At 42.2% G+C, this 288,358-nt stretch overlaps 4 protein-coding genes and 1 long non-coding RNA gene across 8 annotated transcripts; 3 read left to right on the top strand and 2 right to left on the bottom strand.

The window, feature by feature from the left end:
• Window positions 1-12,136: 12,136 nt before the first annotated feature.
• On the top strand, window positions 12,137-92,832 carry LOC140127692 (immunoglobulin superfamily DCC subclass member 4-like). 2 transcript variants are annotated; one of them, XM_072148667.1, is made up of 20 exons: window positions 12,137-12,443; window positions 54,698-54,988; window positions 55,107-55,248; window positions 58,453-58,586; window positions 59,263-59,397; window positions 60,793-60,948; window positions 67,260-67,670; window positions 67,752-67,916; window positions 70,458-70,595; window positions 76,312-76,482; window positions 76,578-76,808; window positions 76,890-76,997; window positions 79,261-79,441; window positions 79,512-79,639; window positions 79,898-80,068; window positions 84,825-84,962; window positions 87,033-87,138; window positions 88,424-88,646; window positions 90,787-90,951; window positions 91,043-92,832. In XM_072148667.1, the coding sequence occupies exons 1-20, from the start codon at window positions 12,392-12,394 to the stop codon at window positions 91,538-91,540; spliced, it is 3,744 nt and encodes a 1,247-aa protein (XP_072004768.1). In that variant the 5' UTR covers window positions 12,137-12,391; the 3' UTR covers window positions 91,541-92,832. The 2 variants fall into 2 exon arrangements, with proteins under 2 accessions (XP_072004768.1, XP_072004767.1); XM_072148666.1 differs by having other exon boundaries at window positions 12,139-12,443; window positions 88,424-88,652.
• A 13,673-nt stretch (window positions 92,833-106,505) lies between these two features.
• Window positions 106,506-217,805, top strand: IGDCC3 (immunoglobulin superfamily DCC subclass member 3). 2 transcript variants are annotated; one of them, XM_072148664.1, is made up of 14 exons: window positions 106,506-107,760; window positions 130,100-130,405; window positions 162,406-162,550; window positions 163,983-164,113; window positions 164,204-164,341; window positions 166,580-166,738; window positions 177,810-177,975; window positions 189,554-189,801; window positions 201,964-202,128; window positions 204,781-204,969; window positions 205,824-205,928; window positions 206,401-206,512; window positions 207,563-207,761; window positions 208,832-217,805. In XM_072148664.1, exons 1-14 carry the CDS (start codon window positions 107,526-107,528, stop codon window positions 208,955-208,957), a joined length of 2,424 nt encoding a protein of 807 aa, XP_072004765.1. In that variant the 5' UTR covers window positions 106,506-107,525; the 3' UTR covers window positions 208,958-217,805. The 2 variants fall into 2 exon arrangements, with proteins under 2 accessions (XP_072004765.1, XP_072004764.1); XM_072148663.1 differs by having other exon boundaries at window positions 206,374-206,512.
• LOC140127691 (uncharacterized) lies at window positions 178,502-200,175 on the bottom strand. The gene is made up of 3 exons (XR_011855052.1): window positions 199,705-200,175; window positions 180,240-180,307; window positions 178,502-179,766 (listed from the first exon to the last, which is right to left on the bottom strand). It is a non-coding gene; the product is annotated as an uncharacterized lncRNA (long non-coding RNA).
• Window positions 217,806-232,324: 14,519 nt separating the features above from the next.
• PARP16 (poly(ADP-ribose) polymerase family member 16) lies at window positions 232,325-245,824 on the top strand. Its single transcript, XM_072148662.1, has 7 exons — window positions 232,325-232,483; window positions 236,224-236,411; window positions 237,145-237,282; window positions 237,877-238,083; window positions 240,970-241,141; window positions 242,411-242,555; window positions 243,031-245,824. Exons 2-7 carry the CDS (start codon window positions 236,259-236,261, stop codon window positions 243,161-243,163), a joined length of 948 nt encoding a protein of 315 aa, XP_072004763.1. The 5' UTR covers window positions 232,325-232,483; window positions 236,224-236,258; the 3' UTR covers window positions 243,164-245,824.
• Window positions 245,825-262,575: 16,751 nt separating this feature from the next.
• On the bottom strand, window positions 262,576-284,008 carry LOC140127687 (gonadotropin-releasing hormone II receptor-like). Of its 2 annotated transcripts, XM_072148659.1 has the most exons (5): window positions 283,717-284,008; window positions 278,860-278,924; window positions 276,447-276,959; window positions 272,532-272,733; window positions 262,576-266,927 (listed from the first exon to the last, which is right to left on the bottom strand). In XM_072148659.1, the coding sequence occupies exons 2-5, from the start codon at window positions 278,890-278,892 to the stop codon at window positions 266,524-266,526; spliced, it is 1,152 nt and encodes a 383-aa protein (XP_072004760.1). In that variant the 5' UTR covers window positions 278,893-278,924; window positions 283,717-284,008; the 3' UTR covers window positions 262,576-266,523. The 2 variants fall into 2 exon arrangements, with proteins under 2 accessions (XP_072004760.1, XP_072004762.1); XM_072148661.1 differs by lacking the exons at window positions 278,860-278,924; window positions 283,717-284,008 and adding an exon at window positions 278,670-278,839.
• Window positions 284,009-288,358: the final 4,350 nt, after the last annotated feature.

Genomic DNA, 288,358 nt, shown 5'->3' with positions numbered 1-288,358 from the left:
AAGACTAGACAGTCTTATACTTCACCAGATTTATCACCCAGCACCTGTCTAGTCTAACTCTGTACTGTCTAACCTTGGGACACTTTTTTTTTTTTTTAAATAAATCTGCCCCATTATTTTCAGTGCAAAGTATGATAGAAAACTGATGCAGGCAGAATAATAGATCTGGCCCAATGACAATATACATGCACCAGTGTAACTAGATGCACTTTGAAAGCTGTGCAGGGAAGGGGTTAATTATGGGTTATTTCATCCCTAGGCTACTATTATGATGTGGTTGTATTTAGAAGGCGTGGACCTTGAGGGGATAGTTATTACTTGTAATTATTACAACAAGTCAAGTTTCTCTGAGGAATCCAAAAAAAGGAAGCTGCAATACCGTCCCACGGTCAAGTGTGGCGCTGTTAAAGGACATTACCAATAGGACGAAGGATTGTAAAACAAGCACGCAGACATAATGGTGTGTGCCCCCTCTGGCAGGATCTGCTATTCTTTTAGCTTCTTGTTTTTACTAAAATAAGGCTTTAAAAATGATGCAAATGAGCCTGAGGGGCTCTGGGCACCATAGGTGTTAATGGAGTCTGGAGCCCCTCAAACTCATTTGCATCATTTTTAAAGCCTTTTTTCCTTACAAACCAGGGCATAAGATGCTTAAAGAAGAGCAGATCCTGCCAGAGGGGGAATACACTAGTATGTCATTGTGCTTGTTTTACAACCCTTCATCCTGGTGGTAGATGTGCTTTAAGAATGGATGGGGCAAATGCTGCTAATTTCATATATATTTTCAACCACAACTCTGGAGTTATTTTAAGACTAGTTGTAAGGAGCACAGATGACGTCTTTGTGTCACGCCCAACAACCCTTAATACACACAACAAAAAACAGTTCCCTTGTAATAATTCTACCCCCACAAGTTACAAAATGTACTATTACTCTATGTAGTTTTATAAAGGACAAAACTGAGGTCAGTTTTTTAGCTGCAGGAGCCAGCGTCCCACCCGTCTTCTGTCATGTCCCATGTTTCCATGTAACATTTATAGCAATGCATACTTCCTTGGAATCAAGATCTAGTTCAGAATCGTTGGGCCGTGGTAGTGAACCTGTGCCATAGGTGGCACTTGGAACGCTCTCTGTGTGCACCCAATCCGTTACCCCACCACTGAGTTTGCCAGACAGGACTCAAGGCCTCCTCATGCAGCACAAGGTGCCTGGCACAGTTTTAAAGTGTTGCATCCTTGGAGCCAGAAGGTATGGATGGAGCTGGATTAACATTCTTCTTCTCAGGGCCCACAATTCTTACTGTTTAGGGGACCCTAGAAGGAGGCTATAATACTCTGAATTTCTCTCTACCGTATTGGTCTCCTCAGAGAAGGCAGCAATAATTGTGAACTGCAATAAATAAGTAGGTATTAGGTTACATTTACACAAACTTATGCCCTCTCCATAGCACAGCACGGGGCCGTAACACAGGAAAGATAGGAAATGTCCTATCTTTTCCCCCTGTACGGAGTGCGTCACAATATCGCTCCATGCGTCCATTTCCGGTGTATATACGGCCACAAGTTTGCGGTCATAAATACGTCCTCCTACATTCTTGTGTTTTCTACAGGAATGAGAAAAAAGAGAGAGCTAAATGGGTGCGCTTGTAACCAAAAATGAAATCCTCATAGGTAACCAAATTCACAGTATTTATTGATGACAGTTAAAATCCAATGGTGACGCGTTTCGGGGAAACCCCTTCATCAGACCAAAAATGGAAGCGCTGAGCTGCTCGGGCGGTCAGCAATTCTTGTGTTTGGCCACTTTGTCTTGGGGGATATGTTACACAACGGCAAACCTTTTAGAGACAATCTTGGTGGAGGTAGGGGATAAACAGTAGGACCACCATTCTTAACTGGGAGTCAGATGTTTATGACAAACTAGACCATCGCTGTTCCCTTTCCTACAGCCCAGCCAGAGGAGAGTTTTTCTCTCAGCCACTCTCCATTTGTGTCTATGGGAGTGTCGAAAATAGACAAGAGCCTCAATATAGACCATGTAGGGGAAGATTTTTCATACGTCTCTTAGAGCAGAGTTGTTCTAGTTGCCCTTGGCAGCCAATAAGAGCTCAGCTTTATTTTTCCACAGCTGTTTAGAAAATTCAAGCTGAGCTCTGATTGATTTCCATGGGAAACTAGAACAGTTTTAGGGTGATGTCACACATGGCGTTTTTAGGCCGTATTTGGGCCATTTTTAGTTTTTTTCAGATCGTAAAAAATATGCGTTAAAAAAGGCATCCGTTTTTAAAACCGCAGGCTTTTTTGTCCGTTTTTAATTGGGCAAATTCGGAAAACGAACTTGATCTGAATGATCCGAAAACGAACTAAAAACGCCCCAAAAACGGCCTAAAACCGCCATGTGTGACATCACCCTTACTTCAGGCACTTCTCATAAATCTCCCCCATAGTAAGGTATAGGCCGACATATCCTGTGGACAGTGATGAGTCTAGTTAACATAGTTCTAGTACCTGTTATGCTAATTAATTGTCATATTGTCAAACGGGCATAAACAGCCTGGCTCCACCCATGTGACTGTACAGATCCTAAAATAATGACATTGATTGGTTGAGAGCAGTGGTGGCTAAAGAGAACATTCCTTATATGCCGGAATGATTGGAGATACACCTATTAAAGCTTTTGAAGAGTAGATACAACTTTAAAGGACATCTATCACCAGCATGAAATATTGTATGCAAATGAGCCTGAGGGGCTCCAGGTGCCATTAACATCTATGGAGCCTGGAGCCCCTAAGTCCTTCATCCTGGTGGTAGATGCCCTTTAAAGAGAAACTGGCACCAGTGGGGGCCAATAAAGCACCAACAACTTGCCTTTCCCCTCCATACCGTTTTATGAGCAATATATGCTAGGTGCTATTACAACAGGGTTTCTGTCTATGCAGCAGTCTCTCCATTTAATACATAACCGGCACAAATCTCTCCTGAATGAGTTTGACACCATATATCAGCTCCCATCCACACTGTTGAGAGGGGTCCTCCAGCCATGAATATGTATCACCTCTACACAAAGATAATTGCAGCCAATTGATTTCAGCGTCGAGCGTCCGTCCTGTTATCATTAGAACATATAACAGATGGAGAAATAGGAATTTTGTGTGCTGTATACTAATGTATCATAATTACATCCTCTAATGCACTAGAACCATTACTGAGATGGGATGTCTGGTCTGATCAGGTATCCAGGATGGAAGATACATTGTATAGATGCCGCTTGAAGTTCTCTTTCACAGATGCTAAAGCTGTCCCAGTCTGATGTCTCACAGCCTTCCTAGAGGCTTGATGACTATATGAGATTATGTACAGAGAAATATAGCTGTATTTTACTGTCCCCAATCGGAGTTGTTAAAGGAAACCTACAATCAAAATCCAACATGATAAACCAGGGACACTTACTCATAGATTTAGGCACCGAGGCTGCAGTGATCTTCTTATATTTGTTATCCTCATTGCTTCTCAAATAAATGTTAAAAATTATGTTAATGAGCCAAAAAGGCTCTGGGAGTGTTACTAAAGCGCCTCTGTGCTGCAGATTCACATGCTGTTACACTGTGCAGGAGCGTTTCCCATAATGCACATATTACAGGAAGTGCAGGTGGAGGGTGAGACACTGACATGCTCCTGCAGTATAACAACAGCTTGTCAAGCCAGAGCACAGAGGGATTCTGTAACACACCCATTGTCCTTCAAACTCATTAGCATAATTTTAAAAGTTGATTTTAGAAGGAAAGAGGTAATGGATAACAATTCTAAGAAGATTACCACAGTCACATGTCTGGATCTATTAATCCTGGTTTTATTGTGATTGATTTTGATGGAGATTTCCTTTAAAGGGGTTGGCCCGTGATTTAAGGTATTGGGGACTACACCTGACCAGTTGAGCCCCACTGACTAGAATGTTATTCCCTATTCTGTGGAGCATTATATATATCCTAGGCCAGTGGTGGTGAACTTATGGCACGGGTGCCAGAGGTGGCACTCAGAGCCCTCTATATGGGCACCCAAGGACCCTAGAAGAAAGCTACAATGATAATCCAAACTTCTTCTCCTTCTTTCTACTGTATTGGTGTCCTCAGGTCCCTTTACAATTTAAACCTGTGAAAGCGCAGGGAGTAATAAGTTACTGCTTTAATTGTTGCATTGGCACTTTGCGAAAAATATGTGGGTTTTGGTTGTAGTTTGGGCACTCGGTGTTCAAAAGGTTTGCCATCACTGTCTAAAATAAAGGGGTTCAGATGCTTGTTAAAGGAAATCAGCCAACTGGATACAGTGGTTTTAACCCAAGCATAATTACACACTTGAATTTGAATTTTCACTATTTGTGTCTGGGATGCTCTCTTGCATCCCAGAGGAGTGGAGACTGGATTACAGACTACATGTCCAGGTATGTGAGCGCTTATACCTGTTTCCCTTTCAATACTTACACACTTATTCCCCTGAATCAAGATCCATTCTGGGTTATTTTTCAAGAAAAAGGACTTCTAAAAATATGCAAATGAGCCTCCGGGTCTCCTGTGTATGTCACAGAATCACTTTCTGGATCCATCTGCTGTCACCGGCTCTCTGGTAGGGGGAGGGAAGAGGCAGGCATAACCCTCGAAGCAAGACGTGAATAATAATTGATTATTTATTTGTAATTGCTAATTACCATATGCATTAGAATACATCGTGGGTGTGGCCTCATTTTTGCTTACATTTTTACATACAGGTGCAGGACTGAATACAATTAGGTTTTATCCCTTGATCATTGCTTACATCATCTGCATACATTTGATAGATCTGGCACATGGAGTCTACCAGTGCTAGACACAATGGATTGGTCAGTCTGTTGCTCTCAAGGGTTAAAATCTGCCCTTGACAAAACAAGAACAACGGTTGATATTTGACAGCAAGCGTTATCTTGAAAACCATTAGAAATGTATAATCTATATTGCAAAAAGTATAGGAACCAACCTCCCCATTACTGAGCTCAGGACTTTTGTGGCAAATTTTTTTTTGCAAATCTGCAGATTTAATACAATTCAATTAAAAAAAAGTTGCTATCAAGCCTTAGACATTTTTGTTGGCTACATTAGGACACGTTCACACATTGCATTTCATTTTGAAACTCAACAGGTAGAGGCCTGGCCAGCTTGTATATAAATTCAAACAGAACCGCAATGAACAGAAGTTTTTTGCATTATTTACCTGCCAAACACGTGGTGCTCATTCCAGAATACATGGGTTTCTGGTGGCCAAGCCCCTCCATGTTGCTTTTAACAACACAACTGAAAAGCAACATGTGAACACTCCTTTAAAGGACATCTACCACCAGGATGAAGGATTATAAACCAAGCACACTGATATACTGGTGTGTGCCCCCTCTGACAGGTTATGTTCTTCTTTAAGCTTTTTATTCCCTGGTTTTAAGTATGCAAATGAGCCCGAGGGGCTCCAGACTCCATTGACATCTATAATACCCGAAGCCTAAGGGTCATTTGCATCATTTGTAAAAAAAATTTTTTCGTAAAAACAAGGTCCTGAAAAGCTAAAAGAAGAGCAGAACCTGACGGAGGGGGCACACCCCAGCATGTAAGTGTGCATGGTTTACAATCCTTCATCCTGGTGGAACATTTCCTTTAATGTGCACAAAAAACCACATCCACTTTTGAAGATAAAAAAAATGTAAAAGGACAAAGCCAGTGAGACTGCTTCTAAATTACACGCACACCATAGAAACCATTCCGAATTGTGCAAATGCCAATAGGATTTTTGTGAAAATTACTGATAAATGAACCCCCAATAACTATAGTTACAAACCTCTGCTAGTATCAACAGTAAATGATTTAGCCTCTATACACTCTATACACTCCTAATGTGTGGAACATGTCGGGGGGCTTTACTCTGAACTGCAGATGCCCACTATGGGCCATATATGCATGCTCTATGTGCTTTACTTACCAAGCCACTAATTGCTCCAATCCAAAAAAGAGTGGTGTCTTCAATTGTCACCCTTTCAAAATTCAAACATGATCTTTCTGCTCTATAACATGCTGGACTTTATATACAATCTGCTCATCTCCTCCTGCTCTATAACATGCTGTCTGGATCAGGGCCGCTACTTGGAACCCACTGTCCATTCCCACATTGATACATAACATTGTTTACACAATGGGGGGGCCAAAACATTTTTTAGTCATAATAAGCTAGACTCTTTTGATAGCCCCTGCTCGTGCCCACACCGGATATATAGCACCTACCCGCTCAGTATATAAATAGCCCCTGCAGCACGCGCCCGCTCAGTGTATAGATGTATAGATAGCCCCTGTACCCACTGGCTCAGTATATAGATAGCCCTGCATGTGCTCACTCCATATATAGATAGCCCCCTACCCATGCAGCAAATGCCCCCTTTTAATGAAATGTCCTCCCCAGATGCCCTGTTTTAATGAAATGTCCAAAGCAGAATCTCCCCTTTAATGAAATGTCCACCCCAGATGCCTCCCTTTACATAAATACCCCCCCCCCCCCCCCGCCATATTAATGAAATGTCCACAGCAGGGCCCTCTTGAGAAAAAAAAAACCTATACTCACCTTTGGCTTCTCCCCAGCCCCGCGGCTCCGTCTTCTTCTCTTCCGGCCTGGCCGCATCACTATGACGCAGCAATGTTGCGGCCATGTGATGTTTTAGTGTACGGGCCCACGCCGCGCATACAGTAATGATGTCACGCGGCCGTTAGACTGATGGCGACAGGTCTGACAGAGCTGGGGGGGGGGGGCTAGTTGTGTGTACTGTGAGCCCTTATGGGCCCTCCCTTTGAATGCAAAACGGGGGGGTTGCTTGAACACAGTCCCACTAGACCCCCCATTATGGTGGCTCTGGTCTGCATATAGGACACCATATACAATCTGTTCAGCTCCTCCTGCTCTACAACATGCTGCCTGCAGATGGATGAGATAATGAAAGTTATATTTTAGTGATAGAATTGATTGGAAAAAGGTTGTTTGCCTATGGTAATTTTTTTTTTTAAAAAAAGGAAGTATTGATAGCTGGACAGAAATACAGAGTTGGGTACGGTGTATTGTGCTTACCTGAAGCTATTTGGCAAGGGTTTCTATGGCTGAACAGCTACATGCAAGCCTTACATAACCCAGCACTAGGCTCTGGAGTAGGAGGATGTGTACTGGAGAGTGATGGGCAGTCGGTAAAGTCTGTGTTTGGTGAATGCCAGGAGAATGTTTCCTGTCTGCCTACATCAGCACCAGCTGTAAAATTTGGGGAAAGAAGAGGGATAATACAATGGTTTCTCCTGGGTCCTTTAGCTCCAGTTCAGGGAAAGACACAAGTATATTCATCCCAAAACTATAGTAACAGCGCCTTCAGTTCGGGTATAAGATATCGTTTCTAGGATTCCCGTTTTTATGTTAAATCACTCTTATTCACCTAATAAAAATTCACCTTCAAAGTCCTATGCACATTTGCTTACAAGAGCCGCATAACACGTTGGGATCTTGTGCCGTTTTAAAATTAAAATCTCAGCTTGGTTGAGAATGTGATCTGCAGATCCATTTCCCACCTATTTCTGTAACTGCCTGTATCTCTGGTTCTTTAGATCACAGAACCACAATCCTGATATGTTTTGAAAGCTTCAAAATGATCTTTAAAATGATACCAGACTTATCTTGGGGAAAATATGACTTTAAATATATGCCTTTTTTTTTACCATAAAAGGGCATATTTTATACCCTAACAGAGGGTATTGTTTACAAAGTTCCCTTAGCCCATTTACAAATTTACGACATCACTTTAAGGGAGTATGTAGAGGGTTCATGGGCTGAGACCTCTCCATACAAGCCAACAGTAACACCCATGATAAGTGCTGGCACCCGTTCCACTGGTGGTGCATGTGCACAGTTATAGTGGCTTTGATCAACAACCCACTGGGAGCAAAGATCAGATTCTCAATCAAATTCTCCTTATGCTGCAATGCAGTAGTATTGCAATATATGGAAGAAGCAATCAAACTCCCTGAGGTTAAAGTACCCTAGGGGTACATTCAGATAGACGTTTGGGGGTATGTATATGCGGCCGCAAATTTTCTCATCTGCTCATCCATAACATTCTGCTTGCAGATAGGATGTTATGTACAATCTCGTCATCTCCTTCCGCTCTATAACATGCTGGCTGTAGATAGGACACTATGTACAATCTTCTCAGCTCCTTTCCTTTCTATAACATGCTGTCTGCAGAAAGGACATTATGTACAATAGAGAAAACAAACTATGTATAATCTATTCAGCTCCTCCTGCTCTATAACATACTGCCTCCAGATAGGACACTATGTACAATCTGCTCGTCTCCTTCCACTCTATAAGATGCTGCCTGCAGATAGGACACTATGTACAATCTGCTCAGCTCCTCCTGTTCTTTAACATGCTGCTTGGAGATAAGACTCTAAATACAATCTGCTCAGCTCTTCCTGCTCTATAACATGCAACCTGCAGATTGGACCCTATGGGGCACATTTACTGAGGGTCTGTCGGACGCATTTCCGTCGAGGTTTGCAATCTTTTCCGATTTGCCCTGAATTGCCCTGGGTTTTTGGCGTACGTGATTGGATTATGGCGCATTGGCACTGGCTTGCATGTGACTCAAATTGGTGGGTGTGGACGTCAGAGAATTTCTCCCGCTCTATAACTTGATCAGCTTTTCATCAGCTCCTCCTGCTCTATAGCATGCTGCCTAAAGTGCAACAGATGTACAATCTTCACAGTTCTTCCTGCTATATAACAGGCTGTCTGTGGATCAGATTGTATTTGACAGGTTCCCTTTAACTGTGGCACTAACATAGGACACTGCCTTGGTCAGAAGAGTTCTTGAAACTTTTGATCCGCTAGCTATTCCCCGGTAATCTGTAAGTGCTATTAGTGTGACGGAGAGGCACCTAGGAGTAACAACAGCTCAGCCACAAAGCAGTAGACTGTCACAGAGCGGAGCTGGAGCGTGTGATGTATGAAAATCACAGATTCTCTGTTGCATCATTCGGTACAAAGTTCCAAACATTCCGTGGGGATTTTGGGTAGAGAACATCCAAAATTTGTCTAATACTTTGATTTATTCAACATTTTGTATTAAATTCCCCAATCATCCTTTTGGTGACATCTTCTGAAGAATCTCCCGCAGCCTCGTGCTTCTCCTATATGGATGTGATCAGTGCCTCATGTAATGTGCAGCCATTACAGATACTATAGTAGACAGAGGGGATAGCATGACCAGGTGCCAGCTGCTTTCCATTCGCACTCGCTGGGGTCCTCCCAAGCCTTTTTTTTTGTCATCTTGTCACCATGGTCACGGGCGTTGGCATGCAGGAGTCTGGCGAGACCATACTGTTAATCAGGACAGCTGCAAGGCTAGCCACTCCAAGAACGAAACAGATGGGAACCTCCAGCACTACACGCACAGAAGGTTGTCATTAAAATACTCCAGAAATAATGATTCTGTTTACTGATATCCTCAGTGCAATGTACAAGGAGTCATGGGATCACAATCCACCAACATAGCAGAGAACTATTGGAATGCTGAGACTTGTAGTTCCACCGCCCATGGCACATCCGCTGTAGAAGAGCGTGGCGACAATACAAAACGTAGGCTGTTACGGTGACCTGCTAATATTAATGATCAGCCACTCTTATCATGTGGGACATTCCCATCATCTTCTGCCTGATCTTCTTTACAAATAGCTGGCCGTGTCCATAGAGACTAAGGGGCCATTTACACGGATCGGTTGCCAATAAGCCACCACCGAGTCAGCGATAACGCTTTTGCTCATCGTGCTTTGTAACAATTCTACAGAACTGTTATTGAGTATAATGCAAGCGTTTGGTTCTGACAATGTGACCACTAGATGACTAGTTCAGAACTTCTACAAAAAGTCCGGTCTGCTGCAGAGTTCCATATATGAAGGGGTTAGTGCCTACCAAAAGTAGTGTGATAGGTGAAACTGGGTCATGGGAGCTAAAGTTGGAGTGAAGTTTGACTGGTCCAATCCCAGAGAAGAATAACTGAAAAAGTTTCTGATAGTTCTGATACATGTCAGAACACACAGGGCAACATGTGTGTACATTCCATTCGTAGCTGTGTAGTCCTCTGACCACAGTCCACTGCCTACAACACCGACAGGGATAACGGGTGCACCAGAACTGGGTCATGGAGCGCTACGTTTGCTTTTACACAATGTAGATGACCAGAGACATTTACGCCACTTACTTAGATAAGAGATGGCACCAGGAGGCACCATAGGTATTGTCATACTACTGGGTAACCTTTGATCCTCGTATTCATGAAGATGTTGCTGTGAGCCTTTGCCTCACTGCAAAGGCTCAATGACACAATGCACATTCTGCACTTTTGTATATTGCCAAATTATTTCGTATAGATATGGTACCATTATCAGTAAGGATATATATGTTGTCCGAAATGCGTCTCCTTGTATGGACATGCGTTCTCTGAAATGCCACTGTCTCTACATGCGTAATCTGAAACGCGTTTATGGCTCTCCATATATGCACATATGTTGTCCGAAACGTATCAGTGGATCTCCTTGCATGTATCCACATGCGTTGTCCAAAACACATCTATTGCTCTCCTTGTATCCACATGTTAAGTCTGAAATGTGTCTTTGGCTCTCCGTGTATCCACATGTGTTGTCTGAAACGTGTTTATGGCATTACAAAAATGCACGTTTTCCAAAACGCATTAATGGATCTCTTTGTATGTATCCACATGCTTTATCCAAAACGCGTCAAAGGCTCTCCTTGTATCCTTGTGTTGTCTAAAATACATCTTTGGTTCTCCTTGTATCCTTGTGTTGTCCAAAATACTTCAATGGTTCTTTGTAATTAAACATGTGATGTCCAAAAGGAGTCAAAGACTCTCCATGTGTACACATTGTCCAAAACGCGTCAATGGTGTCCCCTTCACAATTTTTCCACAATTTAATGAAGAAATTACATTTTTGGTTATGGTCCTAGTTAATGTACCTTAACCATGTACAAAAGAATTTTCCCCCAGGGGATCAATATAGACTATCGTATCGTATTGTAATTTTTTTCTCCGTGCTGAGATTTGGCCTCGCCTGGACATCATTTCTATGCAGAGGCTACCTATCACTGGTTTTACTTTATCATGTAGATAGGTCATTTATGTATACATGTTTCCCTTATGCAAATTTTCTTTCTCATATGAAACTATGAATATAGAAATCTTTTTCGCCATACTATAACACTAAGGCAATCCATCCTTTACTTACATGCAGGACTGATGGCTGATACACTGAGGTATATTATTACACGTATAATGTATGTGTATTACATGCAGGACTGATGGAGGATACACTGAGGTATATTATTACACGTATAATGTATGTATACTACATGCAGGACTGATGGATGATGTATACATTGATGTATATGGCATGTATATGACATACAGGACTGATGGATGATGTATACATTGATGTATATGACATGTATATGTATGACATGCAGGACTGATGGATGATGTATACATTGATGTATATGACATGTATATGTATGACATGCAGGACTGATGGATGATGTATACATTGATGTATATGGCATGCAGGACTGATGGATGATTTATACATTGATGTATATGACATGTATATGTATATGGCATGCAGGACTGATGGATGATGTATACATTGATGTATATGGCATGCAGGACTGATGAATGATGTATACATTGATGTATATGACATGTATATGTATATGACATGCAGGACTGATGGATGATGTATACATTGATGTATATGGCATGCAGGACTGATGGATGATGTATACATTGATGTATATGACATGTATATGTATATGGCATGCAGGACTGATGGATGATGTATACATTGATGTATATGGCATGTATATGTATATGGCATGCAGGACTGATGGATGATGTATACATTGATGTATATGACATGTCTTGAGGCTGATAACCTGGCTTAACCCCTTGCTGCCCGGCAGCCCCGTCTCTCCAGCCCTGACATAAATGATATCCCCCTCACCCCCTCCAGCTCTGTGTGATTAGTGACGGGGTGGGGAGCAGCTTCTCCCAAACATGTGACCCCTTTGTTAGAATGAGACAGTGGAGATGTCCTCAGACTGGATCCCTAACCAATAGATGGCAGCAGAAGGACACTCAGATACCAGCTGCCTAAATAAACAGAAAGGGGGTTAAAAAAAGAGAAGAGGAGAAAAAACTTGTGCAAGATGGCGTCTGACTGGAGGGAGAGGGAGCCCCTCTCTGCATCCCCGGGCTGGTGAGAGAGGGGACCGAGCAATACATGGCGCTGCACTGGGCGGCATGCATCCTGCTGCTGCTGCTGTCTGCTGGAGGTGAGTGCACTATCTGCCCCCAGTACCCCGCCGCAGGGGTATATACGGAGCAATGTACCCGGGGAGGGGGGGAGGATGCAGCACCCGGCATGCCAGGATACATGGCTGCTGCATCCCTGAAATGTGCCATAGGCACCACATCACATGGGGCACAGGCATGGGGGAGGATTGCCCCATTACCAGCCTCACCAGGCTTTGTCACTCACTATCTGGCAGGATCATATAGTGCAGTCATGTATACAGTATGGTAACATAATGTACATATATATTACTGACCAGGATATGTAATGCAGTCATGTATATAGTATGGTAACGTAATGTACATATATATTACTGACCAGGATATGTAATGCAGTCATGTATACAGTATGGTCACATAATGTACATATATATTACTGACCAGGATATGTAATGCAGTCATGTAGACAGTATGGTAACATAATGTACATATATATTACTGACCAGGATATGTAATGCAGTCATGTATACAGTATGGTAACATAATGTACATATATATTACTGACCAGGATATGTAATGCAGTCATGTATACAGTATGGTAACATGATGTACATATATATTACTGACCAGGATATGTAATGCAGTCATGTATATAGTATGGTAACGTAATGTACATATATATTACTGACCAGGATATGTAATGCAGTCATGTATACAGTATGGTAACATAATGTACATATATATTACTGACCAGGATATGTAATGCAGTCATGTATACAGTATGGTAACATAATGTACATATATATTACTGACCAGGATATGTAATGCAGTCATGTATACAGTATGGTAACATAATGTACATATATATTACTGACCAGGATATGTAATGCAGTCATGGATGATAGAATGGTGGAGGGATAAATACTGTAACACTGGATCTAGAACATACTCCTATACTACAGGTCAGTCTATATACTGATATAGTCATGGATAAGCTATAGCGATACAATGACAGGTATATATACTGTAACACTGGCTCTATGATGTACTTATATACTACAGGTCAGTCTATGTACCGATATACTCATAGAGAAGCTATAGAGGTATATACTGTAATACTGGCTCTATGACATACTCCTATACTACAGGTTAGTCTATGTACTGATATAGTTATGGATAAGCTATAGTGAGAATAATAGAGGGATATATACTGTAACACTGGTTTTATGATGTACTTGTATATTATTTGGTCTGTCTATGTACTGATATAGTCAAGGATAAGCTATAGCGATACAATGACAGGTATATATACTGTAACACTGGCTCTATGACATACTCCTATACTACAGGTCAGTCTATGTACTGATGTAGTTATGGATAACCTATAGTGATAGAATAATATAGGGATGTATATTGTAACACTGGTTTTATGATCTACTTGTATATTACAGGCCAGTCTATGTACTGATATAGTCATAGAGAAGCTATAGAGGTATATACTGTAATACTGGCTCTATGACATACTCCTATACTACAGGTTAGTCTATGTACTGATATAGTTATGGATAAGCTATAGTGAGAATAATAGAGGGATATATACTGTAACACTGGTTTTATGATGTACTTATATACTACAGGTTAGTCTATGTACTGATATAGTTATGGATAAGCTATAGTGAGAATAATATAGGGATGTATACTGTAACACTGGTTTTATGATCTACTTGTATATTACAGGCCAGCCTATGTACTGATATAGTCATAGATAAGCTACAGTGAGAATAATATAGGGATATATACTATAGTATATATAGTGTAGTGTATTACAGGTCAGTCTATGTATTGTTATAGTCATAGATTAGCTATAGCGCATGGTTGAGGTTTATACTGTAGCACTGGCTCTATGATGTACTTGTATATTACAGGTCAGCACATGTACTGATATAGTCATGGATAAACTACTCTGGTAGGATACGGCACTGGCTATATGACAATATATATGCACATATATTCTGATATTATCATGAATAAACAACCCTGATACAATTGGGCAGAGGGTAGGAATATGTCACCTGCTATGTGATATATTTTGTAAATCAGTCTTAAAAATGACACAGACTTTGTGACAACAGATCGGTTCCTGTACTGATAGAGTGACCTATGAGCTACCCTGTTATACTAGCCGGGCATAGTAACACATCACCATGACATGTCTATATATTACAGGGCTGTGTGTGTCCATAGAGTCATGGGTCAGACACCCTAATACAGTGATGGCGAACCTTTTAGAAACAGAGTGCCCAAACTACAACCAATACTCATTTACATGTCGCAAAGTGCCAACATGACAATTTAAGTAGTAATTTATTGATCCCTGCTGTATCACGGGTTTCAATCGTATTGGTGTCCTGAGTTCACCAATACAATAGAAAGATGATGGAGAAATTTGGATTGTGGCTTCCCTCCAGGGGACCAAGAGCAGTAGCTCCAACGATAACCCATATCTATCCACACCTTCTTTCTCCTCCTGTAGTGCTGGCAGCCAAGGATATTGCTTTAAAATGGCGCTGAGCATGGCACCTCCTGGGCTGTATTGGACTGCAGGAGGAAGACTTGAGTCCTTTCTGGCAAACTCTGTGTTGGGTTGAAGACCTGGGTGCCCACAGAAAGGGCTCTGAGTGCCACCTCTGGCACCAGTGCCATAGGTTCGCCACCACTGCCCTAATAGAATAACTGAGGATTTGTTACCTGGCCCTATGACATGGTAATATATCACAGGTTGGCTAATATGCTGATATGGGTAGTGTGGTAGTGGGTCACACCATGGCAGTAACTCTGTGACATGCTAACACGGTGCAGGTCAGTCCAGTGCTGGTACTTTATTGTGTAATCTACCCTGGCATGATGGGAGAAGCTTATGACAAGACATTGGCACACTGATCTGCTATATATACACAGAGGTCTGCTGATATATGGATACATTAATGTCCATGTTACCCTTATAGCATGGTATAGGGAGATGCCATGACATGTCATTAATTACATATCCACTGATACCTTCTTATGTAAACTAGGCTGATATAGGTGCAAGTCTATTCACTAATACCCTAGCAGTGGGTAATAATTATTACATTATATATTATAATATATTACAGCTCTATATTATTATACAGTTATACATTTTTGTGCAAAATACCCTAATATATTGGCATGGCAAGACACTGGCACACTGACATCTATACACCAGTCCGTGTCTGATTGAATAAGAGTTATGGCCCTGGCACAATGGCATATGTGCTGATGTTAGTTAATAATCATAATGTACTGTATGTAGTGGCAGAGGTTAAAGTCATGATGCCCAGACCATGGAGCTGTATGTAAGTGCACTGATGCATTCAGCCGGAGGTGATTTGATGTGAGTACACTGGCACAGTGGTATATATTCATGCCCTGATACAATCTTGTCTCGGCTGCCCTGTGGCCTTGGCACCATGTAAAGTCTGTATATTATTACAGGTCTGATTCCAGGTCTCTGCATGCAATGATACATTGATGTATAAACCGACCTGATATAATGGCCGAACGCTATTGACTTGTTGATTTATTAATATATAGACAGAGCATACGTTGCCTCTTATTTATGGCGGGATCGAAGAACTGACACAGTGACGGATTGGTACAGGCAGCGCTTGGCTCTCGCTTCTATCACTGAAATTGGATTCGGAGGCACAAAGGCCCCGTCCGCACAGACTCCACAAGTTTTACTACTTCTATTTATTTACAACGGGCAAAATAGGTATTTGATACGCTGCCGATTTTGCAAGTTTTCCCACCTATCCCTAGAGTTCTGTCATTTTTATTGAGGTTACAGTTAAGAGACAGAGTGGGCATAGCTGGGCAAGTGCCAAGGTCCAGAGCTGCTGGGGGGGCCCACATAAGGCTGTATATAAGGAATCCATGGGGATGAGGGGGGAGGTAACTAATAAATCCACAGGGGCCAAAGGGGGCTTTATATAAAATAACCATGAGGAGGCTGTTTGGTATGGTAAACTAGTACGGCGGCATACATTGTTGCGGGGAGAGGAGGAGGGGATGAGCGCTAACACAAGAGAAAAAAGTGCAGCGGTAAAGCGTTTTGGACTCTTAATTCCTAGTCCTTAGTCAGGAATTTAGACTAGGAATTTAGAGTCCGAAACGCGTTAACCCTGCACTTTTTTGTTCTTTTTTGTCTTTTTGTGTCCATGTTAGCACTTATTATGTGATTTTTAACATAATATAATCAAACATTTGGCTATGTTTTAAAAGTTTTTTTGTAAATCTTTTTGGCTGCTGGTTTTCCAGTCTTTTTTTTACAATTCTTTCTACCCAAAGTATGATGCTTCTACCCCCATGGGTTGTACTCCTCTTCCTTCAAACATGGCAAGTGAAGTAGATACTAAAAAGTTCTATTTTTGGTCTTATCTGACCATATGACCATCTCTCACGCCTCCTATGGATCATTCACATAGTCAAATGGCGAATGGACCTGGGCTTGTACTGGCATGAGCAGGAGGACCTTGCAAACCCTGCATGATTTTAAGATTTTTTTTAAGATTGGGCGCCCGATATCCTGCATGTGTTGCTTCTCCACTCAGGTCTGACGGAGTTCACCTTCTTCTTCATGGTGCAAGTCAGTGCATTAGCTTGGGATACAATTTCAATCTTCAATCCTGCGCTCAGTCTGAATCAGCCGGATTGACCGACGGCACAACCCTCCGGCGCAAACCCCTGTTAAATACTTGTCAGAACTGCGGAAATCCCGAAAACCGTGAACAGTCATTGACCAAGTCCTCTCATGCAGTTCTGGGCTGCTGTCTGACCCTGTTCAGAATCACCCTTAACCCACGAGGTGAGATCTTGCCCTCAGCCCCAGACTGAGGAAGATTGATATTCATCTTGTGTTCCTTGCGTTGTTGTCTTCTCACCAAGCTGCTTGTCTATTGTCCTGAACCCCATCCAAGCCTTGTGCAGGTCTTTGATCTTGCCTATGGTGGAAAGGTTGGGGTGTCTGTTTGATTGCACCACTTTTAGGGTGAGGTCAAACGTCGCGTTTAACGCATGCGTTTAAAAACGCATTGTAACAGCTGAAGAGAGATTTGCCTAATTAAACAGCTGTTAACACTTGCATTTACAAAACGCAACCCTTAAGCATGCGTTAACATCATGTTAATACATGTGTTTGTTAACACATGTGTTAACTCAAGCGTTAACAGTTGCTTTTTTGTAAACGCTGTTTGATTAGGCAAATCTCTCTTCAGCTGTTGCAATGCGTTTTTAAACGCATGCGTTAAACGCTAAAAATACCAAATAGTTTAACCCTTTCTGTAAGTGAGTATCCATATTCTTCACCCATTAGTTGTCGTGTGGATAATGGGGCACATTTATCGCACGGGCTGTGCCAGTTTGTACATAACTACATGTGTAAACTGCTTGCACATGTTTTTCTGATGTGTTTGCAGCAGTTTTGTGTCGGGTTTGCCTAAAGAGGCGTTGCGGATTCACACCGGCCGCCGCATTTATATCGGAAGTCCCCACATCATCGTGGCCAATGCCCGTTAAACTGAGTGCGCCAAAAACCTGCTGAACTCAGTGTCAGCGTGTTTGGTGCGCACAGGACGCACTTTGCCTCACTAATGATAAATAATGATGATAATATCTCCGCACAGGAGCCTTTTTTGTTATATCTATCTGCTCTGATAGATGAATATGAACAGGAGTCTTTCTTGTGGAACAACCCCTTTAAGAACCTGCTTATGCTTTGAAGCTGTGGAAATACTACTACAATGATCCTCTTGTATGGAGCCAGTGTATTCATGCTGTTTCCCATAGATGCTGTTTAAGGGACATATCTTCTATCTGCTTCTCTAAGTGATCTACATTGTTATTCAGTACGGTAAGACAACACGTTTTTACAGATTTTATAGGATTTGTGTGGAATGGGAATAAGGTCACTACTATTGAGAACAGAGTAAATGCATAGGTTCTCCTTTATTCTTCTCCTTTCTCCTGACGGTTCACATCAGCATACATGATACCCTATTATTTTCATCAGTACAGGTCCCGGTAATTGAGCTCGCTAAATAATATATATTTCTGTATACCATATTTTAAATTACTGCATATGTAGATTATATTATAAGGCAATGATCTCATTTTCTACTTTAATGTTCTTTCCATTCTTTGCTGCAGTTTGCTACAATGTATCGCTGTAGGTAATCTATATCACTCCCACTAGACTGTCCAGACCTTATACAATTGTAACAGAGAAGTATCTCAGCCATATATAACCCCACTGAGAGGGGTCTAAACTCTGGGCACATTCATGGTGGGCAGTTAGTTGTGTTCTAGCCTGGCATACCAGTGCCCAGTAAACTTCCATAGGAGATATGAATACAAGTAGAGTAAATGCTTACATCTGGAATACCCCAAAAAACTGGCAGTCTTTAACGGACTGCTTAAAAACGGCCTAAAAAAGGGTTCAAAATGCCACGTGTGCCACCACCCTTAGGGTTGGGTGGATTGGGATTGTGCGGATGAGATTTCTGTCAGAAGTCAGAAGTTACTGGGTCGTGTCTAGGGGCAACTGGAATTTTGTGTACAGCAGGACTGATAGAGACAGGTTGGACTTATATCTGTTAAATTCTGCATTTTTGTTAATAACAGTGAATAAGAGAATGTTTTATTTTATTATTTCAAGTACATATAAAAAAAATTGACTTTGTGGGAATACCCCTTTAATTTCTGTGTTTTCCCACTTGTTCTATTTTTGGGTGCAAAATTGTGCCGCTGCTTGTGAATCCAACAGTTTTCTGGTGAATCTATTTTTCCGTTTTTTTGGTGCAATTTGTGTCACAAAAAAGAGAGCAGCTAAAAGCAAGTCTAGGGAGTTCATAACCTTTTAGTCCGTGCGCCAATTCATTAATCCCTTGCGCCACAAACTTACATCCCACCAAAAAATATAGCACCGTTTCCATCGCCACCCTGCGCCAAAATTAATAAATGTCTCTCTGTATGTTTCCAGTCTTGCAACTCGTGAGGAGCTAAAACACAGAGCAGTGTAAGAGTTACATAAGTCTTGTTTATACAATGAATAGACTTATAAAACCAGGAGGACCCGTTAGCAGTGTTGACTATAGGATACTCCGCTGGTATGTATATGTGTACCCTGCCGTCACACAATGTATACTTACACACATACCAGAACACATCTGCAGCACTAAAACTGCATGTTTCCCATAGTTTTGCAGCAGACTTATAAATGAAACAGCTAAAGGAAAATGTTGCACTATTTTCAATTAAATAATTTATTGCATTTTTAACAAAACAAACTAATGTGATTCATAGACAATGGCATTAAAGTGTTTGCGCCAGTTTTCTGTCTGACTTTGCACCAAAAAGAATGTAAAAACTGCTTATACAGGCGGTCTCCTACTTAAGGACACCCGACTTAGAGACGACCCATAGTTACATTAAGGCAAACTGCAGCTATCGTTCATGATGACCGGCTCTCCATGCAGGAACTGAGTACACCAGATTTTTTGTTTATGTGTGTATATATATATACAGGCGGTCCCCTACTTAAGGACACCCGACTTACAGACAACCCATAGTTACAGACGGACCCCTATGCCCACTGTGACCTCTGGTGAAGCTCTCTGGATGCTTTAATATAGTCCTGGACTGCAATGATCAGCTGTAAGGTGTCTGTAATGAAGGTTATTGATAATCCTTGGTCCAATTACAGCAAAAATTTTGAAACTCCAATTGTCACTGGGGCAAAAGAAAAAAATTTGTCTAGAACTTCAATGATAAAATATACAGTTTCGACTTACATACAAATTCAACTTAAGAACAAACCTAAAATGTATATATATTTTCATATGATCTATCACCTACATTCTCATGTATTTGTCTATATTTGGTATTTAATAATACCAAATAGTTTAACCCTTTCTGTAAATGAGTATCCATATTCTTCACCCATAGGTGAACACCATGGAGGGGATTTGTAAACGCACTTGCACCACAATTCTTAAACACTGTCTAAAATGCCTCACACCACAGTTATCAAGGCTTTCAGACCCTTTTTTTGGCACTTTCCCGACTTGTCCGGTTAAGGAGGCGTGGCCTCTGGGAGATGGGTGTGGCTCTCGATAAAGGGTCAGGTATCCATTTTTAATTGATTCTCATGAACTATATTCTGAGACTGATCCATGAAAAAGGCACCTGACTAGGACATGCTCAAACTCAGTTGCACGGTCCATGGAGTGCGGCCGTGTGACGACCATCCAAACAATGGATGGGTGCAACTGCCCTAAGGGTGCACTATACATATCCTGTCCACCGGACGCTCACTGGTCTTTCTGTGGATATCAATCTTGCTTTTTTTATTGGATTTGGCTAACCTTCACATTATGCAGTAAGTTTACCTCCACAAGGCATTATGGATCTTCCTAAAAGTAATCCTGAAGTCATGTTATCAATGGCTGGTACTTATACTAATAGTAATTCTTTATTTATATAGCGCCTACAGATTACGCAGCACTGCACAGAGCTTTGCCAAATCAGTCCCTGTCCCAATGGGGCTCACAATCTAATCAATCTACCAGTTTGTTTTGGAGTGTGGGAGGAAACCGGAGGATGCGGAGGAGACCCACGCAAACACGGAGAGAACATACAAACTCTTTACTTATAGGTAGCAGTCATCAAATCATTGTACCAAGGCAAGGATCTTAGGCAGGCGTTGTAAGGATTGTAGCAGGTATAAGTCTGGTCATAAGCAAAAAATTTTACAGGAACCCTGATGTATCTTTTTAGGAAGGGAGTACACTACCCCTAAGCACTAAATAGGGGCAATACTTCCCCATTGAGAAATCTGGAGCTGACTTATGATTGCCAGACTGGCACAATACAGGAGCAGAGTGGGGACCAAGAAAAATTTGACTAAAAAATGTAAAATCAGTATGGCATAACAGCCATTGTCTCATGTCGGGGCCATGTTGAGGTGTTTTTAGAATTCCTATGAATTAGTGGGATATTGTTGAGGAATTTAGTACTGGGTGTCTTATTCCCACCATTCCAGCATGTGGCAGGGGTGCCTGTGTTCCCCAGTTCCTATTAGAGAAGCGGCTTTGTTATTGTACTGTATGCAAGGTAATAGTATACCTTGCCTACATTTTCTTAAAGGCTCCCAATAGATTCATTTTCCTAATCAGATTTGTAAAAAAATGATTTCAATCTCCTAAATGCCCATCCATGTTAAACCCCTTTAAGTAGGGTCTGTTCCACTGCAGTACATTTGTATATACATACTTGATATTCAGAGCGTGTGAATGTAAATACTGGAGACGCGTTCTGCTATGGTTCATCAATTGGAATATAAATATGTGTATAAATATGGATGTATACATGTGATATTACTGTACTGTGCTGTAGACGATGACAGCTTTCATTATAGCCCGGGGCTTACTTGTGAGAGGTGTGCATGGCGGAAAATGGCGTCATTACGGGTTTTACAAATGCAGCAAATAAGTCCCCTGTGACTTTTATTAAATATTACCTTATTAGATCTTGGAAGCTTCTTAAATTTGACAGTGACAAAACCAATTTATTATATATGACCAATTGCCTTGTGACTTGCAGGAATATTCTGCATCATCTAATGTCCAATATCTGTGACTAGAGGCCTCATACACCTTCAGCGTGATGTATTGTTGTATTTCTCAAAATGACCTTGTGATGAAGGCCATATCTATCATTCTCAAGGTGTGAATGGAGTTTTCTCAAATTTGACTCTTGTAAGTGTCAAGGTTGTGTAATAGAAGGAGCTGGAACTCCACCGATTGTTGTAAGATATTGTAGTTGCCAAATACCTGAGGAATCCCTGTGACTGATGGCTACTAGGGGCATCACTGCGACTGCTGACTACTGGGGACATCCCTGTGATTGCTGGCTACTGGAGGCAACCCTATAACTGCTGGCTACTGTGGGAATCCCTGTGTCTGCTGGCTACTAGGGGCATCACTGCGACTGCTGGCTACTTGGGAAATGCCTGTTACTAATGGCTGCTGGGGGAATCTCTGTGACTCATGGCTACTGGGGTCATCACTGTCACTGCTTCCTACTGGGGACATCCCTGTGATTGCTGGCTACTGGAGGCATCCCTATGACTGCTGGCTACTGGGGGCATCCCTGTGACTGCTGGCTACTAGAGGCATCACTGTAAATGCTGGCTACTTGGGGAATCCCTGTTACCTCTGGCTACTGGGAGAATCCCTGTGACTCATGGCTACTGGGAGAATCCCTGTGACTCATGGCTTCTGGGGGCATCACTGTGACTGCTGGTTAATGTTGACATTACTGTTACTGCTGGCTACTAGGGGCATCACTACGACTGCTGGCTTATGAGGACATCCCTGTGAGTGCTGGCTATTGGTGGCTTTTCTGTGACAGCTGGCTACTAGGGGCTTTTTTGTGACTGCTGGCGACTGGGGGACATCCCTGTGAGTGCTGGCTAATGGGGGCTTTTCTGTGACTGCTGGCTACTGGAGGCTTGCCTATGACTGCTGGCTACTAGGGGTATCACCGCGACTGCTGGCTACTTTGGGCATCCTTGTGACAGCTGGCTACTCGGGGAATCCCTGCAGCTGCTGGCTACTGGGGGAAATCCCTATGACTGCTGGCTACTAGGGGCATCACTGCGACTGCTGGCCACTTGGGGAATCCCTGTGACTGCTGGCTACTGAAGGAATCCCTGCGGCTGCTGGCTACTGGGGAAATCCCTATGACTGCTGGTTACTAGGGGCATCACTGTGACTGCTGGCTACTGGAGGCTTTTCTGTGACAGCTGGCTACTGGGGGCTTTTTTGTGATAGCTGGCTACTGGGGGCTTTCCCTGTGAGTGCTGGCTATTGGAGGTTTTTGTGTGACTGCTGGCTACTGGAGGCATGCCTATGACTGCTGGCTACTAGGGGCATCAAGGCGACTGCTGGCTACTTCAGGATTCCCTTTGACAGCTGGCTACTGGGGGAATCCCTGCGGCTGCTGGCTACTGGGGAAATCCCTATGACTGCTGGCTACTTGAGGCATCCCTGTGACTGCTGACTACTAGGGGCATCCCTGTGACTGTTGGCTACTGGGTCCTTTACTGTGGCTTCTGGCTACTGGGGACGTCGCTGTGACTGATAGTTACTGGGGAAATACCCGTGACTGCTGGCTACTGGGTGCATCACTGTGACTGCTGGCTACTGGGTGCTTTACTGTGGCTGCTGGCTACTGGGGACATCGCTGTGACTGATGGCTACTGGGGACATCCCTGTGACTTATGGTTACAAGGGGAATATCGTGGCTGCTGGCTACTGGGTGCATCACTATGACTGATGGCTACTGGGGACATCCCTGTGACTTATGGTTACAGGGGGCATCCCTGTGTCTGCTGGCTACTGGGGTTATCACTGTGACTGCTGACTAATATTGGCATTACTGTGACTGCTGGTTACTAGGAGCATCACTGTGACTGCTGGCTACTTGGGACATCCCTGTGACTGCTGGCTAATAGGGGTATTCCTGTGACTACTGGCTATTGGGGACATCACTATGATCACTGGCTACAAAAGGTCATTTGTGATGGCTGTTTTCTGGGGGTAGGCCATGTGACTACTGACGGCATCACTGCGACTACTTTCTACTGTGAACGTCACTGTTACTGTAGCAAAATCACAGTTATAAATGGTGCAACGAAAATAATTTTATGTCTGAGGATCACCACAACATGAGGAACTATGTAAAAGGAATTATATATCACATAATACTATAATGCGCAGTGTCCCCTCCTCAGCACTTTGTTGGTCCGTTATATACACCCAGCGCACAGTCTCTAAGAAATATATTTAACAACTGGGCGTTACCATGAAACAAGGGGTGTCCCCCATCATAGTTAAAACAGATCAGATTGATAGAGACGCCTCATCCTTTCTAAATTGGTAACGCCCAACTGACAATTTCTAGAAGGAATAACAGAGGAAAGCAAAAATATCCATCTCATTCCTCCTAAAACAGGTCCCAACTCGGTAACGGAGCGACCAAAGATCAGCTGCGGCCGCTATTCCAAGGTCTGATTGGATAATATTTAACCGGAGATCTTGTAAATGAACATCCATGGAGCCGCTCAGCATTCAGCTGACACATCCACTGCAGAGGTTACTCAGGCCATTGTGTAGAAGAGATGTGGGAACCCCCGAGCTTTCTTCTTCTCTGTGTACATACTTGTAAGTGTTCTCCCTCCTCTCCTGACAATGGCTCTCTGGAGGTGACCCGGCACACGGCGCTTCCCTATTCATCGCTCAATCATTTCTATAAATATGACTTTTATGAGGATTATGTTTTACAGGCTCCTGTGTCAACACTATACTGTTCTCTTTTATTTTTAACGCCTTTCAGCCTTTGAGAGTTTACAAAGCATACTTCATCTCCTACAGGTCCTAGGTTACATGAATGTGTAGCGATATATTTTAGAGATGCAGTTCCTCTTCTAGAAGCTTCAGAGCTGAAATCTTCCTGCATTAACTTGCTCTTGGGAGGGTGTTGAAGTTGTAGTCTGTGCACTGTGTAAGGCTACATTCACACGAACGTATGGGGGAGGTATATACGGCTAAGTGTATATACGTCCCCCATACACGGCAATGGGGGCATGCCACCCTACGGGAGCGGTACGGTGCCATTCCATAGCCGGGAGAAAGATAGGACATGTCCTATCTTTCACCGGAATATGGCGCCGTGACCATATATTTCTATGTAGAGGGGGTGGGGTGAGCGGTGGTCCTCCCCTTCTCCTCTCCCCGGCGCCGATGTGTGCCCGCCGTAGTAAGGAACGGAGGAGCGACACATTGATGTGAATGTAGCCTAATTCCCTCAAAAATCTACAAAAATTGGTAGTGAATTCTGTGAACACTTCTGCAACCCCACTGTTCATGAGAATGGTCCTCTTTCGTCCTTGTGCTCACGTGACAATTGCTGCTTTCAAGCAGGAAGAGAAAGCCCCATTCTTGTGCTATTTGGGTCCAAGTGGTCAAACCCTCAGTCACTACATCATTAATAGGTAAGAGGTATGTTGACCCCCTTAATAACTATCTAATCATGAAAGACCATTGTGGCCAGTGCAGTATCCAAAAATACATTTATTTACCCTGTTCCAGTTCCCAGTTTCAGCAGCATAGTAAAAATAACATTTATATTCCAGTATTGTAGCTGGAATTGGAGCACTCTGGTGCACTGGTGTGGTACATCTCTTCACTGAACATAGCACAACTCTCCTCCCCCAACACATAAAGTAATGGAGACACTGATGCCCAGCGTCAGTACCTGTCTGCAGCTTTGTATGGTTAAAAGTGCTGATATATTGCCTTTAACGTGCAAATGCTTTCTCCATGGTCCCTTAGAGATCGATCGGGGTAGTAGCGCTCACTTGACCATTGCTGCATTCAAACAGGAAGCAAGACCCCTATTCTTTTAGAAGAGGAGACCCAGTGGTCAGACCCTCAACCATCAAATGTGAATAATAGATAATAGATGTTATTAGCGGGGCCTACCTGCCCATCCCTGAATCATGGAAAACCCCCTGCAGCCAGGCAGGTGTAAACCAAGAAAAGGTTGACTTATTTCGCTCCAGTTCCCAGTTCCAGATGTAAAAATGCTTCCAATTCCAGGATTGTCGCTGGACTTGGATCATTCTGGTACACTGGTGTGTAAGATTTTTTCAGTGTACTGTGGAAGAGTGCTCCAGAGTGCTTTAAGTCCAGCTACAATCTTGTGTGCAGCTTTGTATGAATCCCTTAATCAATCAGAATTGGAGCTGTATAGACAAAGTATACACTTCCTGTTGTCTTCTACAATATTATTGAGTATATCCGTTTCTAGAAAAGCTGGGTAGCAGTAGCTTCTGCTCATGAAGGCAGAATTGATTTTCAGTACTCAGGAAAGCTGCACAAGGATCCCGATGGGAGCTGTAAGAGAGCAGCACAAGAACTTATATTTATTGGGGATTTTATGATTTTGGGAACATTTAAAATAGTAACTAGATGTTATTTCCCAGCAGTTACACTACCCGGCTACATTTCTTTCCACGGCTGAGTAACATTCATATGCTGCGTTAGAAGTTTTCCATATTGTAGTGAGGAATGAGTCTAATTACAGAGAAGCCGGAATCTGTATTATACGGAGGAGAGCCCTGTACTTTATATACCACAAGTAGGACTAATTATATGAAAGATCTATACTGTAATTCACTGCCTAGGCTGGAGTGCACAGCAGTGCGTATTGTTTACCTATATGTCAAGCCGCGACCAAAACGCGCTGCTTTGTTACGTGAATGGCTGGTACCTAATTATGTCTGTATATTGTGGAAACCCCTCGCTGCTAGGATAGACGGCTGGAATAGGAAATGTGTAAAGCAGTGTAATACAGAGGTAAAGCCAGGGTGCCTATAACTGGTACATGCAGATGGGAAAGACTAAATCCGGGTTACATTGGGGTAATTGAGTGAATGTTGTGACTAGTTAGCAATCACAACTCAATATTGGACCCTGCACAGCCAAAAAATCATGAACAACATGTGCCGACACACAGGGGCAGATTTACTTACCCGGCCCATTCGCGATCCAGCGGCGCGTTCTCTGAACAGGATTCGGGTCCGGGCGGGATTTATGAAGGTAGTTCCTCCGCCGTCCACCAGGTGGCGCTGCTGCGCTGAAAATCATCTGAACGCGCCGGAATACACCGAGCTGGACCAGGTGAAGGTAAGCGCTTCCCAAGCGACACATTTTCGGTTTTTAAATGCGGCGGTTTTTCCGAATACGTTGGGTTTTCGTTCGGCCACGCCCCCCGATTTCCGTCGCGTGCATGCCAGCGCCGATGCGCCACAATCCGATCGCGTGCACCAAAATCCCAGGGCAATTCAGGTACAAACGGCGCAAGTCGGAAATATTCGGGTAACAAAGAGATAGTGAGCATATTAAAAACAATTAAAAATGTACGGAAGTACAAGTCACAAACGAGTAGTTGGATTAACCGGGTGAGGTTACCAATAATACTCCTCCTCTAACAATAGGTGATTCATAGACCACCCCTAGCAGTACATCAATAAGTATATAGATAACAACCAAGGTACCAAGCAATATCAGATAAGTATGAAAAACCGCAGCAATATGTAAAAGAAGTCATAAAGTAGTGGGGTGGTTAGTGCAGATAGAGGAGGTGGAAGGTTCCCCGTGTTCCGTCTCCTTCTGCAGACTTCCTCAGGGGTGACCTGACCCTGAGGGTGATGGCACACGTGCCGTTTTACCGCGTTTTTGGCCCGTTTTTAAGCAGTCCGTCAAAAAAAGCTCACCTTTTTGACCAGTTTGAATTAAGATAATTGGTGAAACCTGTCAAAAACGCATGCGTTTGTAAACGGACTGCTTGAAAACGGCCCGTTTTGACCGTTTACCATGCATTTGGCTGCTTAGAACCTGTTTATCTTAATAGATAATCAGGTTCTAAGCAGCCAAACGCATATGTTAGTATTTGGCAAATGCTTTTGTTGATAGTCTGTCAATATTTGTGAAAAACTCGCAGTGCTCCTCCTCCTCTCCTGGGCGCCGATGTGTTCCCGCTGGGCTGCGGTACCGCTGGCACTTGTTCGTGTGAATTTGCCCTTACTCGGGTGTAGTCATTCCAGTATCACAAGTTTATGTTAATGTCACCCCATTATGTCTCAAAATTTACGTCCGAAACTTGAGGTGTCCCAAACAGCCTTGCGACTGCTACCTGTGCAGCCCCTATAGCAGTGATGGCGAACCTTTTAGAGGCCGAGTGCCCAAACTACAACAAAGACCCGCTTATTTATCGCAAAGTGCCAACACAGAAATTTAATTTGTGATTTATACTCCCTTCTCTGTCACAGTTTTCATTGATACCAGCTCCTGAGGACACCAATAAAGCAGAAAATAGTCCCAGGTAGAGCTGTCACTTTAAAATAGCTCTGTGCACAGCAAGTCCTGGGCTGTCTGGGACTGCAGGAAGATACCTGGAGTCATCTCTGGTGATGGCCTGAGTGTCCACAGAAATGGCTCTGAGTGCCACCTCTGGCACCAGTGCCATAGGTTAGCCATCGCTGCCCTATAGTTACACCCTAGTGGCACCACAAAGTAATGGGTGGGCTATTCCCCACTACTGTAGGCCAAATAGTTGTGTATTTACACTATCAATGCAGAGATTCCCATATCATTGAACCCACCGCTCTGAGTACCCAGCCATACCCCAGTGTCTATACATCTTCTATAGCCGTCTGCTTAATGAATGTCATATCCACAAGGCTTAGAATCATTTTCCATACCAGCCATACATAGGTACACAAAGTGTGACAAATATATACATGCACACATGATTTGGCTGAGGATGCAGGTGTTTTCAGTGGAGGGAGGGGAATAATCTGCAGTCAAACACCACTGATACTTGTAGTCCTCAGTTGATCATATGTTTTATTGGCTAACTAATACACACGATGACAATGTAAAGCTTATGAGACTACTTACGTGTTCAGACAACATCGGAATAGAAGACAGATTTATTCACAAATGGCCACAGTTACAGTAATGCTATGGTTGATGAGACAAGTGATAAAAACAGAACAATCGATGAAAGAAGAGAATAGAAAACACTATTAGCACTAAATATTGTAGCACTTGGGGAGTGATATGTTTATTGTCCTTTGATTGAGATCTGGTTTATGGCAGTGATGACCCCACCAGGTCTGGGAAGAAGATTCCTTCAAGGGGTTTTCCCATGAAAGAAAGCTTTAACCTCCTAGTGATGTTTGCACAATATAGAGGATTTTAACCCCCTTACTTTACAATTTAACTCAGTGTTATTTCTGTTTTAGCTCCTATAACTCAGTGATGATCTGTGTAAAATTCCAGAGTACTTCTGAGCAGACACTTCATGATTCCTCTGTGCTATGAGATGCTGTGTGCTGACAATGTGCTTAGATAATCAGGGTACAGGTTTATCTACACTTTCATTTAGCTTCACTAGTATCTGACACATAGAAAAGGAGAGATGAGACAGATCAGAGATGAGAGATGATGAAATCCATGAGATGGATATAAAACCCAATCACACAACAGATCTGCTACATCTCAGCAAAAACACACACAGTCATCTCTGTTTTACCTCCTTCCCCTGCTATTAAAATCTTATCTTTTATGAAGCTTGTAGAGCTACTGCTGGTCTTGTAATGCACGGGGGAGGGGCAGGAGGCAGTGAACACTGCAGTGTGCAGACAAGGGAAGCTACTCATGAGAAAAATCTGACTATAGTTAAAAGATTTATGGCTGTATCCAGGGGCAACCAAAATTGTGTACACCAGGACTGATATAGACAGGTTGGAATTATATATGTGAAATGCTGTATTTTTGTTAATTACAGTGAATTAGAGAATGTGTTATTTTGTTATCCTGAGTCTATTTAATAAAACCCCTGTTTAAACTCCTGTGACACATTCATCCCTGTTCTGAGTGTCAAATATTGTCATAAACATTTACTTCCAAACACTCCTTTCTCTCTGAGATTTGAAAATGTTCCACCCACATTCCCTGTTCCACCCACATACAGGCCCCCGGTAGGACATCTAGTGCACACAATTAGATAGACCACATTGTGTGAGGTGCAGGGGAAGTTACCTGGGATGGTGTGATCCTTACTGGAGTCAGGAATCTTTATTCTGTCACTGGTCAAGATGTCAGGACAGGTTTTACATCTTGGCTGGTTGGAGGGAGATGTTCCTGTTATTGCTGGAGAGGATAGTGAACTCCTGACAGATATATTTTTTAGTTTGGGGACTTGTCTATAGCACAGAAGAGTGTGTGGGGGGGGGGGGGGTGCTGGAATTCATGTCATCCTTTTGTAAAATAGGGTGTAATTTGCATGCAATTCCACTAAGCACTTAAAGATGTGGGTTGTAGGTGACAACAAGGTGGATGCTGTAGGTTTTTTATGAGTTTGGGATGACCAGGGTGGCAGAATCCCAGGACCTTTAGCCTCCTAACATTAGCAAACTGTACCCCATGCACTTATGTGAGCACATGAAATCACGGCATGCCTGCATGGAGGATGGGGGGGGGGATTGGAAGTCTGCGCAGATATGTAATGATTTAATGTGGTCAGATACATGTATGGTGTACAGTTTGCTAATGTTAGGAGGCTAAATGACCTAGTCACATGACATTACTACTGAAAAGGGATGGGTATGAGTTTCTGGATTCAGCCCAAGGAGGCATTGGACATCAGGCAACTTTATAACTTGGATTTTATGGGGATCTGAGGGAAACTATTTTTAACTAAAAGAAGGGTGTTAACAGTTTATAGAGCTCTTCGGGAACCTGTCACTAGCCGTATTTGTGAGAAATGTGGTGACAGGTTCCCTTTCAGTCGGGGACCACCTGTATACCCTTTCATTTATTGTGTCACCTATATTCCTGGTAGGGTATCAAGAAGATCTGGACCAAATTGTGTATCGTGAACCATATTTATTTAATGCCTTCGTCTGTTATTATGGCCCTGATTTCTTTCAAAAAGGCATTAAGGCCCCATTGATATATAGAAAGGGCTTAAACGGGTGACAGATTGAAGCCCATCCACCAGTTCTATGGTAGAAAATAAACCATTACAGTAACAACTCCCAGTAATGGTGTCAAGTGTTGCACTTTGGGTCTCTAATGGATTGTAACGCCTCATTGTTCTTTATTTCTGAATGTATCACTATAATAGAGCAATGAGTGTCTGCTAGTCTATCTATTAATAGAGAAAAGTGTATCTATTAATATAGAAAAGCGTTCCTATTAATATCTTACCTATGAGTAATGTGCTGGAATGGGTGGGTGGTTATTGTGTTACATTCTAGAAAACATCCCATACAAAAGAAAATGATGCACCAGGCGGGAAGGCTACTTATCCCATTGGTGACGCCGGTCGATGCTACATCAATGTCTTCAGCCTAAGGCTACAATCAGATGGCGGTAACGTGGGAACACCTTAGTATTTATATTACAGCTGCAATATCCGAATTTCACTAAATGTAACTCCACTTTCAGCTAAGAACATTCTACGGGTAAATAGTTTTATTATATTCGCCTCCGCCCCTGTTAATACAAAACTATAAAAATCTATATACTGTATAATCTCATATAATATTTTGACCATATTTTTTATTGGTCCCTCAACAACATCATAAATAACTGCAGGTGGGTGAAGAAGCCTGAACTAGTTTTGGTCTTCTCCCCTCTGCTCTTAGGGATGACTGTAGCATCCAACCAAGAGACCTTCCGTAGAGGGGTGGGGGGGGGGGGGCTTGGCTCAGAAAAAGGAAGGGCTCTTTACATGAAGGACCCTTCTCCCATCGCTTGCAGGGTTCTCGCTTTCTTCAAAATTTGCTAATAATAAAAACGTTGCTTTCCTCCACACATAGAGGGAGATTTAGCAAGCTGTGGTAGAATTCTGGAGTAAAAAAACTGCCCCAAATGCCTTAGACCACATTTATGAAAGAAGAAAAGGGTGTGACTTTGCAAAAAAGGGGGTGTGGCCTCATGGTTCTGTTAAAAATTGGACATCTATGTGAGGCATACATATAGGATCTCAGGCGTCTGTTTACTCATTCTACAGCTACTACATTCTTGTTGTAACTAATGCTTATCAATATGCCAAAATTCACCAAACATACTATAACATCTATGCCAGCATCAATTTCTGTCTGCAGATTGCAGCTTTTGTGTGTGAACTGTGGCTAAAGCTCCCGCTGCATTGGGACTTATTGAGCCACACCCAGTTCCTCTGTAGCTCAGCTCTGTCCAGCAAGCTTGTCCAGGAAAGCCTGTCCAGTCAGCTGCTGGGGGCGGCATTCCAGGAAGTTCTTTATATATTTGGCCATTTCCTTTACACCTTACTGGTATTAGTAGTCTCCTGTTATCTTTCCGCTTGCTATTACTTTGCTATACTGTGTATCCGACCTCTGCTTCATTATTTGACCATTCATTTGTTACTCGATTCTGTTTTTCACCGCCATCTTAGATTTGAACTGGTTCTGTCTGACTTCACTTGTCTGTCTGTTATCTGTTGTCTGTACCTCTGTGTTGGTCATCTGTCCTGTGTACTCAGTCAGTGTAGGGATTGTTGTACAGAAGTCGCTTACCAATAGGGCTTGCGCGTCTTGTTAAGTAGGTGACAGGGGTTATGGCTGAGTCTAGGGTCTGCACCCCTTTCTCCACCCTCGACATATACACAAATTTCATTTTACTTGCCAGATCATCTGTCTTCAACAATCCATTGTCCATGATTACAAAATTACCGTAAAATATTCCTATTCCGATTACCCTTCAATTATTCACACATTGCTATAGGTAGCTCTTGTAATAGTGGCAGCATTGGCATCAATGTGATACACTTGTAATTCCAGTTCACTAAAAGTTGTGCTTCTTATGACTAGGGCTTCGTGATTTGGTTATACAGCCAAATACTGGGTTTAGTTCGGTCATATACGACTCATATGTTATAAGCTGCAGATTTACAGGAGCAGATGCCAGCAAAGGAAATTGAACCCTCTTGAATGACTTAGCTTTCTGCATTGATTACTAATAAATATGTGCTCTGATTGTAATCTAAGTAACAGTTATAAATAACATTTCATTTTTTCATTTAGTTAATATCAATAGTTGTACTGTTCAAGGATTTTATCGAGCACTTGGAGTGAGTGAACCTATGAGTTATTGGGACCAGTGTATTAAGATTGATGCGTTTTGTGCCCGTCAACACAAGTCAGGATTGCTACGACGCCATGACAAATTAGTAAATGTGCTACAATGAAATCTACGCTTCAACCGGCCTGGTGTTCAACTATAAACTGGACTCCTTTATTTGGCGCAGGGTATAGTAAATTTGGCTGGTGGAGCTCAAAGGAGCTGTGATGTTAGAAAACTCAATGGCGTGCACTAGGAATTTTTCATGCCTTGTATACCATAAAACGGTGCAAAATGTCATATACACGACTTCAATGATTAGTCTGCCTTTAGGGTACATTCACACATGGTATTTTCATTTACGTTTTCGTTTACAAATGCAATGCAAGTGCCTTGGGCCAGGGCTCAGTCCAATTGATTTCACTGGAAACGCAGGTGTCATCTGGTGTGAACAAGTGTGAACACACTATTGGATTCAAAGGTGCTTTGTCAATCAAGTAAAGCTACAGAAATCCAGAAAGTGCAGGAAGGGTGGTGGGCCATACATAATTGAGCAAAGCCTAAACCTGTAGTAGGAAGGAGGCAGGCAGAAAAGGCGGTGGGGGTGCATTATTGAGAGAAGCCATAGCTCGGAGGAAGAAGGAGGCAGCCAGGAAAGGTGGTGGGGATGTGCATCATTGAGAGAAGCTGGAGCCCGGAGGAAGAAGGAGGCGGCCAGGAAAGGCGGTGGGGGTGTGCATCATTGAGAGAAGCTGGAGCCCGGAGGAAAAAGGAGGCGGCCAGGAAAGGCGGTGGGGGTGTGCATCATTGAGAGAAGCCGGAGCCCAGAGGAAGAAGGAGGCGGCCATAAAGGCGGTGGGGGTGTGCATCATTGAGAGAAGCTGGTGCCCGGAGGAAGAAGGAGGCGGCCAGAAAAGGCGGTGGGGGTGTGCATTATTGAGAGAAGCCGTAGCTCGGAGGAAGAAGGAGGCAGCCAGGAAAGGCGGTGGGGTGTGCATCATTGAGAGAAGCTGGAGCCCGGAGGAAGAAGGAGGCGGCCAGGAAAGGCGGTGGGGGTGTGCATCATTGAGAGAAGCTGGAGCCCGGAGGAAGAAGGAGGCAGCCAGGAAAGGCGGTGGGGGGTGCATCATTGAGAGAAGCTGGAGCCCGGAGGAAGAAGGAGGCAGCCAGGAAAGGCGGTGGGGGGTGCATCATTGAGAGAAGCTGGAGCCCGGAGGAAGAAGGAGGCAGCCAGGAAAGGCGGTGGGGGGTGCATCATTGAGAGAAGCTGGAGCCCGGAGGAAGAAGGAGGCAGCCAGGAAAGGCGGTGGGGAGTGCATTATTGAGAGAAGCCGTAGCTCGGAGGAAGAAGGAGGCAGCCAGGAAAGGCGGTGGGGTGTGCATCATTGAGAGAAGCTGGAGCCCGGAGGAAGAAGGAGGCGGCCAGGAAAGGCGGTGGGGGTGTGCATCATTGAGAGAAGCCGTAGCCTGGAGGAAGAAGGAGGCGGCCAGGAAAGGCGGTGGGGTGTGCATCATTGAAAGAAGCCGGAGCCTGGAGATGAAAGAACGTGGGCAGGAATGGTGGTGGGGGTTTGCATAATTAAGAGAAGGTGTAGTCTAGAAGAGGAATGAAGCAAGCATGAAGGGGGGGTGCACATAATTTAGAAAGCCTGAGCTCAGATGGGTGATCCCCTCCAGGCTAATTAGTATATTTTTAAAAGTTTTTTTCAGCAAAATGAGCCCATGAAAAAGGATTAGAAGGGCAGATCCACAACAGCGACTTGCATACGATACTGCTTTATATTACTGAACTCAGTTGCTAGATTGCCTTTAAGATCACAACAGACAATCCTGAAAGAGGCGAGAAAGAAACAAAACACCCAGTAAAGACCTTATGAACCAGTGAAGACCGGCACTAAATTGATGGATAACTCTCCAGCACAGATCACAATTTTGGGAATAACTAATGTTTATGTGTCCTAATTCTTCTCTGCCAATTCCTTTGCAGCCTCTTTTAGAGCACAGCTGGACGTTTCCCTGGGGCCAGGTTTCATAATTGCCAAGAAATTGCTTAAAATGACCTAACATTTCACAGAATTTTAAATTGAATGGTATCTCCACCCAAATACATAATTGCTTCATTACTATGTTCACCCAGCTATAAAAAAAACTGAGACGGCCATCAATGTGAAACTGCGTTTTGGAACCACCTTTGATACTACATTGTGGTATCATATTATTTACAGCTCCAAAATGTTATATTATTAGCCGAAATGCTCTTTTGTAAGATCATAGCAATGGTGATAGTGAAGAGCGGCGGCACTGCTTGTACTGCAAGAAAATTGCAGAGCAAAATACATAAACGGTGCATCCATAACTAAGTTGTTGACTGTCACCCGATTTTACCCCATTGAATTACTACCCAGTTCAGGGACGATATGACAAGTCCTTTTTAGAAATCTTTTATGTAAAATATTGTCATGTGAAAATGAGCTATAAGTAACCAAAATAGTCATATTTGTCTGAAATGATGGTTTGAGGGCTATGGAGAATCTCCTAGCCATGTAAATAAGCTGTGACATCATCTATTTCAGTAGTGATGTAATGATGGGTCAGTGTTATCTATATAGAGGTCATTGTACAGGGAGGAGGAGGAGATAAGCTGTGACATCATCTATTGTCAGTAGTGATGTAATGATGGGCCAGTGTTATCTATATAGAGGTCATTGTACAGGGAGGGGAGGAGATAAGCTGTGACATCATCTATTGTCAGTAGTGATGTAATGATGGGTCAGTGTTATCTATATAGAGGTCATTGTACAGGGCGGGGGAGGAGATAAGCTGTGACATCATCTATTGTCAGTAGTGATGTAATGATGGGTCAGTGTTATCTATATAGAGGTCATTGTACAGGGAGGAGGAGGAGATAAGCTGTGACATCATCTATTTCAGTAGTGATGTAATGATGGGTCAGTGTTATCCATATAGAGGACATTGTACAGGGAGGAGGAGGAGATAAGCTGTGACATCATTTATTGCCAGTAGTGATGTAATGATGGGTCAGTGTTATCTATATAGAGGTCATTGTACAGGGAGGTGGAGGAGATAAGCTATGACATCATCTATTGTCAGTAGTGATGTAATGATGGGACAGTGTTATCTATATAGAAGTCATTGTACAGGGAGGGGGAGGAGATAAGCTGTGACATTATGTATTGTCAGTAGTGACGTAATGATGGGTCAGTGTTATCTATATAGAGGTCATTGTACAGGGAGGGGGAGGAGATAAGCTGTGACATCATTTATTGTCAGTAGTGATGTAATGATGGGTCAGTGTTATCTATATAGAGGTCATTGTACAGGGAGGGGGAGGAGATAAACTGACATCATTTATTGTCAGTAGTGATGTAATGATGGGTCAGTGTTATCTATATAGAGGTCATTGTACAGGGAGGGGGAGGAGATAAACTGTGACATCATTTATTGTCAGTAGTGATGTAATGATGGGTCAGTGTTATCTATACAGAGGTCATTGTACAGGGAGGGGGAGGAGATAAGCTGTAACATCATCTATTGTCATTAGTGATGTAATGATGGGTCAGTGTTATCTATACAGAGGTCATTGTACAGGGAGGCGAGGGAGGAGATAAGCTGTGACATCATCTATTGTCAGTAGTGATGTAATGTTGGGGTTTTCTACATTGATATTAACTTTATATCATAATTCTGTCTATAATGAACTGGAATAGTGAACTAGAACATTGTCAGTCTATTATTAAGCCTAGTGGCTAATTTGCAGGCTTATTAAATTAAATTATTAAATATAGAACATTAATTTTTTTTAAATAATCAAATATTAATATAAAATATTATTAGCATAAAACATGGTAAAAATGGTAATTTTCTATTGACACATTCCTTGTAAAGATATTTTTCAGGATTGGAAACAGCCCCACCATCTGTCCTTGTGTTGTGTCTGATACTACTGCTCAGCTCCATGGAAGTGGATACTACATACAACCTGTGCACAAGAGCGCCCTTGTTGTTTATAGAAAAGCATCTATGGTTTATCTCCTTACTTAGAAATTTACATTCACAGATTTTCCAATCTTTTTTAGCTTTTCAAAGTGTTAAAGCAGAACCTTGGCTGCTGGTATTAAATGCACGGTTGGTATTGTAGATGTTATGTCACTGCGTCTCATGTTTCACTAAGATTGTGTTACAAGGGGAAAACACCTTTTATCCATCAGTGATCCTAATCTCTAGATCAGTTTTCATTATAATGTGCAAAGCAAACACATTTGGGAAAAACTACTGTATTTACTGTGCACATGATCCCAATTTTCAATGCATAGATGTGTATGAGGCATAAATATATACCATATTTTTCAGACTATAATAATAATAATAATAATTCTCTATTTATATAGCGCACACATATTCTGCACAGAACTTGCCAAATCAGGGGCTCACAATCTAATCAACCTACCAGTATGTTTTGGAGTGTGGGAGGAAATTGGAGGACCCGGAGGAATAAGACAAACTTTTTAGCAAGGGAAAATCTTGCTAAAAAGTGCATTGGTCTGATCGATTTGGCAAGCTCTGTGCAACACTACAGAATCTGTAGGCGCTGTATAAATAAAGAAAGTCAGGAGGATCTAATACTGCCAGACCCTTCTGATCACTGTCCTGGAGATCAGGGGAAGCGCTGACAAAGTGCTTCACACAATCTGAGAGAGCAGATACTCTGCACTTTAAGGTCCTTAAAGACTTTACTGCCCCCAGGGAATGAGGCCAGGGAAGAAGTTGCGCCTGGGACTGGGTATGTAGCAGTGCTGTAGAGTGTGTTCATGTGAGTGAATGGTTATAGCAGAGCTGTGTGTGAGTGAATGTTTGTAACAGATGACCTAATCTGGCGTGCATCTTTTAGTCTGAAAAATACAGTACACACATAACAGTTCCCAATTCCTAATATTCCACAGGATAGGGCCTATCTTGCTGATCAGTGGGGGTCTCATTAATGATCAAGAATACAAGGTGTACGATGGGGTCTCAGTTACCTCAGTCAGACCCCTCGTCGCTCCCGGAGAGTAATGGAGCAGGCGTCTTGCATGGCCGTTCTGCTCCATACATCTCTAAGGAGCTGACGGAAATTGCAGAGTGCTGCACTCAGCGATCTCCGTCTGCTCCATTTAGATGTATGGAGCAGAACGGTCATGAGCAACATCTGCTCCATTACTCTCCGGGAGGGACGAGGGGTCTGACTGAGGTAACTGGGACCCCATTGGACCCCTCGTTTTCGTGATCTGTGGATAGGGCCTAACTTTGATTTGTGGGATAACCCCTTTAAGCATTTCTGAATTGTAACAAAAATTATTTATGTATATGCTAAAAAGTGTGATGTGCCCCTGAGTCATCACCTGGGGATCACCTTCAGCTGCTCACCTGTCCTGACGCTGGTTGAATGCATCAGCATTAGGGCTTACAGCAGAGCGGCCCAAGTAGACGACCATGGAGTGGAAAGTACTTGTCAGCTGTAGAGTACTGCTCCGCTCTTGCTCCTGACGCTGGCGCATACAACCAGCTGGGAACACAAAGCTGAGCAGCACATGGAGGAGAGAAGAAGCTGCAGTGTGGTATAGGGAGTAGACGAGCATCCAGGAATGGAGGGGAATTATTTATTTGTTTGTCTGCTCTGGGGGTCTCCAGTATTAATATTGTCTACTCTGGGGGTCTCCAGTATTAATATTGTCTACTCTGGGGGTCTTTCCATTATTCTCATTGTCTGCTCTAGGGTCTCCAGTATTATTATAATCTGCTCTGGGGTGGTATTTATTGCCGTACCTCAGTATTTATAATTTGTGGGGTGGCATTTTGTGTTGTACTCTGGTTGTTGGTGCGCCTGCAATCTACTGCAACCAAAAAGTGGAAGCTGTAAAACAGTGGGGTCCATATCCAGTTGGTGACCTTGTTTTGTAAGAGGGCAGCCGATCCATTTTAACCCTTTTATTCAGCGTTATGATCTCTATGGTTTATGATTTATCCTCTAGTCTCTCCCATATCTGCTTTTTACTGGATAATTGTTGGCTCCATTCCCTGTAAACTCCAGGCGGTTCTGCATGAAAATAACATGTGATCAGCAGATTCTACGATTCTCAATCCCCCTGCCTGTCACAATTCCATGGTCACTCAGGTTACATTTCTTCCTTATTCTTGAGTTTGGTCTCAACAACAGCTGAACCTTCCATCTTGATTCCCTAATGCATTGTGTCCCTGCCACATGGTTGGCTGATCAACTGTTTACACAGTGGTGTATCCAAAGGGGGCAGTTGTGACCTGGCTTCTAGTTCTTGGGGACCTACTTCTATTCCCCCTAAAGATTATTTACTGTTCTGCTATTGCTGCATCGATGGGTTACTTAAAGGGGTTGTCCACTTTACCTCATGTTTTTGTAATGTGTGTGTAAGTGTGCAGGGCAGAATATTAGGTAATTTACCAATATACATCTATAAATAGTTCTTCACCAGTTTCTTGATATATAAAGTGAAGCCTCCTGTCTTTTACCTCAGCAACCAGACATTCCTGTCCATAAAATGGCTGCAGATGCGGGGTCATGTGATCTCTAAATGTCCATGAACACACGCCAGTTAGAGATCACATGACCCTTCATCTACGGCCATTTTATGGTCATGAATGTCTGGCCAATGAGGTAAAAGACAGGAGGCTTCACTTTACATATCAAGAAACTGATGAAGAACTATTAATAGATGTATATTGGTAAATTACCTAATATCCTGCCCCATACACTTACACACACATTACAAAAAACATGAGGTAAGAGTAATGTAGCTATATGTTACTTGTGGTTGTAAAGGAGCCTAACTATTTTTTTACACCAGGACCTATGGGACTTAAGCCCCATCCCTAATTAAAGGAGATGTCTGATTAAAACAACCACTGTCCTCATGCCCTATTAAGACATAAGTAATTCATAGATGAGGGTCAACTGTTCAGGTCCACACTCCCAAGATGTGACCATGGAATTAGATATAGTAGAACTGTTTCTGTCATCTTCCATCTCTCCATATGTAAGAAAACATATGTGAAAATTAATATGGTGAGTCCAGTCTTCAAGAGGGCCGGTATCTACCATATGTTATTTATAATATAGGGAAGTGGAATATTTCCTCTCTAGAAACCCGCGCTGGTCACTTTCAGTCACACGGGTTTGTACTTGAATTAAAAATAAATCTTCTTTATTGTTGATAAAAATCTTTGTATTAGACACGTTTCACCCGGAGCGTTTGATTATACTTTATGATTATGATTAATTACCGAGGAAGTGCTCAGCTCAGGCTTGAAACACGTCTAATATAGAGCATTTTATCAATAATAAAGAAGATTTTTTTTTTAAATTCAACCCCAAACCTGTGTGACTGAAAGTGAGCAGCGCTTCTACCTTATGTGAAAACCTAGACAGTGGATTAAACTGAAACCTGTTGAAACCAAATTGGCTGATTTCTGCAGGTTCAATGAAAGGGGGACATTTATCATAAGTTTCTGAGGTAAAACTGTTCTAGTTGTCTATGGAAACCAATAAATGCTCAGCTTCAGTTTCAAAAACAGCTGTGGGAAAATGAAAGCTGAGCTCTGATTGGTATCCATGGGCAACTAAATCAGTTTGTCTCTCAGAGACTTCTGATAAATCTCCTAACTGTCTTCTGATGAGAGATACAGGGTGTAATGAACAAGGGGGATTCACATATCAGATTTTGTCCTGTTCATCAAGCCATCTGTGAATCCCCCCCATCAATATCCCTTGCTTCCCCCTATCTTTATCTTGTAGAATTAATAAGTTCTTGGAGACTTTCTACTTCAAAGACCAGCTACATAGGGCGTAGCTATTAACTAACACCTTTTGAAGCCACAGCGACTCCGAAAGGCTTGAACAGATTTCCCCCCTATTTTTTAACAAGAGACAATGGGGCACATTTACTTACCTAGTCCTGCAATTCGGCGCAAACGGGTAGTTTTCGGGAAACTCAACGAAAAAGAGCAATTCGGGCCCTTAGTATGACCCCCAATGAGTCAAATAAATATGAGACCAATACGTTGGTTAGGGACAGTTCTGGAGTTATAGTCCATCTCAGCCTAAGGGAAAAAAACATTTTTGGATTCAGTATTGTCAGGGGATTGCACAGATATAAATCTTTAGGCTCTAGGATCCTTGGGTCCAGAGATATAAGTATCTTGGGACGGTCACGTTTGGTACCGATGCGATCCAGAGATTCACCTGGATCCATTGATACCAGAACCCTGACCCTATGACTTCCCCTGGAGAAGCCAGGACGTCTTCAAGGTTCTGAACTCAATACCAGGAAGGAGGGTCATATGAGCCCTCCTGGCAGTATGCAGGGGTGTGTCTGTACCTAATATAATCAGAGCACACTGGATTCCCTTGTCACTTCTTGGGAAACCATTAACCATCAGAAGGCAGGAAGGATCTCAAGGTGTGGACTAATCTGTTTCCAATAGGCCCACACACAAGGTAATTAACCTTTGTAGTCCTACCTTTGTATTTTGTATTCTGCCTATATATAGGTAGTCCTAGCTATATACACTCACCGGCCACTTTATTAGGTACACCATGCTAGTAACGGGTTGGACCCCCTTTTGCCTTCAGAACTGCCTCAATTCTTCGTGGCATAGATTCAACAAGGTGCTGGAAGCATTCCTGAGATTTTGGTCCATATTGACATGATGGCATCACACAGTTGCCGCAGATTTGTCGGCTGCACATCCATGATGCGAATCTCCCGTTCCACCACATCCCAAAGATGCTCTATTGGATTGAGATCTGGTGACTGTGGAGGCCATTTGAGTACAGTGAACTCATTGTCATGTTCAAGAAACCAGTCTGAGATGATTCCAGCTTTATGACATGGCGCATTATCCTGCTGAAAGTAGCCATCAGATGTTGGGTACATTGTGGTCATAAAGGGATGGACATGGTCAGCAACAATACTCAGGTAGGCTGTGGCGTTGCAACGATGCTCAATTGGTACCAAGGGACCCAAAGAGTGCCAAGAAAATATTCCCCACACCATGACACCACCACCACCAGCCTGAACTGTTGATACAAGGCAGGATGGATCCATGCTTTCATGTTGTTGATGCCAAATTCTGACCCTACCATCCGAATGTCGCAGCAGAAATCGAGATTCATCAGACCAGGCAACGTTTTTCCAAACTTCTACTGTCCAATTTCGATGAGCTTGTGAAAATTGTAGCCTCAGTTTCCTGTTCTTAGCTGAAAGGTGTGGCATCCGGTGTGGTTTCCTGCTGCTGTAGCCCATCTGCCTCAAAGTTCGACGTACGGTGCGTTCAGAGATGCTCTTCTGCCTACCTTGGTTGTAACGGGTGGCGATTTGAGTCACTGTTGCCTTTCTATCAGCTCGAACCAGTCTGCCCATTCTCCTCTGACCTCTGGCATCAACAAGGCATTTCCGCCCACAGAACTGCCGCTCACTGGATGTTTTTTCTTTTTCGGACCATTCTCTGTAAACCCTAGAGATGGTTGTGCGTTAAAATTCCAGTAGATCAGCAGTTTCTGAAATACTCAGACCAGCCCTTCTGGCACCAACAACCATGCCACGTTCAAAGGCACTCAAATCACCTTTCTTCCCCATACTGATGCTCGGTTTGAACTGCAGGAGATTGTCTTGACCATGTCTACATGCCTAAATGCACTGAGTTGCCACCATGTGATTGGCTGATTAGAAATTAAGTGTTAACGAGCAGTTGGACAGGTGTACCTAATAAAGTGGCCGGTGAGTGTATACGGTGTGTACTGTTTATCTAGTGTCTAGTTAAGGCAATTAAATATAAAATCTAACCTGTGTTTCTCTTTTATCTCAATCCATGAATCCCAATGTCCGTGTCTAACGTGTATATAATGTTACCGGGTTGGTTCCTCACCCTATATAATCCCGTTATGGACCAAGCTTATATTAAAGCAGAACTGGTGGCAGCTTGATTGGATTGATAAGGTTCTTTTTCACTGAGGCTAGTGAAAGCGGTCTTATAGCCATTCAGGGTTGTGATTTATTGTATCGCCATATCAGGAAGTTGTGTAGACAACTTTAAAACACTTCCTGTGCCTCTCAGAACCCATGCGTTCTGGGAGTGTCTATAAAAGGATAATTAATTGACCTTGCATATCATATTATATAAGGCTGGACGCAAGTCCACCAAGTCCAGCCTTTCAGAATTAAATAAATGTTTTATCCCCATAACCTGTGAGATTTTTGCTCTCGAGAAAGACATCCAGATCTCTCTTTGGAGAGATCCTTGTACTGCCCGTTCAGGTATTTGTACATTGTAATTAGGTCTCCTCTCAGCTGTCTTTTTCTAAACCGAATAATCCCAAATTTTGTAATCTTTTTTTGGATTCTAGTCCCCCCCATTCCCCTAATAATCTTGGTTGCTCCCCTCTGCACCCGTTCTAGTTCTACTATGTCCTTTTTATACTCTGATGCCCAAAACTGTCCACAATATTCCATGTGTGGTCTGACCAGTGATTTGTATAAGGGCAAAACTATGTCTGTCAGGCTTCGAGGTTGTGGATCCTCTGGACCACTGCGGATGATAACACAAGCCACAACCTGGGACCAGAGTCTAAGTGGTACCCGGTTTTCACCGGAGCCCGACGCAAAGCAGGATGGTCTTGCTGCGGCGTGGTACCAACAGGTCGTTCCACAGGCGTGACTTGTCCGCAATGGCAGCCAAGGTCGAGGTACAGAAACGGCAGGCAATCTCGTAGACGGGGACAGGCAGGAGGTCAGGACGGGCAGCACAGGATCGGAGTCGGAGACGTAGCAACAGGTCAAGGCAGGCGGCAAAGGAGCGAAGTCAAAAGCAGAACCAGGGTCACAACGGGAATACACAGAAACAGCACACGGCATAAACAAAGCTTTCTCCAGGGCTCTAGGCACAAAGATCCGGCAGGGATCACAGGAAGAGGCAGGGTTAAATAGATTTACCTGAAATGGCCAGCGCCAATTAGTGGTGCGCTGGCCCTTTTAATCTGCGCGCACGGCCGAAGATGGTGGAGCAACAGCGACCGGGACTGAAGAAGCCAGGGCAAGGGCCGGGACCCGTAAGTCACGCTTGCGGCACGCTGGCGAGGGGCGAGAGGCACGGGTGAACCCACGATATGGGTCGCGGGACCATCCGTGACAATGTGCTTATCATGAGAATCTATTCCTCTCTTGATACATCCCATAACTTTATTTGCTTTAGCAGCAGCCGCCTGGCTCTGGTCACTAAAATTAAGTTTACCATTTACCAATACCCCGAAGTCATTTTCAGCTTCCGTTTTACCAAGTAATTGACTGTTTAGAACATAATTATACTTTTTGTTTCCATGGCCCAAGTGCATAACTTAACATTTATCTACATTAAACCCCATCAACCATTTCTCTGCCCACTCCTCAAGCTTCCACAAATCCCTCTGTAATGCTAAACTATTGACCTCAGTATTAATTACTTACACAGCTTAGTATCATCTGCAAATATTAAAACATGACTGTGTTAACTCATTACAAGGACATTAATAAAAATATTAAAAAGAAGTGGCCCCAATATTGAGCCCTGTGACACTTCACTGGTAAGCCCAACCCACTCTGAGAATGTGCCATTAACGACGACGCTCTGTTTTCTATCACTAAGCCGATTATTTACCCAAAGGGGTCCGAAATGTCACGGTTTCCTTCACACGAGGAATGAGCTAGATAGAATTCATCTGTCTGATTTCTTAAATTTAGAGGTAATGGGAGTTGAGAGATCTGTAGCAAGAGTGATTGGCCAACAGCTAAGAAATATCTATGGAAACCATAAAGTCTCCCAGCTATCTGTCCAGCAGTGAATTAGATGAAAGCTATCTTTTCCACATGGATGAAGGGAATGGAGAGCACAACCACCAGACATCTCATCTCTCCAAGTGGAGTCCTGACTTCACCCAGTCGATGATAGAGAGTTGAGAGGCCCCATACACAGTACATGGTCGGCCGATTTGCCTAGTTTTTACGTTACATGTATTGGGAGAGGTCTTAACTAGAGATGAGTGGACCTGAACTTTAGGTTCGGTGTCCTCTGTTTCGCCGCTCTGTGTAATGGTGACAGGTTGCGCACAATTTTACTGTGATTGTCTAGGTATGTCCACCCAGTGTCCACCTAGCCAAACACAGCCATTACTAGTTACTATGGGCGTAAAGCTGCCTGATTGGCTGCTTTGTAACCCATCAATCAACATGTCCGGGTTTACGCGGAGCTGTCCAACAGAGGACACCGAAGCTTGAGTTCAGGTCCGCTCATCTCTAGTTTTAACCCTTGTGTAACATAAGAAGACATTTTCTTATAAAACTACTTTATAAATGGAAATACCCAACACTTCCACAGTCTTTATTTTATACAGACGTCCACTTTTTCACTTAATACATCTCAACGTCAATAAATCTTGATGCTACATTATGAGTCAGGATAGAAACCAGATAGGCGCTGAATCTCTACTGAGCGGATGGGAAAAAAGAGACGAGCGGAGAAGCCGGACATCATTGTCTCCTAGCAACTGCATGAGAGGGTTTAAAAATAGTCAAACTGTATATGAATAAGGTAAAGTGTCTGGAACAAGCATTAATATTTCATTGTGGTCTTATTATAATTACTATTATTATTATTATGTGCTGCTGGAAACATGTCTAGAGTTTTACAGAAAAACCCGAAGAATCTTACTATTCATCTTCTGGAAAATCAGACACATATTATTTATCGACCTCCTTCCTGACAAAGACACAGCTGCAGGTGTTCAGCGGAATAACATCATTCTGCGCTGCGGCTAATGGAATATTGACTGCATAAAGAAGCCTGGAAATGGACGGACACCCAGAGATTTTTTAATTGATAGAGGGAAGATATAGCAGTGACATATTCAGCAGCGCTGTAGCACTTGTCACTGGTTGTCAATTGTCTTCACACAAACTCTCCCTGTTACACTCATAGATATACACTCATAGATATACACTTATGCACTCATAGATATACACCTATAGATATACACTCATACACTCATAGATATACACTTATAGATATACACTTATACACTCATAGATATACACCTATAGATATACATGTATACACTCATAGATATACACCTATAGATATACACTCATACACTCATAGATATACACTTATAGATATACACTTATACACTCATAGATATACACCTATAGATATACACGTATGCACTCATAGATATACGCCTATAGATATACACCTATAGATATACACTTATACACTCATAGATATACACCTATAGATATACACTTATACACTCATAGATATACACCTACAGATATACACGTATACACTCATAGATATACACCTATAGATATACACTTATACACTCATAGATATACACCTACAGATATACACGTATACACTCATAGATATACACCTATAGATATACACTTATGCACTCATAGATATACACCTATAGATATACACTTATACATTTATAGATATACACCTATAGATATACACTTATACACTCATAGATATACACCTATAGATATACACTTATACACTCATAGATATACACCTACAGATATACACGTATACACTCATAGATATACACCTATAGATATACACTTATGCACGCATAGATATACACCTATAGATATACACTTATACATTCATAGATATAAACTCATAGATATACACCTATGGATATACAATTATACACTCATAGATATAGATTTATAGATATACACTTATACACTCCTAGACATAAACCTATAGATATACACTTATGCACTCATAGATATACACCTATAGATATACACTTATGCACTCATAGATATACACCTATAGATATACACTTATACATTTATAGATATACACCTATAGATATACACTTATACACTCATAGATGTACACCTATAGATATACACTTATACACTCATAGATATACACCTATAGATATACACTTATACACTCATAGATATACACCTACAGATATACACGTATACACTCATAGATATACACCTATAGATATACACTTATGCACTCATAGATATACACCTATAGATATACACTTATACATTCATAGATATAAACTCATAGATATACACCTATGGATATACAATTATACACTCATAGATATAGATTTATAGATATACACTTATACACTCCTAGACATAAACCTATAGATATACACTTATGCACTCATAGATATACACCTATAGAAATACACTTATACACTCATAGATATACACCTATAGATATACATGTATGCACTCATAGATATACGCCTATAGATATACACGTATACACTCATAGATATACACCTATAGATATACACTTATACACTCATAGATATACACCTACAGATATACACGTATACACTCATAGATATACACCTATAGATATACACTTATGCACTCATAGATATACACCTATAGATATACACTTATACATTCCTAGATATAAACTCATAGATATACACCTATGGATATACAATTATACACTCATAGATATAGATTTATAGATATACACTTATACACTCCTAGACATAAACCTATAGATATACACTTATACACTCATAGATATACACTTATAGATATACACTTATACACTCATAGATATACACTTATAGATATACACTTATACACTCATAGATATACACCTATAGATATACACTTATACACTCATTGCGGTACCTGGAAAAGTATCATGATACTCAATACTGATACAATACTTTTCACAAAAAGAAAAAGCAACAATGTCGCATGTTCCTGGTGCTTGTTACTTGTTGTATGGGCGCACAGCGGATGGAGAAGGGAAGGCGGGCCATGCAGTAGCCACTTTTGTCCTATAAAATATATGTAGGGTTTGATAATTTTCACTTTTTTGTTGAGTATAAGCCGACCCTCAGATTGTGAGGGAAGGGACCCAAAGAAAGAACTTTACTCTGTATTTCTTTTGCGGTGGAGCTCCTGGGAAGGTTAACCCCTCCCTGCTCAGCTCCTCTGGCGAAAGCTTCTCCAGCACTGAGCAATCACTAGTTCTAGTGGCTGGAGGCTGCGCTGCAGTCTGGTGGGTGAGGCGTCTGGGTCAGGAACTTTGCCGACACTTCCTTACTAACCACCTGTGTGGTACTGTATGGCACAGTGTGTGCTACAGTGTGATCACAGCATTTTGGATGTTCCATTGAACACTTGTGATCGGAGTTCACTGTAACCACTGGTGTTTTACTAGGGAACTGCTGACTGATGCCGGTTCAGATCTGGTGAAGAGCATCAGCTCTTGAGCTCTATCCTGGTAAATGGTTTTGCCTTTTTGAACATCGAAAAGGTATCAATATCAATGCATTGTACGACCCTAATCAGGAGACATTGGCTTGATAGTGGGAGTGGACTTCTCCGGGAAAATAAATCCAAATGTGGGAAAACATACGAGCTGCTGTATGTACATTAAAAAACTTGTTGAGTAGCTCTTGGTTAGAGTTTAAAGGAAATCTACCATCAAAATCTATCATAATAAACCAGGGACACTTGCTCCAGGCACTGTGACTGTGGTAATCTTCTTATATTTGTTATCTATGACCTCCATTCTAGTTATAAAAATGTTTGGTATCCTCACGTTCCAAAATTCCTGATCTATCCATATATAACAATAATTATCCCATATGGTGAAAGCCCTAACAGAATTTTTTTTTAAAAAAATGTTTGATTCACCGCTTTTCTGCCTTATCGACACACATAAAAATTTATAAAAAGGTCATACAGTTCCCAAAATATTCCAACAATCTTAGTAAATGGGGCACATTTACTAGGTATGTGGGGAAACTGCACATGAAGTGCTCTGCCTGTGTATAATGCTCGGTGCGCCAGATTCATTAAGAATGTGCACCAGAAATCGTAAATCTGGCACTGGCCTGACAGAGTTCCCCAACTTTTTTGTGGTGCACCTTTAACATAAGGCGTGTGACAGACTTTGCATGTTAAATATGCCGCATGGTTCTAGCAGTTTACACTAGAAAGAACGTGCAAAGTCCGTCAGAAAACTGGCGCAAAGCCCTTAGTAAATGTGCCCCATTGAAGGACATATGTATCTCAAGATAAAATAGGGGAAAGACACAGAATACAAATAAAAAATGGCAGAGGGTAAAACGAGAGAGACATCAGACATATTAAAGAGAAAAGAAGATGAGGGGGGAAGGAATGAAGAAGGGGCAGGAAGGTTGTGACCCTAATAGTATATCTCAACAAATCCATCTTAGGCTTGGGTGTCATTTAATCTGCACAGATAAAGCTGTGAAATAGAAGCAATAAAAATAAGTGCCAAAAATTAAAATGAGCATTTTCCAAACTCTCGAGAGTGGTCACGTACAGAGGTCGCATCACTGTGGGAATGACAGGTGAATGCAGGGAAGATGGAGCTGGCAGCTATGGGGATGATGAGGTGGCATGATCGCTACTTGTAGGACACTGAAGGACTACTTTCAACTATTTTTAGTTTGTTCAGCATCCTGTCAGTACAGATGAGACAAACCTCATTTTGATCAATAGACATCTGTTTTGAGATTTGGAAAGTATTGCAGTGCTGTGATCTATTGGTGAATAAATAGCCTATTTTTGAGTAGAAGCCATCAAGGTTCATTGGACCATTGAACATTGAACTGAATTTGGCCGATGGATAATTTGGCACAATAGACTTTAGGCCAATGTACTGTTCTGGTAACATGTAGTGACTAGGTGCTACCACATGGTGAGGGATGGGTTAAGTCAGATTTCTTTTTCATACAAATGAGCCAGATTCATGGATTCTCTAAAGGGTTTATTAGATTTTAATACATTTTAAAAAATGAGAAACCTTCTGTACGAAAAGAATTAATTTTGTCAGATTCTGGTGTCAATAACTTTTTCATACTTAGGTGTATGGAGCTGTGTCAATTTTTGCGGTAAAAGCTTATGTTTTCATTTCTACCACTTTGAGGACTGTACAACCTTTTGATCACTTTTCATTCAAATGTTTATGTGTTGTAAATTTTTTTTCCATTATGGGGTTTACTTCTGGGAGTAATCATTTCTATATACCGTATTGATAGATTGAAACTTTTGAGACCTAACATTTTACCTAACATGTTTATGATTGTTTATTTATTTTTATTTGCGACCAAGTGAAGGGGGGAGGGTGATTTGAACTTTTTTTTTATGTTATTTACCTTTAAACTTTTTTTTACTTTTTAGGCCTTTTAGGGTACTTGAACTCTAAGGGGTCTGATCATTTATACAATATACTGCATACCGTATTTTTCGGACAATAAGGCGCACAAAAAATCCTTTAATTTTCTCAGAAATCAAAGGTGCGCCTTATAGCCCAATGCGCCTTATTTAGGAATCATACTTACAGACAACAGCTGACTGGAACTGTGCACAGGTCTGCCACCTGCTGGCCATTCATCCTTATAATCAGGTGCGCCTTATAATCCGCTGCGCCTTATATATGAACCTAGACGTTTTAGCAGGCATTTATTGATGGTGCGCCTTATAATCCGGTGCGCCTTATAGTTCGAAAAATACGGTACTCATCTAAGTGTGCATTAGATGAGTATTATACTGTGTGGGATCAGTAGAGTTTGGGGGCAAAGGGTGTGATATAAGGCATAAAAATGTCCATCTTCTGTCCCTCTTCCACCCTCACAGAATTTGGGAGGTATTAAGTAAACTCTAATTTCTCATTTGTGAAACAGCCCATAACAATGAAACTTAGGGTTGTCTTCTACTGGATCACACTGGCTCAATATTACATAAACCTGGACACGCTTGGTGATCTTCTAGTATTCAGGTGACAGTGTGGCCTTTTGTTACCTGCTCCCTGCGATTAGGGATTTTTCATTATTATTATTTTACATTGTACGTGATCCTTTTTTTGAAGTTACATGTCTGTTCTCAGTGAACTCTTTTATTATCTGCAGAGACTGAAACACAAATAGTCCTGCAAATAGCATTTTTCATGTAATTCACCAATGTTAGTTTCACAGCTTTCTAAAAGTAAAAAAAGGATCAGAAAGCAAAAAGTATGAAAAAAATCCAAAATTTCAAGGAATATTCCAGATTTCAAATAAATGAAACCATAGGGTAGGTGATCAATTTCCAGTCAGGGAGGGTTGGACACCCATGTTTATCAGTTCCCTGTAGTGGTCGGGTTCTCTCTGATGAATGCTGTTTCTGCTTCTCAGCCCAGTAACATCATGTCCATTGGTCATGTGGACAGTGTGCAGCTCAGTCCCATTACAATGAACTCCAAACGATGGTGCGCTTGGTAGGAAGGGAAGAACCACTAGCGCTCCTATGAGTGTTGTGATCTCTTCCCTCAACTGCTCCATTCCGTAAAGTTACATAAAGAAGAGGACGTACCCACAGCGTTGGGGGAGGCCGGCATGACACGGCCCAGGGGGAAGGAGCCGTTGCTATGGGGAGGGGTTATTTGTGGCGCGAGTAGTCAGGGGGAGTTAACAAAGGGATAAAGAAGGCTGAGGGGATCAGCCATTTTAGGTTAAGAAGAGAAGGAGTCCCGCCCGCCCGCCCTAGAGGAAGCATGAGCAGGGGGGGAAGGGGGTTATGGGGCTCGCAATCGTCATGGCAGCTTAGGGCAGGGGGAAGGAAAAAGTCCTTGGAGTTGGTGGAGCTACAAGGGGGAGCGGGGGAGAACAGGGCGGATAGTTCTCCCCTGAATGGTGGGCCATGCCTAGGGGTATGGCAGTATGGACTCCTGCTGGGTGGTGTCCCGGGGAGTGGAAAATTGGGAAAGCCATCTGCGAGATATGGTGCCCTTGAACCAGAGGTGGCGGTTGGGGGTAATAACGAAAAGAGCAGAATGGCGTTTGTAATTTGGAGCTCCAAGGACCTTTCTCCTTATTAGGATCAGGATTATGAGGGGGGGGGGAGAAATGTTTATTGATGTTGCAATATTTGTTGTATGTTATAATAAATTGGCTGCTGTGGCCAGATTATTCCAAAGAGGCGGTGTCCGAGTGTTTCTTTAGGTACAAGTCGGAATTTGGTTGCAGTAGAAGAAGAAAGGACGGCGACCAGGACTCCCCAGTGCCGTGTCAAGTACATGCAACGTGCAGTATACAAATAATAACCTGTGCCATGGAATGGAAATTTTGAGTTTTGTTGGGTACATAGGCAAATACAGCGTCATAGTAAACGATAAAACAAAGGCGAAAAGAAAGACAAGAAAACAAGGGGAGTGGAGGGTTCCACAGGAGGGGGGAGAAGTGTATAAAAATGTGGTGTAATATTGGTATTGCTCTAGTAATTATAGAGATCAGTTGTAATTAAAGGGGGGAAGGTCCCCATCACCACAAAAGGACTGTTATGTGGATAATTTTAGAGCTCTCTCTTAACTTTCACTATTTAAAGGGAACGTATCAACAGATTTTATCTCAGTAAACTTCTTGTCCACTCAGGAAGGGAATGTATAAAATGAAAAAATGTAATTTCTAGAATTCCCTCTTTTATGTGAAATTTCATCCATTTACCTATAAAAAAAAGTCGGGCAAATATGACTTTTTTCCTCCCATTTTCACATGAGATGGTTTAAGTTTATTGGTTGTAGGGGTTGTGTCACATCAGAAGTCTCTATCTTATGTTCTAGTGCAGTGATTGCAAACCTTTTAGAGGCCGAGTGCCCAAACTACAACAAAGACCCGCTTATTTCAAGGACCCAGGGGACTAGTCTCCATATTGTACTCCCACCTTATTACTGACAAAGTGTCGGCAAACCCCTCTCCTGCTCTAGAAAAATGGAAAGTGCTTATACCCAATTTGACGGAGGAGACATATGCGGAAGCCTTAGAGTCAGCTAGGTTAGTGTCCCCGGCAGCTAATAACAAATTAATACAGGTCTTTTTTCTTCACCAATGCTATCTGACCCCCGCTAGACTGTATTGAATGGGTAGGAAGCAGAACCCTGGTTGTTTGCGATGTTCGGCGGGCTATGCAGACTTCTGGCATGTGGTGTGGATGTGTCCGACCATTCACGCATATTGGCAAGAGGTGGCTTCATTGCTAACTAATGTACTTAACGTTCCGGTACAACCTACACCAGAGCTTTGTTTACTGGGAGTGATTGATGAAGAAGTATGGCAACATCATAAGCGCATATTCCTTAGAGAGGTACTATTTTTGGCTAGGAAGGTCATAGCTGTAAAATGGATGGCGACGCAACCACCGACTCTATCAGCGTGGAGGAAATTGGTGAACTCGGTCCTTCCTTTTCATGACTTAATATATAGAGGAAGGGGTTGCCCGGACAAGTTCAACAAGGTATGGGGGCAATGGTGTGATTCTTTGGCTACACTTTACTCTGTAAATGCATACACGTCACAATTAAGAGCACTTCAGGCTGATTAACACTGAAGATAATATAACAAGATGGATGGCGTAGTTAAATACTGGGAGTAGGATTTTCCTTGGAAACCTTAAACTGATACCCCCTACTCAAAGGAAAATATGGACGTGGTCTAGCAGCAGCACTGTAAAGTTTGTTTTGAATGTTTGTGTTTTTAATGCTATTCTTTTTGATTTGTTATTTTGTGTACACATGACATATGACGATATAACAGTGTGTATTGTGGTACATCTCTTTATTGTGATTGTTGTACAGTTTCAATAAAACGAGTTTAAAAAAAAAAAAAAAGACGCACTTATTTATCGCAAAGTGCCAACACAGAAATGTAATTTGTGATTTATACTCCTTTCTCTGTCACAGTTTTCATTGATACCAGCCCCTGAGGACACCAATAAAGCATAAAAGAATGCACAGCAAGTCCTGGGCTGTCTGGGACTGCAGGAAGATGCCTGGAGTCATCTCTGGTGATGGCCTGGGTGCCCACAGAAAGGTCTCTGAGTGCCACCTCTGGCACCAGTGCCATAGGTTAGCCACCTCTGTTCTATAGCATCAACAAACATGCTGGTGTCACATTAAAGATAATAATCTCATCTTTCAGATCACATGAGGCATATGGTTCTGTGAGCTACAGAAATGTACATACAGGCAGTTAAAAAATAGGTGTGATCTGGCTCTTTATCTGCAGCTCGCATTTCCAACTATGTATATAGTTGCCTGTAAGATCCTTATTTTTTATATGACGCAAAAAGCATGTTATAGGTAATAATGAATAGAAGCTAGGGGCTTCTGAACTGACTAAACCTACAATCACTAAACTTGACTCATCTCATTTGAAAATATGATGAGAAGAGTCATATTTGCCTGACTTTGGGGAAGATTTTTTTCTGTAGGTTAACACATAAAAGAGGGGATTCTAGAAAGGACATTTCATACTCTACATGAGGGCGGGTAGTGGTTTAGAGGGGTGAAACCCAGTGACCCTTTAAGTGTATCTGACCAATCATCTCAATCTCTGTCTTGGTGTTTTGTTGTAGGAGAAAGCACCTGGCTAGACCTTGGCTGCCGTCCTGGCCCCACAGATACAACTCTCCTACCAAGTCAAGAAGCCATCTTGCATTGTGACCTGGAAGACACAGAGGTGTCCGGTAATGTCACCTGGTGGAAAGATGGAGAGCCACTAACCACAGAAAACTTCAGTGTGCTGCTTGACGGGTCTCTTATAATATCGCAAAGAGAAGGAGTAAGCATCGAGGGAAGCTACTTCTGCACCATCAGGAATTCCTTTGGAGTCTTGCAGGGGAGAACGGGCACAGTCAGGTTGGCAGGTGGGTAGCATATTTTTGGAAATGCTGGGTAATGCACACTATGTAGTGTACTGTTGACTACCTCCCATGCCATGACACATCCATGTAATTGCAATGTCCTGTATGTATCTACGTTTAGGGCTGCCTCCTTTTCACCTGCACCCTGAACCTCAGGTTGTATCAGAGAATGCTCTGGCAAGATTTGAGTGCGGCATCAATGGATCTCCAATACCACAGATCACATGGCAAAAAGACCAGGTTCCTGTACCTTCTAGTAACAGGTAAGTCCTTATAAAAGTTGTTTGCATAGAATTAGAAAAGCAAAGTTCCTTTCTTCAATATCTAGTGCTCCGTCCCCAACAGGTTGCGTGTCGTATTGCAGACTCCCACTTACTTTTATTGAGCCGAGCTGCAATACCCCACATACCCCATGGATAGGTGTGATGCTCTTTTTTGGAAAACAACATCCATGTCTCTCTAATCCTGTACCCATCTGTTAGAAATTTAAGAAGACAAAATGTACTAATAATATTGCCAAAAGTATACTTATACTCATTAAAGAAAGATTGATTGGTAGCCAGGGCCCCAAGTGATCTTAAAGGCGTTGTCCCATAAAATCTTGGGAATGCCCCTTTAACCTGATCCAGTGTTTCTCCTTTTTAAGTCCTAAAACAAAAATATATGTAGCTATGTAATAGCGCATAAACTCATACGTATTTCATTTCATGGTTGGGGAGGGGGTGGATTGATGGATAACTGGAGGACACAATCCCAGAAGACCTTAGGTTACAGTTAAGCTGCACATTTCCTTTTCCTCCAGGAGGGAATCAATTTACGGATAGAAGATTGTGTTTTACATTCTTCTTGGCACAATGTGTTGTTTCAGGGGACGGCCAAATGCATTTAGAATGGATGCCATCTTTTATTACAGTAACTGTGGTACATATTGTAACTGGAGGGATGGCACAACACCTCACCCAATGTCTGGGGTGTAACTTGAAGGTTTGCAGAGGTTGGAATAGCATCAAGGTCCACAAGCCTTAAGGGGCGCATAGCGTGTCCCTTCCCTATACAAAAAGACCAGCACTACAAACAATACATTATAGGTGGTGGTCTAGTGGGGGTCATCATCTCTGTGGATTGCATTATAGTGCAGTATAGTGGACATGTTTTAGCTAATGGCACAATGAGTAGGGGCTCTATCGGGTATTACTAGGTGGATGACTTACCACAGTGCTGGTAGACTCTATTTTTGGGAACTCACTATAAAAAAATAAACCAAAGCAAAAACAGAGTTGCTGATGTATGAGTTATATGTACCTGATTAAGATATCTATTACTGTATCACTGCTATGTGGTATAATACTGCATGAACTGTAGTTTATAATATATACATTTATAACATTTACTAAGGGCCCGAATCGTGTTTTCCCGTCGGTTTTCCTGAATATTACCGTTTTGCGCCGAATTGCCCCGGGTTTTTGGCGCACGTGATCGGATTGTGGCGCCTCGCCGCCGGCATGCATGCGGCGGAAATCGTTGGGGGTGGATTCGGAAGAACCGCCGTATTTTTTTTTTTTTTTTAAAAGTGTCGCTTGACACGCACTTACCTGCACCCAGGCTAGCTTGGTGAACTTCAGTGAACTCCGACGGACTTCAGCGCAGCAGCGACGCCTGGTGGACATCATGTGCACTACCTTAGTGAATCGCCAGAAGACACGAATCAGCGTCGGAGAACCTGCCGCTGGATTGCGAATGGACCGGGTAAGTAAATCTGCCCCAATGCGCTCAAAGAAATAGATGGACCATTGTATTATCCGGGAAGAACAGAGTATAATACAATGTACAATACTGGAGAGTAAACTTAGTATTATGCCAGAAAGATAATAAAGCCCATTTTCTGTATCATGGTATAGCTGTCTATTATTTGGAACTAAAAATGCAGAAAAGTGGTGCAATGTATAAAACTGAAAATTTATGCCAAAGACAGTGAATTGTACAGGTGTTTGCCGTGCTTAAAGTTCATAGTTTAATTTAAGGGGTCTTGATCGGAAGCATGCATAGATAGCAGTTGCTTTATTCACATAGTAATCACATTCCATGATATGTGGGGGTCCTTGTGAACAGACACTTATCACCTGTGTTTAGATAAGTGACAAGTTATTGATCTTCGAGGAACCCCTTCAAAGTGAACCTGTCATCAGGTAGCCTCTTAGAAATTGTCAGACTGGATATTGGTAATTTATTGTACTTTAGCCCTAGGCTACAATGATCAGCTATAACAGTTATCACAGGTGTCTGTAATGAAGCTTTAGTGTTATTCCTGATTCTTATGACAACCCAACATTTTTAAAATCCAATTGTCAGAGAGACCAAAAGAGTTCTGTCTGGGATTACAATGATAAAATATACAGCTCCGACTTACATACAAATTCAACTTAAGAACAAACCTACAGACCCTATCTTGTATGTAACCCGGGGACTGCCTGTATTGACTTCTGTGGGAACCTGTCATTAGGTTTAATGGTGAATAAAAACGGGTGACGTGTTTCGGAATGTCCAAAATCCTAGTCCTTACTCATACCTGATGAGTAAGGACTACGATTTTGTATAGTCCGAAATGTGTAACCCGCTTTTTTCCTTTTTGTGTTGTGTATATTTGTCTGTTTCTTGTTTGCCATGATCACCTCTGTGATCTTTTTAACTTTTTTTGCGTTAAAATTAAATTTTTAACTTTTACCACTATTTTTTCACACTGTAGTGCTGGATCCTACCATCTACATATTGTTTTGGCATTTAACTCACATTTCAATGTAATCCAGAACAGAGTGTTTGTCAAGTCTCCCCAATTCTGGAAGTGATGATGTTGCTGGCATTGTTAAGGTGATGGTAGATTCAATCATTGGCCTCATCGGTCACTAACCAATCATTCAGATGTAACTGCAGCTCCAGTCTTACAGCTCTGGGGGTGCCAGAGAGCTGAGTTAGGTAGGAGTATTTTTTCCTACTTTAAAATATTTTTTTCCAAAATTTGGAAAACCTCCTCCAGGCTTTGATACATGAAGATGGTTTTAGCTGAAGGTGTTCTTTAATGGAGAGATCCATAACGGGAAGAATTGTGTGATGCATCTCTACTTGGATGGCATAGATTGCTATTGGAGGACTGGCACAGTATATTACTGGTGGCTGTCAAGATCCATTCCTGGAAGGACGGCAAAATCTTCATTCAGACTGATGACACATTGTATTAGTGGCTCAATGACTTGTGGGTTGGCAAGGTTTATTAACAGTTGGATAGCCAAACAAGTTACTGGAAGCATGGCTTCTTCCCAATGTTCTGATTTTGCATCCTTTATCATTAGATGAATAAATGGAAATTAGGCCAGAAACTACAAAAGTTATAGAACGATATTGAGAAAGCTGTAAGAAAGTTGTGTTAATGTAGATAATAGCTGTTTCTGAAGTCCCCTGATGTTATATTTCAGGATCATCATCCTTCCTTCCGGTGTCCTGCAGATTATCGGGGTGCAGCAGGAAGATGAGGGATCATATCGCTGTGTGGCTGCCAACTCTCTCAGTATTAGATATAGCAATGAAGCTCAGCTGTCTGTAAAAAACGGTAAATTCATGGCTATTATACTTTTTCCATGGTATCTTTCCCTATAGATGTTTTTTCTTACACTCTGCATGATGTATCTCTGATCTGTCTTCTCCTAAGTGTTTAGAAACAGATATTTAAGCTGATTCTTGACCTGATACAAATTTGGCTTAAATGAGTGTCTCTAACCCCATAGAAGACAGATAAGGGATATCCCCTGAGATGTTTGCTTCGCTGACAAATCAGCCTACAGTGAATATAAGAAGATGAGAAACCAAGCAGAAATTTTTCAATGAAAACCTATTAGGAAAATTATTTGTAGCCCATAATAAATGCAATGTAATAATAAAAAGAATACCCTCAGAGGTATACATAGTCTTTAAGGGGATTTTATTTCTAAATGAAAGCGCTTATAAAATGTACACTGATGTACTTGGGAAGCAGGGAAGGGATCGCAACACTTGTCCAAATGCTGCAATCTATTTATACCACTGACCAGTGGGGGCGACAGATCCCACCAATCAGATACTACTTAATTAATATTTTTAATCCTGGAAATCCAGTCCAAATCCTTCATACCAGTTGTATTATCAGGTTTACATGTCATGTTTTCTGTAGGTTTCTGGATGTTTCTTCAGTCCCATATTTCCAGCAGTCCGAATAGGCTCTTAATCATGTCTTGTGTTGCCTTTTCCAGATTGGAAACCATTACCTGATGAGCTTACAATTGTTAGAGCGCCACAAAACCTGACTGTGGCAGTGGGTGAGAGCGCAGTAATGGAGTGTATAGCCGAAGGGAATGTGACACCGGTCATCTCGTGGTATCGTCAAGGTAAGCGATGATCTTTAGATAGAAACACTATAGTGTTCAACACACAAAAAAACTAATAGGCAAAAGGGATAGAGCTTCAGCTCTCAAACCAAGCTGGTGAATATTTCAATTTCTTGGGCACAGACCACGCAAGATTCGCCAATTAAGAAAATTTTGCTGTATCTCATCTGCAGCACAACCACTGGCATACCAACCTGTGATTATAAAAGGGGTTTTATGACTCTTGAGTTTATGTCCAAGCACACTTTATTATTTACCTGTCCTCATGTTCCCTTCACATATTGTGAGATATTGAGGCTGCTATTCCCATGAAGGCTTGCAAAGCAGGCTGTGTGTAGTGAACTCCTCCTCCTGCCTTCCCCTTCCTCTCACCTCTGGCAAGTATACTAAAGCATTTTTTTTTTTTACACATCACACCCATCTCTGTTGTGGTTTCCCTCCCTTTCGGTCAGCACAGTATCATTACAGCACTCCACTGTACCTGCAGAAGCTGAACATCCTCCCACCCCAACCCCTCACCACCATCTGCAGATCAAGCATCGAGTGCCCCTGTTACCTTTTCCTTTCTCCCTGCTTTGTGATGAAGTTCATCATGTGAGTGGACACAGGGCAGAGCTGACAAGTGTCTTTCATTGCATGAACACGTCCCAATTTAGATTTTTACCCGACCACCCCTTTATTGGTTTGACCCTATATTATTATTATATTATTTATATTATTATATATTATATATATAAAACATCATACAATATAACCTCTCTAAATGGCCACCTCTCTATGAGGTCCAACCCTTATGACAAAATATTTTGCATACTTGCCATCTTCATTGAGACGCGAATGCCCTAAGAAGACCATTATTTGGTGGTCATCATGAAATGATTTTACTGTACAGGCAGTCCCTGGGTTGCGTACAAGATAGGTTCCAGGGTTTGTTCTTAAGTTGAATTTGTATGTAAGTTGAAACTGTATATTTTATAATTGTAGATCCAGACCAAAAAAATTTTTTCCCCAGTGACAATTGGAGTTTAACATTTTTTTTGCTGTAATGGGACCGAGGATTATCAATAAAGCTTCATTACAGACACCTTACAGCTGATTATTGTAGTCTGAGAATAAAGTAAAGAATCCAGAGAGCTTCACTGGAGGTCACAGGGGGTAGAGGGGTCTGTCTGTAACTATGGGTTGTCTGTAAGTCGGGTGTCCTTAAGTAGGGGACCGTCTGTATTATAAACCTATTCCTAAATATGTACTAATATATAGTACTAATACCACTTAAAGGCAAAAAAAATTATCTTAACATTGTCCTATATTTAAATTCCCGCTCTGTGATGTCATTTCCAAGCACATGATGTCATGTTCTTATAAATACTAACCTATTTGCTGTATATTGTATAGATGGAAAACCAATCTCCTTTGATATCATCCTTCTCGGAGAGACGAGTCTTCTGATTCAGCAAGTCCAGGCCCATCATGCAGGAGTTTACGTGTGCAGAGCTAAGAAACCGCAAAGTCAGCACTTTATCACCATTTCAGCCCATCTCCACGTCCTTGGTAATGAGAAACTGCAAATACTTATAAAACATAAACCGGTTGCCAAATGGATTGTAAGACGGACACTGAAAGCATAACCAAGTACATTCTTATATACTGGTCCCAAACATCCACCGTCATTATAAAGGGTATTTATCTGCCCATTATCTACCCACATAGGCCCCATCACTGTGAACCTCAACATTCACATTGTTGAGAGTTTAGGTGCGACAGGTGTGGATTTAACCAGTTAATATAGCACCATTGTCCCTGCACACAAATCTCTAGTGTGTTGGAGGCTACACTACAATTTATGTATGTCCGTCTTGTACACTTGGCCTTTTTAATAAATTGAATTGTAGGCGGCCCCACAAACGCTTTTTAACGTTGTCCGAATAAAGTTTACGTTTTAATGTCCTGTTTGAGATAGTTGTTAATATTAAACCACCATTATCGATATATTATTTGAAATTTCTAGGTGTAATAATTTCCCTCTGAGGTATGGCAGGTTTTCTTTCGAACAAAGTCAACACAGACTGTTGGTTAGATGATGTCAAAGAAGTATTTTCTGAGGGGGACCTACCGGCACAGAATTTAACTATTAGTATTACATCGGCCTTTAGGAATCTTACGAAGATCTATAAGAACCAAATACGATCATTTTGGGAGGCCCAAACTTTGGAAATATACCTACAGCACAAAATAGTGCCTCGAGGGTTGAGAATTGGTCTATTTCCTGCAGCGAGGATTAGATCCCCTGCCTTTATGGTAAAGTGGGAGAAAGAATCTATTGAGTCGTCTCTGAGGTTGATGGGGTTATTGTTAGAGGAGGAAAAGGTTCTCCTATTGGAAAATACCAAACTCTTGAATGAAGGCATAGAAAACATCAAGAGATTCTCGAGCCATCCTGACTTTAATAAAATGGAATCGATACTACAACAAACAGTGGAAAGATTCATTGCGCATATCAAAGAGAGAAAGCACTTTCAGTTCCGCAGGGATACCCTTGATTTTAAAGAAGGCAGGATCCTAGAATTTTTGGGCTCTGCCCAAGGAGGGACAGAAACGGGTCAATCGTCCTCTGAATACGACTTATCTGATTCTGAGGGTTCACAATCTCGGGACCCAAAGGAAAAGAGGAAACAACAGTCGAAAAGTCCCAAAACATCTAGGGGTAGAGGAACGAGAGGTGGAAGGGGTACTAGGGGGAACAAAAATCCTCCTGGAGCAATCTCAGAGAGGGAAGGTTTTTTGTCCCAGGGTCCGCAAATTACGGAATACCTCTTACGAGGAAAAAAGGACCAGCAGAAAACCTAGAAGTAAGGACACTAGCCGGGACCCCGAACCCCCCAACTACGGATATGCATATTATAAATCTGTCAAAAAGGGAACTATCACAATTTGAGGAAAGGGTTCTGATGAAGGGACTGTCATTTGTCCCAGTCCCGAGATATGATGCATTCGAATGGGTTAAAGACATCAACCTATTCTGTCGTCGTTTGAAATGGAAAAAGTTTTTCAAACTTCATGACAGAAAGAGATGCGAGGAACTGGGATTGGATGAGGCTGATATGCCAGATTTTGATAATCTGACAGCCCTGTTGCAAGAATCCGAAAGAACCCCGGGTGAGGGCCCTTTTACTGAACACAAACCTAAATCAATAAAGTCAGCACCTCTAGGGGACTGCTCACCCATTGACGTGTTTTTGGAAGTGGTTACCCACCAACTTAAAAATATGGCCAACTCATCACCCCCTAAATATAATCTTACAAGGGACGAGAAAGGGGCGCTCATTCACCTTAAAAATGACTCTGCAATCGTGATTAAGCCATCAGATAAAGGGGGGAATGTGGTCGTGCTGGATAGAGATCAATATGTGGACATGTGCATGAAGATCCTGAGTGACCAACAATGTTATAAAAAACTGTCAGCCAATCCGACAGATGTGTTTAGACATGAGCTCATGTCCATGTTGGATCAGGCACTGAATGAAAGACTCATATCAAAGAATGAGTATGACTTCATGTGTTCACAGAAATCCAGCACGGCCACGTTCTATTCCCTCCCTAAGATACATAAGGGGATCTCCCCCTTAAAAGGGAGACCTATTGTCTCAGGCATTAACAGCCTTACGCAGAATGCTAGCATGTACCTAGATACAGTTCTGCGTCCTTTTGTGGTGTCCCTTCCCTCCTATGTAAGGGACACCATGGATGTCCTAAGGAAAATTGAGGACCTCACACTCCCTTCTGGATCATACTTGGCCAGTTTAGATGTCGAGGCCCTCTACAGCTCGATTCCCCATCAGAAGGGTTGTAATGCGGTGCATGATTTTCTTAGGACCAGAGGGCTACATTGCAGGGCTCATAACGAGTTTGTCATGAAACTTCTTGATTTTGTATTGACGAGGAACTTTTTCCTCTTTGAGGGGAAGTTCTTCCACCAGCTCAGGGGGGTTGCAATGGGGAGCCCATGTGCTCCCACCTTTGCAAACCTCTACCTGGGCTGGTGGGAGAGAGAAGTCGTTTTCCAGGAGGAAATGGACAAATGGACCTCGGCCATAATCCTATGGCTGAGGTTCATTGATGATGTCCTGATCCTATGGAATGGACCGGTGGATCTCTTTGTGGAGTTTGTGGCCCATTTGAACATTAATGATTTAGGCCTGTTCTTTACATGCGAAATAAATCCCAAAGAGATAACATTCCTGGACATAAAAATCCTCCTTAAAGAATCTGGGAATCTGGAAACTCAATTGTTTAGAAAGCCCACTGCCTCGAATAGCCTCTTGAGGTGGCAAAGCTGGCATCCGGCACCCCTCAAGAGGGGAATCCCAAAAGGCCAATATTTGAGGGTTCGAAGAAACTGTTCTGCTATGAATCAGTATCTCGAAGCCTCAAGGGATCTCCAGAAACGATTCCTAGACAAGGGGTATCCGTCCGATGTCCTGAGAGAGGCTCACCAACACGCTCTAAATCAGAGGAGACATGACCTATTGGTCCCCAAAAGGAGAACCGATACGGGACAGTCTAAAACTAGGATCATAGGGACATATGATGGATGCCAGGATGAAGTAAAGAAAATTCTACGTAACAACTGGAACATCCTGAGGATGGATAAAGACATTGTTGACACGATTGATGTGTTTCCCTCTATTACGTATAGGAGGGGCCAGAATATAGGGGATACTGTGGTCCAAAGCCACTTAAAACCCCTTACAGGACATAACACCTGGCTTCCAGAGAAACCCAAAGGGACATTCCGTTGCAGTGGATGCAAGTCATGCCAATATATCTGCACTGGCAACACATTCCAAAGTACTATAACAGGGAGAACCTATTATATGAAACATTTTTCCAACTGCACAACGAAAGGAGTGATTTATTTACTCACATGTATATGCCAGATTCAATATGTTGGGCAAACAACTCGTGAAGCGAGAAGACGTTTTAGGGAACACATCAACGATGTCAAGAACAAAAGGGATACATCTGTCTCGAGACATATATGGGAACACCATCAGGGGAATCATAAAGTTCTACGTTTCCAGATCATTGAGATAGTTGAACCCTCACCCAGAGGAGGGGACTTTGAAAGAAAGTTATCCCAACGGGAATCGCGATGGATCTTTGATCTGGGAACAATTCAACCTGATGGTTTAAATGAGCACATTGTTTATGCCTGCTTCATTTAACCATAGATTATCCCCATACTCTAATGTTTTGGGAGCCATTGATAAATGGTGTCCTATGCATCGGGATGCGACACCACTTTTTCTGTTACAAGGCTTCCTGATATGTTCACCTGTCATTATAATAATCCAGTTGTGTTATCATAACATCATTATAATCCAACTACTGTAAATATGGGACTAATGTTGGATTCCGGTGGTACACCCAGTACCTCCTATTGTGTATATAATTCTGTGACCCTGTTACCTCTGTACATTACTCTTCAGTTTATACCTATGTCCCCATCTGAGCCTACAGATACACTATGGGGCAAATTTACTTACCCGGCCCATTCGCGATCCAGCGGCGCGTTCTCTGCTCTGGATTCGGGTCCGGCCGGGATTCATGAAGGTAGTTCCTCCGCCGTCCACCAGGTGGCGCTGCTGCGCTGAAAATCATCTCCACGCGCCGGAATGCACCACCTCGGACCAGGTGAAGGTAAGCGGTCACCAAGCGACACTTTTTCGGGTTTTAAATGCGGCGGTTTTTCCGAATACGTCGGGTTTTCGTTCGGCCACGCCCCCCGATTTCCGTCGCGCGCATGCCGGCGCCGATGCGCCACAATCCGATCGCGTGCGACACAATCCCGGGGCAATTCAGGTACAATCGGCGCAAATCGGAAATATTCGGGTAACACGTCGGGAAAACGCGATTCGGGCCCTTAGTAAATGACCCCCTATGTGTTTAGGTTCCCTGAGAACCGCGATCAAGTACCTCAAGTAACTCTATCGCGATGTAGCGATTCATGAGGAGGCAGGATACACTATTTTCAGGAGGGCATCGGCTGTCACGCTCCCTGGTATCGGATTGGTGCCTTCGCTGTCATACTCTTTGACTCCTGATTGGGTCCTCGAGTGGTGACGTGTGGAGGACTCCGCCGAGTGTTTAGGGGAGTGTCCGGTGACGTCGAGCACTCTGGAGGTCCGTCCCCCTCCTCCTCCTTCCTGTGGGCGGTGCTTAGTCTTTAAATAGCCCGGGACGCCGGCAGCACGCGCGGCCAAACAAATGCCGGCGTATGTCACCATACTAGCGTGACCGACCCCTCTGTAGTCTAGCTTAGCTAGCAAGCTGACATCAATGCTTCAGACTAGCATAGACAGTTGAGATTCAGGGGGTCATTATCGCAACACTCCTCTGATGAACCGCTACTTCAGTTTATGTAGCGGGGAAACGCGTCAGGCACTTATTTGACGTATGGTCACACTAGGTACAGACCCTCATGTGTGAACAGATACTGGTACCTAACCATGAGGGTCTAGTACCATTTTTTTGTTGTGGATGAATGGCCTCCAACACTGCTCACCATATTGGTTGAGAGTTTAGGTGCGACAGGTGTGGATTTAACCAGTTAATATAGCACCATTGTCCCTGCACACAAATCTCTAGTGTGTTGGAGGCTACACTACAATTTATGTATGTCCGTCTTGTACACTTGGCCTTTTTAATAAATTGAATTGTAGGCGGCCCCACAAACGCTTTTTAACGTTGTCCGAATAAAGTTTACGTTTTAATGTCCTGTTTGAGATAGTTGTTAACATTCACATTGTTGCATCAGTACTTGCTTAGCATATTCTCCTCTACTATGTACAGTGTATGGGAGACATCATAGCAGCTAGTCTCCATCCACCAGCTCCGAGACAACTGAGAATTAGAGAAGAAAATTGCTAAAAATGCCAAATACCATGCAGTGGTCAGAATAGTGTTATTCCTCATGTACACGGGACGTATTGGGCATAAAATCGTTTTTTTATTTCATCAATGTTTGATATTAATAAACGATCCAGGTATTTTTTATCATTAAAAAATTCTCCCCTTGGCTTCCATTTCAAAGATGCTTTTACTTCCTCTACAAAACGTTGAAATGATTGAGTGCTGTTCGTTTTGGCACTCAATATGCTAGTCGGGACGTCTACTGTCAGGAGGGAGGTCCCTGGCTTTATCTTCTAGCCCAGGTCTATAGATTTGACAGCAGGCACTGTAATGTGCATATTGGGCGCAGAAATGAATGACATTGGGATGGTGAGGACAAACAAATACCCCCAGAATTAGTGACTGACAACTAGAGTTGGAGGTGGTGGGTGAGAAAAGAGTAGGATTTGTTATATGGGTTGGGAGATGTCCTCTTAAACCTGATTAAATGCATACCTGGAAAACTATGGTAAATCACTTTGAGAACCTCTCCTTAAAGGAAATCCACAATCAAAATCCATCATGATAAACCAGGGACACTTACTGATAGATCCAGGCACAGTGACTGTGGTAATCTTCTTATATTTGTCATCCATGGCCTCCATCCTTCTAAAATCAACTTTTATAATGATGTTAATAAACCTGAAGGGCTCCTAGGGTGTTACCAGAGCCACTCCGTACACTGTGCAGGAGAACGTCTCCCCCTCAGCACTTCCCCCATCCCTCTGCATGCTGTAATATCACACATCCTGCCAGAGGGGACACACACCTGTATGTCAGTGTGCTTGTTTTACAGTCCTTTATCCTGGTAATAGATGTCCTTTAACTGTGGTTCTAAAGGTTTTTTTAAATAATATATTTTACCATAAATACATATAGTTTTTATTTCTACCCGTATGTTGTGTTTTCAGTGCCTCCAGTCATAACTCAACCACCAGAGACCATCACAAGGGCGAGAGCAGGGACTGCACGCTTTGTCTGCAGGGCTGAAGGTGACCCAGAACCCACCATCACTTGGTTAAAAAATGGAGAGGTGCTTCCTTCCAATGGCAAAGTAAGGATACAACCCAGAGGGAGCCTGGTCATTACACAGGTGGCACTGGAGGATGCTGGTTACTACCAGTGTGTGGCGGAAAATATTTTGGGAAGCATCTGTGCTACTGCAAAGCTCCACGTGACAGTCCAAGAAGGTCTACCAGGTCCACCACAGGCTCTGAAATCCCAGGCCGTAACCAGCAAGACAGTAACTATAGCATGGGAGAGGCCAGAGAGCAACTGGGAAAGAGTTGTAGGCTACTCTCTTCACTATGCCAAGACGGGCGGTGAGTCTGTCTTGGATTGTAACCTTAGACAATGTAGGTGGTGTCTTGGCTGGAATTCTGAAATTTTCTTGTATCTTTCAGGTTCTAATAATGAAGAATATCAGTTTGCAGTCAATAATAACACTACAGAGTTCACGGTGAGATATCTAGAACCCGGGACCAGTTACACCTTCTACATTGTAGCATATTCCCAGCAAGGAGCAAGTCGGGCATCAGAGTCGTTTGTAGTGCAAACATTGGATGATGGTAAGAAGACATTTATTAGTAAGAACAGACAAGTGTGTGATTGGCCCCTTATTGCTTCAGATTTTTTGACTGAATGATGTAGATGGTCTGCATTACATAAGGCATGTGTTAGGAGCCAAGAACTAGGCAGCGCCATACACTGTTTACGTGTCAGCGGACACAGGTCCCGAGTCTGCAACAATGGGGCTTATTTACTAAGGGTCCGTCGGACGCATTTTCGTCGGGTTTCCCGGCGATTTCCGTTTTGCGCCGAATTGCCCCAGGATTTTGGCGCACGCGATCGGATTTTGGCGCTTCGGGGGTGGGCCATTAGACAATCCGACGGATTCGGACAACGTGTGGGATTTAACATTTAGAAATGTGTCGCAAGACACGCACTTACAAGCACCGGGAAGAAGCAGGTGAACTCCGGCGAACCTCGCGGCAGAAGCGACGGATGCAGGAACTTGGGCGCACGAGCTTAGTGAATCACGGCAGACCCAAATCCTCGTCAGACATCGGCGGGATCGCGACAGGACTGGGTAAGTAAATCTGCCCCAATGTGTCATAAATACGGCTCCTTATAATGTAAATATTTTATTAGTATTCAAAACATTAATAAATGGTTATTGTATTCCCCCTATTGTGTTTGGTATAGTGTAGATGTTTACAGTTTTTAAGTGTTTTTAACCATTTCTGGTCTATGTCTGTATATGTATTAATGTTTTGCATACTAATAAAATATTTACATTATAAGGAGGCGTATTTATGAGTATATTATATAGTATTTTTCAAAATGTGTCTGCCCAGTCTATAAACTTAGCTGGTTTAGTTTGTAAGACATATAAAGTTAAAGCACACACAAACACATCACATATAAAAAAAACATTTACACTATAAAAAGCATCGCTATAGTCGCCTTGTTTGCCCCAGACCATAAATATTATATATCAAAACAACTGTCACAGACTAGGGAATTCATGTATAATGGTCATTTTGAGTTAATTTGAAAACTGAACAAATATATACTATACATTACAAAAAAATATATATTTTTCGCCAGTTTTTCTGTAACTTTAACCCCCCCCCAAAAAAAAAATAAAAAGGAAAAAAGAGGTCCCTTAACTTTTTTATTTTTAACTATCCCTACGTGTCACTAGAAAAATGCAGCACAAATCTTTACAGTATTGCAGAAAAAAAGGAAGTTATGGCCCTTGAACCAATAAGTATGAAAATTTGTTAGAAATGCTCCAATCAGTGAAGCATTTTAAGGCCTGGTAAGAAAGTAAAATTTGATGTGAGTTAAAGGACGCTGAGTGAGTCCAATGAGACCCTGCATATTCAGCGGTTGCTTACATTGCTCCGCCTCCTTGTTCCAGATTCACAGTACTAAGAGATGCTGCTATATGATGGGTACCATTCCATTCAGTTCTATGGGTGTGCTAGACATATCCGTGCACAGTGCTTCTGTATCTCCAGCACTCAAATAGTCCGTGAATGGAACAGCATGGCGCTCATCCTGCCATTCTACTCATTAGTTAGAATGGGGGCACCCAGGAGTGGGAGCTCCACTGATCTCCACATTATCCCCAATCCTATGAACTTAAAAATTTTGGACAAACCCTTTAACTGAGAAGTGGATGCATTAGTATCCTGTCTAGACAATCCTCAGCTAGAGTCACTTGAATCCGCCTCCTGAATGTATAGATCATTACAATGGGCCAGATATATCATTGTGACTGCGTCTTTGCACTAAAAAGAGCGTCATTGGAGCTTGCACATGTATTTACGAAGTGTTTGCACCACTTCTGTGTCAGGCTACACTTTATAAAACTGTGCACACTAGGGTGGGGGGGGGGGGGCGCAAAGTCGTAGTTTGCAACACATTTATTACTGACGTGCACCACACGTCTTTTACTAAGGGCCCGATTCTTGTTACCCGAATATTTCCGATATGCGCCGATTTCCCCTGAATTGCCCCGGGATTTTGGCGCACGCGATCGGATTGTGGTGCATCGGCGCTGGCATGCACGCAACGGAAATCAGGGGCGTGTCCGAACGAAAACCTGACAGATTCGGAAAAACCGCTGCATTTGAAAAAAAAAAAGTGTCGAGGCATTTCGGCGGGCCTCGGGGAACTTCAGCGTAGCAGCGCCACCTGGTGGATGTCGGAGGAGAACGCGCAGCTGGATCGCGAATGGACCAGGTAAGTAAATCTGCCCCATTATCTACTGCAAACTGCACAAAGGCACATAGCACCACTTTTACTATATCTGGGGCAATGTATCTTTTTAAGTACATCTGAGGTCCACCCTGCTTAGCCCTGAGAGCATCCAGTTGTATCCATTGCCAAATTGACATTACGACTCGCCATTTGCGAGAGTAAGGCCTTAGATATTCACAATGATGATATAATTTGCCAACTTCAAAGATGAAATTATATTATATATAAAAAAAGAAACAGTGTTTCCTGCAGCAAATGCATTCTACATTACCAATTTTCTATCAACAGAGGTAATAAATGTTCTCCTCAATCTGATAAATCTCTGTTTCTTACTGCAGTACCGGGAGCTGCCCCCATGCTGGCCCTGAGCAGTGACTCTCCAGAGGATCTTCATGTCAAATGGCTCCCCCTACTGCCTGAGATGCGCAATGGCCAAATCACAAAGTATCGCATTGAATACTGCGCTCAGAGAGATGGTAAGTGATATTAAAAATTGCAAAGAGCGACAACATTGCTACATGTAAAATATTGATACTGATTCTTATAACCACTTTTATGGAAACCCATCCACAGTACTTTACAAGTCAATAAGAAGGAATCGGAACTATGGAGATGATAGAATAAGTGGAGTGCAGTGTCATAGCCACCAGCAGCCCCATAGACCGCACTGACGAGGGTAAATGGGGAGCGGTGGACCCTGTACTAGTAGGTGATCAGACATTTATCACATAGCATTTGTTTGTGAGACCTTCCCTTGTACAGGCGGTCCCCTACTTAAGAATACTCGACTTACATACGACCCCTAGTTACAAACGGACCTCTGGATATTGGTAATTTATTGTACTTTAGTCCTAGGCTACAATGATCAGCTGTAACAGTTAGAGGTGTCTGTAATGAAGCTTTATTGTTAATCCTGATTCTTATGACAACCCAACATTTTTAAAATCCAATTGTCACAGAAACCAAAAACGTTCTGGCTGGGATTACAATGATAAAATATACAGTTCCGACTTAGATACAAATTCAACTTAAGAACAAACCTACAGACCCTATCTTGTATGTAACCCGGGGACTGCCTGTATATACATTTCTTAAATAAAATATACAAATAATTTTCTTTTGTATGTATTAAAACATATCACTTCTCTATATATTTAGTAGTCTTTGCAGCATTTGTCTAGAGCCGCCTCATTGAGGTCTATGGAGAGTCTTGTAGGCTTTTTTATGTGCTAGTAGGAGGGGGACATAAGCTGTGACATCATCTATTGTCAGTAGTGATGTCTTGATGGGTCAGTGTTATCTATATAGAGGTCATTGTACAGGGAGGGGGAGGAGATAAGCTGTGATATCATCTATTGTCAGTAGTGATGTAATGATGGGTCAGTGTTATCTATATAGAGGTCATTGTACAGGGAGGAGGAGGAGATAAGCTGTGACATCATCTATTGTCAGTAGTGATGTAATGATGGGTCAGTGTTATCTATATAGAGGTCATTGTACAGGGAGGAGGAGGAGATAAGCTGTGACATCATCTATTGTCAGTAGTGATGTAATGATGGGTCAGTGTTATCTATATAGAGGACATTGTACAGGGAGGGGGAGGAGATAAGCTGTGACATCATCTATTGTAAGAAGTGATGTAATGATGGGTCAGTGTTATCTATATAGAGGTCATTGTACAGGGAGGGGGAGGAGATAAGCTGTGACATCATCTATTGTCAGTAGTGATGTAATGATGGGTCAATATTACTATATAGAGGTCATTGTAAGGAGGGGGAGGAGATAAGCTGTGACATCATCTATTGTCAGCAGTGATGTAATGATGGGTCAGTATTACTATATAGAGGTCATTGTACAGGAGGGGGAGGAGATAAGCAGTGACATCATGTATTGTCAGTAGTGATGTAATGATGGGTCAGTGTTATCTATATAGAGGTCATTGTACAGGGAGGAGGAGGAGATAAGCTGTGATATCATCTATTGTCAGTAGTGATGTAATGATGGGTCAGTGTTATCTATATAGAGGTCATTGTACAGGGAGGGGGAGGAGATAAGCTGTGACATCATCTATTGTCAGTAGTGATGTAATGATGGGTCAGTGTTATCTATATAGAGGTCATTGTACAGGGAGGAGGAGGAGATAAGCTGTGACATCATCTATTGTCAGTAGTGATGTAATGATGGGTCAGTGTTATCTATATAGAGGACATTGTACAGGGAGGGGAAGGAGATAAGCTGTGACATCATCTATTGTAAGAAGTGATGTAATGATGGGTCAGTGTTATCTATATAGAGGTCATTGTACAGGGAGGGGAAGGAGATAAGCTGTGACATCATCTATTGTCAGTAGTGATGTAATGATGGGTCAGTGTTATCTAAATATAGGTCATTGTACAGGGAGGAGGAGGAGATAAGCTGTGACATCATCTATTGTCAGTAGTGATGTAATGATGGGTCAGTGTTATCTATATAGAGGACATTGTACAGGGAGGGGGAGGAGATAAGCTGTGACATCATCTATTGTCAGTAGTGATGTAATGATGGGTCAGTGTTATCTATATAGAGGTCATTGTACAGGGAGGGGGAGGAGATAAGCTGTGACATCATCTATTGTCAGTAGTGATGTAATGATGGGTCAGTATTACTATATAGAGGTCATTGTACAGGAGGGGGAGGAGATAAGCTGTGACATCATCTATTGTCAGCAGTGATGTAATGATGGGTCAGTATTACTATATAGAGGTCATTGTACAGGAGGGGGAGGAGATAAGCAGTGACATCATGTATTGTCAGTAGTGATGTAATGATGGGTCAGTGTTATCTATATAGAGGTCATTGTACTGGAGGGGGAGGAGATAAGCAGTGACATCATGTATTGTCAGTAGTGATGTAATGATGGGTCAGTGTTATCTATATAGAGGACATTGTACAGGGAGGAGGAGGAGATAAGCTGTGACATCATCTATTGTCAGTAGTGATGTAATGATGGGTCAGTGTTATCTATATAGAGGACATTGTACAGGGAGGAGGAGGAGATAAGCTGTGACACCAAATATTGTCAGTAGTGATGTAATGATGGGTCAGTGTTATCTATATAGAGGACATTGTACAGGGAGGGGGAGGAGATAAGCTGTGACACCATCTATTGTCAGTAGTGATGTAATGATGGGTCAGTGTTATCTATATAGAGGTCATTGTACAGGGAGGGGGAGGAGATAAGCTGTGACATCATCTATTGTCAGTAGTGATGTAATGATGGGTCAGTGTTCTCTATATAGAGGTCATTGTACAGGGAGGAGGAGATAAGCTGTGACACCAAATATTGTCAGTAGTGATGTAATGATGGGTCAGTGTTATCTATATAGAGGACATTGTACAGGGAGGGGGAGGAGATAAGCTGTGACATCATCTATTGTCAGTAGTGAAGCAATGATGTTTTTTTATTTATAGACGCGCTGCTGGTTCTGGCAGGTTGGCTGCTGGTTAGTCGCAGCAGAATCGTCTACAGATAACCCGCAGTGATTTACACTAGGAGTTTAGTGGATGGGATTAATACACATCATATCTAGATGCTGAGATAGAACCCCGCAGTGAATCTGCTGCAGGACTTAAAATCAGCAGTATGTTATGGGCTCTTCTAAGAATATACTGTGTAAATGTATATGGCCCATTATTTTGGCATATATATATATATATATATATATATATATATATATATATATATATATATATATATTAGTGTATGGGTGCAGTAATTATATGGTTATTATCCAAATTGTTTCTATTACAAGCACAAGCAATTTCAGTAATAGTGAACAGCCTTCTATCTGTTCCTTTTATCTTTAGTAGAGAGGATCACATTGATTCAGGATACCGTACACGCGGAATAAGAACATAAATCGCAGTGTAAACAAACAGTGGCTAACATCCGCTTTACACAGCTGTGGTCCTCCAGATCAACGCTCCACAGAGACCTAATCTTAGCAGAAATGTATCTGATGAGTAGAGAACTGCTAGTGCAATGTTATATTAACTCTTCTAAGTAGTAAAGGAGCCCATTGACTACTGCTCTAGTATACAAAAATGTTTGGAATCGAATTTAGAATAAAATTATTCTGCTCCCCTATTCCTTTAAACTTGACAAATCTCTGCTGAATTCTGTCTTGGTCTCCCAAGATGGACTGCAGCTCACAGAGGAATCAAATTACTGCTCTCCATAAAGGTCTGTAGAGAAGGTAGGTGGGAGGAGTGAAGAGGGTCGAGTGAGAAAGAAATAAAGCACATGCAAACAGAAGCTGCTAGAGCTAATAGTAAGTTTTCTATATTACACAGTGCTTTATTCACATCAGTACTGTTCAGTACTGCTGTATAATATTCATTATGATGCTGTTACTTATATGTTTAGGCTACAGAAAAACTAGCAGGATCTTCATTCTGTGTACAGTGTATGGGAGACATCATACTCCACCCCCATCAAAGAGAAACTACTAAATTACAGATCCTGCTAAAAATACAAATTACTAGTTATATAACAGCTGGAGCTAGTGTTATTCCCCATAAACACACACACATAACAGCTTATACTGAAAAGCTGGAAGGTTAGGTACAATTTAAAGGAAGTCAATAACAGGTAAGTATCTTTTAACAACTCCTTCATAACCTTTGTAATAATGGCCCAGATTTCTCAAAACGAGTGCAGTCTTCAGGTAGTGGTCATATGACATTATAGCAGCTGATGTCTGATTTACTTTAAGTAGAGTTGGGATCTGGTCCAAGTCTATAATAAGTTAAGTTTTATTTTATTTTCAAATTAAGTTGACGGAAAACTTAAGGAACCGGACTCTTGGAGTATTAACCGACCTAAGTTGAGTCCAAGGTTCTGGTTGAGTGAAGAAGTACCAATATACATGTTTTAACCTTACTAACCAGCATAATTGATAACTAGCACAATTACTTATGTATCAGTGATAGACATGTAAACTGCTTATTATATATTGCTGTATGTATGACTTCTTTCATTACTTCCAATAAAATAATTTTAAAACTCAAAAAAAAAAAAATAGTGCAGTCTGTACTATGTGCAGTTTGCTGTGGAGTGTGCAGGGGGCGCCATTTTCATCATAACTGCACTGCTCGGGAAGCGGGCACTATTTTTTTTTGTGCACTTTGTTCATGCTGCAGAATTGTGGTGCAGACAGATTTGTGCCGCACATCGGTAATAAATGTGGCGCAAACTCCGACTAAGCAGTAACACACCCATTTAGGTGCACATTTTTTTTGTCTTGTCGGACACAGAGCAGCCATGAACACAAAACTGGCGCACAGTTTGCAAGCAGTTTGCACATTCTTTTCAATGCAAAGTCAGACAGAAAACTGGTGCAAACTCTTTAATAAATATGCCCCCATATGTTATAAAGTTGCAAGTTTACAACTTCATTGGGGTAGAGGAGATTTCACAGCTTATGGGCTTATTCACATGGCCGTCTGCGAGGACGTACATGCGGCGGCAAATTTGCGGCCGCATGTACGTCCCCATAGACGGCAATAGCGGCACGGCGGGGATACGGGGGGGGGGATCCGGGCCGCACACCACAAAAAGACAGAGCAACCTCTATCTTTCGGCGTGTGTGCGGCCGTGTCCCGCTATTCTCTATGGAGGGAGGAGGGGCTGCCTCCTCTCCAGCACATGGCGGTATGCCCGCACGGCAGGCATACCGCGTGTGCATGTACCCTATAACGGATTGTTATGTGATGTGTATATCAGAAAACTCCAGATTGTGGGTTAAAGATGTGGTTACTGTGCTTTATGCCTATGGTGGAATCAGCTTAGGCTTGGCTCATTCTTCAGCATTTTTTAGAGCCCTAATAACCCTTTGGTGCTGCTCAGAGATTTTAGTAACTGATCTACAGTCTTTGACCCAAAATCCCACCAAAAAGGGTTGTGATTTGATCGACTTACCTTAAATTGTTGTGTCAGATTTCATCCGATGGGAACTTCTGAATGGGTTTAAGTGTCCTAGTTTTTAGGATGGTGGAGAAGGAGGTCCAAGCTCCTGGATTGTACATCAGGTTTTCCTTGAGATTGGTCTATGATGTTTCACCGTTGGTCGGGGTTTCCTCCATAGTTGCGCTTTAGGTCATGCAGACTAATAAAACTTTCTGCTCCAAGTCTCATAGATTGTCTCATTTCAGGTGTGGTCAGCGTACTGGAAGTTGGTGGAAACGAAACCCAGGTCACACTATCCTCATTGCAGCCCAATACCTTCTATAAAGTCCGGATCGGTGCCGCCACCACAGCTGGATATGGAATCCCTTCAAACTGGGTTGTTTACCGCACTTTAGACAGAATAAATTTAACACAAGGTGCATAACTTTATGGCATAGGGGACTGATGATTCTTTCTTTATGATATTATTGCCTCCACTGTATTTACATCAGTTAATTCTGGTTCCTTACAGTGGACCAAACTCCGATACAGATGCAAGTCATAGCCCACACGGACTCACTTCTCGTAAGCTGGCAGCTGCCTCACCCTGATTTCCAAGTCACCGGTTATAAACTCTATTATCGCATGGGGTGTCCTATATTCAGCCATAATATTTCCTGCCCAAGGAAAGAACAGAGCGACTGGGACGTGGGGCCGATCAAACTGAAGAAGAAAAGGAAACAATATGACTTAGTCCATCTAAGTAAGTTCCCTGGAATATGACACTCAATAGTGTATGGGTTCTATATTTTATGACTTTTTAATCTCTTCTTCTACTATTCAGCCCCTGGACAGTTGTATCAAGTCAAATTGGTGGCATATAATAAGAAGCAGGAGGTTCAGACAGTCATGTGGGAGGGAAGAACCAGACAGATCCCCGTTTCACCACCAGGTAAGGGTCACATGGGTGGGATCACACAAACAGAATGGCTTTTGTTAGAAAAAACAAGTTATGGGGTGTAGTGTAATATGTAGGCAGCATGTTATAGAGCAGGAGGAACCAAACAGATGCATTTTATTAGAAAAGATTCATTATGCCTATATTTTGTGCATGGAAACAGTAGTTTAGTCACAGAGTGACTGACGGTTATCTCTGTATGAACAGTCGTACCTGAAGAGAAGGCTCCCTGACTCAACTATTGTTCCTGCAGATAGGACACTATGTACAATAATACTGCACTCGCATATATTTCATACAATATTGCAGGATAGAAACATGATGCAGACAGTCCATAAATCACAAGTAACTGATCAGTAAAACTTTTTTTTTTTAACCCTAAATGAGATTTAAAGAAAATCTACCATCCAAATCCATCATGAGAAACCATGGACACTTACTCACAGACAGATCCAGGCACTGTGACTGTGATAGTCTTCTGATATTTGTTATCCATGGCCTCCTTCCTTCTAAAACCCATTGTGCAGTGCTCTAGGGGGCATTACCAGAGCCACCCCGTGCTGTATCTTTACAGGCTGTTTCGCTGTGCCGGATCACTTCCTCATTACAGCAGGCGGGGGGGAAAGTGCTAAGAAGGAGGTGGAGATGTTCTATATAAAATTGCTATCCCCGTAATGACTCCGACCTAAAAATTAACAGGAGGTGTCATTTGGAGCGCACATTCAAATCCGACAAGAAAAATCATGCAAAAGTGTGAAGTTTTTGTCAAGTTGTTGTAAAGTTTGCTGCATCTGGAATTTCCTGCTTCCCAATACACGGCATGGAAAATTAAATACCACCACTAGCAAATACAATTGGTTATCACAAAAAACAATCCTTTATAAATGAAAACGTTACGTGGCAGAAAACAGAAATGCAAAAACTAAAAAGGACATTGGCGGCAAAGGGTTAAAGGTGTTTTAGAAAATTAATTTTATTTTTTTTCTGTAAAAGAAAGTGGATCAGATCCTCTCTGAATAATGGGTTGATACAGTTTCACTGCAAGTAATGGGCTATGTCCCTTGTGTCTATCACGTGACAGATTTGTATTCCCTGGAATGAATGAATGTAGAGAGAATGCAGAGATCTTGAAAACCACAAGAAACTGATGTAAAGTATATTGGGAAACTGTAACAAATTTCTACCCCATTTAAAGGACATCTACCACCAGGATGAAATAATGTATGCAAATGAGCCTGAGGGGCTCCATGTTCCATTAACAGAGCCCCTCAGGCTCATTTGCATACAGTCCTTCCTCCTGGTGGTAGATGCCCTTTAAAAATAGTGGCTTGAATGAAACAACAGCTTTTAAGAGGACCTTTCACCACATCTGTTCCATTATTTCCAGCACATGTAGGCTTTCTACTAAGGGTGCATACAGACGAGGCATTAACCCATGCCCTTTCAAACGTATTATAACAGCTGAGAAGAAAAGACTTGCCTAATTACATTTCTGTTAACATTGTATTTACAAAATGTAACGCATTGTTAATACATGTGTTTGTTAATTCGATGTTAACACAAGCATTGATAATGTGTTAACATATGCATTATGTGATTGCAGAACACATGTGCTAACAGTTGTCTTTTGTGGACATAAATGTTAACATCAATTGAATTAGGCAAACCTCTCTACAGTCAAAGCGCACAGGGACGTGCCACAGCCTGATCGCATATGTGTCTGTGGAGACGCATGCAGTCGGTAACCTATTTAAACAACACAAGACACTGGGTGCTGGTTACAGATCGCATGTGTTCCTATAGAAATGCCTATGCGATCGGGCCGTGGCACAACCCTGTGTGCTTTGATTCCGCTTCTAAACGGAATCAAGGTGTGACTGGCACCTGACCGTGGTCTGTTCTGTGAAAAACGGTCCCGTGCTGGACAGATTTCATGGACCGTCCGCACTGCAGAGGATGGAACTCCATAGTGATATATGATGCACAATCCCGTCCTCAGCATTGTCAGTGAAATCCGGCCACCAATTGCTCCAATTTTCATGGCACTGACCATGGTCGTTGCCTCCAGCCTTATACATTCATGGCATATCCATTTTACCATTCATTCTGTGCCCGGATTAGGCAGAAGTGGGGATCAGAGATCATAGACTTCTCTGCAGGAATCAGGATTTTTCTGCTCTTTCCTGCATGTGTCCCTGTGCTATAGGTCAGTATACACAATGCATTTGGAAATCATGTTTTCTCATTTCTTCTGAAGATCTCATAGACCAGAAGATCCCCCCCTTGCCACCCAGCCATATTCAAGTGACCCCAAACAGCTCTTCATCAATGTTGGTGAGATGGCGGAAACCCATCATAAGTAGCAAAATTGTGAAATATACCGTACGATGTGGACCATCGGCCGCTAAGAACGCATCCATGTTCACCTATCATAACAGGTATGTGCTCTGTGCTATACGGATGTCACACCTTGAATATGCGTCTATAACCTGTGTATTATCTGTACAGTGTGTACGAGGAGATCCTTATCACTGGATTGAAGCCATACACCAGGTATGAGTTTGCAGTTCAGTCCAGTGGAGCCGGAGTAGATGGGCCTTACAGTAACATCGTGGAAAAGATGACCCTTCCAGACAGTAAGTATTTGGTCACGAGTTACCAGTATTTGTGTACATCCTTGTTATGGACCATTGTAGCAGCACCCATCATTGTAGCAGCACCCATCATCCATTCTCAACAAAATGGAGTCCTCAGGAGTTAAATGGGGCCATATCAGAGGATCAGACGTGTTGAAATAAGCCATTTCCACCCTTCTTACCCCCAACCTAAAGATTACATACACACAATGCTGTACATTGATAATTCTGTATTTCTGTCTCTTCCTTTTATATAAGGACCATCATCCGCTCCCGCAGACCTGGTGCTGCAGCCGCTGTCTCAGTTTTCGGTGCAGGTGCACTGGCGCCCCCCAGTGGAATCTCATGGAATTATTGTGCAGTACCTACTAATGTACACAGCCAACAAGAGCCATCCTGATGAAATGTGGACTGTTTTAACCAAGGAAGGTGAGCGCACAATATTATTAAGTAACATGGCTGCCGTTAGGTTTTAGAATAAGTCACCTTCTTTTATGTTTATGCTGTTTTCTTTGTATTACAATTGCAAATCAGAAATTCTGGTAAATATGCAAATACATTTTCTAGGATGGCGTAAGGAAAACATTGCCTCTTAGCTACCATGTAAATCATCCCCCTTAAAGGTAAACGGCAATGTGTACAGTTGGGAATCTGTGGTCAGATACATGCATGGGGTACAGTTTGCTATTGTTTAGAGGCTAAAGGACCTGAGATGATGTCATTCTGGTCATGACATGAATTGTGACCAGTAAGTAGGCATACGGCATAGGGATAAGTAGATGGGAGGGGCCGGATGAGCAGGACACGCCCCCTCGGATACCAGGTAATATAAGATAAAAGGTGATTTATGTGGATGTAAGTGAAACATTTTTTAGCTAAAAGAAGGTCAGTTAATAGAGCTCTAAAGGAACTTGTCACTGGCTGTATATGTGTAAATGCCCTTTAAATGGCAAAGTCTCCTTAAGGAGAACTCTTTCTTGACCAAGTCATAAATTGTAACCTGTATGGAACTGTAACATTTACTCTACTTTAGCATCACTACTACTATGGGATATGAAAGAGAAACCATCTATAGCTAAATGATAATCTTCCAAAAGTAATCAGGGCACATTTATCACAGATAGCACTAATGGTGCTCAATAGCACTAAAGCACTGAATTGTCGATTAAAAATCACGGCTTGTGCGCCTGAGTATAGGCAGGAGTTTTCAGGTAGGTTGTTTCAGATGAAGTAGTAATTTAGGTAGTTACCCCTGATGAAGTGCAACCCCTTGCAGAAAATGGAAGTAATAATACTGCGCTGTGGGGTGTGACTTCCCGCAAATTGCTGGACTTTTACAACCAGGTTCTGGCACCGGCTCACCAGCATAGTGGGGGTTACAGCTGACACACTCCTGTAACCCCCACAAATGGAAATAAAAAGTTTACAAAAATTAGAAAAAAAAGAGAAAAACATTTTATAATAAATGAAAAATAAAGTTAAAGTTCCTTACGCACCTCCCCTCCATTCCAGATAAAATATTTTAAAAAAACATAAAAAACCCTGTTTAAATCACACCTGTATGTTGTTATAACTCCTATATCATAGTATCATAGTTTATACGGTTGAAAAAAGACACATGTCAATCAAGTTCAACCAAGGAAGGGAAGGGATTGGATGAGGAAGGGATTTAGGGGAAACAATTCTATGTAACATAATCATCAGTTATTTTGGTGTAAAAAGGCATCTAGACCCTTCTTGAAGCTTTCAGCTGTCCCTGCTGTGACCAGCGCCTGAGGCAGGCTATTCCACAAATTGACAGTTCTCATAGTAAAAAAGCCCTGTGGCCTTCGAAATATTGTTAAACACCTAAAGCAGGGGTCCCCAAACTACGGCCCGCGGGCCACGTTTCTATGCGGCCCCCGGCAGTCGGCAGCCCTCCGGCAGTCGGGCAGGGGCTTCCGTCCGTCCGGACAGGAAGCTCCTGCCCATCACAGAAACGGTCGTTCGAGCACTATTATTGCAGGTGGAGCAATGTGGCCGGAAAACCACCCCGGCGCACATCGCTCTTTGAACCTGCATGCGCGGCCACGTGATGACGTCATCACGCGGCCGCGCACCTTTTCCTGTCCGGCAGCCGCAAGAAGAAAGAAGACACGGGAGCCAGAGGTGAGTATAAGCAGCAGTAAAAACATTGTGCCAGCGGGGGGCCCTAATATGAAATAATTCATTATGGGAGCATCATATAAAATAACTAATGGTGGGGGGACATATAAAATAACTAATGGTGGGGGGACATATAAAATAACTAATGGTGGGGGGACATATAAAATAACTAATGGTGGGGGGACAAAAAAAAAAATAATAACTAATGGTGGGGGCATATAAAAAAAAATAACTAATGGTGGGGGCAAATAAAAAAATAATAACTAATGGTAGGGGCAAATAAAAAAATAATAACTAATGGTGGGGGGCATATAAAATAACTAATGGTGGGGGGGGGACATATAAAATAACTAATGGTGGGGGGGTATATAAAATAACTAATGGTGCGGTGGGGGGGACATATAAAATAACTAATGGTGGGGGGCATATAAAATAACTAATGGTGGGGAACATATAAAATAACTAATGGTGGAGGGGCAGCATAGGAAATAATTAATGGTGGGGGTAGGGCATAGGTAATAATTAATTATGAGGGACAGTCTAGTATTAATAGGCAGCATATTCAATAATTAATGGAGAGGGGTCCCAGTATATTAATAATTAATTGACCCAATTAATTAATTCATTGGGCCAGTATATAAAATAGTTCACAAGGGGGTGCAGTATATTAAATAATTAATTGAGGGGGGGGGTGGCAGAGTATTACGGATGCGGTCACATGTACTGCTATTTATCCGGCCCTCCAACGGTCTGAGAGGGACAATGAACGGCCCCCTATGTAAAAAGTTTGGGGACCCCTGACCTAAAGGTTTAACACATTTCTTAAAAGGGGTTTTACATACATTGGGGGTGCAGTTTCTAAAATGGAGTAATTTATGGGGTCTTACTATTATTTAGGCCTCTCATAGTCACATGAAAGCCCAGCAGGTCACTAAATTGTAAGTTTGGGTGATTTTCATAAACATGTAAAAAATCGCACCCCAAGTTCTAAACCCCAGAACACTTTAGAGGAAAAAGTGAGTAAAATGTGTGTGTATAAATAACCATGCCAACATAAATCAGACATTTGTCAAATGTTAGTTATCAAGTCAGGTAGTATGAATATCTGCCTGGAAAGCAGAGAAAAATGAAGAATTTTCAAAATTTTTTGCCAAATATAGTTTTTCATAACTAAACTCAAGACATCATTCAAACTAATTCAACTAACCAGTACAATGTGCCTCCAGAAAACAGTCTCAAAATTACCTGGATTTGTTAAATGTATCCCAAAGTTATAACCAATTATAGTGACACATCTCAGATTCTAAAAATAGGGCTTAGTCACAAAGGTTAAAACAGACTGGAGTCGAGGGGTTAAAGGACACCTACCACTTAAAAGTGGTAGTTTTTACAAACATATACATGGCCCCAGCTCAGGGTGAGCTGGTGCCAGAGCATATTTTTGTTAGTAGAACAATGCCCCTATCGCCGATTTATAAGTTATATTAACTTATATCTCGCCGGATGACGAAGTGCTGGAGAGCCAGTGACGTCACGAGCTCTCCAGCACTTCAGAATCCGGCGCATGCTCGGGCACGCGTATGGTGCGCCGTGCCCAAGTGCAGTGCGCCGAGATATAAGTTAATATAAATTATAAATCGGCGATAGGGGCTTTGTTCTCCTAACAAAAATATGCTCCATGTATATGTGTGTAAAACCTACCACTTAAGTGGTAGGTTTCCTTTAAAGGACATCTACCACCAGGATGAATGATTGTAAACCAAGCACTTCTTCTAGCTCTTGTTTTTTACAATAAAAAAAGCTTTAAAAACTATGCAAATGAGCCTGAGGGGCTCTGGGTTCCTTTTTTTTTATTTATTTATTTTTTATAAACCAGAATAAGCTAAAAGAAGAGCAGATTCTGCTAGAGAGAGCACACACCAGCATGGAAGTGTGCTTGGTTTACAATCCTTCATCCTTGTGTTAGATTTCCTTTAACCCCTTACCAACATGTTATGTATTAGTATGTCACACGTCAACTGCGGGTGTATGAAGAGGGCTCAAGGGCTGAGCCCTCTCCATACAACATGGGTGCTGCATATTGCAGCAAACACCCACCGGTAACACTAACCCTTCGATTGCTGCCGGAAATTGTAAAAAGCCATGCGCCACCATGTTGGCTTAGATCGTCTCTTCCTGTGGCGTCATCGGGGAGCGATGATCTGTTTCCATGATAGCCTCGGGTGTTTGTATATATCACCATATACTGCCATACAGTAATATGGCAGTATATGGTAGAATCAATAAGACAACCTAGGGTTAAAATACCCTAGGGGTCTGAAAAACTGAAAAAAAAAAAAGTTTTGAAAAACTATATAGATATTAAAAAAACATAAAAATTCAAATAAGGTAAATAAATAAACAGTAAAAAAATCCTAAACATGTTACATTTTGCCGTGTTCCAAAACATCTATCAAATCTATCAAAATATAATAACGGTTATTCCAGGCGTTTAACCCCGTAACAGGCAATAGCGCCCAAAGTTTAAAACGCTACTATTTTGTCATTTTGCAACATATAAATAATGTCATAATGTATGTAATACATGTAAGAAAACATTATAAAACCTATACACATTTGCAGCGACACACAGAATAAAGGTGACATGTCATTCCGGGTGAACCGTGAAAAACCAAGCCCACAAGAAAATGGCGCAAATGCATTTTTTCACTAATTTCGCTGCATTTTTTTCCTGCTTCTCAGTAGCATGGAATAGTAAAAACCATCACTGTAAAATGCAATTTTTACACAGAAATAAACCCTCAAACAGTTTTTTACATGGAAAAATAAAAAAGTTATAATTTTTTGAAGGTGGGGAGTGAAAAACGGAAACGCAAAGACAAAAAAGGGCCTGGTCATAAGGGGTTAGAGAATTGTCTCAGAAATGGATTGCCACAATCAGATTTATAACCTTTTATGGTTGTGGTTGTGTCCGGAGATTGTATTGAGGGGTCCCAATGCTATTTTGTACTAACAGGACAGTGTGTTTGCTCTTATACAGGAAGTACTTTCAGTGCAGAAGTGGATGGTCTGCAAAGCGGGACCAAATATTACTTCAAGATGGGAGCCAAGACCGTATCAGGGTGGGGGCCATACTCCAGTGTGGTAGAAGTAGAGACCCTGCCTCCAAGACCTCCAGGTATAACACGTCTTGTGCTTTATGTCTTATATAGCAATCATATGATTACAGAACTATCACAACTTCCAGCCAGATTCTCTCTATTCCTCACCGGGAAGGGAAATCACCAATTATTATTGATGAGCCTTATTTTAACACTTTCACAGTAACATATTATTCTGATGTTAGGCTGTGTCATTCTGAGCACATTGGGGCACAATAACTAACAACAGCGCAGCCTGTAGTATGTGCAGTTTGCCCGTGTATAATGCAGGGGGCGCCACCAGATTTAGGATTTCTGGCACCAGTTCTTCATGAATCTGCACTTTTTTTGGTGCACCTTTAACATGGGGACTGCGACACACTTCTGTTTGACTCTGCATGATAAATCTGGTGGATGGTCCGACTGAGAAACGGGACACTCACTAATTTGTGTCGCATGGTGCCTAGCGCAGCCGCGCCACAAAAGGGTCACGTGCGACACAAATGTGGTGCAGACACTTCTTAAATACCTGGGCAAGCAGTTTCCACTAGAAAGAACATGCAAAGTCTGACAGAAAACTGGTGCAAGGCCCTTAGTAAATGTGCCCCAATGTGTGAACACAGACCAGACCAAGCAGTGATGTCATGAACTGATCCTACCTTTGTAACTTGTTCACATTTCCATTGTCATGTCTGTATTCTCCATGATGTGACAATTGCGGAGCATCGTAAAACTCTGCTAAACATCTGCTATAACTGATGGTTTTTGGGATGAGGAGGTTTAGGGGTTTAAGCAAAAGAATCTGGTACACACAAGTTGAAAATTGTCTGTACCTGTTTATTTGTCAGAGGGGTGGTCCGGTAGTGTTAAAAAACATGGCTTCTGTCTTCTAAAACAGCGTCACACCTGACCAAGTGTAGTGTGTACTAAGCTCCATTCTTTTTAGCTGAGTTGCAGTATCGGCACATAGCATAATGGGGCAGATATACTTACCCGGTCCATTCGCGATCCAGCGGCGCGTTCTGTTTGGAGGATTCGGGTCTTCCGGCGATTCACTAAGGTAGTGCGCCCGATGTCCACCAGGTGTCGCTGCTGCGCTGAAGTTCGTCGGAATGCATTGAAGTTCACCAAGCCTGGCCGGGTGCAGGTAAGCTCATTTTTAAATGCGGCGGTTTTTCCGAAACCGTCGGGTTTTTGTACGGTCACACCCCCCGATTTCCGTCACGTGCATCCCAGCGCCGATGCGCCACAATCCGATCGAGTGCGCCAAAACCCCGGGGCAATTCAGGGAAAATCGGCGCAAAACGGAACAATTCGGGTAACCCGCCGGAAAAACGCGATTCGGGCCCTTAGTAAATGACCCCCAATATGTATGGAGCCACCTGACTCTCATCAAAAAGTGGATGCCAGGGAAAATAATGATCTGACATGTTGGAATTCAACCACCTGATCCTTTTGCTTTGTGTAGATAAGCCACTCCAGGGGGTGCATTCATATGAGGGAGGTGGGATTAGGGGTTACATAAAAGGGGCGGCACGGTGGCTGAGTGAGTAGCACCTCTGCCTTGCAGCGTCCTTGTTTGTCCTTGGGGTCCTGTGTTTGAATCACACCCGGGTCATCTGCATCTGCAAAGAGTTTGTATGTTCTCTCTGTGTTTGCATGGGTTTCTTCCGGTTTCCTCCCACACTTTAAAACTTACTGGTAGGTTGTTTTGATTGTGAGCCCCAACAGGGACCAATTTGGCATGCTTTGTGCAGCGCTACGTAATCTGTGTGCGCTATATAAATAAAGAATTATTATTATTATTAGGTGGGCTCTGAAGGGGCTCTGCAGGGGTAGTCTATACATGGAGGCCTGAGTCATCAGCTGGAACTGGCACCTCAAATTGTGGCTGAAGCTGAAAGGAAGGTGCTGATGTATCAGCTAGTAAATTCCATATCCTATTTGTATGAGATGATGACATGGTTTGGATTATTGGACTGTCACCGACAAGTTATAGTAGTAGAACATTTAGAGAAACTCATCCGAGAGTGAAATACTTCTAAACTGGTGCATGTTGTGTGGATAGCGCCCCTGATGTAGAACTTACCCATTTTTATTTTATTCAGATGTCCTGGATATGAATTCAGTGACTGGCATCATTGTTGGTGTCTGTCTTTGCCTCCTGTGCCTCCTATTATGTATGTGTGCCAGCTTCCAACAGGGCAAGCAGAGGTAAGTCAATCGACCACAATGTATTGAAGGAGCACCTACTGGTGCCAAACACAAGACCTGCAGGCTAAATATTGCCCACAGCCCTATGTTTTTCAGCCTGCCTCCCTGCACCTATGCTCACATTTCCTGGCTGATCCCAAAGCAGCAGCAGTCCTCTTCTTTGCTCTTGTGTGCGCTGGCTGTAGGCGCCGGCTCTGAAGCTGGCACATGTGATGTGATGAGATCACCAAGTCTGCCAGCTCCAGAGCCGGCGCCTACAGCCAGCGCACACAGAAGCAAAGAAGAGGACTGCTGCTGCTTCTGGGGAGCGAGGAAAGGTTAGTAAAGGTGAGCACTGCAGCTGCTCAAGGGGGCCAATGTGGCTGCTGAGAGGGCACTGTAACTGTCGGGATGACGGCACTGTGGCTTCTTAGGGCACTGTGTTTGCTGGGGGTTTGTTGTTGGGGTGGGGGCACTGTGGTTGATGAGGGTGCACTTTAACTGTTGGGGAGGGGGTCCTTGTAGCTGCTGAGGGGGGACTGTAACTGTTGGGGCAGGGGCACTGTGGCTGCTGAGGGGGCACTGTAACTGTTGGGGCAGGGGCACTGTGGCTGCTGAGGGGGCACTGTAACTGTTGGGGCAGGGGCACTGTGGCTGCTGAGGGGGCACTGTAACTGTTGGAGCACTGTGGTTGCTAGGGGATTATGGTGGCTACTGAGGGGGCACTGTAACTGTTGGGGTGAGGACACTGGTGCTGTTGGGGTGGCAGGGGCTTTTGAAGGGGCTCTGTTGCTTTTGGAGTGGGGGCACTGTGGCTGCAGATGGGGGTCATTGCGGGTGGGGGTCACTGTGGCAGCAGGTGAGTACTGTGGCTGCTGGGCAGGGACTGCTAAGGAGATACTGTAGCTGATGTGGTGGGGGCACCCTGGCTTCTTGGGGGGGGGGGCACTTTGGCTTCTGGAGGGGACACATACTGAGCAGCATAGTGTCTCAGATTATTGTTATGTAAGTGCTGTGGTTGCCCTCAAAGTGTAGTCATTATGCTGTATAAATGTAACCACCTAACAGCTCGAGTAGATACATTTATACAGTATAAAAATGCATTTGTCCCCTTTCAGGCGACCACACAGCTGATGTGGCCCACGCCTGAAATGAGTTCATAAGAGCACAGTAAAAAGGGCAGTAAATTTAGGAAAAATTATTCTGTACCTTGTGATGTATTAACCAAAGATCTGCAAGCGATATGAGTGATAAATAACCAGATTTTATGTTGTTAAACTGATAATAGTTTTTGCTTTTTACCCAGGGATGCAGGATCAGATTTGGTGTCCAGGTCTACTAGAGGGCCCTCCTCCTATCAAAGGGCAAGACAGGGGTCATGTTCCCAAACTCACTGCCAAGACTCCCATGAGTTAGAGACTTTGATGCCTCCTGCACAGGAAGATACTCCTTCTCTTCCAGCTCCAGATCTACTAGGAAGCCATAGTCTTGTTATAAACCCCCCAACAGAAGACAAGAATCAAGTGAAGGTAAAGGTAGGTACATGTAGGCATGGGGGAATAAGAGGGTTGCTCAAAATAAAACGAAATATTATTATATGATAATAAAACCTACAGCCATAACATATTAAAGGTTATATTGTGTTATTGCTGGTAAACAAGCAGAAAGAGATGACCACCACATCCATGATCCATGATGTGATAATACAGTGCCTACAAGTAGTATTCAACCCCTGCAGATTCAGCAGGTTTTATAAAAAGCAAATAAGTTAGAGCCTTCAAACTTCAAACAAGAGCAGGATTTATTAACAGATGCATAAATCTTACAAACCAAAAAGTTATGTTGCTTAGTTATATTTTAATAAATTTTAAACATAAAAGTGTGGGTCAATTATTATTCAACCCCCTAGGTTTAATATTTTGTGGAAAAACCCTTGTTTGTAATTACAGCTAATAATCGTCTTTTATAAGACCTGATCAGGCCGGCACAGGTCTCTGGAGTTATCTTGGCCCACTCCTCCATGCAGATCTTCTCCAAGTTATCCAGGTTCTTTGGGTGTCTCATGTGGACTTTAATCTTGAGCTCCTTCCACAAGTTTTCAACTGGGTTAAGGTCAGGAGACTGACTAGGCCACTGCAACACCTTGATTTTTTCCCTCTTGAACCAGGCCTTGGTTTTCTTGGCGGTGTGCTTTGGGTCGTTGTCTTGTTGGAAGATCAAATGACGACACATCTTAAGATCCTTGATGGAGGAGCGGAGGTTCTTGGCCAAAATCTCCAAGTAGGCCGTGCTATCCATCTTCCCATGGATGCGGACCAGATGGCCAGGCCCCTTGGCTGAGAAGCATCCCCACAGCATGATGCTGCCACCACCATGCTTGACTGTAGGGATGGTATTCTTGGGGTCGTATGCAGTGCCATCCAGTCTCCAAACGTCACGTGTGTGGTTGGCACCAAAGATCTCGATCTTGGTCTCATCAGACCAGAGAACCTTGAACCAGTCTGTCTCAGAGTCCTCCAAGTGATCATGAGCAAACTGTAAACGAGCCTTGACATGATGCTTTGAAAGTAAAGGTACCTTACGTGCTCGTCTGGAACGGAGACCATTGTGGTGGAGTACGTCACTTATGGTATTGACTGAAACCAATGTCCCCACTGCCATGAGATCTTCCCGGAGCTCCTTCCTTGTTGTCCTTGGGTTAGTCTTGACTCTTCGGACAAGCCTGGCCTCGGCACGGGAGGAAACTATCAAAGGCTGTCCAGGCCGTGGAAGGCTAACAGTAGTTCCATAAGCCTTCTACTTCCGGATGATGCTCCCAACACTGGAGACAGGTAGGCCCAACTCCTTGGAAAGGGTTTTGTACCCCTTGCCAGCCTGGTAACCCTCCACGATCTTGTCTCTAAAGGCCTTGGAATGCTCCTTTGTCTTTCCCATGTTGGCCATGTATGAGTGCTGTTCACAAGTTTGGGGAGGGTCTTAAATAGTCAGAAAAGGCTGGAAAAACAGATAATTAATCCAAACATGTGAAGCTCACTGTTCTTTGTGCCTGAACTACTTCTTAATACTTTAGGGGAACCAAACAGAATTCTGGTGGTTTGAGGGGTTGAATAATAATTGACCCACACTTTTATGTTTAAAATTTATTAAAATTTAACTGAGCAACATAACTTTTTGGTTTGTAAGATTTATGCATCTGTTAATAAATCCTGCTCTTGTTTGAAGTTTGAAGGCTCTAACTTATTTGCTTCTTATCAAACCTGCTAAATCTGCAGGGGGATGAATACTACTTGTAGGCACTGTACATCTGGCTCTTCTGTACTGCAGGAAATCAAGACATAACATGGACAATAAAAACATTTCTGATTTCTGTTATTGATGATAAAATGAACCTTTCCAATAAAAAAGGTTCTGTAACTTTCTTAGTTTACAGTTGGCATAGGTGCATGGGGGATTGTTTTTTGCAGGACAAATGGGCAATTTTGAATGGCATCATATTTGGCAGACATAGAACTTACTGAATAACTTTTTTTGTACATTGACATGTAGCACAGCAGTAATCCAAATATTCCAAATTTAAAGCAAATGTGATGCACCGGGAAAAAAAAGTTCTTGTGTAGAAACTTTTAAGACAGTTTTGGATATTGAGTATTTAGCATCTCTTCCTTTCAGCCTTCATGGAATGGATCGGTCACTCAGAACTGGGCCAATCACATTACCAGCTATGCCGATACCATCACAGGGGACCTCACATGTGCTGCCAATGGCTCCGCTAATCACATGACCTCTGGAGGTCTGAGGATGGTCTTACATGACATTTCCTATGAACCACATAAGGTAAAGTCTTTGACCATTGTGTAGACATATAGATCCTGTTGTACTGTAGGTTGATATTTGTCCTACTGAATAATGATTGACTTCTCGACAGGTGGAGGTTGGAAGGAATCACAGGAATCCGTCCCAAAATCAAGTGGAGGCTGATGTCATCGTACACTCAGATTTTTCGGCTTCTGAGCGCAGTGGTCATTATGCAGGGTTGGACTCAGAAGAAGAGGAAGACCTTAGTTTGGATCCAGACAAAGACCAAGCTGAGACTTGTTTGACTTCACTCTCTAACCCTCCAACTCAGTCCATTGTAACTGAAAATGGAAGCCAAGACTGGAGCATCCAACCATTAATGGCCATTAATACAGAACTTATAAATTCAGTGGCGACAAAGAGCCAGCACCTTGCCAATGGCATCCAGTGTGCCAGGAGTGTGGACTTTCAGGAGAACCAGGCCATTATGGGCTTGCCCTTCACTGTAGACAATGGGGACCCATGCCCTGAAGATGTGTCTTTGACCTCTAAGGCACAACAAGAACTGCCTCTAAGCAATACACCAGACTCACTACAACCACTCAATGCAGAGGAGATTGTACACTGAAATACAGGCTTACATGAACCTATAGACAAAGGATTTACCGATTTGGGTACATTGGTCTATTTCACGATCTCACAGATTTCAGAAAGACCTAATGTTGGGGGCATACCTTGCCAAAATTCTGCCATGTTGTGCAAGAAAAATCTGTTCTGACCTAGTTGGTTTTCCCATGCACTTCATAACGGGGGGATGACTAGAGGTAGCAGTGCAATAGATACCAGGGGCACTACCCACTACAGAGCCGTCTATAGCAATGGACACATACAATGGTTGCTACAAAACCAAATTCCCCTGGAGCAATCGGAGCGTTGTTCTCTTTATGATGGCTTATGGGGTCAGGCTGAAAACACCAAATAAGTTGCCTTCTTGTACGTGTAGTGCACATAAAATTCATTGTCATCTGTGCCCCTTAACAAAAAATGAAACATGCCAACCATAGATGGACCCCCAGAAGTGTAGCTATAGAGGGTGCAACGGTAGCAGCCACAGGAAGGTCCTCTTGTCTTACAGGGCCCATATCATCTCTACCCCCACCATGGCACATGGTAGGTGAGGGTACTGTTACAGATTTTGCATTGATGCCCAGGAGCAACAAGATCTGTGTCTGCCCAAAACTAGAGACCGGTGCCTCCCTGGTCACCTGTTTTACATGTCTTGTATTTCCGTTCTGATGTATTTGATTACATTCAGAGTTTGTATTATATAATTTCCAGACAGCCTTATGTCCGTTCACTGCCCGAGGCTTGTTCACATTCCTGATGCCATCCTGTGGATTATTATTGTACATCATAATTTCCTTTCTGATGCTACACGATACTGCTAATCTGGGTGTAGGATGGTGTACCAGGGTGTATACCTCTAGCCCTCACATTGGTCACAGGCTTGCGCTGCAGCTCGGTACCCCGACACATTATTGCATGAGATTTTGAGGACTTATGGACGGTGCTACACAATACCCTGCTGTGACAATGGTCCCTAATGTATGCACTCTGTGAGTGCCCCACCAACACCTCCAGGACTCTTTTCTAACTTGTAGGACAGTAGCACCTGTATTTTTTTAACTGACATGTATATGCCATAGCAGCCCCTTATCAATACAAGTGTTACTATTCTCTTTTTTGTTACGCCTTCTGGACTGCAGTTGTATTCATCTATTGCTAGATCCTGAATCTGAATGTCACTAGCCATGCACTCACATGGCCGAACTTGTCTACAACAGGAGAATGGCCACTAACATGTCGTACACTGTGGCCTAGATCCACCAAAGGTCGAACAATAAATACATGTTACAGTCAGCAGTCGTCTTTAACAATCATTTTTATCCTTTCTCCTGTATATTGGTTATCATCTTTAGGATACAATGCAGGGAAATAAGTAAAATTCATTGACCACAGGAGGCTGTCATTTTATATTTCTAGTGCACTTACCTGACCTGGGGAATGAGAAAGTAAAGGTTAAAGGTTTCCAAGGTATTCAGAATTTATATAGAACAAGAAAACAGTGTAGCATTAATTAGGTATAATGCAAAAAATGTATTTTATAAAGTATTTGTAAATTGTGTATATTCAAATTTTGTAAAATTCTGCATGACTTCAGCCAACACTAGGGGACGCTAACTGCAGTTGGAGAGGTACAGCTCCACATCAGACTACAGTTTATGGGGGGAGTTTATCATACGCAGAGTATGATAAAAGCCACTCCCGTCGAATATATCAAGAGGTACAGGGTCGGAGCGCCGTTGGGAAGAACTGCGCCAGGTCCAACCTGTCTTAGTTTTGTTCTGAGGCTTTTAGAAACTCTGCAGGCAGTAAGCGGTGTGTAATAAATTGTGATTATTTCTGGCGTAGAAGCACTGATAAATACCCCCTCAGTGTCTGGTATTGCAGCTCCGCTCCTTGCACTTCAATAGATCTGAGCTGCAATATATCATTTAATCTGTAGACAGGTGTGGTGCTAATTTTAAAGGAACACCCCATTTTTTCATCCAGGACAACCCCATTTATTTGTAGGAAGAACAATTTTCATAATAATTACAATTCAGTATCTATTAATAAGAATAACTATGAATTAGGTCTGTAAGAGTTGGAATATTCCCTGTAGTTATATCTGCCATGATCATGGGTGAACACAGACTGAAATCCAACCCCAGGCATTCCAGAAAATACATCAGATTTGTAAACAACTTCCTATTGTTATTCCCCCATGAAATCTCCATTGGCACAGCTATTTACTGCACATAACAACCCTGGCTATTAGACCCTCCTGCCTGTTTTTTTGTTTTTGCAGGAAGCTTTATATTTTCTGTAGAGCAAAGTTGCATAAACAAAGCAAAACAAACAAATTACTCTAAGATAGGGAAGTTTCTAAACTTTAGAAATAGACATTTCTAAACATTGCTAAACAATAAGAAGAAAGAAATGTATGTTGATGTATATAACAACACTAATACTTTGGTTGACCCCTAGAATGAAGCAGCTCATAGGGGAAAATATTTCGGCCTTGGAGAGTACTGCATACAAACCCAGGTCTGCTCTCCTAACTTGTCAGTTTATCTACAGAATTCATAGGCAAAAATCATATCGACAAAATATTCACCAATTACTATGCTTTAGGGGAATTATTGGTTCAAGTTACTACCCAGGGGCATATCTGGTTATCTGTTTTATTTATGGGTTTATCTGACTTTTGTGCTGTCAAGTAAGGGGTTAATTCATTCCAATGCGGTTCTCCAACTCTGCCTATAGCATTATTGAAATGTGTTTTGTCATAAATCAAAGTGCATCCATTGAAATTAATTTACAAGCAGAAACAATTGACATTCCTAATGTATCCCTAAAAATTAGTAGAAAAAAAATAGACATTTCAAGCTACAACAAACAAACCGACCACTAGAGGGAGACATCAGCAGATGGAAATATCCATTTGAGGATGGAAGAGTCACAAGATTGAGGCAGGATATGCAGTGAAGTTACAGCGCGGATGTTTGGACAGCCCTCTGTATATAAGTCATATAAAGTTTCTACACTGCAGAAAGACTGATCTGTAAATGTTATAATCTGCTGGATTATCTATTTTCTTGATGGGTGGATCCGAACCCGAACACCCACTGGTAAGTTGGTGTTAACCCTTTAAATGCCACTGTGGTAAATGCCAGTTTTCACTAGGCTCAATGATCCCCGCTACATCATTGGAGCATCACTTCTTGTGCCAGCACAGGTCACAGGTGTTACTGGCCGGGGTGAGCCTGAATGTCGAACCCAAACTTCTGTCTGAACATTGCAGTTTGGATCTGTTCATCCATAGTACTGACCATTTAAGTGGTTTTCTCATTCAAGACATCACTTGCCTGGGGACAGATGTTGGACACCCAGGGATAAAAGTGTGATTATTGGGGGTCCTACAGCTGCTATTGCTTTTCTGTGTATCCAACCTTTGATATGTTTATTTGACCAAATCTCTAGTTGGTTCTGTACCCCACCACTGTTTTGGATTTGTCACGGTGCTTTCTGACGTTGCTTGTCTGTCTATTATGAAGTTGTTTGGCCCTCCTTGTCCCTCCATCCCCCTCAACTTAGACCTGTATTCAGTTATTGCCTCGCTGCATTTCCGAATCCTTGTGTGAACACTGGTTTATCTCTGACTTCCCGTTATCTGTCTGCTCCACCATCCACCACTTGCCAGACAAAGTAAGTTTTCCCTTACCTTGCAGAGACTCTCAGGGTCTGTTAGTAGGTTCCTGATAGTGGGTTTGCCCTTATCAGGGCAGTTAATCTGCTGTTGGCAGGGCACTAACCGGCAGGTACTTTGCAGGGTAAGTTTGCAGCACTTACCTAGTCTGATATCTTGGAATAATGGATGGAAAAGACAGAGACCAATAATATCTATTGAACATCCATTCATCATTGACAGACAATAAGGTTAAAAAAACAGGGTACCTAAACATATCGGGGCACATTTAGTAATGGTATTGCGCTAGTTTTTTGTTGGGAAAACCCAGAATTTTTCCTTTTGCGTCTGTTCTGACAAAGCTCCGATGCCACAAAATTCTTAGTTTTTTGACAACTTTTTTTATTTTTTTGATTCTCAATTTGGGCGCCACTTTTGAATCCCAACACTTTTTGGCGCATACTCAAACCAACAAAAAGCAAGTTTACCATATTCTAAACCCCTTTATGAATGTGGTCTGTCATTTCTGAAGCTCATTTGTTCTTCTTAGGGTGCGCCAAATACATTAAGGCCTTGTGCCGCATTATAAAATCACAGTGCAAATCACTGCTAAAATTGAGCACCAAAAACAACAACTAGCACCAAAATAACAAATACCCCCCCCCCCCCTTCATATGTGACCTGTCGCTTATTTATGCGGATGGTGCTAAATTTGCAGAAATATGATTGCTGTCCACCACCATGGGCTGGATTGTCATCTCTTTTTCCCCGTGAGGACATCAGGGGTCGCTTATCTATTGTCAATGTCTGCTGGGGGCAAACCGATAGCAAAATCCCCATATATTGCATCACACTAGTATTGTAGTATATGGTACGAGTGATCAGATCCCCTAGGGTTCAAGTATCCCAGGGTGCCTAAAAAAACTGTAAAAAATAAAATGTAAAAAGTTTTAAAAACTAAAAAGCTTTAATCAGCCCCTTTTCCCTATAACACAAATAAAAATTAACAAACATAAACATATTGGTTATCGCTGCATAACACAATGCCGGTAAACATGTAAAACCGGTAGTAAACCTCATAAAATAGGGACAAAATTTCCAAACCAGCGACTTTATTGCTATTTTGCATTACACATACAAATTTAAATAAAAAGAGATCAAAAGGTTGTACAGTCCCCAAAATGAAAACTTCAGCTCATCACACAAAAATGACACCTTACGCAACTCTGTATGAAATAGTTAATAGCCTCAGACTATAGCAAAACAAAGACTTCTACTAAATTCTATTTAAACATAATAAAATCTAGATAAATTTGGTATCCCCGCGTCTGTACTGATCCAAATGATGAAGGTGTTGTGTCATTTAGAGCGCACACAGTGAAAGTTGTAAATAGAGAGCCGCCATAAGGTGACACAAATACGTTTTTTTCATCAATTTCACCACAATTGGAATTTTTCCCAGTCTTCCCAGTACACTGCATGGAATATTAAATAGTGACACAAGGGAAGTTCAATTTTTTTATGCAGAAAACAAGCTCTCTTTAAACATAAAAAATAAAAACATTAGTCATTTTTGAAGGTGGGGAGAGAAAGGGGTAAAGGCCATTAAGTCTTTACAGCCAAAAATAGGAGTGGACTGAAAAAAAATCTATACTTTTTTATTATTTGGACTACAAGGTGTACCCCACATTTACACTGGAATAAATACTAAAAAAATCTGAAATATTCCTCAATCTGTGTACATAAGTGGGACATAAAATATAACTTCTGTGCTACACAAGTTGAATAGATTTGGGAAAACAGCCGCTGTGTAGATGTGAATTACCTTAACCAAGAAATGTCTAATAGTTAATGTAACCTAAGACTCGCAGAGCAGGGGCAGCTTTTTGTAAGTACAGCAAAAAAAAAATGATCTGTAGGTCACTTTGTGATGCAGAAGTGCAGCATAGACAAAATCCTAGTGTGATCGAGCCCTTACAATGACCTTACCACGCCGCACAGCACTTTTCAGCCTTAAGGGGGCACATTATTTATGAGGGGATTTTTGAAGCAATTTTTTTGTTTTCAATTTTCTTTAATATAATTTTTTTTTTACATTTTCTACCTGCATTGCTAGTTTTTCAATCAATTTCAATATAACCGATTTACAAGAAAGATGGTTATAATACAAATATGTTTTTTGGGACATGGATGCCTTAGTTATCTAACAATGCTGAAAATAGGGACATTAATACTTTGTTTCCCTGATATCTACTTGTTCAGTGTTCAAGGTCACTATCATAATCTCACACGAAGGTCTGCTCCTTCCTGTTTATATCGGGCACACTTTGTGGTTTCTGTATAATTACAGTTTTCTGTCTTGAAAATCTACTGATTTGCCCCAAATTTCATGTAAAGTGAAGCCTCCTGTCTTTTACCTCATCAGCCAGAGATTCCTGTCCATAAAATGGCTGCAGATGGAGGGTCATGTGATCTATGAACAGGACCTTGTGATAGTATTCAATAATATAAGATCAAGTCCGGGCTGCACGATTGGTCATGGATAGTTAGAGATCACATGACCCTCCATCTGCGGCCATTTTATGGTCAGGAATGTCTGGCTGATGAGGTAAAAGACAGAAAGTTACACGTTACATTTAATACTAGTAATAGATGTGTATTGGTAAATTACCTAATATCCTGCCCCCACACTTACTCACACATCACAAAAATACATGAGGTAAAATGGCCAATCCCTTTAAGGATATTAGTGTCTAAGCAGGGGTGTAGCTGGAAAATGTGCAAATATGTTTTTCAGGATGGGACAAGGAAAACATTGCCTGATAGTTACAGGGGTGTAGCTATAAGGTGTAGCTCCGCAGGGGTGTAGATGTAGGAATGGTGCATGCACTGGTTCTCACAGGCGCAGTATCCTCATTATTATACCCAAGTATAATAAACGACACATGGGACGTGGGAGCTCTGTTAAAGACCGGCATCAGGAGTGGGGACTTCCTGTGACACCCTGTGGGACATTTATCAATATTGGCGCTTCCAATTGTTTTGTGCGCCTGTTTTTTGGCTCATGATAATAAGCCATTCTAATCTAAGGTGAAGAACAAGTCCTGCATCCAGAACTGCACTAATGAACCAGATGTGCGTCCAAAGTAAAACAAGTATAATAAAGGGGAGGGCCAGGACGACCGAAACAGCATGGAGAGGGAGGAGGAGCAAATTTCAAGCACCTTTGCGCTAAAACCAAGGACACAATAAAGAACGGCACATATATGAAAGGCTTTCAGAATGTAGCCATTACTTGTGGATAAGCAAAGAAGCCATGATATTGAACATGCATTTCCCACAAATGAACGTGCCGTTTTGGTTTTGATGAATATGGTGTCCTAGTCCGTTTGGTACTCTACACCTTATACTTTTTTCTTAGACCAGGTTTTAGCTGTCCCTATTGTGGGCCAAATGTGTAAACTAAACATAAATAAGGTGTAGAGAGCGGAAACAATAATCCATGCAATTTCTTGTAAGGCCACACCCACATTCCAAAGGTCACGCCCCCTTAGTTGGACAAGTTGGAAAAGTACCAAAAAATGGTTTAAAATCCTTAATTATGTGGTGAAAGACAGTTTTTGGGCGCAAAACCACCAGGATTGTGGCACAAGTGCAATAATAAATGCCCCTCCCCCTGTGTCCGGTGTATCAAGGAGGTTGTGCAATCGTTACTGTATGCACGTTCCCTATATACCGTATTTTCCGGACTATAAGGCGCACTTAAAAGCCTTGGATTTCCTTGGAAATCCAAAGTGCGCCTTATAGTCCGGTGCGCCCTATATGAGGCAGCGGACCCTACTTACATAGGTCCCCGCTACCGGAGACAGCAGATCTCCAGCGGGAACTGCAGACCACGCGGCACGAACAACTTCTGCCGCGTGGTCTGCAGTTCCCGCTGGAGATCTGCTGTCTCCGGTAGCGGGGACCTATGTAAGTATTCTATTCTTTACCTCCCCCTCACCTTCCCCGCTCACCTTCCCCGCGTTCCGCGTCTCGGAGTCGCGTCTCGTCCCGTCGGGTCTCCGCTCCGCCCCCGGACCTCCGCCACGCCCCCGACCCTGCGCCTTATAGCCCGATGCGCCTTATATATGGAATTATTACATATATAAGGCGCATCGGACTAATGCGCCTTATATTACGGTGCGCCTAATGGCCCGGAAAATACGGTAATGGTCCATCCCATATCGGTGGTTGGAGGACCATACATATGTCCTTGACTTGTCTCTCCAACCACTGATATGGAATTGGATACCAGGGAGGGAGAATGCACACAGTAATGACTACACAGCCCCCTCCATCCACCAGAAGCCAGCAGGACACACAACATCACAGGAAGCCTTGAGTCCTGCTGCCTTGCGGCTCCCACCAACTACACAGAAAGTTTAACTTTTTCGGGCAAACTTTTGTATTAGTGGCCAATCCCTTTAAAGGGAAGCAGAGGAGGCCATTGTATACAGGTGTATAAGGTGGTGCCAGAGGGTACCATTGTATCCAGGTGTATAAGGTGGTGCCAGAGGGTACCATTGTATCCAGGTGTATAAGGTGGTGCCAGAGGGTACCATTGTATCCAGGTGTATAAGGTGGTGCCAGAGGGTGTCATTGAATCCAGGTGTATAAGGTGGTGCCAGAGGGTACCATTGTATCCAGGTGTATAAGGTGGTGCCAGAGGGTGCCATTGAATCCAGGTGTATAAGGTGGTGCCAGAGGGTACCATTGTATCCAGGTGTATAAGGTGGTGCCAGAGGGTTCCATTGTATCCAGGTGTATAAGGTGGTGCCAGAGGGTACCATTGTATCCAGGTGTATAAGGTGGTGCCAGAGGGTGCCATTGTATCCTGGTGCATAAGGTGGTGCCAGAGGGTGCCATTACATCCAGCCCAGAGGAAGTATTAGGTTTCTCTTATCCTTATGAAGAAAACTGTAACTTTTTCTTCTTATCTACCCAGAATTTTATTATAGAATTTATGGCATTAATTACCTGAGTAGTAAAATCATATGTTATATCATATATTATTCATATATTTTAATTTGCTATTAGTGGTTTATATAACAAACGCAAAGTCGGTAAATAATTTGTAGGACAATCTCCAAGTCGTGCTATGGGGAGTAATGTGTGAAAACTGTCCTACATACAAGCAGTGGGGCCTTTTCTTCACATTTGTAGGACATGTTTGACTTTCCAGGAGGGGTGGATTAAAAATCTCAGTAAATTCTCATGTAGAAACAGGACAATGGGATATAACACATGGAACATAAATAAACTAAACCAAATGGAGTGGTGGTGGTAAGAGGAAGGCTGTCTGCGTCCAGAGACGACATCATTCTCCGCACAATTGAACATCAAGCTGACAGTCAATGCTAGCGGCAGCAATGGCCACAATCCATATCTCACTAATGAATATTTCATAGCATCCCAGGCCCGGTCCTCCAGGGGTCCCCTGCTCCTTACATTAAGGGTGTGGCCCCATTACAGAAAGATGACTTATGGCCCATGTTAACATATGGAAGAGTGAAGCTTTGTTATCTTGGCTTATGCACCAACAAGGTTAATGATATTTGCATCATCCATCAGTTATTTGATATCTCTGTAACTGGGAGGGAGCCCTGCCGCTTCTTTTCAGTTAATCCTTGCCGTCCTATCAAGCCTCCTGTCACGGAAGGAGTTAATGGCCTTTGTATTATTTACCACTGATTAATTTCTATGGGAACTGATCTCCTTTGGTTTTCCCTGGAAATCTTTCGAAACAACAAGCATTAACCCAACTGGCGGTGGCCGGCATGTAAATGGGACAGCAAGGAGTTAAATGGCTTATCAGTGAGTGAATGAATTGGAGGTTTATCTAGTAGTGGGAAGTCAGACACCAGGGAGAGGGAAGACTGTCCTGCAGTGGGAGAAGCTTTACTTTGTGTGTATGGAGAGAAGAGTGCTTGACTGGAGAGAGAGAAGTGCACCAAGCTCTTTACATTTTTACCTAGACAAGTGTTCCAGTCTATCAAATGTACTAAAATTGTCTCAGTTTACTTATGTACTCTGGCAATGTTTAGATTCTTTCCTTACCATTTCCTCTAAATCAAGAATGTACAAAGAGAATAATAATAATGTCCCGGGTCGCAGGCGCCCTATGCACCTCCGGATCCTCCATCTCGGCCACCACAAGCTGATTTACCCGTCCACACTCCAGCGACGGCTACTGTGGTTAGGCTTGCGCGTCCCCCTCCTCCTAGGGCACATGCACGCCGGCTTTGTGAGATTTAAAGGGCCGCTGACCTGATAAATAGCCGCCTCTAAAAAGCGTTATATTGTGACTCCCGTGATTATCAGTTGTGACCTCTGTTTCCGTTCCTGACTGGCTGAATCTCTCTGAACCTACAACGAACTTGTGAATAGGGACCCTCTGAACCCCAGTCTTGGGGCCACTGAGAAAGGAGAGGTTGGCAGGTATATATATATATATATACGCTGTATGCCTCTCTCCATTCACTTCAATGGATGTCCCAGAGTGCAAATCTTCCAAAGAAATGATTAATGAGAGTCGTGCAGTCGCAGTCACCTCTCCATTTGGGATTCTCCTAATTTCATTTGATTAAGGAGTGGGGAAAATTTCTCCAAACTTTGTGCCAGTTGGCATCAGCCTTGCAGGGTTTTTGCCTTCTTCTGGATCAACAAGGTATAATTTAATAGGTTGGACTTGATGGAGTATTGTCTTTTTCTAACCTTATTTACTATGATACTACAGTATGATTCATAGGAAGACACAATGGCTGGAATTTATCATTGTGACAACACCAGTCTTGTGATTTTCCAGGTTTATCACCAGTGCAGTGTAAGACCATTGTGTAGGGATGAGCAGACCTGAACCACGAATCCGGGTCTGTGTCAAGCATTGCGGGTTCAGGTCCTTCAGCCAGAAGTTTAGGTGGGGCGCTTGGTCCTACACCCCGTTAGCACCAATCGTGGGTGATAACCTTTTAACTGCTGCTGTCATTCGTATACCGACTGAACCCATTTAGGTCCACTCAACCCTACTGTCTTGCTGTACTTTGGAACACTGACCACGTGTGTTAGTGATCGGTTCCACACTTGCGTTTTTCATGCGCGTTTAAATCCCAGCATGCTTTACTTTTGCAAGTCACGCGCGTGAAAAACACACCATACAAGTCTATGGAGACGCATCAAAACCACATTGCACTCTGAGACACTTGCAAGTACAATGCAAGTGCAATGCGTTTTTCACTCATCAATTGCCATAGAAAAGATAGAGCTCAGTCCTGAGTCCATTTTCTGTGCGTGAAAAACACATTGAAATTGCATTGAAAACGCGCGTGAAAAACTGAGACACTGAGGGCGCGTTCACACTTTTGGTCGCGTTTTCATTGCGTTTGAAACACATATACAACAGCTGATGAGAGGTGATTTGCCTAATTACATTACCGTTTACGTTTGTAAACTCAATGTTAACACATGCGTTGACAAAACACATGCATTAACGCGTTATTAACGCATGCGTTAACATCACGTTTACGATGCGTTTTGTAAACGGAAATGTTAACAGTGATGTAATTAGGCAAATCACCTCTCCTCAGCTGTTGTATATGCATTTCAAACGCAATGAAAACCCAGGTCAAAACGCAATGTGTGAATGCGCCCTGAACAAACTCTGATTGCACTCTGATACAAAATGTCAGTTTTTCACTGACCAAACACTGATCGCAGCCTGATCAAACTCTGACGTGATCTGCAACGCAAGTGTGGAAGGGGCCTGAGGGCGCGTTCACACGTTGCGTTTTTGTCGCGTTTTCATTGCGTTTGAAACGCATATACAACAGCTGATGAGAGGTGATTTGCCTAATTACATTACCGTTTACGTTTGTAAACGCAATGTTAACGCATGCGTTAACAAAACGCATGCATTAACGCATTGTTAACGCATGCGTTAACATCGCGTTTACGATGCGTTTTGTAAACGGAAATGTTAACAGTGATGTAATTAGGCAAATCGCCCCCTCCTCAGCTGTTGTATATGCGTTTCAAACGCAATGAAAACGCAGGTCAAAACGCAACGTGTGAACGCGCCCTTAGGGTATGGCAGAGGTTGTGTTCAGGATGGTTTTCATCTAAGGCCGGCGGCACACGTGGCGTTTTGAACCCATTTTTTGGGACATTTTTAAGCATCCATTTTTGACCAGTTTTACCAATTATCTTAATTAAAATGGGTCAAAAACGGATGCATTTTCAAAAAACGCATGCATTTTTTCAAAAACGGATGCGTTTTATAACGAGCTTCTTAAAAATGGCCCAAAAACGGGTTCAAAACGCCACGTGTGCCGCCGGCCTAAATGACTAAAATGTCTATTTTTGAACTACTACTTCCTATCAGTCATTTGCCAAAGATTTTTAGTCCTTCTTTTCTTTCATTCAATATGGCAGAGAACCCATCATCCTTCCTGCCCTTAGTAAATATTATAATTTATAATAATAATTCTTTATATATATAGCGCACACAGATTACGCAGCGCTGCACAGAGCTTGCCAAATCAGTCCCTGTCCCCAATGGGACCTACCAGCATGTTTTGGACTTATAAATAGCTGCATTTACCATAAAATAACAATTCTGGAGCATTTTTTATTGTAACTCTATATTGTGTCCTTCCTCTGCATTCTGAAACCATCTTTTCAATGCTGGTAGTGTCAGACTATAGGGACACACCCATTTGACAAGAGGAGTAGTTACACCCAGTTGTTAATTTATTCATACTTTTTTAGAAGAAATTACAGAGTAACAACACATTGTAGAGTAAATTTAATTCAGGGTTATACCAAAGTCGGAAATGTCAGGAAAAGGAAACCTGTCATGATGGGAATGCAATTCAATCTGCAGCATGTTATAGAGCAGTAGGAGATATACGGTGCATTCACATGTTCAGTTGACTGATTTGACAAGCTCTGTGCAGCGCTGTGTAATCTGTGTGTGATATATAAATAAAGGAAATATTATTATTTTTCAGATTAAGTTTTTGATGTCCAAACCTGGAGTGGAGTAAACAAAAGAGGAGTAATAGCGTCTTTCAGTGATAAGCAAAACCTGCTCATGATCCACACCTGCTTATGGCTTCAGAAACTACATCAGAAAAACTGAAGGTCGGAACACACCCGTATAGTTTAGTGGGAAAAGCAGTCAACAGAACCAGTAATTTACCTACTGAACCATCTGTTTGTTCAAGGTTTAGGAGTCCAGGAATTTACATTCTACCCTGCTTGAGTGGTGCACAAGGAGTTTGTTCTATATCATTATGCAAGACCAACCGCTGGACTCCTCAGTTCTTCTGTATCTTATCTAACAAAATATGTATGAATTTATAAGATATTATGTAGAATCATCTCCGCTCCTCCTGCTCTTTACTACACTGCCTGTATATATGGACACAATGTAGAATCTGTGCAGCTCCCCAATAGCAGGGTACCTGCAAATAGGACAAGTTTCCTGAAGTTCGACTGCTTATTCATTGCAATGTATCTTAAGTTTCTCCCCTTTGTGATACATGTGATGAGCGGCCTGTTTAGTCTCACTTCTGGGACTTTTTGTGGTGTGCGACTTTTTAGTCCAAAATAGTAGTTTACCAAAAGTAAGTCTGGGTCTAGAATGATCTGTTATCAGGTGCTTGAATGGAACAATATCAGAGTGAAAAATTTACGAGTTGAACAAACATCTGGGCTACAAAGATAAATACGGCCACTTCGTTAAATCCTGGAGGCAGCTAACTTTGGTACACTGCTTGATTCTGCACCTAAAAAGTCTCAAACTGCGAAAAGTCGCACAAAAAGGTGCACAAAAAAAGAAAAAGAAAACAATAGGAGTGTATAATCTGCTAAGTATCTCCTATGTATAATTTACTAAGGATCTCCTGCTCTATACTATGCTACCTACAGATAGGACACTATGTACAATCGGCTTATCTACTCCTGCTCTATAACATGATGCCTGCAGGTAGGACACTATGTACAATCTGCTCAGGTCCTCCTGCTCTATAACATGCTACCTGCAGATAGATCACTATGTACAATCTCCTAATTTCCTTCTGCTCTACAACATGCTGCCTGCAGATAGGACACTATGTACATCCTGATTAGCTCCTCTTGCTCTATAATATGCTGCCTGCAGATAGGACACTGGCGCAGGCTATAGCTAGTGTGCAGGCATGTGGCAGGAATGGCAGGCACGGCCCCCTTCACACCCCCGTTGACATAAAGTGGTTAATGGTCACTATTACTGTCTGTCTACCAGGAATTGTATTTTAGGACTTGCAAGCCAGAAAACTGGCGTATAAACTCTGATAAATCTGCATTTATGTACCATCTGCTGACCTACTCTCTCACATGATGCCTGCAGATAGGACACTATGTACCTTCTACTCAGACCCTCCTGCTCTATAATATGCTGCATGCAGATATGATACTATGTGCACTCCACCTCCTCTATAACACATATAGAACCATATGTACAATCTGCTCAGCTCCGATTTCTCTATAGCACACTGCCTGCACATAAGACAATGGGGCTTATTTACTAAGGGTCGCAGATCGCACTTTTGTCTGACTGTTCAACGTTTTCAGGATAAGTGCAGCTAAGACAGGTATTTAACAGGGGTTTGTGCTGGGATTGTCTTGCACGCAATCGGATTGTGTCACAGCTGCGCTTTCATGCGACAGAAATAGGGAAGGGGGGGGCGTGGCCGTCGGACGGTCCAACTGATTCGGGCTGAGCGCGGGATTTAACTTTCAAATTGTGACGCAAGGCAATGCACTTACATGCACCAGGAAGAAGAAGGTGAACTCTGTTGGACGGGAGTGGAGTAGCGGCACATGCAGGATATCGGGCGCACGATCTAAGTGAATTTATGCACAGTGCATTATCATCGGACAATGCACTTTCGGGGAACATGCTGGATCGGGTGAGTAAATGTGCCCCAATATGTACAATCTTCTCAGCTCCACCTGCTCTATAGCATGACCTGCAGACAGGACACTATGAACAATGGATGCAACTTCTCTATAATATGCTTTTTTGTTTGGTTTTCAACAGGGGGGGGGTCATTCGTTATTGACTTTCTTTCGGAAAATTGTTGTTTTTTTTCCCCCTTACTGGGTCTTATTTATAAAGTGTCGGAGGCACAATATCGGTGCTTTTCCAACACTCACAGTTTTTTTTTTATTGGGAGTGCAATTTGGGTGCCGCTTGGGTATCCAACACTTTTATTGCACTTTTTGGCACACGCTTAGAGCAACAAAAAGATAGTCAATGGCATATTACTTCACCTTGATGAATGTGGAGACAGTCCTTAATGTTTTAGGTCGTGCGACAATTCACTAACCCCTTACGCCCGATCTTAGATCCCAGCATGATTTGTGCGCCAAAAACACAGACTCTGCGCCACAATTGATAAATGTCCCACTTTATCTCCACTTCCTGTAACGTGCACATTTGTGTATATAATAACCTTCCATTTCTTTGAGAAATGGTTACTGTCAGCGCTCCTCACTATATAGGTTTTTGATTTTTATCTTTTTATCTTGTTTCTCTTTGTTGCTTTGGGCGCATTTTATGTTTCAGTTTAGGCGAACTTCACACTCTGAGAATCTAATGGGTCCTGCTGGATTCTGTGTTTTGTCATCCCTACATGTGACTTTTTCCACTCTCCTTTTTTCACTCTTCTCTTCCAGTGTATTGAAGAATCTCTGTATGTAGAAGCCATCCCATCCTGTGCCGTGTCCCTGTCACATCACATCCATCTATCACCCTCTCCGTTTCTATTTCTTTGTCTTATATGCAGAGGTTTTGGGAGAATTCACGGCTGCTCTTGATTCTTTCAATGAATGTATCTGTAAAATCTTATCTAAAAAGCGTATATTGTTACCCAGCGCACGCCAATGCTGCCTGGCATCTGCGAATTTCTTGGCACACACGCGTAGAGAGGAGAGAAATTACAGAGGTGATATGACAAGGTTTGGGAGGAAAAAAAAAAAGGGGGGATCTTTAATACCTCCCCTAAAATCCACACGCCCCTAGTTTAAAAGCATGGGGATCACTTGCTTAAAAAGTCCACTGGCAGAAAACACTAGCTGGCTCTTTTGTTCCCCAGAAAGGGCCTCAAGAGAACTGTGGTGAGAGGGAGGAGGTAAGGGGGGGGACCTGGGAGCTGCTGGTTCAGTGCACACACACACTCACTCACACACTCATGCGGATGGTCTGTAGGAGCAAAGGGGATGCTGACAATTTTTTTGAATGCATGTGCAAAATGGTGCAAACGTTCCCCGATTGTCCCAGCGACGAGTGACTGAGACTTGCTGTCTGGCTGGATCCGCTTTGTGGCTGCTGCGCTCTCTCCAGACTGCATTCACTTGCAGGATTTTGGCAGAATTTTTTTTTGTTTTGGGACCACTACAAAGTGAGACTATGGTTTGTGGAGGTCGCTGGTGCCGCTGTGGATTGTCACTATCCCTGATTCTTTCCATCCTGGGTGAGTAGACGGATTGCTGTATACACTTGTTCTTTAACTCTTCTTCCGCTGTAGATGTCTCAAAAGTCACATGGTGGCCACTGCTGTAAGCCAAATAATATTCAGCCACCTGACCCCAAGAGCTTGCAATAAACCCCGCATGATGAAAACTCCTCATTAGCCTTCATTGGATGTGTTCCTCATTGTGTATGGATGTGATATCCTCGCTCATTTGTATATTGATAAAGTTTCCAGGGGGTACACACCCCAGACATACCCAGACTATCCCTGTCTGTGATTGTGTTGGCATTGTCTTGTTCATTCATTTGAGTTCCATCTCACACACCCAAATCTATAGTATGTATCGCATTGTTTGAGCCCCCCCAATGATTAGCCATGGACCCCTCAATGCCACATTGCTCTGCAGCATCTTGCAGTGTAAGACCCCCCTCCCTTACAAAAAAGACCTGAGGATCCGGAGTGTCCTGTTGCCATGACAGCCTCATCATAACATGTCTTTGTAGTGCTAGTGGACGAGCGGAGCATTGTCTACCATCCGGGTGTGTAACGCTGTCTAGTACTAGAGCACATGGCTGTGTCAACAAGTCTCCCAGCAGCAGGGAATTGTGCCAAATGGCAATAAATAATGGGAAAAGGGATGCACAGCGGGCTGGCATGGCGTGCGAAATGTTAACCAAAAAAAAAAAAAATCAAAACAGTAATGGGTTAACCCATCCGATGCCACAACGGTAACGATTGTATGTCACGTAAACACCAACAATGATATCATATTGTCTGTATCAATGGATAATGAGCCTCCCGGGGGTCACTTCCCATTGATCTATGGGCTTGTAAAGGTGGATGGTTCCTCTTTGTACAGATAAGATCTGGGTGCAGTGTGTGTGTATGTGATGATGATGACATGTGGACACAAATATACATTGTACATACAGGCTGCTCTCTCTCTCTCTGGACCATGTGAGGCGTGTATAATCCATTCTGCTAAGAAATGCACAGCGTCTTTTGTGTAAGAGCAAAGAGTATTATCATCCCGTATAATTAGGATTATCACGGCTTTATTAATTCAAGACGCTGTACGAAAACGGGTATAATGATAATGATTATTAATAGAGACATTTATTCCTTTATAACGCATCGGAAGACTGCGTGTCAATGGAGAAACATTGTATCAGGGACACATATAATAAAAAATGCATAGACAATGAATGGGAATACATAAACATGGAACAAATACCTAAAACTTGGAATGAAATGACATCATCATTTTAAAGTCAAAGTTTTGGAGTCAAAGTTGTTATGAATTATGTGCCGGATTTTCTTCTGTAGAAAAGGGTTAAAAACAAAACAGAGGTGTATTGGATTTAGGAACAAATGTCAGATCCACCCTGTCTGCTGTCCCTAGTGGACAGGCTGGGTATTGCAGCAGCACAAAAGCTAGTGTAGGCACACCTGCAGAGGGGAAAACTGCGCTAAATGTGTAATGTAGCATGGGATCTTTGATAGAAATGATTATATGGCATCACGGTGGGGTCATGGACATATTATCTTGTGGATTTGCCTTTTGAGCAGTTTCCTTCTCTAATATTGCAGTTGCTCCTTTGACAGGTGGGAACAGTATATGACAGCCCTGGGGATATATTCCTGGCGGCTATCCTGCAGGTGCGGGATGTAGCAATGGCTATCTATACATGGTGATAGTCTGTAAGCCTACTCCATTCACAGAATATAGGCTGCACTGAATATGCCAGTATTCTGCAATGCAAGCTATTATCCATAGTTCTAGATATGATTAGAGTCATTGAAAATGGGATATTACCGGTAAGTCAGTTTGCCCTTTACATAATTATATAATAATAAAGAATATAACAACAGCATAAAAGTTGAATGTGACCCATCCTGATGAAACATTCTAGCAGCAAACTTTCATTAAAGCCAAAATCTCGCTGTCCAACCGCAGCAACGCCACAGCAAACCACGAGGCTTAGACCTAAAGTGTGGACAGCATTCACAATGTGATACCAATATAAATAACTGCAGCATGTGTATAGACAAAGACTGCTCGGTGTGGCTTCTGCTGCGGGGAATTCTGCTCTACACTAGTGCACAGAGCCAGATAGATCTTCTCCATCAGTCTATTGATCCATTATTTCACCGATATATCCATGGAATCTAACGCTAGGACTAATCCTATTGAACTTTCTGGATTTGAATTGACTTTTTTTTCTCTCAAATGAATTCAGAAATGTAGATAAATCAAAAATAAATGACAGCTAATGACAATGTATTCTGTACTACAGATCTATAAAACTTGAAACAACTAGATCATAGCCTTAACATCAAAGCTGTGACTATTCCTTAATATACAATCTTTATCCAATTAGACATAAAGTCACGTTTATGCTTTTCTGTGAGGGTGTAAAGTATAGATTTTTCTTAGAGAACATTTATTCATAATGCAGCCCATAATGCAAATGAGGCCAATTCTCTTTAAATCTATTCCATGGATGGATACCAATGGATGCCCATACAGTTTAAATCTATGGCAGAACTTTCTGCCATTCGGAGCAGAGCTGGACTTTATCCGGTTCTTATACATAACTTTGCAATATCAGACCTGCCCCTTTCTGTAGTGTGTTTTGGGAAATGAATTCACTTCCAGATTGAAATAGATTTGGAATAGAATTCATTTCCCAAAACACACTACAGAAAGGGGCAGGTCTGATATTGCAAAGTTATGTATAAGAACCGGATAAAGTCCAGCTCTGCTCCGAATGGCAGAAAGTTCTGCCATAGATTTAGGTATGGTAGGTAGGTATCTTTTCCGTCTGAGCTTTCCAAAATCATATTCTCTCCCAAAACCCTTGTGTCCCAATGAATATATATTGGTTGGCTGATATCCCTTGTCGGATTTAAAGACTATTTAATGGGTTGGACTTTTACAGTAGCAACAGAGATATGATTTTTTTCCATCTTGTGTTGAGTACAGGCGGTCCCCTAATTAAGAACACCTGAGTTACCGACGACCCCTAGTTACAAACGGACCCCTGGCCTTTGGCCTTAGGCTACAATAAATAGCTATAACAGTTATCGGAGGCGTCTGCAATGAAGCTTTATTGTGAATCCTTATGACAATCCAACACTTTTAAAATCCAATTGTCACTGGGCCCAAAAAAAAATTGCCTGGGGTTACAATTATAAAATATGCTGTTCTGACTTACATACAAATTCTGTTTAAGAACAAACCTACAGAACCTATCTTTTGCATAAAATACTATCTTTTATACTGCCTGTATATAATTCAAGATTCATAAAAACTGTTCCAGAATAAGACGATACTTAACTGTGTTCTGTGTTCTGAGAGATGGGTGGTGATGACTGATTATGGGATGACCCCCTCCTAGTTTTGGGTCATAGAGGTCACAGTCAATTTCTCAGTGATGAAGTCACCCATACAGTCCCAGCCTTGGGGTATTTGGGTAGTGTGTGGGAATGTGTTGGAAGGGAAAATGCGAATTCTCAGGATACAGTGGGACATGCGGTGACTTTGGGGACATTACAAAGAATGACAGCTCTGGCAGGAGCAGGAAAGCTAAGAATGGATTTATGCTCAGAAATATCTGTAATCCTGATATTAGTTTCCAGACCTGGAGATGTGAGCACATTCCACATGAGCGAGGAGAGTCATTTTCTATTCAGCTTATCTTTATCCCACATTCCCACCCCTCATTAAATTAGCATTAACTTTGTATGAAAGTTAAACTGGTCATTTAACAATGCGTTTATTGCCTGGCTATGGCTATTACTGTACTTTGATCACAGATGGAGACCACAGGCAGTTATCACTTAGATATATTGCTTGCTGTCAACTGCTGACTTTATCTATATACAATCCATGCCGCCAGGTACATAGTTCAACTAAAGTCTCTTGTAACTTTACTCACTGGTGTAAAATTTAGGCATAGTGTATAGATGCAAAGTATATTTTGCAGCGGCATGAGGTTTGCTACTACCAGGAGGTGATGGGGAGGTGAATATGGGTGGCACGGTGGCTGAGTGGGAAGCACTTCTGCCTTGCAGCGCTGGGGTCCTGGGTTCGAAACCCACTCAGGTCAACGTCTGCAAAGAGTTTGTGTGTTCTCTCCGTGTTTGCGTCGGTTTCCTCCCACACTCCAAAAACATACTGGTAGTTTGTTTAGATTGTGATCCCCATGGGGACAGGGACCAATTTGACATGCTTTGTGCAGCGCTGCGTAATCTGTGTGCGCTATATAAATAAAGAATTATTATTATTGCTGTAAAACTCTATTTGCATGGTGCTGGTCTTTGGCTGGGGAGCGTAATGGTGTCCTCCATGTGTCAGATGATGTGTATAAATAAAAGCCTGTCACAGCAGATGTCCCCAAGAGAAGATTTTGGTAACACGTTTGGGTTGGTAAAACTAGAATATGGTGGTGCTAGGGCACATTAAACAAATGTAGGTAAGAATTTGCGCTCTAAATTTGTGTTATCATTGCATCTTGTTTTCTTTGTTTGCTTGAGCGCCTTACAGATTAATGGACGTTAATGACCTGGGTGGACATCATTGCCCATGACCAATCTACTGTCCTCAGTCACATGACAGCTTAGGTCCAGAAGGTTACAGCGTATGATTAATACTCAGAACACGTTACATGCATCGTGTTAGCCATGATCATCCACTGCCTGCTGAAAAAATTAGGAATTGGTGTGTCCTGCCTATTATCGAAAAGCACAAGAAGCTTTTTATTGATGAGCATTGAGAGCGTAGGACTTGTAAGATGTTTACATAGGGTAATGTATACAGCCGATCCCCTATTTAAGAACACCTGACTTATAGACGACCCCTAGTTACAAATGGATCTCTGGTAATTGGTAATTTACTGTACTTTAGCCTTAGGCTACAATAAACAGCAATAACAGTTATTAAAGGTGTCTGTAATGAAGCTTTATTGTTGATCCTATGAGAATCTAACATTTTTAAAATCCCATCACAGAGACCAAAAAAAATTTGTCTGGAGCTACAATTATAAAATATACAGTTCCGACTTACATGCAAATTCAACTTAAGAACATACCTACAGAACCTATCTTGTATGTAACCCGGGGACTGCCTGTATTCCGAAAGGATGTGATGAAAAATAATTCTTGGAGCTATTGTGCTCAAAATCATCACTAGTGAATAGTCATACTGTATAATAGGTTCACAGTTCAAAGCTACACTTCTTTTCTTTGTCAGACAAAATTGATGAGCCCTGAATTTCAGCACAATGAAATTCCCAAATATCAGCCAATGCCTGTATATGGTTAGCCAAAATACCTACATTTTAACCATCCAGAAGCCAACCTTTGAGTTTCCCCCAAAAAGCCTCCCCTTTTGCTTATTTAAGTTCCATCCAAAGCCCCCAGAGTCAGACGGAACACCCCACATGCCCGATATATGTAGTCAATGTTCACTGAAATGTTTTTGGCATAGCACAAGAACTTGTCCAAGTTCATACAGTTTCCTTCGTTGAGCTTTTCAGTGAAAAAAAAATTGAATGTCAAATGTTCTCCCAATGCTGGATCATTCATGGACATATCTATAAACAGTGGCAACAGGTGTGATCCATGACCAATTAATTCAGTAAGTTATAAAAACATCACTAGGGACCTGTTCGTCTAGTAACAGATCAATATTCTGATACGTGAAACATGTTGTGGTCTTCTGGTGAAAATGATCACCTTCAGGGGCTGCAGGTTAGAACTTCAAAAGTTGAAGTTTAGAATGGTCTATTCTCTCCGGAATTATGCTAAATGATTGGATCATCATCATTACAGAAGATACAGAAAATGTTAGAAGAAAAACCTGTATCTAGATAAAAGGAAAACCTGAACTGAAGTCTAAGGAAGGAGTTCAAGGAAGGATGTTTCTTTATTGATTTCCATATTTTAACAGTGTTTCTATAAGGATGTATGATAAGGAAGTTATTTATTATACGCCGGTGCAGATAACCTCGTGGCCCATCCATTGGTGTGGAGCTGGTGTGAAGGAGAAAATCATCATAAATAAAGAATTATTAAAAAATAAATAATCATAATAAATAATAGTTTCAAGGCTTCTACACCAGTGTTCTGGTGCAGAAACCCTGATAAATAATCCCCATTATGTATATTATATTCTAGAAATTCTGGGAAGAATCATCTTAATTGTCATACTGGTTTCTACATCCTGTACATTTTGGTTTGATTCAGGGGCATAACTTCAGGGGTAGAAGCCACAGCACCTGACCTGCCACATGTTATGTTATGCTGCACTTTGTACTGTATAATATGTACATAACAGTGCACATCTTCCATAGCACTCAGAGTTCACAGCTCAGATAAGAGATGCATGAAAGACATCTTCACTTACTGACGTCTACTTACCCCATGTAGTCAGCAGCTACTCTGGCAGATCTGTGGCCTCTGACGATAAGAAGACTGCCTGAGAGTGAGCATTTACATATGTGTGTATAAATGTATGAATGTGTATATGTATATATGCTGTATATTTGTGTATCGGTGATGTGTGTTTATATATATGATGTGTATATACTGTACTGTATGTGTATATGGTGTATGGTGTGCATACACTGTATGTGTGCATATATATGCTGTATGTCTGTATATATGGTACTGTATGAGTGTGTGTATACACTCTAATGTATATGTGTGTGTATATGTGATGTGTATATGCTGTATTTGTGTATATATGTATTGTGTACTGTATGTCTGTATAAGGTATTGTACGCATCTGTGCATTTGCTGTATGTGTATGCATATGTGAAGTGTATATGCTGCATGGTTGTATATGGTACTGTATGTGTGTATATGCTGTATGTATGTTTATATAGTCTGTATATACTGTAGGTATGTTATGCTGTATGTGTATATGGTGTGTTTATACTGAATTGATGATTTAGGGTTGTTTTACCACCACAGTTAGGAACGTTATAGAATTGACTCTAGAACTCCTTTTCTCTTTGTGAAAAGTGAGTCCTCAGAGTAGGAGATAAAGTGGTCAACTTAATGAATGTAAAGTAATGTTTTACATGTGGACTGCTGGAGATAGCTATCCACTTGACTATATTAAGTAGTGCCATAGGGGATGAATGGAGCCACCGGCGCAATCTGCCACTTCCTTCATTTGGTGGAATAAAACCCCGATTTTTGTGATAGTGGTGGTCCAATTTATCAGACCCCCCACTGCCCAGCATGTTATCCTTTATCCTGTGGGCACCTACTTTAACCCATAGCAATCACACTGGTAGCTTATGTATAAAGTATGTGGAACGGAGTATGACTATGTTTTAACCCTCTTTCAAACGTCAACCAAATTACATATTCTCTGCTGATATCATTTACAACAGGGACTGGGACTCAATAGATTTTTCTGTTATGCGCAATATTCTCTATAACCTCTAGTGATCTACTTGTCGCAAACAATCATTGTATGTTCAATGTCACATCGGACATATTGCATTATAGTCTATTCATTGCTATTGGAAAAGTGTTGTTCTATGTACTAAAGGATAAACAGAACATCGATTATGACTAAAAGTATAGGGAGCCTATATATATATATAAATATTATATAGTGCTCAATGGGGTTTTGTTTGCTGTGAAATAATATATTCACTACTCTGTAAAGGAATAATTGCTTTATGGTTTTGCAGTGGTTTGCAGAGTGAACCCCTTTATGCGAACATTTGGATCTTTGGTTGATATGAAGCTATTCGGCCACAGTAGTTCAATCCATGGAGCATCAAACACATAGGCTGAAATTGGAGTTGTAGACTGTGGACATGGACAGGTGACATATGGGGCGCACATTTAATAAATTGACGTTATATAACCACGTTAAAAGTCTATGTGCTACCAAGACGAAATATTCTATTGCGACTATTAGATTGATTTTCTGCACTAGTTAGCAATGACTATGACTAAATGGGTATATACATACATAACACACACTGAATGTATATCCTAAATATAGTAAGAGATCTGAAATAACATTATATTACCAAGTTACATAATAGCACTGATAAGGGCAAAGTGATTATGGATGTAGCAGCACACAAAGGTTATACTGGTACAAAATCCCTAGCACCACCCTAAACATACCCTGAAAAATACAGTCTGCTACTTTTCAGGCTGGAAAATGCCAGATTTGCCAGGATTGCAGGACATTACAGGTGAATTTTTAAGCTTTCTAGAAGTACCATAACCAACAAGGTGTGAGGCATCTTGGCTAGTTTAGGGTCCATGTGGAGGGTAAAGCTGATCAGCACCAGAAAAGAATTTTGCCCTGATCACTGGAGGTCCATAAGGTGGTTAGTGACAGCCATGTTCTTCCCTCTGGCAGATATGTAGCCAGAATCACTCAACACAGGGAGGTTTGCTAGGTTTTTGGAACCCTGTTTGGGTTCTGGGTAGGGGCTGAACAAACTAAAAATGCTGATGGTAGTGGGACGGTGTTTAATCTGCCTCCTGGTTTAAGATCATGGAGCCAGGAAGCCTCAGGACCCCAGGCCTGGAGGGCCCCAGTCAACAGTTCATGTCTTAGTCCCAACAGGCGATATGTAAGAGCATTAGTATCTGAAGCTATCAGTGTTTCCCTCCACTGCAGATATTGTCAAACTGGTCCTAAGGCTCGGTCATCTTGCTCTATCTTCTTTGCACAAATAGTAGTCAAAGGAGAACAAAGTGGATTTTGCCCTCTTCCCATGGTTATGGGACTCGAGTACTTTGACTTTTATGGTTATGCCACAGTAAAACCTACTAAAACTATGATAACAAAATTATTTTCAACTATAATGTCTGTGCTCTTCCTAAAATACTTTTAGCAACCAGCAAGCCCAGTGCCTCATGGCCACGGGTATCTGCTCATTCCAGTTATCTGCTGTATCATCCTCGTGTGAAGCCTCCATAGGGCAGTAATCATCGGAAGGACTGACTCTCTTTGAGAAAGTTCTCAGCTGATGAAGCTTTCCAGCTGGACTCAACAGTCCATTGGGTCATTCAGGTGTTGAATGAAGATACACTGAGCCATGAGGGAAATTTGGTTTTGCTTTGTTAATGGAAACATTAGATACAGAAGCCTAAAATCTTACCTAAGAACATAGCTCGGTAGACCCTGATAGGAGCTCCCATTATTTTTATGAGATATTTATTACAATAAATGAACAGTGCCTAAGGGTTAAGGTATCATGTAAATCCCTTGTATGCTGAAAACCAGCCATGGTCTGGCATCACAGACTTTAACCCTGTAATCTCCCTTCTTCTACCTATAAAATATATTTAAAAAATTCTTACTGGATTTTTCCATCAGTCCAACCTTCACACTGTATTTCTAAATGAAGAAATGTAATATACTGTATAATACCACGGTGCATTTAGATTGTATCTAAGAATTGCCAAGCCATGACTTTAATGACTTTATTAGTTGCTTTATCCTGCAGAATAGATCTGAGAGGTTTCTTTCTTTCTAAGAGGGAATATTCATGCATATTATGGAGATAAGTTGTAGCTGAATTAACTTGTAAGAACTCATTAAGATATAGCAGAATGGACTGTGATAAGTGCTCAGAGCTGCTTTATTCTAGAATTATCCCTTATTACCTATCTACAGAATAGTGTATGTGTGTGTGAATGCTGGGGGGTCGCACTATAGAGACTTTGAAGACAGGGAAGGACCTATGATCAAGCATGATTGTTTCTGCTTTTTTTTAAAGACTATGGGGCTTGCAGAGGTAGTGTATGGCTATATTCATCAGTCCTGCAGGCTCCAAATATAGCGACACCATGAAAGTCTATTACTTCCACCCCTCATTTTCTTGATCAATGGGGGGAACCAACTGCTGGTTATACACTTTTTTCTACAAACTTTGATCTGGAGTTTATCTTAGGATGCTTTCAGATGCCCGTGTGCTTGTCCGGGATCCGCCTAACTTGGTCACGGTGCGGTGACACAACATGTGCTCACCCAGCGGTGATCGGGAGCCATAGAAGCCTATGGGGGACCATGATCTGGTCACATATTATGCGACCAGATCACTGCCCCCTGAACAACCATGTGAATTAGCCCTTAGGCTGAGATGTATCATTACATGTGCCAGGAGTTTGTGTTGGGGTCCTTCTGACTTACCCAAGACAAATGGCTGGCATATTGTTAACAAGTTGACTAGTGAGGGTCCAACTGATGAAACCCCCTGAAATCCAGAGAATTCACATTAATGGATTGAGTAGACTAGTACGTTGAGCAATAGTGTGTGAGTATCAGACATCGCAGAGCACAGCACTCGGCTATCTCTGGCACTCTCGTAAACTGTCAATGGGAGTGTTAGAGAAAGTTGAGCATTGTGCTCATCAATTTCCAATACTCTCATACTATTGAATGAGATGGATGGCAAGACAAGTGTTCGACCTCGCCATTCCACCCATTAGTGAGAACAAGACTTGCTGTTTCTGAATTTCTGGGTGTCCTACTTTCGGTGGATCTCGGTGGAGATCCCAGCAGTCGGGCCCTCACAGGTAAATTGCATACTTGGCACAACCCCTTTAATATTTTGCATTACACAAATAATGTCATAGCCATGAACCAGTTTAGTCTGTATACATAGAGAATGAAATCTGCACCTGTAAAACGGCAAACAACTATTAATATAGGGCAGTGGTTCTCCAGCGTATTAACTTGTATAATACTTGTGCGAGATGAAAGGCAAGTGATCAGGATGGAGAGCATTTTCCCCAGTGGGCCCCCTAGTATAATGACCCCTTCTCTGATAACAGATAATACGCCTGGGACTTACTTCCTTTCTCTAATTTCCCGCTACTTCTTGCTAGTAGCAAGTTTTCAGCAGTTCTGTCCTTATGAAGACATATTTTAGGTGTAAAACACAAGATTTGTGTGTTGGATCCTATACCACATTTCTCTAGGGTGCATCAATAAACGCCTACAGAGTGTTAAGGAAATAAGATCCTACACCTTCAACCTGTGCAGGGCCTCTCTCTACAGAGATAATAATAATGACCCAAGTAATGACTTCATTTACATATCAAATAGATAATAACAGTATAATATTATACTGCTGGAACTAAGATATGTGATGTGGGACATGTAGAATGTCATTCAATAGCAACTCTTAGCCATTGGAAACGTGACTTGTTTTTGCCCTTTAATCCATGTTATGGGGTGAAAACTCCAGAGAACAAAATCAGAGGAGCACCTTCTGCTGTTACCCCTGGGGTCTTTCACACCTGGTGTCTTTCACACCTGATGGTTTTTACAAGTTTTCTGGCGTGTTTCATAATGAAATATTAACTTTGTAAAACAGCCGGATGTGCCCAGGCACCTCTCAGCTTCCCCGGCTTTTAATTCATGCACGCCGCCACTGCAAGCCGCCTCCTGCTGCCGGCCCGGGGATCTAGGAGAGAGCACACTCCTTGCTCTCTCCACACCCTGGCTCCGACGTCATCAGTTGGAGCCTAATTTCTTGGGCGGGAGCAGGAAGAGGCTTGCAAAAAACAGTCCCCCCCATCCCCTACCACAGGTGTCAAGCACAAGGCCTATGGGCAATATCTAGCCCAGTCCCTTGTGTCCCTGCCTCTTTTCTGTGCTCTTTAGGGGCGCAGAATAGAGGAAGAGTCTGATACTCACCTTCCCTCGCTTCCACGCAGCTCGCCAACAGCCATCTTCTTCCTTCAGCTTTTGTCCGCTGTATGCACCGGCTCTTAAGCCAGAATACGTGATGATGTCATCACATCACATGTGCCGGCTTCAGCGCATACAGTGGACGAAAGCTGAAGCAAGAAGATAGCTGTAAAGGTCAGTAAATGTTGTTTTTTTCCCCACAGGGGAGGGGCAGTGGCTGTTGGGGGCACAGTGACTGCTCAGTGGAAGTGTGGCTAGTGAGGGCACTGTTACTGCTGGGGAGGGCACTGTGGCTACTGGAGGGGCACTGTGGCTACTGGAGGGGCATTGTGGCTACTGGGGGGCACTGTGGCTATTCATGTATTTACCGTGCAATGCAACTTTGGAATTCACACTTCCAATTTCCTCTCCTTGAGGCACAGACTATTATTTCCATGCACTGTGTATGTTTGCTATGCGCTAAATAAAAGGCTAGTACAGAGCATCGGTGGGTCATTCGTTTGGTGAGATGGTGTTTGTCTATAACTCTGACATTTCAGAGAGTTTACTAATTAATTTGTTCTTTTCTATAGGAGAATCACTTCCCCTGTAGATGACTTTGTCACTGCAATTTATTGTGGTTTCTAGAGACATCACTATAATGATACAATAGGTTAAATGATGACAAAATATTAGATAATTAGAGTGTCCTTGTTGTAAATTCCTCTAATTGTGTTTGCCTTGGTTGACATCCCTCATTAGATTAGTTTGGATGGCGTGGTATATGTGTGTTTACTATGGAAGTTGATCCCGTAATTCCACTTACGATGTGCGGCGGACGGTTGTGTGGATTTCTTCTTCCTCCGGCTCGGAACTCAATCACAGCACTTTTGGTTCCGCCTTGATCCGCAACCATACGTGTGGAGAAAGGTACGAGAAAAAAAAAATAAAAAATAGTGCAGCAGAGCTTCTATTTGATATTTTTAATGTTATTCTCACAAAAGTAGGTTAAAATAGGCCTTAAGAATAAAACTATGGTGCACGTTCGGCGTCAAATGCCCGACTCGAGTTTCGCCAATAGCGGCTTCTTCCGGGGGTGGCCGCCGTGCACAAAATATCGTTTTTTTATATTCACCTATACGACGCGCTTAGTTTAAAGAAAAAACACATATATTGCTATACGATCTATGGGGCATATTTATCAGGACCTCTGCGCACCGCCAGTGGCTCAGAGGCCCTGAAATAATCGCAAATGCTAGCTTATTGCTAGCTTTTGCGATTATTTTCCCCAATCTGCCACCTTCACGCCAGTGGGGCGTGAAGGGGCGTGAAGGGGGGGGGGGGCGCGGCCAGCCGAGCGGGGGAGCGGCCGGACGGGAGTGGGCCGGCGCGGGGCGTTACTGCCTGGCGTAGGATAAACGCTGCGCTACTGGCAGCCCGATACATGAAGAGGCAGAAGCCTCTTCATGTATCGGGGTGCGAATTTGCAGCGCCGGGGCTATCATACGCTGGCGCACGAGCGCCAGCGTATGATAAATATCCCCCTATATATAACATCTGCAAGATGTGTTGGTAAAGTGTCAGTGCAGAATACATAAATACAATAATACGGAAGGAATACAAAAGATTATGAAAAATGTATTATGGAAAATATCATATCAAATTAGCATTCTATAAAACGTACATTGCTTAAGAAACCATGGTTTTGTTGATTAAAGGAAACACTTTATTTCGAAATCGGCATTTAAGCCATATGGTAGTAGTGTTTTTAACTGGAAAATCCAGAAGGATTCTCGTTGGTTAATCTTTTTTTCAATGTCCTCTCCTCTCCAATGTGCAGCTTTTATTGAGCATCAACATAAATTAATATCTTCTTTAAGATAAAATTCATCTTTTTTTCTCAATGTCAGTTATGCAGGGTGTTTATAATAAACAGCATGACTGTGGTAATCTTCTCAAATTTGTTATCCATGGTCTCCATCCTTCTAAAATCAACTTTTATAAGTGTCTGTATCTTCACAGGCTGTTACAATGAGCAGAGCAGGTCTCCCCTCCCCATTACACAGATAGAGGGAGGAAGGAGAGAGCAGGGGATGGGTGAGACATGTTCTGCTCATTGTAATATCCTCTGTATGGGCTCTGGTAACAGTGCTAGGAGCCCTTCAGGCTCATTAGCATTATTTTAAAAGTTGATTTTAGAAGGAAGGAGGCCATGGATAACTAATATAAGAAGATTACTATAGTCATGGTGCCTGGATCTATGAGTAAGTGTCCCTGGTTTATAATGATGGATTTTGATGGATTTTGATTTTCTTTAAAGTGAACCTGTTCCCTGTATATTGTCAAGCAGTTGAATAGCTTCTAGATCATGTTGGCTTCTAGATCTTAGTGTGGTGTCATCAGCTAGAAAATGAACTTTGAAGTGAGATGTAAGTTGGATGTATAAAGTCAGGGAGGCGGAGAGTTTAACACTGAAGTCAAGCTTTCCCGGCCTCTGAACACCTCCTCATGCCCCGCACTTCAGGAGATCAGGTCAATGATGTCACTAGACACAGGACATCAATTACAGTGAAGTGAACGTTCTAAGGCAGGGAAATCTTGACTTAAACTCACCGCCTCCTTGACTTCATAAAACCAATTTACATCTCACTTTAAAGTTGATTTTCTGGATAATGCCACCACTTCAGGCCATGAAAGAAACATCATCTAGAAGCTGCACAACAGACTGGTAGTGGTTTATTTGGCCAATTTCTGATGACAGGTTCCCTTTAAAGGACACCTGTCATCAGGTCTGTGTCACTATTTCTGTCACCTCTACCTGTTGGAGCAGCTCACAAGGATCCATCACAGCCTTTATCTAGTCAATTCATACATTAATCATTATAAAATCATCTATTCTTTATTATGTAAATGAGGCTGGTCACATGGTCAGAGGCAGTGATGTCACCCCTGTTCCCCCTCCCTTCTGCTCCCCCTGCTCATGTCTGTGTGTAATGTATAGTAAAGCATAGTTAGTGCATCTGCTGACATGCTGCATCCTCCTAATACATATGTGTGATACACAGACATCAGCTACACAAGTACCTGACATGTTCTGCTATAACATGGCTGCATCCTGGAGCTGTTGTATCTTTCACAGACACACACAGCAGATGCACACACAGGCTGCAGGGGGCATGGCCACCAGCAAGCACATGGAGCAGCCATTACATGCAGCAGCTGTCAGTCAAGCACTGTGGGTGTGTATATACCTCCCACTCATGAATAAGCTGGACAGCTTGAATATGCTAATGACTCATTGGACATTTCACAGGTCATTTGCATACAGCTTTAGGACCTCATTGCTTAAATTTACAGGCATGTAGAGGGACAATGTAGGGATAGAGGCAATGCTTTCTAATGGCAGTTTATGAAAATATATTTAGTTTAGGGGAGTTATTTTGCATGACGGGTTCTCTTTAAGGAGAACAAATGAATAAATAGGTCTTTCTGGTTTTCCATGACAAAAAATAATCAGGGGGGTAGCTAGGGAGATACTGGAGGACCATTTTCCCCCAACATCTTCCACCAACATTGCTCCATCATCTAGCTCTGCCAGTTCCACCACCTAAACCCCTGAGAAGAAGATAGTGGTTTGCCACAGGACAAGTTGATATCTGGTTATCTTCAATCTAAGTGGTTAACTACAGTCAAAAACGTGAATTTTCATCTTTCTGTTGGAGCTGTGGTTTAGGCATTGATTTCCATTCAGCATGGTCTTCAAGGTCCTGTGTGCCAAACTCATTCATCTTACTTCATAATTGATTTTATGTTATGCTCAGTATAAATGATACCTTTTTCTCACCACCCATTAAACAATGAGCGATACGGATGCAGATACCTCAGAATTATGCTCCGCACCGTTGCTACAGCAGGCAATGAAGGCAAGGAAGCAGCAGGCCAGCAGCAGTCCCTGTAGTGATGTACATGAGAAGAAGCTATACAAAGACAGGTGCTTGCCTGTTAATTTTGGGGTTTTTATACAAATTTTTGGCTATTTACTTTTTTGCCTTTTTTAAAAAATAAAAAATCTTATTCATAGAATCGGACAACTGATCCTTGAGAAATTATATTATCCTGCATGTTATCCTATTAATGGAATCTGGGGGGGAGTCCTCACAGTAGTTATGATTTCCACCCCAGAAATAGACACTTAACTTTCCCTCGTTAGTGAAATTAACAGGATGATGTTCGGCCAATTAAACAAATCCTTGTCTGGAGGCAGCTGGCTGCCGAATTCCACACTCCCGGAGGGATCTTAACCCATTCAATGCTGAATACAGCTTACCCAACATATGTAATAACAAAGGGAAATGAAGGAATTGAGAACTATATGAAGATCCAAATGGTTCATCGCTCAAAACTCATGGTACCAGTCTTAGTTGAAGGCCATCAATGATTATGTCTTGGAAACCCTTTTAGGTAAAGCAGAGGACAGTAGTGTTACCATCTCTCCTGCTGCTGGTCCACAACTTCCAGATACACTTACGCAGTACATCTCTATATTTTGTGTATATCTCTCCATTGGGACGTTTACCATGCAATGGACTACGGTGCTTCAATTCTTAAAAGCCGTAAGAATGTGAAGGTTGGGGAAGTCCTTTATTTGATGTTATCATGTGTCCCATTTTAGAAAATAAAATACATTTATAATGCAGCATATTTAATATTGAATTAAAATATAAATGTTCTTTGTGAATTTCAGGTCAAATGTTAATGATGTGATAACAAGACATGGTGGCAACTGATTGGCGTCGGACAGAACCGACCAGAATACTAGGGTATCCTCCAGTGGCGCCAGTTCTGACCCAGAGGTTCAGAAATGAGACCCCATTTTGGAGGCTGCTAGGGTCTATTTTCTGTTGGTTGATAGATGGTGGGCCCCCAGGATAATTTTTTCTTGTGGGTCCAAGAATCTCCCGTCCGACACTACACTTTATGCAATGGGTCTCTATTGGCCATATTTCTGCGTGTCACTAAAGGGTTAAAAAAATGTCAAAACAAAGAAACCGCAGAAAGGATGAAAGTCACTAATTTATTAAAACAGGTGGAGTGTCCGTGAGCCGCAGCTGGGAAAAATCAGAATGCTGGTGAGAAAAATCCTGGAATTTCTTCCATGAATTATCTGTGTAACTCAATAACTTGCAACTGTGTGAGCTACTGGGAGTCCTCCTGCTGACGCGTACAGCGCTGTTATGATGACAGGAAGCACTTTGGGTCTCCGGCATTATACATTTTCACACTTGTAATGTAATTGGTGTTATGATACTGGCTAAGTAGACCAATTGCCTGGAAAATGTTGAGTCATGTCAGATGACTTTAGCTTATTGGTTTATATGTCCTCTACAATTCAATTTTTTTAACAATAGTTTTTATGTGATTTTCAAAATATATTATATCAATAGGTAGTAAAGATGACACGAACACCTGCGCAGAGGAGGAGAAAAATATCTAACATTTTTATATTATTTAAATGGATTGGCCAAATCTGTTCCATTAGACATATTTCTGCATGTATATGTTCCTGTGTCTTTGCCTCCTAATGGCGTCTCCCACTCTCACAGTCTGTCTCACTGACAGTCACAGAGAAAGGGGAAGGGGAGGGAGCAGGATTAGTCATTACTCTCCTGCTGCAGCCACTACTATTCATCAGTGCTCTGGTATGTAAACAAAGATCCACAGGGAGTTTGCAGACAGCACTAAAGTAAGTAGCAGGACTGCTGAATCATGTGATGAACATTCAGGGATTATTATGAAGGCAGTAAAGGGACATGGGCAACTTATGTTAAAGAGTAGCCAACCCCTTTTGTGTTAATTGAGCAGTGATATATTGATTAATAGTTTGAAGAGGGTAAAGGTAAAGGCCCTAAAGTTATTAACTGAGTAGTTGGTAGCTTTGTTTCTCTTAGGTTACATTCACATCGCCAGGGCGACATAAAGCAGGGGCGCTCCTTAAGGATACACAGTGCACTGCCTCTCGAATGGGGAAAGATAGAACATGTTCTATCTTTTCCCCACGTACGGTGCGGTACAGTGCCACGGGTGTGTGGCACCTCACTGTCGCAGGGAGCCTATTGCCGCCTATGGGGACATATATATGGGCATAACCTTAAAGACGTATATATATGTCCCTACAACGCCAGTGTGAATGGGGCCTAACCTAAAATTATTTGCTGTCATAATGAACAGGGTCACAGTAAAATATTACACTGTAGTCCACAGAATACAGAGAATCAGTATATAATTCTATTTCTAACCACCCCTTCTTTTCATACATAACATGTAGGAAATATCACTAACATCTGACATATTCAACAAAATGTTTCCAACCCTTTATGTGGTTTTCTGTTTAAGGGCTAGTTCACATGACACTCTTTGAGGCTTTCCGATGTGGATTTTGACAGAGTTGGCCAAAATATTGAGTGACAGACTCCTGGATTGCATCTGGAATATAAGCCATGACACTACTTCTTTCCTCAAGCAGCACTAAAACATGGCATTTTCTCATTGATTTCAATAGGAGAACAATTTGTCACAGAGTTTTCCTTCGCAGTATGAAAAAGACTTCAGATTGCAGCTGTGGTCCCCTAAAAAGTGTCCTCATGCTGTGTCCTACAACCTTGTTTATATTGAATCTATGGCCAAAAATGAAAAACTAGTGTTCAATTTCCCTGTAGCTCCATCGAAAAAGAAATTATGGATGAAACTGTGCTTATTAAAAACTAAAGACACTTTTTGTGGATGTTCTCCATTCCCCTAAGGCAGTGTTGGCGAACCTATGGCACGGGTGCCGAGGCGGCACTCGGAGTCCTCTCTGTGGGCACCCGGGCCATCACCCCAGGATGAAGTTCACCAGACAGGACTCAAAGAATCTGCCTACAGAACCTTCCTACAATGATAGACAAATTTGCCCTCCTCCTTTCAACTGTGTTGGTGTCCATAGGAGGCTGAACGATTGAAAGTTGTCAAAGAACAAGGAGAAATAAATTACTGCTTTAATTGCTTCGCTGGCACTTTGCAATAAATAAGTGGCTTTTGGTTGAAGTTTGGGCACTCAAGCTCTAAAAGGTTAGCCATCACTGCCCTAAGGAGTTCTATCTCCCGGGTGGCCTACCTCTATAATTTCAGAATTCCATAATATCGTAGATAAAATAAGGATATTGTCAGGATTGGGATCAGTGGATCCTCTGGACCACCGCGGGAGCTGGTACTAGCCGACACCATTACATAAATGTAATAGTTTCTTGCAGAAAGAAAGTTTTATTTCAGGTTATCAGTAGGGCTCCTAACTGCTCCTGAGGGCATGGTGAAATAAATGACTCCATATGGCACCATTGTCTTCTCCAGAAGAGAGACTATCTACATGAAACTCACTCAATTGAAGCAGAATCTGTTTGGATAAAAACTTCTTATTCAGTCAATTAAAATCTAATTTTATTACTTACAAATCAGAAACACAAATACCTTAATACAAATCATTAAAATAATAATGACGGCTTAGTTTTTTACTGCACCACTACCCATATCCAAATACCTCCTGATAGGGATATGGGGCTTAGTTTCAGCCAGTTACACACACCTTATTTCACAGAGCCGAAATGCACTCCCTTAAAGGAAATCTACCACCAGGATCGGTGATTGAAAACCAAGCACACTGACACACTGGTGTCTTCTCTTCTTTTAGCTTTGTTTACCTTTGTTTTAACAAAAAAAGGCTTTAAAATTATGCAAATGAGCCCGAGGGGCTCTGGGCTCATTAAGCAAGGCCACGCTCAGTACAAAAAAGTACAATTCTGAATGCAGAGCCATCCTTAATAAATATAATACTTTGGTTACACCACATCTGGAGAGTTTCACTCACCTCCACAAACTTTTGGCAAAATGGGTACGTTTTACACAATTTGCATTTCATTTTGGGATCAGTTAACACCAAAAAAGAATTAACACTGATAAATAACCTCCATTGCTAAGATTTCGGGAATTTTTTTAATCAAGTTAAATGCAATCTGCCTTCAAAATCCATCACGATAAACCAGGGATACTTACACATACAACCAGGCACCATGACTGTGGTAATCTTATATTTGTTATGCATGTTCTTCTTCCTTTTCAAATCAATTTGTACAATTATGCTAATTGTTACCAGAGCAGAAAATAAAAGTTTGTATGTCTAGTGCTAAAATTGGGTTTAAAGATCTCGCCTCCACTCTTGATAGGAGGGTGAACTGGATCCCTCATTGGCTCTGCGTCCCAAGTGGAAAAGCTACTGTGCCTACTGCTAAACAATACTACCATAGTAACTGTAAGAGAAATACTACAGAACTATCAACAGTAGAGTCTTGTGCTTTACCCTCATAAGGTTATAATAGAAGTGTTTTAGCTCACTATGTGAGTATATCTATATAGTATTCTCTAGCCTGACTATGATGAATTCACAACAGGACCGTCTGCACGTAGAGTCTGAAGAGCATTGTAGTAGTGTGGGTGGCAATTCATACATCTGTTGTTTTTAAGATAAGATAGGCTTCAAATGTGAAATTCATTACAGAAAATCCACACTTAGATGGAGGAAGGGGTTGCTAAAAATGAACCAATATTGGTCATTGTAAAGCAAATCTTTATGCAAAATACATAGAAATTTCAAACTGAGATTAACTGTGGCTGTGGAGTCGGTAAACTTCAACTTATAAAAAAGTTATAAAAAAAAACAGTTTTCAACAAAAATGTACTGAATAATATCTGTTTAGTGAGTCTATGAATTTGGTCTTAGAATCAGTATCGCTTCCATCAGATCCTCAGATCTTAATAATTTAAATTCTACAGAACAGTCTCTCTACACTGACTTGGGTTGTGGCAATACAGTAACCACACAGGCAACATCTCTAACAATTTTGGGATATAGAGGAATTCCTTCAAGAACATTCAGTTTTTAGGAATTCTATGTATAGTGTACAGAATTCATCAGAGCAGTTAACCTCTAGAAACATGAACTCAGTGGAAAAGTAAACTAAAACATAAGGTAGTATAGAGAGAGAACATACACTGGGCAATTTTGCCATAATCGAGTTTTCTTGATCACTGTAGCAGTTCTAAGATAAATGCAGCCATTCCTTCCATACTGATTCGTGGGGATTAGCTTCAATACTAAGCACAAGCAAAAATTGCATCCACATTCATCTCAACCAAAAGCCTACATCCGTGGATAAGGAATAGAACAGACAGTCATAAGACATCCCATGATTTATCCAAATTCTGATTAAAAAAATATTCAGCGCATACAGCAGCAAACTAATTGTAACAATTTATTATATATTTTTGGAGTCGGAGTCATTCCATTTTATTCCGACTTTGAAGCCACAGCTCTTTTTTAATACAATAGAACTCAATGGAGCACAACCCTGACATTGGAATGGTTCTTAAAGAGAACAAACAATTATAAAATCCACTTTGCAACAGAGCACTTCCACATTCAGGCAGAACAGAACAGATGAAAAGTGGATGTATGGTCAGCAAAAAGTGTACATGGCGACAATTTTGAAAAATCTAATTTAATTGGCCATAGCATTGGATCTTAAAGGGAAGCTTTCACCAGCATGTTTAACACTAAACTGACTGCACACTTAGGTAGGGTATGACATATCCGTTCTAGCACTCCATCTTTTATGTTTAAAATTGCTCATTTACTTATAAGAAAATTATTCTAAAGACATATGAAAATAAGCTGAAAAGAGTCACTTTTTCACTGAGAAAAGGAGTATTGCTTCAGACATCTTGGGCTCCGTGGCACCCAAAACCATGCTTCTGGTGTCATTTTAAATCTGTAAAGTAGGACCAAAGATATGGGCAGCTAAAGATATGATTCAGATCCAATTCCTCACTATATACAACTGCCTCTAATTCTGGTCAAATAGCACATAGAACCACAACCCTGTTGTGTTTTGAAAATGTCATCTGTAAAATTATACTGTTATTGGTGCTATATAGGCCAACATTGCAGCTTCTGAAATGACGGTCCATCTCTAGCCTCTCATTTGAGGCTAAAAGTGACTCATTTGCATATGGGTTAGGAGGCAATTTATGCTCAACTAGTGGGTGCTATTAATTTGGTGAAAATGCTGGTAACAGGTTCCCTTTAAGGCTGCCAACACTAAAGTGTTTGGGTTACCCCAAATTGTAATCTTTATGCTGCTGTTCTAATCATTATTGGTAAGATCTTTAATTATGATAAATAAAATAATTTTTGCAATGATTTATAATCCTATGTGACATGCAGATTCCATCTCAATCCCTAAAACGAAATTTTCCAATGTAAATTAGAGCCAGAACATGCGTTACATATATTCTAGGTGTCTAGGAGTAAATACAATCTGGAAATCTTGGAGCTCATTATCCATATGTAGCACTTATGATGGAAGCCTGCTGTGAGTATTTTAGCGGGCACCAAATGTTAATTCTTTACCATCGCAACAAATTTGTTGAAAAGTCGGCCAAGACTGGCGTTCACAAATCATGTTATCCACCTCCTCATATGTTATCTGCAAAAAATATGATATTAGATAAACAATGTAATATAAATGGTCCCATCTTTTACAGAATTCTGAGTAATATTGGTTCTGTTCTTTTCACCCACAGGACTTGGTCATTCAGTGGAGTTGGCATTTACAGCTGAGCCCAGTGATGAAGTGGCAGTGCCAGGACAGCCGGTTACCCTGCTGTGCTCGGCAGATGGTGTCCAGCCAATTACCATTACATGGAGGAAGAATGGCGCTCCCCTGTGGAACGAGGCCAGCGTGTTTCCACTTCCCAATGGCTCCCTGTATATTCCATTCTTTCAGGTCAACAAGGAGGATGGGTCGTCTGACCAGGGTGACTATGACTGTGTTGCACAAAACCGTTTTGGGACCGTAGTGAGTCGCAAGGCAAGAGTTCAAGCAGCAGGTAAGTGGTTATTTTAGTTCACACCAATACTGCCTATACCTAAATTTAATAATGAAAAAGATAATAATAGCTTGGAGTCTTTTATGTTTGTATAATAAATATTAGTACAGTATATGTGTTGTAATGATTTGACAATGTTATTATACCTGAGTCAATGAGCTTATCTGTAGCTGACAGCGGAGCCGCATGTGGGCATGTCCACCCCATGTGAAGGCACCAGCGTAGATCCAGTTCTTAAATTTGCTGTCTTATTCGCCTTTGTAATTTTATTGTATTACTGAATTGCATCAAATGCATTCACTTGTTTGATGTTACACGAGCGAATATTACAAAACAACTAAAATTTATTTTAAAAAAAGAGAAGAAGAAGAAGGTAATAATAGTGATACTATTACCACACACAAGTCCTGGACTGACTGTAAAAGCTTTAATGTGTCATACTGACATACAAAAACATTATAAACCAACCTAATATCTACAATTCACTCCTTAATGCTGAATGCTGAGCCATCCTTAATAAATGTATCTAAAATACTTTGGTTACACCCCTTCTGGAGAGTTTCACCCACTTCCCCAACTTTTGGCAAAATGGGTACATTTTGCACAATTTGCAATCCGTTTCAGGATCAGTTAACACCAAAAATCTCATACTGTAGGAGGGGGAAGTACTCCTGCACAGTGTAACAGGCTCAGAGCACTGTACCAGAGCACTTAGGGTTCATTAGCATAATATTTTTAGTTGGTTTTTAGACAGAAGGAGATCATGGATAGCAGATGTAAGAAGATTACTACAGTCACAGTGCCTGGATCTATGAGTGAGTGTCCCTGGTTTATTGTGCTGGATTTTGATGATGGATTTCCTTTAAGAATGATGGGATGTGGTAACTTCAGAAACCCTACGATATTTTGGCTGCATGGAGATAGAATTAGGGTGTGAATAGAGGGTGTGCAGCTGGACACATCAATTATGGAATTGGGACCATAATTCATAACAGTACATGCAGCTACCATTAAATAATAATTTCATCATGAGTTATCGTCAGAGTTCCTTAATATATGTGGCGGGCACATCACAAATGCATCACAGCCACATCGTCCATTTGCATCGTTAGATTGACACCTACAGTATTTTTCGGACTATAAGGCGCACCATCAATAAATGCCTGCTAAAATGTCTAGGTTCATATATAAGGCGCACAGGATTATAAGGCGCACCTGATTATAAGGATGAATGACCAGCAGGTGGCAGACCTGTGCACATTCAAGCCATCTGTTGTCTGTAAGTACCGTTCATATATAAGGCGCATTGGACTATAAGGCACACCTTTGATTTCTTAGAAAATCAAAGGATTTTTTGTGCTCCATATAGTCCGAAAAATACTGTAATATACCAAGTTGGGGTCCATAGAAAACCTCCTGAGACGGAGTCTGTGGAGCAACATCTAACAAAGGATACAAAGAGCTGGAGTTAATGGAGATAGTAAAATATGTATTATACATTTATATAATTTTATGCACAGAAATGAGAACATATACAGAGAGCATCTGACCTTGTATCCCGCTCTATTCACTGGGTTGCAGACCACAATATGGGGCATGTTGATTGCATTGGTTATTACATGTGGTGCACTACTCCAGGAGTTACTTTCTATTATGCTGACATAGAGGAAGGCTGATCCTCTAACTAGGGGAGGTCAAGATGACACAATTAATGTACCACCCTGGGGGGATAAAGAAATGTCAAGGGCAGAAATCTGTTATTTATGTTTGTTACACAGAAAATCCTCCGCCCACCCGCCGCTCCCATGAGATATGCACAATGTGTCTCTGAAAAGACCTTTGTTTTGTCAACTGCTTGAAATTTAAAGGCTACAGAGGATTTATATAATTGTTTTATTATTATTTTATTAGGGTATGTTCACACAGCAGCATTTACCAGGTCAAAATCTGCTGTTTTGCAGTTTTCATCTCAGATTTTGACCAACATGTCCTATACTACGAGTGGTATCCGCCCAGATTCTGCTTGGAATTGAGGGCATGTTGCTTCTTTTTAAGCCAGTGGACAATGCCACCCTTTAATGCCACTTAAAGGAAATCTACCATTTGCTTTTATGCATTGTGAACCAAACATACCTTGAGAATGCTGTAGCTATACTGATGCAGAAACATATAGGGGCAGATTTACTTATCCGGTCCTGTCGCGATCCCGCGGTGCGTTGTCCGACGAGGATTCGGGTCTGCCACGTTTCACTAAGATTGTGCGCCCGAGTTCCTGCAGGTTTCGCTGCTGCGCCGAGGTCCGCCAAAGTCACCTTCATCTTCCTGGTGCATGTGAGTGCTTGATCTTGTGACACAATAAATTTTTTCAATTTTTTCAGAATCCGTTGGGTTGTCCAACAGCCATGCCCCCTATTTCTGTCACGTGCAAGCCGACGCCGATGCGCCACAATCTGATTGTGTGTGCCAAAAACCTGGAGCAATTTGGCGCAAAACGGAAATATTTGGGAAACCCGACGAAAGTGCGGCTTTCGGACCCTTAGTAAATGAGCCCCACCCGGTTTAATCCCTGGTTTCGCTGAAAAACAATTCTAAAATTATAATAATGTGCCTTGCTCCGACGCTTCTCCTCTTACATTTAGTATGCACTGCTACAGAGAATGATGTAATCACTGTGTTGTGCCTGACAGGAAGAAGTAATCAATCGCTGCCTTATCCACCAGCTGCTGTGTATGAGTAATCCAGCTCAGATTGATTAGGGCTGTCTGGACAGTTCAGGGATCTCTGTGTCTATGAATGGCAGGCTAAATGCAGCCCAGCTTTCCAAGGGTCCTGAATCTTATAATTGTTTTTCAGCAAAACCACTCAAACAAGGTATATTTCTGCATCAGTGTAGCTACAGCATTCTCAAGGTATGTTTAGTTTATAATGCATGAAATTAAATGGTAGGTTTCCTTTAAGTGTTGGGGTATTTTCACATAGCAGCATTTACTAGGTCAAAATCTCAGGCTTTCCATCTCAAATTTTGAGTGAATCTCCTATATTACGAGTTGTGTCCGCCAAGATTCTGCTTGGTATTTAGTGTAAGGTTTTTATTTTTCCGCAACTGGACAACACGGGATTTAACAGTAAGCAGTAGAGAAGAGCGGACCTGCCGTTTTAGTTCGGGTTCGACATCCTGGTTTGGCTGTTCGGCCACCAATCAGGCAATATGTCCAGGTTGGGCAGCCAAACTCAAACACAAACATAGACATCAAGTTTGTTCATCTCTACTAGGCGGCTCATCATTAATTTCAATGGCAGAGAGATAAAGGAATTGATTTTCCAGATGTCCCATAGACCCCCTCTTATCCCACCATAATAATATCCCCCAAAGAAGATAGAAGTATGTAGTATGTATATACAGGCAGTCCCCGGGTTACGTACAAGATAGGGTCCGGAGGTTTGTTCTTAAGTTGAATTTGTATATATGTCGAAACTGTATATTTTATAATTGTAGATCCAGACCAAAAAATTTTTGGCCCCAATGACAATTGGAGTTTAAACATTTTTTGCTGTGATGGGACCAAGGATTATCAATAAAGCCTCACTACAGACACCTTACAGCTGATTATTGCAGTCTGGGACTAAAGTAAAGCATCCAGAAAGCTTCACCAGAGGTCAGAGGGTCTGTCTATAACTATCGGTTGTCTGTAAGTCGGGTATCCTTAAGTAGGGGACCGCCAGTAGTTCATTCCCAGAGGATGATGCATGTCCACTGATTTCTACAGGGATTTCTACAGACAATTCTCAGCTAAACTTGCAATTATCCAGAAGCTTCTTATATGTATATTGCAAAATTATTTTCCATCTTTATTTGAGAATCCCACCACATGTCTACTGGAAGTGTTGTCCATTGCCTTTTGTAACTGCATACATGTTATGTCAATCAGGGGAGATTTTTGGGCCCAATTTAATATAAAGGCATACAGAAAGATTCTACAGATCCATGTTTAGTCATGTACAATATACAATCTCTGTCTCACAGAAGCTTTAATATGACATTTATAGATTTACATAAAGAGCCAGTGGTTCTACAAACACATGCTGAGTAAATTGGCCGGAGATGAAGCGGGTACATGGTTCCTCATTCCTCCTGCTTATTTGCATCCACGGGTTGGGGCACATCGAGCAGATTTAACCTGTCAGGGGCTTGAGCATGAGCCGTTGACATCAAATAATGGCACCGTTTATAGGCAGGATGAAATCTAAAAGGATTAGTGCGAGACAAAGAGGATGCATGATTTTATGGGTCACCATACAAGGCATTATTAGGATTCAACAACAAAGGAATGTAATTACAGGCAAAGGGACCCAAGCATCATGCTGGCACCCAGCTAAAAGCATCCCGCCATTATCTGAGGCTGCTCATTAGGAAGGATTTTAGGTGGCCTCTCAGTTATTTCTACTTCTAAAGGAAAGTTCACAGAGGTGGAAATTCAGTCGGATCCATTGTGTGGGTGCCACTGTCTGTTGCGCCAATGGTATGTGGCAGAAGAAGATCCTCTGTTTGTGGCAGAAGATCAACACCAAAGCTTCCGACCAGATTCATTGTGCCAGCTTGGCACTGAGTCGAAGTGCTGACTTCACAAATTCCAGAATATTGGTTCTAGACGTTCATGCTCAGTGCATAACAATGGGACATACATAATCGATCATTGTGTGCCCTCAGCTTATCCGGTGACAGGAGCACAGTTACTGAAGCAAAATGTCCCAGAATTCCTTAGGAAATATTAAAAATAAATCATGAAGATTGTGAGAAGTGCTTCGATTTTACATGTTTTCGCAGCACATTTTTATATGAAAGTGTAACGTTAAAAGTGTTTATGTAAAAATGTGCCATAAAATATGTCAAATTCATAAAAGATAATCTTTGAAATAAGATTACATCAACCATGATGTATGTTTTTGAAGTTTTTCTTCAACTTGCTTAATGTTCAAGTCAAATATTTTTTGCACATTGCTGAGAAAGTAGATGTTTTTTTTAAAAAATGTGAATTATTGCTTTATATTCTTAGTGCAGAAAGTGTTTATTAAAATTCATGGCATTATATGACATACAAAAAACAGGCATTAATAAAACATTGATACATGTATTGTCCACTCATAAAGAGTGACTAACCCTCCCTTCAACAAAAGCCGAGACCAATGCTATTACAACATCCTGTAAAAATGTACAAAATTCTGAACAAAACGATAATAAATAAAAAGGGGGGGGGGCAGCTTCTCAGGTAACTCTGACAGGATGACTGAAGCATCCTGTCAGAGCAAGTACTTATTACATTAAAGGGGTCTTCTCGTCTGGGCACTCACTTTCAGTTTCATTAATCTGCCATATATAAACATTTCTTCAATTAGATGTTATTAAAAAAAATGTTCCTGTGTGAAGATAATTTCTCATAAATGTAGTCATGTTGTCCCTTAGCAACGGGATGGCTTCCTCGGATACGGCCACCTCTGCTGGAGAGATTGCACAAAGAATCAAATTGTTTTTGTATATAAAAATGTCCGGAAGTTACTACATGACCCACATCAGTCCTGTGATAATGATTGCTAAATCCTGGTGGTCAGGCAGGACTCTATAGCGCAGTGATGGCTAACCTATGGCACTAGTGCCAGAGGTGGCACTCACAGCCCTTTCTGTGGGCACTCAGGCCAACACCAGAGAGGACTCCAGGTATCTTCCTGCAGTCCCAGACAGCCCAGGACTTGCTGTGCACAGAGGTATTTTAAAGTGACAGCTCTACCTGGGACTATTTTCTGCTTTATTGGTGTCCTCAGGTGCTGGTATCAATGAAAACTGTGACAGAGAAGGGAGTATAAATCACAAATAAAATTTCTGTGTTGGCACTTTGCGATAAATAAGCGGGTCTTTGTTGTAGTTTGGGCACTCGGTCTCTAAAAGGTTTGCCATCACTGCTATAGCGCATGTCTGGCCACTGCTGCCAGAGTGTGATGTGGTCGTATCCGGGGAAGCTATCTCGTTTCTAAGGGACAGAATGACTACATTTATGAGAAATTATCTTCACACAGGAACATTTTTTATATTAACATCCAATTGAAGAAATGTTTATATATGGCAAATGAATTTAATTAAATGTAAATGCCCAGATGGGAATACCTCTTTAACCCCTCTTCCTCACCCAAAGGAGGAACCAATCCAGGGGTGTCACCAGGGGAAAGATGGCAAAGCCACCCTGGTGACAGCTCCTCCTACATATGACCAATTACCGAGTCACAGATTATAAAATCACCTCAGCTCTGAGAGCGGGAAAATTCACCTCATGAAATGTGGTGAATTGGTCCCCCTACATATGACCAATCACCAAGCTGCAGATTATAAAATCACCTCAGCTCCGAGAGCGGGAAAATTCACCTCATGCAATGTGAAAAGGTCAAAAATGCTATGGTCCCCCTCCTTAAGGTCTGGGTGACTCCAAGAGGTGAAGACCTGCCTCTCTCAGGGAAAGTTTTTCCGCTTGTTTTGGCCAGGATCGGTGTGGAATGTCCTATGTCTTCTGTATCCATGTCCTTTCACAACACACAGGTCTGATCCTTAGACATTTAACCAGACTCCTTCTGACACTTTCTACAAAGTCTATTTATTTGGGAACCCAGAGGACCATGTATTTGGATTACAGCGTGAAACTGAACCCAAAGTTAGTAACAAAAAATACTAAAGCCAACATTACATACTTCCTGACAAGTCTGAAAAGACTAAAATAGCTTGTTTGGTGCCTTTCCATTCATCATCTAAAGTCCCGTGGTGATTGTTGAAATGTGAGTTTAGATCTTACAACGATATGAGTAAAGTTGCATCATGAGGCAGACAGATTTTGTAACATATTATCTGCTACTGGTAATTGATTCACAAACACGTTGTAAAAAAGAACATTCCCCCTACTACTTTACTGGTCTGGACCTTCTAAAACATCAACTGTGAGCTAGAAAAACAACTGTTTGGGACATTACCCACTCATTGTTATGACTCATTGGTATTGAGTCCCAAATATCCATAAACCATACTTCTCCTAACGCAGGTTTTACCAAAAATGCATAAATAAATGAAAGGAATGAAGGGGCACTAGACCTAGAATTAAGGTTCTACTCCAGATTCTGTAAAGAACTGCACATGCCTTTGACTCTTTCGACGACCTCACTCCTATTGTTTCATATGACTTATTATTCTGTAATGTTTTATTTTATTTTTATTAATATTATTATTTGAGGTACTTTTTTTAAAATACAGTCAGACACAGGCCTTATATAGAGATGTATGGGATACTACACCTCAACAGTAGGTCCTCGTGGTTAAATTGATTACTACACAATCAAAAAATTTTTTCCAAGAAACCCACCATTCCTAAGAAGGGCACGCTGACTTGACCACTACCACGTGCCAGATACAGCATTATATTCAATGCTGTTGTTGGAGACTGGGAGTTGTCAGATCAAAGTGCCCGCCTCTGTAAACAGACAACCCCTTTAACTGTCAGGTGGGCAGTCAAGGCCTGTCTGCCCCAGTCCAGTACAGCCCACCAGATAGTAGAGAGGCCAAAATATTGATACTAGTAGCTTGGGAAAAAATTTCAATGGCACTTGAATCCAGGGAGCATCATGCAATGTGTTAGTTCCTCTTTAAGAGCCCCAAATTCACAGAACAGATTTCATTGGGCCATCAAACTGGGGCTTATTTACTAAGGGTTGTGGATTGCACCTTCGTTGGACTGTTTGCCGGTTTCGGGATTTGCACAGCTTTGACAGGTGTTTGACAGGTGTTTAACAGGGTTTTGCGCTGTGTCGCCCGCGATTAGATTTTGGCGCAGCTGGCTTTCATGCATAAAAAGGGGGGGGGGGGGTGGCAGGCCATCGGACGATCTGACTGATTCGGACTGAGGGCAGGATTTAACTTTCAAATCGTGTCGCAAGACAATTCCGGCAGACCTGAGCGGGGAAGCGACACATGCAGGATATCGGGCGCACAATCTTAGTGAATGGCCGCAAAGTGCATTATCGTAGGACAATCCACTTTGGGTGAACTCCGTCGGACAGGTTAGTAAATGTGCCCCACTGTGTATAACAGATCAAATATATCTATTTGGACAGTTACACTTTTTAAAGTAGATTTCAAGTGAAATGTGGTATGTTATTTTTCCATTTTGAAAGAACTTTATGGTGCAGTAAATGATGGACACATCACTGTCAATGGGTTCTATCCTATACAACAGGTAAGTTGTTAGAGGTGCCTGTGACAGCTCAGAACATTGGCAAACACTAAAGTAGATGTAATCAGAGGCTATGAGCGAGCCTGATGGACCACATTGACTAAGGAGGTTGTCATCATGATGTCTCTGATTTTACTAGGAAGCGTAACTTGCTTTTATGGTGATACCCGTATCGGTGACACTTACCCAAGCAGAAGAGCATGTTACATAGTACTGTCTACAGGCTTTTCCTGTTATTTTCTCCAGTTATCAGCTAGTCACAGCTCAATACAGCATAGGGTCCCATGTAATAAAGCAAGAAAAACTCACCTTCAGCACAAAAGTACTGAATAAACTTCTTTCCCAACAGGCTATAAATACAGCGGAAATGCTGGTTGGGACTTAGCTGCCTAAAGCACCCCCCTTCCCCCTGCTTCATCTTTATGCCTATAAGATTAATGGGCCCCCTTCTTTCCTGTGCAGAGCCCCTAGTCCCTTTGAAGCAGGATATGCTCATGACTATGTCAGGGCTCTTACTCATTCTGGGTTTGTGACAAGTCTTCACGCCTCGGGTATGTGTGATCTTTTAATACTCATAGGGGATCAAATCTATTCAATAGGGTAAAACTAAAAACAAAAGGATCTGGTTTTTGTTACATATTAAAACTTTTACCGTATAGATTGCTATAGAATGAAAATGTCCTCCTACAGAATATTCATTAATTTTTAAAAAATGTTAGAAACCATGAATAACATTTTCAGGATATCAAGATGAACACTTTTCCCCAGAATTTAACATTCTTTAAGTATCAAAAAAAGGCAAAGATCGTTTCACTAAATACATTTTGCATGACAAGAAGATCTTCAATGGTTTCCTCCTCATTATGAGAGGGTCACAAACACCCCATCATTATCAAAGAATGCTCATTAGGAGACTGTGACCTGTTATTTCTGTTTCTGGCGGCAGGATCACAGAGGCGGACATTTCGCCCAGTTCTTTATACAGATGCCACAGTCTGATGTGCCAGTGGAATTTGAAGGAAGCTCTATTCACAGCGGATCAGCACCAACGTTTCTAGACGAGCCTCCGTGTGCCAGCTTGGCATAACCAGAATGAACAGAGACCCACACATTCCAGAACCCTGTAAAACATCCAATAATTAGTCTTACTTTTTTATAGGTATGTGGGACTTTTACAGGTTAATTTTCACCTATTAAAAGAAAATTAATCTACTATTGAAAGTAATATAGGCTTCTTCTTTCAGTCAATGCGAAATCCATCTTTGTGCTGAGCAAATCAAATTTGACAAAGTGGAATTCAATCCAAATTTCATGAAAAAATTAAGTTCTAAATTTCTTCAGATTTATTGGTAATTTGTGATACTGAAGTTCTGAAAGCCATGACCCTGAAGCTCTTTCTGGCATGGCCTGGTGCTTCGTCTCCTTGTAGTCAGTATTTCAGCCAGCCTCCTGGAGCCCTGACTTGGACTGAAGGACCAGATTCCTCTGGTGGGAAACCAGAAGTGCAGTTTCCAGGGAGCATCCGCCAGGAGAAGTCAGGGCTTCCGAAGTGCAACTACTTTGCAAAAAAAAATTCTGCCACGGAGAGAACATACAAACTCTTTGCACATGTTGACCTTGGGACTTGAGCCCAGGTCCCCAGTGCTGCAAGGCTGTAATGCTAACCACTAAGCCACCGTGCTACCCACATAGCCTCCGTGCTGCCCACATATGAAAACAATTGGGCTCACGAATGTTGTTTTGTGTGTGTCTTACCGTTTAATTCAACGGATAACACCCATCTATGTCACATCTATGTCTATGGGTTGATACACACAACCATAGTTTCTACAGTTTGAAAGCTGTAAGTCCAAGTTGCAAAACTCACAATAAAGCCTCATGCACACAAGGCCGGCTCATGGCCCATATAGACTTCTATTGTGTACGGTCACGTTGAAGTGAAACATGGTGCATGCAACGTGTCTCACCACACCGTGACTGTTCTGAGTGACTGCGTCACAAAATATATAGCAGGTCCAATTTTTGCCTGTATTGTAGAATTGTTTTCAGCCCCAGAACAGCATATATATATATATATATATATATATATATATATATATATATATATATATATATGTGTGTGGGGGCGTGGCCTGATGCCGGACTGAGCGGACGTGCGCCGCGGAGCTCCCGGGACCCGACACCCTATCTCCCTTCCCAGGCAGCCATCCCTCACCTGTGCCACCTCTCTCCTGCTCCGCTGTGCCCCGCGCACCTGCCGCTGTCCACCGGCACCGATCTTGAGGCGGCTGTGGACTCCGCACCGCTCCCCGGCATTCCCCTGCAGCCGGCCACGTGACCAGCGCGGCGGCCCGATCCTAGCCGCCCGGTACCGCGGCAGGTACACAGCGCTGCTGATCACCGGGGATATCATCCTCCTCCCCTGCAGCCCGGAACACCGCTTCCACCACCGGAGGCACCGTGACAGCTCCAGCCAGCACGGCATCCTGCCGGAGGCGCCATCTTGTGGGACTCCCCTGCGCTGCCTGAGGCCTAGGCGCGCAGGGTTAACCCTGACACTGCCAGACTGAGCCGGGACCAGGTAGGGAAGTAATTCCCCTGTTGCTGCCCACCTCTGCCCTGGGGACCCCTAGTTGTGCAGCCCAGCACTGAGTCCTCCATACTCCCAGTGATCCCCTGCTCCTGGGTTCTGCATTATATTAACCCTCGCAGTGCCGCTGCAATACTCCACGTGGGTTTGTACTGTATCTCTGCTAATTACAGGACGCTGGGCTCCTCGATTGTTTATCACTGGCCCTCCCCTGCCCAGACGCCATGGGTAACCGGAGGAGAACGGCTAAAATGCTCAAAGCAGCGTCTGCGCCTCCATCGGATGATGAATCCGTCCATGAAGATCCTCCATTCCAGTCCCTGGAACCCCTGGACGCGCAGGATTGCTCCACATCCCAAGCAGTTCTTGCGCAGATACAGTCGAATGCTGCTAAAAAGTTGGGGAGATTCTCCCGCACACAGCCCTGCTCTCCTCAGGGGTCCCCAAACTCCTCTCCCTCCCTCTTTGAAGGCTCCCAGAGCCCGCCGCAGCTTGTAAGCTATGAAGAGGGCGATGATCCGCCTGACGCGGCCACGGAGTTGGATCGAAAATTTGCAGAGGTGCTGGCGGCCATTAACGGATGCCAATCCAAACTGGTTACCAAGGTGGATGAGCTGCGACAGGATTTTGTTCTTTTAAGACATGATGTCCACAAAGCTAAAGAGCGAATTACTGAAACTGAACGCAGAATATCTGAGGTGGAGGATGTCCAGAGGCCTATGCCGACACAGATCAGAGAGCTTCAGCGCCAAATGTCTGCATCCATCGACAGAGCTGACGACCTCGAAAACCGCCTGCGACGGAACAACGTCAGAGTGGTTGGCCTCCCCGAAAAAGTGGAGGGGTCTGACCCGGTATCCTTTTTTGAAAATTGGCTCAAAAATATGCTGCCTGCAGATACCTTCTCCCCGTTCTTCACAGTGGAGAGGGCCCATCGTGTGCCATCCCGCCCTGGCCCCCCAGGGGGCAATCCAAGACCCTTCCTGGCCCGGCTGCTGCACTTTAGGGACAGGGACTCTATCCTCAGGGCTGTCCGTACCAAGGGAGAAATTCTCTATGCCAACAGCAGAGTGTCCTTCTACCCTGATTTCTCTGCATCCGTCAGGAAACAGCGAGCACAATTTACTGAGGTCCGAGCCCGTCTCCGTGACAAGGGGTATAAATACTCCATGATGTATCCTTCCAAGCTCCGAATTGTGGACGGACAGAAGACTCGTTTCTTCACCTGCCCAACCGAAGCACTTCACTGGGCTGATGCAGCTCCACGGGCTCCAGCTGGAAGGCCCGCACCTCCTGAGTGACTGGACTCACATATCCTTTTATCTGATATGCAATGACAATGCTGGACTTAGTCCTGATTAGATATTTAGGGGTCCCAGATCACTATTATAGGTTTTTACTATCTGTTTACATACTACGTGCCTCACAAAATGTACCCTGTGACTGATTGCGTTCTATTTTTTGGTCATATCGACCAGTGCGCCACACATGGCACTTTTCCCTCTCCCTCCTCCTCTCCCTCCGCCCTCCTCCCTCTCCCTCCTCCCCCCTTTCCTGTTACCACTACCTCCCTACGTCTCCCTCCTTTCTCCCCCCCCCTCCCCTATCTCCTCTTTGGTTCTCGCAAAATATGGCTGCCTAATAACCTCCTGATCACATATACATTAAGGGTTGAAGGTCCCGGGACAAATGGTGTAGGTTTGTCTTAAGTTAGGGACCACTGTTCTACTATTTGACTGTTAGTGGGTCTAGGTCTACACTACTGCTGTTAGGGTGTTAGACAGGGGGTTTATATTCTTGGGATTGTTAGTTCAGTTCTGTTATATTTGTTATGCTCACTGTTGTCTGTCTGTCTATGTCTCTGTGGTATGAAAGGATGAATGCTTGGTTGCTCACGTCTCCTTCCCCACACCCCTTTCCCTTCCGCTAAGATGTCTTCACTTAAGGTAATGAGCTGGAATGTGAGGGGACTAAACTCCAAATTCAAGAGGGCCCTGATGTTAGATGTCATTAAGCGTCAGGCCCCCCATATTGTATGTATCCAAGAGACACACCTTACGGGTCAGAAGGTCCTCTCTCTGAAGCGGGCATGGGTGGCTAGAGGTTATCATTCCTCCTACTCTGTCTACGCCAGGGGAGTATCCATACTCATATCCAAAGCGCTTCCCATAGAAGTCATACAGGTAGCACCGGATCACTTTGGCCGTTTTGTGATCGTACATTGTGCCTTGTGGGGCTTTACCTTTACTATAGCGTCTATTTATGTCCCACCTCCCTTTGATCCAGCAGTATTGCACCTAATATCCAGTAAACTTGCTGCTATGCCTCCAAGTCCGATACTCTGCATTGGTGACTTCAATGCTGTCCCTAATCCCTCCTTAGATCGTACAAGTGGTCTGGACACAGGCTCGGTCCGTCTGAATGAGTGGCTCACTTCTCTAGACCTCGCCGATGTTTGGCGTAGTAAACACCCTCAAGAGAGAGAATATTCATTTTATTCCTCTGTTCATAAGAGCTTCTCTCGGATTGATCTGGCCTTTGTTTCCCCAGATATGTTGCCGCACGTTGATCAGGTATCCTATTGCCCGCGCAGTGCATCAGACCACTCCGCCTTGTTCATCAGTCTCCTTATAGGCCCCCCCAGCGACTCCCGCTTATGGCGCCTGCACCCGGCTTGGCTCCTATCCCCAGCGGTCCAGAGTACTGTTAGGGCAGCGCACAGCGAGTTCTGGGACGTACACTCAACTCATCCTGATCCTCTTCTAGTCTGGGACTCGTACAAGTCCTCGGTGCGGGGAGCATTCATGTCGGGGGTAGCTGGCCATAGGAAGTCCTTAAATGCGCAGGAGGAGAGGCTGACCGCTGCACTGGTGACCGCAGAAAAGGAATATCTAGATAAACCTACTCCAGGGAATAAAAAGACTTGGGCTCAGGCGCAGAGGAACCATTTAGCTGTAGTGAAGGAGCGCACCAGCAAGCGCCTGCAAGCCAGGGAAGCGTCCATCTTTGAATTCGGAGATAAAAACGGGAAGCTGCTTGCGTATCTCTCGCGGGCTGAACGTCCTTGTGCTTCCGTTCCCTCTATTATTGATGGTAACGGAGCCTTGATTACAGAACCCCGGGCCATTAACATGGTATTTTATGAATTCTATTCCTCTCTTTACAGCTCCAGATTGTCCGCCTCTTCCGTCGAGATTTCCAGATTCCTTGACAGTCTTCCACTATGGAGGCTCACACCGGCACAGTCTTCGGAGCTTGATGCCCCGCTCTCGGCGGAGGAGGTGGAACTGGCCATCCAATCGTTGCCCCCCGGTAAGACTCCTGGACTTGATGGGCTGGGAGGTGAGTGGTATAGGGATAACTGTGAGACTTTGGTCCCCCTTCTCCTTAGCCTGTACTCCGATGCGTTTGACAGCGGTTCCCTCCCCGACTCCATGCGAGAGGCCCTTATTGTAGTTCTTCCCAAGCCTGGCAAGGACCCTCTGCTTCCCGACTCATACCGCCCAATTTCCCTCCTAAACTCAGATGTTAAGATACTAGCAAAAATTCTGGCGACAAGGCTTAACAAAGTAATATTATCATTGGTTCACCCGGACCAGACAGGCTTTATGCCTGGGAGGGGAACTGACATAAATATACAAAGATTACACCTGAACATTGCAGAGGCAGAGCGGTCTCCAGACCCTGGGTTTATATTATCCTTGGACAATTGTAAGGCGTTTGACTCAGTAGAGTGGACATATTTATGGACCCTCTTGCCTAGAATGGGTTTTGGCCCTCGATTTACAGCATTAGTTAAACTACTGTATAATGATCCCAAGGCTAGGGTACGGACTAATCTTAACATCTCACCTACTCTCCCTATGGCCAGGGGCACTAGACAGGGTTGCCCACTATCTCCCCTCCTCTTCGCACTCGCCATTGAACCCCTTGCTGTGGCGATCCGCTACTCTGAGGGCATTAAGGGCATAACTAGAGGTACTATTATTGAGAAGGTATCTCTCTATGCTGATGATACACTTGTATATCTTGGAGATGTGGGCCCCTCTCTGGAATCCCTTCTGTCCTTGATAGAACGCTATGGGGGGTTCTCAGGCCTTCGGGTTAACTGGGACAAATCAGCCCTCTTTCCCTTATCTGATGTAGGGGTACACTCCCTCCCCGTCCCAGTCCAGGTGGTGTCCACCTTTAAATATCTGGGAGTCCAGGTGTCACGCAAGGTCCAGGCATTTACAGAGTTAAACATTACACCTCTGATAACTGCAACTGAATCGCGTCTAAAAGCCTGGTCCACTCTCCCCTTGTCTCTGTACGGGCGTATTAACATATTTAAAATGATTTTTCTTCCAAAATTCTTATACCTTTTTCACGCTTGTCCTATACTGCTTCCAAAGAGCCTGTTTAAACGCATAGACGGCATTCTCAGGTCCTTTTACTGGCAGAGTAGTGCCCCACGATTCAGTTTAGCGCTGCTTCAGGCTCCCAAGGCTAGGGGTGGACTGGCTGCCCCGGATCTGTATCTTTATTACCTGGCTTCCCAGCTAGTATATGCCCAGTGGTGGATAGATATAGACATGGGTAATGCAGCTACTGCACTGGCTGGTGCCCTGGTGGGTTCCTACGAGGCCCTTACAAACCTGCTGTACAGGTATAAGTCCCCATCTGATACCCCACTCCCCCTACGTACGGTAGCGGTGTGCTGGCGTAGGGCACAATCCCTGGTAGAACCGAGCAGCTCTCCCCCTCTCTCGCCTAGGACTCCATTGTGGCTCAATCCGTGGCTTTCTCACTTCCTCTCCCTCCCGGGCTGGACAATGTGGGGGGCGGCGGGGGTGAAATTTGTAGGCCAGCTATTATCTCCGGAAGCAGAATTACTCAGCTTTAACGAAATAAGGGAGAGACATACTGTACCCACTACGGCCAGCTTCCATTACACGCAACTGCGACATGCATTCAAAGCCCAATTCGGCTCCTTCAGCCTGGCAGTGAAATTCTCCAAACTAGAGACTCTGATGAGTACTCCGGACCTCCCTAAGCCACTCACTCAGTGCTATGCTCTCCTGCAAGAGCAAAAGTCCAGACCGTTTGATAGAGCCCGTGAACGCTGGAGACAGGACATCCCTGACCTGTCAGATGATGACTGGAGGGAGGTCGAACTGTCCTACTTCACATCTGTAGTGAGCGCGAGGGACTTCCTGATCCAATCTAAACTCCTCCATCGAGTATACTTCACCCCTGCTAGACTATTCCGCATGGGAGCAATGCCCAATGACCTTTGCTTTCGCTGTCAGGCTGAAGTCGGATCCTTCTTGCACTGTGTCTGGTCCTGCCCTAGGGTTCTTGTCTTCTGGTCCGAAGTGCTGGAGTTCCTAAATCTACACTTTGACTTCCCACGCTTACTATCTCCCTCTGTGTGTCTCCTCGGCATCGTAAATGAAGTTATCAATGGCCACTATGACAAAATTTTCTTTAGGTTTGTATTATACTATGCCCGAAAAGTGGTGGTGATGACCTGGAAGGACCAGGAGCCCCCTCCATTAAAAAGATGGATACTACTTATTAACAGCGTCATTCCCCACTACCGGTCCCTGTATGCCAACAGGAAGTGTCCCCAGAAGTTTGATCGCATCTGGTCCAGATGGTGCGCGACTCCCCATACTGCCTTATAATCACGTGTGATATATACTCCTCTCCATGATGAAGGAGACTGAGCGTGCTGGTGTGTGTGTGTGTGTGTGTGTGACTGATTGTCTATGTGTCAATAGTTATTTGTGTTGTATCAGGATGTCTGGCTGTAGTATCCTGCTGTCATTTACTGTAATATCCCTCGGTTAGTTTTGAAACGCAGTAAGAACCTGATTGTTACCATGGTTGTTGCTTAATAATCCTGTAATGGGGGGAAAGAAATATGTGACAGACAATCTTGTTCTTCGATTTTGTTTATTTTAATTGTATAAAATTTCAAAATTGCAAAAATAAATTCTTTTAAAAAAAAATATATATATGTGTGTGTGTGTGTGTGTTGGTAGGCTTAATGTGAAATATGGGGAAACTTCAATATATATTCAGTATAATTCTGGACAGAACAAGTCCTCCTATATGTTCTCAGTAACCAAGAGATAAGAAACCTAATTAGAACATTCTCTTTATTACCGCAACATTCCCTAAAATAGGGATTGAATAATGATTTTCTATATTAGACTAATAATCTGTTTTTACTCTTTCTATCTGTCATTTTTTTTCTCCAACTTCACTAAAAGAAAAATGGTAGGTGATTACATCCAAAATAGATAAGGGCAACGCTTTCACAAAACTCAAGTCCGTGAGATATAAGATCTATGTGGTTAAAACTGACAATTATAGTAAAACATTAATAATCCATGAAGTATTAGAGAAATAGAAGTCAGATGATATTTAATATGATTTATAATTTGGATTTATTTGCAATATGGATATGTATTAATATAGTGGTCTTGACAGAGTCATGGAGAAACCTAACAGTAACCAGCAGGCTATTCATGTGTTCTGTTACTTGAGTTCCACCTTTGGGGTCTCTGCTCATAGGTCACATCCGTTGAGGTCCTGGTTCCTGAGCCCTCACTTTTAACTTGGTCCCTGTTGCCCAGGGTGATGTGTGAGTTATGGCCTGCTCCACTGCCTGAGTTTGATTCTTTAATGCAGGTTTTCTTTTAGTACCTGACAAATGTCTTTTATCTCGGGCTGATCCAGTCACATGGAGCAGCTCAGTCGACCTCTTAATCAGAAACAGAAATTATAGGCTTTCCATTCCCACTAAATAAATCATATCCCTCTGTTTTATTTGTTCTTGAGACAAACTGGAACCACGATAAAAGTCTCAAAGCAGAGCACTGGGGTAATAAATAAGACAGGAAGACAAATTTGTACCATGGCCATATTGCAAGAAGAGAGACTTTTTTTTGGTGGGTTTTGGTTTTTAAAGTTGTTTTTTGAGGTGTTTTTAGAAAATACTTATTCCTCATGTAAAGATGATTCTGGATGATTTTTTTTACCTGGATGTTGTGCTGCTTCTCTTATATTCTGGAATTTAAACATTAATTGACAACTGTGTGGTGCTGGCAAACAACACTGCAGGGGCTAGAGTCTCTACAGATATATTGGGGCACATTTACTTACTTGTGCGGAGGAGTTCATAGAAAGTGCATTGTTCAACGATAATGCACTGTGCCGCGATTCACTAAGATCGTGCGCCCGATGTGCTGCATGTGTCGCTTCCCCGCTCAGGTCCGTCGGAGTTCACCTTTTTCCCCCTTGTGCATGTAAATGCTTGATCTTGCGATAAAATTTGAAAGTTAAATCACTGATCATCCGACGGCCCGCCCCCCGATTTCTGTTGCATGAAAGCCGGCGCAGCTACACCATCCGATCGCGTGCAACACAATCCCCTGTTAAATACCTGTCACAGCCGTGCAAAACCTGAAAATGTCGGAAAATTCTACGAAAGTGCAGCCACGGACCCTTAGTAAATAAGCCCCATGGTCTACATACAAACAGACTGGTAAAGCTTAGTTGTAAATGTAATAATACCTTTTCAGAAGGATGGCACTATACTGGATTCTAAGAAAAGCTGCTCAAAAATTTAACAGAGAATACAAGTATTTACTAGGCAAAAAGGTATTAAATATTACAGGGTCACTTAATAATAATTCCTTTATTTATATAGCGCACACAGATTGCATGCCAAATCATTCCTTGTCCCCAATGGGGCTCACAATGTAATCAACCAGTATGTTTTGGAGTGTGGGAGGAAACTGGAGGACCCAGTGGGTCCCAGAGGACCCACGCAAACGCGGAGAGAACATACAAACTCTTTGCTGATTTTGACCTGGATGTAGAGGAGGTATTTCAGTTTTTTACTCTTGAATTCAAGCAAGTATTACATTATTTAGTTGTGCTGTGAACTTATTTAGTTGTGTAGTACTGTAAGCTGTGCTGAGGCATCATGAGATTTATAACATACAGAACATAGGAATAGAAATCTGCATGTGAGCATGGCTTTTAATCAGAGCAGAGAGGAGGAAATGAGTGTCTGTTACTCTCCCCCAAAAATCTCATATTTTAGCCATATAGACAGTCCCCAACTTAAGTACATCCAACTAACGGTTGACCCCTAGTTAAAAACCAACAGCTCTGCTCACTGTGACCTGATCTTTAGCTCCAGGCTGCATTGGTCAACATAAGAGTTATCAAAGGTGTCTGCAATGAAGCTTCATTGTTAATCCTTGATAACCCAAAATTATAAAAAAAAGTACTTTTTCTGGAGTTACAGTTACAAAATATACCAATTCCGACTTACATACAAATTCAATTTAAGAACAAACATACAGAACCAATCTTGTATGTAGCCCAGGTACCACCTGTAGTGTAAAAGACAAGACTAAAGATACATGGTAGCATTGCAACAATTTCTGTAATAGCACGGGTTGTATAGATAAACTGCAAAATCAAAGTATTAGTGGACATAGATATTAAGTGACAATGATGTGACAATCTTGGTATATGCCATGTCTTATGGTGATGCGACATGGAACTCCTATGTTTTTAAAGTACACAATAAGATCAGATGCAAGTCTAATGCGAGAGCACAGTTCAACATAATAGGTGCAGCATGAGAGAAGTCTGTTGACAAGAGTGAAAGGATGTAATAAGAGTTGAGTGGAGAGTACAATCTATGTAAAGAGAGGTTTTATAACCTGCATCCCCTTCCCTCAATGGCCTCTTCCTGTCATTTAGGCCTCTGCAGAGTACTGTACTCCCATCGTAAGCTAAATTACCTCTATACCACAAACTTGCTGCTTCCATTCTACAATGAGAATTTATTGACTTTAACACATGCTGTTTGGAGCTCCCATGTGTGTATTTTATCCAATCGGCTGTAATTGTTCTGCCACGTAAATTATTTTATTGCTTGCAAAATAAAAGTACAACTACAGTTACTATAAAGTTCTGGTATTATTGTATTTATGGGAATAATATTCTTAATTACCAAAGTGATTTCATCGTAAACCCAAGTAAACCTTCTCTGAACCCACCCTCTTTGTAAAGCTCAAAGCCCCCTCCTACCTCCACTTCCCCCATCTCCAAACATCACAGTTAAGTTCAAGGGTCATAGAGGTGAGAGGAATCGGTGACCTTGTATTAAGCTGGCAGGATGGCTGGCCCCTCTCCTTGCCCCTGGGGAAAAGCTCACTAATGAAATGCAGAGGAGAAAAAACAACTTTACATCAAGACTAAGAATTGAAAGCATTCCCGTTTAACCCTTTAGTGACAAACCCCCCCTGCAATGTATGGAACAACCTCTCTATTAAGACTTAATGGGCAAGGTGCTAATGGATCAGGGAGCAGAGGTGCAATCCGCAAGTACTACTATATCAGTAAGATATTCCAATTCCAATTAAATGACAAGTGGACCGCCCCAAGGTAAGCACAAGTGTCATAGACTGGTGCCTTCTAGTCAAACTAAGCACCTTAAATATTCAGGGCATAACTATCTAGTTATATGAGCCCCACGAGTACATGGGGCCATTATAATAACAGAGGGCCTTCTACAGCCAAATAATGTATCTCAATACTAAAGCAGAGGCTTTGGGTATTGCTCCTGTGCTTCAAAGAAAACCCCAACGTTCCTGAATACAAAAGTTTGCTGCCTGGCTTCCCCTATAGCCCGTCTTACTTACCATGGATGTACTGTGCCAGCCAATTTGGTTTATGTCCTACAATCTCTTGCTGGACATATGGTGCCTCACACAGTTATCTCCTGACCGGACCTGGCCAGTAATCAATCATACAACGGCCACTCCAAGAGGTAGTTACCTGCTGGCCCACGTCCCAGTACAGTTAAGGGGTGAATACTAAAAGGACCACTTAGGTTATACCATGTAGTTCAGAGTCAACAAGTCTGGTGGCCCAGACGGTGCAAAACCTGTAATGAAACTGTAATACCTGTAGGAATATGATTCTTTTAGGTAGATGGTAACTCTAAATAAAAAATATTTTAAAAACTTCATATAATACACACAAATGTATGATCACTAGACATGAGCGGATAAGTTAGGTTCAGCCACAAAACCTGGACGTATTGCCGGATTTCCGGTCAACAGCAACCAGCCATTGGCTATCCCTTGGCTAATCATAGCCATGTCTAGCTGCCAGGGGCATCAATTTGCTGGATTGGCTGTTCGGCCGCCAATCTGGCATTGCGTCCGGGTCGCTCATTCTGAAATTAGGTTCTGTGTCCAGGTATGCTACTATTCTATGGTTGAGGATAGGAAAAACCAAGCTCAGTACTTGACTATCTTCATCAGTCTCGTAGACTCTGAATGGAGGCACATTTCTCATGTGTGATGGAAGCTCTATTACAGTAGTGTTGAATCAAGCAGCAATACGTTAGTTGTGAGCGTCCCTCTATTTAATGAAAGATTAGTTGTCTTTGTAGGGAAACATATTGACAATCACAGTTTTTCTCTCTACTAAACTGCTCATATGGTTTGAGAGTAATAAGAAATCCCTCCAATGTGCTTTGTTTCTACCAGAAGCATGTTATACTGTTCTTGACTATTTGCAAGGGGTTGTTGGCTTAAAGCAATGATGTTTTGCCAGTAGGACCCCCTGGAAATAAGCTGATCATGGGATGTTCTGCTGATGGGATTCTCAGTAATTAATAGTAATCTGTGGGGGAACTTGACAGCGAGTGTTTAATTCAGTGCTGCAGTGGGGGGGGGGGGGGGGGGGAGCATAACCCAGTGGGCCATTAGATTCAATGCATTGTATATATAACATCATCCAGAGAGACAAAACTGCTTTCCACTTACAGATGGAGGAACCCAAATGACAAACTCCTCTCTATGAACTCAGAATGCCCTTATGGGCTATTTGAATATGGATTTTCTTAGCCAGACAGCCCCTTTAATAACACGTTCCTTTCTGACATCTCGCTGTAATTTCTGAAGGAGCAGGTGCTTGCATGTGAATGTGTATTGAGAATCAATGAGCAGTAAAATATGCAGCACATTCCCATCTAAATGCCTGGATTTGGGTTCGGAGTGTCACAACATCATCCATCACCTATAATATCGAAAATGGCCGTCTGCTTTTGTAAGGATAGCGCTTCCATTGAATCCATGGATTTTTCTAAGCAAATTATCCACTTTCTGCTTAAATGAATGTACAAATGATGAATATTTATTGAATCAGCTTCTCCTTGATTCCACTCGTTGCCTTTAGATTTTCTCTATTGACTACTTATGATAAAAAAAGTTACGACACATCAAGTCAATTTTGCATTGCATTTCTTTTATTGGACAAATTTCCAAGTTATGAGGGTCTTAGCGCTGGAAGTAGAAATCAGCTCCCTCCATCTCTCTGTTCTTACTGGCTGTAAAAACTAACTGTTTTACAAGGTTTTTAAATATTTTACTGGCTCATTTTCAGCCTCCATATCATAGCTGGATTCTTTTATAGAAGGTTATGAGCTGCTTTACTGGCTCCTGTGAGCATACTGAGGCCAGTAAAGGAACAATATAAATGTTATATAAGATTTATATCCTTGCCACAGTGCTGAAGCTGCCAGATTGTGAGGGGGGATGGGTGCTAGGGGGGCTAGCGTCTGCAGGACCTCCTCTTCAGCTCCTAATACAATGCAGCTATACAAATACGTCTGCTCACGACTAAACTTCATTATGAATGCATTTACTATGCTTTTTATGACTTTTTTATATACCCGCTTATACATATATTAACACTTGTGCCGATGATCACCTGTGGTAAAATGTGTAGAAACCTGCTTTCAAGTTGTAAGTGAGATGGCACATTTACATGCTCAATTTTTGTGGATTTCTAGTTTACAATGAAAATATTAAACTACAGAGGAGGTGAATAGTTTAAGGGTTATAATGAAACTGTACTCGGGGATGAGATAACGCTATCAAATACGTCCCTGGTATTATCATCATACATGTCTGGAGGTCATGTACTAGGAACACATTTTTGTATCATTTTTTTTTTTGTTATGACTAGAATGGATGTGTGAAGGTTTTATTCACAGGGTTCCTTGTCCTTACTTAAAAGGATCTCATCAGCAGTTGTGACTATACAAAGCCGTGAACAATGTTAGGTAACAGCCCTAGCGAACTGTGTAACCAGGTTTCAGTGGGCCCCTTAGCAGTGAACTTACATGGCGACATAAAAAATTCAGAAACTAAAACTGGCTCCTGTTCCCTAAAATATTCCCTAGTTTGTCATACCACTTTCCCAGGTGTGCCCTGTGCTGGCGTTGGCCTTGTGTGTAACCATACCTTAAAGGGGTTTTTCCAGGAAAAAAGTTAGGCCCTATTCACAGGATAGAGCCTAACTTGCTGATCGGTGGGGTTTTATAGAGCTGACGGTGATTGGTGAGCGCCGTGCTCGGTGATATCCATCAGCTCCATAGAGATGAATGGGGCAGAAAAGACATGCCCAGTCGTCTGCTCCGCTAATCTCGGGGACAGATGAGAGGTACTCCCACCAATCAGGAATTTAGGCCCTATCCTGTGGACTGTACCAAACGCATTTATATTTTAGAATTGATGCTAGACTCATTGCAGTGGATAAGTCTGTTCCACATTGCATTCCTCATGCTACAGATTTTACTCAGACAAAGGGCTAGGTAGATTAATGCAGAGATCACACAGCACACACGAAGTCCAGCTACAACTCTGATATATATATATATATATATATATATATATAAATATATATATTATGCACAGTCTTGCTGTACTAGCAACAATGGTTGCTTCATCTTACATTTCAATTTTGAGAACCTCCATAAACATTTACCGTATGTACATCTGTATTCATATATATGAGCCTCCAGGCAGCTCTACTTTAAAAGTTTCTTTAAAGGAGTTTTAAGAACAAAATATTGATATTATAATACATAATCTCATATTATAATTGTCAGGTGTGTCTATTTATTTTGAAATTGCTTGCAGTGGGTTTAAGTGCACAGAAATTTTGATCAATTAAATATCCTGAGTATAATTAAAAATGTATGGAACCAATATACTGGATCCAATGTATGGATCGAGCGCACTAATGAGGCTGCTGCATGATGAATTAGCAAGGAATACCACCACAACACCCCAACATGTCACCTTTGTAACACTCCATTCTTAAAGGGATTGGCTACTTTCCTTCATCTTTTTTGAAGTGTGTGTAAGCGTTAAATTTCTGCATTGATTTCTTGAAATGTATATCCCTGATTCAGAAGTGTCTTTTACCTCAGCAGCTGCTATTCCTGTACATAAAGGGGCACATTTACTAAGGGTCCGCGGACCGCATTTTCATCTGATTTTGGCGCCGAATTTCATACGACACAAATCGGGGGGTGGGCTGTCGGACAACCCGACTGATTCAGACTGAGCGCGGGATTTAACATTCAAAGTTGTGTCGCAAGCCAAGCACTTACCAGCACCAGGAAGAAGATGGTGGACAATCCTAGCAAATCGCGGCAACTCCCAATCTTCGTCAGACAACGCACCTCGGGGATCCATGAACAATCTACATTTCAGGACCTTATCATTTTATTCAAGATTACAAGCTTCAAGTGGTTGGCCACTTTACCTCATGTTTTTTGTAATGTGTGTAAGTGTGGGGGGCAGGATATTTACCAAATATACATCTGCTCTACTTTCGTTGTTATGTAAAGTAAAGCCTCCTGCCTTTTACCTCATCAGCCAGACACCCCTGTCCATAAAATGGCCACACTTTACATTTTACTTCACATTGACCAATTGTATATCGGTAAATTACCGGATATCCTGCCCACCACACTTACACACGTATTCCAAGAAACTTCATGTCTAGTGGCCAACCCCTTTAACCTTCACCTCATCATAGCCTATCACTGCACTGAATAATCTGTAGCTGTGTTGCTTATTAGCACCCAAGTTGGGGTTGGGCACATACTCAGCCTAACCTTCGCCCTGTCCCTCTGTCACTGTGTAACCTCTAACCAGGCCCTATAGGAGCTTCCATTAATGAAGGACACTCAACTTTGTCATGGCTTTCATACACTGAAGCATTTTCAGAAGTGCATAATACTTCCCTACAGTGAACTTAGTATAGATCATTCAGAAACCCAAAATGTTGCCAGCTGCAGTGATGACCTCTTAGCTATTCCGTATCCAGCAAATTGCCCATTCTTAGAAGAATGGAAATTGGTGCTCAATAGGGAGGAAAATAAGACAATTTCGTTCTTTTGTCATATTCTTCACACCTCTCCCACCTTTAAGATATTCAGATGGGTAATTACTCAGTAATTGCCACTGTAAATGCCATTGATTCTTCCACCAAACCTAATTAAAAAGCGGCAAGTAATGTTTCCAATTTACAGCTAAATGGTGCCCTATTCAGATCGGTGACAGGTCCCAACTACAGTGCAAATCATGCAAACCCCAAGCATTTTTTTGAAAGGAGTGTGAAGTCTAATTTTTCACAAAATCTGCAGTCTACATAAAAGATTTGTCCGCTGGGCTTTTTATTAAACCCCCCTCCCCCCACCACCCATTTTACCCCTGAGGGACAAGAACTGGAGTACCTGGAGAATATTAAATCAGTCGATGTTAGCGAGTCATTTGATGTTGTCTTATAAATGCTGATGTTCTAGAGAAGCATCTGGGGACTGAGATGGTCTTAGTCTTCCCTTGTGCCCAATGATAAAATCTGCACAGGTCAGCATTGTGCATTTTAGCAGTGTTACATAACGAGCCAAGTGACCCTAAACATTTTGGAACGATATTTGCCCAAATTAGTCTCTAATTAAAGGCTTGTTCAGTTAGATATAACACTGTTTGCATACTTGGAGAATTACTGATTTGGGTGGCATAATGGAACACCCCCTGGCTAGTCTCTCCTGTCACGGTTCCCACAGGAGCTATTTTCAGCTCTTTCTCCCTAAACGAGCATGAGTTGCTGGAAAGCGGCGGCGGTCATGTGGGAATCTGGCCTACTTTTTCAAAGAAGGGAGGCAGCTTCAGCTGGGATTGTGCCAGTCCGTATTGGCATTAACCCTGTCACAGCTCCCGCTACAGCTGGGCTCGCAGACTTTTGAAGTCATGAAGTTGAGTTCTTTTAATCTGTATTTCTCAGAGCCTTCATGTAAACTATGATTAGCTCATTCCAATATTGCCTGAAATGATTTCTGCAGCATGTGTTCTTATGCAGGCAAAATGCCAATATCTCTAATCTTTCAGAAAAATCATAACAATTATAGAAGGATTTGCACATAGAGTCATAGCTTTATTTAGGGGTCAAGGGTTTATGAAAAATATTCACTTTTCTAGTTTGTTTACCTAAAAGTAGATTCATCTTTTATGTTCCAAAAGCCTGTTAAGTTTGTAATATTTGTTCCTGGTCAGATGTCGTACCTCAAAATCTGTTACGACAGTAAACCGTGTCAGCCATAGGTCCTCAGGAAAGTAAGTCCTAGTATATTGACCAAAGTGCCCCCCATTTACATACTGATCAATGTCCTACAATAAGAAGGGGGCACTTTTTTAAGAATGTGGCATGACTTGGGATAATAGCATATCTTCCTAAAGGAAAATACAACTGCATATGTCTCCCAAAAACCCAATTAATTTCATTAGAATGTAAACTAATAGTACAGATCGTAACATCAGTGGTGGATGACTGCCACTCTCCCACTCCACTCTGAACAATGGCTACTTACTGTAGCCAGTTACTTACTGTACTCGCTGTGCTGCTTGTCCTTTTATATGTCCACACTCCCCAATCTTGTTCGGCCCTTACCTAGTATTTAAGGTCCACCATACCATCTGGAATGCTACCATGGGTCAATAACAGTAGACTCCTTGTTAAACATTGGATGTTTTGCATATGATGTTACGCTGAGTTCTGTTATATAAAGCAATTGTCCTCTATCCACAACCCCCATTACCTGGCTATCAATAACATTTGGACTTCTGGGATCTCCTTTGATGTTTTCTGTCCTGGAAGTCCCACTCAAGTGAATTTTCCTGACCTATATGTCCCTCTCAGACAAGGCAGGTAACAAAGGATTACTAATTTGATGGAACATTGTGATCATATCAGAATTGAATGCCCTGATCTAATGCTGTATTTATACAGGAATGCATCTATATAATATTATATGGGAAATCCTCTTCATGATTGGTATTAGATTATAATCCGTTTTTAACTAGAAGTATTTTTTTCCAATCTAAAGTTATAAGTAGTGGCAAATCCGCCAGGCTATAGTACACCAATAGAAAATTACACCAATGAGAAAATTGAAGCACTATACATGGTTAATAATTGTATGGAATGAAAAAACCTTTATGAAGGAAAGTATAAATTTAGCCTTGTGTCTTTTGATAAGTGTAGTCATAATCTGTTGTGGCACTAAAGAGGCTAACCCCCCTCCCATGTTAATATCCACTGGGCAGAGGTTGCGAGTGCCACTGGTTCCTCGGGATTTTCCGCACAAGCTGCATTAATCCTGCTCCACTGAAATGTAGGTCAAATCCCGAGGCTGCTTTCCAGTCATGCCGTGGACTCATCTGTTTTGGCAGAGTTGTCACATAAGGCCCTGTAACTGGGCAGAGATCTTAGTCTGTCCGGTTATCACCAGGGCAAAGATTGGTCTCTAAGCACTGGGTGAAATCTGCCCTAAGAACATACGTTACCAGGATTGGCAGTGGATGGTTTTTAAGCTGAATCAAGATTTACAGTATTATGGAATATAACATTTCTAATATGATATACGTGCAATGCAATGTCCACAAGAGGCAGAAGGAGTGTAAAAATCTCTGTGGGTCACATGAGGTTACTCCTGCCGCACATACATGGGTTTTTCCAAGCCCAATCAGATAAACGGAATAGTCGCTGTAATTTCTGCAACAACTAGGGGCATAACTACAGTGGTAGCACACATAGGGGCACCAAGAATTGTGTCGCAAGATCAGCATTTACATGCACCGGGAAGAAGAAGGTGAACTCCGACGGACCTCGGCGCAGCGCGACACCTGGAGGATATCGAGCGCACGACCTTAGTGAATCCTGGCAGACCTGAATCCCCGTCGGACAACACGCAGCGGGATCGCGACTGGACCGGGTAAGTAAATGTGCCCCATAGTATCCCCTACGGGACGCGCATTGGCAAGAGGGCCCCTTTCATCCGACCTGAAACTAAAAAATGGAGGATGTTCGCCATTATATACATAGTATGCTTCTCATTGTACAGTATAATATTTATATAATATGTGTGATGTATATATGCTGTATATGTGTTTGTATCTGTGATGTATGTATGCTGTTTGTGTCTATGGTGTATGATCTGTATATATTGTATGTGTGTATATATATTGTACGTCTGTATATGGCACTGTGTGTATATGTAATGTGTATAGGCGCTATATGTGTGCGCATGTGTGTATAAATGTGTGTATGAGTGAATAACTGTTTGTTTATTTATATAGGTACATAAATGAGTGTAATACAGGCGGTCCCCTACTTAAGAACACCTGACTTACAGACGACCCCTAGTTACAAACGGACCTCTGGATGTTGGTAATTTACTGTACTTTAGCCTTAGGCTACAATAAACAGCTATAAAAGTTATCACGTGTGTCTACAATTAAGCTTTATTGTTAATCCTGGTTCTTATTACAATACAACATTTTTAAAATCCAATTGTCACAGAGAACACAGAAGTCTGCAATGGGGCACTGCTTCTCCTAGTTACACCCCTGGCAAAAACTTTGCTGTTTATGTACATACACTATACTAGCATATAGTCCAACAAAAAAGGTATTTAATAAATTGTGTTGTATTAACATGTTTGTCCTGTAATATGCATAAATTAAAACCCAGATGCTTAAAGTAACTTGAAGCTGCTGTACCACAACTGTAAGGTAACTTTAAGAACACTACCCTCAGTCCCAGTGTCATTTTGGGTGGTCGTATGCATTTTCATTCACATTCAGATAATTATTTACATGCTAAGTATAATGTGTAGAAACCAGAACTGAACATAGAGAGGGGTAAATAACACTTCACTTCATTACTTGCCTCAGCTCTGGCTACCTTAGAGTTTTTTAGGTTAAATAGAAGATCCCTTGCACAACCTATTTTGACAAAGATTTTCTGGCAGAAAATTTCAAATGGCAAAACCACTTTTCTAGCAGTATCCATAGGTAAGGCTCTTAATATGTGATAGGAGATGATGTGATCTCTGGCATCTCAACGGATCACCAGCTTGTAGGGCAAATCATAATGGGCAGAGTCGGAAGCAGCTCCATCCATTGTTTTGGCGCTATTCAGACTGAGCTTACATTCACCTGGTAAGCTGTCAGCTAATTGGCAGAGATGCCAGGTGTCGCACCCCACCAATCTCACATTAAAAATGTTGCCTGGGAATATCAGTAATGGCCTATCCACAGGCTGTATGACCTGTGGGCAGCCAACACCTAGTCACTTGTTCCACCATAAACACAGGCTTAAAATTACTTGGCTTGACGCTCTTTAGTTTTGCTTATCTAAAATAAACTTAAGTCATTCTGAGACTTGTGGGTAGATTTAATAAAAGTGAAAAATTAAGATGTCAAGATGCCCAAATTACATCTTGACTGGCCTTGCCCTCCAATGCAACTACAGGCGGTCCCCTACTTAACAACACTTGACTTACATACGACCCCTAGTTAAAAACGGACCACTGGATATTGGTAATTTACTGTACTTTAGCCCTAGGCTACAATGATCAGCTGTAACAGTTATCAGTGGTGTCTGTAATGAAGCTTTAGAGTTAATCCTGATTCTTATGACAACACAACATTTTTAAAATCCAATTGTCACAGAGACCAAAAAGGTTCTGGCTGGGATTACAATGATAAAATATACAGTTCCGACTTACATACAAATTCAACTTAAGAACAAACCTACAGACCCTATCTTGTATGTAACCCGGGGACTGCCTGTAATGCAAATAACTACAATAGCATAAATAATCTAAATATATGGGAAAGTAAGATAAAAGTGTGCACTGTATATATTCACACTGTATACATGTGACGAGCCTTTATGCTGATAATTGGCTTCCTATGAATATTTATTCGCCTGCTGTAGCACGTCTGGGTCTCCTGCACCCTTCAGAAATCCTAGTAGAGGTGTTAGGAGTAACATACAGGAAATCCAGTTTTGCCACTTTTGTTGAGTACCTGCCTCAGGGATATAATCTAGTGGCTAGCACATTGCCCCCCATCTGGTGCAGTGTGATAGTCAAGGGAGGTGATGCTGAGGCTAGTACGATGGGTGTGAATCACATACAAAGATGTTTGGATGTGCGGGTCTCGAGGTAACAAGGAGCCTACACTGAATGATGAAATATATTCGATTATTACAACCTGAAGGTAAATGTAACAAATTTGTGAAAATATATGGTTCTTTGCTATTACAGGCGGTCCCCTCCTTAAGAACACCCGACTTACAGATGACCCCTAGTTAAAGACGGACCCCTCTGCCCACTGTGACCTCTGTTGAAGCTCTCTGGATGCTTTACTATAGTCCCAGACTGCAATGATCAGCTGTAAGGTGTCTGTAATGAAGATTTATTGATAATCCTTGGTCCCATTACAGCAAAAAATTTTGAAACTACAATCATCACAATTTTTGTCTGGAACTACAATTATAAAATATTGAGTTTCAACTTACATACAAATTCAACTTAAGATCAAACCTATGGAACCTATCTTGTACGTAACCCGGGGACTGCCTGTATATGGTCATTATTTAAGAGTATAGGCACATGGAGGAAGAATATTTTTTCCTCAGAGATGGCAAACCAGTTCCCTATACTGTACTGATGAGATGTAAAAACATCAAAACAACACTGTCTACAGTTGGATGTCTTTGTCTTTTGGAAGAGAAAGTGTTAAAGCGCATACACAAGCAGCCTCTTCACTTATTTGGGGGCATGAGAGACCCCTTTTCTTCCTAGCCCGCAGGCTGTTTAAGCCTGGGGGCGGCAGGACTTGCAGTGTTCCGCCTTCCCTCGCCCCCTTTTTGTTTATTGTAATTAAACCCCTCCCGGGTCTCGTCCCCTGCCCGGGGTTTTTTCCTGGGCAGCCAATCAGGTGGCCAGGAAGTGCTTCCTGGCCACTTGATGGCGCTAGCCCTGGGCTATTTAGCCCTGAGCGTGGAGCTAGTCCAGCCTCTTTTGGACTTGCTCCGCGCTCAAGAGTTTTCCACCCGCCCGCCCTTGAAAACAGTTTTTCGGGTTTTTGGCTAGGTATTTGCTTGGTGAAGTTTTTGTTACGTATATTTCTTTACCATTTGTTTGTAGTTTGTTTTTGTGTTTTAATGTTTTCAACAAAGTTTGTTGGTAGTCACAGCTTGGCCTGTGAGGAAGCTGGACCCTCTCGGCTTACGTCGTAATCACCTGTCGGACCAACAAGGACATGCCCCCGTGTAGGCGGGGCCAGGCATGCGAGGTGAATAATTCCGGAAGGGTCTGGGTCTTCCCACAGGTCAGTTTATTTGTAAATATTGTTAATTAATAAAGCTGTGGCCGACCTCCACTTTTCTCCCATCAGACAGCTTCATGTTTAGTTTTTGGCGCAGGGGACGGGTGGGTTTATATCATTGGGTTGGTTTTATTGATACTGCCAGTCTTATAGTCAATAGTTATTCAAGCAGTTAGACACGGATATCCATGATATTCCCTGTGGATACCTTGACATCATTAAAGGCAAACCTTATAGGGAAGCTCTAGGAGTACAGAACTGGGGAAGAAAATAGCATTTTGACTTCTGAATTCTAGTGTAAAAATAAAAGGGATCTCCATAGCAACTAGTTAGGTTGTAACTTTTATTTTGTAGGCAAAATCTATTTAAAGTCACTTCAGACACAATGGGCAATTGAACTTTTTATCTGCACCAGAGGATATTGAGAACATCCATTGTATATGAACTTAAACCGCTACTTCATAAAAAGCTTAGTAGTAGGAAATTAGATCACCGCTAGCAATTGTGCTAAGTTAATAAAACACATTTGATCATCAAATTTATCCTTTACATCATTAAATGAATAACAATGATGCTTTTCTTTCACAGCCATATCCGACTTTCACATCTTTCCGTGGGATGCAACACTAGAAGAAGGTGGTGTGGCCAGGTTCCAGTGTCAAATCCATGGTCTGCCAGAGCCAGATATCGTATGGGAACGAAGTGGTGAAATTATTGATACAGAGAACCCCAGGTACATACCAAAAACCTCAAAATTTAACTAAAGGTTTATGCCCACTATCATGTTATAGATCTATTTATACCGTTAAGTTATAAGAAGCTATGATAATGCACTAGAAATCATTGGCGCAGTTGTGTTCCTATGTGACCTCCAATGTCATACAGTACTGTGCCGCAGGAATCACCGGACTCCGAGATCCATCACATGTATTATAACTGTATTACTGACTGGTTAGCTCTTGGAAGCATTGCTTCGAAACTATATCTGAATATGTCACTATATAGAGTACCAAATGGTTCCATAGTATGAAGCTACAGGTGCTTCATATACTGTATGTCTCTATAGTATCTGTGCATACAAACCAATATGCAATATTTTTCATGCTGGGCCGGCGCCAGCACCAGGCATATCTGGGCAAGTGCCAGGGCCCAGAGCTGCTGGGGGGCCCACATGGCCAAATCTCAGTCCCCAGCAGTGAAAGGGGCTGTATATAATGAATCCATGTAACGTACATAAATTATAGGTTTGTATATAACTAAACTATGAGGGGGCTGTATATAAAATAACCATAACAGGGCTGTTAAAAATGATAAACTAGGGAATGTTTTAGTTAGTTTCTGAATTTTTAATGCTGCCACATGAGTTCACTACAAAGGGGCCCACTAAGGCTTTATTGCCCACGTTCCTACTGAATCCTGGAGCCGGCCCTGTTTTCATGGATCCAGTGCTTTCAGATCACCATCTCAACTATAATCTGGTCTTGATAAATTGTATTATAGTACCCCCTTTAGCCCGGGGATGCCTGTATAATTTTATCAAAACTCTCAAGACCCCTAGGCACCAAATGACACTCTCTGGCATCCAGTTCTGACTTTCTTTCTTCCTTGGAGGACAAACCTCTTCAGCTTTTAGCCGACCAATAGTCTCATGGTGGACAAGCCAGGCCTTGTAGTACACAAGTCAAAGTTTCTTCAGGTGTCAAAACTGGTCCCACCATTTGCAGTTTTTTCTAATATCCCACATCAAGTCACTAGGCTTATTAAAAGTCAGACATTGATGATTATAAGGGAACTTCCCTATTTAACGTATTGCATACTTTTCCTTTTCTATTGCCTATTCCTTACACTCCTAGTCGTCCTAGTGATGTAGATGTTCACCAAATGTATCAATAGAGGAGAGAGTGGATTCCAGTGTGTGTCCTTTGTAGTTAAAATTTTCATCCATGTTCTATTGAAAAATGATTAAAAATTGTACAGTGGGTACAACAGACATGAAGGTATACAAACAAGGAAAGTAGCGTTTAGAGACGCGTTTCAAACTCTGTCCAGTAGTTTTTTGTTAAGCAAAGCATAGGTAAGCGTTCACAATATTTCCCTTTTTTTTAATATCTTCAAAGTAATAGACATACGGTATATTCCTTTGTCTCCTCTACTTTCCTGCACAGATATACCTTGCTGCCCACTGGGGTACTACAGATAACTGCACTGCAGGCGGAGGATGCCGGCACGTTTCGCTGTGTGGCTTCCAATGCCGCTGGTGTTAAATATAGTCCTGAAGCTGTGCTAACCGTCACAGGTAAAATCTGTATACATGTCTTCTCCCGTTGGTATATTAATTTGAAATGTGATTGTATGCTGAAAGTAATGGTACTGTTCATTGCTATAGGGCCTCACTACACTGGATACAAGGATCCAATGATCTTAGTTGGTCCAGAGAACCTCACAAAAACCGTTCACCAGACAGCGATCCTTGAGTGCATGGCAACAGGAAATCCCCGGCCCATTGTCTCCTGGAGCCGACTTGGTATGATCTATTACGGAGAATCCTTGTGATAACCGGACCTCTCTCCGGATGCTGTACTCTCACATATGGATACCATAGTGGTCTGGAAACAGAAGGAAGTGTTCCCATTCTGGCTCAATAAGCCTCTGCAATTCTTTCCTCCTAATAACAGTGATCAATAGCAGAATTAGGATATTTTGAAGGGGTTGGACACTTTACTTCATGTTTTTTTGTAATATATGGGGGTCACGATATATGGTAAGTTATACTTCTAGTAATAACCCATCAGCTGCCATTCCAGTCTATAAAATGGAAGCAGATGGAAGCTCATGTGATCCTATATCTAAGAGCAATCTACCTTCCAGGACCTTAAAGGGGTTGTCCACTTTTAGCAAATAATGAAAATTGTTTGTGTAATGAAAAGTTGTACAATTTTCTCATATACTTTGTGTATCAATTATTCACAGTTTTTTTTAGATCTCTGCTTGCTGTTATTATATGAGGCTTTATTTTTTACATGGATAGAAATCTGTCCATGGTCTTGTGATGGACACCCAGATACACAAGCTGTTATTATCACAGAGAGTAATTGGAGCCCCATGATATAATAGCCCTTGCACCTGCCTGTCCATCACATAACCAGGGACAGATTTCTGTCCACTGGAAGCCAACATAGAAGCTTTCTATAGCAGGACAGCAAGCAGAGATCTTGAAAACTGTGAGGAATTGATACAGAAAGTATATTGGAAAACTGTATAACTTTTCCTTACACAAACTATATCAATTATTTGCTGAAAGTGGACAACCCCTTTAAGCTTGTAGTTATGGATACTATCATAAGGTCCAGGAAGGGAGATGAACAGCAATGGCAGCTGATGAGGTAATAGACATATCTTACCCAGGGGCTTTACTTAAAGGACATCTACGGGACCTCAGGACTTCTTTTATTATAACTCTATATGTCGCAATTGCGGAAATATAGAGTTATAAAAGTTATGCAAATTACAATATGGCGCTCAGGCTACGTCACCCTCGCTCCTCAGGGAGCCTCCTAGTTTAATTTATGCACTCTCCCTGTAGTGCTAACGGTCCGGTCCATCCCCAATCTATGTGCTGTGGGGGCGGGACGGGGGAAGTGCATAAATTAAACTACAAGTGACGTAGCCTCAGGTGACGTAGCCTGAGTGCCACAAGGTAATTTGCATAACTTATATAACTCTACATTTCCGTTATCGCGGCATATAGAATTATAATAAAAGAAGTCAGAAGTTCTCATTAGGGCACATCTACCATCACTAAACAGATGGGAAATGTCCTTTAACAATTCAAAAAAACTGTGCAGAACATTTAATATACAGTATATTGTTATTGTATATTGTCCTGCAGAGGAAGTGCGAAGCTACACCTTAGTTTTCTCCTGTGGGGGTTTTTTTGGGAACATATTTAGGCCCCGTTTCTGGTGTCCACCGCTAAATTCCAATATTTATGAAGGCAAAAATAACACTTCGGCACAATTTTTGCTGTTATAAATAACAGAAGGTGAACATGTTTGCATACAAGTCAATGGAAATAGACACCACTACTGGTTGTGTGAGCTTAGAGTATTAGAAAAATATATTTCCAAATTCACTGATTCTTAAATTAACCTGTCTAAGAACATTCATTGATGAATTGTGCGCCAAACTTGATATCTCATGGGGTACAGATTGAATCCTCCCTCTGAGACTACAAGAGCGTAATGATTACATCAGCATGTTCCCTGGGCTCGCACCATATCCCTCTTACTATATGATTAGATGTAGAGATATAGGGGCCACCAGGGAGCTGTTTTCTTATATTGTAAACATTAATACTAGAATATGTTGTTATGTCTTTAAACTGTTTGTGTTATTATGTGATTTATTTTACTTATTTTTTTGACTTTCAGCCCAATAGGGACTTGCAGTTATAGATGTCAATCATATCAAGGCACCTGTCTGTATATAGCTAAATTAACCCTTCATTCCCCTATCCCTTTTTCGATAAATTGAATAGCCAAGCCTTATGCTGCATCCTTACTATCCTAAAGGGCATGTAAAATATGGAAGATTTCCTTATATAGTTCCCCATATTTTATTTTTCAGGAATAAGAGCTTCATATTGTGGAGGGTCTCCAACCTATCAGCAGGGTTTAGGGTGACAACACTGCCCCCTGTTGCCATAGCTCAGAAATAGAACTGTGAAAAGTCTATTGATATTCTTGGATATTTTTTTTTACAGATGGTCGTCCCATTGGTGTAGAAGGAATTCAAGTTTTAGGGACTGGCAATTTGATGATATCAGACCTCACTGTACATCACTCTGGAGTCTATGTATGTGCAGCCAACAAACCAGGTACCAGGGTGCGCCGGACAGCACAGGGAAGGCTTGTAGTGCAAGGTAAGTGAGCAGCCACCTCTTCCAATCTAAAAACCTACATATAATTGGTAACTTGAAATGTCTTTTCCCATTGAAAGCTGGAGCACAAACCAAGGTTGATACATATTAACCCACATTTGTAAGGAGAGCATATAGGGGCTTATTTACTAAGGGTCCCACGGAATGCACTTTAGTCGGTTATTCCGTCTTTTTCGGATTTGCGCCGCTGGGACAGGCATTTAGAAGGGATTTTGGCGCACACGATCAGATGCTTTCATGCGACATAAATCGGGGGAGGTGGGCTGTCGGACGATCCAACTGATTCGGACAAACCACGGGATTTAACTTTTGAATTGTGTCGCAAGACATGCACTTACATACACCTGTTGGAAGATGGTGAACTCCGGCGGACCTGAGCGGGGAAGCGACACATGCAGGATATCGGTCACACAATCTTATTGAATCGCGACAAAGTGCATTGTCGTAAATGTGCCCCATAAAGTTGAAGCTTAAATGAAACTTCTGGACACAAGACCTGTACCACATTTCATGTCCTATATACAAAATTTTTAATTTTATAAAGAATCTTAGACCTCCAGGGCTCAGGTGTGACTGCTACATCTTCTGAGTCATTATATGATGTTGTAGAAGTGAAGGGAACCTGTCATCGGGTATTATCCCACTAAACCACTAGTCCCCTCAGACATGAAATGTCCTTTATAGAATTCCCTTTTTTATGTAAAATCTCATCTGTCTACCTGTATGTATTTAGCTGCCTGTATCTTTGGTTCATAAGCCTGATATGCTCTGAGAGATCTGTATCTTTAATATGACACAAAAAGCAGGTTTCTATGTACTATAGAACATAAGATGGGGACATCTGAATTGCAACCACGAAACTTGACACAGAAGAGAATTTTGGGGGGAGATTTTTTTATTGGTAAATGGGTGAGATGTCATATAAAAGATTAAATTCTAGAAAGGAAATTTCATACCCTACCCGAGGTTAGTAGTTTAGTTGGGTAAAACCTGGTGACAGGTCCTCTTTAAGGCTATATTCACACTAACGTATGGGGGACGTATATACGGCCGGCGTATACACGGCCGATATACGTCCCCCATAGGCAGCAATGGGCGCACGGCACCCTACGGGAGCGGTACGGTGCCGCACATGTGTACCGTTCCGTACCCGGGAAAAAGATAGGACCTGTCCTATCTTTTCCCGTAATACGGCGCCGTGCGCCATAGGTTGCTATGGAGAGGGGCGGGGGTGAGCTGCGCTCACCTCCTTCTCCTCTCCCCGTACACTGCCGTTGCCCGCTACGGTACGGTACGGGTGGGCTACGGCAGTGTGAATATAGCCTAAGAGGCTGGAGCGTTGGAATCACATCATGCTTTTGGTGTCATAATAATAACCTCATCTTTTAGACTGCACTAGGCTTGTGAAGATCCCCCCTTTAGCCTATAAATATGACTCATCTCAGGAGAAATATGACTCTTCCCTGCTCATTTTCACTTGACTTTGAAGATGTCAACAATTTATAAACAGTAAAAAGTAAACTGGCAAAGTTTTACTTTATATTAGAGGTTGAAGGTAGAAGGTTTTCCTAAGTTCAGAAGTTTACTTTTCTCATTGGTATATTCAGTGGACAAGCCTAAATATTGAAGCTGAAGATATTTTAGAAATGTAGATTGACAAGTTCCTCATAGTAATCATTTTAGTATAGTATATGTGTCATCTTATTTGTAATATTTAGGGGCTCTTAGATTTTTTTTTTACATCACATTTTTGGGCTTTGGTAAGTGTATACATAGTAGTTTGGACCAAAATGATCCATCCTCCTCCAAGTCCAAAACCAAATACAAAGTGAAAATTCAGATTTGGATAAAGTTTTCAGAATTGCATTACTTAATTGTAGATTTCCACTTATCCTTTTTAGATCACAGCAGATGTCTAATCTTGCTTTGATAATGGAGCAGCAATATAGTAAGAAATATAATAAGCCCCAGCTGGATAACACAATGACAATATATTTGTAGAGAGCTAACATGAGCCACCCAAGGGGTCTTGATAAACCTCAGATATGGTATCTATTACATGTACATGTGACCACCAATACAGGAAAACATCAAAACAGGAGATTACTGACTGTAATTAGACAGCATGTTATATAGCAGGAGTGACAGAGACTCACTCTCTCTATATATAGATACATATATTTATTATAGAAAATGATTATAGGATTAAAGTAAAATTACCATCATGAATCTACCTTAAGCTATCTTTAACTAATTCTATAACACTTCCTAAACTTTATATAACTAATATGCAAATTTTTGGCAGAGGCAGAGTTGTGGAGTAGCCTGTGTGGAAGCAAAGTCTACTCCAGCTTATGCTGTTGTACCTCCTTCCTCGTCTTTGGTGCGCTTGTACTTGCGCATGCACAGTAGCCACTTCTCAGTCCCACATCTCAAAGAAGCCGGCAGCAAGAATACAGCTTGTGCATGAGGAGTGCGCCGAGGGCGCCGAAGGAGGAGGGACTACTGGTTGTCAAGTAGCTTTTGCCACCACAGCCCAGAGAGACTACTTCTCCTCCCAGTAGCCTCTGGCAGAATTCTGCATATTAGTTAGACAAGGTTTAGATCAGGTTAGGAACTATAAAAGGATACGATTAGGGCTGAGGACATTAGGAGGAACCTACCATTTTATCTATCTTAAAAGCTAGATTTCCTTTAAAGAAGGACTGCCCACTGGACTCCAAAACCCTGAATGATGAGAAATTTTTATGAATAAACTACTCCATCCTATGAAACTAAAATATGTATAAATCTCCTCATCTAATCTTGCTGTAAATGACAAAATAGACATCTTTTTCAAAGTCATATGTTCCCTATTCTTTTCTAATTTTAAGATCAGGGATCTCAGAACTTGTAATTGTTTCTCTGTATTGGCTACATAATGTCCAAAATTTTTGTTCTTAATCTTGGCGACATGAACCCCAATAGCGAGCTTACGTAGTAACAGAGGCAGTCCCAAATTAGAATGGATCAATGATTCACACTTGCGTAGCTTGCAATCCATTAAAGGGCTTCTCCGGTCTTCGCAAGATAGGCCCTATCCATGACCACCGTCTCTCTAGTTGGATCCTAGACTACCTCACAAACCGACCAAAGTATGTGAGAGCCCGGGACTGTGTGTCGGATACTGTGATGAGTAGTACAGGTGCACCTCAGGGTACGGTTCTGGCTCCCTTCCTCTTCACATTGTACACAGCAGACTTCAGGTACAATTCATGTAGTTGCTACCTCCAGAAGTTCTCTGATGACTCTGCAATAGTCGGCCTCATTACACTGTGAGAACGACAGGGAGTACAAAGAACTGATCCGGAAATTTGTGGATTGGTGCCAGCGAAACCACCTTAGGATTAATGCTGGGAAGACCAAGGAGATGGTGGTGGACTTTCGTAAGCACAGTCCTCCTTCTCAACCGGTGGTTATCCATGGGACAAACATTGAGGCAGTAATGTCCTATAAGTACTTGGAGGACTGGAGTGGGCAGAGAACATAAACGCACTTCACAGGAGGGGTCAGAGCCGGCTATACCTGCTGAGGAGGCTGAGGGCATTCGGAGTGCGGGGGGCTCTTCTTAAGACCTTCTTCAACTCTGTAGTGGCACCAGCCATCTTCTTTGGTATAGTCTGTTGGGAAGCAGCATCTCAGCTAGGGAGAGGAGCAGACTGGACAAACTGATTAGGAAAGTGAGTTCTGTCCTGGGGGGTCCTCTTGACAGAGTGCAGGTGGTAGCAGTTGAAGTCTATTCTGGAGAATAGCTTCCATCCCTTGCATGAGACTGTGGTGGCATTGGGGAGCACATTCAGTGACCGACTGCTTCACCCCAAATGTGAAAGGGAGCGTTATCGTAAGTCATTCCTCCCCGCTGCCATCAGGCTGTACAACAAACAAGGCCCAAACAGAAGTAACCTGCGACCCCCACCAAACCAGTCCCTGCAAGTCCCATCCACAGACTAAACATCAAACCTCTCTCTGTACCAGAGGTCGCATTAACGCCTCACCACGCGTCATAGACGCATGATGAGGCGTCATTACCCCCCAAAATAATTGCCATGCGTAAAGATACGCTTGGCAATTATTCCGTGTAGCGCGCAGGCTGAGCGGCCCGGCGCGCACTGCAAAGGAGGGGAATGTCAGTAGCGCGATCGCAGCACGCGCCGGGTCGCTCAGCGGGATGCAGAGATGTGTGGGATTTGTGAGCACTGACCCCCGGGGGAGACATGTGGGCCGCGATGTTGCTGCTGCAGCTCTCAATGCCCGCAGCAGCGGTTATGTGATCCCGGTGGGACCTGAGAGAAGTGCCGGGAGATTGTGAGCCGCGGCCGGGGGTACACTGCACTCTGTGTATGTGCGCTGTGTGAGTGTGTGGTGAGTGTGTACTGCGTGTGTGTGCCATGTGCGGTGAGTGTGTGCTCTGCGCTGTGTGAGTTTGTGGTGAGTGTGCTGTGCACTGTGAGTGTGTGCTGTGAGTGTGTGCTGTGTGCTGTGAGTGTGTGCTGTGTGCGCTGTGAGTGTGTGCGCTGTGAGTGTGTGCGCTGTGAGTGTGTGCGCTGTGAGTGTGTGCGCTGTGAGTGTGTGCGCTGTGAGTGTGTGCGCTGTGAGTGTGTGCGCTGTGAGTGTGTGCGAGGGAGTGAGTGGGTGTGCGCTGTGCGAGGGAGTGAGTGGGTGTGCGCTGTGCGAGGGAGTGAGTGGGTGTGCGCTGTGCGAGGGAGGGAGTGGGTGGGTGTGCGCTGTGCAAGGGAGTGAGTGAGTGGGTGTGCGCTGTGCAAGGGAGGGAGTGGCTGTGCGAGGGAGGGAGGGAGTGGGTGTGCGCTGTGCAAGCATAGCTCCCAACCGTCCCGATTTTGCCGGGAAAGTCCCGTTTTTGTTACGTCTAGGGCAGCTATGAGATTGTCACGGATTTTCCCCCCAGGTTCCGCTGCTGTGTCCGCATAGTAAATACTTTGAAAGCCAGAACTCACAGTACAGAATGGCTTCTACAGACATCGGGCAGGGAATCCTTTTCAGAGAAGTGTCGGGCTTAGCGGAGAGAGCAGGGACCACGTCATCAGCTTCAGATATCTATCCATATATGGTCACTGCATCTCCTAGGGTTCCCCAGAGCAGACATCGGGCAGGGAATCCTTTTCAGAGAAGTGTCGGCTTAGGCAGAGCAGGGACCATGTCATCAGGTTCAGATCTCTAACTGTCCATATATGGTCTCCAGGGCTTCCCCAGACACAAGCTCTTTATTTAATTAAATTAAATAAAGTTTTGCCCAGGCTGAGATTCGAACCTGGGACCCTCTGCACTGTAGACAGGAGCTATAAGCCCAGTGATACAGAGCTGAGGATTTCTGGTAACTAAGAAGTGTTATCTGCCACTGTTACACTGTGACACAGACTAATGCACTGATATATAGAGAGGGATCTTCTCAGAGATTATTTATGTTAATTATTGAAACTATTATTATTATTATAAATTTTATTATTTTTATTATTATGGAGACGATTATTAATAATAGTAAAAATAATAATAATCATCTCAATAATAATAATAATAATCTCCATAATAATAATAATAATAATAATAATAATAATAATAATAGCCTCAATAATTACAATAATCTCTGAGAAGATCCCTCTCTATATACCAAGGCATTAAATCTGTGTCACAGCGTAACAGTAGTCATAGTTCTTAGTTACCAAAATTCTGTACCTAGATAATCACTGAGATTATAGCTCAGTTGGTTGAGGCACTGTGTCATTATAGTACATGGACACTGCAGGTTCTGGGTTCAAATCCCAATGAGGATAATTATTTTTTTTTTTTTATTGAGATGATTTTTATTATTATAATATGGCTAAAATTTGGGGCGTGGCCAGGGAGTGATTGGGGGTGTGGCTACGCGTGTCACCATTTTGTCCCTCTTTCCCTTTCACAAATGTTGGGAGGTATGTGTGCAAGGGAGTGAGTGAGTGTGTGTGTGCTGTGCAAGGGAGGGAGTGAGTGGGTGTGCGCTGTGCGAGGGAGGGAGGGAGTGACTGGGTGTGCGCTGTGCGAGGGAGGGAGTGTGCGCTGTGCGAGTGCTGTGCGCGGTGAGCAGACAGATTTTTTTTTAATAGCGTCTACTAACATTACATACGGCTATTATATATTATTTAGTTATATGTATTACCGAAATTTTCATACTCCTCCTCGGCTAAAAACATTCCTCAAAAATAGTAAGAGGAGTATTTTTACCCTTTGGGAAAAATTTTAGTGCGACCTCTGCTCTGTACCCTCTCTGCTGCTGTAACGCTGTGAATTTCCCCACTGTGGGACTAATAAAGGATTATCTTATCTTAGGGTGATGGTGAGGGGTCTTAGTCATGGGATCTCCAAGGACCATGAGATCTCTATCAGTGCCATAGAGATGAACGTAGTAGCCGGTGCATGCGCTACTCGCTGTTCTGTTCATCTTGAGCGCAACAGGGGTACTCAGACCCTTGTTCTCATGATACGTGGCGGTCCCATCACTAAGACCCCCACCAATCAGTAAGTTAGAGCCTGCCTTGCAATGACCTTCAACAATATGCGCATTGACGCTTCATTTTTTTTTTTCTCGGTCCAGCATTTGAACCCCACTGATTTCTTACTTACATCTATAACATGTTACAATGGATTTCCCCTTTTTATTCCAGTTACTAACAAAAATACTAACAAAATAATATTACAAAGTTTTTCATGGTTTACAGATGATTAAAATACAAATATCTCCGATATTTTTGAATGACCAAAGTAAGAAGAAGATCTAATCCTGCCTTGTCTTTGTCTGGGCACGAGGGGAGGTCGATCATGGTAGAGTGATTACATTTGTATGTTTCACTGCTCTTTTCTCTCCCATTAAATTAGTAATGCTACTAAGTAATGTAAGCAACAGATTGAAGGCCAGACGGGATTGCATCAGCAGCGATTGTGTTAATATATTGACCCTATTAAGTTCTTCTGTGGACGTCTCTGAATTTTCCCAGCAGCGCTATTCCTTGTAGAAAGAAAGGAGCAGGGCATGGACAAAGGCAGTAATCTGTGCATTCAGTCCCCTGTATCCTCCCACTTCCCAACTCAGCATCTTTCTGCGGTGCCTGCGTTTAGCAAAATAAAAATTCCCAATTGAAATTTCCCATGTCAATATGCTGAGTGTGCAGGTATTGTCCATGTGATACGGGTAACTGTATCCACAAACTTCTTTCTGTGTATTCCTGCTTTTATTGTTTGCTCTTGCAGTGACAAAGCCCCGCATTGCTGTGCAGCGCACCCTCAGTGCTATCAATCTTCTTCCCTGCGCTGGTCTATGCTCCCACGCTATTGTTATGGGGGGCTATCACTGTTAAAATAAAAGGCTATAGATCCGTCACACACATGTATGTAAATGGATTCTGCACGTTCCCAGAGCTGGAGGTATAAGAGGGAAAGTAGTAATCCTAGGGGCAGAAATTTTTTTGGACTTCTTATTTAATAATCCAAATGAAGAACACTACAGTCGGCCTCTCTATGCAGAAACAGATGCTCACAGGGAACAATAGACTGTATTCAGCTGCACAGCAAAAGGAGATAAGAGAAATGTTAGCTTTAATGAGGCACCAGGAACAGATACAGAGCAATTCCAACGCAATTGCACTGCAAAACTAGATTTACATATTGCAATTTTCTTACACCACTAACAGGGAGTAACTAGGAGAGGCAGGGCCCCTAAGCAGACTTCTGAATGGGGCCCCCCTACTCCCTCATATTCAATATACATATTTGTATACTGAAACATTTATACATATACAAACACAAATACTGATACTGTATATTTATACACTAACACAGATCTGTCCTAGTATCTGCTGACCACATGGGGGAAGTACATGCAGGAATTATATGTGAGAGATCCCTAGTCCTGTCGTTCTGCTGTCCCCTCCCTCTCCACCAAAATTTCTTATCTGAGCGGCCGGCTCTGCTGTGTACTGTGGAAGAGGTGCACTGTAATATACATATTATGGGGATAGGGATTGGTTTGGCAAGCTCTGTGCAGCGCTGCATAATCTGTGTGCGCTATATAAATAAAGAATTATTATTATTATATTATGCAGTACAATGTGCAGCAAAATATGTATCTAATGATGCACATCCTCCATTCTTTATTGTGTCAGGTTAGATGCCAGGGACCCCCTGACACTCTGGGCCCCATAGCAGCTGTTATGGGTAGTTACATCCCTGACCACTAAGATAATTGGATCCACAAATTGTTCTGACCATAAGACAGATGTTTACTCAGATGCTGGGTCTTTAGTCATCCAGGACAAAGATCCAAAACAAGTATAAACGGTGCGTGTAAAACATAACTTTTGGTCGTTTTAGCGTAAAACTTTTAAGCAATAAAAATTATGCAATGTATGAAGAGTGGGCACATGACTACAGACAAAAAGAATTCCTAACCATCCAAGTCTGTATAACACAGCAATGTACTCACAAGGTAATGGCTGAATAATGAATGAAAAATACTTCTCACCATCTCAGATGCTTCATGTATAGTATGGATAGATGTTCATGCTGTGCACTATGTAGTCATAGACAAACAGTAATATCAAAGTATAGGTCACGAGAGAAGGAGGTAGTACATAAAAACAAACAAAGGGGATAGGTAATGGCAAGTAATTGTGACCATTAGTGACCAAGAGAACTGGATTAACTGTCCCTGGTGCACCCCATCCCGTTAAGGGAAAAAGCTAATAAGCCCTAAAGCCTCAACTCGGGGCCCTAGATATCTGCCACCCCAACAGGAAGCTTTCCGCAGATAGGAGTCCCTGATATGAACCTATTTATCAAAGGTCCCTAATAGTGAAACAGGTTAAGTCATCAGCCGTTTATGGCCGTTACATGAAAATGCAATTGTGGCATGCCATGTTTCGCCATAAGGGCTCATCAGGGGATAATGAAAAAAGACCTAGAAAAACAGAAACGTATACCTATAAATACAAAGCATAAATCTCTGTTAACCTACATAAAGGGGCCTTTAAAGGCCATAATCTTATCGAGTACTTATATGAGTCAGGTTTTCAAATGACCGGCCAGTGCCCCGTGCTGCACATTTCTCTCCACGACTGGAAAGCGTATCTCCGATGTCATCATGATTTTCATTCCAAAGTTATGGTATTTTCTGTTTTGAAGCTGTATGTCAAATATGTTAGCAGAAGGATCATGACACTGTGGTAGGCATACATTAATTTGGGTACATATAGTGCTATATTTTGCTCAAGGATGTAAGTTAATGGTTCAAGGAATTATTGATTTGGCACACGCCCGAAAATGATCTGCACTAACTCCATATCTATGAAGGTGAAATAGAACTTCATAGACCAGCTTTTTCCATCTGTAATTGTGGGCCAAAAATTTTGTCAGAAAACTAGACGTGCAGGAAAAGTGTCAGATTCCAAAGCAGTACCCAAAAAGAAGAAAAATTTGTAAGTGTCGGAAAAGCACCAATCTTCTGGCGCCACCACTTAATAAATATGGTGCAACAGGTGCAGCAAGGGAAAAAAAATATGCCAGCTATCCGTCTAAAGGACTCCTTAGACCCCTTTGCAGTGAACTCACGTACCAGCATTCAAAATTCAGAAACTAAAATCTGTTCCCTAAAAATATTCCCTAGTTTATCATACCAAGCAGCCCCGTCGTGGTTATTTTATACACATCCCCCTCATGGTTATTTTATATAAGCCCCCCTCACCTTCAAGGATTCATTGGATACAGCCCCCCTCATCCCCATGGATTCCTTATGTACAGCCTTATGTGGGCCCCCCCAGCAGCTCTGGGCCCCGGCACTTGCCCCGCTATGCCTAGAGCTAGCGCCGGCCCTGCCTGTGTGTCTTAAGAATGGGAAGTGGGAACCCATTTCCCCCTTTGTTACCTCTTAGATGCTATGGTATCTGCCCAAGCAAGACCCTGCCCTTGTGTAAGAGTCATCCCAGGTATACTGGCAGTACCCGTGCAATCTGTCTTGCATATTTGTTCTGGAGAGTAAACTATCCCCTCGCTCAGGTCAAAACAATATATGTTTCAGATTCAATCTGCAAAACAGGTAAATACAGCCTCTACAATATTATAGTCACCTGGTCATTGTCTTTTCCAACCCTCCGCAGTTCTGTGGTCTTTGTCTACAATACCAAAGTGATGTAGTCACTACAACAAAGAGTAAGATCCATCTTGCAGCACTGTATACAAAGGCTGGCGGGGAGCAGGAGCTGTAGTTGTGGAAACAAGGGATGTGATGGCGAGCAAATCGTTTATTATTTCAACCTATATCCTGTTTTCTTAACAATAAATAAACTGAAATGGTTCCAAGATAATACACACAGAATACAACTGTTCCTTAGGATCGGTGGTTGCCAGGGTCTTTTCAAAGGGACTCTGTCAGGGGCTATTGTGGCACTAAACCACCCGCAGGTTCCTATGGACCAATGGCTGGGTGTCCCAAATAACCCTATATGACCTCCATCTGAGGCAGCCTTTTGTACAGTACTTTCCTAGAGATGGGTTCAATGAGTCTTCCTCTGACCCCATCTGACTTCCTATAAAACTGCAGAGTGCTGATTGGTTGACGCGGCTTCCTGGGGTCTTATGAAGATTCCCAGCCATTGTAATATTCCCAGTAAGTCTTGCCTGAGGTAGGGCTTAAAGGTAAGATGTCATTTCACTATTACAGTATTAAAATATATGGTATTTGTGCTCCAATGATAATATGCTCTACTAATTAAAAAAAAAAAATTTTAATTAAAAAAAAAAATTATTTGTATCAGTCCATCTGGCAGAAATTGTAACTATTTACCCTCTTGCAGCCTTTGGGCATCTAGTGGACCATGCCGCCCTCTGGACGCCCTAGCTATATAGCCATAGAAACAAGAATATTATAAAAGGGAGCTGTGATTGATTGCCATGGGCAACTAGAAATATTCTGACTTTCCGACGATTGATAAATCTGCCCCAATGACTCATTATGCTGTATTTTCTTTTGTAGCCCCTGCGGAATTTGTCCAACATCCACAGTCCATTGCCCGTCCTGTTGGCACAACAGCGATATTTACATGTTTGGCCCAGGGAGAGCCCCCACCACAAATCACGTGGCTGAAGAATGGGCAGGAGTTAAAACCCAGGGGACACATCAAGCTGAAAAACAATAATAGGTAAGAAATAAAAATAATGTTAAAACATTTTTTTGTGCATTATATGCATATTGTAGCTGTTATACGTGGGCTGTACAAGGGCAACCTATGTGCCACCATATAGTGTGTCAGGTGGTGTTGTATCACAGACACCCCTCACCTCACGTGAAGTGAGACTTCTAAGAAAGGATAGCTCCATAACATGACATCACGAACGTCCAATGCCACCAATGCTTGGTTTCTTTCCTGTAGATGTTTCTTTTCACACTCAAGGCTGAAGGCTGGTTTGCTCTCTTTGTAGAGAAATCAGTCAGAGAAGCAGCCTGACGTCTTACTGTGTACTTCTTATCTGTGTTCTCCTAAATAGTTATCAACACCCATTTAAGCTGAATTCTAGACTGACCATACATAAGCTTAAAAAGGTGTTTCTAACCTCTTATGTGAATTAAGATATATACATCTCTGTACAAGGGAAACACAGTCATGTTGAGTGCAAGAGAAAGCTTCTACAACAGGGAAAATATTTTTATTAATAAAAACCTATAAAGAAAACATAAAACAAGAAAAGCCTACATATATGTCAAAATGGGAGAGAGATCTACATAAATCATTTACACCGGTACAAGAGAAAAAGAATTTATCCCTTAACGGATGCAGTAAAAAATAAAATTACCAATGAAGGCGTACATAGACTTTGAATAGACACAATTCCACTGTTCTTGTGATTCTGGGGATCCCAGTGGTAGTAAACTCAGGATCATATTCACCGTCAATTCTAGGGATAGATGGTAATTTCTTTTTCTGGAGACAAGTTTGCATAACACATCAACCTGAATTTTAAACCGGTCTTCTGCAGATATTTGGTCAATCTAAGATTGTTGGGGTCCGACAACCTCAACGATCGGTTTCAATATATATATTTTGTGCCTAAAGATCAGTCATAAATTGGGGCTTATGGGTTTCATATTCTAACTCTATATTATGATTGACCATGGCCAGGGGTGTAAATTGAGGGGGTGCAGAGGTTGCTGTTGCACCCGGGTCCAAGGGGTTTAGGGGGCCTTTATGGTGTCACTTTCCCATATGAGAAGGCTATTACTATAAGTCTGGCACAGACTTTGCACTGCGGCCCATCAGCTTCTAGTTATTCCACTGACCATGGGTACAATTTCTAAGTTCTAAACCAATCTTTACCGTGTCAAAGAGAGCTGTATCATGATACTGAGGCAGTCTTTATATAGTAATCCTGCATTGCTATTATAGGATATTTATAATCTTATGATCTCCAGGGAATTACTATTCCTGAACAGTGTGACCCCACTTAGGTTTGTCATCTCGCTTCTTGATGCTCTAAGCTGCTCCAGTTTCAAGGGTCATACCCAGCCTGGGAGGTGGTTGTAATCCTGGACGATGGAAAAGACGGAATGGGGGGGGGGGGGGGGGAACACACACACAAGTATCCAAGAGATATCACTATGGCAACAAGTAACCAGGGCACTGAGCCATATTGATCCCCCCCCCCACCACCACCCTCACCATGGTAATTAAAGTCTTTCATTTCAATAGAAAGGGGCCTCTAGCCAGAAGGGTCCCTGACTTCAACTTTTTGATACTTAACCCCTTGACTGAATCATTTCAAAAGTCTATTGCTGATGATGAACAAACTGCTGGCACCGAGTCGGTTAAAACAAATGCTGTCCCAAGTAAAGTTTACGGACGACAAGCGCGGTAAAGAAAAAACAGAAAAGAGATGTCATGTTTCCATTGTGTGTCTGTTCAATGACCCAAGAAGTTAGAGGTCCGTCGCTTTTCCTATAACACACGGAAAAGGTTAACCAAGATTAATGAAATGCTACCATACTTTTACAATTAAATCAGGCAAAACCATTACCTAATACATTGGATAAATCCAGACAGATCATTGTAATGCCGATACAAGAGGGAGAACAAGCAGATGCAGTGTCTGGCTACACAAAGGGAAGTTAATGTCCTGGATAAAATTACATTATTAATTGACAACATTCAGAGATGTCAATTGTAATACGCACTACCTTATGTCTCAGTACCTGTCATACACAGTGCTAAGAATCTGGAAAGTATCTACAACTACCTAAACTTTTACTGACCCGGGACTGTCATGTCAAAGTTCTTAGCTGTAATATATATAGTTCTATAAATATTATATATAAATATACTTTGTCATTACAGACTCATTTCTCATAGTTCATTTGTGAACTTTAAAGGAAATCTACCATTTGCTTTTATACATTATGAAGCAAACATACCTTGAGAATGCTGTAGCTACACTGATGCAGGATCAGATCTTGGTTAATCCCTGAGCTGAGTGGTTTTGCTGAAAAAACAATAATAAAATGATGATAATGAGGCTCTGTCACACCTGTGGCCAAGTGCTTCTCCTCTTACCCTAATTATGCATTGCACCAGAGAATGATGTACCATAATCACTGTGTTGTCTGTGACAGGCAGAAGTAATCAATAGGTGCACCATTCTCCAGCTGCTGTGTATCATAACCTGAGTCATCCAGCTCAGGTTGATTAGTCCTGTCTGGACAGTTCAGGCGGCTCCTGTGGATGTGGAAGTAATGTGTTTATGTTTGGCAGCCAGCTGAATTTTACAAATTTTATTAAAAAATTTTAAGCAAAACTACTTGGTTCAGGGATTAAACAAGATATGTTTCTGCATCAGTGTAACTGCAGCATTCTCAAGGTATGGTTCACAATGCATAAAACCATATGGTAGACTTCCTTCAAGGACATAGCTACAAGTCACTGACTGGCAGAGCCACATTTACTCGGAATAGTTATAGTGCAATACAACTTCAATGGCCCACATTTCTTAAAACCCCTGCACCAGTTTTGTGTCTGACTTTGCACATTCTTTTTGGTACAAGAAGGTTGCTCATGTATTTATAAAGCTTCCGCAACACACCTATGTTTGACGCAGCAAAATTTTGCATTGAAATGGGCATTCCGGTGTACAGTTGGACCGTGTCGCATGCCCTATGTTAAAGGTGCACCAAAAAATAGTTGGTGTACTCTGTTGGTGTACAGTGCAGGGGTGCAAGATTCATGAATAAGGGGCGCCACAAATCATGAATCTGGCGCCCTCTGAATACTACACAGGCAAACTGCACATAGTACAGACTGCACTGTTTTTGATAAATGTGAGCCAATACCTGTTGGTAAAATTCCTCATGCACATGGATGCTCTATTTTATATTTTGTTTTTTGATGGGGCGAGAGGAGTAAAGATGATGGCAGAAACCTTTGGCATTTACTTATGTCCTCTGACAACAAAATAATCAGATGATAACATTTTATGTGGCCAATATTTTTTCATCATCTGTTTTGGACACTGAGATGGGAAGTTCACATACATGTATGATAGTTGGCATGACTACTGATATGTGTGGGCTTAGACACGTTTCTCTGATATGTATAATTCTCCCACGTGTAGTTTTTTTGCAAAATAGGTTATTAGTGGGTTAGGAGCGTGGCCATGTTTGCACCTCTTTTCTTCTTTTTAATATGGGGATGTCAGTCATTTTGTTAAAAGACATCTACACCCAGGATGAAGCGTTGTAACCCAAACTCACTGACATACTGGAGTGTTCCCCCTCTGGCAGGATTTGCTCTTCTTTAAGCTGCGTATACCCCCATTTTTGAAAAAAATATGTAAATGAGCCTGAGCAGATCCTGCCATAGGGGGCACACACCAGTATGTCAGTGTGTTTGGGTTACAACTAGAGATGAACGAACATACTCGTCCGAGCTTGATGCTCGTTCGAGCATTAGCATACTCGAAACTGCTCGTTGCTCGGACGAATACTTCGCCCGCTCGAGAAAATGGCAGCTCCCGCCGTTTTGCTTTTTGGCGGCCAGAAACAGAGCCAATCACAAGCCAGGAGACTCTGCACTCCACCCAGCATGACGTGGTACCCTTACACGTCGATAGCAGTGGTTGGCTGGCCAGATCAGGTGACCCTGGGATAGACTAGCCGCTGCCCGCGCTGCTCGGATCATTCTGTGTCTGGATGCCGCTAGGGAGAGAGCTGCTGCTGGTCAGGGAAAGCGTTAGGGTGTTCTATTAGCTTACTGTTAGGCAGGAGTGATTCTCCAAGAACCCAACAGCCCTTCTTAGGGCTACAATAACGTTATACTTTTTTTTTTTTTGTTTGCTTGTGGCTGGGCTTGCTGGCACTAGTAGTGCAGCTAGTACCATATTGTGAGGAATTTGCATGGGGACTTGCTACCGTTGTGTTTAGCTCTTAGTGACACACATATCCACCTCAAACACCAAAGTGGGAAAATTTATTAGGGGTTTGATTTCAATTAGGCACAGTCTGCCAGTTTCTTTTTATTTTACGTTTATTTTTTCATAACTCAGCGTCATCTCATCAGTGTGCTTTCATACTTGGCTAGAAAATAGCCAAAGGAGAATCCAAACGGCTTACTTACGCCTACAATAGCGTTATATATATTTGATTTCTGGTTGATCTGCTGGTGGCTGTCCTTGCTGCAGTGCATATACTAGCCAATTGTGAGGAATTTGTAGTGAGACTTGGGACCGTTGTGTTTAGCGCTTAGTGACGCACATATCCATCGCAAAGACCGAAGTGGAACAATTTATTAGGGGTTTGATTTCAATTAGGCACAGTCTGCCATTTACTTTTTATTTTACGTTTATCTTTTGATAACTCAGCGTCATCTCATCTGGCATAGCAGTGTGCTTTCATAGTTGGCTAGAAAATAGCCATAGGAGAATCCAAACGGCTTACTTAGGCCTACAATAGCGTTATATATTTTATTTCTGGTTGATCTGCTGGTGGCTGGCCTTGCTGTAGTGCATCTACTACCATATTGTGAGGAATTTGCAGTGAGACTTGCGACCGTTGTGTTTAGCGCTTAGTGACGCACATATCCATCGCAAAGACCGAAGTGGGACAATTTATTAGGGGTTTGATTTCAATTAGGCACAGTCTGCCATTTACTTTTTATTTTACGTTTATTTTTTCATAACTCAGCGTCATCTCATCTGGCATAGCAGTGTGCTTTCATAGTTGGCTAGAAAATAGCCATAGGAGAATCCAAACGGCTTACTTAGGCCTACAATAGTGTTATATATTTTATTTCTGGTTGATCTGCTGGTGGCTGGCCTTGCTGTAGTGCATCTACTACCATATTGTGAGGAATTTGCAGTGAGACTTGCGACCGTTGTGTTTAGCGCTTAGTGACGCACATATCCATCGCAAAGACCGAAGTGGGACAATTTATTAGGGGTTTGATTGAAATTAGGCACAGTCTGCCATTTACTTTTTATTTTACGTTTATTTTTTCATAACTCAGCGTCATCTCATCTGGCATAGCAGTGTGCTTTCATACTTGGCTAGAAAATAGCCATAGCAATAAGATAGCATCGTTTGGTTTTAAAAACTAAAGAACACAAAAAAAAACAAAAAAAAACACAAAAAAAAGTAAAAAAAAAAATTAAGTTATAACTTTCATTTTCAAAATGTTTAACCCGAGGGCTAGGGGTAGAGGACGAGGGCGGGGACGTGGGCGTCCAACTACTGCAGGGGTCAGAGGCCATGGTCCTGGGCGGAGTGAGACACCACCTGCTGATGAGGGAGCAGGGGAACTCCGCAGAGCTACACTCCCTAGGTTCATGTCTGAAGTTACTGGGACTCGTGGTAGAGCACTGTTGAGGCCAGAACAGTGCGAACAGGTGATGTCGTGGATTGCCGACAATGCTTCGAGCAATTTGTCCACCAGTCAGTCTTCCACGCAGTCCACCCATGTCACCGAAATCGGCACTCCTCCAGCTCCTGCACCTCAGCCTCCTCCCCCCCAGTCTGCCCCCTCCCAGGAAAATTTGGCATTTGAACCGGCATACTCTGAGGAACTGTTTTCTGGACCCTTTCCACAGTCACAAACCACTTGTCCGGTTGCTGCTGAGCAATTTTCCGATGCCCAGGTTTTCCACCAGTCGCAGTCTGTGGGTGATGATGACCTTCTTGACGTAGTGGAAGAAGTGTGTAAAGAGGTGTCCGACGATGAGGAGACACGGTTGTCAGACAGTGGTGAAGTTGTTGTCAGGGCAGGAAGTCCGAGGGGGGAGCAGACTGAGGGATCGGAGGATGATGAGGTGACAGACCCAAGCTGGGTTGAGAGGCCGGGTGAACACAGTGCTTCTGAGACGGAGGAGAGTCCTCGAGCAGAACAGGTTGGAAGAGGCAGTGGTGGGGCCAGACGGAGAGGCAGAGCCAGAGCTGGTGCATCAGCGCCAAATGTGTCACGTAGTGAAGCTCCCGTGGCGAGGTCTCCCGCGGCGAGGGCTAGATTTTCAGAAGTCTGGAGGTTCTTTAAGGAAACACCGGATGACCGACGGACTGTGGTGTGCAACCTTTGCCAAACCAGGATCAGCAGGGGTTCCACCACTACTAGCTTAACTACCACCAGTATGCGCAGGCATATGAATGCTAAACACCCCACTCAGTGGCACCAAGCCCGTTCACCTCCGGCCGTGCACACCACTGCTCCTTCCCCTGTGTCAGCTGATAGTCAGCCCCCTGCCCAGGACCCTGGCACAAAAACCCCATCGTCGCCTCCACGATCCTCCACAGCATCCACCAGCGTTCAGCTCTCCATACCCCAGACGCTGGAGCGGAAAAGAAAATATAGTGCAACCCACCCGCACGCCCAAGCCCTTAATGTCCACATCTCCAGATTGCTTAGCCTGGAGATGCTGCCCTATAGGCTAGTAGAGACCGAGGCCTTTCGCAACCTCATGGCGGCGGCCGCCCCTCGGTATTCGGTCCCCAGCCGCCACTACTTTTCCCGATGTGCCGTCCCAGCCCTGCACCAGCACGTGTCAGACAACATCATCCGTGCCCTGACCAACGCCGTTTCTGACAAGGTCCACCTGACCACGGACACGTGGACGAGTGCTGCCGGGCAGGGCCACTATATATCGCTGACGGCACATTGGGTTAACTTGGTGGAGGCTGGGACCGAGTCTGACCCTGGGGCTGGTCATATACTGCCGACGCCGAGGATTGCGGTGCCTACCTCGGTCCAGGTCTCAAAGGCCTACTATGCCTCCTCCTCCTCCCACCCCTCCTCCACCTCCTCCTCCGAACTACCATCCGTGGGCATGGCGCCATCAGTCGCTAGCTCTAGGCACAGCAGCAGTGCCGTCGCTAAGCGACAGCAGGCGGTGCTCAAACTGCTGAGCCTAGGCGATAAAAGGCACACCACCCAAGAACTATTACAGGGCATCACGGCGCAGACTGATCTGTGGCTGGCACCGCTGAACCTGAAGCCAGGCATGGTTGTGTGTGACAACGGCCGTAACCTGGTGGCGGCTCTGCAACTCGGCAGACTGACACATGTGCCATGCCTGGCCCATGTGTTAAATCTGATAGTTCAGCGTTTCCTCAAGACATACCCCAATCTGTCAGATTTGCTCACGAAGGTGCGCAGCATCTGTGCGCATCTCAGGAAGTCCAGCACAGATGCTGCCACTCTCAGGGCAGCGCAGCGCCGCCTCCAACTGCCCGCTCACCGACTGTTGTGCGACGTGCCCATGAGGTGGAATTCAACATTAACCATGTTATCCAGAGTTTACCAGCAGCGCAGAGCGAGGAGTCAACACAGATGGTCAGTGGCGATGCCGCCATCATCAGCCTCACCATCCCGCTGCTTGGCCTGTTGAAAAACTCTCTGATCAGCATGAAGTCGGAAGCTTTGCGCTCGTCACAAGAGACGGGGGAAAAAGATTCCCTTGTTGATAGCCAAAGCACCCTCAGGTCTGTTTCTCAGCGCATATCGGAGGAGGTGGAGGAGGATGAGGAGGAAGAGGAGGAGAATGTTGGCGAGACACAAGAGGGGAGCATTGCTCAGACCTTCACTGTTCAGCGTGTATGGCCAGAAGAAGAGGAGTTGGAGGAGTTGGAGGAGGAGGAAATGGACAGTCAGGCCAGTGAGGGGAGTGAATTCTTGCGCGTTGGGACTCTGGCGCATATGGCAGATTTCATGCTAGGCTGCCTATCCTGTGACCCTCGCGTTCAAAGAATTTATTCCAGCACCGATTACTGGGTATTCACTCTCCTGGACCCACGGTACAAGCAAAATCTTTCCACTCTCATCCCTGGAGAGGAAAGGAGTGTGAGAATGCATGAATACCAGCAGGCCCTGGTGCACAAGCTGAAACAGTATTTCCCTTCTGACAGCGCTAGCGGCAGAGTGCGTAGTTCTGCGGGACAAGTAGCGAGGGAGAGTAGGCGAGCAGGCAGCTTGTCCAGCACTGGCAAGGGTACGCTTTACAAGGCTTTTGCCAGCTTTATGTCACCCCAGCAAGACACTGTCACCTGTCCCCAGTCTCGGCAGAGTAGGGCTGATCTTTACAGAAAGATGGTGAGGGAGTACGTAGCTGACCATACCATCGTCCTAAATGATCACACAGCTCCCTACAACTACTGGGTTTCAAAGCTGGACATGTGGCACGAACTGGCGCTGTACGCCTTGGAGGTTCTTGCCTGCCCTGCCGCTAGCGTCTTGTCCGAGCGGGTTTTCAGTGCAGCTGGTGGCATCATCACCGATAAGCGTACACGCCTGTCGACTGACAGCGCTGACAGGCTGACGCTTATTAAGATGAATAAAGCCTGGATTTCTCATAATTTCCAATCTCCACCAGGTGAAGGAAGCTCAACCTGAATAATTTATGCACTCCTCCTCCTCATTTTCCTCCTTCTCCTCCTCTTTGTACACTAAAGCAGAGGAAACTGGCTATTTTTTGACAGGGCCCACTGGCTCTAGCTATAGTACTTTATGCATTTAATTTTTCTGGAGGGCCACCTACCCGGTCCTCTGTTTTAAACAATTTTTGGGAGTGCCACATACAGGCACTCAATCTATTCAATTTTTCTGGAGGGCCACCTACCTGCTCCTCTGGTTTGAAAACTTTTTTGGACTGCCACATACAGGCACTATCCAAATTAAATTGTCTCCATAGCAGCCTCCACACGTTGTCTCCATTGCTACCTCCAAAAGTCGTCCATATAGCTGCCTCCATACATCGTCCCCTTATCAAACGAGGTGTGTCAGGCAGAAATTTGGGTTGTTTTCATGGATTCCACATCAAAGTTGTTAACTTTGTCGCCACCCTGCTGTGTTATCCACAAAATATACTGGCAAACTTTTACCATTTAGGGATATTATTTCAGCGCTTCTTGCGCATCTGTTTACATTCCCCTCATCCGCCATATCCCAAACTTATAAGAACGCTACTACACTTAACTTGGTGCAGGCTGGGACCGAGTCTGACCCTGGGGCTGGTCATATACTGCCGACGCCGAGGATTGCGGGGCCTACCTCGGTCCAGGTCTCAAAGGCCTACTATACCTCCTCCTCCTCCCACCCCTCCTCCACCTCCTCCTCCTCCGAATTACCATCCGTGGCCATGGCGCCATCAGTCGGTAGCTCTAGGCACAGCAGCAGTGCCGTCGCTAAGCGACAGCAGGCGGTGCTCAAACTGCTGAGCCTAGGCGATAAAAGGCACACCGCCCAAGAGCTATTACAGGGCATTCCACATCAAACTTGTTAACTTTGTCGCCACCCTGCTGTGTAATCCCCAAAATATACTGGCAAACTTTTATCATTTACCGATATTATTTCAGCGCTTCTTGCGCATCTGTTTACATTCCCCTCACCCGCCATATCCCAAACTTATAAGAACGCTACTACACTTGATCTTATACAAAAGGTTCTTAGAAGTGCTGTTTGGGGAGTAGCCTAGAGACAGGGGCTTGGATTGGCGAAAGCTCGCCTGGCAGCGGAGCGCCAGCTCCATGCCAAGATCCAACTAACATAGTTTTAACTGCAGCACCTTTAATCTACTACTAGTTCACTGCCTCCATACATGGTCCCCTTATAAAACGAGCTGTGTCAGGCAGAATTTTGGGTTGTTTTCATGGCTTCCACATCAAACTTGTTAACTTTGTCGCCACCCTGCTGTGTAATCCACAAAATATACTGGCAAACTTTTATCATGTACCGATATTATTTGAGCGCTTCTTGCTCACCTCCTTTGGTTCCTCTCTGCCACCCATTGGTTTGAAGCCTGAGTCCATTTAGGGTATGTCGCCATGACACTCTCTAGCCTGCTGCCGCTGCCTCTGCATGCCGTCCCCTATAGTGTCAGGGTCAATTATTGGATGTTTTAGATGCTATCTAGCTTCATTCTGTCACTCTGTCATGGCCATGCTGTTGCCCATAATTTTGGCATAATGGTGCGATTAAGCAGCCTCAGAGGCATCCATGCATGCTGCCCCTGCTGTTTCCTGTCCATTTCCGTGGTGTTTCCATCCTTTTCTGAGGTTCCCAGGTGTTTGGCCAAGCTTCCCTGTGCAGAGCCTTGGTCCCCTTGAAAAATGCTCGAGTCTCCCATTGACTTCAATGGGGCTCGTTATTCGAGACGAGCACTCGAGCATCGGGAAAAGTTTGTCTCAAATAACGAGTACCCGAGCATTTTAGTGCTCGCTCATCTCTAGTTACAACTCTTCATCCTGGTGGTAGATGTCAACAAAATGACTGACATCCCAAATGCACGATAAACCTACTTTTAAAAAAAAAAAAATACATGTGGGAGCATTATACATATCAGAGAAACTTGTCCAGTATGTCTGTGTGCTTGGTTTACAATCCTTCATTCTGGTGGTAGATGTCGTTTAAGGAGCAGTAGTGTAGTCTGTACTGAAGGGTGCAATACAGGTGCACCAGCAGGCATGGCCGCAGACCTGGTGCACTGAACTCATTTACATAATAATAAAATATGCAAAAGTTGTCTAAAAACCTTTCAAATGCAATGCTTTTCACCCATGGGTTGAGATCAGGGCTGATAAACTCACTTTAAGCTACTTCCAGACACCTTAAGGATCAGCCACCAAAAATTCTACATGATATCTCCCCCCATCATCAACTCTTGGAATAGAGTCTAGAAGCCCTCAGTACACATTAGATTGGTATGACCGGCTTTTGTCTTGTGCGTGATGGGGGTTGTTTAGGAGTAATGCACATGGTAGAGTGAGTAGTGTCAAGCTGGGTTGTCTGTTCTTGGGTTGGTCAACTGCACTTGCACATGATGGGGCTCATTTACTTACCCGTACCATCGCGATCCCCGAGGTGCGTTGTCCGAAGAGGATTCGGAGCTGCCGCGATTCACTAAGATCGTGCATCCAATTTCCTGCATATGTAGCTTCCACACTGAGGTCTGTCGGAGTTCACGTCTCCTTACTGGTGTACGTGAGTGTGTTGTGACACACTTTGAAATGTTAAATCCTGCGCGTTGCCCGAATCCGTCAAATTGTCCAACAACTAGCAACAAAAATGCGTCCCTTAATTGGATTTTAAATTTGGTGGGCATACAGGACTGTAATATGATTGAGTCCATGACCATCATTGCCTTCACTCCTTGTCTACCAAGTTGCCTAAAATGTATAAGATCTTATCTTACTATTCCATCTACTGATGAATAAAAATGTGCTACTTTGGCTTTATCAGGTTTCCCTTCTTTTCTCAGCTCTCTGACCATTTCTGGGATCAGTCAGGAGGATGAGGCAATTTACCAGTGCATAGCACAGAACAGTGCGGGATCCCGCCAGGCCAGCGCCCGACTTTCTGTAATGTGGGCAGAGGGGCTGCCAGGTGCACCACAAGATATCACTGCCACGACTGTATCATCAACCTCCATCCAGATATCATGGAAAGAGCCGCTGGAAAACACCGAAGAGATTATTGGATACGTGGTCCACATCCGCAAAATTGAAGGTAGCTACCAAAATCAGGTCATGTGACTAGGAGTATATTTTGCATATTCAACTTCATGGATATTATGTTTCCTCTATTTAAGATTTTATTTCACTTTGATTTTACTCTTTGGCTCAATAAATGTATTGTATAAGTAAAACGTATCTGCATTGCAGGAAGCCACAGTCATATGGAGCAATAGATTACAAGGACTTTGTAAGGCATCTAATCACAGATTTGATGTACTAAGTACAGTAAGTAGTCAGTAGCCGAGGGCTTAACCTGCCAATCTGGTCCGATCAGACATGCAGATCCTAATACATATTTATGCCTGTGATTTACATGTAATTGAAGTCATCACCACAACGATTAGGGCTATTTGCATTAAGCGCATTCCAGAAAATTGAGGAAGAATTTAACACATCATTTACTGTTCACTACTTTTCCAGATGGCCCCAAATTCTATAACTGTACTGCAGGTGTAATTTGGGATAATACTTAGCTGTATTGTTCTGTATTCTGCCGGATGGTGAGCACCATTAGGACTTTAGCAGCTATTACTAGAATATTATAATGAATCCTATTTCCCTTTGTTTCTTTTTACTGAGTTTTCTTTAAACTTGTGTCTGACTCAATTATTAGTAAAGCCGGAGTTGCATCTCTTGGGGACACTATTATATACATCAGGGGCGTAACTACAGTAGTAGCAGCCATAGCAGCCGCTATGGGGCCCACAGTGTCAGGGGGCCCCGTCATCTGACATGACACTAAAGAATGGATGATGTGCACCAAAATATACATATTATGCTGCACGTTGTACACCATAATATGTATTTAACAGCATATATGATGTATATATACTGTATATTGTGTGTATCTACGTTGTGTATGTACTAGATTAGTGTTTATTTGCTGTATATTTAGGGCACGGTACGTGTGTGTATGTGTGCGATTATATAAATGTGTGTAAAAGTGTATAAATGTGTGTGTATGAGTAGAGAGCTGTATGTTTATGTAAGTAGGTATATAAATGTGTGTGTATATGAGTGTAGTTTGTATATTTTTAAGTTGGAAGGAGGCCCCATTCAGAAGATTGCTTTGGGGCCCAGCCTCTCATAGTTACGCCCCTGATATACATCCCGTGCATCTCGATATTCATCAGTATTTTTTATTCATTCACCATATTTATACGTCTACATTTATAAGTCTACATTTCTGTGAATAGTAAAGTTTTACATAACTGGTTGTGCCTTTGGGTTTATGATTAAACTCTGAATCTGAATGTTGCCTAGTATTTTTTCTTGGTTACTTGCTGTTACTATTGTTATGTTCCTTGATAGCTGCTCCATCTCTGATTTTAAAGATATTCCTCATTTATAGGTAGTGAGTTATTGCTCATGATTTTTATAAGAAGATAATGGGGCTCATTTACAAAGAGTCCGAGGACCGCACAAATATCAGATATTCCGACGATTACTGTTTTGCGGCGCATTTAAAAGCAGATTGTGGCGCACGCGATCAGATTTTGGTGCAAACGCGCCGACTTTCATGCGACAGAAATCAGGGGGCGGGCCGACGGACGATCTGAGGGATTCGGACTACGCGTGGGATTTAACATTCAAAATTGTGTCGCAAGCCAAGCACTTACATGCACCGGGAAGAAGAAGGTGAACTCCGGCGGACCTGAGCGGGGAAGCGACACATGCAGGATATCGGGTGCACGATCTTAGTGAATCGCGGCAGCTCAAAATCCTTGTCGGACAACGCACCTCGGGGATCGCGACGGGACAAGTAAGTAAATGCCCCATTTTGTGCTAAACCTTAGGAAATTATTTGCATTAGGTGTGTGACTCTAGAGTGCATAGGTTGTGGAGAAACTTAGATCAAAGGGAAACAATGGTCCAAAAAATGATGATAAATCTTTATATTTATACTGTATGACATAACTGTGTGTATTATCCCTGCAATGTGACAATACTGTGTGTATAATTTTGATGGGACTTTCCCGTTTTTCGTACCTCTGCCCCGCGTCACGGGCAGCTATGAGATTGTCACGGATTTTCCCCCCAGGTCCCGGTGCTGTGTCCGCATAGTAAATACTTAGAAAGCCTGAACGCACAGTACAGAATGGCTTCTACAGACATCGGGAGGGAATCCTTTTCAGAGAAGTGTCGGGCTTAGCGGAGAGAGCAGGGACCACGTCATCAGCTTCAGATATCTATCCATATATGGTCACTGCATCTCCTAGGGTTCCCCAGAGCAGACATCGGGCAGGGAATCCTTTTCAGAGAAGTGTCGGCTTAGCAGAGAGAGCAGGGACCACGTCATCAGGTCAGATCAGTATCTGTCCATATATGGTCACTGCATCTCCTAGGGTTCCCCAGAGCAGACATCGGGAGGGAATCCTTTTCAGAGAAGTGTCGGCTTAGCAGAGAGAGCAGGGACCACGTCATCAGGTCTGATCAGTATCTGTCCATATATGGTCTCCAGGGCTTCCCCAAACACAAGCTCTTTATTTAATTAAATTACATAAAGTTTTGGCCAGGCTGAGATTCAAACCTGGGACCCTCTGCACCATAGACAGGAGCTTAACTAACTGAGCTATAAGCCCAGTGATACAGAGCTCAGGATTTCTGGTAAGTAAGACATGTTATCTGCCATTTACACTGTGACACAGACTAATGCACTGATAAATAGAGAGGGATCTTCTCAGAGATTATTATTGTAATTATTGAGACTATTATTATTATTATTATTATAAATTTTATTATTTTTATTATTATGGAGATGATTATTAATAATGGTAAAAATAATAATAATCATCTCAATAATAATAATAATAATCTCCATAATAATAATAATAGTCTCAATAATTACAATAATCTGAGAAGATCCCTCCCTATATACCAAGGCAGTATATAGTCATAGTTCTTAGTTACCAAAATTCTCCACCTTGTTAATCACTGAGGTTATAGCTCAGTGGGTTGAGGCGCTGTGTCATTATTGTACATGGACACTGCAGGTTCTGGGTTCAAATCCCATTGAGGATAATTTTTTTTTTATATTGAGATGATTTTTATTATTTTAATATGGCTAAAATTTGGGGCGTGGCCAGGGAGTGATTGGGGGTGTGGCTTAGGGGGATCGCCGCTACGCGTGCCGCTACGCGTGCCGCCATTTTGTCCCTCTTTCCTTTTCACAAATGTTGGGAGGTATGGTGCATTGGTTCTGGAAACACTTAGACTCAATGGAAACAACGGGCCAAATCATGATGGTTAATCTTTAAATTTGTGTTTGACATAACTGAGTGTATAATCCCTGTATGGTGACATCATTGTGGGAAATTTATCAAGCTGCCTAAGAATGTGCTTAATTGCCCATGGCAACCAATTACAGCTCCCCCATTAAAATATTCATGAGCACTGGTAAAATGTAAATAAAAATGGTTGTTATGGGCAACTAAGCACATTCTTACTCTTAGGCAGCTTGATAAATCTCCCCCCCCCCCCTTGTGTATTATCTATGTGATGTAATATCACTTTAAGTATTACCCCTGCACTGTGACATCAGTGTTTATTATACATGTGCTGTGACATCACTGTGTCCATTATTTCTGTACTGTTACATCACTGTATGTTTTACCTCTGTAATGTGGCATCACTGTGTGCATTATCTATGTGCTTTAACATCACTGTGCATATTCCCCCCTTTATGGTGACATGACTGTGTGTACTATCTATGTGCTGTAGCAAACATCACTGTATGTATTATCTCTGTACTGTGACATCACTGTGTGTATTATCCCTGTACTGTGACATCACTGTGTGTATTACCCCTGTACTGGGACATCACTGTGTGTATTATCCCTGTACTGGGACATCACTGTGTGTGTTATCCCTGTACTGTGACATCACTGTGTATATTAACCATGTACTGTGACATTGCTGTGTGTGTTATCCCTGTACTGTGACATCACTATGTATATTATCCCTGTCATGTGACATCACTGTGTGTATTATCTCTGTACTGTGACATCCCTGTGTGTATTACCCCTGTACTGGGACATCACTGTGTGTATTACCCCTGTACTGGGACATCACTGTGTGTGTTATCCCTGTACTGTGACATCACTGTGTGTATTATCTCAGTACTGTGACATCACTGTATGCATACCTCCCAACTTTTGGGCAAGGAAAAGAGGGACACAAAGCCCCACCCCCTTTTTCTAAACCACGCCCATTCTTCCACAGGCATAGTATAATATCGAACTTGATGGTCCCCATATGGTACAACGCCACTTAATTTGGCCCCCTTCCTGTGGACCAATATAATATCCCCTAATGCAACTCTGCAACATGTAAAACATATGAAACGCCTTCTTTAATTTTATCCTGCCTTTACATTTGGTTTTCCGCTTTTATTTATCTCCCCAAACTTACACATAATATTATCTGTATTGCTACCCCCACCCCTCCTCACATGGTGTGGTCCCTGTTCTCTATCCTCCTCATTCTTCTGTCCTCCATCCTCCTCCTGTAGCCTCCTGTCCTCCATCCTCCTCCTGTAGTCTCCTGTCCTCCAGCCTCCTCCTGTCCTCCATCCTCCTCCTGTAGCCTCCTGTCCTCCAGCCTCCTCCTGTAGTCTCCTGTCCTCCAGCCTCCTCCTGTAGTCTCCTGTCCTCCATCCTCCTCCTGTAGTCTCCTGTCCTCCAGCCTCCTCCTGTAGTCTCCTGTCCTCCAGCCTCCTCTCGTAGCCTCCTGTCCTCCAGCCTCCTCCTATAGCCTCCTGTCCTCCATCCTCCTCCTATAGCCTCCTGTCCTCCAGCCTCCTCCTGTAGTCTCCTGTCCTCCATCCTCCTCCTGTAGTCTCCTGTCCTCCAGCCTCCTCCTGTCCTCCATCCTCCTCCTGTAGCCTCCTGTCCTCCAGCCTCCTCCTGTAGTCTCCTGTCCTCCAGCCTCCTCCTGTAGTCTCCTGTCCTCCAGCCTCCTCCTGTCCTCCATCCTCCTCCTGTAGCCTCCTGTCCTCCAGCCTCCTCCTGTAGTCTCCTGTCCTCCAGCCTCCTCCTGTAGTCTCCTGTCCTCCAGCCTCCTCTCGTAGCCTCCTGTCCTCCAGCCTCCTCCTATAGCCTCCTGTCCTCCATCCTCCTCCTATAGCCTCCTGTCCTCCAGCCTCCTCCTGTAGTCTCCTGTCCTCCATCCTCCTCCTGTAGTCTCCTGTCCTCCATCCTCCTCCTGCAGCCTCCTGTCCTCCAGCCTCCTCCTGTAGCTCCTGTCCTCCAGCCTCCTCCAGTAGCCTCCTGTCCTCCATCCTCCTCCTGTAGCCTCCTGTCCTCCATCCTCCTCCTGTAGCCTCCTGTCCTCCATCCTCCTCCTGTAGTCTCCTGTCCTCCAGCCTCCTCCTGTCCTCCATCCTCCTCCTGTAGCCTCCTGTCCTCCAGCCTCCTCCTGTAGTCTCCTGTCCTCCAGCCTCCTCCTGTAGTCTCCTGTCCTCCAGCCTCCTCTCGTAGCCTCCTGTCCTCCAGCCTCCTCCTATAGCCTCCTGTCCTCCATCCTCCTCCTATAGCCTCCTGTCCTCCAGCCTCCTCCTGTAGTCTCCTGTCCTCCAGCCTCCTCCTGTAGTCTCCTGTCCTCCAGCCTCCTCCTGTCCTCCATCCTCCTCCTATAGCCTCCTGTCCTCCAGCCTCCTCCTGTAGTCTCCTGTCCTCCAGCCTCCTCCTGTAGTCTCCTGTCCTCCAGCCTCCTCCTGTCCTCCATCCTCCTCCTGTAGCCTCCTGTCCTCCAGCCTCCTCCTGTAGTCTCCTGGCCTCCAGCCTCCTCCTGTAGTCTCCTGTCCTCCAGCCTCCTCTCGTAGCCTCCTGTCCTCCAGCCTCCTCCTATAGCCTCCTGTCCTCCATCCTCCTCCTATAGCCTCCTGTCCTCCAGCCTCCTCCTGTAGTCTCCTGTCCTCCATCCTCCTCCTGTAGTCTCCTGTCCTCCATCCTCCTCCTGCAGCCTCCTGTCCTCCAGCCTCCTCCTGTAGCTCCTGTCCTCCAGCCTCCTCCAGTAGCCTCCTGTCCTCCATCCTCCTCCTGTAGCCTCCTGTCCTCCAGCCTCCTCCTGTAGCCTCCTGTCCTCCATCCTCCTCCTGTAGTCTCCTGTCCTCCATCCTCCTCCTGCAGCCTCCTGTCCTCCATCCTCCTCCTGTAGCCTCCAGCCTCCTCCAGTAGCCTCCTGTCCTCCAACCTCCTCCTGCAGCCTCCTGTCCTCCATCCTCTTCCTGTAGCCTCCTGTCCTCCAGCCTCCTCATGTAGTCTCCTGTCCTCCATCCTCCTCCTGTAGTCTCCTGTCCTCCAGCCTCCTCCTGTAGCCTCCTGTCCTCCAGCCTCCTCCTCCTGTCCTCCAGCCTCCTCCTGTAGTCTCCTGTCCTCCAGCCTCCTCCTGTAGCCTCCTGTCCTCCAGCCTCCTCCTGTAGCCTCCAGCCTCCTCCTCCTGTCCTCCAGCCTCCTCCTGTAGCCCCCTGTCCTCCAGCCTCCTCCTGTAGCCCCCTGTCCACCAGCCGACTCCTGTAGCCTCCTGTCCTCCAGCCGACTCCTGTAGCCTCCTGTCCTCCAGCCGACTCCTGTAGCCTCCTGTCCTCCAGCCGACTCCTGTAGCCTCCTGTCCTCCAGCCCCATTCTGTGGCCACCTGTCATCCAGCCCCATTCTGTGGCCACCTGTCATCCAGCCTCCTCCTGTAGCCTCCTGTCCTCCAGCCGACTCCTGTAGCCTCCTGTCCTCCAGCCGACTCCTGTAGTCTCCTGTCCTCCAGCCTCATTCTGTGGCCACCTGTCCTCCAGCCTCCTCCTGTAGCCTCCAGCCTCCTCCTCCTGTCCTCCAGCCTCCTCCTGTAGCCCCCTGTCCTCCAGCCTCCTCCTGTAGCCCCCTGTCCACCAGCCGACTCCTGTAGCCTCCTGTCCTCCAGCCGACTCCTGTAGCCTCCTGTCCTCCAGCCGACTCCTGTAGCCTCCTGTCCTCCAGCCGACTCCTGTAGCCTCCTGTCCTCCAGCCGACTCCTGTAGCCTCCTGTCCTCCAGCCCCATTCTGTGGCCACCTGTCATCCAGCCCCATTCTGTGGCCACCTGTCATCCAGCCTCCTCCTGTAGCCTCCTGTCCTCCAGCCGACTCCTCCTGTCCTCCAGCCTCCTCCTGTAGTCTCCTGTCCTCCAGCCTCCTCCTGTAGTCTATTGTCCTCCAGCCTCCTCCTCCTGTCCTCCAGCCTCCTCCTGTAGTCTCCTGTCCTCCAGCCTCCTCCTGTAGTCTCCTGTCCCCCAGCCTCCTCCTCCTCCTTGTTCCCCTGCCTCCTCCTGTCCCCCAGCCTCCTCCAGCATCCTCCTCCTCCTTGTTCCCCTGCCTCGTCCTGTCCCCCAGCCTCCTCCTCCTGTCCCCAAGGATACAAAAATTATAGGTTTTAGAATGATTTTATACTTTTACAAAAATTAAAACCTCCTCTTCATTTTGCCGTCTTCTGATGCCAATAACTTTTTCATACTTCAGTGTACGGAGCTGTGTTTGGTGTCATTTCTTGCGAGATCAGATGACATTTTCAATGTTACCATTTTTAGGACAGTACGGCCTTTAGAACACTTTTTATTACATCTTTTATATTTTGCAAAATGGCAAAAAAAGTGTCATTTTTCACTTTGGGCGCTATTTTCCGCTATTTTTTGGGTTTAAACTCTGGGAATAACCGTTATTATATTTTGATAGATTTCAGACACGGTGGAGAGGGGTATGCAACCATCGGAGCGGCACCCCGTTCCCCCTGGATCGCGGCGTGTAAGCCCGCGGTCACTTGTTCTGCTAGCGTTGTGTTATGCCTCGGCCTGATCTCATATGCATTTCCAGAGACACGGATGGGATTGGGTTATCGATTGCATCAGTTTCCTGGGAAACGCATATGCGATCGGGCGGAGGTTGACCCTAGCAGAACGTGACCGCAGCCTCAGGGGTTTACACCCGCTATCGTAGGAATCTCGGATCGCGGGTGTTAGTGATCTGGCACCTGCTCTGTTCAGCAGCTGCTGACAAAAGCGGGATGTAGTACTACGTCACCCTGGAGCAAGCCCTTGCCGCCCGTGACGTTGTACTACATCCAATGTTGGAAAGGGTTTAACCCCTTCAGGACTCAGCCTATTTTGGCCTTTAGGATACGGCCAACTTTTAAGAAGTTTGTTAACCCTTTAGGTGTTTTATAGGGGTTAAAACAAAATGGAGGTGTGGTCTACAAATTAAAATATTTTTTCACAATACACTCATTTTGGGTGGAAAATCAAACATTTGCAATGGGTTAAATGAAAAAAAGCTCCACAAAGTTTGATACCCAATTCCTTCCGAGTACACCGATACCCCATATGTGGCGGTAACCTGCTGTATGGGCGCACGGCCGGGCACAGAAGGGAAGGAGGCGCCATCCAGATCAGATTTGCTATGTCACATATATATAATTGGTGAGATTTTATTAACTCTTTGTTGGTGGAAGAAATGAAAATCATCAATTTTTAGGAACATTTTTTTGGGGTTTTTTTTTTGGCCATACTGTAAAAACAGTATATTATTTTTATTCTATGGGTCGCCACGATTCCGAATATACCTCATTTATATAGATTTTTTATTTTTTTCCCATTGTTACTGAAAAAAAATAATTTGGCAAAAATGTTGTTAATTTAAGCATCACCGACTTTTATATGCATAACTTTTTTATTTTTCGCCTCACAAATCTGTTTAAGGGCTTATTTTTAGCGAGAATGATTGTTCTTTTTAGTGGTCTTATTTTAGAGTGCATAACTTTTTTTAATCACTTTTTAAAGCATTTTTTATAGGGTATTAATTAAAAATTTTTTTTTTGGAGCGTTTTGGATTGTTTTTTTTTACGGGGTTCACTTTGCGGATCTAATAACGATTCTGTTTTATTATGCAGATTGATACGGATGCAGCGATGCCAAATATGTGGGGGTTTTATGTATTTTATTAAATTTTACTGAATAAAAACTAATTTGGAGAAAATCTTGCACATTTTAGCATCACCATCTTTTCATATGCAGAACTTTTTTATTTTTCGGCTGACAAATCTGGTTAGGGGCTTATTTTTTGCGAAAAGAGTTGTTCTTTTTTTTTGTTTTTTTTTTATCAATTTTTAGAGCATTTTTTAAAAGGTATTAATTAAAAATTATCTTTTTTCGGAAAGTTTTTTGCGTTTTTTTCTCCGACATTTACCGTGCAGGTCCAGTAACGATTCTTTTTTACAGATTGTTACGGACGCGGCAATACCAAATATGTGTGTGTGTGTGTGGGGGGGGGGGGGGGGGGTTGTGTGTTTTATACTTTATTAAGTGTTTTTACGGGAAAGTGACATTTTAGGGGCAGATGCATGCGCAGACAGTTTACGGTCAGACCCAGAAGGGGTCTGACTTCCAGGGAGATTGGGCAGCTCCGGGGCACATGGCAGTCCTCGGGGCTGCCCAGAAGAGGAACAACCTTACACGCCGCAGTCATGCTTGACCGCGGCGTGTAAGGGGTTAACACCCACAATCGGAGTCGTCTCCGTTCGCAGGTGTTAGTGCGCGGTATCAGCTGTGATTGACAGCTGACAGCCGGTTCTTCTGGTGCCGGCTCTGTTTGTGAGCCGGTGCCAGAAGCGGGACGCTATACTACGTCCCAGTGCGCTAAGTATATAGCCGCAGGGACATACTATAACGTCCTGGTTCCCCTAGGGGTTAATAGCTCACTGACGGATATATCCCTCTTGGTGTGGAGAAGGGCACAATAATCGCAATGTCTGGCGCTTCGCAAGACATTGCGATTATTTCAGGGCTTGTACGTCACAAAGCTGCCATACAAGTCCTGATAGAGGTCTCCTGTCACACACTAACCTGTAGCTGTCTATACTGTGGGGGTTTGACTGTCCTACCTCATCCCTTGCTGTGCAGATTCTCCTACTGGACGTCTGTAGCTGCTGGAGGGGGGGTCCACATCACACAAGTCTCTCCTCTCTGTGCTGCCAGCCTCCCCTGCACAGCTATCAGGAGAAGGAGCTGAGGGTCTCCAGGGTCCATGGCCGGGTCACACAGCAGCCGATCTCCAGGTGACCCCCCCCCCCCTGATGATTTCTCCTCACACATCGCCGGCAGCTCACACAGGGGGAGGGGCGGCCCGGGGGAGGAGGAGGAGGGGCTGTGCTGGGAGCTCGCGTTATCTCCTGTCTCTGCAGTCAGTGTCCCGGGACCAGGAGACGGGACAAAGTCTCTTGGTCCGGGAAAAAGCGTGACAAATCGTGACAACCTCTTAACCTCCCGGGGCGGCGGGACAGGGCTAAAAAATCGTGAAAGTCCCGCCGAAACCGGGACGGTATTATGGACTATTACCCCTGTACTGGGACATCACTGTGTGTATTACCCCTGTACTGGGACATCACTGTGTGTGTTATCCCTGTACTGTGACATCACTGTGTGTATTATCTCAGTACTGTGACATCACTGTGTGTATTACCCCTGTACTGTGACATCACTGTGTGTATTATCCCTGTACTGGGACATCACTGTGTGTATTATCCCTGTACTGTGACATTACTGTGTGTATTATCTCTGTACTGTAACATTGCTGTGTGTGTTATCATTATTCTTCTTTACTGTAATATATGTGTGTGCATCATATTTGCAATGATGTTTTTCACAATCTCTTTACATCACAGTGGTCCTTAGTCAATAGTCATTGGGGTACTGTGTGGGCTGTGCGCCAGTTTTCTGGACGACCTTACACGTTCTTTTAGGTGCAAACTGCTTGCACAAGAAGTGTCCGAGCCACATTTGTGTTGCACACAATTGTTTTGTGTTGCGGCTGCACTATTCTTCATGCAACACAAATTTCTGCACTGAAGGTGGCGTTCCGGTGCTCAGTCGGACCCTTTGCCACATTCACCATGCAAAGTCCGACAGAATTGTTTTGCACGCCCCATGTTGCACCAAAGGTGCACCAAAAAAAGTGGTCAGTGCACGGAGCGCCAGATTCATGAAGAACGGGCACCAGAAATCTGGCTCCCCCTGGACACTACACAGGCAAACTGCACATAGTACAGACTGCACAGTTCTTAGTAAATGTGCCTCATTGGGGGTCATTTACTAAGGGCCCAAATTGCATTTTTACGGCGGGTTACCCGAATTTTTCCGCTTTGCGACGATTTTCCCTGAATTGCCCTGGGTTTTTGGAGCACGCATTCGGATTGTGGCGCATCGGCGCCGGCATGCAAGTGACGGAAATCGGGGGTGTGGCCGAACGAAAACCCGACGGATTTGGAGAAACCGCCTCATTTTTTAAAAAAAGGGTCGCTTGACACGCGCTTACCTGCACCCGGCCCGGCTTGGTGAACTTCAGTGCATTCCGATGGACTTCAGCACAGCAGCGAAACCTGGTGGACGTCGGAGGAACTGCCTTAGTGAATCGCCGGAAGACCCGAATCCACCGCAGAGAACGCGCCACTGGATCGCGACAGGACCAGTTAAGTAAATCTGCCCCATTATGTTTATAACTTTTTGACTCTAGTGATACAGTATTGTTCACACAGTGTCACATGTGAGCAATAGCCCATACCTAGGATTTCACAGTACTTTATGCTACTGTATCATCGTGTACATTACCATATTTTGCAGCTCCTGTTTTGTGACAGCTTTATACATTTGTCTAATGTTTTAACAACCCAAATGCAGCTCCATGATTTTGACAAAGATAAACTAATAAATGTGTTTATGAATAGTTGGAAATTCCAAGCCAATGCAATTTGGTGCAATTGTTGGTGTATTTGTGCATTTGTGTGACTGTTCTGTGAAATGATATACAAGATGACAGAAGGTGGAGACATATAGGGCCTGAGCTTTATTGATTTTCACTTAAGAAATATTAACTATCCTCTTAGATTTTCTAATTACTTTAAATCCTTGAATCCCCCAATCCTGATCCTCTTCATCCACAAATAAGGCACGATATTTTCTACTAGAGCAAATGTATTTTTCTGTGCCTATAAACCAGAATAGCATCCATATAGGTTTTCTCCTTTTTGTTTGGAATTTTCTGACTTTTCTAGTAATTTTTTCTACGTAATTGTATGGATTATTATCTATGTAAATTTTTTTGCTTACTCTAAGTGATGGCTCCGATGATTCTTGTTTATTTGTAGACCCTGTCCAATTGGAGTACCAAGAAGCAGTGAGTAAAGATACTTTTCAGCAAACAGTGACAGATCTGGAACCATCCACAGGCTATGTCTTCTACATAAAAGCGTATACCTCAAGAGGAGCGAGCAAGGCATCGGCCAGTGTGGTGCAAAGCACTCTGGGAGAAGGTGAGATTTGCTGCATATCTAGGTACCAAATTCAACTCATGCAATGCAATGGTAGAGCTTTGCTCCTTCATGGATTAGACACATGGGGGCTCATTTACTAAGGGCCCCGCAGACATCCTGACAATTTCCGTTTTGCACTGCTGGGATAGGGATTTAAAAGGGGTTTTTGGCGCATGTGATTCGGCTTTCAAGCGACACAAATCGGGTGGGGGGGAGGAGGAGGGAACGTCAGACAATTCAGATTCAGATTCAGACAAACCGCAGGATTTAACTTAAAAATTGTGTCTGACGGAGAACTCTGACGGACCTGATCGGGGAAGCAACACATGCAGGATATTAGGCGCACGATCTTCAAGAATCGCGAGAATGGGCCCATTCTCCTAGACCCAACTTAAGAATTTCATTGCAAAGTTCACTGAAAAAAACCCTGTTGCTACATATGATCATTCTCAGATGAGAATAAGGTTGTCTGAATAACCGATAGGTTTGTTCACTAGGAAATTTTTCATGTTAATTCAAATGCAGAGAAGTATAAAGATGAATATGAAAAAACTCATTAAAGGGAACCTGTCATCAGCAATTAGCCTAAAAAACCACTACGAGTATATTGTCAAGTAGTGTAACACCTTCTAGTTTTTGTTTCTTTCATGACTGCAGAAAATGTAGAAAATCTACTATGACGTGAGAAGTAACTTGGAGGAGGAGAGTTTAACACTGAAGTCGAGGTTGGAAGCTCTGAACTCCTCCTCCTCTGTGATTTACATCACGCATCAGACTTCAGAACATCCGGTTAGTGATGACTCTGGATGCAGGACCATCAATTACAGTGCAGGGGCTTTCTGTGGAAGAGAGAGCTTGACTTCAGTGTAAAAATCTCCGCCTCCTTGACTTTATACAACTAATTTACGTCTCACTTTAAAGTAGAATTTCTGGATGATGCCACCTGGCACACACTGGGTCATAACTGAAACATGATCTGGAAGGTGTTCAGCTGCTTAGCAACATACCAGTTGTGGTTTATAAGGTAAATTTCTGCTGACAGGCTCCTTTTAAATCTACTTGTCATTATTTCTGAAGGAAGGCACTAAAAGAAGCATTCAGTTTTTTCATGCTGCGCTTTCAGTATGAGAAACAGTGTTGAATTCTGGGAAGGTGACCACACAATCATTAGCCCCAATAATTGGGAATAATTAAAATGGATTTGCCAAAACTGCTGCAGGTTCCAAAGCCAAAATACTTATCAGACGTTTCCGACAATTCTTTTGACCTTAAAGGAGGTGTCCATTTTCAAGAAATAAGTAACATTGTGTAATGAAAAGTTACGCTCCGCTCCTGTGCCACCAGTCCTGACCTCCTGTCTGGCCACGACTCTGCCTCTGCCTCACGATTTGTACCTCGCCTTGGCCGCCATCCTGAGCGAAGTCACACCTGTGGAGCGATCCGGTGGTATCCCACTGCAGCAAGTCCAACCTGCTTTGTGGCGGGCTCCGGTGAAAACCGGTTGCCACTTAGACTCTGCTCCCAGGTGTCGGCTTATATCATCACTTGGGGTGGTACAAACTACCCCTGAATCCTGACAGGCGTCATTTATTACGAACTGTGGGGGTTATGTATCATATGCCGGCCTCTTGATGTATCCGGAGTGGGCCTGCACAGTGTTTATTTCTACGCCAGGACCTACCTGACATAGAAATGAATGCATATGGCGAATTTTCACCCTGCACTGGCCCACTCTCCGCCGTTTGTGCCCACTCCCCAGCTGTCTGCGCCCCCTCCCCTTTACGCCCCCCCCCTGGAGTGGAGGTAGCGGAAAGGAGGAAATAATTGCAAGTGCTAGCAATGGGCCTGCATTTGCGATTATTTCATGGCTTCTACACCAAGATATAATAAATTAAGCAGCAAAAAATTTTTTAAAAAAGTGGCCGCCATGAAACTTGTGGAAATCCTTTAATAAATGATCCCCAATATGTTTTAGAGGACATTTATTATATTTCCAGGACATTTGGAACAGCGCTGCTTTGTATGAAGAGAATTCAGATTTGATTTTGGTGCCTGAAAAATTTGTACCAAAACTATCATAGTATCATAGTTTATATGGCTGAAAAAAGACACATGTCCATCAAGTTCAACCAAGGAAGTGAAGGGATTGGATGAGGAAGGGATTTACGGGAAACAATTCTATATAACATAACCATCAATGTTATTTAGATGTAAAAAGGCATTTAGCCCCTTCTTGAAGCTCTCTGCTGTCCCTGCTGTGACCAGCGCCTGAGGCAGGCTATTCCACAGATTGACCGTTCTCATAGTAAAAAAGCCCTGTCACCTCTGGTGATTAAACCTTGTTTTCTCCAGAAGGAGACAGTGCCCCCTTGTCTTTTGATTTAATCTGGAACAACTTTCCACCATACTTTTTGTATAGACCATTCATATATTTATATAAATTAATCATGTCCCCTCGTAGTCGTCTCTTTTCTAGACTAAATAAATCTAGTTGTTTTCATCTTTCCTCATAACTAAGACCCTCCATATCCCTAAATCCACAAATTGGTTAGTTCATCTGTAATCCTTTGGTTATGTCATTTATACCTGAATGTGGAAAATCGAACTAGATGATATTACTTTTATATAACTCAATTGGTCTGATTCTTCCAGTACCAGCTGTCCCTTCGCTCTATATCAAGGTCCTGAACAGTACAGCCATCCAGGCAGCCTGGGAGCCCTCTATCAAACTGGGACAAAATGAAGGTTTTAAACTGTATTACCGCAAGGTGCCTCTGCCCTACTACACCGGGCCCATGCTGCTGCCTAGCAATGTCACTGCCTACAACATCTGCCGGCTGGGTAAGTAAAATATGGCATGGCTAAGGCTCACATGTACTTCTTATACTAGAGCAATATTTCTATTGGCCATGGTGGTAGGTGATATATTATTTTATGACATATAGCAAACACAGGGACCTCGAGCGCCACCTTTGTGTCCTGTAATTATAGTGATGGGCAATAGAATTATACAGCGACACATAATAATGATAATCAAACATGGGGCCGACACCTCCCCTCCATTAACACTGTCAAAATTAGACGACATTTACAGCAGTAACAGAAGCTTGTAAATGCCACTGTGGCAAAATAACAGCGAAATTTAATATAGCAATTTTACAGAAAGTCATTTAACAGCTGCAATTCATCACCATGCGCTATCCCCTTGGGACACTCTGAATATGTGGAGACGATAAAACAATCCACAAAAACATTCCCCAAATTCTGTAATATTAAAATATTCAAGATACTTTTGGCACATTTTTAAGTTTGGAACCATGTGATTACGTGGCACTTTCTTGTTACCCCTAGTTACAGACAGACCTCTTGTCCACTGTGAGCCCTGGTGACCTCTCTGGATGCTTTGTCCCCAGCTGCAATGATCAGTTGTAAGGTGTTTGTAATGAAGCCTTATTGATAATCCTTGTTACCATTACAGCAAAAAATTTTGAAAATCCAATTGTCACTGGGGCAAATTTTTTTTTTTGGTGCTACAATTATAAAATATACCAGTTACAACTTACATACAAATTCAAGTTAAGTACAAACCTAAAGAACCTATACCGGGGATTGCCTGTTATTGGTATTTTCTCTTTGGAAAGACAAAAAAAGGAAAAAAATCTTTTTTTTCTAATGTAATAATATTTTGTATCTAGACCCCCTAGTAGTGTACGAGGTGAAGTTGCTGGCCTTCAATCAGCACGGAGATGGAAATTCTACTGTTCGTTTTGTGTCGCTGAAAGAAGCGTCTGCACGTGCTGGTAAGTAGCTCCACATGTAGCACACGGTATTGTATATCAATGACCATGCATCGTACCGTGACCAATACAAGGCTTCATTCTCCTCTCCTGGGGACATTAGGATCTAGTGTATTGTAAATGTAGAGGGAGTATCTGAGGTCCCGGTCTATGGATTGGTGAGACCACTTCTTTATCCACACCGGTGCAGACGTGGGACATGTACCTCCTTACTTCTACATTTAAGATATATCCGCTGTACTTATATTCCTCATAAAATATGGTAACATTACATAAAACGGCCACAAAAACATAAGCCCCCCTCAGATCCCACTCGAGTATAAGCCCAAACTCGGCTTATACTTGAGTAAAAAAAAATATAGGTGTTACCAGGTTTTTGTGGTAAAATTAGGGGCCTCGGCTTATACTCGAGTATATACAGTATATAATCTTGTATTTCTGTACACAGTGCTAAATCCATCCTGCAATTGTGTAGGTGATGAACAAAGGGCAAAGTCATCGACCACTGGCATAATCATTGGAATACATATTGGCGTGACCTGTATCATCTTCTGTGTGCTGTTCCTTATGTTTGGATATCGTGGCAGGTAAGTACAGTATGTTTTTTAATGTAGAACTTACAATGTGTGTTTCAAGGAAGTTTGTTTTATTGTGAAAAAAAGACATTGGATTGCAATGCAACATTACCCATAGGATTTTGTGAGTTGGTGACGTTCACAGTGTTCAGTATTTGGTGGTGTTGTTAAATTTGTCATTTGTCTTGTCAAGGAAGAGAAGATAAGTACAAAAGGTGACAAGTTGCATTTAAAGGGGTTTGCCCATGAAAGAAAGTTCTCAAATTTTAATTATTTTTAACCCCTTACCTTACAATTTTACTCAGTTTTATTGCTGTATTTGCTCCTATCGCTCAGTGATGGTCAGTGTAAGATTCAGCAGTGTGGGCAGGCACTAGTTGAGCAGATACTTTATGATTCCTCTGTGCTATGAGATGCTGTGTGCTGACAATGTGTTTAGCTTATCATGGTACAGGGTTTATCTAGCATCTAAAACATAAAAAAGAGAGATGGGAGAGATTAGAGTCATGAGATGGATATATGATACAATGAAACACTCAGCTCTGCTATGTCACCTATAAAACATACAGTCAGGACTGCTATGCCTCCCCTCCCATGAATCTTGTCTATAGTTTGTAGAGCAGGTCTCTGCACACTAAGGTGCACTCTGTCTCCTGAACCCTTCAACTGCAGTACAAGAGAAACTATTCCTGAGAGAGGACTCTGCCAACCAAAAGCCAGGAGTATATGGTCGGATCCAGGGACACCCAAAATGTAAACACTAGGACTGATAGAGACAGGTTGAAATTATATCCTTAAAAAACTGTATTTTTGTGAATCTGTTATTTTGTTATCCAGAATATATTTAAGAATTTTGTCTTCATGGGAATACTCCTTTAATGTCCACACTTGATTTTCACTGAAAAGAGGTAATTTGTATAGAATTAATAACTTAAAAACATACCTAAACTTTCAGCAAAATTGCATAAATGAAAAGTCCAGATGATAATAAACTTAGTATTTTTTAATATTAAAGATGTGTCAACAATACAAATTCTTTGTCTCTGCCTCAACTTCTCTTAGACTGATGAAGTGCAAGGCATCACAGGACCAGATATCAGCTCCACAAGTTGCTGGTGGTGTTAATGGCAGAATTTCACATCGAAGTGTTCAAAATGGTGCTACACTGATGGATACTGGTGTGTTAGAACTGAAAGGGAAAGTCAGCGATCTCAATGAGATGGAGCATCTATTCCCTCACACGCCACGTCATCGAACAGAGGTGAGACACATTTATGTAGTCATATAAGAACAGGCCAAGTCTGAAGCCCTGCACATCTTAAAACCTGTTAAAGTTCTCCAGGAGCTAGTGGTCACATGACCACTTCAACAGCAGGACCAAGGACTTCCAGTGATGTTGCATGTCCTGCTGGATTTCAGTGGATGGAGGGAGTCATGGAGTCATTACTGTATGTAATAAACACGCCCCTCCAATTAGGAGGAGCGTGCAGATGTCCTTGGCAACCCCCAAGTGTCTAAAAACATTGTTAGACAAACTGATAAATTTACCCCAATGTATAATGAAAAAACTTACCTATTATAGCAAGGTCAGCAAAAATCTTATTGTGTTGGTTCCCTACTGTTCCCATTGGGCATGTTATATTTGGGAAATAAGTCACTACCAGAGACCAGAAACTTCTCTACATGTTTGTAATAAATTAATATGGACTAATAAGGATCATATATAAATACATGTATGTACAGTGGGTACGGAAAGTATTCAAACCATCCCTGACTGGCCCGGCCAGAGCCCTGACCTAAACCCAATTGAGCATCTCTGGAGAGACATGAAAATGGCTTCCACCAACGTTCACCATCCAACCTGAGGGAACTGGAGAGAATCTGCAAGGAAGAGGCAGAGGATCCCCAAATCCAGGTGTGAAGGACTTGTTGCATCTTCCCAACAAGACTCCCGGTTGTACTAGCTCCAAAGCAGCTTCTACTCAACACTGAGCAAAGGGGTTGAATACTTATGGCCATGTGATATTTCAGTTTTTCTTGTGTAATAAATTAGCAAAAATTTCAGTTTTTTTTTTAATTCTGTCAAGATGGGGAGCAAAGTGTACATAAATGAGTGAAAAAGATCAATTTTGATCTTACTAATTGACTGCAATGAAACAAAGAGTGCAAAATTGAAAGGGGTCTGAATACTTTCCGTACCCACCGTATGTCTCCGTAGAGCTACCTATCCTTGCTCAGGTATGATATAGGATACATATTATTCTCCTACAGCCCCATCAGTAATATTAGAACCGTTCTAACCAGTATTTTCATTTTCTCCCTTATTTTTAGGCCATTCCTTCCCATTCCCTGGATGTAACATTGGTGTCCGCCATCATTCCTGATGAAATTAGTTTTGCTGAAGAAGACCCTCCTGGAACTCAGGCAATAAACCATCCACCCTCAGCCAAGGACTGAGCCCCCAACGTCCTCTAAGACTGAACTTACCCTGAATCCTTGCTGCTCCTTTCAGCTGTGTTTGTTTGGAGCTTTCTATACATCTCAGGTCTCCATTTTCCAAATCCTGTGATTCTCCTGTTCCCTTTTGATAGAGTTTTGTACTTTTTTATTATTATGTGAGAACATTGGCACTTATAGACTGTTACTCTCCAGAGACTATGGGCAGCCATCTTTTTTCACTCACAACACATGGAAGTTGCCCGCTTTGAAGCCCTCTGGATGGCAGGCAGATTTTATTGGGAAATGTACTCAATTTGCATCACTACCCACTGACATTTGTAACCCTTCTTATTCCAGATGATTGTTTAGTTTCTCGGGATATCCCAGGGAAGCCTGCTGCTTATGTAGCCTGGTCTGAATTTAATATTTTTCAATTAGTGTTTTTTTTTTGTTTGTCTGTTGATGAGTCTGATACAAACTCTATTGAAGAGTCTGTACAGAGGTCAATCTCCAAACCTACCTCAACCGGGATGAATGTTTTCAAGTACGATCTGTGATATTTGATTTGCTCATGCAAGACGAGTGCGGACACATGCTCCCCCTACAAATTACAATGTAGGGGCTTAAATTGTGCATTTTAGTGACAATATTACAGAAATCTGATGACAGGAGCCATTTAATGAGGAATATGTGGCATGTGGACATAAGCACCATATAGGTTTACAGTAGTGACTACATGTCACTAATATGGGGAATAAAAGCACATGCAAGTGAATAATGAACTAACACTAAGGCACATATATAGTAAAAATGGGTACATTGGGTACTAAGGGATGATGAACTCAAGCTATAAGAGGGTCACAATATAGTGTATTATGTGGTTACCTTATATTTCAATATAGGTTTCACATCACAACGTAATAGCCTATATGGAAATGGGTAGGGAACCAAAAAACCTTAAGCCGGCTACTGAAAATTCATTAAAATCCTTTATTCTAGAACTCTTGCCTATGACATGAAACAGGACCAAATAGTCACCCCCTTTATGATTTTTTCCCCCTAATCGAACACGTCACCATCGAACATGTCACCGTATCACCATTAGCCAAAAAATGCTGATCCACAATGAAAAGTCTGATCCATAGCAAGTTACAGAACAGGCGGAGATGAGCAGATTGGTAAATAGAATTATGGGGAAAAACTCTGTATTATTTATCATCAATCATCAATATAATTATATACTAAGAATTAGAGATGAGTGAATCTATTCATTGGTTCATAGATTCTATACGAAGCGGCCATTTAGCAGACACCAAAGCGAATCTGAATCTTTTCTGCTTTGCGTCGGACGAATTTTCTAAAATGGCGTCTGGCTTCTCCTGTCATTCATCACAGAGCTTAGCGAGAGGAGGAGGACAAAGGAAAATGAAACATTTGTAAAAGAAATGTAACAATACGAATTGGGAGGTTTTCATGAAAAATCTGTTTTAGAGGACTAGAGGAGGTTATATACCAATTTGCAGGACAGTTGGTCCGAAAAAAGTCAAACCGAATCTTTCAAAAATTTCAGTAACGCTTCAGCAAAGCAAATCTTTGATAATTTGCTCACCTCGACTAAAAATCAACCATCGATACAGGGGTTTCTGTCAGTGATTGACTGTTGTATTTGTATTCACAGAGGGTTGGAAAATCACAGATGCGACCATCTTAATGACCACATTATGGTATTGTACTTTTGCCCCATTTTCCTTTTGGCTAAGTACCTATGACAAGCCAACTAACATCTACTACCCACTCACTTAAAAGTAAGTCCATTCTTGAGGTAAAACATGAAGTGGGTCATATTCATTACCAATTTCAATAGTAAAGTAACAAGCCACAAATATTCCTCTTTATCTGGCTCCTCGTAACTGATGTTGTTCTGAGGTAAATTTCCCTTTATTTTATTTTCTAGTCCAGCGTGATGCACTTCCAAACTTTGTACACAAACTTCTACCTCATTTTTTATACTTTTTATTTGCCTTTGTAGAATTTGAAATGTGTGTTTTTTTTTCTTCTGGTTTTGTTCTGAAAGTATGTGTAAAGCTTTCTGGAAGAAAATCATTGTGAGTGTGACTGTGACTTAGATTACTTGCTCTTCTTTGTCTTTGGCACTGGGCTAAAAGAGAAGTATTACTGATATGAAAAAAATATAGATCTACGAAAAAGGGATTATTGGACGTATGAGTAGACCACTATTGTCTAATGGTGGACTCAGACTTAATACATGGAGTTAACCTACATGTGAGTCATGTGCCATATACGCCTCATGTGCATCACTGTATATGAGGTGTATATGACACACTGGGGCACATTTACTTAACCGGTCCAGTCGCGATCCCGCGGCGCGTTGTCCTACGAGTATTCGGGTCTGCCGGGATTCACTAAGGTCCGTGCACCCGATATCCAGCAGGTGTCGCTGCTGCGCCAAGGTCCGCCGGAGTTCACCTTCTTCGTCCCGGTGCATGTAAGTGCTGATCTTGCGACACAAATTCTTTTTTAAATTCAGCGGTTTTTCCAAATCGGGTTGTCCAACGGCCACGCCCCCCGATTTCTGTCACGTGAAAGCCGGCGCCGATGCGACACAATCCGATCGCATGTGCCAAAATCCTGGGGCAATTCGGTGCACATCGGAAATATTCGGGAAACCCAATGAAAGTGCGGCGTTCGGACCCTTAGTAAATGAGCCCCAATGTGTCCTAGATTTCCACTTTTACTGGAAGGTTATATTATCAGTAGGATAGAAAGGGTCTCCAGGTTTAGGGTCCCTAAATAATTAGAATGTCCTTGTGCTCTAATGTATTAAGACGCCAAATCTGTTTATCTTGGACCCATCCATTAAGTTGACAGCTTTAAAGCTACTATAGAAGACTCCCACACCCACCACTGGTGGCTTCCAATCTATGAAAACAGTGGATGAAAAAGACTTTTTGTTTTTGGTAGGGAACTTACAAACATTTGAACATATACTTTTGTCCCTCTATAGAGCATCTTGAGTATTATAATGGTGGCTTGCAAATCAGAGGGCACCACAGGGGTATCCTATTTACGTGAAGAGCTTTAGGTCTTTTCTGCTCTTACTGCACAACATAATAGGGAGCATATCACACATGCACTGGTATACGCACAAGGTTCTAGAACCTTTAAAGGTTCTAGCATCTCCATTAAAGACCCATATTTACGGACAATGTCAGATACCAATGGTGGTAATGGCTAGCTTATGTCACATTAGGCCAAATTAGTAGTCTGCAGGGATCTGTATTGTATGATTCAAACAAAACATATAGAAATCGTGGTGTTTTGCCACGTTTACCTATTAGCTCAGCTCATTAGACTTATCAAAATACAAATTTGTCACAAATAGCACAAGTGGAACAAAGGTTATTTCAAATTTTGCGGACTAGACATCAGACTCTTTGGCAAGAGTTAAGGTGCCTTTATGCTTCCATTTTTTTATAGATCCATATAGTGCATAAAGGCACCTCCATCACAACCACTTCCCATGCTCCACCGGAGGTTTTTGCCACATCTTAGAGAAGTGCAGATCACAATTTTATGACAATTTTGAACATCAAGCAGGGAAAATGACTTGATGGCACTTAACAGCAGAAATGAGCATGGTAGTTTCCTCAAAGGACGCAGAATGAAAGAATGTACATGTTCCTTTGAGAACATGAGGTATGATGCTATCTACTATTAAAGTGGAAGGGAAATTGTTAGACCCCCTGGACATAAAGAGGACAATTATAGTTACTCCATTGTTAAGTCTGTTTGATCCAAAAAATCTAAAGTTATAACAAAAAAATGCCTTTTTAATAGAAATTACCAGGTAATGAGATTACCCCTTGTTTATAATATTTCGCCTTTAGGTTCCTTAGTGCAAAGACAAAAAAAGAGCAATTTTTTTCAGATCTGTCTATTTTACTATGACAGGGGACAACACTGACTATCCCATGATTATATATATACATATATAGATGTAAACTGGATATGTTTTCCTCGGGAAAATCTTTTGTTTCCAATCTACGGTGCTGATTCTCATTATGTAGCGAAACGGGTTAAAAGGAACTGATCGATAAGATGAGAAAGATTAACCATGTGATGATACGTAATTATGGAGATTGAAGGGTTATTGTTATCTTGCTTTGACCGTGCTGTGATCACTAAGGTGAACAATGCCTGTTCCAGCTGTTTTGTGGAGGTTTGTGCATGGGATATTCTCAGTCTGTGGTTTGCATGTAATTACCCAGAATGCGTTGCCACGGTTTATTGTTTATGTGACATGACTGCAGTTGTGTGAGTCTTTACTTCTAAAGTTGGTTCTCTTTCTACTATTCCCAGTAAGATGTAGGCAATGTAAATATATACAAAGAGTAGATGTCTGCTTTTACATAGAAACAACCTCTAAACTTCTAGAGGCAAAGGGGGTCATTTATCATGGCCTTTTTAATGGAAAACTGGCGGTGTTTTTGTTTTTTTTCTTTCTGCGTCTGAATTTATGAAGTGTCGTTGCCACAATATTGGTGTTTTCCGACACTCTCGATGCACTGTTTATGAATCCAGCAGTCTTGTGGCACCTCTGTTTTTCTGGCATGTCTTTTGTGACGCAAACAGAAAGCAGCTGAAAGCTGGTCTAGGGACTTCTAAACCTTCTAGTCCTTGCGCCAATTCATTAATCCCTTGCGCCACAATCTTACATCCCACTGAAAAATATAGCACGATTCCAGCGCCACCCTGAGCCATAAATACTAAATGCCCCTAGAGAGCTAAGTGTAATCTTTTAATTTCTCTGAGCTGTCTTGGGCTCTCAGAGTAAAACTGATGTAATTCGTTTCAGCCCATGAAAGACAAAAACATTAGGTATATGTCTGTACATCTCAAAAAAAAGATCACCGCCTACCTGAACTGGAACAACACCTATAGTACACAGAATCATTTATATTAGACCTACAGTACACAAAAATGGCCACTAAAAGTATCATATCTGCAAGTCTTTATGTCCACACAGCCACCAGAATGCCATCCGGTTTAGCCTATGAAACAACAATAAGCCCCTGATATCACACAAAGACACCAATTTCAACACCAAAACTTTTCCTGATTATAAAAAACTTCACATCACTAAATAGTACAAGCTAAATTAAGTTGCTTTGTAATATATCTTATCCATCCTCCTCCTGCTTATCTACTGTCAGTTCATAGATAAGTTTCAGAGTCACTGGAGGAATTGGTTCCAGGGGATTAAGGGGAAATATGAATAGAGGATAACTTCAGAGTGACAAAAACACACACATGGGTTGCTGATAAAGACTTGAGTAAGTTTTCTATCTTACCTAAGTGCTAAATTCACAGACTCACTGTTCTTTATTGCTGTTCCATGTTGCTACTGATTCTCAAGTTGTGCTACGGAAATAGAGATGAGCAGATTCTCCTCTTCTCTGTGCTGTCTCTTGCTACCTCCTCCCTTTCCACTCTTCAAAGACTTATGTGGACAGCAACCAGTGGGGTAACTTGAAGCTGGACGGCCTGGCCCCAGTGCAAAGTCTGCGCCAGGCCTCCCACTATAATGTTTTGTTTATAGTACTAGTTTTCTCATATGGGAAAGTGACACCTTTTGGGCCCCTTAGCCTATTGGGCCTATTTGCAACCACACCCATTGCACCCCCTAAAGTAACATGCCTAACAGCAACTCAAACTGATCTCTCAGTGTATAAATTTTAGTTAAAGGACATGCACCACCAGGATGAAAGACTGTATGCAAATGATTCTAAGGGGCTCCAGGCTCCATTAACACCTATGGAGCCTGGAGCTCCACAGGCTTATTTGCATACAGTCCTACATCCTGGTGGTAGATGCCCTTTAAGGATCCGTGCAGGAGGCGGAAGCCAGTCTTTTTCTGGAATAAGAAATATTACAAGGACTCTTCTCTTGGCTTGAACTATAGATTTACATTTTTTTTAATAGACTTATGTTGTTAACTACAAATAACTACATACTTGTAGGATCAAGACAATATGCTTTTTTAGTTGCTCTTTGCAATTAAAATATATCATGTCTAATGCTGGTCACTCAATATATAGAATATAGATGGAAAACATGAAACAAAAAGTTATTTTGTAAATAAGATACAGGCCTTAATATGTAAACTTTTTGGATTGAGACCCAAGTCCCTTAGACTGAAATATGGAAATTCCCTTACTTTCCTTACTAGAGCCATTACTTACCTATATACTATTATGTTAGCTTAGTAGTTTTATGAAATGATCTGTACATGAGGGGGGGTTAGATGGACCATGGATGATGGTAATTTTTCCCTGATGGCTTTCTTGACTGCTGGGAACACGGCACCAATGTCATTGAGCGTTGGGCATCATTGATGGCAGAAGTCTCGCACTGTTCTCTGCATTACTGGATGGCAGTGTAACCAGTGCACAAAATGTGTATTCATCTCGGGAATACAATATGCTTGAGTAAGGATATTTTAATCCTCGCTGTACCTTTTAAGTGTTTTTCCCAGCAGAGAAGTTCAATATAAAATAGAGCCAGGAACTTTCCAAGAAAACCTGAGCATTGATGTAATATTACACTCCACGACCTGAAAGTCACACCAGCTCTTTCCTGAAATTTTATTTTAGCACGGCTGTAGGGAATAGTCTTGGTTTTAACCTCCTTGCCCTATGGCATCAGTGGCTACAGTGATCTGTTATATATGCAAATACTTACCTTGTGGCTTATGGCAAACAACAAAAAAAATGATCCCAAATGTCAATGTGTATATATAGCGTAGGAGGCGCCACTAACTGGCGGAGAGAATTAGTGTTTAGAACTTGTATAGGTAAAGTTTATCTTGAGCTGCGGACAATCATGTGGATACATGTACAGCATTGCCTCATTGCTCCATACATGGCTGTAGTTTGGCAATGGTGAGCTACTTATTCTTCATAGCTAGGCCTCTTATATTAGATACTCTTATTTGTTTCCCCGTTGTTAGAAATGTTAGTTTAAAAGATATTAATCTCCAATTTGCAACTTCCTGTGTCTTAACTGGGGATTCAATTACATAGTAATTCCAGAATATATGTGGTTATAATTCATTATATTACAGGGAGTCCCATGGCTCCTGTATCACCCTATGCATAGTGTATTGTACTGTATAAAATATCCAGGAATACCATTTTTATCTTTCATTACAAATTGCTTGAAAACAGGAAAGGAGAATCTGGAAAGAAAGTAACTTACTTGTGGGGTTGATAATGTAGCTTTGATAATGGGCTTTTCCCAAGCTGTTAAGTTATTTCCTATCCACAGGTGATGAATGAGGGTCCAACTTTTAGGACCCCCACTATAACAAGAATGAGCCTGCCTGCGATCCAGAAAATGGGGGTCCTGTTCTTACTAATGGGTGGAGTGCCCGGATGAACTGTTAATGTGAATAAGAGTGCCTCATATAGCCAATCACTGTGCTTGGCAATTTCCAACACTCCCATAGACTTGAATAGAGCAGAAGGACACATGTTTGTCCTCATAACCCAGCAATTAGTGAGAAAGACACCTCCATTCCCTGGGTCATGTGGGGTCACAATCTTGTGATCAGTTGGTCACCTAGAAGTTGGACTCTCACTGATCACCTTGGTATCTCATATCCTGTAGACCGCATAACGTAAAGGAGTTGGCCACTCTTTTACATAAGTTGCCCATATGACTTTGCAGCCTTGTGGATAATTCCAGAATATTCATCAACTAATTCAGCAGTCCTGCTACTCTTTTTGTACTGTGTGCAGAACCTTCATGCTTCTTTCCTTACATCTCTGAGCTCAGCTGAATAGGAGGAGATGTAGCAGGAGAGTTATGACTCATCCTACTCCCTCCTCTCTTTCTGTCAACCTAGAGCATTGAGTGAGAAGGCAGCTGTGTATATATGCAAAGGGCAGTGTGATAAAAACAGGGAAAGGCTGAAGCTTTTGAAGGAGGCAAAGACACAGGTACATATGCATGCAGAGACCTGTCTAATGGAAGATATTTACTGAAATGTGTCCAACCCCTTTAAAAACTTTGGACAAACCAAAGAAGAGGCAATGGATAGAGGACCCTATGTACCATACCTACTATTACAACCTTTACTTTTCTGGAGAATAATGGTTGGAACCCCTGTTCCGTGGTCAAGTCCATTCCCTTTGACCACAGTAATTGGTCTTTCTCTATTTGTATTTATGCAAGTTCCTATAGAAATAATTGGAAAAAGACATCATACTGTTAGTCCAGAGAGAAACGTTTACCTCTATAAACTGAAAATTCGTATGTATCAACTAATATTTCCTATACAACAACCCTGGGAGCATCTGTATGGTACAGTAGGGCTAAAAGGATCCTCATATTTAGCTTAGGCTAGATTCCCATTACATTTGGGAACTATGTTTGTCGGAATTATCTTTTCAATTAAAAATTGGATTTCTATGCTTTTATCTGAATATTACACGATATGCAAGGGTTATGGCTCATGGTGCTATTACTTTCAGATGTGTCGGGTGATGATATGCTACTTACAACAACTCGGTGCAATAGGGACCTGATTGTTATATGACAATGGACAAACGGGAGTAAACCCTTCAAGGCAAGAATATAATACTGAGATATACATGTTTTTTATCTAGAGATGTTCCTTCTACATCAGCACTTGGCAGCTTTTAAGAATCCTTCCTATTTCTCTTTCAATGGAGCCAGCTACGGATATGTATATAAAATTTTTAAAAGAGGGCATATCTGGGCGACATGTGCCCAATGTAAATATGAACTTCACAGAAATGGCAAACAATAAAAAAAATCTTGATGTTCCAAGGTGTCTAATTTACATATTCTTTATTTCAATGAAGGTGGGATTTTTACCTTTTTTCCCAAGTGATGTGTGATTCCCAATTCCTTACGTAAATTATTTCTATAATTTTAAAGTGGTTTCCATACTAGTATGTCCTAAATATTCGATTGGTGGAGGTATAACCCCCTAACAACCAGACCAAGCTACTGCATATCAGCTCCCTTTTATTTGAAGTTGTGGTGACTACATTTGGCCACTACAAAAAGAAGGGAGCTATATACTTCCTGCTCTTTTAATTGATTAACAGCTGCACGCAGATGATCTATGGAGGGACTGGTTACCAGACCGCTGAGGGTGCATTTACACGTTGCAGTTAAAACTGCATCGCTGTAATCTCTGAGGTGGTTTTAGGTGCAGTTTTGTCAACTGAACAGGTGAAAGACATGAACTGAACGAGTGAATTTGATTTTGAAGGGGAAACCTGCTCCACAAATGTCATTCACTCGTTCAGTTCATGTCTTTCACCTGTTCAATTGACAAAACTGCATCTAAGACCTCCTCAAAGATGATTGCGATGCAGTTTTAACTGCAACGTGTGAATGCACCCTGAATGCGAGGTGGTGAGTGTACACCCTGTGACATCACTGGGTCCTCCCTCCTTGGTCGGATTACACTGCATCCGCTCCCCATAGCTGTCCATTGCCTCCACTGAGCTCCGTCTGCCACTATTTGTCAATGTATACGCTGAGCGTATTTGTCTTATATGTCTGATGCTCTCCCGACGAATACGCTTAGTGTATACAAAAAACGTGATGTGAACCCAGGCTAATCTACACAACAAACTGTTATTGTGAACCAGTAACTAATACCAGGCTACACGCACCAGCTGAATCAGAAATTGCAACAAATAGGGGCAGCTTGAAAGCAATAAAACATGACTTTTACTCAATGGGGCTCATTTACCAAGGGTCGGGCTGCTCACTTTCGTCGGACTTTGCACCTTTTTGGGGGATTGCACGGCTTGGACAGGTATTTAGCAAATGTCTGCTCTGGGAATTTGGTGCACGTGATCGGATTGTGGTGCAGCTGCGCTGACTTCCATGCAACAGAAATCAGGGGGTGGGCCGACTGATACGGACTGAGCGGTGGATTTAAACTTTCTCAATATGCATCAAAATAGTGAATAAAATTAGGAAAACATCCAATTAAAAATCTCCTGCAAAGTCAGAGAAGCATCAAGTTTAGAGACAAATCAAGTTTAGAAGCTGCAGAGGGAGATCAAGTTTAGATGCAGCTATCTTCAGTTGTATAGGGCCTATCAACATGCCCTTAGTGACATATTCAGAAACTTTTGGTTCTGTCATATCATACAAAACTGGAAATACGACCTGCAGTCTGTTGTTCTTTTGTTATGTAGGTTACAGCCTAATGTGACCTGAAACACGAGATTGTTATCTTTAATATGACACCATAACCATGGTTCTAGGTAATTATAATAGTAATCTTTATTTATATAGTGCCATCATATTCTGTGGCGCTTTACAAATCACAGAAATATAAAATTAGATTACAGAGTACTAACAGTCATATGGAACAATAGGAGTGAGGGCCCTGCTCACAAGAGCTTACAGTCCATGAGTCCAGCCATTCTTTATAAGGGAACAGAATAAAATAATTTAATCATTAAAAATTCTGCTCCTTGAACCAGCCATTGCATCGAATGGGACTGAGCCGTAACAAGTAGAAGTGAGTCTACTCTAAAATCGATCACCTATTATATAAGGATTATAAGGATAGGTTATCAATTTTCTATGTCCTTTATGTCCTAGAATACTTCTTTAACTAAGGCAATATTACTGTATGGGGCACTATTTAGGCATAATTACCCTGTGGTGCCCTGCTTCTGCGGTGTCACTATCCAATTACATTGGAGAAATAGTAATGCAACATAGACAGTGACACTACAGAAGCAGGGCACCACATGCCTAAATAGTGCTCCATACAGTATATACTCAAGTTTAAGCCAACCCAAATATAGGGAGAGGCTAGCTAATTTTACCACAAAAAAAACTTAGAAAACATATTAACTTGAGTATAAGCCTAGGGTGGGAAATGCATTGGTAACCGCTCCCCCCCCCCCCCATATGGAGTGCCTACTAGTCTCCTCTCACTAATGAAGTGGCCAGCAGCTTCTCCCCATAAGAAATGTCTCCCCTCTCTTATGAAATGCCCAGCAGCCTCCCCTCACTAATGAAATGCCCAGCTGCAGCCTCCCACAGTAATAAAATGCCCAGCAGCCTCCCCTCACTAATGAAATGCCCAGCTGCAGCCTCCCACAGTAATAAAATGCCCAGCAGCCTCCCACATGGTGCCCCTTGTTATACAATATTTGGAGCATTATAATGAAACTCAATACCAATACAATATTTTTGAGCAAAGAAAAAAAGCATTATCTTAATTTTAAATGTTTATGGTGCAGTCACATGGGGCATTTACATTTTGTTTAGAAACGCAATGCATACGCCTGGATGCGTTTTCGTGAGGAGAGCTTTGGTTTATGACTTATATGCATTGTAAAGGTCCTCCTGGTAATGTTGATATAAAATATCTGACGCTGTCTTATACCTTTGTATTCATTTAATTTAATTGTATTAATTATATGCTTTAAAAAAGGATAATGTAGGGATATATAGAGAGAAAATACATCACTGTATACCAGTGCACTAAAGGGATATTCCCATGAAGACAAGATTCTTAACTATACTTAGGATAACAAAATAACATATTCTCTCATTCACTGTTATTAACCCCTTAACGACTTTTACTTTTACTATTTTTCAGACTCCGGGCCTAGGGTACTTTAACCCTGGGTTGTCTGATCGATCCTACCATATACTGCCATACTGCAATATGGCAGTATATGGGGATTTTACTCCTCATTCATTACAATGTGCTGACAGCACATTGTAATGAATGGGTTAAAACGAGACAGCTTCGGGCCTTCGTGAGACCCAAAGCTGTCATGGCAACGGATCACCGTTCTCCGTGACGTCATCGGGGAGCGAAGATCCGTGGCTTCTTTTTGAAGCCTCCGGCAGCATTGCCGGCGGCGATCGCCGTGAAAGCACCCGCGATCGGTGCTAGCACCGATCGCTGGTGTTACCGGTAAGCCTTTGCTGCAATATGCAGCAAAGACTTACCGGCTATGGAGAGGGCTTGGCCCGCGAGCCCTCTCCATTCACCAAGACCCGGCGCGCGTCGGGAAGGGGTTAACAAAAATAAAGCATTACACAGATATAATTTCAACCTGTCTCTACAATTTTGGTTGCCCCTGGATACGACCAAAAATCTTCTATGGTTGGATTCTTCTCATGAGTAGCTTTTTGTCTACACGATGCAGTGCTCTCTCTGCCCCCCTGCATTACAGGACCAGCTCAGACACAGGCACTTCGTACCAGCAAGCAGCAGTGTGCAGAGACTTACTCTACAAGCTACAGACAAGATAAGGTTTTTATCCAGGAGGGAAGAAAAGTGTGTGTTAGCAGATCTGAGAGTATTATTGTGTTCTATATGTATCTAATGGATTTCATTATCTCTCATCTCTGATCTGTTTTATCTTCTTTTTTTTCTACCTGCAGATACCAGTTAGTGTTCAGAAAGTAAATAAAAATGTAGATAAACCTGAACCCTGGTAATCTAAGCACATTGTCTAAGCACACAGCATCTCACAGCACAGAGGAATCATGAAGTGTCTGCTGATAGAGTCTCCATCTACACTCCAGAATATTACACTGACCATCACTGAGTGATAGTAGCTAAAAAAAAAACAATAAAACTGAGTAAAATTGTAAAGTAATGGGATCAAAAATGATCCCTAGGGTATTAAAATTTGAGAACCTTCTATTGTGGGCAAATCCCTTTAAGCTTGTGTCATAGTGTAACCCTATGAAAGCTAGTATAGCTCTTAGTTAGATAAAAAAAACTTCCACTGAGTGGAGATTGTAGGTTAAAATCCTGTCTGACACAAAAAATCATTTATTGAATTGTTTTTATGCAGCCAAGGAACTAGCAACCTATAATAATGCACCTCTCAAAGTATTTATGTACTTGTATTGTTAAACCTGTGTCTAACTGTGGCGAAACACTATGTACAAAATAATTCCCCCCCCCCCCCCCATGGGATCAATAAAGTTGTATTAAATAATTTAAAGACCCGGGGAAGCCCTCAGAGAGGTAAAACCACTGTATATGGGCAGGTGATGGGATTTTCTGGATGACATAGGTTTCTGCTCTGCAGACAGCCTGACACATCTATTGAAATGATTCCCTCTCTCTCCTCTGTCTGACTTTACCTCATTGAGGATTCCCCTACTTTCAACTCGAAAGTATCTGATATATACAGAGGTATAACATGCATCGTGCAACCTTAGTAAAAGCCAAGTGGGGCTTTTCAGCACCAAAACAGTGCTGAAAAACTTGGCTTATACTCGGGTATAAACAGTACTTTATTGGGGGCATGTGCAGTAAAGTAATGGGGCACAGCAGAGATATTAGCAGCAGCGCAAAGAGTGGATATAGAGGAGAGGGATAGGTGGTACTCCTAGGAACGGGCAGAGGTTTTTCGACAGAAAACTCTACAAGAAGTCATGACTAGAATAAGTTATCATGATGCTCTGTAATGGATAGAGAGGAAAAGGAAAAAAAATTACAGCTAAAGAGAAGAGGTCACTGGTGAGTGAAAACAAATTTTCCAATAGAATTGTTTCCGGAAAGTTTAATTGTTGAAAATTTGACACAGTAATGAACAATGTTTTGGAATATCGGGGTCACACGTGTAGGTCCACTAAGATGGTAAAATGCCAAAATAAGTATGTTTACCCAAGTCAGTCCTGTAGTTTGAGTCTTATATCTGTGGCTTCGGAAGTGCCACAAGCATCACATTGGGAGTTGGAGACAAGACATGCGGGTGAGCTTTCCCAAATCAGTCCTAGTTATGCTCAGTCAGGATTCTTTAGGACTTTTCTCAGCTTTGCGATTATTAGGATACATTCACACAAACTTATGGGGGACGTATGTGCGGCCCCATACACTTCTATGGCCTCACGGTGACATATGGGAGGGGTACGGTGTAGCTCACATGCTGCACCGTACCGTTCCGAAGCCCGTAGAAGAATAGGACATGTCCTATCTTTCTACATGATACGACACCGTGCGCTGTATCTTCCTATGGAGAGGGGCGGGGGTGAGCTGCGCTCATCCCCTGCTGCTCCCTGCAGCGCTGATCGTGTGAATGTAGCCTTAGATGGGTAACGTTCTCAGCCTGTATGTACAGAGCACATGTATTATGTACATAAATCCCTATGGATGTATCTGTAACCACTGGATATGTAAATGCTAGAAAGACCACAAATCGAACAGCATTCTCTCAAATTTTTAAAAATAAAACAGCAGGTAGGAAGCTTGTTATCCCTTTATGTAGTTTACAGAAATTCAACAAAATGAAGGTTTGATTTGGAATTCACTAATATTTAGCATTACTACATCTATTTAGCTGCAAAAATGTAACCACATTAACTGAATAAAAGTAGAAAATGCATCTATGAATATATTGTACAGTGTTTTCCGAGTAAGAGGACATCCCATATTTGGATGCAACACAGACAAGTCACGTGTTGTTTTTTTAAATACAAAGCCCAACCCCTGGGACTACACAGAGGATTCTGGCAGGGTGCAAGGTAAGTTATAACACACAATCATATTGTAATGCAAATGTTTAGAGAAAGCAGAATGTGTGTATAAATATAAATGTTTGGATTATGTAACCTAAAATGGTCTCGGTGTCAAATGAAAGAAGCATACATAATCTGCTCAGGCTCCACTGTCTTCAGGATTTGTCTCTTGGGGACGTTGACATTACTGATTGGCGGAAGATGGTCTTGTGACCCAGGTATCTCAAGCTAAGATGGCAGTGTAATAGACAGGGAGCACACGCTTTTAACTTTCTACTGATGTGTAACTTATTTCACTTCATAGACTTTTATCCTTACAGATCTACATTATAAAGTGAAATATGATTGAGTTCTATAGGGAGTTAAGCCATTAGAAGCTTTAGCTTCTTCTCGTTATTTGTCTTCTTTCTGAAAATAGATTCCATGTGGGGGGGGAGTTACCATACGTTGGAGCGTTGTGCTCTAGAGTATGATATAAACCCACCCTCCCGCCTCTACACGCCAAATATACCAGGAGGCTCCGGCCTCTATATCTGGCAGGCATCTATCCTGTCGAAAAAATGTTATGCCAACTCCTGCCATAAACTGTACCTGAATGGCTAGTGCGCAGATGCGGGTGATGCCCCACTCCATCACCAGCACGCCCACCTTTAAACCCCGTCATGCCCATTTGATGTGGAGGTGGCATAAGGGTGAAAATAATCAAACAGTGAGACCAGAAGACTCAGCCATGGATGTTTCTAGTAAAGATGGTCTGAACACTAAGAAAATTTGTCTACAAATTTTCTATTTCTCAAATTATAAAAAGCTCCTTGATCTGCCATTTTGCTAAACTGTCAATCCATTATTTCCTATACATGGATATGGATTATTCTTATTCAACAAAAATGATCAATATGAACATATGTTTGCAAACAATCGTTAGCAAGTATTTGTCCTATGAACACAACCTAAAGTTTGTATGACCTTTCCACGTGGGAAATATTCACTGACTGGATATTTGGACACCTTTCTAAACACCATGTACAACTACTCAGTGGTACAGATACAAGGGGCTTTTATATGTATATTAGCAAATCAGATCACGGAGAAAAGATAAAGAGGGTCATAAAATAAAACCAACACCTCTTAAGTGATCACAAAGAAATAAGAGCCGCAATGTTTTTATGTCTGGTTTTATGGAGGTCTCATAAAAAAGGAGAATTTATGAAGGGTGAAAGAAGGGGACGTTCTCCACAGTAGCTCTTGTGTGGGAAGCGACATGTCTTTGTTTCATCTCTGTGTGGAGCAATGTTTGCCGATTAATGGATGGGCACTCGTAGGCAGAGCCAAGTCAATGACTTGTAATATGTGCTAAGTCTTCTCAGTAAATGGACTATAAAATCATTGTAATAAAATAGTGTTAATACGCAAAGTAACAATTCTGATGCAGAAAACATCTCTTAATAATATATTCAATTTACATGTGGAAGATTTTGCTGCAAAAATGTCAGCAACTGAAAATTAATTATTTTCATTTACTTGCAGATGTTTTGGAGGCTGAAAAGTTGAAAGAAAAGTTAAGCAAATTTGGTAAATGCCTGATAATAATAATAATAATGATAATAATAATTCTTTATTGATATAGCGCACACAGATTATGCAGTGCTGCACAGAGCATGTCAAATTGGTCCCTGTCCCCATGGGGCTCACAATCTAAACAACCTAACAGTATGTTTTGGAGTGTGGGAGGAAACCGGAGTGCCCGGAGGAAACCAATGCAAACACGGAGAGAACATACAAACTCTTTGCAGATGTTGACCTGGGTGGGATTTGAACCCAGGACCCCAGTGCTGCAAGGCAGAAGTGCTACTCACTCAGCCACCGTGCCGCCCTATAATACAATTTCTTTATTCATATAGCACACACAGATTATGCCGCGCTGCACGGAGCTTGCCAAATCAGTCCCTGTCCCCATTTGGCTCACAATCTAATCAACCTTCTGGTATGTATTGGAGTGTGGGAGGAAACCGGAGGACCCAAAGGAAACCCACGCAAACATGTAGAGAACATACATCTCCTCTGAATCGTGTATAGCGATGTCCCTGTCCCTGTATTCCAACTTAATGATAAAGGGGATAACAACAGCAAATATGTCAACCCCTAAGTTTTTTTGGGCCTAGATGTCCAAACTATTTTTTCATACCCTTATCTCTCCAAAGAAATACTTTTAACTTTTGTAATCATCATAGTTTTATAAATGGCACCATTTTGGTAGTAAGTAGATTTTATTAATGAACTTTCATGAACCCTTAATTAAGGGGAAAGTGGGAAAAATTGCATTGTATAAATAACATGATAACTTTACTCTATAGGATATTTTTGGAATTACCAGTTTTGTAAAAAGAAAAAAGGCAGTTATGTGCAAGATAGGTTATTTTGGTTTGTTCTTAAGTTGGATGTATATGCAACACCCTCGCCGATGCAAGGCAGAGCTGTGTTTGTGAATACGTCCCACCATGTAGCTTGCAGCCTGTGTAAAGTCTAGTCAGTCCCACAGCGTGTCACTACATCACACTACATAGTCCTTATAGGGCACAGGGGAACATTGCAGTGGTAGATCCTGCCTGGTAAGGCAGGAGTTAAGTGTTTTGTGTGATGTCATATGTGTCAGCCAATCACATGTGTTACACCTTATGCCTGTGAGCTGAGAGGTAATTGGAGGAGCAGCCACCACCTGACCAGTGGGAGTAATAAAATCCCTGGCCAGGAATGTTCTAGAAAAGACTCTTAGAGGAGTTCCAGTCAGACCAGAGAGTCTGAACAAGTTAGACAGAGAGAGAGAGGAAAGGGGTATCATCCTACCTTCAAGGGTGATACCTGAAGCAATCCAGGACAAGCTGAAGCATCCTTCCAGGACACAGCTACCTCCCAGCCTGCCATTGCATCCAGGCTGGTGATCTACATCCTGTGGCTCCCTCCAAATACCTCTCCAGTACTCCACCATCTTGTTAAAGGCACGTTGCTGATGTTCCTGTTGGTTCCAATAAAGAACTGTAAGTGTTTCTGTTCAACCTCTGCCTCCGTCTGGTCCCTGCTACTCCGGCTGTCACCATCACGGGCACCCTGTCCACCACACAGAGACTCATACTCTAGACACCAAAGGGTTGCCCCAGGGAGATCCGCTATAGCAGCCTCTCCCTCATCATTTCTTGCCAACACCACCCTGCTGGAGACCTGCCAGGCTGTAGGACAGCCCTCCGGTTCCCCATACCAAGCACCGTGACACAAGCGTGCTTAGGCCGCAACCGCCAGCCACTCAGGTACTGCGGGCCCCGGCTGACTCCAAGCCCCGAGAAAAGGCTAGGCCCCGGTGGGGGATGTTGCATATATAAGTCAACACAGGTATATTTTAAAATTGTAGCTCCAGACAAATATTTTTTGTCCCTGTTACAATTGGATTTTCACGATTATGTGTTGTCTTGGAAACCAACATCCAGAGGTCAGTTTGTAACTAAAGGTCGTCTGTAAGTCGGGTGTTCTTAAGTTAGGGACCGCAAAGCAGTAAACAAGCAGGTGTAATTTTATTCTCTGAATTTTAGAGATGGAACCCTCCCACCATATTTTTTAGATATTGCAAAATCTATTCACAAACGTATTATTCCTTCAGTCATACTTGAAGGGGGTATGATCATCCCCAAATTGGAGGACAGTCAATAGGATCAACATTAACCTGAAAACAGGACTTTAGAGGCAAATACAATTATGTGAGGAATATAAACAAAGTATTTAAATTTTTATGGTCCCATTTATTTATTGGATGATATTTATGTCCCTTTTTTAACATCTAAAGAGAATATCTAAATTTTTAAATAATTTGAAAGGTAAAGCTTCGATTTGCGGTACCTCTACATCTAGCCATGTGTCTGTTTGCAGGGCTCTTGCTATAATTGTAAGTTGTCTCTGAGCTGGTAGGTGGAGACTAGTTATCAGGAGGTCTCCCATATATTGCAGACAGAAAAGAGGAAATTCAACATATTTCGTTGAAGCTCTAAAAATTTGCAGAATCAAAAAGGTTGGGAACACTAAATAATGCTGATGTGCATGGAGCCCTTTGGTGAAATACAAAACTTCCAATTACCTGCAGCAGAACTTTGCTTCTTTTTCATTTGGACACCCTTCCATTTCACCCCTCGCTTCTATTAGCATATTTAACACAAAAAAGGACGACACATTCAGGGGATTTTTCATGGGGCACATTTACCAAGGGTCCGTTGGACGCATTTCCGTTGTGTTCCCCAAATTTTTTCCATTTTGCGCTGAATTGCCCTGAGTTTTTGGCGCACACAGTTGTATTGTGGTGCATCATCGGACAACCCGACTGAATCGGTCAAACCGTGGAATTTAAAAATCAATTTGTGTTGCAAGATCATGCACCGGGAAGAAGAAGGTGAACTCCGGCGGACCTTAGTGAATCTCGGCAGCTCCGAATCCTTGTCGGACATTCTGGATCGGCGTCGTCAACGGGATGGGTAAGTAAATGTGCCCCAATGTGTGAAGTCATGTCAATGAGTGTGTTTGTACACAGAATGTCTAGGGCTGTTACGGGAATATAAGGACAACACCCTTAAATTGAACCCTTAAAAAAGGGTTCAATATCACACAAAAGGTTTGTCTGCAAAATAATTATTGGGTTTGGTAACATGGTGATAATAGTTGAATATCGCTGGGGCTAATGCTAGACTATCTTTCATCTATCATCAGGGTTTCTCCATTAAATCTATTCACAGGTTCCCATAAAAAGCCTGTTTCCCATTCAGTTATTATAAAATAATATATAGCTCTTATCTTATTATCTATTAAACACAGGGGGTGTGGCTTCTCTTCTCCAACATTTCCTTCATTCCCCCGCTTTTAGTAATGAGGGAGGGGATAGTAGGGAGATGTTGGCTGAGTCTCACAGTGACTGGCTGAAGAGAAATTCCTGAGGGATGGGGGAATGAGGGAGCTGAGGGAGACTTTAGAGATGAGAAAACATGTACCTTGTGATTCAAAGAGTCTTCTGGCAAGGTGCAAGATGATTTTTTTAAATTGATTTAATGAAGATATGAGTTTTGGATTTTTAAAACAAAAACTGTAGGAAGACTTCTGTGGGAACACGCCATTAGGTTTTAAGGTGAAAACCTGATGACAGGTTCCCTTTAAGTGAATGTCATAGTCTGTTACTACCTCAGGTGACAACTAAGGTGGCATTGACCCTTTCTAAAGACTGGGAAAAACAAAAAAATCCTTATCTGTGTGTTTAATATATATTTACCATCCTATCTACTCTTTGCCTCTAGCAGTACAATAGAGCTGTCCTCTGCTGACGTTGTCCCAGTCTACTCAGCTAAGCTAACATGAGCTAGAGAGTACCGGGTGTTACAGCTTTTCATGACTGCTCCACTGGGAACTAATACAGATTAGTCTTCCTTATAGATAGTTATACAAGGTATATATTTAAAAAAATTATAAAGGATATGTTTTTACAAGATACATACACCCAGTATCTCTCTGATGGGAATGGCGGCACATTCTTTAGATTGAGATCGTGTGTGAAATAAGCAGAGCCTTGCTACGAGTCCTGGTATACGGAGATAAAGATCCAGCGTGATGCTTTATTCTGTGGCGGTGAGGCGGTTAATGTCGCTGGCAAAGATTACATTGGTAATGTGGGAATGGGGCTTGCCGGGCACAGCTGTCTTTTGACATCTGCAACCTCTAGGTCTTTACAGGATCAGAGCCATTTCATGTGAGATGTCAGAGTTCAGCTTGAAAGCCTTTGATGTCTCCTCTTATTAAAGTTTAACTGGGAGCAGATGTATCAGCGAGGCTCTGCAGCCATTCATGTACAGGCCCCTCGCAGGAAACTCTTCTCCACTGCTGAGCTGCTCTTTTTCCCATGCCAGTCATCCGACAAGACACTGCAAGCGCCATCCTCTATGCCAGGGCCAGGCAGGCTGCGGCCCCCTCGCTGCTCCGCACTTACAGGACTCAGCAGGGATCCTAATTCATAGCAGTAGCAAAGCCACAGGTGCTCCAAGCCTCATCTGGTCAGATATTTCTAGGACATGGTCATTGTTCAGCTGAGCTACAGGCACTGGTATTTCCCAGCTTCCTCTAAACATTGTAGAGGTGTATGACAGATCTCTAATCCCGAGGGTGCATTCACACGTTGCGCTTTGGTTGCGTTTAAAACACATCTCAACAGCTGAGGAGAGGTGATTTGCCTAATTACATTACTATTTACATTTGTTTATGCTATGTTAATGTGAGTGTTAACAAATCACATGTGTTAACACATTATTAACACGTGTGTTACCATCAAGTTTACCATGTATTTTGTAAACTCAAATGTTAACAGTAATGTAATTAAGCAAATCACCTCTCCTCAGCTGTTGTAATGCGTTTTAAAACGCAACCAAAACGCAACCAAAGCGCAACGTGTGAACACGCCCTCAGGGTGAGGGCACACATTGCGTTTAATGCATGCGTTTAAAATTTGCCTAATTAAACAACTGTTAACACTTACGATTACAAAACGCAAATGTTAACATGCGTGTTAGCGGTTGCGTTTTGTAAACGCAAGTGTTAACAGCTGTTTAATTAGGCAAATCTCTCTTCAGCTGTTGCAATGCGGTTTTTTAACGCATGCGTTAAACGCAACGCGTGACTGCACCTTTAACAGGATGGTACCATACATTATTGTCGGCCCCTATCCACATTATAGGGGATTACAATTTGATTGCTGCAGGACCCCCAACAATCATGAAAATGAGCACTGGTCATGAGAAAGCATGAACTGGGTGTCTACTGCTGGTGCTCTGTAAAATTAGTGGGAATTTTTCCCATTGAAAAACCAGGCACTGTCATTGTGAAAGGAACAGTTTCTATTGTAAACCTGCAACATCAAACAGGCACCTAATTTTTTTTGTTCTGTATTATAAGGCAGCTCTGTAGCAGTGTATTTACAGCATGGAGACACAGGCAGTTAAAGAAATTGGATTTTTATCTGCAGCTCACATTCTTAACTATGTCTCTAAACTACCTGTATCTCCAGTTCTATAGCTCTCAAAAAGGTAACCTCATGAGGTGTGAAAGATTGGATTCTTATCTTTATCATGACACCAAACACACAGCACGGAATGTAGAGTTCAAGAAATATGCATGTAAGTGACACTGCCCCTCCAATCTCTAAAAGTGACTAATCTCAGGCAAAAAAAAGTGACTCTTCTCAGCTTATTTGCATTTTACCTTGGTGGAAATGTCAAATGAACAGGAAATTTTTGAAAGGACATTTCTTACCCTCAGGGTGTCTGTAATTTTCTAGGAGTTTGGGCCGATCGCATATGCGTTTCCCGGGAAACGCATGCGATTAATAACCCGATCGCATGCGTTTCTCTGGAAACACATATGCGATCACCCCAAACTCCGCCCCCTGTGCGCTAGCGTCGCGTTATGAACACGGCGCTAGCGGAACGTGTGAACGCGCCCTTAAAGTAAATCTGCCATCCAGAATGTACTTACATTCCTCCTAACACCCTGATGCAAAATCTCCTTTGTCTAAAAATCAAGTGCAAGTAGTCCAGGGGGGCATATGCAGAGCTCTTCTATTCTTTGGATTATTACCCACCTCCCAAAGCACTGAATACTAAGTAAATATCTTTACAACCAGTAGCAGACTATAACAAATGGACCCAACAAATTTTATACTGAGAAGGGCCTTCATCCAAATACATCAGTTCCTGCTCTCAATACGCACGTACTCAAGTGCCATTTCAGGACCTTAAGGCCGCGGTCACACGTACCGCTAGACGTCCGTTCATAGCGCGACGCTAGCGCACAGGGGGAGGTCCTCGGCCCGAACACACATGCGTTAACAGGGAAACGCATGCGATCGGCTTATCAATCGCATGCGTTTCCCTGTTAACGCATGTGCGTTCGGGCCGAGGACCTCCCCCTGTGCGCTAGCGTCGCGTTATGAACGGACGTCTAGCGGTACGTGTGACCGCGGCCTAAGGTTCTCAAAAGGTCCTGAATCTGCAGAATGAAAGCAGGCTGAAGGGACGTATCCTCCATTCCCCAAGAAGCTGAGTCTAGTACCACATGTAGGAAGTGATTCCAGACCTGTGGAGGTTATAATATTCCTACAGCCCCGGGCCTATGACAGTCTTATTCTGCGCCTGTTTACAACGCTGACATTTTATGTAACATGTGGATGAGCTATTCTCCAGCAAATAATTGTGCTATGTGTGTCCCTGGTATTACAATGCTGTCACTTGTCAGTTGGTTTCCGGTTTTCATTATTTTATAGCCATTCGTTTTTTTTTTTTGTTACAACTATTTGCTCAAAAAACGTATAGTAACAGACACCATTGCAAGTATATTGAAATCAGTGGAGAAAAAAACTGATATTCATCCATTTTTAAAATGAAACCTGAACTCAGATGGGAACTGGCCCTTACCTGAACATACAGTGGAGCCATAGAGCAGCCATAGTGGCCCTCAACAGACATGTATCTGCTACTGTTCGAAGTATAAATGACTCTCTATACAAACCATATAAATATTTTATATCTGTTATTGAGAAACTCCCTATGAAATAATTATAATCATAAATCGGATTATCTATCAATAAATTCACTTGAATAGAAGATTCTCTAAAGATTCTGTCTGCACTTCCCACAGCTACCACTAAGCTCCGCTGCAGCTCTCTGTAACACATCAGCTTCTGCACACATGTGCGGTTAGTGAGTAAAACTACATCTCCCAGCGTGCTTTGCGGCTCAGGCCCCCCGGGAGGTATGTCTATTGATGCCTGCGTAGTACACGGCTATGGTGTACACTGCAGGCAATGCGATAAACGGCTAACAACCCGAACTACTGGAAGACACGTCAGCTGTGCGGAAGTGAGCATGGTCTGCCCTGTGTCTATAAGGAGATCAGGTGAGAGAGCAGGCGGCGGGTGTGTCAGTATAGGGAGCTGTATGGCGGCCGGGGGTGGTCATTCCTGTATAACCTGCATGGCATTAACCCTCTGTTGCATCATAGTTTGTAGTTCTCCCACCTATATGTATAAGGGGCCTTTGGAGATGCAGTACTAGTGCACTGTTGCCCATAGCAACCTATCACAGCACAGCTTTCATTTATCTGGTGCAGCATACAAACTGAAAGCTGTGCTGTGATTGGTTACTATGATAGTTTTTACTATTGTTGATGATTTTTCACTACAGTGTAATTTAATTTTCACATGTGTGGCTAGAAGTCTGAGATAAGTGAAAAATTAGGTGGACATCATCTCCTAAAAATAAAAAAATGTTCAAATACTATTTACAACTATCATAAAAACACCTGGGCAAAAGGTTATACGTTTAAAAAAAAGGACAAAACTTCTGCTTTTATATAGGTGGTCACACTTGCTGATGAAGTGTGAACATATCAAGTTTTTATGGTTGTGGGCACTTATTCTTGTGTGGCGCTTCAGAAGAAGATTACAGAGCATTAGGGCAGATGTATTTACAGTAGATATACTTCTGGCTTAGTGCCCTGCCTTTTTTTCTTCCTTCTGCTGGTCTGATGTGTATTTCTTAGTTTTTCCTTTTAATACATCTGTGTTAAGATTGTTAGTGAGTTTGCAACTTTTTGAACAAAAGTTGCAAAATAATTCCCGAAAAGTAAAAGCTATTTCCTCTGCCTGGCAAGAGCAGGTATTATATTCTGCCTCAATATGAGACTTTTTTTAAAAAGTCGCAGCTTCCACTTCTGAATTCAGGTGATTACTAAGGGGACTGTGGAAAACTCGCCGATGGTGAACTTTGAAGGGAGAATGGATTAGGTGCCAAAAAGTCTCCAAACTTCCCTTGCATCTGAAAAGTTGCAAAAAAGAAGAAAAAGCCAGGCAAAATAAAATATAGTTTGTGTGGGTTTCTTCTGGGTCCTCCGGTTTCCTCCCACACTCCAAAACATGCTGGTTGATTAGACTGTGAGCCCCATTGGGGTCAGGAACTGATTTGGCAAACTCTGTGCAGCGCTGCGTAATCTGTGTGCGCTATATAAATAAAGGAATGATTATTATAACTATTATTACTTGTGACCCATTGTGTAATCACATCACATCCCAGCACAAGCACCCAGGACTAGAAAATTTTAGATGTGAAGTGATTAACCATTTAGATATCACTGTAAAACATGGACCGCAGTCTTTAACTGGCTTCAAGGGGAGAAGGTTCCCTCTGTTTACATTGTCATCATGGGCTGCTGATGGGGCTATTAGGCCATGCCAGAGGCAGCTGGTTATACAAGAGATCAGATGATAGCACGTCAGTGTCCTCTTGTTGAACAAGGTAAATACATAATGTAAAAAATTTATAAAAAACACAGCTAGGAAACTATAATAGTATTTATTCTGTACCAAGGAAAACTAATGCCTGAATTGACATCTTTAAATCGTCCTTCACACAAAAAAAATCACATGAAAATAAATGAAAGAGCTTTGTGGAAGGTGGTACAAACCACTATAAGCTTTACCCCAAAAACAAGCCTTACACAACTACATTGACAAAATTAGATGAGTTATAGCTCTTGGAAGACGAGTATGCAAAAAATAAAAATTTTTTCCCTCAAAGGGATTTTTTTTTAATTCACATGTAGCCTATTTCTTTATTTTTTAAAAAAAAAAAACCCCTATAAATGTATTATCGTTGTATTCAAATTAAACATGAGAAAAAAGTTTTTATGTCATTAAGGCCTCTTCCACACTAGCGTTGCGTTTCACGTCAGGGTGCAATGCGTGAAAAACTGACGTTTTTGCCTGCGTTTTTGTTCCATTTTTCCTTGGAGTAATTAGCGGTTTTGCGTTTTTCACGCGCGTGTTGTTAGCGGTTTTTTTGCGTTTTCGGCGCATTTTTCACGCGCGAGTCAATGGGAGAATCGAGCATTTTTCAAAGGGACCATGGTTTGGGATTAAAATGGGTTATATTATTGAAAAATAATGTCTTCTCATAAATTGCAATCATCTGCGATCTATTCTTCACTGTTCCGCGCGTATATTATCTCCCGACAAGTTAGCAGATGTGAAGAACAGTGAAGAATAGAATAAAATCATTGTACACAGTGAACACAGGATCATTTAAGATAAAAACACAGTGCAGAACACAGTGCAGAATAGATTACAGATGTTCGGCACATCTGCTTACTTGTCGGGAGATACGCGCGGAACGGCGCGAACAAAATAGCATGTGAAGAACAATATATATGTGTGTGAAGAACACATTGCAGATGTTTAAATACATCTGCAATGTGTTCTTCACACATATATATTGTTCTTCACATGCAATTTTGGGCGCACCGTTCCGTGCGCATCTCCCGACAAGTAAGCAGATGTGCCGAACATCTGTAATCTATTCTGCACTGTGTTCTTTACTGTGTTTTTATCTTAAATGATCCTGTGGTCACTGTGTTCACTGTGTACAATGATTTTATTCTATTCTTCACTGTTCTTCATTGTGTTTTTTTAATTAAATGCTCGATCGCGAGCAGGGGAAATAATGTTATTCTGGTCACCTAGCAACCCTTACGTTTAAAACGCATTGCACTCGCATTGCACTTGCAATGATTGCGAGTGCAATGCGTTCTTGATGCATCTCCATAGACTTGAATGGGGCGTGAAAATTGCGCGTGACTCGCAAAAATAGAGCATGCTGCGATTTTGACGCGCGTGCAAACGAACGCAAGCACGCGCGTCAAAAACAACGTTAATGGAGAAAGAGCCATTGAATACAATGGGACAGAGTGCAATGCGAGTTCTGCGCGTCAAATGCACGCGCAGAACTCGCGCGTGAAAAACGCCAGTGTAGAAGGGGCTTAATTCAGCATAGTAAATGCAGCAGAGTTTTAGTAATAGGGCTTTTTTATAGGGCTTTTCACATTAATCAAGTTAGGTTTTATCCACAGGATAGGGCCTAACTTGCTGATTGGTGGAGGTCTCAGTGATGAGATCCCACAGATCACGAGAACCGAAGGTCCAAAGTACCCCATCACCCCCGCATACTCCGCAATCTGTCAGTTCCATAGAGATTAACGGGGCAGAGATGTCGGCCATATCCCGGTCATTTCAGGGAGCAACAAAGAGTCAGATGGGGGAACATCTCATCACTGAGACCCCAAACGATCAGCAAGTTGGGCCCTATCCACAGTAGTTTCGTTCAAAAATCCCTTTAAATGTACTGTACTGTTAATAAGAGTTCCTCAGCAGAATATGTGAAATCCTAAATTGTGGTTTTGAAAACTACAATTTGTCCCATATAGCTATATTGACAGAAAGTTAAGAAAGGTATAGCTTGTAGAAGGCCTTGACAAAAAAGTAGTAAGAGGTAATAGTGATCTATCTACATGATAAGTCATCAGTATGGAATAGGAGGGGGTCACACAACTCCGGAGGAGCTGCTCCAAATCCTTTACTAGGGATACAGGAAACTGCCACTCCTGTTCAAGTGAATAAGAGGGTTCTGGAATAGCTGATCATTCATAAAGAACAGCGATATCAAAAATACATAAAATTGTGGAAATGTGTTGTGGGTTGTTCAGCAGAAGTTGTAATTTGAAGAATTAGATGATTTGACTGTATTTGTACGTAGTAGCTTCTCTATGACTGTTCTTCATATAAAACTTCTCTTTTCTCTCCACAGAACAGTTTTATGTCTCCTGAACGTGGGGTAAAGCAATGGTAGAGCAGATTATTGCTAGGGATCCACTAGCAGCAGACCTGAAATGCAGCCTCTTTGTGTCTGCTCTCCGAAGCTACAAGAGAGACTCCGTACTCAGACCATTCCCTCCCTTCTATGCCACTGACCAATACAAAGATTTCGATGCCTTGGTAAGTAAATTATCTGTGTGTGTCTCCATCACCAGGGAGGGAACTTCCTAGTGGAGAAATTATTTTTTGTTAGGCCTCATGCACTGTATAGACCCCAACTGATATATTGATTTTAGTAAAATATGGTGGGCTGTTACCAGCAACCCTCCGTGCTGCAGCTTCACGGTTACACTGTCCCATCCCCCTCTGCTCCTTGAGCACTTTTTCCTCCATCTGACTGCTGTAATCTCCTTGCAGCAGAGGAAGTTTCAGCACACAGCAGTGGGAGGGAGGAAGTGCTTCTGCAAAGTGTAGCAGCCTGTGAAGTTGCAGCACGGAGGAGCTCTGGTAGCCTGGGAGCCATTTTGGATCATTAGCAAATTATAAAATGATAAAAGTTGGTTTTAGAAGGATAACAAACATAATAACATTACTACAATCACATTGCCTCAATCTATGAGAAAGTGTCCCAAGTTTATCATGATGGATTTTGATGGTAGATTTAGCAGAGACCAGTTGAATGATTACATTTCTTTATATTATTTATGTTAATTTCTAATGGTTTTGCATGTTGGTCAGTGGTTTATGAAAGAAAAATTTGTCAGCCTCTGTGCATTGATCATTAATGGAAATTAAGTCCTTGGTCAGCAGTGTAAGTACACAACATTTCAGGATGATTTATATGTGTGTGTATCAGGTAGTTTATAGACTGTACATGACATTTTGTATTGAAATCCATCTCTGTTTTTGGTAGATTGCCGACACAAATGTCTTACCCAGTCTCCAGGAATTCATCCAAAACAAGTCCAAGTCGGATGAGAAGCTCCTCGATCTGCTGAGCTGGGTCCTGTCAGAGAAACTTTTTACCATCAAATGCCTTAAAAAGGATAAGGTAAAACCGTTCCGTAAGGCTAAGAGGTTGGGGGTCTGTCATCTTAGTGCTCCACAGACAGCCTTGTCTTGTGGTTAAATACTGTAAAGAATGGGAGAATGAGAAAAATCTTCCCCATTGGGGGTTATTTGTCATTAGGCGGCTCCTTGGGACAGTTCTTTGTCTGTCTTTGGCCCTTTAATAAATATTCCTATGGTCTACTTTCTGTCTGGGATTCAAAAAGTCCCAAAATAGTCAAAATGCATAAAAAGTCCCAACACATACAACTTTGAGACTTTTTATGGGACTTTTTCCGAAAGTCTCAAGTCTTTGCACAGTGCTGCACTGGCCGTAGTTCTATGTTTATGTCAGACTAATGAAGTGGCAGGAATAGCCCTTTTAGACTTTTTAGCAGTGAAAAGTCCCAAAAAGAACTCAATGACTCTTTTTTTTTAGATTTTCTTTTACGCCAAAAAAGCACAGGAAAACCAATGATAAATAAGCCCCAATATGTCTATCACGTGTAAACTCAAGTGAGTGGTCAGCAAGGAACAATGTTTGTACATTCCTTTTTTTCCAGTTTGATTTAAGGCTAGCCCTTCCTTCTTGTTTTAGTTTGAGGAAATCCAAGCCTTGCCAGGATCGCCAAGTCTTTCTCTGCCCACTCCTGACTTCATGTTTGAAATCGAGTACTGCGAGAAGCTGAACACCAAATTCCAGGAGACACGTGGAGAGATGGATGTGATGTATGCCCTACACGGCAGCCGCCTAGAGAACTTCCATTCCATTCTGCACAATGGCCTGCACTGCCATCTGAACAAGGTGCGCTACAATAGCAGGGGCTGCACATTTATAACACTCAACTTAGTTGTAAATCAGCAAAACATTAGGGGGGTTGTTCTCTTTTAGATAATCAAATCAAATAATTGATATGTTTGTGTAAGGAAAAGTTTTACAATTTTCCAATATACTTTCCGTATCAATTACTCACGGTTTTGTAGATCTCTGCTTGCTGTCATCCTACAGAAAGCCTCTATACTTACTTCCAGTGGATAGAAATCTGTCCCTGGTCATGTGATGGACGCACAGCTGCACAACACGTTATATCACACGGCTCTGATTACTTTCTGTGATACTAAGGAGCAGCTTTCTATCCACTGGAAGAAAACATAGAAGCAGAGATAGAATAACAGCAAGCAGAGATCTAGAAAACCCTAATGAATTGATATAGAAAGTATATTGGAAAATTTGTTAACTTTTCCTTACACAAATCATATCAATTATTTGCTGAAAGTGGACAACCCCTTTAAATTAAAAGGGTTCCTCCAGTCATAACAAGTTATCCTTTCTTTGTGCAAGTTGCGACACATTATTTAATAGTGTTGCACGCTCTGAGTTGATCCGGTCAGTTTTTAGGATGTGCACGCAGTTGCACCTACCGTATTTTCTGGACTATAAGACGCACTTTTTAGCAAGAAAAAATCTTGCTAAAAAGTGCCTGCGTCTTATAGTCCGGAGGTCAGGAGGATCCAGCACTGCCAGACCCTCCTGACCTCTGTAAGGGAGATCGGGTGCTGCCCAGAACTGCACCCGATCTCCCAGAGAAGAGCCTCCGCACTGCTCTTACCTCTCCCCGAAGTCCTACTGTACGGGACCTGCGGTGATGTCAGAATCATGTGACTGATCACATGCTTCTTACATCACTGCAGGTCTCATACTCTCATGCAGCACTGGGACAGGGTGAGAAGAAGAGGAATGGGGGAAGAATGTGTGTGTGTGTGTATGTGTGTGGTTCTGTGTATGTGTGTGGTTGTGTTGTATAGGTGAGCTGAGTGAGTGTGTGTAAAGGTGAGCTGAGTGAGTGTGTATAGGTGAGCTGAGTGAGTGTGTATAGGTGAGCTGAGTTAGTGTGTATAGGTGAGCTGAGTGAGTGTGTATAGGTGAGCTGTGAGTGTGTGTATAGGTGAGCTGAGTGAGTGTGTATAGGTGAGCTGAGTGAGTGTGTATAGGTGAGCTGAGTTAGTGTGTATAGGTGAGCTGAGTGAGTGTGCGTATAGGTGAGCTGAGTGAGTGTGCGTATAGGTGAGCTGTGTGTGTATGTGGAAAGATGATGCAGAGCTGAGTGTGTAAATTTATGTCTGTGTGTGCTGTGCTTTAGAGCAACCGACAGGGATATTTTAATTGGTGTAAAATATATTTTTTTGGAAACCTAAATCTGCAGTGCGTCTTATAGTCCGAAAAATACGGTATTTTTCCTTGGTGCACTTTGCTTCATGTAGTTACGACAGAAAAGTGTCGCATTTCAGTTATTAGTGTGACCCAGACTGGGACCACACACTACCATGCCCCTTCAGGTGCACAGTACTTAAACGTGTTGGACAAAATGCAACCACGACACAAACTTTTTCATGCAAACGTGAAAATAAATGACGCAGACCCAATAATATATCTGGGCCAATGTCTGCAGGAATGTGGATTCCATAAGATGTCCTGTATTCATTCATCTTTCTCCATTTTGTCGATATATATCTCTACATTCACATCTCATTCTTTTGATACGGTCAGCTTATAAGCACTCATTGATATATACTGGCAGACAGAAGCATAGTTTTTGCCATGGCCTACACAATGGGGCTTTTTACTAAGGGTCAGCGGATCGCATTTCTGCCGAACTTCCCGACGTTTTCTGGATTTGCGCCGCTGCGACAGTTATTTAAAAGAGATTGTGTCGCACGCGTTCAGCTTTTGGTGCAGCTTTGCCAGCTTTAATGCGACGGAAATCGGGCGGCGTGCCATCAGACGATCCGACTGATTTGGTTTGAGCGCGTGGTTTAACATTCAAATTATGTTGCATCCAATGCACTTACATGCACCAGGAAGAAGAAGGTGAACTCCATTGGACCTGAGCGGGGAAGCAACACATGCAGGATATCGGGCGCACGACACAATCTTAGTGAATCGCGGCACAGGACAATGCACTTTTGGGAATTCGGAGGGAAAGGGTAAGTAAATGTGCCCCAATATATGTCGTATGCTGGGCAAAACACAAGATAGAAAAACATAGCAATCTGTGTTTTTCCATCCTGCTCCCTTCTACTGAACTACATTTACATTCAGTGGAGGATATTGGAGCCTATAGGGGACAGGTGCAGCAGTAATACTTCGCTACCCTCGGCCTCATCTTAGTGTATGCCCACGGAGGATTCCCAGTGCTGTCATTGTCCATATAAGGTCAGTGATATCACTCAGGAGACACCCTGAACATTGGCCAATCTCCCATTACCACCGATTTCCACTCCTCTCCCCGCTTTCTAGGGATAAGTAGAAGGTGCTTGGCAACTTACCACACCGCATATAGTAGCATATGTCTGTTCCCTACGTTGTAGGGACACTATAGGAATCTGCTCAACTTATTCTTACAATATATGCCAAAAAGGAGGTCTGAATCAAGTCTACAATGAACATTTGGTGCTCCTTTAGCTCCTGTTCACCACAAAACTTTGAAATAATAATTGGGGAAAAGCTGAAACCTTGTTATGCCTGGCACTAGATGTAATGGCTCAGTGCCTGCATCTCTGTCTTTGGGTTTCTTTGGTACCCTGTGTCAGGTGCAGTTTTATTCTTGTGAATGTTTATCCTTGAAGTTATGTTTAACTTTGATCTATGGGTCATTTAATGTGTTTTACCTCTATGCTCATGTTCTTGCAGACATCTTTGTTTGGGGAAGGCACTTACTTAACCAGCGACCTGAGCCTAGCTCTCCTGTACAGCCCACATGGACACGGATGGGCTCGCAGCATATTGGGACCAATTCTTAGCTGTGTTGCAATGTGTGAAGTAATCGATCATCCTGATGTGAAGTGTCAAGTCAAGAAAAAAGGTAAGAGCTGTGCACTTATAAATTCTTAAAGGACATCTACCGTCAGATTACCTGATGGTAGATTACTATTACATACCTCTCTGTCCCTGTGTGTCCAAAGCTTCATTTCTTATATCTTTGCATGGCCGCATTTCTGTAAAAAATTTGTTTATAAGATATGCAAATTAGCCTGCGATGCTCTGCAGAGAACATTGAAGCTCCAACATAATATAGTGTCACCTGCGTTCTGAGAGGCAGTGATGTAATCGGTTCTCTCTTCAAATCTCGCCGGCTCTCAGAAAGCGGCTGGCACGGCCCCGGTGCCAGCATAAATTATCCAACATAAATTATCTTGCAGGGGAGTCTGATGGTGCTCTGCAGAGCACCACAGGCTAATTTGCATATCTTATAAAGCAGTTTTTGCCAGAAATGCGGCCTTCCATAGATATAAGAAATAAAGCTTTGGACACATGGGGACAGGGAGGTAATAGTCATCTACCATCAGGTAGTCTGATGGTAGATGTCCTTTAAGATTTGGATCATCTAATTTCATTTATGTTAGTATGGGGGGTGAGGGTATATATTCTTGAAGAGACTGCCCTTACAGGCCATTTTGACAAATGTTATGACCTACACTTTCCGCCAAGTATTCTGGGACTAAAATATGCAAATAGGTTTTTCTAGACCGGAAAAAACTGTGCCTTCGGCACTATATTTTATAAGGTAGTTCCCTATTAGTCAGCGTACCTGACTTTCATGAAGTTTGGGGACATGACTCAATCCCTAGCCAAGTCACAAGGCCTCTATCATGATAAACCAGGGACACTTACTCATAGATCCAGGCACCGTGACTGTGGTTATCTTCTTATTTTTATTATCCATGGCCTCCTTCTTTCTAAAATCTACTTTTAAAATTATGCTATTGAGCCAGAAGGACTCTATGGGTCTTCCTCATTTTTGCTCCCTCAACACTTCCCCCTTCCTCTGCTACTGTAATCTCACTGCAACAGCACTTCAGCAGCCAATAGGAGGTGTAACAGCCCATGAGGAGTTCTTATAACCAACAGAATCCATCAGGCTCATTAGCATAATTTTTAAAGTAGCTTTTGGAAGAAAGGAAGCCATTGATAACAAATATAAGAAGACAATCACAGTCATGGTGCCTTGATCCATGAGTAAGTGTCCCCGGTTTATCCATGCGTCATTTTAATGTGTACAAGCCATGAAAAGTTCCCCATGAGAGTTTATATTGATGCACTGTTTTATTAACTTAATACTTGTTCCATTCAGACTCATCAGAAATCGATCGTAAAAGAGCCAGAGCACGGAACAGCGAGGGAGGAGACGTTCCAGAGAAATACTTTGTGGTGACCAATAACCAGTTGTTACGTGTGAAGTACCTTTTGGTATATTCTCAGGGACAGCCTCAGAGGAGGTGAGTGAACCAGTCAATGTTTTCTTATAAAGCATATCTGTTGTGTGGGGGCAGCGTAGTATGAGGAAAGCTCCAATCCTCTTGGCACAAAGATATAGTGCTTATGGTTAAAAGGGACAGTCAAAGAACACACCAATGACAACATTTCTTGTGTAAACATGGGTCGTTTGAAAGGCAGAGGCCCTTTTGAATACAACATGTGTAACTATATGTGGGGTTGTGTTTTTCAGGATGAGTTGTAGTTTTCAGTGGCTATCTTCATTCTTTACATGTGTATATAATACAGGTGCATACAATAGCACTGTAAGGTAATGAGGTCAGTTCACTGCCTTAGCACCAAATATAGCAGTTTCACCCCTGCACCTATGCCTTCTGCTTTAAATATAGTTCCACACTTTAAATTTCTCATCTGTAGGTAATATCTTGTCAGAATTTTATCTTTATCTGCATTTTGTGTTCCTTTTTCCTCATTCAGGTCCAGGCAGCCATCTTGGTTCTCAAGCCATCGGTTCGCTATAGCAATGACGTTGTACCTCTTTGTACTGATTCTCATTGGGTTAAGCAGTTCAAAGACTTTTATGCATCATTGGAACAGACTCTTGAGCTGAAGGCCTCAGCCTCACTCTCTACAAACTGCACCCAAAGCCTTAAGTACGTACTTACTATGTACCACAGCCGATCAGACTCGATCCCTCGACTTGCTCAATCATACAGGCATTCCACTTCTCACAGGCTACGGATTCATTTGTGAACGCCATGGGAAAAGTCTTTAAAATTACTATTCCCACAGAAATAAGAAGTCACTAAGCAATAGAAGATACCTATGGAGGATGCATACAAATTTGCACCTTAACCCGAGACCTGGAGAAAAAAAAGTTGAGAGTAAAGACTGTTTTGTTCAGGATTTAATGATTGTAAAATTGTTCTTATTGTGAGTTTGGTCTATAAATGGCTCAGCAGTATCATGTCTTCTGCTGCTTCCATTCATATGAACAGCTGAAAAAATGTAATAAAAGCCACTGCTGTGGACATTGGTTTATAAAAGCAGGTATTTTTATTTGTTCCTGTATGTTATTCGCGGCTGGTGGAGGTACAGTAGATCTGAGTGAACCCAAGCTTCAGGCCTATGTATTTAGATGTGGTGATAGAAACACCATCCCTGGATATTACATTTTCCTGACCCACTTGGGCTCAGCTGATCTGGACCATAGTAAGTCCATCCGCATGTCAACTGTCTTTTTATGGTGCTGTGAGTAGATACTCCATAGCATTGACAATGTGTAATACCTGTCTGTCAAACAATCTTGATCAGTAAATGCCAGAAATTCAACATCTCATCTCTTTGTGACGGAGCTCAACCATACAGTGAATCTTCCTTCAGCGCCGCAGACTCCAAACATCATGGACCCACACCAACATCACTCGTTTCCTCTGACGAGTTCTTGCACATGCACTCTGTGTCTGTGATTTCACCGCTGGCCTTGCAATTAACATACCCAAGAACCTGAGAAGAAAATGTCAGCACTGTTGGGTGGTGAAGAGTTGGAGGGAACTTGACTTTATGGTTGAGCTCTCCCTCCTCCAAAAGGAGAGCTCTTACTTCCTGATCCTAGTCACAAGTATCTCACTAAGCTATACCAGTTTCCTATACTGTACTCAGGAGACGCCACCACAGCTCTGTCTACAGTTGGGAATCTGTACCTTCTGGAATAGATATACTGGTTTGGGTTCTATCTCGCATCATGTCATTTGGCTTTTCCGAAAACTTCATGCTCGATGTTACAGGGGCTGCCTTACAAGGTAGTCAAAAGTCAATGTATTCCTTATCCCATCCTGGAAAATGTAATTACATATTCCCCAGAATTCTCAAGTGGAGCATCAATGGCTATAAGTCACCACACACCTGTAAGGTGGCCTTAATTGGAAAAGTCTCCCTAAGGAGTCTTCTTACTTCTTGAACTTTTATCTAAAGGCTAGCAATGAAAGCTTTAAAGTGATTTTTTAAAGAATATTGGAAGCTGTAAAAGCAGCAATTAAATGCTAGTAAACAACAAGATACTATTTATGGGGTATATCCAAGGCGACAGGTTCCTTATTGATTTTCATTTTTACGGTAAAGGTCCACAAAATTGTATAATGTTAAGTCTTAAAGGTGCAAATTGGTTTGGTCTGTGAATCGTGGAATGTGTGATGTGTGAGGCTCTGTTTCCCACTTCTGATTGTAGTATTACTTGTCTTGGCCACCAGATGTCCTTATAATACTGGAAAAGATTTTTAGGTGCTGAAAAATTATTTCCTCTCTAATGCATTTGTGTGAGAAAAATGCATTGTTATTGATTTGGTTTATTAGATTTATGTTTTATAATTATGTGCTATCTACTATGCTTATTTAATCCAGCAGAATGCTAAAAATTGTTTTGTTCCCTTTAAGTTTAATGTTCCCTTAATGTTCCTGTGATCCGTCTTCCTTATTTTTAAGCAGTTTGTGTAGATCAGCTTTCTGTCCTGCATCCACTGACAGCTGAGAGATAAAGGAACCTGATAAAGTGTCTAGTGACCTGAAGGGGTATTCTCATCTGGGCATTCACATCCAGTTTAATTAATCTGCCATAAATATACATTTTTTCAATTAGATGTTATTAAAAAAAATTTCCTGTGTGAAGATAACTTCTCATAAATGTAGTCATATGGTCCCTTAGAAACAAAACTGTGCAATCACTCCAGCAGAGGTGGCCGTATCCAAGCGCACAAAGAAACAAAGTTTTTGTACATGAAATGTCCAGGAGTTACTGCATGTCATACAGCAGTCCTGTGGTAATAATCGCTGAATCCAGGTTGTCAGACAGGGCTTAATAGCGCATGTCTGGCCACTGCTGTGTGGGGTGGTAGGATCCGAGGAAGCCATCTCATTTCTAAGGGACAGCTTGACAACATTTATGAGAAATTATCTTCAGACAGGAACATTTTATTTAATAACATCCAATTGAAGAAATGTTTATATGGCAAATTAATTTAATTAAATGTGAATGCCCTGATGGGAATACCCCTTTAACTCTTTACATAGAGTCCCTGGATTAGTCTAATCTCCTCAGAGACCTGAATCAAGGTAGATATGCTCTATGTTTGGAAAGAGTTGGTCATTAGCCTACTTATCTATGTAAAGTGCATAGGACCTCAGAAGGCTTTCAGATACACTGCTCACTACAGGAGAAAGAGCAACACAAAAGGCACAGAAAAGCTTCTTTCTTCAATAAAGTATACTACAAAGTTTATTATTATCACCTGCATTATTCATTTCTGAAATAAAAGAAAAATTTGCATCAAATGTTTAGTTACCTTTGTCAGATCTCTACCCCATCAGCTATTCTGTAACCCCCTGCATGTAACTCCTACTGTCCATTATGCCACAATGGTATAGCAGAACTGGAACTTGACAGTCAGGTTAAAAGTTAACTACCGCCATCTAATACTATATTCTGTACTTCTATAGAACTGGACTTTTCACCTTAAACAAGAAGAGCTTGTACTTTCCTTATAAAGGTCACGCATTAAAATTCTACTCACATTTTATAATGAGTGATCCTAGTAGTCAGTTATCCAAACGTATGGGTAAGTGATAAATGTCTCTCATCAGTTAATCCCATAATACAATTTTCTAGTTAGCGATGGATCTCTTTATAATGTATTTATTACTTTTTAGTAATAAATAAGCCCTAACGGGTTACATGGGTTCCATACTGTTACAGCTGTGTGAACCCAGTTTGTGAGACGACTGCCTAGTCTGTTTCCTGTTGTCATCAGCGCATGAGCGGACCTCACGTGGTGATAACACAGTAGTCGCACAAGCAGCACCATCCCCAAGTGTAGTGGAAGGAATTGCAGCTTTGCTTTATTTTCTTGAACTTGAATCTGTTCCACGAATGAGACAATAAGGGGCAGAGCGGCAGTGAGAACAAATCTGAACTTTGTAATATTGTCACCTCGAGGAGTTTTTCATAAACCATTATCTCTTGGTGTAATGCGTGGGAGCATTTAGAACATTGGAAACATGTCTGGAGCTGTCACTCAGCTGTCACCTTCCCCTATGTTTTTGAAACAATTGAATTTTGATTGCTGCCAACAAATTATCAGGCCTGTCTTCCCAGCCATCACAACCTCGATGGTGAGGAGCGCTTTTGTCATAGAGTGGAGGTTTCTGTTTGCTGGTCTGGGTCCCCACCTCTCACACCAGGCCTTGGTGCAGCCAAAACCTCAGCCCCCATAGATCACCACACTTGAGATGTCTCTTTAGAAAACACTGCAACGCACACTTAAAAGGGTATTGTTAATATTGGAATTTCGAGGGCTGAACCCTACTGTAAGGACCGCTGCAACCTCTTCATTGGTCAGCAAGCATAGTGCAGCACATTGTACAGAATAATATACCTCCCAACTTTTGTACTAGAGGTTCAAAAAGCTGCTCCCCTTTTCCTTAAACCACTCCCTCTGTCCAGCTCATTGCCCACCTGTATAGTATAATATTGATGCCGGTTGACGCAGTTCTCTGTCCCACTCATATTGTGTCCTTGTATCCTACATCCCTCTCATATTGTGGCCGTTGTTCTACATCTTCCTCATATCATGGACTTCTGTCCTCCCTCATATCATGGTCCTCTGTCATCTATCCCCGTCTTATTGTTGTCTCATGTGCTCCATCCCCCTCATATTGTGGCCCCTGTCCTCCATCCTCCCTCATATAGTGGCCTCCCATCTTGCATCCTCTCTCATATTGTGGCCTCTGTCCTCCATCCTCCCTCATATAGTGGCCTCCCATCTTGCATCCTCTCTCATATTGTGGCCTCTGTCCTCCATCCTCCCTCATATAGTGGCCTCCCATCTTGCATCCTCCCTCATATTGTGGCCTCTCGTCTTCTATCCTCCCTCATATTGTGGCCTCTCTTCTTTCCTCCTCCCTTATACTGTGGCCTCCTGTCCTCCATTCCCCTCATATTGTATGTACCCCCTGTCCTCCATTCCCCTCATATTGTGTCCCTGTCCTCCACCTGTTTCTGGGTATTAAAAAAACTTTATTACTGACCTTCCATCATACTTCTGTAGCAGTCCTGCTTCCTCTTCTCCCGGGGCTATGATGTTGACTCTGAGGAGGGGAGCAGGGCCAACTAGGGGTGGTAGCAGGAGCCGATCATGCCTGCTGGGCCCAATGCCTCGGCTGCTCTGGAGCTCAATTGTGTCAGAGCTGGGACAACAAGGTAGGATAGTGTGGGACACCACAGGACATTCTCCAGCTGCCAGGGACGGCTGGAACCTGGGACGGTTGGGAGCTATTCTAATATTAACCCTGTTCACGTAAATGGTAAAGAGCTTCAGCCAGGTCATGTGATAAGTGCACCTGATAAATGCTCAGGCCACGTTCACACACTGCGTTTGCATTTAGAAACACAAGTCCGATGATTGCAGATGCATTTAGGTTGGAATGGCCAAGCGTTTTTACTGGTTGCTCTCTGCTGCACTTGAACTCTATTTCTAAACGCAATTCAAACGCAGTGTGTGAACATGGCTTTAAATGAGAACTCTGACCACTTCAAACAGCAGTTGGATCCCTCAGGGTCTGTGATCTATAAATAACCCTCGAAATATTTAATTTCGATGTGGGTGTTGTATGGAAGTACTACTTATTTTACTGCATAGTTATATGAAAGCTATATGGCGGTATTTCATATACATTATAGATTTTTGAGCAGAATTACCTGATGTCCTTATCAGTATGGCCAGTCCTATAGTAAACATCAATCATGTTCCATATTTTACTCTCTCTGGTTCCTGGAGGTCAGATGTTTTAGTGTATGATTAGACAGATGGAACTAATTCCATTATTTGCAGTTCTTTCATTTTCTAGTCATCCCTGGGAAATTACTTCCTATGAATGCTGTATATTAATAATGGACATCTTCACATCTCAGCTGCTTTGTCTCAACTTGAAAGGATTGGTAATAGTGTAACTCAGTTTCCTGCTGGTCGTGTATGGCGCTGCAGGTGTGCCCCGGGTCTACGGTTGAGTTCCATAGAATTAGTTGGAGTATTACATTAATCATTAAGAAGCAATGTGAAGGACATTACTGAATCAGAGCAATGTTCTCTGGACTTTTAGATTTGAATGAATATGAATGAATAAATGTAATTTCTATGGTAAATGTTGCAGAAAACATTTTATTTATTTTGTGTAGTTGTTAATGTATTATAGGAGTGATTCTCCTTTCAGGCGCTGCACAAGGTGTAATTCAACTAATGAACTATGACTGGAGTGTTCTTTAATGAGAAGCAGTGCTGCTGTGCTATACATTAATTAATGGGGGTTGCTGCACTACATTTAATTTATTATTTAATGATAGGCGTCTGTGCTACATTTTAATAGGGGTACATAATTAGGGGGCGCTGCATAGGAAATGATGAATGAATTAGGGGTACTATACTGTAAGTGACTGTGGTATCTTTAGGGGCGCAGTGTAGAGATGTGCGGAGCGGACCTGAAGACACCAGAGAGGGAGATTCATCAGCAACAAATCAAGGCCAGCAGAAATCGTTGTTCCTTACCTGATGGAAAAAAATCATCTCTAGTGAGGAGTCAACCAGGATATAGACCAGGATGGACCAGGCCAGTGCAACATCCCCCACTGGGGCCTGACCATTTTCAGGTGGCTGGAGAAAGCCGGGGTCCTGAATACCGGAGTGACTGGCAATGTGGACTTGTGGCCAGCGATGATCACGAGGCTTCGTATCAGGAGTGGAGGCCTCGTCCACAGCCTGGCTGGTCTTCAGCAGGTGGTGTATGCAACAAAATGGAGGTAGAGGCAGACAGAATGGGTTTCTACCTTGGGCAACCCCTATGTGCAGAAGGAATCCCTGGTAATGGAAGATGAGGACGCCCTAGTGGTATAAAACCAGGGATCACACTGAGGCACATTGGTGCAGAATAACTTACAGTTCTTTATTGGAACATCAAACAGCCTTAAACATCAGCAGACTTCAGGTGATTAGAAGTAGCTGGTTAGAGCAGGTCTGCCTGCAGGAAGGTGGCTGCTCACAGCCTGATAAAGTATCTTCAGGCTGGGCTGGTTGTGTAGGAACAGAGTCCTAATGTGGACCTTTGTTCTGGGCCTAGTCTCTTCTGACTGGCCAAGGTGTCAGGCAGCTTGCCATAGACACATCTGCTTCCTGGGCTTAGACAGACTCCTCTCCTCAAAAATCTCCTGGCAAAGATTGGAGCAAAGACCATGTGCTCCCACACACAAGGGGTTTTATTACCTCCCCTTGTGAGGTGGCAAGCACTTGTCCAACCAGCACACTGCTTCCTTAAAGTTCTGATACACACTTGCATTCACTCTGCCATGTAGCTGTTAGAAAGGTACCACTCCTGCTGTTTCGGTCACTTTAGAAAGGCACACCATTTCTGGAAAGTCAGGCTGCTAGTTAAATAGAGGTTTTTTTTTTTAGATAATTAAGGAAATTAGCGCCAGGTGTCAGAATAACACTAAAAACGTGCAGGTATCTGAAAGTGTTCTCTAATTTTTCTTTTACAATGATTCCATTTACATGCATATTATACATACTTCTATTTTACACTTTGACATTTAGGAAAATATGTTTTGTTCTCTAATTTTGAGCTCCAGTGTATATATATGATCTATCCATCTCTATAGCCAGGTACATCGGCTGCCTGACAGCATAGATCTATCCCAATGTAATACTAACATATGACAAGAATGGAAATCATGGAATCATTGCTTGTTCTAAAGGGGAAACTTTTTACCAATTCCTAAGAGAAAATGATTGTAGCGTCAGCACTTTCTACTGAAGACATAATATTGATCCCCTCTTTATTAAAGGCCAAACTGTTATTATCTTGTAACGTTTTTTTATTAACGTAATTGAAACATATGTGACAAATAAGGAACGAAAAAAACTGTTCCTTTACTGGGGGGGTTTTAAAATAAAAAGATCTGCAAATAAATATTCTATAGATAAAGGACATGAAAACTGCAGGATTTTAGAATTATTTAAAGGGAACCTGTTACCAGGGACCTCATTTTCACTAAAGACAGGTTACAGAAGCCCATTACAGCTGCAATGCAAAATGCCTCTCTGCGTTTTCTAAGCATTTGCATTACAATATAATTGTGTGTTATAACTTACCTTGCACCCTGATAGAATCATCTGTGTAGTCCCAGGGGCTGGGCTTTGGTTTGGATGCATTTAAAAAAAACATATGTTTTTATATGTTATGAGAGCTGTTGCAGATTGCTCAGCTCTCAGCCCCCACCTTTGTGCTCCTGTACAGCTCCTCCCTCCTACTCCTTCAGAGCTCATAGCCTGGTGAGCTGACATCAGTGGGAGAGGGAACAGCTGTACAGGAGCACAAAGGTGGGGGCTGAGAGCTGAGCAGTCAGTAGCGCAGACAAGTCATGTGTTGTTTTTTGAAATGCATCCAAAACAAAGCCCAACCCGGGTCTACACAGGATTATGTCAGGTTGCAAGATAAGTCATAACACACAATTCTATTGTAATGCAAATGCTTGTAGAAAGCAGAAAGACATATTTGTAATTCAGCTGTAATGGGCTTCTGCAAGCTGTCTTTACTGAAAATTAGGTCCCTAGTGATAGGTTCCCTTTTAAAGCAAAACTTTCAAATAAAAATTTTCTGATGATGCATTCCTATTAAAGTGCATTCCTTATTAAGTTTACATACTGCAATTACTTTAGTATCCTTGCAGGATTGCCATCAATATGGGAATGGACTTCATATGTACATGGAATAAACATTTATTTGATGCTTAACTATGAACAGATGCTACATACTATATAGTCAATTCTACATGCAGAAATGTATCTGTGAATGTTCACTGCCTGACAATACTAGGAAAATCTCTTGAGGAGACGTTAGGATTTGACCTTTTGTCTGGTTAGAACCTCAGGCATACCCTTCCACGTGAGTGTTTCCTAGTAATGAAGAAGAGCAGGGTGGACTGTCTTGTCATAGTATATGAGCAGAATAATACGGGATCATTATCCTACAAGATGATATTCTCATTACCGCATTACTGTAAAGGCAGTCCCCGGATTACGTACAAGATAGGTTCTGTAAGTTTGTTCTTAAGTTGAATTTGTATGTAAGTTGGAACTGTATATCTTGTAACCACAGCCAAAAAATTTTTGGCCTCTGTGACAATTGGATTTTGGGTTGTCATAAGAACCAGGATTAACAATAAAACTTAATTACAGATACCTGTGATAACTGTTACAGCTGATTATTGTAGCCTAAAACTAAAGTACAGTAAATTACCAATATCCAGAGGTCAGTTTGTAACTAGGGGTCGTTTGTTAGTCGAGTGTTCTTAAGTAGGGGACCACCTGTATATGTATTTATAGGAACATTTTTACGGAAAAAAATTGTAGTAAAGTGTGTGGCTTAAATTGTATTTTAAGTGTACATCCCATATTGTTATAAATTGTAACAATAACAAAGAATACCTGCTTGGGTAGATTTATAAAAAATATCCTGTAGTAGTGTACCGAATCTCGTGCACCGGCGTATGATAGGCCCACCGCGGCAGAAGCCTCTTGATGTTTCCGGGCAGATTGCTGCATTGCGTTTATTCTACGCCAGGCAGACTTTTATGTCTCATAAAAGACAATAACGCCCTGCACCGACCCACTCCAAGCCAGCTGCGCCCTCCCTAACACTTCTTCACGCCCCACTGGCCAAAATAGGGCAAAATAGCCGCAAGTGCTAGCAATAACTGACTTGGTGCAGAGGCCCAAATAAATATGCCCCCATGTCCTCTTATTTATCAGTAACTGATGCTGAATCGGCAATTTGAATTTGTTTAATAGTTCAAGGTTCACACCACAAAAATGTGTCAATTTTGGCATACTTGCATACATTTTTGCTTTGTATTAAAACTACACCCATTTGTCGTACTGGTTGTAAAAGGGTCTAAAAAGTCTCTAAAAACTCCTGTAAATATGACACAATTTTTAAATGAAGGCTTAATGCACTCAACCGTAAATGTCAGCCGTGAGCTAGGCGCAAAAAACGCCATTGTGCACAGTCACTGTGACCAAGCCGGGTAACAAGATATAGAAGAGGTCCTATTTCTTCCCGCTCATCTTCCTATGGAGATGGGAGGAGCAAGGGGCACTTACACCACAACAACAAGGTGCAAACTCGAAATTGTGGACCGTTTTTGCACACAGTCGTGTACATGAGGCCACGTTTTTTCGTCATAATAATCTGCTCAACTAAAGATGCTACACGTACATTCTTCCATTGGAATTGTCCAGACCAAAGTGTAAAATATGGTATTCATCGTCTTCCTTCCTATCCCTCCTGTTCAGCAGATTTATTGTTCAAATCATATTCTCTTATCAGTCTTCATAAGATACAAGAAAGACATCAATTTTAAAAAATATCATTAGTTTAAAATTTTCCAAAACAGTTCTCAAAAAAATCCTGAACCAAAATTCTGTATAAACATTGACTTACTTTTACTAATGGGAAAAGTCAGGTCTGGAATCCATTGCGTTCCCAATAAGGATCGTCCCTTTCATTAAATGTAATGGAGTTTAGTTTTAGCCTGGAGACCTGGCTGACTTGAAGTCAATGAAGGAAATAAAATTGTACCAGCAGACGAAAGAAAAAACAAAAGGTCAGTGTATCCATCTGTAAAGTAAAATGTAATAATATGCACAGTGCAGCATATTAACAGTAACTCCAATGTAAATGAACACTCAAGTGAAAGATCAAAGCAGAGGGAGACTCTGTCCACAATACAGAACAAAATGTGTTTCCATAGTTACTCCCTTCTTACTAGATTTAAATATCACCAGAATAAAAAAAAGCACATACCGTACATCAAAATCAGAAAATATACAAACAATAGAAAAATGGATCATATACTAAGTTTAGGATAATGGAAATGGCATGAGGGCAGAGAGAGTGTGAGCAGCTCTATGTGAGCGGGAAGAAATATTTACAGGAGAGAAAAAACAATAAATGGGGTTTTGGGGGCTTAACAGAAAACCCATTGTTGGTCAGTAGAGATGTAGAAAAAGAATAAACAAGGCATATTCAGTAGTATGGCTTCTGTTCACTCTACTTTTTTACAATGTTTACTTTGGATGTTGCAACTTCTCTTGTAACTTGTAGGCTTTCAATTAGCCCCAAAAATCCCATTAATGACACTGTATTTTCATATTAATCTTGTGCATAGGAGAGATTCATCAAAATGAAGGAGTTACGCTTAGCAACATTTCAGATTAATTCTGGTTGCTGATCAGCTGCTTAAAGGGTTTGTTCAGTATCATAGGTTTGTGAATATAGGGAGAGGCTCAGCAGTGACACGCCATTGACAGCCTAGCATCTGCTACAGCAGCAGTTGTATGCGTGCATAGGATGTCAGCAATGATCGATATCCAAACCAAACCCAATAGTGACTCTGCGGGGGAATCGGAACACCAGAGATGCGTGAATATAGGGTGTTTTTAAAATTTTTGAAGATGCATTGGTAGACGGAACACAAGAGGCTACTGGAACGTGGAGTAGTCGCACCGTGTAGACTCAGCTCCAGCTACTCCACGCCCCAGTAGCCTCTTTAGTAAATTTGCATATTAGGGGCATTAACAATGATATAGGATTTGGGCAACTAAAGGATTAGCCCTAAAAAGGGTCATATTACTATAAATTAGAGGAACCTGCCACCGGATCAACCTTAATAGGTACATTCATGGTGGTAGGTTTTTTTAATTGTACAATTTGACCCATTGTACAACATCAAATGTATTTTCAACATTTTTATTGGGTTTCTAGGTTATTGCTGCACAAAATAACATAAGATAAAATCAATTATCACAACTGAAAGTTAAAATCTAAGTGAAAAATAGGATCTAAATAATTACCCAAGAGAATATTCTGTCTGCCATGATTAAGAGTGTGTAAATACGCTTGAAAAGCGTAGGCTGGATACTTTAGTCTACCTTATGGACACAGTGCTATGGTTTATGTGATGTTATACTTTTTTTACGGAAGCCAATAAAAATTTGGAGGACTTTTTCTCAACTTATGCGCTGGATCATTTCTTTGGATTGTTCAATATTCTGTCTTTACCTACATCTCCTCTCACTGTGACTTACACTCATTGATGCCCGTCCTCGCCCATTGGTTTTCCCTTTTATTCGGGCCGTACTGATACAAATACATTCTTTAGAAGTTGTAAAAAAAGCCGCAACCTGCAAGATGATTTGGTAACGGTGGAATAGAGAAATGTGAAGGTGTAATTTGTAGCTGTCACTGCCCATGCATCACCTTTCACAAGATCTGTGAATATTAAGTTTGGAAGCTGTGTAAGGTCAGAGCCTGACTCAGCATTGTCCTGCCAGCACAGAGGAGATTGCTGAGGTCGGTCTTTCAAGGTAACGCAGGTATCAGCCAGGAGATCTCTAGATTGTACATATCTGCATCACTGAAGAACTCTCATCCTTCAAAAGAATTTTGTTTCAGTAGAAATTTAGAATGTTGTGCTATACAGTAAACATAGCAGTCATTTAAAGGGGAACTCCACACTGCATTGTGTGGTGCCTGGATCTCTTCATTGAAGTATACTCTATCACTCCAATATACTGCAATGACATAACTTCACAGGACCACTCTACAAAATACCGGGTTCTCATACAGTTAATAAACATCAGTTTCTGATTGTGCACGTTGTAACACATGTATGATTTGTAAAGCGCTATGGAATTTGAGGGTGCTGTATAAATAAAGATTATTATTATTATGTACAATCAGTAGTTTATAAAATTGATAAGCCCTATGTTTGCACTTTTTGGCTAGTTACACCAATTGATGAGTATGGGCTCAAACACTAACCCTTTAGCAAAAAAAAAAAAGTGGGATTGATATGTCTAAGGTATGATGTATTATGTCAGATATGATTTTCTTTGTCTTTCTGTTGCTTAACAAAAGATTATCTTTTTGTGTTGGTTTGTATGTTTCACAAACTACTCAATAAAAATTTCTAAATAAAAAAAAAACAAAAAACAAAAAAAAATCTAACCCTTTAGCAGTGTATAATATTGGCCTTGTATACATTATATACATTGGCCTGTAACTTGTTGATAGAGATACTTCTGTTTGATATCCACAAGATATGAGTGGTGTCACCCAATGGGGAGCCATACAAATGTAGTTGCTGACATAATTTTTTAGGGAGTCTAGAGACTTAGTTACATTGGAAGGTTTCTTTATATATCATTGCAGCAATGGCAGGATGAATAATAAAGTTCCTTTAATTGGACCCTGGAGGTCTGGGATTTCTGCTAATGTTGAATCTTACAAAAATAGCTTTAATGCTATAGTTGCAGAAAAATATAAAATCTAAGAATATTGGAGAAATATAAATTCTGGGACTGTGTTGGCAAGAAGTAAACACAAGCTACTCACTACATGAGGGCAAAATGATATATATTTGTCTGCTACTTTCTGATTTCTCTATGGTTTACTTTGCATTTTATGGGTAAATTTGACTCTATGAATATTGTCCACCGCATCTAAGAGTGACTTTTGGGTCTGTGCACGAGTTAAAGAAACATTCCAAAAGATATGGCATTTATCCAATATTACTTAAAGGGAACCTGTCACTAGGAATTTTTGAGTCTCCTCCATGTCCCCACAGACAATAAATAGCATATCCCCAAACTATTTTTATAAAGCTTCTGGTATTAGTGGTTAAAACACTAACTTATATTAAAGTTTACCTGGCTCTCTGCCTGTGTCCCTGGGAAGTGTTCAGCACGGAGCAGAGTTCCCCTCCCTCCTTTGCAAAATGCTCATGTAACGTCCGTGCCTAAACGTCGTTCTATCCGCAGTTGGCAGAATAGATGGCATTTATTTGTGTGTAAACTGTGGCTTAGTGCTTGTGTTCGGATTAACTGAGCCACACCCTGCTCCTTGCATTTCAGGCCTGCCCAGCAAGGGTTACTAGTCTGATGGACAGTTCCTCCAGTGTGCTGCTGGAGGCGTGTCCGGAAACTGCCTTATATACCTGCTTATTCCCATCATACCTTGCTGGTTATTTTCAAGTCTTACCTGTGTATCTAGTGCTCTTGCTATCTTGTTTGGTATTCTGTGTTTTGTATCCGATCTGTACCTGTATCTGCAGCCATCTTGGTTTTGACCCGGTTTGACCTGTCTCCGCTTGTCTGCCTGTATCTGGACCTGACCTGTATATACCCGCTTGATCTTGACCTGACCTGTATATTATCTGCTTGATCTTGACCTGGACTGTGTATAACTCTCTTCCTGTATCTGTTGTTTGTCCCTCAGTACCATTTACCTTCTAGTGTTATCCTGCTTCCCCTGTCTCAGTCCTGTGTTAGTATTCTCTACACCAGTGTGAACACTGATCTATTCCTGTATTCCGGTTACCGCTCCGCTCCACCATCCAGCAGCTGCCAGATGAAGTAAGTCTTCCCTGTCATCGTGTAGGGTCACTCAGGGACCGTCAGTTAGGTCTCTGATAGTGGGTTCGCCCTTGTCAGGGCGGTTTATCTGCTTTAGGCAGGGTCTTAACCCGCAGAGACGTCGCAGGATGAGTTCGCCACCACTTACCCTGTCTGACCGCTAGCGCCAAGCCTGGTTGTGGTTGCGCGTTTGCTGGACAGGTACTGACAGCTCATCTGTTTGTTTGAAAAAAGATTCCTCCTCCTCCCAGTCACTCCTTGCTCCCACCTCTGGCAGATACAGTGGAGAGGTGATAACATGAGATGACTGGTTTTTTTTCAAACTCACAGATAAGAATTTTGCAAAGGAGGGAGGGGAACTCCGTGCTGAACACTCCCCAGGGACACAGGGCCGAGCTGGCAGAGAGCCAGGTAAACTTTAATATAAGTTATTGTTTTAACCAATAAAGCCAGAAGTTTGAAGATATGCTATTTATTGTCTGTGGTGACATGGAGGGAGCTCAAAAAGGGTGTCTGGTAACAGGTTCCAGATAAAACTCTGACAAGTGTAAAAAAATCGTAACATTTTATAAGTAATTATTTCTACTTTTCTCAATTTATTTAATTGATCCCAGAATTACTGATCTCTGTATAAAAATACCTATCACATCCATTTACCCTAAAAAAGTTTGATGGTGAGAGAGGTTTTTTTTCTGGTTTTATGTATCAAGTTTATGTCTTTTTTTGTGCATTTCTTTTTAACCTCAGCTCAAATTATTCTCTTCTACATCATCACTCAATTATATGAGTCAGTTTTTTACACTGAGCAGATAAATGTACTAATCTTCTAGAACTACATTTATTGATACATGGTTTCCATTAGCAGTTATGTACCAATGCAGCATTATGATATTTTATAATTAGTGCCTCTAGCTCCCGTCCCTTTATTTAGGTCCATGCACTAGATAATGCCAGGTTAAGCCTTGCCAGAAAATAGCAAAAAAAAAACCACACAGTCTGCTCACCGAATGTTGCATGTGGATGTGTCCTCCGTGCTGTAGATCCACTCCTGGACTGGAGAACCTTGCCGTATACCACTTTGTAAACTTGGATCCAGCTACAGGAAACTCAGACACCAATGCCTGAAAGCTAAAACTCCATGTCTTTATTTACGGACCTTGGTCTTGAATACAAAATTTTCTGGCGTAACAGGTTATAAAATATACTTCAGCAGCGCGTTTCAAACGCACTATGCGTCCTTCCTCATGGCTGTATAGTATACCAAGACCAAGGTCGGTAAATAAAGACATGGAGTTTTAGCTTTCAGGCATTGGTGTCTAAGCCTTGCCAGGCCTATTGGCAAGGCTTAACCTTTATTAAAGGGGTATTCTCATGTTTAATATTTATGACATTTCAACAGGATGTGTCCTAAATATATGATAAACGTGGATCCTACAGCTGGGACCCAAAACTCGGGAACAAGGATCCTTTGACCTCCTCTTTGCAACCTGGCTGAATGGAGAGTTTATTCAACATGCACAGCCACTTTCAATATAGGTCTATACAAGTGCCGAAAATAGCCGGATCTGTATGCACACTAAATTCTCCATTCTGATGAAATAGAGTCCCAGAGGTGGTATATGCATCTATAAAGCATTTAGGACTTATCCTGTGAATGTCATAAATAGTTAACATATAAATACCCATATAATGATTATAAGTAGTGTTATACATATAACACATAAAAACATACTAGTTGACCAGTAGAGAATATTAACCCTAGCCCACGCATCCCACTCCAGCCAATTCCCTCTCAGAGGTGTACAGTGCTGACATTTAAAATAAATTGATTTATTCTAACACTTTCTTTTATACCTTACTTTTATAACTGTTGCTCTGGTCCAGCAACAGTTAACCTGCTATGATGGCCAGAACTCTGCTCCAGTCATCTTGGGCTGAGGCTCTCTGGTCACCTATTTAGTTTCCGCTTACAGCTAGTTAATTGCTGGTTACATTTTCTGGCTAGCTCTGCTGATTGTTATTTTCTTGCAGTCCTTCTGAATTCCTGGTCATTTGATCTTGGCTTACGTTTTGGGACTTTCCCTTTGGACTCTGATTTTGTGCTGTACCTGCTATCTCAGTTATTTCTTGTGTATTAGTTGTTTGTGAGCCTTGTTTTGTATCCTTATATGGAGGGAACGTCGAGCTGTTACCGGCCACTGGTTAGGGTGGACCCAGTAAGTAAGCAGGTTCGGGCTCAGTTTTAAGGCTCTCTCTTCTGTCTGTTGTCCTGACTCCCCATTACACACATATGGTACATCTTTTATTACATTTCTGTTTTATAGCTGCTGCATTTTGGTCTGATGAAGATGCAGTTCCAGTGTTGATCACTCAATAAAAGCGGTTAACAATTCCCTACTTTGCACAACGCGCTCAGACATACGTTCCTATTATTCCTAACTACAATCATATTCACAACTTACTTGTGCCACAATACAGACTTGTTCTGAGGAAGGTCAGGGAATCAGAAACAAACAGGGAAAAGATCTTTTGCGGCTTTATTTTTAATTAATCAATATATTAACATGCTGCCGGGTTTCTACAAATAAAGAGTCTTCTCATGGTTTCATCCAATCTGAGAATTATTTTATGTAGGAAGACTTGAATCAATTTTTGGCCCCAGGGAAAATGTCTGCTAGGTCCTTTCACATAGGCCGACAATGGCACAATAATCCAAATGTATTGTGTCGGGATCAATGACTGTTTATTGGTGGCATTTAAAGCGTAACTGATTTAAAGCTATAGTGATTTTACCAAATTATTATATGTGATTCCCCCTTTGAAAACAAACCAAATGACGACTACTTTGTGCTGCTTGTCCTTTTCTTTCCAAAGTTATAGCATTTTCTGTTCTGAAAGTGTCTGACAAAAATCTTTCTCACCAGAGCTGAAGTGGGCGAAGACTAATGTCTGTCAGTCTATGCCCTCAAGCTGAGGCCAGTTAGCTTGCCCACAGATCCCATGATGCCTTGTGTTCTTTCTCAAAGTAGTTTAGCATTAAATCCATTTAGTTTCCCACAAGTAAATTCAGTGACTACTGCACAGTGCACATACAGGATGTATATGGTGACTAGCCTGGCAGCTTCCATCACATGGAGGAGCAGGGAACATGTAATAAGTGCAAAAAATCATAAGTATATGAAGTCTATGCCTGAGGGGAGCAGCATAAGGTGCAGAGAGAGACAGAGAAACTTCTGTAGAATCACAGACTGGGATGGAGGGACTGACAGGAAACAGAGAGATCTTGTACCTCACTATTCTGTGCAGGAGACATCTGCATTCCCACATCCAAATCTGCTACATACACTACTTACTACATACACATGACCTCCTCCCCTGTGAGCAGGGAGCAGCAGCCCCTCCCCTCCCATGAAACCGACCAAGAAACAAAGTATAAACAAAGTACGGATTCACAACATATGGGGAGGAGGCAGCCATTGCATCACTGAGGTAATCTGAGGGCTATAGCAAGGAAACTGCTGCATAGAGGTAACAAAGATAAAAGGCAAAGTTGTTTTACATCCCAAGAGCTATTGATATTGGAAAAAAAAATTCTTTACAGTTACTCTTTAAAGTACATACAGCAATGATTGTTTCTATATTTAGATGAATAAATGAATCATTTGTTTGTCTTCAGCCCATGTCACATTTACATATATGTATACATACGTCAGGGACAATATGCTGCCAACATGTACTGATTTTATGTGCCACCCTGCTAGCACCTCTACATGGGTCATTCCTAATAACTTTTCCATAAACCAGGCCATAAAACATCATCATTATATGAAGAAATATTTAGTAGAAATTACCATACTCTTATATGAAGAGCTCTATAACACACCGGCTGGCAGTCAGACAGCGGTGCCAGGTTCCCTATTGAGCTGTGGGAGGACTGCAGATGTATAGTTGCTTATTGGCTTGAAGTTATACTTGTGAGAACAGCTTGTAGGCCCCCCGGTAGATGAGAAATAGGACACAATGATTAATGTTCATCTATAACTGCAAATTTGAAGACCATAGTCTAATATACAAAAATCATCCTGTGAACCATATTCTCTAATAAACTAGTATACATGTATGTCAAAAAGTGGGGAAAGCACATGCATTTTGTGTATTCAGAAGTGGTAACATATGTGACACTTACATCCCTATGTCACTGAGTGCCATTGTTTTGACTCTGCAGCCCTTTATTGCAGGGTTACATGGACCTAAGTTAAAATATAGCCTCTACTACAGACTGACTAAAATAAATTAGAAAATAAATGTATCTTAAATAACAACACTCTATAGGAAAATCCCATTGGGGCTGGGGCACAAGTGCACCCCACTTACCCTGCTCCTGTGCTGCATTGGTGCTTTCAGGTCTGGTGCCGGTAGTTATGGGAAAGGCTTCAGCCAACCAAGTCATGTCCCATGGTCTAAGGAGGTCACTCATTTTGCACTCTTGCCACAGAGGGTTTTCAAGGCCTCCTATAAAACCCCTTTAATGATAGTCTGATATTATATATACGAACTGCTCCCTCTGTGCCATGTATAGTCTAGGTTCTCTAAATATTAGAAATGTGACTTTTAAAAACTACTTATTGAAGAATGTGTAATACACAAACGTCAGAAATCTTCTTCACTACAAATGAAAGTATTTTCATACTGTACATTATGGTACGGAGTGGTATTGCGCTAAAACACATGCTGAAGCTTTCATATAGTCTAGTACTCAAAAATACAAACATACGTGTACAGTACAAAATAATAAGGATTAGATAATATGAAAAAATATTGATTAAAGAAGTATTTCTAGGAATACATGATTTTCTATTCCAGCTAGAGGTATTCTTAAACCAACAATTTTTTACTGTCTATTGTACTTAAAGCTAACTTGTCACCAGGAATGTAATTTTTAACTGGTGACAGGTTCCAATAACCTATGCAATGTTGATTTTAAAAACGCCTTTGTCACCATTCTGAATAATTTCCGTACTTTATAAAACTTTATTTCACATTACCTGGCTTCCTGCTGCTTCAATCCTGGCGCTCGCTGCAATCACCACCGACATGTAGCGTAGGAGGGAAGACAGAAGAAAGGGGAGTGCCTGGACGGCCTCCTCATGATTGCTGGCTGGAAATAGGACCGCCATGTGCCACAGTGTGGTAGTGCTTATTGGTATGTTCTGCTACCTCAATGATTTTGACTGTGGCATTAATGGAAAAGGGCTAGGAACAGTTTTTCACTAGTTTTATTTAGCTGACAGGTTCCCTTTAAATTAGATCCATATGGGGATTTGAACATTTGATCATTTTTTTAAGCTATCAGAATGTGTAACGGAACGCAAGGAATGCAAATGTTTGAGACAAGGTGGTAAGATACGGAAGTAAGGGGCCGCATGCTATCCTTGCCCATCATAAGCAGATAAAGACAGATACTGCACAGAAATATATGCACATCACACATTGGTTTAGTGCCAAATATATAATATTTTTTTTTATTTTAATTTACAATAGGTGAAAGTTAAAGAGGCCACTTCCACTTAGACGTATATATGTGAATTACAGTAATAACCAGAACCACACACACACATATATATATAGCAACATGAGAAGAAATACATTGTGATGTGTTCTACCCAGTGAATGGTAGAATATAACAAAACCCATTACGTAGCCCCAATTGTGCTCTTGTCTGTGTTCACACTGTGCACACTATGCACACTAAGTCGGGAAAACCGACGAAAATGTGGCCGCGGGACCCTTAGTTAATAAGCCCCTATCTGTATAAAAATATCACCTGGCATAACATATGCGAAAACAAGTGTCATTTCATGCATAATGTGTAGGCTGCCTGGTATACATATCCCTGATATTTACAGATACAATGGAAACCACTCCGTATGCCGCGTTCTTTTTTATTATACTAATACATTCCTAAACTTCCCCACCATACAGCCCCATTCACACTGTATGGTATTTTACTTATGGTCTAAGGGAATATGTCAGTAGTTGACAATACCAGCTGCAGATTGTATTAGCGTTTGTCCTGGAGATCTGTGGAGCCTTGCCTTTGTCTATATGAGATATCACAGCATCGTCCCTCCCCCCTGCTTTGAGTTACTGTTGTACTTTAAATACTACAGCAGTTACTCAGAGCGGAGGATGTTTGCTGTATACAGTAAAGAGATCTCACACTCCAGGACACCATAGCACTCCAAGTTACCATAGTGCTCCAGCTACAATCCTAAAATATAAATGCATTTTTCACAGTCCTGCTGCTACTAACAACAGACACAATGATATGATTGCACAGATCGCAAGGGCCAAACTTACCCTCTCTGTAGCTCCATATGGTGAAAACTCCTGACTGTCCTGGCCCTATAAATTTCTACTAAACCAAACTTCCAACCCATAAGGGAACTATTGTATAGTGCTATATGCTTTGTTCAGCAGGATCTCAGGGGGGCCTGATATTTATGTATTACATTTGGATTCCTTCAGTTGAACAAAGGTACAATACATCTAAATAAATTATTATTGTACAAAACCATTTTGTTATATATTGGAATAATTAAGGCTATATTACCTGAGTGCTGAATGGATGTTCTTGTAACTGTGTATTATTGTGTGTCTTATATAAAATATTTTATTCTGAAAATTGTATTAACTTTTTTTAAAAAAAATGAGTAGCCTCAGAACACCTTTCTAGTAAATTTCACTGTCATGGCTCATTGAATGTGAGAGAAGGAGATTAACTTTCTTATTGAACTCTAACACAAATTCCCTGCGACCATAGTAATGGGCATGTGCCAACAGAGAGGGAGGAGATCCATTCCTGCGTTAGAATCAACCTAGAGGTCCAGATTGAAAGACCTATCAGATTGGGGGTCATTTACTAAGGGCCCGATTCGCGTTTTCCCGACGTGTTACCCGAATATTTCCGATTTGCGCCGATTTTCCCTGAATTGCCCCGGGATTTTGGCGCACGCGGTCGGATTGTGGCGCATCGGCGCCGGCATGCGCGCGATGGAAATCGGGGGGGACGTGGCCGAACGAAAACCCGACGTATTCTGAAAAACCGCCGCATTTAAGAACGGAAAATGTGTCGCTCGGGGCGCGCTTACCTGCACTCAGCCGGCCTCGGTGAATTCCGGCTCGTTCAGATGCTTTTCAGCGCAGCAGCGCCACCTGGTGGACGGCGGAGGAACTACCTTATTAAATCCCGGCCGGACCCGAATCCAGCGCAGAGAACGCGCCGCTGGATCACGAATGGACCGGGTAAGTAAATCTGCCCCATTGGGTCTAACGCACCCAGTCCGGTAATTTGACACCCCTACCTACTAGTCATAGCTGTGATTGTGGGAAGCACCAGAACCCTGAACCTCCAACTTAAAATTTGGGTCAGCTCACTTGATCTGTCCTAAATCAAGTAGATCACAAAACTTTATCAACTAGCATTTCTAACAAGCCGAACAAGGATTTCAATGGGATCCTATGATATATTTGCTCGTATTTAGGAAATCTACATGCTATAATTTTAAATCACCACTTTCCAAGTCAATATTTGGCTTATAATGCAAATGTATTGCCCTCGAACTTATTACCAGAATAAATGCCATAATTTCCTACACACTTAGGCATATGGATATCCTGGTCGTGACCCAGTGCTGTCTATTAATTTACATTCGCCATAGCAAAAACAGGCTCAGAATTCTTGTAAAAAGTTGTAAAAAGTCATGCCATACACTTTCATTTTCTGCTGCCTGCTATAAAACCCCCCAAAAATGAATAATTTCATTAAAAAATTCAGTTCGCTAATAATAGAAAAGGTGCGAAGGTCTAATTTCAATGTCACACCATATAATCCTCCCTTTCATATGTAATCTTGTTACAATGCCCATGTTTTTTCTGCTTGTTGATCATTCATGACATAAAGACACTCATGTGCCTTTTGTACCTGTTGTTCTCCATACACATTGGCCCAGATCTATTAATGCGCATGCGCCAATTTTCTGTCTGACTTTGAACGTTCTTTTATGTGCAAACTGCTTGCACAGGTATTTATAAAGTGTCTATGTCACATATGTGTCGCACGTGAAAAGGGCGTTCCGGTGTACAGTCAGACCGCTCGCCACATTTTTTATTCAGAAGTGTGTCACACGCCCTATGTTAAAGGTGCACCAAAAAAATTGGTGCACTCTGTCGGGTCAGAGCAGAGAGCGCCAGATTCATGAAGAACGTGCACCACAAATCATGAATCTGGCGCCCTCTGCACACTACACAGGCAAACTGCACGTAGTAAAGACTGCACTGTTTTTGATTAATGTGAGCCATTATTTTGAGTGCGTTATTATTGTTTGTTTGACTCCTAGGTTGTATATTTATTATTGTACTATTGGCGGGTCACTAATGTATGTTGTGTGAGCTGCAGGTGTAAAGGCCAGCTGGAATAAAGGCGTCTAGTGCCATAAGGTAACTTTTCATGTACTGAAAGAGTAGGCAAACACACTCTTACATGCACTGATATTATAGATATGAATAGAAGAGAATACTAGAAAGGTCAGGTATATATAGAACCCCATCTCGTAGAATGTGCCGCAATACTGAGATCTTGAAACAGCTTCCAGTAATTACTCTAATGGGACTCTGAGAGAGCAATGCTATTTTCTGGGAAACCAGGCTCAGTGTTATGACTTGTAGAAAAGCCACACACCTCTCCATAGATAGTCTGATCTCTTTCTGCTGTATTCTAGGCAAGAGTCTATTGAAGAGAAATACAATAGATACAACAATGGTAAAAATGTATAGTTCCGATGCAAGGGTTCTCAACTTACGGGAAGAATACATCTGATGCCAAGCATCTGCCCATTGTTGGATATGGATTTAAAAGGATTTTCCAACATATGATATATTAGCTATCAATAGGATAGATCATAAAGTGAGCGGACAATTGGGAACCTCCACTGATCAGCTAAGTGTCTTCCAGTTGTATAAAGTTATCTGCTTCTAGTGCTGTCCATAAATATATTGAAATCAGCACTCCCAACTTTTATTAACCTACCTATGGATAGGTCATTGATCATTTTTGCCTGTAAAACCAGATTGTCCAAAAGGATAGGAAATTGTAAACAATTAATAAATCACCTATATTCTCTTTTCAAAAGTCCCAATGAATCAGCACCACTGCTCTGGTCCACACCACTCCGTACATCAGCCAAAAGGTTGGCTACAGTGGTCACATGAATGAGTCTTCATCACTGCACACCCAGCTGGGACCAGAGCAGAAGTCCTTGATCGGAGGGACATTTGAAAAGCCACTTTGGACAGATTTTAGCATTTTACAAGTTTTTGGAAAAACTTGAGTTTCTTTTTTTGCGTTTTAAACCTCCTAAGTATGTTCTGATCCTGATACGTCTTAAGGTCAACCTCAAAATATTGACTGCAGTGTTGTTCCTGTAGTTGTTGGACCATCTATGGATGTGTAGTCTTTGATGTTCATCTCACAGTCTGCTAGTTGCTTGCTGTTCTTTGCTCTTCTTGATAGAAGACCCCCTACTCTCCTGAGCCAATTACGTACATCTTCCTTGAAGGATGGGGTATACAATCCATATACAAGAGGATCAGTGCAGGTGTGAAGAAGGCCAAAGAGAAACAAGCTATGATGAACATACTCGGGGGTCAGGTGAATCATTTCTGGCTGGAACCAGTACCATATTCCCAACAGATAATACGGAGTCCAGCAGACCATGAAAGATACCACAATTACCAGCGTCATCTTCAGTGTTTTCATACGTGCCTTGGAGATAAGGTCGTTCTTACTTCTTGCTAGCTCTGGGAATAAAAAACACATATGTTATAGGAAGCGTTTGCAGGTCACTGACTAAATCATCTAGAGAGACTGTACTGTAGACAAATACACTTCACCAAACATACAAAAAAGTACAGTTTGGGCGCTGTGCTCAAAACTACAAATTCATATAAGTTTGAATATTGGAATTTTAATGAATGATTTAGCTGGTAAAATTGTGAAGGTTTTCAAAAATGGTTCTAAAAATATAATTTTTAAAAAAATATAGATTAAAGTCTCATTTATAATTTATTTACTTCTATACAATTAATATTAAGATCCGTGTTTTCTGGCTCCTCCATGGAGATTGCCTTTCCTGTGAAGCCACTGAATCTAGGGAAGAGCCGAAGAGGGTCGTGTGCAGAATTTCATTTTTTCGCAGCATCTGGATTCCATTATCAGGTTGCCCCTAGTAAGCTGGTTTAGCGAGAAGTTGGAGATGCAATTCTTTAATATGCAGAAGATTGATCTCAGGTTCACCCAAGGTAAGCCCACGCTTTATATTCACATCATGACTGTTGTGCTGTACCACAAATGGATGACTCTACCGTGTCGGCTTGAGTGGCTAGTTAATAAAAATCCAGTTATACCCATGGAAAGAACCCAATCAGATATTAAGGATCACCTTCCTGAATCTTTGTTTCCAGAGATTAAAAAGCTGGTGGGTCAATTTATTTCACTGTATAATAAGCTTTTATAATGAGCAACCAACTAGTTGTTTTTAGGTTTTAAAAAAAATTGCTGCTTAATCACAAAAAGCACTTTTCCACAAATTTAACATATATACACAGATATATTATTGTTTCTGCACCAGTTTTTTGGTCCATGTTTGCAAATAAAAAACTACTTCTTTGGAGCTTAAACAAGTACAGGCAGTCCCCAGGTTACATACAGTATAGGTTCTGTAGGTTTGTTCTTAAAGGAAACCTACCATTTGATTTGATGCATTATGAAGCAAACATACCTTGAGAATGGTGTTGCTACACTGATGCAGGATCATATCTTGGTTAAGTGGTTTTGCTGAAAAAACAATTATACCATTCAGGACCTTGGGAAAGCTGGGACAGACTGGCTTAAACATTACACGGGAGCTTGGAATGGCAAATGGCTGCTGTGTAAAGAATGACTAAGCATTGACTAGTCAAGCACTAATCAACCTGAGCTGGATCACTCATACACAGCAGCTGGGGGATGGTGCAGCAATTGATTATTCTGTCTGGCAGGAAGGGAACTGCAGGAGATGATGATGCAATCAGAGAGAAACTTTCCTGCAATGAGAAGCGGCAAGGTAAGCGCCAGAGCAGAGATAGAAGCCACAGAGCTTCATTATCATAATGTTATATCTATTTTATCAGCAAAACCAATCAGCACAGGGATTAACCAAGATATGATCCTGCATCAGTGTAACTGCAGCATTCTCACGGTATGTTTGCTTCATAATCAAATCAAATGGTAGGTTTTTCTTTAAGTTGAGTTTGTATGTAAGTCGAAACTGTATATTTTATAATTGTAAGTCCAGACAGAATTTTTTTGGTCTTTGTGACAATTGGATTTTAAAAATGTTGGGTTGTCATAAGAACCAGGATTAACAATAAAGCTTGCAGGCACCAGCTGTATACAGTAATTGCTGGGAGAGCTGTGTATAGTGATTGCTGGGGAGCTGTATATAGCGATTGCTGTAGGAGCTGTATATAGTGGTTGCTGGGGGAGCTGTATATAGTGGTTGCTGGGGGAGTTGTATATAATGATTGCTGGGGGAGCTGTATATAGTGATTGCTGGGGGCTGTATACAGTGATTGCTGGGAGAGCTGTATATAGTGATTACTGGGGGCTGTATATTGTGATTGTTGGGGAGCTGTATATAGTGATTTCTGGGAGCTGTATATAGTGATTTCTGGGGGCTGTATATAGTGATTGCTGGGGGAGCTGTATATAGTGATTACTGGGGGAGCTGTATATAGTGATTGCTGGGGGGCTGTATACAGTGATTGCTGGGAAGCTGTATATAGTGATTGCTGGGGGAGCTGTATATAGTGATTGCTGGGGGAGCTGTATACAGTGATTGCTGCGAGCTGTATACAGTGATTGCTGGGGGCTGTATATAGTGGTTGCTGAGGGAGCTCTACATAGTGATTACTGGGGGCTGTATATTGTTATTGCTGGGGGGCTGTATACAGTGATTGCTGGAGATCTGTTTATTGTGATTGTTGGGGAGCTGTATATAGTGATTTCTGGGAGCTGTATATAGTGAATGCTGGGGGCTGTATATAGTGATTGCTGGGGAGCTGTATATAGTGATTGCTGGGGGAGCTGTATATAGTGATTGCTGGGGGGCTGTATACAGTGATTGCTGGGAAGATGTATATAGTGATTGCTGGGGGAGCTGTATATAGTGATTGCTGGGGGAGCTGTATACAGTGATTGCTGGAGGAGCTGTATATAGCGGTTGCTGGGGGAGCTGTATATAGTAATTGCTGGGGAGCTGTTTATAGTAATTGCTGTGGAGCTGTGTATAGTGATTGCTGGGGAGCTGTATACAGTGATTACTGAGAGCTGTATATAGTGATAGCTAGGTGAGCTGTATATAGTGATTACTTTGGGCTGTATATAGTGATTGCTGGGGAGATGTATATAGCGATTGCTGTTCCCTGTCTGGACTACATTAAATGAGGGCCCCCACCAGATTTTGCGCCCAGGGCCCCCCACCAACCTAATCCGGCCCTGTAGGAGGCTATATACAATAAGCTCAGCTCCTCCTGCTCTAAAACATACTGACTGCTTATAGGACACCATGTACAATCTGCTCAGCTACTCCTGCTCTATTACATACTACTTGCACAGAGGACACTGGGGCTCATTTACTTACCCGTCTTGAGGAGTTCACCTAAAGTGCATTGTCCAACTCCAATGTACTGTGCCGCGATTCACTAAGATCATGCGCCCGATATCCTGCATGTGTCGCTTCCCCCGCTCAGGTCCGACAGAGTTTAGCATCTTCTTCCCTGTGCATGTAAGTGCTTGATCTTGCAACACAATTTGAATGTCAAATCCCGTGCTCAGTCCAAATCAGTCAGATCATCCGATGGCCCTCCCCCCAATTTGTGTCGCATGAAAGCCGGTGCAGCTTCTCCACGATCTGATCGTGTGCAACACAATCCCTGATTAAATACCTGTCACAGCTGTGCAATCTCCGAAAACGTTGAAAGTGCGGCCGCAGACCCTTAGTAAATAAACCCCATTATGTATAAGCTTTTCAGCTTCTCCTGCTCTATAACATGCTGCCTGTAGATAGGACACTGTATACAATCTGGTCTGCTCCCACTGCTCTATAGCATGCTGCCTGCAGATGACGTAGGACATTGGGACAGATTTACTTACCCAGTCAATTCGCAATCCAGCGGCGCGTTCTCTGTGGTGGATTCGGGTCTGGCCAGGATTTATTAAGTCAGTTCCTCCGACGTCCACCAGGTGGCGCTGCTGCGCTGAAGTTCCCTGGAACGCACTGGAATACACCGAGCCGGGCTGAGTGAAGGTAAGTGCAAGCTCCGCGACACATTTTTTGTTTTAAATGCGGCGGTTTTTCCGAATCCGTCGGGTTTTCGGCCACGCCCCCCGATTTCCGTCACATGCATGCCAGTGTCGATGCGCCACAATCCGATCGCGTGCGCCAAAATCCCGGGGCAATTCAGGGGAAATCGGCGCAAATCGGAAATATTCAGGTAACACGTCGGGAAAACGCGAATTGGGCCCTTAGTAAATGACCCCCATTATGTACAATATTCTCACTATTTGTAATCTGATGATGTTGGTTGTATTTGCTGTATGAAATTGCTGGGTCATAGTCATTCAGGGTTTTTTTTATAACTTGAGTCAAAAAAAATGAAAAATCAGCTACCGTAGACCTACTGTATAACTCACATATTTACAGAGCAGTACAATGTATGTAAAGATGGAGTCTGGCTTCCCCTCCTGTCATATGTGACTGCCCCGGTGGAACCACTCTCATTATTTATTGACAGATAAAATCTGTGTGGAAATGGACCTGTCAGTGAAATGGCGCGTTTAGGATTACTTAGCCGTATGTTTCGCCTTAACCCTCGAAGCTGCAGTGCTGCCCGGCACCGAAATATGTAATCGTTTTCTGCACATGACCCTTGACTTGGCTTACTGGGGGGGATCGGAAATACATCCAAATCTTCAGAGAAAATACTCTTTACAATCCATTATCTGCCTTGTCATTTACTATAAAATAAATGAGGTTTTCAAGCGCCCCATGAGCATGACATTAGAGGGCTGTCACAGAGCAAATTAGCAGCATTAGAAAGCGGGCGTGTGGGTACAGGGAGGCGCTGAATGCCAGCGGGGCACCACCACAAGACGAGTATAGCCGGTGGTAATAGGAGAGGATTTTCATGTTACTAATCCAAAATAGTAACATCTCATTTGTTTTGGTATTGTGGCAATAAAACTTTCATGAAACCCATAGTGTGTGGTTATATTTAGGACTACTCAATCGCTCACTTGTGCTCACTGCACATAGAAACATACTGAAACAAAATGCAATATACACAACACATAAACATGTAAATATTTGCTGGTATCTTTTATTACAAACTACAATTTACATTAAATTTATGACACTACTTCCAACATTACCAACTGCTATTTTTTGCCATTTTTAAAAATCTACATTCAATAAATTTGGCTTTTTGCAGCTTAATAGACTTACTTTCCTACCAATTGTTTTTAAAAAATAAAAAGGTGTAAGAAAATATTTGTACACCTAAGCCAAAAAAGGTGGCGAAAGCCTATTGTGTCTTTTTGATGTTTATAGGGAACCTGTCACCACATTTTTACAAATACTGCTAGTAACAGGATCCCATAGAGCTCTATTAAATAACCCCTAAATTTTTTTACCCTACATCCCCATAAAAGCAACTTTATCCTATATTACTTGGCATCAGAGGTTGCATGTCCTGCTGGACCGGACCTCCCATCTACTCCTCCCCATTTCCCATGCCTCTTTTCAGCACTTCCATATTACCACATAGTGCTGCAGAGAAACCTCCTGCTGCAGAGAATTCCCTTCCATACTTTAGAGCTGGTGAATGGCCCAGGCTGATGCCATTCCCTTTACTACTAGAGGTGTGAACCTGCTTGCTTCCCCCTCTAGTACCTGCATAGTTTGCAAGCAACTATAGAAGTCATAAAGCAAAGAAAATATCAAGTAAAAGTTTATGTTCCGAAAATTAGTAGTTTTTATATTTGCTACTTATCCATGAAAACAAGACTAAATAAATATCACTAAACAGTAACATGAAATACCAACTGGAACATGGAACATTTGCCTGAAGCCTCCTAACCCCTAAGAAGATTGGATTTTAGGGGGAACTGTTACTATGACCCTCTTCTTTTTTTGGTTGAAGCACAATCGAAAACAATTATGTTCTTTGAACTGAGGAATAACTTGCTTCGAGCTTCCCGGGTGCCATTTTTGAAAACTGGAACCCAAATTGAGAGCCACCATGGAACCCAGTAGTGGATGGAGGAAAGGATCTTTTATTAAGTAACAGTAAAGGACGCCTCACCTTTCTTGTGCTTCATCTGTTTGCCAATTTCCCACAGTATACGGGTGTAGCAAACAATCATGACACCCAGCGGCGTGATAAATAGGGTGCTAAATGTGAACATGTTGTATGCTGTTTCCTGCCAGCGGTGTGTAAAGCTTCCATGTGTGGCACACTGTGTAAAGTTGGTGCCTGGAACAGTCCGCAATCTGAAGAGAAACAGCTAAGGAAAAACGATAAAAAATTATATGTGAAAAATCTGCAATTTGATGAAACTCATTCAATCTTTTGACAAATTGGCAGAACTTTATTATTGAGATGTATATAAAAATAACAGAAAAATAATAATAAAAAGAAATGTTTCTACCCTGCTACGTTGCAGCGTACTAAGGTCAGAAGTGTCAGGGGAGTTCATGGAACGTGTGTCGTCCATGGTCCAGGAGGCCAAGCACTCGGCCAAAGTAGGTCCTGTGACCTCCAGCTATTCTGATGCAACGCGGGAATCGGGAGTTGGAGCAGGGTAAGTACACTTTTCAACCCCGTTTCCCAAAGGTTATTCCTGAATTCCTGGAAAGCCCCTTTAAATACTTGCAATTTGTGAGCAAACATTGGGCCACATTTATCACTTTTGTGCGCCTAAGTGTAGTAGTTGCGCCTAAATTCGGGCGCACTGTTTTGCCAGAATTATCACAAGCTACAACCATCTGTGATAAGTATATTTTCTGCCTCTTATTAATCACTTTACTTTAACACAGTTTAGGCGCAGTTTAGGCGCAATGTTAGATTCGGCCACTTACATGTGATCCTGCTACAAGCTCCTCTCTGCTTCTCCCACATCCCAGAAAGAAGATAACACTCACAGCAGCACCCAGGTGTGTGACACCCAGCACCCAGTGACCTCCTCAGCAGGGGCTTCTCCTGGAGGGGATCCCCCAGTGCTGGTCTCCTGCTGCACCCCTGTAATTCTGCACAGTATCCCCTTCAGACACTGTGCAGAATTACATGGGGGACACTTGTATGTAGTATCTGCAACATTCTGCAAGCTTTTGCAAACTTGTGCAAAGTTCTCTTCTCTCTTGCTCTGAGCTCAGGGTTTTGCAGAATGTTTTGTAAATAGAAGGTGATGAACTGTAAATAGAGTCTGCAGCTCCTGTCTGCAGTGTATCTAATTGTATCTATTATATGTTCTAGTGTCTGGCTGAGCTCTGCTACTAGAAATGAGCTCTTCTGCAAAGGGGCTCAGTGCTTTCTTCTCAGATAACGCCACCTTCGAGCTGGAGTGTTTTTGCGCCCGTTTTTGCGCCTAAATGCAAAAGTCGCACGTGATGAATATCATTAGGCGCAGCAAAACATCTGGAATTGAACGATAGATGAGGGAAAGGTGGTTATTTTAGCTGCGCGGCTAATTTGACGTTTAATCGCAAAAATGGCGCAAAAACGGTGCGCCTAAACGAAAAGGCGCAAAAACAACAGAAAAAACAAGTGATAAATGTGGCCCATTGTGTTATGATGGTTAATTTACACTATTTGCAGTTCACTGTCTGGAAAAATGATAATGCATTTACCTTTTATTGCAATTTTATGGTGTTATGTTTCTTAAATAGATTTTCTCAGATGATATACTCGTAGTGATGCCTTAAGGCTTAAAACCATTAGGGTTCTTTGAATAATTAATGGATATGAAGAAATATGGTAACTCCAGATTCCTATTTTCATCTGTGGTTTAGGTTATATTATATTTAACACTGAAATGTTCTATCCTTGACTTGAATGACAGGGAAAGGTGAAAATACAGTGCAGGGAATTTACTATCAGGCAACTTTCAAGTCATCTTTGGTAGAGACTGCTAGACTGGAAGCTGCACAAATGTTATGAACTATGAACAGATTTGCCGATATGTTTTAGTCTTGTCTAAGATCATACAACTTTCTCCACCAGCCTTTACTCGAGTGAAATCGCGATAACTTTTTAGAATGTCTCTGGTGATGAATCTGTTTTAACACGCTAACCGTGCCCATTGTCTCACTCAGATATATACAAGCAAAAGTGACAACATTTAAGACCCAAAAGTCACAAATATCTTATTCTGCATCTTTTTGAATGTATCCCCCCTCCTTATTTTAGCACCTGTATTAAAAATATCTATATATCTCACTATACTGTATATCATTCCATTGTCCCTTTTCTTTCCTTTTTTGTATAAAGCTAATAATACAATATAATTGAATTCATAAAAATGTATAAGACACTAAATTATATTTTGACATTTTATATAAAAGGCAACCGGTCATTAGGATTTCACATGTTGACAGGTTCCCATAGGTTGTTTCTTACTAATTACCTTATCATCTTTAGTTCCATTGAGTTTTATAACTATATAAAAGAGAGTTGAATCATAGAGGTGTCTGTTATAATCCTGTGTAATAACAGCTCGCCAGCTCTCCCTCCCCACTCCCTCCTGCTCTCTCCTTATCCCTCCCTCATGTAGACAGGAAATTACCCCATTCTGTAAGTAAATCTTAGTTAGCTTACCTCTGCATGAAGGAGTGGGGAGGAGGGAGCAGGAGGAAGGGGGAGGGAGAGCTGGCTGAGCTGTTATGACATGACATCTCCATGATTTAATCCTCTTTGAAGGCAGAGAGCCATGTATACTTATATATACTTTTAAAAATGGATGGAACTGAGAATATTATTTATAATAGTCGATTGATAATTAGTATTAAACATCCTGTGGGAACCTGCCATTAGGTCAAAATGTGAAATCCTGATGACACATTCCCTTTAATGTTACCAGGATAACCTTTACAATACAGTAAAATAATATTTATTGCATTAAACATATAAAAAACTGTCATAAATTAGGGACTATCTTCTAATAACTAAAGCTTGCTTCACAAAATATGCCAAATCCCTGAAGGGTATCTGCACATGTTGCGTATTATGAGCCAATTTGCCGTAGAAACACTGCAAATCCATAGCAAAATATTGTAGCAGTGTATGAGATCTATGACAATCCCATACACAGATTGTGGACAAATATCTCCAGTAAAATAGCTTTATTGCTGCAGATTTTATTTTTAATGGCAAAGTATACTATATTCTCAACCTAAAAAGTGCAAACCTGGCAGAGATCACGTCCATATCTATTAAGATGCTAAAAACCTCTTAGTAGATCCTGGTATCAGAACACTGGCAGGGGGAGTTTAAGAACTCACTGCAGTCTTAATAAATTTCCCCAGGGGGTCATCTATTTTGACAAATGGACTGTGTGGCATAAGAAGTATCGCATTTGGACACCAGGCTTGATACCGTCTTGCACTGGCACAGGCCTCGTTACAGTGGCGTAACTAGGAGAGGCAGGGCCCCATAGCAGGCTTCTGAATGGGGCCCCCGCTTCCCACTTCAAAAATATACTTATTTCTATACTCACTTGTGTTGAGTTACACACCATACATTGTATACATACACATACAGCATATATACATCACATATATGTACAATGTGTAGCATAATATGTATATAACGGTGCACATCCTCCACTTTTTAGTTTGTCAGGTCAGGTGATAGGCCCCCTGACACTGTGGGCCCCATAGCAGCTGCTTTGGCTGCTGCTCATGATTAATTAGGGGCATGGCCTCTTTTGGCTTCTCATTGATCGGCTCTAGCAAGGAACTGTGGTAAATTCTTACAAGCTTTCATGAAAGATGGTAAATCCAGTAGGGGCCGGCGGACCCGCCTTTTCTGAGAAAAGCGAAAATCTTCAATTTTAACAAATTTTTTTATTTCAAAGAAAAATCATGTTATTAGTCATTAGCTATTGCAGATGATTGATACGGATTCTCACTGTCTCTCCAAGGAGTCCTGTTTGGTTGCTCTGCCTTTTACTGAAATATAATAACAGTGACTATAACTAATGAAAATATTGGTTACTTATACCTGTGGTGATGCCAGAAGAAGGCTACCGATCCAGGCGGTCCACAGCATGATACGGTTGCGTTGCCCGGCGCTTGTAAAGCTGAGTGGGTACAGAATAGCCCAATGCCGGTCGAGGCTGATCACCACGAGCACTAGAGCAGCCGAATACATAGCAAATAGTTTCCCGAAGTTTAGAATCTTGCAAGAAAGTTCATCCGCGTACCATTGCACCATCACATTCCACATTGCATCCAGTGGCATGACCAAGAAGGTAACCAGCAGGTCAGCCACCGAGAGGCTGAGAATAAGGATCCGGAGATGAGACTTGCATCGTTTTCCACTGATGCTGCATAGTACAGCCACATTACTGCACGATGCTATGAGGAAGAAGCAACAGGTAATGCCCACACGTACTTTAGCAGCTGCTGTAAATGTAGGCTCTCTCCATGGACCTGGAAAGCCCAGTGCTGAGACGTTGGCATCAGACAGGACCAGATGGCTTTGATTTTCGGTAGCTGGCAGATTAGCCATGGTCTAAAATACACGTAACAGAAAGCAGGATTAGTATGGAATAGACAAAATTAACATCTCATTTCTATTCTAGATTTTAGCAAAAATAAATATTCTATCCACAATTTAAATTCATTATGGAACTTTTTTTTATGCGCTGAAATGTCACGCTGCCCATATAAGGGAAAATCCAACAACCTGGTTCAAGAGATGGGATTTATACTGAATTAGCACATTGATGGATCCAGCTGTTCAGAAGGCTCTCAGTCCTAGTCACTGAGCACTAAAGATAAGATATTGCGATGATCTTTATCATCAGAAATATGTGTGCGCATGTGGGTCCGGAAAATCGCTTCCTGAATCCTAAGTCATTAACCATGACTTGTATGTTGTCAAGTACATTAACAACATCTAGATCATGTTTTTTTCATGACCTAGTGTGGTGACACTATCCAGAAAATCAACTTCAAAGTGATTTAAATTGCTTTTATAATGTCAACACGGTGGAACTCTTAGTGCTGAAGTCACGCTCTCCCAGCCTTGGACTGTCCCTATGCTGCGATTGACATCATACACCAGACTTCTCTTCCTTGAATAATGCAAAACAAGGAACGTGACCTTAAAGGTGTTTAGTTGCTTCACAACAAAATCATAGGTCAAATTCTGCTGACAGGTTTCCTTTAAAGGAAATCCACCATCAAAATCCATCATGATAAACCAGGAAATTCTTGTTTTATAATTTTTTAAAAGTGTTATACTGACCTGCACATTAAAAGTATCATATCATTTTTAGCCAGTAGAGAACATTGTAAATACAAAAAGCAGAAAACATTTCCCTCCTTCTTTTAATACATCATATGGTAATTACATTAAAAAAAGTGATGATCAATGGCGACTTAAGGCCACATGATTATCCAGGTGACAAAAAATACACTTTTACCATGGTGCATCAATTAAAGGGGTGTTCAATAAAGCTTAAAGATGTTCACCCAGATACTAATAATAATGGTCTTTCCTGAGGATAGACACATGGGGGCTCATTTACTAAGGGCCCGAATCGCGCACTTTCAGCGGGTTTCCCTACAATTTCCGATTTGCGGCGAATTGCCCCGAGATTTTGGCATGCACATTTGGATTTTGGCTTTACAGAAATCAGGGGACGTGGCCGTCGGACAACCCAACGGATCCGAAAAAAACTGCAGGAATTTAAAAAATGATTTGTGTCACAAGATCAGCACTTACATGCACCAGGACGAAGAAGGTGAACTCCGGCGGACCTTGGCGCAGCAGCGACACCTGGTGGATATCGGGTGCACGGACCTTAGTGAATCCGTGCAGACCCAAATCCTCGTTGGAGAACGCGCCGCTGGATCGCAACTGGACCGGGTAAGTAAATGTGCCCCATGGGGTTCATTGTGTTATCCTGCCCCCTGCTGGTCACATGAGGAGGTGGCCATAGTCGTCTTCATTATTTACCTATACATAAGCAACTGTGTTTACTATAAAATATAGACTTGTAATATTCCTTTAATAAATCTATATATCAATTTTTCAGCTGAGATCACCTGTTGAATAGAATTATAAAGTAAAGTAAAAATTTCCTCTATAGGAAAAGTATTTATGTATTTCAGTGCAAAGTCAGACGGCGTAAACGCTTTAATAAATGTGGGCCGATACGTTCTATGGGGATCATTAGAGTCGTTTACAGAGTGCACTGTCGACCGCATGTGTTACCTGGTTGTGCACTTAACAGAAGGTGGTGACTCATGTGGGTGTCAGGAGGCCTTTCCGTCCCAGTCTCATCCTTAATATTTATGACATTCATGGAGATGTAACGCTAAGCAGAGATGTTTTTAAACTGATGCTGAGACAATTAAAAGTGGTTGGGAGCCATCTGCTTCTGCTACAAAGTAATCTGTCTCACCATATGACGGGCGTCTTCTAGCTGCACGCACATACATGTCCCCAGCACGGCATCTTGTGGAGTACCTGCAAAAACACAAGCGGGGGTGGTTAGAGGACGGTGGAGTTCTGGTCATTACTTTTATATAGGTAAAATGTAGGCTACTGTAGGTAAATGGATACTGGAAGTAATATACATATTGGGGCAAATTTATCAAGCTGTCTAAAAGTAAGAATTTTATAAGTTGCTCATGGCAACCAATTACAGCTACCCTCTAAAATATTCATGAGCACTGGTAAAATGAAAGCTGAGCTGTAATTGGTTGCCCCATCCCACCCCCTAATGTGTTTATTTATAAACCCTTTAAATATTCGCTTCCTAGAAGCTTTGCTGAATTTTTAAAAATATTTAATGATTTGGTGCTGAATCTATTCAGTCCAAACTAATGTTTCTCCATTTGTCCTGGAAATTTCTACATGACCACATTTATAAATATGAATAAATATTATCTATTGATGAGATATTGCATATAAAACAATTTTGTGAAAAATGGGCTCCACTATAGGAGATAAAGAGCTTGCTTAATATTAATTAAGGTTTATCCCAGGTTTGATATTGTATCGATAGACTAGGCTCTGTTAACTAAACATTTCATTCTACTAAACGATCAAGGAACTTCTTGTGCAAACTAATTGGGATCTGACATTTTTATGTCATTTTTTTTTGTTTTGTTCTGTGTTTTTTTGTTGTTTTTGTATCTTTTTTGTATTGTTTTGTATGATTGTTTGTTTATGTATGATTTGGTTGTTGTTTTGTTAACTGTTACTAGTGGAAAACTAATAAAATTGTAAAAAAAAAAAAAAACACATATACCCCCTTTTTTTCTTTGGACTTCAGTAACTTAAATAAGAAACTTTTATTAGAGGAAATATACTTCTCTCTCCACTCATTGGGCTATTTTCCTGCCCCCAACCCCCCTACCAGCCGCATTAACTTTCACTGTAAAATCTCTGTTTACTTCAATCCTGGGGCGTAACTTGAGGGGGTGCAGAGGTTGCGGTCACACCCGGGCCCAAGAGGTTTAGGGGGCCGTTATGGTGTCACTTTCCCATATGAGAAGCTATTACTATAAACCACACATTATAGTCGAGGTGCCTGGCATAGACTTTGCACTGGGGCCCATCAGCTTCTAGTTATGCCACTGCTTCCATCTTGTTAAAAGGTGACAGACAGCAGGTCACAGAGGTGTAAGTCACTTATCTTTAATCAGAGCGTTTGTATGTTTCTTCTCTGTTTTTTTCTGGGTTCTGCACTTGTTTGATTTACCTTAGCGGATGCTAAATGTCGCCTTTGAGTTTGATATTTTTTGCAACTTTTAAAAAAAGAAAAAGAGTTGCACAAAAGTCGCAGCATTTTGGGCTTCCTATACCATTCTATTGCCTACATCTGCTCTGGACTGGAGTTTTTTTGGAGCAAAAAATTGTGACTCTTTCATTTGTCCTCATCTGGATTTTAGAGATATATGGAAAGGTTTACTGATACATGGAAAGTGCAAAAAAAATTGTGGCAAACTTTATTGGGTGAAATTTTGTGCAAATATTTAAATGCACCAAAAAAGGGCACTAATAAAAAAAAAAAGAAAAAGCTTAGATAAATGAACCCCTAGTTTCAGGTTGATATTTCTCTGTAAATTGCTGAACGCTTATGAGCGAATTCACTTTTCAATCTGTAACTTTGGTTCAAATCTGCAGATTTTCCGGCACTGAATGAAATCAGAATTTTTCTGATTCCCACAGAACTAACCAATGTTGCTCTGATTGTCCTGGAAATTGATATAAAAAGACCTCAAAGACACAGACTTTCTTTTCATAGAAAGGTCCTAGTTCATTTAATTTTCTAAAAATGTGTTAATTACAGTTAGGGTTATTGCTAGGGTTAGGGTTAGGTTCCCCAACCCTAATGCTAACCGTAACCCTAATGAAAAAAGTTGAAGAAAAATGAACAAAATGAGATAGCATATTTTATCAAAATCAGTCCTAAACTGAATCGTTTGCTACTTTTGGTGGAGCTTCAGCAAATCAAATCTTGAATGATTTGCTCAACTCTAGTGTGCTGTGTATGGGGGACATGGGAGAAGCTAGCTCTAAAACATCAGTGCTCCCTCCCCCTTCCCTTCTCCTCCCTGTTTACTGACCTCTTACTGTAAGCAAATCACTACCCGCGTAGGCAGGAGGACGGAGGGGGTGGAGGGTGAGCTGTGAGAACTGGGCGAGCAGGTAGGAGATAATGATGACACAGAGACTTGGATGCTCTTATGACTCATTCCAGTTCTCTGGAGCCAGTTTTATCTACCTTTATAAGTGATTGGAACCAGTAAATGTTATTTATAAAAGAAGATTGGTAAATAGTACTGAAAAAGGCTGTAGGAACCAGCTATTACGTGAAAATGTGAAAACCTGATGACAGGTTCCCTTTAAAGAGGTTAAAAAGTAAAACACTGCAATGTAAAAGGGTTTATTTACAATTGAATCACACATACACTGATGGAAACCAATATATTTTTGGGGGTTCAACAGTCCCTGATTTAAGAACACCCGACTTACAGATGCCTCCTAGTTACAATTTGACCTCTGTGTCCATTGTGACCTCTTTTGAAGCTCTCTGAATGCTGGTAATTTACTTTACATTAGCCCCAGGCTGCAAAGGTCAATATAAGATCTATGCAAGGTTTCTGCAATAAAGCTTTATTGTTAATCCTTGTTCCCAAAATTATGAGAATCCTATTTGTCACAAGGACAAAAAAAATACTTTGTCTGGAGTTACACTTACAAAATATGACCCGGGGTATGCCAGTATATCTTTTAAAGTTGTATTTTCAAGCAAAATATAACACAACATATCACATAAAATTGGATGTATGTATGTAGGATACATAGGATGGATGTATGTAGGATACATAGGATGGATGTATGTAGGATACATAGGATGGATGTATGTAGGATATATAGGAAAAATGGACAGTTAGTGTCTCCTTCACTCTGTTTTACAGAGTGCAATGTCTTGAATAATGCATTACTACACATAATAAGGAGACGCCATGCAGTGCAGAGTTCCTCCTCTCCAGTAGGTCATCCCTGTCTTGGAGTACTATTACACTTCTTGTACCTACTTCTCATGTCATTTCCTCTTACACTTTACAAATCCATTGTGAAGAGTCATTGGGGCAGACACTTAGAATCCTTCAATGAAATCCCAAAAATCTGTTCTTACAGCTTACAGTCTATGAGGATGATGGGATGACACAAGAGCTTACAGTCTATGAGGATGATGGGATGACACAAGAGCTTACAGTCTATGAGGATGATGGGATGACACAAGAGCTTACAGTCTATGTGGATGAGGGGGGACACAAGAGCTTACAGCCTATGAGGATAAGGGGGGACACAAGAGCTTACAGTCTATGAGGATGAGGGGGTGACACAAGAGCTTACAGTCTATGAGGATGAGGGGGTGATACCAGAGCTTACAGTTTATGAGGATGAAGGGGTGACACAAGAGCTTACAGTCTATGAGGGGGTGACACAAGAGTTTACAGTCTATGAGGATGAGGAGGGATGACACAAGAGCTTACTGTCTATGAGGATGAGGGGTGACACAAGAGCTTACAGTCTATGAGGATGAGGGGGTGACACAAGAGCTTACAGTCTATGAGGATGATGGGATGACACAAGAGCTTACAGTCTATGAGGATGAGGGGTGACACAAGAGCTTACAGTCTATGAGGATGAGAGGGTGACACAAGAGCTTACAGTCTATGAGGATGAGGGAGTGACACAAGAGCTTACAGTCTATGAGGATGAGGGGATGACACAAGAGCTTACAGTCTATGAGGATGAGGGGGTGACACAAGAGCTTACAGTCTATGAGGATGAGGGGTGACACAAGAGCTTACAGTCTATGAGGATGAGGGGGCCTCATAATAGCTTACAGTCTATGAACATAGTGGTGCAATGCCAGAAATCGATTGGTTAAAGTTACTATAATGATTAGGATCCTGTAAATCTTTTAGGTACAAGTCTGGTTTGATGTGTCGTGAATCCAAAGATATTCTACTAACCCCTGATCTAAATTAATATTTTGGACTCTATCCATAAATAATGTTCAGATGTCAGGAGAGAGTTAACTGCAGTACCCTGAGACATCCTTCTATCCCTAACTTATATCAATGAGCTGCAGACAAATTGCCTGAGAAAATTAGGAGATTAAGGTGTCACAGATCCTTTAAGGAGAATTATTTCACTGCGTCCCCTGCTAGGAACTCTACAGCCTCATATAGGGGGTGATTGATGAATCTCTACAGGACTGGGAAACGTCTCCATTTCACTCTGTTTGCTAATAAAATGTGGATTTCTATCCAATATATTCAGTGATTTCCTTATAATTACAGATCTGGCTCCGTGCATAGACGCCGCTTAGATGTGTAAATAGAAAATGAATATTTATGACGGAAAGTGAATAGTTAGAATGCAAAAATAATATTCAGCGTTTTATAGCTTTTTAGCAAGTCAAATGTCAGGAAATGCTAAATTCTTGGAAAGATGATGTTTCTCTAATGCACATCTGGTCGATATACAGGATGATGTCAAGTATAGGAGGCAATATGACAAAAGCGGAGGGTCACTGCGTATGACACATTGATGTTATGGTGACAGGACATGGCAAACTATTGTGACCTACAGGATTGATAAGGGATGGGAAGAAGCCTACATTGCATTAATATACCAACATTATATACAATTATCATTTCCTTATTAATTTAGTATAAAAATATTTCCTAATTCTGACTGTGATATTACTAGTAAAGTATTGTGCACTCACCAAATTCTGCTCTCCCAATAGATTGGGCTAGGACCTCTCCATAGGAGACTGTTAAACTTGTCTTTGTCCTGTGCTGGTACCCAGGTCTGAGTCTTCACATCCTCTATATGCAAACCACTATATCCCTGCTGATGCTTCATAGACGCTGCTGGGAGATGAGCAGAGAATCTTGTGGGAGGGGAGATAGAGGATAACGCCAGTAACAGGCAACCCGGACGAGATAAAGTGCAGCTCCAGGCACAGTAAGGTACCACCACATGCCCTGCTGATGCTTTTCTAAAATTATCAGTCTCATGCAATGGCTCAGTCAGCTTCATCGTAGAAAATATTGACGTATACAATTTCAGAAAATGATGTGCAAATTGATATTAAATATCGATCCATTGCTATTTCTACCTGCCAGTATGCTTGTTCACAAAAGGAAAATGGAAGGTTATGAGTGGAGCTTAATAGCAACTTGTCACCATGAAAATGCAGTCAGTCTGAAGGCAGCATGTTATAAGGAGATGTTCAGATTCTTCTTACTGCAGGCAGTATGTTATAGAGCAGGAGAAGCTAAGAACATTTTACATAGTGTCAAATCTGCAGGCAGGCAGTATTTTATAGAGCAAGGGAAGCAGACAGATTGAACTTAGAGTCTTACCTGCATTATGTTATGGAAGCAGAGAGGAGCTTAGGCTCTACAATAGTCTTTCTGCAGATGGAATATTATGTACAATCTGCTCCCCTCCTCCCTTTCTATAACACGCTGCATGCACAGTGGACTCTATCTACTCTTACATTATGGGGGGATTTGTGGGACTGTGTTCATGGGTTCTCCAGTGAAAGGAGGGGCCCCTTGGAGTAACCCCCAACAGCCCCTCCATGGCGGTGCTATCCTGGTCCTCAATAGTGACGAGCTCTGTGTGCCTCTTTAAAGGGAACCTGTCATAAGAAATTGGACTAATAAACCACTAGAAGCAGCTGAGCAGCTTATAAATAATGTTCTTTTCATGGTCTGGTGTGATGGCATCATCCAGAAAAGTGGGATGTAAATTAGTTTTCTGAAGTCAAGGAGTTGGAGAGTTTAACACAGAAGTCAAGTTTTCCCTGTCTTAGAACACCCCCTATGACTCATTGACATGACATGCTTCTTATGTGTTATGCCTCCATCTTTATAAACAGGAATATATTATGATCAACCAATTTGCAGTCGTGGACCCTATGGATGAGATAATACGACCCGTCACTATTTAAAAGTGGATGTTGCTGTCCATTGACAAACATTATATGAAGACCCAAGAAGATATTGGGGGTCATTTACTAAGGGCCCGATTCGCGTTTTACCGACGTGTTACCCGAATATTTCCGATTTGCGCCAATTTTCCCTGAATTGCCCCGGGATTTTGGCGCACGCGATCGGATTGTGGCGCATCGGCGCCGGCATGCGCACGACGGAAATCGGGGGGCGTGGCCGAACGAAAACCCGACGTATTCGGAAAAACCGCCGCATTTAAAAACCGAAAAAGTGTCGCTTGGGGAGCGCTTACCTTCACCTGGTCCGAGGTGGTGCATTCCGGCGCGATGAGATGGCTTTCAGCGCAGCAACGCCACCTGGTGGACGGCGGAAGAACTGCCTTCATAAATCCCGGCCGGACCCGAATCCAGAGCAGAGAACGCACCGCTGGATCGGGAATGGACCGGGTAAGTAAATATGCCCCATTGTCTTTTAATTATTATTAAATACTGCACCAGAGGAATGTCTCTTCTCTTACCTCCATGACATATCCTCATTGTTATCTGCAGGTGGTTTTCCTACATGGAGGTGTGGATTGCTCACATTGGTATTGAAACAAAAATGATATCCTTCCACTTATAGATCACTAGCTAAAGTGTCTTTTTACCCTGGCAAAACTGGTGCCTATAATAAGCCCCAGTTGATCATACAGCGAGTAGATTGCTCATGTACAGACAACAATAACTAATAACACTATTGTTCCTCCCTGTTGTAAAACAATTTTTTTTGATGTTGCATAAAAGATGCAATCAGCTAAGAATGGAGTTTTTACTTGCTGGATGGCAATCGCAGGCCGTAATTATACAAAGCAATGATTGGGGACACACTTTAACATCGTTCTTGACTATTAAAGGTTTGGGCAGACCCGATTGTAACATTTCCTATAACTATTTTGAGGTCTTATGACTCAGGAGTTTGTGTCATTTTCTTGAAAATGGGATATAATCCTGTAATCTTGTATGTAATACTATGGTGACGGAAAATATATGACCTTCATTTTTGTTTTACTATTTAAAGCCAAATTCTTTAAATACAATTTTTTCCTAGCCTAAAATATCCTGCACATATAAGTGCATAAGTATAGGCTCTGACACTGTGACCCAAACATTATTCAGTATAATAATAGAAGCAGAGCATATTATTATTATTACCGCACTGCCGGTAGATGCTGGTCTGTTATTGTCGCAAAGACAATCACCACTTATCAGGTTTTACCATTTATATTGACATTACGTATAAAGGTCACAATTTAACCACTGGAGATTGTAAGTGGGAAAGTGGTTTATTATTTTTCATATAACATTAGTTGAATAGCTTCCACCTACAGGGGTTACATAGGTTGTCACATGAACTATAGGAAACAATAGATGTTCATTGACTTCTATGGGCGAATAGTCTATGGCCTGTGCAGCGGTCTTGTGAAGGTAGGGAGTGTTGGGGTGTGTATTTCTTATTGTTAACAGCTTTATAATAGAGATATTGCAGAAATAGCAATCTGAGTATCACACAATGTTCTGACTACTCTCTTGGCACTTACAACATCTTTATCTTTCATTTAAATCTTGTCTGTGAAAAGAAGTGTCCTAATGAGAAGTGTATCTCTACAAAACAGGAAGAGTAACAGGGGCACAACTAAAGGAGTAGCAGCCATAGCAGCTGTTATGGGGCCGGCAGTGTCAGGGGGCCAATGCAACTGGTGTATTGGGTGTGAACATGTTGTATGTGGTATTGTATGTATGTGTGTATATGGGATATATGCTATATCTGTTTCTGCATATGTGATGTGTATATGCTCTATACCAGTGGTGGCAAACCTATGGCACTGGTGCCAGAGGCGGCACTCGGAGCCCTTTCTGTGGGCACCCAGGCCATCACCCCAGCATGAAGTTCACCAGACAGGACTCAAAGAATCTTCCTACAGAATCTTCCTACAATGATAGACTAATTTGCCCTCCTCCTTTCAACTGCGCTGGGGTTTTTAGGAGGCTGAACGATTGAAAGTTGTCAAAGAACAAGGAGAAATAAATTACTGCTTAAATTGCTGTGCTGGCACTTTGCAATAAATAAGTGGCTTTTGCTTAAAATTTGGGCACTCAGGCTCTAAAAGGTTCTCCATCACTGCTCTATATTATGGGGGACATTTATCATAAGTGTCTAAGAGCAGAATCTTTCTAGTTGCCCATGACAACCAATCAGAACTCAACTTTCATTTTACCACAGCTGTTTATAAGATTAAAGCTCTGATTGGTTTCCGTGGACAACTAGAAAAGTTTTACCTCAGACACTTCTGATAAATCACCCCCATATGTGTGTGCATATGTGATGTGAATATGCTCTATATGTGTGTACATATGTGATGTGTATATGCTCTATAAGTGTGTATATATGTGATGTGTATATTCTCTCTAGAAGTTTGCTGTGGGGCCCTTCCTCTGCTCGTTACGACCCTGAAGAGTAACAATCTACTGAAAATTGGTCAAAAGAGTGATAGTTGGTAAATATCAGGTTTGTTTTAATATATAAATAATGACATGGAACAGAATCATACAAATCATTCAAGTTTCTGCTATGTAGACAGTGAAAGTTTTGCCATTTCTGTAGCACCAAGAAAATTTATTTGTAGTCTACAAGAATTCACAGCTCCGCTTTAATCGGCAGATCAAAGATTTGTTTGCTCCCTGCTTTGCTAGAGGTACAAACTATATTGGCATCCTGAGGACAACAATATAGGGGCACATTTACTTACCTGGTCCCTACGCGATCCCCGAGGTGTGCTGTTCGACAAGGATGAAGTCTTCTGCAATTCAACAAAATCGTGCGCCCGAGATCCTGCATGTGTCGCTTCTCTGCTCAGGTCCACCGGAGTTCACCTTCTTCTTCCCTGTGTATGTGAATGTATGTCTTGCGACACAATTTGACTTGTTAAATCCTGCGCGTAGTCCAAATCCGTTGGATCGTCCAATGGCCCGCCCCCCCCCCCGATTTGTGATGCGTGAAAGCTAGCGCGATCCCCAAAAACGGCAGAAAACCCTGCGGTAATGCGGCCGCTCAACCTTAGTAAATAAGCTCCATAGAGTTCAAAGCATATAGGTCAGTTTCCCACATATCCCCGATTTAGCGACCAGTCTTTTCTACAAGTGGTCCTGGAGAAGAAAAGACATCTCCCACTCTTTGGGGTCCCCATGATTTTTTTGGGCTGCATGGGATGCAATATAAAAAAATCTATCTCAGGGTTCATATATTATTAATGGTTCAGTATGTTAACGGGATCCCCCAGACCAGTGCTGTTTAGGGCCAGTTTAGGGTGTAAAAACTATTTTACAGCTTCTCTTCTGTTTTAATTTAAGTTTATTGCAGATGTATTCA

This window comes from Engystomops pustulosus, chromosome 4, assembly GCF_040894005.1.
Source record: "Engystomops pustulosus chromosome 4, aEngPut4.maternal, whole genome shotgun sequence".
NCBI classification, from domain to species: Eukaryota; Metazoa; Chordata; class Amphibia; order Anura; family Leptodactylidae; genus Engystomops; species Engystomops pustulosus.
The sequence above is the reverse complement of the archived record's forward strand: the minus strand, read 5'-3'. Positions and strand labels throughout refer to the sequence as shown.

Coding starts and splice junctions, on each gene's coding strand:
- PARP16 (XM_072148662.1), top strand. CDS start 236,259: ATGGTAGAGCAGATTATTGCTAGGGATCCACTAGCAGCAGACCTGAAA. Junction 241,142..242,410: donor GTGTCAAGTCAAGAAAAAAG/GTAAGAGCTGTG, acceptor TGTTCCATTCAG/ACTCATCAGAAATCGATCGT. Junction 242,556..243,030: donor CAGGGACAGCCTCAGAGGAG/GTGAGTGAACCA, acceptor TTCCTCATTCAG/GTCCAGGCAGCCATCTTGGT.
- IGDCC3 (XM_072148663.1), top strand. CDS start 107,526: ATGCATGTGCAAAATGGTGCAAACGTTCCCCGATTGTCCCAGCGACGA. Junction 164,342..166,579: donor TGTCTCCTGGAGCCGACTTG/GTATGATCTATT, acceptor TTTTTTTTACAG/ATGGTCGTCCCATTGGTGTA. Junction 206,513..207,562: donor ATGTTTGGATATCGTGGCAG/GTAAGTACAGTA, acceptor AACTTCTCTTAG/ACTGATGAAGTGCAAGGCAT.
- LOC140127687 (XM_072148659.1), bottom strand. CDS start 278,892: ATGTGCGTGCAGCTAGAAGACGCCCGTCATATG. Junction 272,734..276,446: donor TTCTTCTGGCATCACCACAG/GTATAAGTAACC, acceptor GTTTTTCCTTAG/CTGTTTCTCTTCAGATTGCG. Junction 266,928..272,531: donor ACAGATGAAGCACAAGAAAG/GTGAGGCGTCCT, acceptor TTTTATTCCCAG/AGCTAGCAAGAAGTAAGAAC.
- LOC140127692 (XM_072148666.1), top strand. CDS start 12,392: ATGGCGCTGCACTGGGCGGCATGCATCCTGCTGCTGCTGCTGTCTGCT. Junction 54,989..55,106: donor GGGCACAGTCAGGTTGGCAG/GTGGGTAGCATA, acceptor ATCTACGTTTAG/GGCTGCCTCCTTTTCACCTG. Junction 79,640..79,897: donor AAAGATGACCCTTCCAGACA/GTAAGTATTTGG, acceptor CTTTTATATAAG/GACCATCATCCGCTCCCGCA.